The following is a 288,358-nucleotide window of genomic DNA, read 5'->3' as shown; positions in this document are numbered from 1 at the left end:
TGAGGTGGTGTAGAGGGCAGTCCTGGGACCCAGGTTAGCTCAGGCACTGGAAACGCCTGAGCAATAATCTGTCCCTTGGGCAGGAGGAGGGGAGGGTGGACACAGTACAGCCCCATTGAGAATTGCCCTGGGTCTGATGTCAAGAGACCCGGGACAATGTTTTCCTCTGATGGTGTGAATTTTGTGTCTCCGACAACTACATACCCACAGTTGATCCGTCCCCAGTTACCTGGGCGCTCCGGGTACACAGTCACAAGATGAAAATCGGAGTCCTTCAGATGGAGTGGCTCTGTCAGCTGCAGCCTGAAAGGTTCAATTTTGGAAAAGGTGGTTAGAATAGACATAGGTTGGAGGCATGATAAGCGTGACAAGTCCGGTAAAAAAAAGTCACATTTGGTTGAGGTGGCAGGCGGTTTTCCCTTTTCCCCCCCCCTGCATAATGATGTTGAACGCGCCTTATTTATTTCTGCACGCAAGGGGGAACTGCGCTCAGCTCCTAGTTTTTTGGCAGGGGGTTCCCCCAAAGTCCCTGCCCCCTTCTATACTCATAAAACTGCTTCTGCAGGGGGCAGTCAGGCATCCAATGCCCTAACTGTCCACACAGATGGCAGGGAGAAGTACCCCTGTGGACCGGCCCAGGGGTACTGGATGGCGGTGGATGGCTCATCTGGGAAGCAGGAGCAGGGTCAACTGGAGTGGCATCCCAGGTATCAGCAGCAGCGACGTGTCTGGGCGGTGGTCGGGCCCTTGGGTCAAGGTCCCTGGAAGCCAAGGAGACTTTGCGGGCGCAGATCTCCAGCATCCGCTGCAGGGTTGGAGGAGGGTCCAGTGGCAGGCTCAAGATAGCATCCCTGCAGGCTGGATTGGCATTGGTGGAGGCCACTTCCTTTAGGAGTTCTTTCCTGGTCTCCTCCCCCTGCACCTGCGATTCAATGGCTTTCCGGAGACGCTCAACAAAAAGAATGAATGGCTCGTCAGCTTGCTGCATGATCTTTGAATAGGGAATTTGGGGCACCCCCGATGGCAACCTTAAAAAAGTCCTCTCTGCTGCCCTCTGGCTCTCCCTTAATACTTCAGGCGGGATGATTCTGGCCTGGAACAGCCCGTCAGCAAAAACTCCCTCCCCACACAGGTGTTCGACCAAGATGCCTTCACCATTACGATCGAGCCCCGTGTGGGGGTTCACCCACAAAGAGGGAAGGATCCCCACCACCTCCCTTCTCCATGCCGCCTCCCACTTCTCATATTCAGTGGGGTTGAGGAGGCATGAGAAAAGGTTTCGGAGGTCATAGGGAGTGACTTCCGTTCCTGCTAAAGTGGCCCTTAGAATCTCCCGGGAGAAATCCTTTTGGGCCTTGCAGAGTTCTTTAATTTGGTGGTGGGGAGAGGGAGTCCACTGGGCTTGGGTTCCCCCCGCCCCCTCAGGGTGGTATGAGACCAGAGCCACTGATGGGATGGAAACCGGCTCCGGATCCCGGGTCCCTTTCCCCCCCCCACCCCGGATGCCGAAGCATGGGAACCGGAAGGGGGAGCGTGGGAACCGAAAGGGGGAGGGGAGGGGGAGTGGCTGGAGGACTTGTCGGAGGACTGGGCGGGGGCATCAGATGATGAAGGTGTCACCCCAAGGGAGGAGTCAGTGGGCGTGGTTTGCTGGTAGAGAAGGGGAGGAGAAAGGGGCGGTGCTGATGGAGGGCGGGGGAAGGGAAGTTGGGAGGAGTCTGGAGAGAGGAAAGGGGTTTTTTTTGACCGAAAAGGATTGTGGGGAGAAGATGGGAAAAGGGCAGGAAAAGCCATGTGGCCCCCTCCATCTTGTGCTCCACAGGAGCCATCTTGGGAGGGGAGCTGAAAATGAACTTGAGAGGATTTAACTGGGGATTTGAGAACCGGGAGAAAGGGAGAAGGAAAAGATCCCCTAAGAGTCTGGCCAGGACTCCTAGGGCAGGGGGATTGGGATTTCTGAGAAGAGCCAGGGGAAAGATGACCACCCTGCGCCCTGCTGGAGCGAGCTGCTCTTCTCAGAATCCCGGTATTAGGACAGGCAGGGGAGGGAAAAGGGCTAGGATCAGGGTTAGAGGGAGAACTGGGTTGCAAACTCAAAGAAGAGGACTGTTTTCTCAATTTAGAACCTGATTTTAACAATGTTTTAACTTGGGAGGACCAAAAGCTGATTTTTGCCAGTTTTGTCTCTCCATTTTTTAAACAGAGTTGTGTAATTTCTTAGTTATAAGATCCCAAAAACTATAATTATCTAATTGGTCAGTGGAAACTTCAGGAAATTGAGAAAACAGTCACTTTATTAATATTTTCAACTCCTTTTTTGGAATATGAAAACCCCCCTAGCAAGGATATCCCCAACTTGGATAAAGGCTCTCTCTTGAGCTGCTGACTGATTTGCACCCATTGCAGAGATGTTAAGAGCAGCTCAAACCACCCATCACTTCAGGAAAAGGAAAAAGAAATCAAGAAAAGCTCCACGCTGGCCCCTGTCTGAAAAGGGAGTGGCTGCGCAGCCGAGGAAACAGGAAAATTGCCTCTGCCCGCCCAGGGCAACAAGGAATAAAAGGGTTAAAAGGACAGGGGGGAGAAAAAGACTCACAGAATTCCAGCGAGGGCGAAAAAAACCGTCTGAAGTGGTGTCCTGTCCTGGGACGACTCCTGAGGTGCTTCGGAGCTGCCGTCCCGTCCCCGGGGAGTACAGTGTGCTAAAACGCCGCCGAATTCACCCCTGGGGGGGATTTCGCGACCAATTGAGACTGTTTCTCTCGGTACGCGGATCCCGCGTTTCTCTTTGGCGAGGCGCTTACCAGCGCCACGAGTGCCGAGAGAACACAAACGTGCCCCAAGTTGGGCGCCAAAATCTGTGGTAGCCGTGGCTTTAAAAGTCCCGCCTGAGCCGCCATCCTCGCCTGCCAGCAGACGGAACGGGAGGAGTGCGCAGTTTCTCGGCTCGGCGCGCGGGAACCGCTCCGTCGACAGTGTCGCGCCGGCTCGGCGATCAGCTCTGCCAGAGGCAGACAAAAAGGCACGGGACCACAGACCGGGAATGGGAGAGCGGCCCCCGACCGGGGCAAGTCCAGGTTTTATTCCAGAACGCGGAGTAACACCCAAGCAAAGCCGCCAGATCGAAAGGCGGCAGGGGGAGGGAATACACGTGTTATATAGGAGAAACGGGAGGGGGAGAGCTCAGACAGGCAGCGAATGGGCGCCCACGGTGAGCGCGGGCTTTATCAGAGTGACAGAACGGGTAACCAACCGAGAGAGCTCAAAGGTGGGACCCTGGTCCCTGGCCCAATAATTCCATGTATAGCACCGAAGTTTCTGGATAAAAGGGGGGTATTTGGGGGTGACAGAAAGGGCGCGAGTTTCCAGGGTAACTGGTGATGGACAGATAACTGGGAAAGAGGGGGAATTCCAGACAGAACCATTATACAGAAAAAAGGGGTAACAGAACATTCCAGCTTAAACCGGGGGAGCATAATAACACAACACAACAGGGTGTGACTTTGTATATTCAGCACCAGTTGTATTCCACCAGGTAATAAAATCAAATTACACAACATATAACGAGTTACCACCCACACCCATTGGAATGAATTCAACCCTAGTAAAACAATTAATGGAACATCAGGATCTAATCAAAATTGTAAGAGATTCAAAAGAATGGGCAGAGAACTCTGGTAACTGTCTATCAAGACATAACTGAAATAAACCGAGTCCTCCAAAGAGTAAAACAAGACACAAATCATAACTGGTGGGATGCACTATTTGAATGGTCCCCAACCGCAACTGGGATCATGAACACTTTATGTCACCCCATTATAGTTCTATTAATTTTAGTTACTAGAAGTTTAATGATGTCTATTTTAACATTCATGTGGTATTGGAGGATGTTGAGACGCATGGCCATTTTGACTTCGCTCTCCAGAACTCATGGAATATTACTGAAGGAGAACTGTCATGATAGTAGGTCAGAATTTAGATCAGGGCCCCTGTAGTAAAAGAACTTACTATATTTTAAGAAAAGGGGGGACTGAAATGGAAGTTTTGGGGGTTTCACTAAAGTTAGCAATATGAATTAAGCATTTAAATTTTAGCTTGTAGAATTATGTGTTGAATTTTAACCTTTCACTTAAGAAACCTCTGCCATGGTACAAAGGGCATAGGAAAATGCAAATTTCTGAAGCTTCTTGAGATAAAGAACAATACCAGACGACCAAGGAATGCAAGAAACATAGATAAAGGGGCTCCTGTCTCCAAGGTGATCAAAATCAACAGATGTACTCAGATAAGCACCAAGGGACCAAAGCACACGCTCAAAGAAGAAAAGTTCAAAAGTTCAACCATGAGGAAGACCACGGTCTTAGCCTCAGAGACCACTGAAAGACCCCCATGAGACCACCACCGTGAACAATGCATGCTTAGAAGGACGTGAATCTAATTACCATGTGAGGCAAGGACAGGTGGGGCCAGGGGCTGATTTGCATGAAAAGGTTGTGCAATGTAATGTATGTGGAACATCTTTGTGAATAAAGGTGTGGCTCAGACCAGGGCTCGGGGCACAAGTTTTCACATGAGCTATCTCGCTTGTGTCCCGGATGAGAGAGAGACGCCCCACTGAATTAAGCCACTTGCCTGGGGCTTCTCCTGTTGTTACTGGTGACTGCAGGTTTAACCCTTGGTAAGATAAAAGGGACAAAAAGAAAAAGGGAAGTAAAAATGCCTTAAGAAACCGCAGCAACTCCTAAATTCTGCAAGAAGACCTAGACGGGTGAGTAATTCACCGAAAAGTGTCATGAAAACCTGGGAGTGTGTGTGTGTATGAGACACAGGCTGGAGAGTCCAGCTTCTGCAAAGTGAATTGTGGAGTCCTTCTAGCTGTGGTTACGCATTCTCTGCAAGGAGATCAGCCAGTGAAGGGACAAAGCGGATGGTAGAGACTGAGTGAAATCCCAGAATTGTGGAGATTTTGCTGTTTTGGGGTTAAAAAGGGGAATTAAGAGAACAAATGTTATAAATTATCAAATTGAGAGCCAAATTTATAAGAAAATTTAGCAATGATTTATTAAATTGTCAGCAAAACAGAATTTTGATCAGAAAAAAAAAACACCACAGCCAAGGGCAGCGTCGACCCCGCGATCGGCGCTGGGTGAACACACGGATCTGACCCCCGAATGTCAGAGTCTCCCCCTGTTCACACTGGCTGCTTTTCGCAGCAAGTTCTTATACAGTTTATTCCGCCTGAGGCAGAGATGACCAAATGTTCCTTTGTGTCCCTTCACATGCAGAACTGGGGCCATACATGTGCAGGGTTAGACAAAAGTCCAGTCCAGGTGTCCGAGATGTTGTCAGAGCAGTCTGGAGAAGTCAGCATTCACATGTAACAGGGTGGTGCCCCCCGGTGATCACTGTAGTAGATGCAATCTTCGAGGTGCGAAATCACTCTTGAGTGGCCTGGTATTCCAGGGAAGTCAGTGATCATCGCTCAGGAAGGTTCTATTCCTATGTTAAAAGACTCCGATATTATCTTAACATGTCCAGGAACTAGTTGAATAAGAATAAGACTCTGCTCCCAGCTGGGGTGGTCAAAAGACAGCTTGGATCTTACAATATTTTATACATAAATAGCATATATTATCTCTACCATATACTACAATCCCTCCCCATTTATTTCACCAATTTAATTCATGCTTACAAATTGCTAAATTTCTCATTTCCTACATCTACCCACCACCATTAAGGGTCTCTCACAAACAGAGTACTCCTTTACACTATTCGGTGCTCCCCTTGTGGGACACCCTGATACCCTATATTATTCATTTTCACATTTGCCTGTTTCTCGAATTTTGCCAATACCTCTGCAGCATTGCTGGCATACTTCCTTTCTCCCAATCTCATGATCTTAGATGTGTTGCCTCCGGAAGCTTCTTCTGAATCCACGGGAATTATTGCAATCTGCATTCCCTGGACCCCGGATTGGATCAGTCTAATAAAGCATGGAATTAGCAAGGGAGGAATAGGATTCCGGCTACTGAACAGAGCACAAAAAACATCACTTTGTTCTACCATGCCCCATCAAATAGTTTGTCCCACCATGAAGAATGTAAAATCGAATTCCACTTTTGAACAGGGACATGGGCCACCTTTTTGATTTCGGCTCCCAAACCTCCTATGGTTTCCCCATAGTCATCGATCTCAATACAGCATTCTGATTCATTGAACATTCCACACACTCCCTCGGCCAGCAAATTGTCTAAAGCTATTCGATTCTGGTACACAAATGCCCGTACCTGGGTGTGCTGCCGACTAAGTAAATCCAGGGCTTCGGAGGTGTGATTTGACACAATTTCCACCACTGCCTGCAGCCTAATCAGTCTGTTCAGCAGATAAATTGGAGTCCCATACCCATAGCTTCCATCCTGGGCCCATGTGGCCGGTCCATAATAATCAATTATTCTTGCCGCTGGCCACTCTTCCTCCCCCCAGGTTTGTTTACTGCTTATCACCAGTATTATCTTTTTCAAGCTTCTTCTCTCCCTTCTCAGGGTCTTGTATAACGGAGCCCCTAGCAGATTACTTTTTGTCCTTGGGACAGTAAAGAAAACTGGCCGGATCATGCCTAAAGTGCATGATCCCTTCCACCTTGGGGGTAACTCACTGTATGCCTTCTTCCCACAGATCCAGTAAATTCCATCTGGGGCTTTCCACTTAATATTTATTCTCCCTGGGTCTCCCCAGTATTCCCTCATGCCTTCCAAGGATTGGAAAGGGTTGGCTCCTGGATTTTTGACCCAGCACAATCCCATTCTTTTGTCCCACTCACAATTTGTCTCGTTCCTCCGGCTCCAGTACCCCAAAGGAGGTGCTGGTTGCCAGACCTTGCTTTTTGTGTCTGAGTTCACCATCAGGGTAGATACACAAGGAGTGTATCCCACCATCTCAGTGTACTCCCTTCCCGACTGATGCAGATTGTACCAATTACCCTTTGATCCAAAATCCACCCCTCAGGTCTCTGTGCCAATTTCGAGACCCTCGGATTGTCCCATTTCAAGAGCTGTTCTGGAGCCAAACCTTCCCTTTTCCAAGGCCATTTTTCTGCAGACTTCAGCCCCCCACAAATCCAACAATTCGACAATCCTAATTCAGTTGCAATCTCTTGCATCAAATCAATGAACAGGTTCCTGTCTGGGGAAGGTAATTCCCCATCAGCATATTGTTTTTCCAGTATTTCATACTGTTCGCCCAATGTTTTCAATTGCTCCTGTTCAACTCTTTTCTTCCTCAAGTCTGAGTCCCTTCATCTCACTTCCTGAGTTATCTCTCTCATTCTCCCCTCAGGATCTTCCTCATTTTTATTTTTCGTGAAACAAACAACTGAGTCATATTGCAGGCACACCCTGTCGTCATTTGCAGGTGCCAGGTCCAATATGAGTGGGTCCTTGTTCAAGGTAAATTTGTTATCAAATTTAGTATTTCTCGCCATCCAGTACATTTTCCCATTCATCATGCATATCCCCAGCCTCGCATTGTTGTAGCACAACGGATTCACCTGGTGATACGCGATAAAGATAGATTCTGTCTTCCCCCCAACCCACATGGTTCGGTTACATTGGTTACAAATGGGGATTGACATCGCTTCCATGCTTTGTTTTCTCATTTGATGCTTGTGGTCACTTGACTGCCCGTTCCTTAGCCCTGCCTTGGGACTGATACACCAAATCCAGGTTTCCAATTCACACAATTTGACCCGAGTGCCGATCTTCCAACAGTACCTGCCAGGTTCCCAGAGACATTCTTCCGGGGCTTGGTATGCTGAGTGTCCCCTGTCCCCTGCGACCAGGACCACCTGAGTGCACTTTCCACACTTGTCTGCGGAGCTTTCTCTTCCGCCTTTCCTTGGGACCTCAGTGTGCAGACTCTGTGTCCCGCACACGACTAGGCTCAGGCCAATCAGCACTCCCACCAGGCGTACTCCTCTGCCTTTGCCTCCGCCCCATGGGGTGCCACCAGCGGCGAGGAAGACCATCTTTGCGGCAGCAGGAGTATTCTTTGGGGAACATGCCCTTGGACCTAGCCGCATACCTCCTCTTAAAGGCTTCCCACCGTGACACTCTGATTGCATCGTAACTGCACAGTACCCTGATGGATTTCCGGCACTCCACATCCAAAATTTCTGCTTGAGATCTAAGCTTCCCACGCACCCCATTTTGAAAAATGTGAAACCACTCCTGTGAGTCCAATTCAATGAATCCCAAATTGGTGGCTAAGGTCAGGATACAGTCAGTCAATTCAAGCTCTTCCTCCAAATACTGAGTATACAGCCCCTTTGGCCTCTGTCCCCTTCTACAATGAATAACAAAAACCCCTTGACAATATTCACACTTAAAGTGTACAAACGGATAGCATACACAATCTGTCAGTATACAACTTATCCGCTCGCTGTCAGTCATTTACAAGGACATTGGAGTCTGATCTTCAAGTCGCCTGGGGAAGAAGTGACCCTCCACTCGGGTGCTTCCTCCTGTTGTTTGACTTTCTTCACCCTGGACGCGTGCGTCCAGCCTTTCTCCACTGTCCGAATGGCCGTGTCTGTTGTCAGGAGCTCAAGAAAAGGACCTTCCCAGTGAGGAGAGAGCGGCATTTCTTTCCACACTTTCACAAGCACTCTGTCACCCAGTTGGATTTTGTGAATAGCGAATCCCAGAGGATCCCTCTGGGCCACTATTCCCTGTTTTCTGAGTTCCTGTAAATTCCTGCTGATTGCAACCAGATATGGTTGAATCTGACCATCCTCAAACCTAGGGTGTCCCACCGGCATTCCATGTCTATATGGCATTCCATATAACATTTCAAACTGTGAGAGCCCCGTCTCTGAGTGAGGCATGGTTCAGATATTAAGCTGTGCCAAAGGCAGGCATTTCAACCAGGACATCCGTGTTTCTAAAATTAATTTAGATAACTGTGCCTTCAAGGTTTGATTCATTCTCTCCACTTGTCCTGAGCTCTGGGGGTGCCACAGAGTGTGGTACTCCCATCGGATGCCTAGTGCATCAGCCATCTGCTTAAAAACCTTTGATGTGAAATGTGTTCCTTGATCTGAATCAATGCAATTCACTACCCCATAACGGGGTACAATTTCCTCCAGTAATTTTCTGGTCACTGTCTGAGCCATTGCCCATGAGCTGGGAAAGGCCTCCACCCAATGAGTCAATTTGTCCACAATTACCAGTACAAATTTGAACCTCCCCACTTTGGGCAACTCCGTGAAATCAACTTGGATTCTTTCAAATGGTCGGTACGCGATGGGGCAGTCTGTTTGGCTCTTGATTTGTTTACCCTTTGACAAATCAGGCACCCTCGTACCTCTTGTTTTGCCAATTCATAAATTCCCTTGCACCCGAAAAATTTCAAAAATTGTTCCGCCAGGGCTTGTGCCCCCCAATGTGTTCGCTGGTGCAATTTCCTCAAAATCCTTCTGGTAAAACCTCTGGAAACCAATTCTCTCCCATCAGGTAATCTCCACTTACCTTCCTTCAATTTTCCTCCGATCTTCTCATAACATTCGATCTCCTTTTGGGAGGGCTGAGGAGGATCGTCAGGGGTCTCTTCCCTTTCAATCTCTGGGGTACTTACTATCATCAACGCTGCGGTTTTGGCCTCCTGGTCTGTCAAGTTGTTCCCCCTGGTCCAGAACTGAATTCCTGCCTGGTATCCCTTCACATGGACCACCGCAATTTCCTCCAGCCCCCTTAGAGCTTCTAAGATTTGCCAGATTAATTCCCCATGCATCAGTCCCTTTCCCCTCATGTTGATCAGCCCCCTTTCCTCCCAAATTTTCCCAAACATGTGGACCACCCCAAAGGCATACCATGAGTCTGTAAAAATCATTCCCTTTTTCCCTTTCAGTCCCTTCAATGCTCTCAGAACTGCGTACAGTTCACATGCTTGTGCTGACCAACTTGCGTTCAGGGGACCTGCTTCAATCACCTTTCCCGTTCGTCCATCCACGACTGCGTACCCCAATTTCCTTTTCCCCTCAATCACTCTGCTTGACCTGTCCACAAACCACTTCTCTCCCTCATCCAATTCCTCCTCTTCCAAATCCTCTTTGATCTTGGTCTGTAACTCAACCACCTCCACGCAGTCATGAACCAACTCCTCTGAAGCTTCCCCAAACAGAAACTGTGCAGGGTTCTGCGCAGTCGTAGTTCTCAATTCCAAGTCCTGCGAGTGAATCAAAATGGCTTCATACTTCAGCAATCTTGCATCAGTGAGCCATTTGTCTGCTTTCTGCTGTAGTATGCCCTGCACATTGTGCGGTGCGAATACTACCAGAGGTGCCCCGAAAGTTACCTTCTTGGCCTCCTCCACCAGCAAAGCCACGGCCACAATCGCCTGCAAGCACGTGGGCCAGCCCCTGCTGACCAGGTCCAAAAGCCGAGACAAGTAACCCACAGGTTTCCTGACCCCCGCCCATCCTGCATCAACACCCCGTGTGCCGTGTGATTGCTAGCGTCCACAAACAACTGAAAGGGTTTTCTCACATCAGGGAGACTCAGCACTGGTGCCGCTGTGAGTGCCTCCTTGACTCCCTTAAATTCTTCTTCATCTGTCTTTGTCCATTTGATCTGGTCCATGGTGAGTTTCTCATATAGAAACTTCACCTTCTCACTGTAACCTTCAATCCACTGCCGGCAATATCCCAACAACCCCAAAATCTGTCTGACCTCCCTTTTTGTCTGCAGGGGTGGCAAGTCAATAATGCCTGCCACCCTTTCTGGGTCCAGTTTCTTTTTGCCCTTGGTTAACCAACGTCCCAAGTACCTGACCTCGTGCTCTGTGAATTGCAACTTTGACTTTGAAACCTTCAACCCCCTTTCCCCCAAAAAGTTCAAAAGCTCGATTGTGCTCATCCTTACAGCCTCCTCCCTTTGACCTGTGACAAAAAAATCATCTACATACAGTAGAAGTTTTGTCCCTTCTGTTGGTACAAAATGACTTAAAACCTGTTCAAGTGCCTGTCCAAATAAATTTGGAGAGTCCACGAAGCCCTGGGGCAGCGAAGTCCACCTGAGCTGCTGCTTTCTGTTCGTCTCTGGGTCTTCCCACTGAAACGCAAAATAATTGCGGCTGTCCTCAGCTAGAGGACAGGTCCAGAAAGCGTCCTTTAAGTCAATCACACTGTACCAAGTGTCCTCAGGAGAGATATTGTTCAAAAAAGTGTAAGGATTTGAAACCATGGGGAACAAAGTCTTAGTTCTCTGATTCACAGCCTGCAAGTCCTGCACCAGCCTAAAGCTGCCATCTGTTTTTCTCACCACCAGAATTGGGGTGTTGTGTCTGGACATGCACAGCTCCAGTGTTCCTTTCTTTATTAATTCATCAATCACTGGTTTCAAACCGCTCCTCCCTTCCATGGAGAGGGGATATTGTTTGACCCATATCGGGTCTTCTGGTCTCTCAATTTCAACCCGAATTGGTTCTATGTCCAGCCTCCCGGCTTCCCCCTGAACATACCACACCCTTGGGTCTATCTTTTCCTTGTCTTGAACAGTGAGGCTGTAAAGTCTCACCTTGAGCCGGGATTTTCCACCGCTAACCCAATTTCCAGAGCAACCATCATATCCCGCCCCAGCAAATTGAAGTCCGTGTCCCTGGCCAACAATATATTTCCTTTGTGCTTTTTATTTCCCGTGTCTATTTCTACATTTTTTATGATTGGAACCTCGAAAGGTTCCCCTTTTGCCCCAGTTACCATCATGGAGTCACTGCTCAGAGAGCACCCCTTCGGTATCTGTAGCACCGTTGTCCGTTCCGCCCCTGAGTCTACCATAAACCACATTTCTTCTTTGTGGGGTCCCACCTTAATTTTATCAAGGGCTCCCTCGGTGTTCCGGACCCCAAACTGAAAATCCCCTGACACCCCTAATCTTCCATAAACATCGCCTGGTCCTTGGCTTTGTTGGGACAATTCCGTCAGATGTGCCCCTTCTGTTTGCAGTAAAAGTACTCAAAATCCCTCCTTTGCTCACCAGAGCCCTTCCCCTGTGAAGAACCCTGTTTCTTTGCCGGCGCCTTTTTCACCACGTCCTTGCCTTGCTCTTGCTTTTGTGCTTCCCTTACCGCAGACACCAATACCTTAGCTTGGATCTTTTGTTTCTCTTCATCCTGTCTCATGTAGACTTTCTGGGCTTCCCGCAGCAGTTCCTGCAACCCCTGCTCTTGCCACCCGTCTATTTTCTCTAGCTTTTTCCCAATATCTTCCCAAGACTTCGCCACAAACTGCGTTTTCAACAACGCCATTCCCACCGGGGAGTCAGGGTCTGTTCCTGAATACATTCTCAGACCTTTCCGGAGTCTTTCCAGCCATTCTGTGGGGGTCTCATCTTTCCCTTGGCACTCTCGGAGTACCTTGCTCATGTTCTGTCCCTTTGGTACTGCCTCCCGGATACCTTGAATGACCATATTTCTCAAATTTATCATTTTCTGTCTTCCCTCGTCCGTCTGGGCTTCCCAAGATGGCTTCTGGTTTGGCCACCGTTCTTCCCCGCCCCCCCGTTCGGGTTTCGTTTTTCCCAATCTTTGATCGTGGCTTGCCGGATCATGTCTCTCTCCTTGTTGTTAAACAGCGATCTTAAGATCGCTTGGAGATCCTCATAGGTGTATATGCTGGTTCCCAAAATCTCATCCAACCTCTCCACCACCCCCAAAGGATCATCCATTAATTTTCCCATTTTCTTTTTGAACGCACTCACATCACTTGTGTCGATCAGGGTGTGTACGTATCCAATCACCCCCGGAGCTGTTGGTACTTCCCATAAAGGGTAGATGCCCGGTTTTTCCTCCTCGTCCCCACTTTGCCCCATGGTCACCCTCCTTGTCCACCGCCTCGTTTGACGTGCCGGGGGAGAGATGTCTCTAGAGACATTTACCTTTCTCTCCTCAATTTTTGGAGAAGCCTGCGGCAGCAGCTGCGCCGCCGCCACATGGCCATGTGGGAAAGCGGATGCCGCCACCTGCTCTGGCGGTGGTGGCGGTGCTGTCGCCTGGGCTTGCTGAGCCCCCACCTTGGGAGGCATCCCTGGCGCTGCTTGTACCTGCGCAGGTTCGGGCTAGTTCCTGGTATTGCTGGTCTCAGTCCATACCTGGTTGCCTATAGAAACTTTGGCTATATTGGCTGCAGGGTCTGCACAAGTTTGGATGCTGAGAACCCGAAACTCCAATATACCCTAGGGGCATAGATGGTTGGATTGATCTGGGGTGTTAAGTGGCTGAGCAAAAAAACACTGCCTGACAGATCTGAGAAACTGATTAGGCCTGCTTGAAAACAGGGTAAAAAGTGAGATAGACAACAGATGTGTAGCTGTCGGCTACAAGGGCGGTGTCCTGGTTTTGCATGGGAGGAATTTAGGGAAGTGATGCAAAAGTTATTAATCTAACTGACAGTCTGCAGAACAACTGGGAAGCTGAACATGCCTCTGTGAAAAACACGTTAAAGACAAAAATCCCAGGAAAGCTCTCTTTTCCTTCTGGCTGGAAAACAGGTAATATAGCCCCATTTGGCCGGGCCAGGCTGGGCAGGCCCCACCACAGGGCAGGGCCCCTTCACCCCTGTAATAAGTAGCAATATGTTTGTTCATTAGTTAAATCAATAGCTAAATAATTATACAATATAAAAGCAATAACTAAATAGCTAAAACCGCTTGATTCTTAAATGTGCAGCCACATATGGTTGCTTGGCTTGCAGGAATCGTATAGTGCTTTGGGAATTCCATGGTAAAGATATACCTTATAAGGAAAAGTTCACCCAGAGGTCACAGAGGAAGGCTGTAACAACAATCCCTAAACTCGCAAGAATTGCTTAGGCTTGCAGGAATCGTATAGTGTTCTGAAAATTCCACTGTATAGGTATGCCTTATAAGGAAAAGTTCACTCAGCGGTTAAAAGAGGAAGACTTGGAGCCTTCATCCCACGACCACCAGAAGGCAGAAAAAGACCCCCTAGCAACTGAACGAGCAAGCGCAAAAGACAGACCACGTCATTCCTGGACCCGGGAGAAGAAGGCAATAAAAGGTGAATTTTGGGGATAGGAACAGCGCGAGCCTAGAGGAGCGGAGACTCCCAGCCGCCCAGCGCTGAACTTTGCTTATTCTTGCTTGCATAATAATAATAATAATAATAATAATAATAATAATAATAATAATAATAATATAATTGTATGATCCTTAAATCTAGTGAATTCGTTTATCACAATTTGGTGCCGTGACTTGGATCCAGAAAACGGGGTTGGTTCGAGAATCCTGGGGGGGCGCCCCACCACCTGGTGGCCCTGGCCTTCTCACCCGACCCCTCATCTGGACTGACGAACCTAAATTCAGGAATAAGCAAGGAAAACACCGGTAACCCTGTAAACTTTGTGCACAAAGATCAGAGCGACGACACAGGACGCGTGAGTATATGAGGTGAACTGCTTGGTTGGGGTTGGGATCCCAGGGCACGGTGAATGAGACATCCACCTGCGGACAACGTGAGAGGGACCCTCTAGTAGTGCGGTTCTCGTAGCCCGTGAGGGAGCGAGCCACGACCGAGGGGTTTTGTGTGTGTGTGTGTGTGTGTGTGTGTGGAGGTGCCTCGGAAGATGGGGCAGAAGAAAAGCAAGCCTTCTGATCCCATGGGGGAGGGTCCCCAGTTACCCCCAATACCTAAGGACAGTCCGTTAGGATTAATGATCAAGTATTGGGATGACTTTCCCTCCAGAAAGGGGAAGGATAAGGCAAAAATGATAAATTATTGCATGGTAGTGTGGGGAGATAAGAATCTGGATTCAGGAAGTATATACTGGCCCGTTTTCGGATCCTTCGAGGATTGGGTCTGTCAAGCCCTGAACATTTATGTGAATTCTAAAGAGCCGGTGAACTCGGAGGAGAGTGCATATGCTAAATTATGGTTGGTAGAAAGTAATGAGGAAACAGCTAGGCTGTTCCCCCTTAAGGGAAGTCAAGGGGAGGAGGAAAAAAAGAAAAAGTCTCGACCGGACGAATATGTTCCTATTTATCCTCCCCCATATACACCACCAGCTCCCCCTGAACTCCCCCCAAACGCACCCCCGGCATCGGCCCCTAATAGACAGCAGGTCACGGACTCCCCGGATTGCAGGAGGCATACTCGGAGTCAGATGAGGACAGTAATTGAGGAAGGAGAGAGCAGTGGGTTGTTCCCTCTCAGGGAAATAGCATTAGGAGTACCTCAAGCTGGGATGGGGTTTGTCACTGTTCCCTTGAACTCGGGAGATGTCCGCGAGTTTAAGAAAGAGATGGGAAAATTATTAGAAGTCCCTATAGGAGTAGCAGAAAGAGTGGATCAGTTCCTAGGGCCAAACATATATACTTGGGTAGAGATGCAATCCATTCTAGGCATCCTATTTACAACAGAGGAGAGAGGGATGATTAGAAGGGCAGGAATGAGGATTTGGGACACCCAACATGTTCAAGGTCCCGCGGCTGATGTGAAATGGCCCTTGCAAAATCCCAGCTGGAACAATCAGGACCCCAACCATCGTGGTCATATGCAGGACTTAAGAACAATCATAATCCAGTCCAGGGCATACGAGAGGCTATGCCCCGGGGACAAAATATAAGCAAGGCATTCAAAGAGTGCCAAGGTAAAAATGAGACCCCCACTGAATGGTTGGAAAGATTAAGGAAGAGTTTTCAGTTATACTCAGGGGTGGACCCAGAGACGCCAATGGGGCAAGCACTCCTTAAAACACAGTTTGTAGCCAAATCATGGGAGGATGTTCAAAAGAAATTAGAAAAGTTAGAGGATTGGCAGGACAGAGGACTTGATGAATTGCTCGGGGAGGCTCAGAAGGTATATGTTAGACGGGAGGATGAGGCACACAAAAGACAAGTTTGGATGATGGTGGCGGCAGTCAGGGAAGGACAGCGAAACAACCCTCCACCACGAGAAAGAAATGGCATGAGGAGAGGTCCCCGGGATTTAGGAGGACCTCCAACTGGAGGGAGAGAAGGAACAGTGTGCTGCTATTGTGGAGAAAAAGGACACATGAAGAGGGAATGCCGAAAGAGGCTTAGGGATGAGAAAATGTTCAAAGAGGATTAGGGGGGTCAAGGGCTCTATCTATTGGGGACCCAAATGTCATCGGAGCCCTTGGTAAAACTTAAGGTGGGTCCCCAGCAAACCCCCATAACCTTCCTTGTAGATACAGGGGCTGAGAGATCAACAGTTCAATCTTTGCCCCTGGGATGTAAGATTTCACCTTCCACAGTACAGGTTACTGGGGCAAAAGGAGAACCCTTCAAGGTTCCTGTAATTAAAGATGTTTTAATAGAATCAGAGAAGAAAATAGGGGTAGGATCACTGCTACTGGTCCCTGAAGCTGATTACAATTTATTAGGAAGAGATTTAATGGTGGAATTAGGGATAAATATAAATATTGAAGAAAAACAGCTGAAAGTCAGGTTGTGCCCCTTACGGGTCACTGACGAAGAGAAAATCAACCCAGAAGTCTGGTATACCCCTGATACAGCAGGAAGATTGAATATAGAGCCCTTCACAGTAAACATTCAAAGCCCAGAAATCCCAGTAAGGATAAAACAATATCCGATGTCAGATGAGGGGCGAAGGGGACTAAAACCAGAGGTAGAATGGTTAATACAACAAGGGCTCTTGGAACCTTACATGTCTCCCTTCAACACCCCCATCTTACCTGTAAAGAAACCAGACGGAAAATACCGATTAGTACATGATCTAAGGGAAATAAATAAGAGAACCATTGCCCGGTTCCCTGTAGTAGCAAACCCCCATACATTGCTCAGTCAATTGAAACCAGATGATCACTGGTATAGTGTTATAGATTTGAAAGACGCCTTTTGGGCGTGCCCCTTGAAAGAAGAATGTAGAGATTATTTTGCATTTGAATGGGAAGATCCCAATACCCACCGAAAGCAACAACTAAGGTGGACAGTGCTCCCACAGGGATTCACAGAATCCCTGAATTTGTTTGGGCAGGCACTAGAGCAAATAATGAAATCCTATACCCCAAACCAAGGAATAACCATTGTTCAATATGTAGATGACCTTTTAATTGCTGGGAAAAGCGAGGAATCAGTTAGAGAAGAAAGCATTAAGCTTCTGAACTTTTTAAGCATCCAGGGGCTGAAGGTGTCCAAAAGTAAATTGCAATTCGTAGAAGAAGTGAAGTACCTAGGACACCGACTTAGTAAAGGAACTAAAACACTAGACCCAGGGAGGGTTAAGGGAATCCTCTCCCTTCCTCCCCCAAGAAATAAAAGACAAATCAGGCAGCTATTGGGTCTTGTAGGATACTGCAGACAATGGATTGAAAACTTTAGTGGTAAAGTAAAATTTTTGTATGAAAAACTAACTGCTGAAGGTTTGATGAAATGGACTGAGAAGGATGATGAATCATTAAAACAATTAAAAGAGGAATTGGCTAATGCCCCGGTGCTAAGCCTCCCGGATGTTAGGAGACCCTTTTATTTGTTTGTTAACACTGAGGCAGGAGTAGCATTTGGGGTACTGGCTCAGGACTGGGCCGGCAGTCGAAAACCAGTAGCATTTATTTCTAAAATACTAGATCCCATAAGTAGAGGATGGCCAACATGTTTGCAGATTATAGTGGCAACAGCCCTCTTAGTGGAAGAAGCTCTCAAAATTACCTATGGAGGAGAACTGAAAGTCTTTACCCCCCATAACATACGGGCAGTATTGCAACAAAAGGCAGAAAAATGGATAACAGACTCAAGACTTTTGAAATACGAGGGCATTTTACTGTCATCCCCTCAGTTGATACTTGAAACCACCTCTCTGCAAAACCCCGCTGAATTCTTCTTTGGAGATCCACAGGAGAATTAAACTCATGACTGCCTACATAGCATAGAAAAACAAACAAAATTAGGCCAGACCTCGAAGAGGAAGAACTGGAAGAGGGAGAAAGGTTATTTGTGGATGGGTCCTCTAGAGTTGTTGAGGGAAAGCGAATTTCTGGATATGCGATTGTAGAAGGTGAAAATTTGGAAATAATAAAATCTGGACCTTTGAGTCCTAGTTGGTAAGCCCAGGCCTGTGACCTGTATGCAGTATTGCGGGCTCTAAAATTCTTGGAAGCTAAGGTTGGGACCATCTACACGGACTCAAAATACGCCTTTGGAGTGGTACATACTTTTGGGAAAATTTGGGAAGAAAGAGGGTTAATAAACTCCCGAGGAAGAGAATTAATACATCAGGAACTAATTACTCAGGTACTACAAGCTTTAAGAGGCCCAAAGAAAATAGCAATAGTACATGTTAAAGGACATCAAAAGGGTCTCTCCCATTTGATCAGAGGAAACAACACAGCAGACAGAGAGGCAAAGGAAGCTGCTCTCAGAAAATTCCAGGATCAGGGGATAAGGAGAATGCGAGATGATGAGAAAGTTCGAGTCCTGAGCTTCACAGCCCAGGAAAAGGAGAAATTAGACAAAATGGGAATAAAAAAGAATGGGGGTATTCGAAAATTGCCAGACGATAGGGAGGTACTGCCAAAATCTATGGCCCGAAGAATAGTGCAGCAAGTGCATGACCAGACTCATTGGGGAACCCAAGCCTTAGTAGATCAGTTTACTATTAAGTACATGTGTATAGGAATTTACGATATAGCAAAACAAGTAGTTAGGGGATGTATAACATGCCAAAGAGTTAACAGACATCAGGCTCAAGAAAGGATTCTAGGAGGAAGGGAATTAGCACACCGACCTTTTTCACATGTACAAATAGATTTCACCGAGCTACTGAAAGTAGGGAGATATAAGTACTTATTGGTACTGGTAGATCATCTAACCCACTTTGTAGAAGCATATCCTACATCGCAGGCTACTGCAAATGTGGTGATTAAAACCCTGCTGGAAGAAATAATCCCTAGGTATGGACTAGTAGAAATATTAGACTCTGATAGAGGTCCCCATTTTGCAAACAAAGTACTGAGAGAGGTAACCAGGGCCTTAGGCACTAAATGGCAATATCACACCCCTTGTCACCCTCAAAGCTCAGGGAGGGTGGAAAGGGCAAATGGAGAAATCAAGAAGCAACTCACCAAGCTCATGGTAGAAACTAAAATGTCTTGGGTCAGATGTTTACCCATGGCATTGCTAAACATTAGAACCCAACCTAGGATGGATGTGGGAATCTCTCCCTTTGAAATGCTTTATGGAATGCCTTACGACTTAGAACTTCCGGGGAACCATCCTTGCATCCAAGATAGTCAAATTCAGGGTTACATACAACAATTAATGAAACAGAGGGAGGAATCAAAACGAAAAGGGCTATTGGTACAAAGACCCCCTTTGGATATAATAATGCATAAGCTTAAACCCAGAGATAGGGTCCTAATTAAGACTTGGAAAGAGACATCCCTAACACCCCAATGGGAAGGTCCCTATGTTGTCCTGTTTACCACAGAAACAGCTATCCGAACTGCTGAAAAAGGCTGGACACATGCCAGTCGAGTGAAAGGACCCATCACTGCAGAAACCCCTTGGGAGGTGACCAGTCGCCCTGGAGATCTACAGCTAACCCTTCGGAAGGCACAGGAACCTGCGCCAGCTGGTAACATGAATGACTGAATTAGGGGACAGAGAACTATACCTATTGAGACTCTTGGTAAGAAAACCCCTACAGGAACTGGAACAGGAGTTAAAGTGCCCTCTGCCGTGGAAAACCTGGAATGAACTGACGCTTGCTCTTTCAGTAGTGGCTGAAGTGAGGCGAGAATTATTTAATTACACCGAGTGTCTTAAATGTCGGGAATCTTCTTGTCAGGCGTGGGTAAAAATCTTTTGCGGGGGCTGTAAAGACAGATGGTGGATTTTCCAGTCACATTTGGTGGGGAGTGCATGGTGTCTTACTTGTGATTGGGATTGGAGAAGAGCAAATCCATTAAGAGCCTTAAGAGAATTTATAAGGATCCCTGGAGAGCGGGAGATCCCTGACAGAGAAGCAGCATCACTAGTTGAAAATCTAGAACAGAGAAGAGATTGGGCCCTGGCATGGGAATTCCAACACCAATTGCATAGGATCACACGCCAAAACCAGACAGTCATATTAACTACCTTGTGTAAGAAGGGAATCCACATTCCTCTGGGATGGCAAGTGAGGCCTGACAAGTGGAATAGCACGATTCATTGCTATTCCCGAGTCTATAAACAACAAAAACCTAGAGAACATAGGGAAGAATGACGTAACTCTAGGAAGACAGGAGAAAGGGAATAAAAGGCAGAGGGTGGACCCTAAGTAGGTGTGGGACTCAGGGCCTGTAAAGCTCGCTAGGGACGGCAGAGAGTCTGTCGTAAAAACAAAGAAATCCTTTGCAAGAGACCCTTTGCCTGGAGGCCTGACAGCCTGCCCTTAGGAGTGGGGGCAGGAGTTAAGGAGATAGCCCAAATAATGCACCTCCTGAAGACTACCCCTGCTGCCGAGAAGATAATGATCCCTGCAGACCGACGCATCCGGGCTGGCAGGCGAGGCAGAGAGGTAAGGAGTAGTGGGGGAGAGCAACGGACCACAGGAACAGGAACGGAGCACAGGAAAGCCCCAGGTAAAAGAGGTATGATTACGAAAGGAGAAAGAAATTTGTTGCTAGGACCCTGCCCTGCTTGGCGAGCTACCTTAATTATTATAACCCCGAGCCTCCCGGCTGCCTGGGGAAACCCTCATCAGCCTTACAAAGAGAACATGATCCCCCTAAATAAATGGACCCTGACCCCTGACTGGTCTCAGGCCTTTTTGCAATCTACCGGATCTATGGGGAATACCACAGGTTTAAGTTTACTAACATTAGTACTGCATGACAGTCTGCCGTACGCTAGACACGAATGGAAGAAGCAGAAAACCTGGCAGCTTCAAGGAGTAGTGGGAGAACAAATTAATATTGGATGTTGAATGGTTAATGGGTCTGACTATACTAACGCAATTGCAATCAATGTTTCCATGGGTCAGGAGGATAAACAAATAGCAGATTGTGCATACCCAATAACACGAGACTGCTGGCAAAACTTCACATTAACTCACACTGCAGAGGTAGTCTGTCTCTGGTCGAAAGATACACAGGGCCTTTCTTTTAAATTTATAATGGATACTAAAATGCACTCTACCACTGCTGAACCTCACAATATCACCACTCCATCTGCACCACCAGTTATACTCACCCCAAAAATTTTCAAAATTGGACCTTATATAATCAGGAAAACTGGTCAACAACAAATATTATTCAATCCAGCATGGTCTCTCAAACAGGTCGAACTGCTGATGCAGACCAATGTTTCAGACATCCAGCCAGCTTGTTCTCCATTTTTGCAAACATCCTTTGAAGGCTGGACCATTTGGCTGCGGAAACGCAGCTCTTTTAAAACAAGGAAACTTAGAGATGTGACTGGTGTTCTAGGTACAGGATTGGGAATTCTGAATAGCATTGATTCGGAAGTACTAATGAACAAATTGGCTGCTACAACTAGAGATCTGTCCAAATTACAGCAACCACTGAAGTCATCTCTGTTAGCCTTGGGGACACACCAGTGGATGCTGTCAAACATTTTGCCAAATTGGGAAAGAGTAAATGTGAACGATCACAAATTGGTGATTGATGCACTCAGTGCTGCACAAAATAATGTTTCCTTAGCCCTCAGCTGTATCCAAGCACAATTGTGGATGCAGTCAGTTTCTGCCTCGATTATAAGAGAAGGCGAGGAAGGCACTTTCCCCACAGAAATTCGGAAAATAATCTGGGACAATGCCAACAATTTTGAAAGAGAATTCCAATCCTGGTGGAAACTGGTAAATTTTACCTATACTGCTATTTCAAATACAGCTACTGCTTTTGTCTTGACCATACGCAACGCCTCTGTACATCTAGTTTTTCCTGTTATTGCATTAGGAATAAACCATGACGGAGCTGTTCTCTATCCTATAGAACATAGGGGATGGGCCCGTCAGTTTGATGACAAATGGCAAACTGTTGATTTGGAATCTTGTATTATCCGAGAACAACTGGGGTTCATCTGTGAAGGCAATGTAATTATAGCTCAAGATATCTGTTTAGACACGGAGCAAAACATTTGTCATTTTGAGATTTGTCCTAACGAGACTTCTAAAACAGTTCTTATATACATAGGCAATGGATGTGCGTTTTAGAACTATTTGTGATTCTGTGCTTGTAGATGATATTGTGGTGGATACAAAGAATCACTCAAACTTCTGTGCTTGTAACTTCACTAAGATTCCAGGGTGTGATATCACTTATGAAGCTAAAGTCACCTCTCACCACCTATTACAATCCAACTACACACTGCTTCACAAGCTAATGCCCACCCCGATTGGGATGAACTTCACTCTAGTGAGACAACTGATGCTCCATCAAGACCTGATCCAAATCCTCGAGAAAATCAAGGAAAGCGGACAGAAAATCCTAGTGACTGTTCATCATGACGTAGGAAAAATACACAGGGTTATAGAGAGGGTAAAGAAAGATGGCGAGCATAGGTGGTGGGATACCCTGTTCGGGTGGTCTCCTACTACCACAGGTGTCCTAAACAGTATATGTCATCCCATTGTTGTTCTTTTGATTCTGATTGTGCTTGGTTTTATTTTGTCAGCAGTTCTATTCGTTATGAATTGGAATATGATGAAAAAGCTAAGGAAATTAGCATCTATAATTAGTGCACATAACTTAACTGATGAGGAAACTCAGTTAACGCTTGCTAGGAAGGAACTAAAAAGATTTAATGAACAAAATTGGTAAAAAAAAAATAGAGGATTGTAATAAGTAGCAATATGTTTTTTCATTAGTTAAATCAATAGCTAAATAATTATGTCGCTGTCGAGGCGGTCACGACATAAAGCAGAGACCACAAGCAGTCTCAGTTGGCAACACTTTATTATTGAATATGGCTGATTTTTATACACTTTCCAGTTGTTTATCCTTCTTCTATCTTTACTATTGGCCACAATAGATCAACATAATACTCTTGGTGAAAAGTTATGGTGACTTAATTAACTTTCTAAAAATGTTTCATCCAGCTGCAAAGTTCTTCTATCCCTCCTCTCTCGGTCTCCTTGGTTACAGCCTTGGAGAGAGCTCCTTATCAGTTTCTTCTTACTTCTCAGCTTCTTCTCGCTCCTTTAGCTAACAGGCCCGCTGTTAGCCCCTCCCACAATTCCCCCTTTTTGTTTTTGGACTGTAAATACAGCTGCTATGGATTTTTGCAGGGCCCTTTGCAAAAATCCCAGCAGAGAGGGGACACACAAAACCCACAATCAAAACCATCAACAAAATTCCCACTCTTAATACAATCATTCCTGTCCTTCATCTATCTTTGAGTACTGATATATGGTCTTAGCCGGTGTCATCCCCACATTCTGCTTCAACTGCGGAACCATCCATCCTGTCCTTTCCTGCACGTTCTAGGTAAGGTTTAACACAGCGAGCAGGAACCCATCGAGGACCATTATCTGTCAAAACACAAGCATAATCCCTCCCCCAGGTTATTAGTTCCACTGGGCCAGACCATATACCAGTAATCAAATCCTTAACCCATACCTTAACATTTCTACGGAAATCTGGTTGCTTAGAATTCAAAGAAGAAAAATGGTAAAATATTGGAGATAACTGTGAATCAGGTAGGGGACGCAAAAAGTTTAACACATAAACAGCTTTATCTAATCTCACTTGAGGTGACTCCTGTTGCATTCCCCTTTTTGTTTTTGAACCTGACGTTTAAGAAGTCCGTGAGCTCTTTCAATAATTGCTTGGCCCGTGGGGACATGTGGAATGCCTGTAGAATGCTCAATGCCCCAAGCATGAAAGAATGCTTGCATTTTCTGCGAAGCATATGCTGGGCCATTATCTGTTTTTATGTGACACGGAACACCTAGAATAGAAAAGGCATGATAAAAATGACGAATAGCATCACGAGTTTTTTCTCCTGTGAATGCTGAAGTAACCATTGCATGAGAAAAAGTATCAACTGTAACATGAACATACTTAAAGCAACCAAATTCTGGTATTTTAGTAACATCAGTTTGCCATTCTTCTAACGCAGAAAGGCCCCTAGGGTTGGTGCCATAATACTGAGTGACATGAGTCATGTGACAGTCAGGACAAGAAGAAAGGATTGATTTTGCTTCACCAGAAGACAATTTGAATTGCTGCTGTAAAGCTTGAGCACTCTGATGAAAAAATTGATGAGATAAAATTGCCTGCTGCAACACATTGGGTACAGTTTTGATTGCAGCAGCAGCTACTAGAGAATCAACATAGGCATTGCCTTCAACAAAAAATCCTGGTAATGATGTATGGCTGCGAATGTGCATGATGAAGTAAGGATGTTTTCGAGCGCCAATAACTGTCCATAGCTTTACTAACATATTAAACAATGGCTTCTCTTGAACATTATACAACACTGCTTGATCTAAATGCTTAACCAAATTGGCAACATAAATGTAATCGGTAACTATATTTACAAGACCAGGAAACAAAGTAAAAGCCAAAAGAACAGCAGAAAGTTCAACCAGTTGAGGAGATCCCTGCTGAATCATTGTCTCATATTCCCAGTGATCATCCTTTCTCCAAGCCACAGCTGCTTTTCCGGTTTTCCCGGATCCATCTGTAAAAACCGTTATACCTTCCACTGGAACAGGAGAACAAATTTGTTTCCCCTCAAAAGGAATCTCTTTAGTCAGTGTTAGAACAGGATGAGAAGGCAAATGGTATGTGATCTGGCCTGTAAAACAAGATAAGGCAGACTGCAATTCATGATTATTTTGAAAGCACCATTCAAAATACCACTGTTGTACAGGTATCACAATGGTCACAGGGTCATGTCCCAAAATCTCATGACAACGCCTGCGGCCCTTGATGATAATGTCTGCAAAAAGCTCATAAAGTCCTGGAGCTGTTTTCTGAGATCTGAAAGATAAAAATATCCATTCCAGAATATGCAGTTGATCTTCCCAATTATCATTCCATTGACACAGTATCCCACATGGTATTTCATGGTCTTTCATAATAAACAATTGAACACCAACAGAGATATCTATCCTGTTAACAAATTTGTGTGCTAGGGCTAATTCTATTTCTTCTAGGGTCTTTTTTGCTGCTGAGGTCAATTGCCTCCTATCAGTAGAGGAGGTGATGCCTGACAGCAAATCAAACAATGGCTGCATCTGATGATTAGTTATACCTAAATATGATCGAATCCAACCTATCAAACCAACCAATTTCTGTACATCGGTAGCAGTTTTAACATCAATGTCTAACTTTACAGGTTGAGGCATAACTTGAGTGTTGGTCACCAACATACCTAGATATTTCCAAGGCATGTGTTCCTGCACCTTCTCTGGAGCAATGATCAGGCCAAAAGCCTTCAAATTTGTCACAGCACATTGTTTAAGAGCTGATAACTGTTGTTTGTTGTCAGATGCCAACAAGATATCATCCATGTAGTGATAACAGTAGCAATTTTTAAATTGCTCCCGCACTTTTGACAAGGCCTGTGCCACAAACCATTGACAAATAGTTGGCGAATTTTTCATGCCTTGGGGAAGTACCTTCCATTGATATCTTTTATCAGGTTCCGCATGATTTATAGAAGGCACAGTGAAAGCGAATTTTTCTTTGTCCTGCTCAGCCAATGGAATAGTGAAGAAACAATCTTTCAGATCAATGATAACTATTTGCCATTCCTGTGGAATCATTGTGGGTGTAGGAAGGCCTGGTTGTAAAGCTCCCATTGTTGCCATTACAGCATTTATCTGCCATAAATCATGTAAAAGTCTCCATTTTCCTGATTTCTTTTTTATTACAAAAACAGGGGTATTCCAGGGACTGAATGATTCCTCGATATGTCCTGCTTGCAATTGTTCTGTGACTAATTCTTGCAGGGCAGTAAGCTTTTCAGTAGTAAGGGGCCACTGGCGAACCCAGACAGGCTTATCTGTCAACCATGTCAGGGCTGCAACTGGACGTTCATTGCCCTGCATCACAGTGGCCCCCATTAAAAATCCGTAGTAATTTTGACACCCCATTGAGATAAGCAATCTCGTCCCCACAAACTCTGAGGAGCATCGGCAACATAGGGTCTGATGTTAGCTTGTTGGCCATCAGGATGTTTCACATTAATTACAATGGCTGACAGGCCACCTATTGTAGCACCACCCAACCCCAGGAGTCCAAAACTTGCACGAGTGAGAGGCCATGATTGAGGCCAGCAAAGTCGCGAGAGTATTGTGACATCTGCTCCAGTGTCAATCAAACCTGTTACTGATATAGTTCCTGGATGACATCCACTGGCAGTGAGAGTGCATGTCTTTTCTGGACGGCTCTCCGTTACTTTCTCAGTCCAGAACACTTGAGGTACTCCTGTTGATCCAAAACTTCCTGCGCCGTGACTTCGATCCACTGTATTTGGAACAAAACTTACAAAAGGTACAATTTGAGCAATGCAGGTTCCTTTCTGAATAGTGACAGGAGGGTCATCGATGGATACCATGGCATGAATCTGTCCTAAATAATCGGCATCAATAAGCCCTAGATGCACATGAATACCTCTAAGTGTAGTACTTGACCTCCCTATTAAAAACGCACTCAATCCCCGTCCTATTGGACCATAGGCATTGAGGGGCACTTTACATATTTCTTTTGTCAGAATGGTTACTGTGTCAGCGGTGGGTATATCAATCCCTGCGGACCCGCTTGTTGCCCCTGAGTATTGCTCGCAAATGGGTAGCTTTGCAGTGCTGAGAAGGCCCGCATTTGCTGTTGTGGTAGTTGTTGTTGGGGTATTTGTTTCCCCACGCGCCCCTTCGCGCTCCTCTTTGGGTTTCCCGGCAATAGCTGACCATTTGCGTGATATTTACTCCTGCACTGTTTAGCATAGTGCCCAAGTTTAGCACAGCGATTGCACACAACATCGCTGCTTGCACTTGGCTTAAATGTTGTTTTCCGGACAGCATTTGACACTGTGGTACACTGTGATCTTACATGCCCTTGTTGTCCACAATTATAACATTTTGCTGAAGGTCTTAGCACTGCAGCAAGAGCTGCCATTTTATACTCGACTGAACCAACTTTTGAGCAAGCAGTAACCATTTCAGACAAGGTGGGTTCCCCACGTAAAGTATCAATAATCTTTCTGCAATCTGGGTTTGCATTTTCTTTAGCCAATTGTACACACAATTTGTCTCGCAAAGTTTCATCTTCTACCTGTTTCTCAATAGCTGCAGCAAGTTTTTCTGCAAATTGCAAAAATGGTTCTCTCGTCCCTTGCTGTATAGTGACATATTTCTGTTTTGGAGCTGCCATTTCCATTGTTTTAGTTAAGGCACTCATGCCAATTTGTTGAGCTTGTGCCAAAATTGAAGGATCCCACCTTGCCTGTAAATCTGGATTGGCAAAAGGCCCAGTGCCCAGTAGGGCATCAACACCCACAGCATGACGAGGGTCGTGTTGAGGCAACTGCATATTTGTTAAAGCGGTGCGTTCAGCCGCTCGCCTCCAAGTTTCTTGAAATACACCGTATTGTACTGGCTGGAATAGAATTGTAGCAAGATGCGCAATGTCGTAAGGTGAAAGCAAATCTGCATTAATCACACGTATTAATTGCATTACCTCTGAGGAATTAATACCGTACTGAGCCACTTTCGATTGGAGGTCTTGCACAACCCTCCAGGCAAAGACGTGATGACTGTCATCCTGCCCTGCTCCAGGAGCTGCTTTAAAGACTGGAAAAGCCATAGGGTTATCACAAGCAACATTTGCATTGGCACTGTTCTCCTGAGGTACTCTTGGAGCACCTAACCTTTCTATGGTGTCCCAATTCTTTTCTTCAACTGCTTTCCTCCTAACAAATTCCCAAAACTCCTGAGGGTGTCGAGGAAGCACAGTTACTTGACATGGAGGCAAAGTCCATGGGGTAGCAAGGCTAGAGCTCTTTGGAGGTAAAGAGACCAGAGCTCCTTGCCCCAACTCAGATGTTACTGCAGGCGACTCATCACTTGCTTCGCTGCTGCTGTCACTGTCAGGTAACGGAGGATACGGCCTGGCAGGTTGTTCAAGCCGCTCAGACGGGAGCGGGGGGGCGGACGGCTGGACTAGAGCGGAGGGAAGCGGGGGGGCAGATGGCTGGGTTTGTCTCTCTGCTAAAGACATTTCAGCTAACTGGCGTAGCGGTGTAGTATATACAGGCACCATTGCGAGCTGCTGTGCAGGTGTGAGATAAGGAGATTTAGGGGTCTGATAAGAGGATGCTATGGCAGGTTGCCCAGAAGTTTTGGCAGCTTTCCCAGAAGCCTTGGCAGCTTTCCCAGAAGCTCTGGCACCTTTCCCGGAAGCCTTGGAAACTTGCCCAGAAGCTCTGGCAGCTTTCCCGGAAGCTTTGGCAGCTTGCCAGGTAACTTGCATGGCACCCGGACTTTCTTCAAGTTCCCCATCAGAGGCCCCCTCTGCCTCATCCCCCCCATCAGGTTCTGTTATCAGCCCCAACTCTTCGTCCGCATCCCGCTCTGCTTGTTCTCGCTCTGTTTTCCATTCCTTTAATGCCTCAAAGAGCGATTCCCAAGTAACTGCTAGATCGACAACCGTTTTATCTCCCTTTCGGATGACTTCCCACAGTCTGTTCCCGACTTTTTTCCATGCCTTAACACTAAAAGCTGTGTGGGGATCAGTGCCAAAATTCTGTGATTTAGCCCACAGCAGTATATTTCGAAGGGCATAGTCTGACATATTAATTCCCTTATTTCTTAACAAAACTTTCCATGCAGCCAGAACATTTTCTTCCTCTTTAGTTAAATTATGTCCCATTATTACTAGTTGGTGGCTCACCTTCTTCCAGGTGTCTTGATTGGAGAAAATCAGGTCCAGACCTCCCTGTGGCTTCCACCTGCCACTCTCAGCTGCACCAACGCCGCCTCCCCCACTACGTCCCAGTGGGTCACGGTTGCCAATTGCTAGGACCTCGTATGGGCCCCCACCGACTTCTTATCACGTCGGGGTCACCAAATGTCGCTGTCGAGGCGGTCACGACATAAAGCAGAGACCACAAGCAGTCTCAGTTGGCAACACTTTATTATTGAATATGGCTGATTTTTATACACTTTCCAGTTGTTTATCCTTCTTCTATCTTTACTATTGGCCACAATAGATCAACATAATACTCTTGGTGAAAAGTTATGGTGACTTAATTAACTTTCTAAAAATGTTTCATCCAGCTGCAAAGTTCTTCTATCCCTCCTCTCTCGGTCTCCTTGGTTACAGCCTTGGAGAGAGCTCCTTATCAGTTTCTTCTTACTTCTCAGCTTCTTCTCGCTCCTTTAGCTAACAGGCCCGCTGTTAGCCCCTTCCACATAATTATACAATATAAAAGCAATAACTAAATAGCTAAAACCGCTTGATACTTAAATGTGCAGCCACATATGGTTGCTTGGCTTGCAGGAATCATATAGTACTTTGGGAATTCCATGGTAAAGATATACTTTATAAGGAAAAGTTCACCCAGAGGTCACAGAGGAAGGCTGTAACAACAATCCCTAAACTCGCAAGAATTGCTTAGGCTTGCAGGAATCGTATAGTGTTCTGAAAATTCCACTGTATAGGTATGCCTTATAAGGAAAAGTTCACTCAGCGGTTAAAAGAGGAAGACTTGGAGCCTTCATCCCACGACCACCAGAAGGCAGAAAAAGACCCCCTAGCAACTGAACGAGCAAGCGCAAAAGACAGACCACGTCATTCCTGGACCCGGGAGAAGAAGGCAATAAAAAGTGAATTTTGGGGATAGGAACAGCGCGAGCCTAGAGGAGCGGAGACTCCCAGCCGCCCAGCGCTGAACTTTGCTTATTCTTGCTTGCATAATAATAATAATAAAATAATTGTATGATCCTTAAATCTAGTGAATTCGTTTATCACAACCCCTAGGCCGCCCGCCGCCCCCCCCCCCTCCCCCCCATCGGCTTGCAGGCAGGGGAGGAAGTGCCGTGGGCCAGGCCAGGCGGGCTCTGCCACGGGGCCGGGCCCCTCTCCGGGTGTCCAGAGGGTTCACTGAGCCCCATCCCGGCCAGGCCGGGCCCCAGCAGCTGCCAGACAGGAAGGCAGGGGAGGCTGCAGAGCCCTGGCTGAAGCAAGGCCGGGCCATGGCTGTTAACATCTTGCTGCCACGTCCCCTCCCCCCAGCACAGCCACCGCATGAGATCATGTGGCTGAGACCAGAGGCAGCCCTGCAGCCCGTGCAGAGTAGCCCTGCAGCTGAAATGGGATGCAGAAAAAACCAAAGACCAGCCATGCAGCCGATCCTGACACAGCCCCAGCTCCCTCCACAAGCTACCGGCGGGTCAGGTGATCATTTGCAGGCCCCGGGCAAGATGCTAACTCTCAGAAAGGAGCAATATGTAAGCACATAAAGGAGCAACATGAAGACATCATAGTCAGTGAAGAAGAAGTCAAGTCCCAGATGGGAGGGATGAAGAGAGAGCTTGATTTTGGAGCTGAAATTCTCTTGTAAGCTATGGAGAAAAGACTCTTTTTCCCTATATCACATGAAACTATGGGGAGATGAAGGGTTCAAATTGATATTGAGCAAAAGCCTCCATGATAAAGTAAGCAGATGTTAAAGCAGTTGTGAACCCATGAGAAGTTTTAACAGAGAAAGAGGGAAGTGTGATGAGACCCTGTTCCCCCAGGGAGAGAAGAAGACCTGTTCCCAGGGATGAAGATGATTTTAGAGATAGATAATTAGAACTTTTGCCTTTGAACAGCTCATCTTTAAAACAGTACCCCATAAGTTGGCATGGCCCATAAACATAGCTGTGGGAAAAGCTGGTGGAAAATGGGAGGGACTTCATGATTGCAGGTTTCCCCGGGGCGGCTGCTATTTGTAACAAATTGAGAGTCACGAGAGAACTGGTTTTTTCCTCGTGGAGAAGCCTCCATAACATTAACAAGAGGGACTTCTCTCCCTAAGTGAATTGAAGAAAGGCTATTCCAGAGGTGGTAAACTGACTGAAATTTTAGGTTTTGTTTCTTTACATTGTCAGTTGGAAAGAAATGGTTGTGGGCGGAGGAGAAGTGTTCTGAAGGTTTTGTTCTGAATCTTATTACTCTTTCTTTTAGTTACTGTTAATAAATTTTTCTTTATACCCTTTTAAAGTTTTGAGCCTGCTTTGCCTTTCTCCTAGTCCTATCTCACAGCAGGAAGTGAGTGCATTGATGATTGGCCAGCACTGAACCCACCACAGGCAGGAATCAGAGATAAGCAATAACCCTTCAGTAAAGCTTTGAAGTTCATTTTAAGTGCTGTTATATGGCCGGGGTTTTTGGGTGGAGAGAGAAAGATTTTAGGCTTGGAAAATATTAGAATGGTTTAAGATTGCTTTATTGGGAGGTAGGTTTATGTGTAATGGATAAACATCTGTAAAGGAATATTAGTACCTGATTCAACAAGAGTACCTTATTATTGTGTAAATGTGTGTATGTGTGTGTATGTCCCTCGTCTCATGTGATTGACAAGTGTAACTGCTGAATAAATGAGACATACTATTAGTATGAACCAAGTGAGAAGCTTGGGTCCGCAGTTCCTTTTTTTGGGCTACCGAAACGGCCAGAGAAAAGCAAAGCATTTGAGCATTTGTTGTTTATAATAAAGATTTTGTGTTACCTGTATGAGTGCAATTTTGTGCTTAAGTTGTGGACACGGATGCGAACCTTGGTTATTGTGTGAGTGTAAAATCTGTCATAAGAGGTGGTATTGGACTTCCACATGCAAAAGTGCCTGGGGCAGGGAGTGTGAAAGAGCAGAATTAAGAACCAGAAATTGGGCATTAAATTTCTTAATTTCTGTAGGTCACGAGGAAGTAGGCAGTCCAAGGATAGGAAATGCTTGGCGGGAGGCAGTGATTGAGTCACAGCAGGCAGAAATATTTAAATAGTATATGAGAAACAGTATTTAGTTCCCAGAATATGGACTGTATCTGAGGAAGACTGAGAAAATACATGTGAAAAGTGTAATATCAGATTTGCTTAGAAGCTATGAAAGAAAAAAGAAAAAAAAGGGTGTGCAGGTGGTGTTGGGATAAACTGAAAAAATAAAGGACACTAAGCAAGCAAGAGGAAAACCCCTGGGGGAAGGAGAAGCAAGAAAACATCAATAGAGATACCTCCCCATAGTCCCCTGGGGATAAAATTGGCACAGTAGGAACATAAACCTAACACAAAGAATAAAAATAAAATTTAAATAATACATTATAGTATGATAGAATGGACTAAAAAGAGATGAAATCTGACCATTCATACTGGCTTATACATAGTTCCTTTAAGAGGGGAATGTGCCAAGCTTTGAATATTTATGTGAATGCTGAAGAAGCAGTCGGTCGGGAAGAGAGGGACTATGCAGCTTGCTGGGAAAGCAAGGCCTCTCTGGGGGAGGGGAATACGTTTAAATTGAAAGAAACTAAAAATTGGGACCCCTTAGATTATTTGCTCCCTCCATATCTACCAGCACCTAATGCACCCCCTCCACACCCTTACAGACCTAGTCAGAATACCAGGGGAAGAGCGGTCCAATGAGGGGAATTGAAAAATAAAGACTAAGCAGTATGTCTCTACGCCCTCTGCGAAGTACCATTGGGAGGGGCACAAGGGGGAATCGGGTTTGTAACTGCCCCACTTAACTCCTCCGAAGTGAGGGCATTTAAAAAAGAATTAAAAAGTCTATTAGAAGATCCTATTGGATTAGCAGAACAAGTAGACCAATTTTTACGACTTAATGTTTATACATGGGACGAAATGCAATCTATAATAACCCTTTTGTTTACACCCAAAGAAAGACAAATGATTTGAGCAGCGGGTATGCGGATATAGGAAAGGGAACATGCACGCAGACACCCTGGAGATCAGAAAATGCCTGTACAACATCCTAACTGGGACCACAATAACCCTGAGGGAAGGAAAAATATGTAAGACTATAGAACATTAATTGTCAGGGGGATTAGGAAAGCTGCTCCATGAACTCAGAATGCCCATAAGGCATTTGCTGGACAACAAAAGAAAGACAAGACTCCAACTAAGTGGTTGGAGAGGTTAAGAAAAAATATGAGACAATACTCAGGTATAGGCCCTGATACAGTAACTGGACCAGTTTTATTGAAAGCAACCTTTGTCACTCATGCTTGGCCAGATATAGGAAAAAATTTAGAAAGACTGGAAGGATGGCAGGATAAGGGATTGAATGACCTATTAAAAGAAGCCCGAAAGGTATATGTACGGAGACACGAGGAGGAAGCAAAGGCAAAACCTAAAATAATGGCAGCTGCTATTGCCAAGGGGAACCAGCTTTCAGGGACCTACTCCCATAACAAAGTGAGACCACAGTCAGGCCAAGGCAATGGAACCAGGGGGAGGATAAAGGGAACAAAGCTCCCTGGGAAAGAGGCCCTAAAAAAGGAAAAAGGGAACTGTTGGGATGTTGGGGGACACAAGACAGATGATGGACTTTGGACCTTATTAGCATAAAAGATTTGATAAACAAAATGCCTCAGCAAAAGCAAACGGAACTTTGAAAATTAGACCTAGATTGCAAGAAGATTCAGACAGGTTTACTGGAAAAAGAAAATCTCATTAAACTCTGGAAGCAAAAGATGTTGTAATATGCATAAGTCTGTGTATGTGATTTTAACCTAATCATTGTAGTACACATTACTAGTCTCCCTAAAATGCTATATAAGTGTTTGTATCCCACAATAAAATCTGATTCCAATCATCAAATCAGTCTTCCCCATCTGTCTTCAGATTTCAAGGAAATTGGACATTTGAGGCAAAACTGCCCACAAAAGGAAAGGGACTTGAAGGTTTTTAAGGACGCTCAAGAAATGGAAGAATAGGAATGTCAGAGGGTCTATCTCTTGGGGTCAAAGTATCAACAGGAGCCCTTGATAACTTTAAAAGTAGGCCCCCAGGAGGACGAATTTGAATTTTTAGTAGATACAGAGGCTGAGAGGACATGTGTTTGTAGAATTCCAAAAGGATGCGAAAAAAACCAAAATGCAATTCAAGTAGTAGGGGCAAAAGGAGAAGGATTTAAAGTACCAGTTATAAAAATTGTAATATTTGAGGGAAAAAACAAAATAGGAATGGAGGATGTTTTATTAGTACCAGGGGCAGGATGTTATTTGCTTGGGAGGGTTTTGCAAATGCAGTTAGGTATCAAGGTGCTTCCAGAGGGAGATAAAATGGTAGTCAAACTACTCCAATTAAAAGAAAATGAAAAACAAATTGAGGAAGAAATTTGGGCCAAGCCTAGAAATAGGGGCGAGTTAAACATAAGCCCTATAGTAATTAAAATAAGACTGCCCAATTCGAGTATGGCAATACCCACTCTCTTTAGAAGGGAGAAAAGAGTTGCAAACAGTGATTCAAGAATTAATTAAGGATGGAACTTTAGAACCATGCATGTCTCCCCACAATACCCTCATATTACCAGTAAAAAAATCAAATAGGACATACAGGCTTGTCCAGGATGTGAAAGAAGTAAATAAAAGAACTATAGTTCGATATCCAGTGGTACCCAATCCCTACACACTATTGAGTAAAATCCCTCCGTTGCATCAGTGGTTCAGTGTGATAGACCTCAAAGATGCCTTTTGGGCTTGTTCCCTAGCAGGAGAAAGTAGAGATATATTTGCTTTCAAATGGGAAGATCCAGATACAGGGACAAAGCAACAACTTGGACAAAATTACCCCAAGGATTTACTAAATCCCCTAACTTATTTGGACAAGCCTTGGAAGAGGTACTGTGTCCTGGGTTGACTATATGATGCTTTTATCCCCAATCGTCTTGTTCTGTTTATGCTGAATAATAAGTTTTGCACCTTTAAGACTTGTTCCAGAGAGTGAAGGGGGGAGAGAAGAAGTGCGCAGTTTGTTTTCAGACACTGCACTCACTCCTCCACATTCCTTCTCCTGGACTGTGTTGTCTGCAAATGAACAGACAGTGGGACAGAGCTCTCCTTTGCTTTTAGTTAGTTTAGCTAGCTGAGGCAAAGAAGTTCCCTGGACTGTGGTTTTTTTTTTCCTTTTCTTTGGACCTATTTAAACCCGCTCTGGACTGAACACCCTGAAGAGCACTGGCAGCTCACTCCTGTGGCCCACCAGGCCGGGCCTGGGCTGCGGCATTTCCAGCACCAGAGGGACTGATAAGAGACTGAGTGAGCTGAGCTGCAACCTGGGGAGGCGACTTTCTGAATTTGTCATCTCTTTTGGAGTAGCAACGGGTTTTATTGTTTAATATTGTTTAGGATTTATTGTTTAATAAACGGGTTTTTTCCACTTTTCTCCAAGGAGGTATTTTTCTCCTGGACCGGTTAGGAGGAGGGGCCAATTGAATCTGCTTTCCTAGAGGAGCCCCTTTGGGGGTTCTCTCCAAAATTTGCCCTGAACCAGGACATACTGTAACATTTCCCTATTGTACCAGAAGTAAAAATTTTCCAATATGTTGCTGACTTACTTCTCTCAGGGGAGGATGAGGAAAAAGTCCAAAAATTTACCATATCATTACTAAATTTCTTGGGAAACCAAGGGCTTTGAGTATCAAAAAACCCCTTCCATTTTTGGAGAATAAAGTAAAATATTTAGGGCATATAATAAGCCAGGGGAGCCGGTGATTGAATCCTGAGGGGATTACAAGAATAAGCTCACTCCCCCAGCCAAAAACTAAAAGGAAAATCAGAAAGTTTTTGGACTTGTTAGGAAATTGTAGGATATGGATAGAAGGGTATATGCAAGCTGTTAAATTCTTTTATGAAAAATTATTAAAAAATTAAATTATGGGAGAAAAAAAATGAGCAGAGATTTGAAAGTTTAAAACAAAAATTGATTAGTGCACCTGCTCCAAGTCTTCCTGCTTTAGATAAACTTTTTTACCTATTTGTAGATGTGGAAAATGGGGTAGCCCATGGAGTCTTAGCCCAAGAATGGGGAGGATCAAAGAAACCAGTGGCTTTTCTGTCAAAGTTGTTAGACCCTGTTAGTAGAGGGTGGCCAACCTGTATCCAAGAAGTAGCCGCCACTGCCTTACTAGTAGAAGAGAGCAGAAAATTAACTTTTGGAGAGAAATTAAAAGTGTACACCCCACATGCACTTAGAAATATTTTGAATCAGAAATCCGAGAAATGGCTCACTGATTATCGAGTGCTAAAATATGAAGCAATTCTAATAGACAAAGATGATCTAGAACTAATTACAGATAAACACCTCAATCCTGCCCAGTTTTTTATAGAAAATCAGTAGAAGAACTAGTGCATGATAGCTTAGAAATCATAAACTATCAGACCAAAGCGAGAGAAGATCTGACAGACCAACCCCTTCGAGGGGGAAATGATTATACATCCATGGATCCTCGAGGGTAATTCAGGGGCAACAAATGTTGGGATATACTATAATAGATGAGAAATTAGTAACCATAGAAAAGAGAAAGCTACTGGTTTAGATAGATAATGTGATGATTTGCTCTTGCACTTAAGGGATGAATATTGTGTGAATATTAAGAGAAGCTTTATTGATGTATAGTTATGTTATTGTAGTTTGTTGTTTAGATGTCCTCTGTTCTCCCCACAATCCCCTTCCCCCCTGACCCCCCCGCCCCCCCTGTATTGTTGCCATCAGACAGCCTGGATTATCTATGACAGGTGGAAAGAAGGCGTGTACATGTGCCCCTTGAATGGGGCAGTTGAGAATGGAAAAGCTTGTTGCTGGGGGGGGTGCAGCACGACAACACCTGACCCTCCAATCAAGTTGCAAGAAAGCAGTCTCCACCAATAAACAACAAAGAAGACTTTACTGACAGACTTTAGGAGAGGCCAGGGTTGGTTGATGCAACCCCCCTGGGATATAAAAGGCAGAGCATCCATTTTGAAGATGAGCCACGTAGTAGGCAGCCATGAGGGGGGCTCCCAAGCTTTCCTTATTTAGTCCTTTTGTTCTATTTTTGTTAAGGTTTAATAAACCCTTTAAAATTTTTAAAGTGAGCAGTCATTTCTCACATTACCCTCCAGCTGGTCAGCCCAAGCATGTGAGTTGTATGCTTTGAAACAAGCCCTTGAAATATTAGCACAAGAAAGGGGAACCATGTATACTGACTCTTAAGTACACCTTTGGAGTGGTGCATACTTTTTGGAAAATTGGGGAAGAAAGATAAATTCAAAAAGGAAAAGATTAGTTCATGAAAAGCTTATCTCAGAAGTATTGGAAGCCTTACAATTGCCAGAAGAAATTGATGTTGTGCATGTTCGAAGACATCGGAAAGGGACCACCTTAGAAATACGAGGGAACAACTTAGCAGACTTAGAAGCTAAAAATGCAGCCGAGTCAGGGGAAGAGAAAATTGTTAGTCCTAACCCCCAAAGAAAAAATTCAGGATATACCAGTATTCAGTGAAACAGAGGAAAAGAAATTCCTCAAAATAAGAGCAAAAAAGACCATGAAGGGAAGTGGGTGTTACTGGATGAGAGACAGTTGTTAAATAAACCACTGGCCAAGAAAATATTAGAAAGTATGCATAATAAGACTCATTGGGGTACCCAAGCACTAAGTGACCAGTTCCTAAGAAATTGGAGTTGCATGAGAATTTTTGGAATAGCTAAGCAAACAACTGAACAGTGTGTGATATGACAAAATGTAAACAAAAATGTCATAAGGAGAGCACACCAAGGAGGGCAAGAATTAGCCTTACAACCCTTTCAAAGTATCCAAATAGATTTCACTGAACTCCCCCAAGTGCAACGGTGGAAATTTTTGCTAGTAATAGTAAATCATTTAACTCATTAGGTAGAGGCAGTACCAACAATTAAAGCTACTGCCAATTTTTATGCAAAACTCTTCTAGAACTAATCATTCCCCAGTATAGAATAGTGAACAACATCGACTCAGACTGAAGAATCCATTTCATGTCAAAAATACTATGGCAGGTGGTCCAAGCTCTGGGTATAGAATGGGAATTACACACTCCATGGCATCCACAAAGTTCAGGGCAGGGTGAAAAGATGAACCAAACTCTCAAGAGAACTCTAACTAAACTAATGATTAAAACCCAAATGTCATGGGTAAAATTCCTACCCCTACCCTTGTTAAAAATCAAAACACAATCTAGATCAGATTTGGCAATTTCGCCTTATGAAATGATGTTTAAGTTACCTTTTTGTATAACGTTACAAAAATTCTAGGGTCAAATCATAGATACCCACAGGAAGACAAATTAGTTTGTTTCTCCATAGGCCAGACCCGAGAATAGAAAAAGGAACAAAATTTAATACGAGATTTAATGCAAGAACAAATAATAAGGAAGCAAAGAAAGCAGATACAGCAATCCAAACCAGAGCCAACTGACATGGAGGTTTATATACAAAACTCAAACAACAAATAGAAAATGAAATTAAAATCCCAAGGTTAAGAAAATCTTGTTAGTAGATCTGAGACAAAGAATCAGTAATGAACTAAATGTTACCAATTGCTAGGTATGTAGAGGAGCTTTAATGTCCAAAGAGTAGCCACAGCAAAGTAGTAGCCTAGGCCCAGTTGAACTTCTCAAAGAGAACAGAACCTACATGAAAAGAAGAAACTGGCCAGAGGGGTGGATATTAAGTTCAAAAATAATAAGAGAGGAGTGCCTCTAGTGTATAAGAAGAAAATTCATGGATGATGTAAGACAAACCTCCTGTAAAAGATATAAAGTCTATAACAAAATTTCCACATGGTAGATCCCTAAAAACCTGACACAGCATTAGACTCAAAAGAGGAAAAAACTCTGTAAAAATAAGAAGGAAATTAAACTTTTCCTGTGTAATATCCCTGAGAAAAACACCTATTATGACATCCCCAAAATTTCTAAATTTTGAGAAAGCATGAATAACCAAAAACAAGAGTACTAGAAAGCACCAGACAGCTTATTCTGGATAAGGAGAAAAAAAAAAGCTTATCCAAAACTCCCTCTCCTATGGAAAAAAAAGTTGTACTCTAAGAATTATACAACCAGGATTTTTTCTGTTACCAAACCAATTCAGAGATAATTTAAGAATACCAGTCTAGGGTGCTTTGAAAAGAAACAAAAGGGAATTAATCAGAGAAATTGGGGGATATCAAAAGTAAGGTAATGAGGAGTGGCCTCCTGAATGAGTAATACAAACATATGGTCCAGCCACCTGGGCACAGAATGGGAGTTGGGGATATCGTACCCCAATTTATATGTTAAACTGTATCATAAGACTTGAAAGCAGTTGTAGAAATTATAACTAATGAAACAGCTTAGGCCATAGAATAGTCAGCCAGCAAAAGCAAACCAGAGCTGCAGTGTATCAAAATCAGTTGGCACCAGACTATTTATTAGCAGAAGAAGGAGGGGTTTGCGGAAAGTTTAACACATCTGACTGTTGTCTACAAATTGATGATAACAGAGATGCAGTTTTGGATAAAGCCAAAAACATTAATAAAATAGCCATGTACCAGTCCAAAAGTGAGATTCTATAATTAATAAAAGATGATAGGAGAAGTTTTTTAGAATATCCTAGTAGAAAAAGGTGAGATTTAAAATGCTATGTAGAATAACGAGTTTAATATTTTTCCATGTTTAATTCCATGTCTCATCCAATTAATTACTTATGTGGTTCAAAATATGCAATTAATAACAACGCCCACTAATCCCAAGACAAGAACCTCAAGAGAAACGCAGAAAATTATGGTATTGAAGAAAACAAAAGATAATAAAAACCTAAAAAAGGCACTTATGATCTAAAAAAGTTATCAGTGTGCCAAAAGCACAGAGGTCCAAAACTAACTCAGAGAACAGTGTAAGATAATTAGGTGGTTCCTCACATTTGTGAACTATCTTATCTGAATGATAACAGTGACAAAAAATGGAACACCAAGAAAAAAATTTATTGACTTCGTTATCTGAGAGTGTAAAAGCAAGAAGATAGAATCAGGAAAAGAAATACAATATCTTGATTTAATCTACAAGATGGCATGAAGACAAGTCAAAGGTTAAAACCAAGCAAAAGAATTCCGGGAACATCTAAACTCACAGAAATGTTTGAATAATGTATGAACTCTCATAAATATGCATATAACTCCTGTAATGTAACAGTATATAAGAACATTGTTTTAAGCTAATGGTGTGGTTTTAGCATATTGCCAAACACCGCAGCGCTAGATATTGTGCCTGGTATCCCTTATTAAACTTTTAAAATTTCAGAGTGAGCTCTGGTTTTTACAATCACTATATATAAAATTGCTAAATCTCACAAGCTCCCCAGGAACAAAGAGAAACCCAAAATGGTGGAGTACCCCCCATTTCCCAAGATGGCATCTGCCGCAGGTGACCGTGCAGTCTGGGAGACAATAGGGAGATGGCAGACAAATTTAAATCTTCCCAGCAAGGTAGGCGCTTACAAAACAGTTCTAGCGGCAGATGGGAATTACCAGTGAGTGCGAGGTCAGTGCTGCCACTTGCTGCTTCCTCCTGCCACCTGCTGGATTCCTCAAGTGTTGATGCTGCTGCATTTGGTCACTGTTCCAATGTGGGGGGACGACGATGACGACCCAGACTCTTGAGCAGCTTCTCGAGTTGCTACACTTGCAAGCCCAGAAAACTTCCCCCTAAATAACTCCCTTCGGAGGGGAGCCTCCTGTTGCTCTGCCTCAACTGTCCCAGTGAAAGCAACAGAGAAAGGCAAAGAGTGAAAGGCAAAAGAGAAACAACAGCAAAAAAAAGTGGACCCTTTGCCATGAGTGTGAAAAGTGCAAAAGTGCATGGTTGGCTCTTTGCAGATATTATATTGTATTAGTTAGTATTACTGTATTAACCTTTTTTAAGTAATGTGGTAAATATACTTTTACGTTATAACATAATGTTAAAATAGAAACTATACAATGTGAGATATTTTTTTAACTAGTTATGAGATAATCAAGAAATTCTTTGCACAGAGATAACAGCAAAAAGCCCCAAGAAAATAAATATTGACTCCTTATCAGAAAAGACAAACTTTCTTCCACCTCCTTTTTGTCTTTGAGGTGCCAACAGGATTAAGGAGGACAAGTTGACAATAACCAGAAAACACCCCTTGTTTGAAAAGAATTTATGCATCATGTATGAGATATATGAATATGCAAGAGGCTATTGCTTTTAAGGGTTAATCCTTTGTTAACACGTGTGCTTTCGGAGCTTAATTGCCCTAGGACAGCATCTGGTTCGTAATTCTATGGGTTTTTTTGTCCTTTATTGTCCTAACTCTGATTGTCCAAATTCTTATTGCTCTAATTTGTATTGCTATTTTTATAACCATTTTATTACTATTAAACTTTAAAAATTTTAAAACAAATGATTGGCATTTTTCACAGTGAGCAAATGCCATGAGGCAAAAGACCTGTCTGCTTGGATGACTCCAACTTTTTAAAGGGAGCCTGGCAACAACCCAGACCCTGCAGCTCTGTTTCTGGCTGCAGTGACAGGCCCTAAAGAGACCGTAACAATTTTTGCAGCAGCTTGGAAAAAAACAAAGAGGCCACTGCTTCTTCCAGCAGGATCCATCTTTATTACACACACTCCAGTATTTATATGTTTCTACTATGGGAAAGTTTAAAGAAAGTCTTGGGAACATGCAAAAGGGAAGACAAAACAGCCTACACATCCAAACATTCGTTAGAGCAGACATTTCTGCAATTACCAGCCATTCACGCAAACATGCTGCTTCCCAGCATTCTGAAAGACAAAGGAAAAATATTCACGCCTGGTGTTTATGGCTGTAGTCATTCCTTTGGTATGCACCTTTCCCAAGAGAACAGTCTTTATCAAAGTGTCTTGGTTTGAAAAGTCAGGTGTCCTCAAAGGAAGGCAGAAGCCTCCCTTGAAATGGAAAATGCAAACCCCCTCCCTCCAAATTATTATAATTTTGAAATTATGGGGCTCTTAGGCAAAGATATGGGAGTAGGAATAGCACTTCTTTATTAGGAAAAAAAAATGCAGTAATACAAAACAACACTGATAGAGTCAGAATACGACCTGACACCCTGTTGGTCAGGGTGGTGGTAGCAGTCCAATTAAATGGTGACTGCAGTCCTCCTGGAGTGACAGATGTGGTTCTGTTAAAACAGTGATCCTGTGGAAGTGTTTAGTTATCCTCTGAAGGTCTAGTGGGGGTGTAGATGTGTTGCAGTGTGATGCCATTTCCTGTTTCACCTATCCCAACCCCCAGGTGTGCCAACCTCTCCTTTCCCCTCCCCCTGTCCCTGGACTTAAAAGGAGATGGGACCATGCGGTCTGTATTCTGTTGGGAGCTGTTACAAGATTCAGAGGTCTGTCATCCTGGAATAAACTCTGGATTAAAACTCTACGGCAGAATCCTTTCCTTTTTCTCTTCACCGTCGCCTGAACCTTTTCCACCAGAGGTAAACTGAGTTTCTACTATGCCTGGATTTGTTCCGAGTGCCTAGCTGCAGCATCCAGCTGGCCAAAGGTATCTCTGAGGTGAAACACCACAGCTGCCGCCTTTGGCCCAGCAGCAAGGGTCAGACGAGGCCAGGCACTTCCCACCCGGAAATATTGGGATTAATATTCCATACAGATGGGCCTGGTCTTCTTCTGAGAATCCAGTGGAAAAGAAAGCTGCTCCTCTGGGAATCCAGTGGGAAAAGGTGTTCTAAATATCAGATTACATCCAGGTAGGAATGTTTGGATCCTCCTCCTGGGTGGAGCATCTCACAATGGGATGATGTAATTTTATCAGTCATGCAGTGAGACTAAATGGCCCATTAACAGAAGATATTTTCCAGAGGGTGGATTGGTTGTGGAAGAGATAAAGAAAACTGCCCAATTAACAGAAGATAACTGCCCCACCTCTAACAGTCTGAGAAGGCATACTTTTGCAAACATTTAAAGTAACATGTGTACTTAGAAGCTTTTGTATATGCTCAATTCGCTAAACATTCTCAGATGAGGAGGTTACTCTGGAGGCAAATGATATAAAGATGTTAGGCTTAACATTAACAGCCATTGAAATTAAGAAGGACATTAGTAAAGAGATATTAGAATAAGTAAATAAGTATTTTCGGGGGTATGGGCCTCTGCTGTACCAGGGAGGGTGAAAAATGCCCCCCCATAGTAATCAAGCTTAAGGAAGGAACACAACCAGTGAGAATTAAGCAGTACCCCCTCAAAAAGAAGATAGGGAAGAAATCAGCCCAACAACTGATAGTACTGGATTGAGGGCTGTCAATAAGATAACAAAGAATTTATACCCTGTGGTAGCAAATCCATATACTTTACTAACTTGTTTAACACCTGAGCTAACCTGGTTTACTGTTTTAGACCTGAGAGATGCCTTCTTTTGCCTCCCTATCCATGAAGCCAGCCAGAAAATTTTTGCATTTGAATGAGAAAGCCCTAGAAGCAGTGCAAAACACAGCTCACATGGTCCATGTGCCTGAAGGCTTCAAAAATTCCCCCACTCCGATTGGAGAACAACTTGCAAAGATCCAGAGTCCTGGGAAGCTCCACAGGAAGAAGGGAGGCTGTTGCAGTACGTGGATGATCTTCTAGTGGCCACTCAGATGAAAGAAGCATGTGTAGCCTGGACGGTAAGCCTTTCAAATTTCCTAAGACTCCAAGGATACAGAGTATCAAAGAAAAAGGCACAGGTAGTGAAACAGAAAGTAATCTACCTGGGATACGAAGTGAGTGCTGGGCAACAGACTTTAGGGCAGGCTCGCAAGGAAGCCATATGCCAAACCCCAAAACCCCAGACAATAAAGGAACTCTGAACCTTCTTAGGCATGGCAGAGTGGTACCAGCTGTAAGTTTATAATTATAGACTGCTCATCAGACCCCTCTATGCTCTTATTGCCAATGGAAACAGAGATCTCCAGTGGACAAAGGAAGCCACACGGGCCTTTCACCAGCTAAAGAGTTCCCTCATGTCAGCTCCAGTTTTGGGACTTCCAGATGTAAGTAAACCATTCTTTCTATTTTCCCATGAAAGACAGGGAATTTCCCTGGGAATACTGGCTCAGGACTTGGGTCCATACCAGAGGGCAGTTGCTTACTTCTCTAAGCAACTAGATGCAACAGCCAAAGGATGGCCGGGTTGCCTCAGAGCTGTAGCAGCAGTCATGCTGAATATTCAAGAGTCACGCAAGTTTACCCTGGGAAAAAAATTACTGTGCTTGTGTCCCACACAGTGTCCACAGTACTGGCAGTAAAGGGCAGCCACTGGCTCTCACCACAGAGATTCCTGAAATACCAGGCCATCGTGGTAAAGCAAGATGATGTAGAGATAGTAGTGACTAATATTGTCAACCCAGCTTCTTTTCTCAGTGGAAATCAAGGAGAAGCAGTACACCACGATTGCCTGGAGACCATTGAAACTACTTACTCCAGCTGCCCAGACTTGAAAGACACTCCTCTGGATGATGCAGAGACCGGGTTCACTGACGGAAGCAGCTACATTGCCAGTGGAAAGAAACATGGTAAGTACACAGTGACTACCTGCAGAGAGGTAATAGAGTCTGGACCCTTACCAACAAGTACCTCTGCACAGAAGGCTGAGATAAATGCACTGACCCATGCCTTAGAAATAGCAAAAGGAAAAGAAAATAAACATCTATACAGACTCAAGGTATGCATTCAGAGTCGTGCATGCACATGGAGCCATCTGGAAGGAGAGGGGACTGCTAACCTCACAAGGAAAGAAGAGACAATCTGGCTGCTGGAAGCAGTTCAGCTGCCTGAAAAGGCATATTAAGGCACACCAGAGAGTGAGCTCAGAATTGGAGGAAGGAAATGAGCTGGTGGATGGAGAGGCAAAGAAGGCAAAAGGTGAGGTAATTATGGACAGATTTTCCTCAAAGGTAAGCCAGAATATAATAATACTAATCAAAAGAGACATGCAACCACAAGGGGTGGGCTACCATTGAAAGAGAGCTGGTAATCCCTTCCCATTTTCGTGGTCACTAGTGAAGGAGGAGCACTAGAAAACACACTGGAGCCTAACTACTTAAAAGCTTTTATAAAGTGTGCCTCCTTTCCCAGAATGACCAAGGCTGCCAGTGATAGAGAGTGCATCGAAATGAAGTGTTGACTTTTAAGTAGTAGTTTCCACAGGCTTTCTAGAACACATATCTGATTAAAAGAATCGTTGCCAGGAATTTATATGCCACTGTTACTCAGGTAAACCGACAGTGTAATCCTTGCCTCCAGACTAACCCCAAAAATACCCCCAGGCTGAAACTTGGTCAGATTGGGAGAGGCCATGGGCCTGGACAGCAGTGGCAAATTGACTTTTCAGAACTCCCAAGGAAAGGGAGGCATCAGTATTTATTGGTATTGACAGATACATTTTCAGGGTGGCCAGAAGCATTCCCCACCAGAACTGTCAAAGCTCGAGAGGTGACCAGGGTATTATTACAAGAAATAATACCATGCTTCCAAGTTCCAGCCACAATATCCTCGGATAGAGGATCACATTTCATTTCCAAAATAGTGCAACAGATTAGTAGCCACCTGGGCATAGATTGGGAACTTCATACTGCCCCCAATCAAGCATCCAGATGGAGAAAATGAATCATTTGATTAAGCAGCAGATTGTAAGACTCGGGCAAGAAGTTCATCTAGACTAGCCCCAAGCTCTTCCACTGGGACTATTGCGAATTCAAACTAAACCTCGGGCTAAAGGAAAGCTGAGTCCTTCTGAAATACTATATGGAAGACCATATAGAATACAAAAGGGAATGTCCACCCACATTAGAGAGGTAACACTGGCCACCTACATGGTGGCTTTAAGCAAACAGCTCAGAGAAATTGAGAAGCACGTGGCTGAAACTCGGAGAAGGGAGTTAGATGGGCCAGTACATAACATACAGCCTGGGGATTATGTATATGTTAAGTCTCTTCCAGAGAAGACTTTGGAACCACAGTGGGAGAGACCGTTCCAGGTGCTTCTCACCACCTTCACTGCAATCAAGATCAAAGAGCAAAATGCCTAGATCCATCACTCTCGACTGAAGAAGGCCCCAGAAGCCCCTTGGAGAGTGACACCAGGAGACAATGAACTGAGATTAAAACTTACTCGGGCAAAATGAGTATATTGCGGTTGGGGGTAGTTCATCCTTTCACTTACAGAATTGTTTTGTATGTAATTATAACTGAAGTTTTAGAACTAGAGAGTATTTCTATTCAAAGCGATGCTGAATGGCCTTGGTCCCAGGCTTTTAATCAGTATACTGGATCCATGGGAGAACTTTCTGAGATACAAAATCTAAACCTATCCACTGTAGTAATTCATGAAGATCAGGTATATGAGGAGCAGGAGTGGTAGGAATGAGAACTGTGGACACTTCAAGAGATCAGGAGAGAAGAAATCAAAATAAGGTGCTAGGTGGTCAGTGAGATGGCTTATGAGAGACCAGATCCAATTAGTGTCTCAGCCTCTCCCATATACAGGTACCGGGAAGTTTGTGATAGCCTAAGTGAATCAGACTGTTGGTGTAATTTCACCTTGATACAGACTGTAGAAGTGACCTGCCTTTAGGCTCAGGATGCTATCAGGCTCTCATTTAAATTTAAAATAGGCACTGCACTTTTTACAACAGCGAGACCTTATACAACCCACACTAGGACTCAAATAGTTCAGACCCAACCCAAACTTGAACCTGAATTGTATGAAATAGGGCCCTACGTAGTGAGGAATGTGGGTGAACAACAACTGTTGTTCAATCCAGAATGGTCTCTCAAACATGTTGAATTGCTAATGCAAATTAACATCTCAGAGATCCAACCAGCCTACTCCTCTTTCCTAAGAACATCCTTTGAGAGCTAGACAATGTGGTTACAAAGATAAGTATACCTCAAGAGCAGAATAAGAACAGATCTAACTGAGATGTTAAAGACAAGATTGAGAGTTTTGAATGTAATTGATTCAGAAATACTGATGAATAAGCTAGCCACTGAAGCAGGTAGCCTAGCAAAATTGAAGCAGCCTTTACAGTCATATCTATTGGCATTAGGAACTAGCCAGTAGCAGATTTCAAAAGTACTGCCAAAGTGAGAAAAGGCCAGGGACCAAGACCACAAGTTAATAGAAGAAGTGCTTAGTACAGTTCAAGATAATGTGTCCTTAGCTTTCAGTTGTATACAAGCACAGTGATAGATGCAAGCAACAGCAGCTCTGATCATATAAGAAAAGAGTGAAGGTAATTTTCCAGCTGAAATTCGGAAAGTTGTCTGGGATAATGCAACTGATTTTGAAAAGAAGTTTCAATCCTGGTAGACTATAGTAAATTTCACCTATGATCCTGCTTCTAATGTGGCCACTGCCTTTGTGCTTACCATACATAATGCCACTATTTATGTTATCCATCCCATCATTGAACTAAGATTAAATAATGAAAAAAAAAAGTGCTCTACCCTTCAGAACATAGAGTGTGGGCACAAAAAGTGAATGAAAAGTGGCAAACAGTAAACTTAGAATCCTGAATTACTAGACAACAGCTGGGATTCATTTGTGAATGCAATACTATTAATGCCCAAGATGTGTGTCTAGACACTGAACAGAGTATTTGCCACTTCGAAATTCATCCATCACTGATCAGAAAACTGTGCTCGTATATACTGATAAAGGTTGTGTGTGCGTGAGAACTGCTTGTGCTGCTGTAAAAATTGATAACAATTATGTTATTTTGTCTAGCAGAAATAATTCTAATTTTTGTATTTGTAATTTTGTTAAGATTATCGAGTGTGATTTTTCGTACTTGGCCCCAGTGACATCCCACCAGTTGATTAAAACCAATTACACAATGGATCACAGACTATCACCTACTAGAAAACCCTAATTACTGTCCAACATGATGCAAAAGAAATAACCAGAATTCTGCAAAGAATAAAACAAAATGCAGATCATAACTGGTGGGATGTGATCTTTGAGTAGTCACCAACTGCAAATGGAATCTTTAATAAGTTGTGTCATCCCATTGTGGTTTTGTTAATATTAGTTGGAATAAGTTTAAGATTATCCATTATATTGCTAATTTGGAATTAGAGAATACTACAGTGAGTAGCTGTGTTAACCTCCTTATCAAACGTTCATGGTAAAGCATTAAGAGACACTTATTGTCATAGGAATTTGCATGAAGTAAAAGAATTTACTTCTTCCTTTTAGGAAAGGGGGGAATGAGGCAGAGTGGAAATTTTCCAGGGTAGAAATCCATTTTGATTTAGGTGAAATGTACATTTTTGAGTTAAGTGTGTGGTTAGAAAACATAGCTATTTAGCCTGACTGCAAAGCCTAGGCTCAGAGAAACTGCTTCAATGAAGGACAGAGATAAGGGGGGAGGAGACAGAGGGTGCTAGAGAGAGACAGACAGACTGCTGTGAGAGCAGGTCAACCTGACCTAGGAATTCTTTCTGATAAAGAAGAACTAGCGGCAAATGTCACGTGAAATTTGTAAAAATGAATATGTATGAACCTATTGTGAAATTGTATGCATATGTATTTGAGAGGGGGATAAAAAGGGACCTGAAGTTCCCAGAAGTACACGTGTCATTTTAAGGGAACGATTCCCACATGCGTGCAGCGCTGTAATAAACATACCGGCTTTACAACTTTCACAAAAGTTGTGGAGTTTTGATTATCTCTGCAAAACAGCAGGAGCAAAGCAGAAGCAAGAGCAAGAGCAAAGCGAAAGCAAAGCAAAAAGCAAAAGCTGCACTATGTACTGCCCCATCTCTGTGTGCTGCCAGCTGTGGGGGAGCAGTCTGATAACAAAACAAAACTTCGCTCTTCAGAGCCAGTCTTGAAGGTACAGAACAAAATATCCAGCATAAACAGAACGACTGGGGACATCATAATGTCACCCTAGGATATTGATTTACAAGATGAAGGGGGGAATCTAAAATTAAGCAGAAACATCCTCGTTTGAAAGGAATGTTTGAATCATGTATGAGATATATGAATAGGCTATTTCTTTTAAGGGGTTATCCTTTGTTAGCAAGGTGTGGTGGAGTGCCAAGCACCCAGACATCCGTAATTCTTTGCTTTTTATTGTCTTTTATTGTCCTAATTTTTATTACTATTTTCATTACTATTAAACTTCTAAAATTTTAACAAAAGTGAATGGTGTTTTTCACAGTTCACTCATAACTGTATCAGCTACCACTAATACTGACATGCGGAGAGACTCTAAAACTCAAAGACAAAATGAGTTTTAAAGTAGATATGTTTTTATTCGGCCGGATACATGCGGGATGCCTCCACAAAGACATGCGTAACCCCGGGTACACTCACGTTTTCTTTTATCCCATAGAATGTTAAATATGCATCAAGTTTCCCAATAGATCATTTCCTGGCTCCCCTCCCTCTCCCTTCGTATGCTAATCATCTTATCAGTTCTTTGCATCCGGAAAATGTTGTCTCTGGTGGTCATCTAGGGGGTCTCGGGGGTCATAGGGGATGAAGTAAAGTTGTCTTCCTCAGGGCTGACTTTCTGACCCTGCTGCCTTGCGCATGCTTACTGACCTTTTGGCAACTGTCCAAGCCAGGAGTGCAGATTCATCTGGTTTCAGGGGCCCAATGAACCTCGTTATCTCAGCATCCTTGCATACTGTATCCCATTCTTGATAAACATCCTTCCCCTTATCAGGCATCCTTGCATTCTTTCTTGCTGTTTTGCATGTATTCCTTCCCTTTCTCATGCAACCAAGGATGCAGCAAATATTAAGCAATATCCATCATTAATGTGTCTATTCTTAATCAATACCTTCTAATTACTGTGATTAATATATATCCTCTAGTTTCTGACCCCATGTTTCACTAATATGTCTAAGTTTTTGTCAATAGCAGAAATAAAAGCAAAATTATTTTAACATTTTACATATAGCATTCATCCTAATATTTGTGAAAAGCCAACAATATAATATGTATTTATAACAGGAAAATAATGGAGAATTAGTTAATAAGGGAAGAGAATCTGTTTTAAAGTTTTGCTGAATAAGAAGGATCTTCAAGTTTTTAATTATGTCCTTCCTAGTGTGTTGTTGGGGGAAAATCATAGGACTTTGAAACTGGTGCCAGTACTGCCCTTATTGTCAGAGTGTGGAAGACAGAACAAGAAATGGGAGTTGATGGGGAGCAGCAGAAAAATGGGATTCAGCTTGAGAATGTGTTTTTCCCTGAGGAGTCTGCTGGAGTTGCTTTTGCAGGGATTTCTCCTGTTGCCTTCTTGTGAAGGCCGCGGTGACCTGGTTTCAGAGTCCAGCACGGCGATCTCCTCCTTGGGATCCTTCAGGGCCAATAACGGACGCTAACACCAATGTGGTGGACGGTTAAAGGCCTTTATTGAGGGGTCTCAAGGGTATTTATGGACTAAGGGGTTTCTCTACGTCAGACAGGGGTTTGGCTATACTTTCTAGGGTTAGTATGGAGTGGAAAGTTACTGGCATCCATAGTTTAGGGGGGCTACCTGTTTGGCTACATTCCAAGGGTGATCCTTATCTATGGGGAGGGGGGCAGAAGGATTCCTGTAATTTTCCGTTACAGCCCAAAATCTTCCGAACGCCTGTCCCTTACTACTACATTCTCCAGGTTCTGTTATCATGGGAGACAGGCTGGTGGTGCTCCTCAGTGTGTCTCTGAAGGACTGTGTTAAGCCTGTGTGCCTTTCTTTGGCACAGCAATTAATCAAACTGAATGCTAAGTGAAAATATGTTACTTTTGCTGAAATGCATTCACAGAAGAGACAAATTGAAGAAGAAGCCAAGCTGTTTGTCCCCCCACTCACCCCCGAGTCGTCTGTCCCTCCACTCCCTCCTGAACTGATGATTGGATTCAGTAAGTGCATTTTTCGTTGCCTGAAAAGCCGGTGATAAGATCTCATGGAGGAGCCTCTGCCCTTCCCCCTCCCCACCCTGCGCCGAGTGGCTGCCAGCACCCAGGATGGGGTGCTGCTGGTGTAGGGGAGGGACGCGATTGTTTGAAGCCCCCCTCGAACGCCTCGGGACCCCCCCGCCCTTGCTGCCCTTTTGGAGGCTGTACGGGGCGGGGGAAGGAGCTGGGCCCAGACAGTGGGAGCTGTGTCTGCTGCAGTTGGAGGAACACGTTGGGAGCAGGGTTGGAGCCATCCTGTGCTGTTTCCCTACCCCTCTTCGGCTGATGGCTGCCTTAGACCCCTCTCAGGACATTCAAAAGTGTTGGGAGCTGCTCAGCGCAATGTGTTGCCACTCCACCTAAAGGAACTTGGGCCCTTCCCTCACCGAGGCCCTTATGTGGCCCTATGGCACCCTGGGGGAACTGGTTTGATGGGACATAAATATTTTGACAACAATAAAAAGTCTTACCAGTTATGTGTAATTAAGGACCTAGTGTTATGCAGTGCTGAATATTTATGTTTTAAAGCTGATAAGGAGTTAATGTTAATAATAATTTTTTTAATGTTGTTGATTGCTATGTCTATAGTTGACATAGTAATTATTTTGACGAGATATATATGTAAAGTGCTTCTTGATGCCTATGGTCCCATAGGACAGGGTTAGAATGCTTTGTTATTATGCATGTTCAATCAATGTAAGTGTGAAAAATGCATATTTTATGATTGGCTTTTTGCAAATATTAAAATGAATATTATATGTGTTATGTTAGAAAGTTATGCTGTATTAATTTTCTTAAGTAGTGTGTTAAATATAGTTTTAGGGTATAACATAATGTTAAAATAGAAACTGTGCTATGTAAGATACTTTTTTTAGAGAGGAAAGAGGTACTCGCACCAAGATAGCAGCCACAAGATCTTTCAGAGAAAAAGAATTTTTTACTCCCTTATCAGAAGAAACTAACTTCTTGCTGGCTCGCTCATCCCTGAGATGCCTTCAGGATTAAGAGGAAGAAGTTGACACTGACCAGACAGAATCCTTGGTTTGAATGGAATTTATGCATCATATATGAGATGTATGAATATGCAACAGGCTATTGCTTTTAAGGGTTAATCCTCTGTTAACATGTGTCCTTTTTCGGGCTTATCTTGCCCAGAAAAATGTATCCGGACTGTCCATAACTCTTTGATTTTATTGTCTCGTATTGTCCTAAGCCTAATTGTCCAAAATTTTATTACTCTAACTTTATTACTATTTTTATAACCATTTTATTACTATAAACTTTTAAAATTTTAAAAACAGGTGATTGGCATTTTTCACAATTATGGTAGCAGAGGATGGTTCCTTGTCGTGAACGGCGGAGGAATTGCAGCACACAATATGTGTGAACAGCAAATCCCCAAGTTTATTGAAAGCTCACACATATTTATATTGGTGTTAATGAAGCTTATACATATTGCAAAAGCTGAGCTCATTATTGGTTAAAGCACACTTGGATCAACCACACCTACTTCTATCTTCTAATGATTATTTTGCTTCTATGTTTGCATTCTTCTAGCTTCTCTACCTAAGATATCTACATTTTCTGGCAAGCGATTTTCTCCCGTCTTCCCGTTTCAGAGAAGGTCACTATGACCTTTGTCAGTGATTGGACACTGGTTGCTCAATTCCCAGCTTGTTTCCCCTATCCTTATCCATCGGTATCACATCAAAATGTCCTTTCTCAGCTAACCAATTATCCAAAAAGCTCTCTACATTTCCCCCGTTTTTCTGTTAAACAAGCATGGTTTGTTTAAATGCGGTAGTTATCATCTTTCGCACCATATTCTGCAAGCATATACAAAACAAGGCAAGACTAATATTAACAACAAAGCTACAATAGCTACTACAATACTAACCTTAACAATAGAACGTAACCATAATCTTAAGCTTAAAGATTTGAGCCATCATATCTGTCACAAACCCTTAAGAATATCTCTTCTTTCTCAGCTTCAGCTTCTTTAGGCTCTTCAGACAATCCTCCCACACTTGGTTGGGATCCTGACCTCCCAAAATAGGACCTATCACATTCGACTGTGACAGAGGAATATTTCTACCACACTTAGTCTGCAAAATACAGGACCGAGATACCCCCAAAACACGTTTGACTAAATGTTGTATTTCCCACCTAAACCATGCAAGGATTTTCTGTTCTGGGGACTCATACAATTGTAACCCTTGGCGGCTAGGTAGTCCTGTGAACAATTTAAGATCTCTCTGCCAAGAGTCAAACCGCCAATAGAAACCACACCTTTCACACCACAACTCAGGTAATCGAGTTTGGTGTACCCACTTAGTTTCCTGACAACCTCCACAGAAAAGTAATACCCATGCAGTACAACGTCTATCTTGACACTTAATACAAGCTAAACCCCTAGGCCCCTCAGATTCAAAATCAGAAAGCATCGAATACAAGCTTAATATGTTATCAAGAGATTTGCACCGATCAACTGCTCGATCGATGGCAGCATCACACTGTCCTTTCAGTTTGAGAAGTATCGGTCGAAGGATGATCACCAGCTTCGTCTCCACCCGCTCAGCCGATCGAGGTGTTCCATCAAACACAGCTGCTCGGGTCCATTTAGCAGGTACCCACAGAGATCTTGTAGGGGTAGAAACACAAAGATATCCGTGGCCCCAATATAACACCTTAGCAGGACCTTGCCATTGTCCTGTTTTAGGATCTCTGTATCTCACCCATACATCTTTCTTTACATCATCTGTTTCTTGTACATAGTGACGAATCACAGCAGGAACCTTATTTTCCCCAAAAACACACAAGTGGTTCAAAACAAACAAACACTTTAACAATATTTCTTGTAGCTCTCTGGTATCTATCTATTTACTCAAATATCCTTTCAAGGTACCATTTGCTCTCTGCAGCTGCATATACAGCTCATGTAACCTCCGGTTTTGAACCGTTTTTATAGAGGCATCCTCTATTCGCTCACACACGCCTGCAACATACAAAGAATCTGTTACAATGTTAAGAGGTCCAGAGAAATGCATCATGGCCCATACAACATCCAATAGCTCCATCGTTTGCAAAGTGTCCATCTCGGTAGCTTGGAGTATATGATGATGCCATTGTCCCTCTTCTTGCCAGGTCACTGCAGCAGTTTTGGATTTTCTTCCTGCATCTGTGTAAGCAGTTATAGCATCCGATAAGGGCTTTAGTGATCTTTTTGGGCATTGAATCCAACCCCACTGTCCTACCCAATTCAATGGTACATTGGGAATATCATCAGTGGCAGTCACACTACCGGCTCCCAACAGGGCCTCTTGTAACTCCATACTGTTTGCCAGATACCAGGTCAATGTATCCTTTTTCATTGGTATCTGTATCTGATCAGGTCCCTGTCCCATAATCTGTATTGTCCGTTCACGACACTTTTTGAGCAAATCAGCTAAAATTTCAATTTTCTGAAGAAGGGTTTTATGTTGTTGAAGTGGAGGAGATATCCATTCCAAGGCCCATATCTCCCCCGTTTTTCTGTTATGCTGAGTAAGTGCACCCAGTAAAAATTTTGGTCCACACCAAACTGTCAGCTGTATAGGAAGATCAAGATCACGTCTCCGAACACTGCCTTGTGTAACACAGTCCAATATCTGCTGCAGTGTCTCAAGGATGCAGAGCAATAGTAAAGAAGCAGTCCTTCAGATCAATAATCAAAAGTGGCCAGTCCCTTGGCAGTATAGCCGGATTAGGTAAAACAAATAATCTCATCATTGTAGCCGGGGAAGGTCTTAAAAGCAAAGCTCCCATAGGTAATCCATCAATAATGAGTGGTCTCTTTACTCCAGTTGGAACTTTTTCTGGGTGAGCAGACATCAGGGTCACTGTCCGCTGCTGCTGCCAGGTCCACTCCGAGGCTCCTGGCGGTGGCGGGCTGGAGGCAGGTTGAGCTGAAGTGGTGACAGCTGCTACTGGTGTCCGGGCGCAGGGAGCTGGCGGCTGGGAAGCAGAACCGCGCTGGGCAGCCATGGGGCAGGCGGACCCCCTGGAGCCTGCTGCCCCACGGGGGGTGGGGGGCCCGTCCTGCTGCCCCCCCGGCTCGGGGGTCGGGGCGGCTGTGGAGCGGAGCGGGAGGTGGCGGACTGCAGCTGTTAAGTCGCCCAGGGCCAGGGCCGGGGCCGGCACGAGCCCCTCCGGCGGGGCGGCTGCGGAGCGGCACGGCTGGAGTACGCGCGGGGGGGCGCTGCTGCCTGAAGCAGGAGCTGATAGCTGCAGGGAGCTGCCATTTAGAGCAGGAGCTAGTGTCGGCGGGGAGCCAAACCAGTCTCCGTAACTCCTGTTTCTTTCACGGGCTGCACTAGTCTGCTGGGCAGCTCTTTCCTCTGCCTGGTATTTCAAGAATTCAGCATGCACGACTCGCCATAAATTTCCCAACTTTCTCGCGGTTTTATCATCATCTATGACTGCCTGCCACAACTAATCCCCAAATATACGGCAGTCTGATAACCTATGCACTGCGCGAGGAGTCCGAAAAAGTCCTTGAGCATACTCATGAGCTAACAACCCATGAAGCTCTTTCTGCAAATCTATACCCTTAACCTTACGCTTTTATAAAAAGCTAGGAAATAAATCATATGTTGCTTGCCTTTCTTTATCCGTGTTGAAGATAACAGTGCGCTTCTTGCAGCTCTTTCAGGCTTCCGGCAGCATGTATCGGCCGGGCTCTCCTTTGAGGTCACCCGGGGCCTTGCACTTTCCCTCTTTCAGCGGTGCTTTTTCCGTCCTCAGCTGCGATAGGACCCGAACTTCTTACGCCGCTCGACCGTGGCTACCATTGAATCACGTCCGGAGTTCACCATTTGTTGTGAACGGCGGAGGAATTGCAGCACACAATATGTGTGAACAGCAAATCCCCAAGTTTATTGAAAGCTCACACATATTTATATTGGTGTTAATGAAGCTTATACATATTGCAAAAGCTGAGCTCATTATTGGTTAAAGCACACTTGGATCAACCACACCTACTTCTATCTTCTAATGATTATTTTGCTTCTATGTTTGCATTCTTCTAGCTTCTCTACCTAAGATATCTACATTTTCTGGCAAGCGATTTTCTCCCCCGTCTTCCCGTTTCAGAGAAGGTCACTATGACCTTTGTCAGTGATTGGACACTGGTTGCTCAATTCCCAGCTTGTTTCCCCTATCCTTATCCATCGGTATCACATCGAAATGTCCTTTCTCAGCTAACCAATTATCCAAAAAGCTCTCTACAGTTCCTAACATCTCTCTGCCAGTGCCTTAGGAGAGTCAGGGTGAGGAAGGCACACCCTGCCTGATTAGGCAGCCTTGCCCTGTTTCCTCTAGTGAGACCAACAGATGCAGGTTGTTCCAGATTGGAAGGCAAGATGTATTCTTTTACCATCTGTATGGCACTTGTTTTTTGTCAAGTGGGAAGTTTTCCTTATCTCTGAGTGATCACAATCACTCCTCCCTTGGGAGGGAACATCTGCTGATAACAGGCTATTGAATGTCACTGCATGACTGATAAGAACTATAGCATCCCATTGTGAGATGCTCCGCCCAGAGGGAGGAGCCAAGCATTGCTACCCAGATATAATCCGGAGATTCTGGAATACCAGCATGGCTTCTCCACTGGCTTTCCCAGAGGAACAGCAGCTGCCTCTTCTTCCACTGGATCTTTGGAGGAAGACTACACCCTTTTCTACAGGATCCCTGCTCCAGCAGAACCACACCTAACACTTCAGGAGGACTGCAGCCACATTTCCAATTGGACTGCTACCAACACCCTCACCAACATGGTGTCAGGTTGAGTTCTGACTCTGTCAGTGTTGTTCTAGTGTACTGCATTGTTTATTTTATCCTTTTATTTTCTTCCCTATTAAAGAACTGTTATTTCCTGCTCCCATATTTTTTTGCCTTAGACCCCCTTAATTTAAAATATATAGCAATTCAGAGGGGTGGGGAGGGTTGACATTCTCCATTTTAAGGGAGGGTCCTACCTTCTTTAGCAGACTCCCATCTTTCCAAACCAAGACACAAGTTACGATCGATGGACAAAGGGAGGCAATTAAACAAAGAAAAGGGAAAGGATTCCCTAAAACCATGGTAAATACCCCTAAGACTAAAGTGTACACAAAGAACAAAGATCCAAGGATAAAGTATAGGTAAGTTTGGACAGAGTGCATAAGGGGGGGGGGGATGAATGTGTATGAAAGAGAGGCGGGCTGGTTATCCCAGACCTGACAAGTGAGTGATGAGTCTCCCATGCTGTGTTCTGTGTTTTCGTCTTCTTGTGAGAAAAGCAGTCAGTAAAGAGACTAAGCGAGTGATAAAAAAGAGTGAGAAAATCCCCCCCAGGGAAACTGGGACTGGGTCTCAGGGAAGGGGTGGGACCCCTTGGAGAGAGGAAGCCAAGGGAAAATAAAAGTGTGGAAGGGGTCCTTAAAAATTCTGCTGGATTGAGGGATAAGAGTGCCCGAGAGCATCCAGAAATAAAACCTGCTGGGTTGAGAGATTAATATGCCCAAGAGCATCCAGGGTTGAGCAAAATTCTGCCGGATTGAGAATATGTCCAAGAGCACCTGGAGTTGGACAACACAGCTGGATTGAGGGATAAAAATGCCCAAGAGCATCTGGGGTTGGACAACACAGCTGAACTGAGGCATATCCAAGAGCACCGGGACTGGCCAGCAACACCTAAAATTGTAATAGGTGATTTGAAAGTAAAAGGTACCTTATTGTTGTCATGTGTGAGAGTGAGTCACACACAAAATCAGCCTCAACTTCCCGGGCGGGTGGGAAGGAGGGGGCTGTGGAAAAAGGTGTATGTGACACGCAAACAGGCCATTGTTCTCCCGGCTGTGTGGAGAGGGCTGTGGCTAAAGAGAGTCAATGACACACATACAGCCTCACAAATGAACTAGCACCAGAGGCAACCAGATTCAGGGCCCTTCCCAAAAGCCCAGCTCAGGCAAGGTGTGGAGGTCTGAACCCTTGACTCTATCTCTAGGGAGAAGGGATAGCCAAACCTCAGGGGAGGTGGAAGGAGTCAGGGTAGGGGACTCACAAAGACCAGTCATTCTTTGGCAACAGGAGTACACTTCGTGTGAGTCTAAGAGGTTTGCTAATGTTTCCTTCCTCTGTCCAATAAAAGAAAAGGAAAATTACCAGGAGTTCTGAACCTAGGTCAGTGAGGAAACTTAGGGGTATCAGTACTTAAGGTTCTGGGGTGTTGGAAAAATAAAAATACCTTACATGGTCCATGTGGGTGAGACACCAAGGACCAAAAACTTGGCTAAGCAGAAGTCGAGAGGTATGAATGAACAGGCCTGAGGATGTGAAAAAATGTGTGGAAGTGAATGAGAAATGAAAGTGAGTGAATGTAGACAAATGAAAGTATATGTAATGTAGATTGTTTATGTTAAGCTTCACTATATCTCCTTGGAGGGAGGTGTATTGTATTGAAAAGCAGTGTGAGAAAAAGGTTTTTTTTTATTTTTTAGTGTGTGTGTAGTCGAAAGAAAGTGGTATTCATGTTGCTAGTGAAAGTGAGAAACAGAGGCAGGGGATGACTAGATAAGATCTTGAAAAATGGGACAGAAAACCAGTAAGTTGGATACGGGAAAGAAAGAAAAAAAAAGAAAAAAAAAGGGGAATAAAAGCGTACTAGCAGAGATACCCCAAAATAGCCCTTTGGGAGTTATGTTAGCTAACAGAGATACGACTCCTTGCAAAAGGAGAAAATACAGGGTATGCAGTAGTTGATGGGAAAAACATGCAAACTATGGAAAAAGGGAAATTAAACCTTAAACTGGTAAGCTCAAACTTGTGAATTATATACCCTAAAAAGAGCACTAGAATATTTAGCACAAAAGAAAGGAACTATATATACTGATTCAAGGTATGCCTTGAATTGTACATACCTTTAGAAAAAAATTAGAAAGGAAAAAGATTACTTAATTCAAGAGGAAAGGGATTAGTACATGAGAGACTTATTTTAGAGGTTTTAGAGGCATTAAAATTACCTGAAAGAGATAGCTATAGTACATATTAAGGGACACAAAAAGGGAAAGACCCCAGAAATAAGAGGAAATAATTTGGCAGATCAAGAAGTTAAAAATGCAGCAGAAAATGGGGCTGACAGAGTTATGTTACTATTAACTCCAAATGAGGAAAAATTGGAATTAAGCAAGATAGGAAGAGAGCAAGATGAATTTAGCAAATTGAAACTTCCTGATGGAAGGCAATTACTTAATAAAATGCTTACTAGGAAAATATTAGAAAGCATGCATCAGAAAACCCACTGAGGTACCCAGGCTTTGTGTGATCATTTTTTAAGGAACTATGAGTATTGGGATTTTTAGATTAGCAAAACAAATTACTGAAACATGTATAAGTTGCCAAAAGATAAATTTAAAACTAGGTGATGAAAAAAAACATTAGGAGGTCATGAATTAGCTCTTTGACCATTTCAAAGTATCCAAGTAGAAGTTTGGATTTGTCAGGCTCTGGATTTATTTGTAAAAAAAACATTTAATCCAGAAGAAAACAAAATATGCTGCATGCTGGTTGGGAGATCGTAAGAAAATAAAATCTTTAAAATATCAAAAACCCCCGAGACAAAGCAATTAAAGAAAAAAGGGTGAAAGAAAAGGGCTGGGAACAAGAGATTACCTCCTCCGTTCCTGCTTATTCCCCCACATGTTCGTGGCTGCACCACTCCTCCCCAGCCCCCGTCCCCGGCTCCCGCCCCACCGGTGAGTTCGTCTGCCCCGGTCCCAGCCGCCTGGCCCGTGGCCGCTCCGCCGGTCATGCCGGGGGCGTCCGTACTGCCGCGTGGTCCGTGGTCACCGCGCCAGCCGCACCGAGGGAGGTCCCATCTGTCCCGGCCGTCCCATTCCCAGCTGCCCTGCCCATGCCGGCTGCGCTAGGCGCTGCTGCTGCTGCCGGGGCCTCCCGCCTGCTTTGTCTCTGCCAGGAGCTGCCAGATCAGCCGCCATGAGCCATGTGCGGGCTATCCACGCTCCGGCTCGGTCTCCACCGGAATATCCCCCTCTGGCAGTTCCGGCAGCGGACCCTGCCTGTGCATTGGAGGACTAAGCCTCGGCGCGGATCCCTCCCCTCAACCCCCTTCTTCCAACACTAAGGGAATAAATTAGGCAGCATCTCGAAGGTGAAATGAAAAAAAAAAAAAAAAAAAAAAAAAGTCTTTTAAGGGACAGCTTTTAAGAGATAAAGAAGAAACTCCAACTGAATAGTTAGACAGACTTAGGACATATAAGAGAAATTGCACTAATCAGGTAAAAGATCTAAAAATCTTCTGAGAGATAGGCACAGAAGATGAATAGAGAAGTCATAGGATCTGTATTTTAGAAGACGGATACCATCTAGAGTCTGTGATAACTTAAAAAGTAAGTCCCCAAGAAGAAGAAAAATTAGAATTTGTGGTAGACACAGGGGCAGAAAGAACCTGCCTGTTAAATATTCCAAAAGGTTATAATGTAAGCAAAGACACTGTAAAAGTAACAGGGGCAAAAGGAGAGAGTTTCACAGTTCCTGTCATTAAAGATGTAGTAATTAAGGGAGAAACTGGAATTTAGATAGGGGATGTATTATTAGTCCCTGGGGCAGGTAGCAATTTATTAGGGAGAGACTTACAAGTAAAACTAAGAATAGGCGTTATACCAGAAGAAGGAAAAATGACAGCTGGAGTTTTAAAATTTGGCCAAGAGGATGAGGAATAAAAAAAATTAACGAGGAAGTTTAGGCAAAGAAAGGAAATAGGGGAGGATTAAATATTGACCCCATAAGGGTCACAACTGAGAGAGGATCGTCCCATACATGTACATCAGTGCCCCATACCTTTAGAAGGATGGGAAAGTTTGAAGCCAGTAATAAAAGGACTTATAAAAGATGAGTAAAGAAGGCCAATAGAAACTATTTTTTTATAAGCCAGAGAAACTGAAGTTGAGGTTAAAAAGGCTACTATATAACTTTTAAATTTTCTCGGGGAAAAAAGGATTAAGGGTATCAAAGAGGGATATCAGAAAACTACTCAGATTATTAGGATATTGCAGATTATGGGATTGACGGGTACACACAAGCAATATAATTTTTATATGGAAAATTAACAAAGGAAAATGATGTTAAATTAGAGGAGCTGAAGTTAAAACTGGCCTAAGTACCAGCTTTAAGCTTACCCTCATTAGTAAAACCCTTTTCATTTGTACATAAATGTAGAAAAAGGAGTAGCTCATAAAATTTTAGTTCAGGAGTGGGGAGGAGTAAAGAGACCAGTTGCTTATTTATCAAAGATGTTGGACTCAGTAAGCCACAGCTGGCCGGTATGTATTCAAGCTACAACAGCTACTGCAATCCTAGTAAAATAAAGTTGTAAGCTTACTTTTGGAAGTAAACTAGTTGTGTGTATGTACACCTTGTACAGTCTGAGGTGTGTTGAATCAAAGAAAAGAGAAAAAGATAGGGAAAAGAAAAGCAAATAAGAAAAGAAGAAAGACAGAAGTTGAAGAAGGGGGAGGGGTGGTTAGCAGACTCTGGGATGTTGGAATGTAGAATTATGATGTCTTGGTGCTGGAGGAAGACAAGAGTTTGAATGCAGTATCTGTATGAAGGGCAGGCAAGTGTCTTAACACATGGTTGTTAGGAGGTTGTTCAATGCTGAACTGGGCTCCGGAGAAGGTTTAACAGAACGGACCCTCCTTGAAGAGAAAAAGAAGATATGTTAACTAGGGGTTATTAAGGCTAGAAAGTGTTTAGCCGCTCTCGTACGAGCGGCGGGGTCTCAGGAGTTGGCTGGCTCAGTAGTGGAGCTGCAGGAGGTGGGTCCCAGCCTGCCGGAGTCCCGAGTCCAGGATGGCAGCCTCAGCCCCGGCAAGTGGGGAGAGAGAGAGAAAAAGAGAGAAAGAAAAGAGAAAGAGAGAGGGGGCGAAAGGGACCCAAGCCATGCACTCAGGGTCCCTTTCGCCCCTGGCTTTCTGCGAGTTTCCCCTCCCCCACTCCCGCTAGGGCAGGATCTGCCCTGGCTGGTGCCGCTGCAATAAAGATAAGATCAAGGCAGAGACTGCTAACTCTCCAAACCTCACAAAATGTTTATTTTTTTAAAGTAAGGGTTTGGGGTTTTTTTCTGTTTGTTTGGGGGTTTTTTTTGGTTTTTTTTTGGGGTTTTTTTTGATGTTAAGAGGAGGCTTTTGTTCTGAGGAATTGGTCTGTAAGGCTAAAGCAGTTAAATGTTGCCAGAAAAGTAAAAAGCAATATTCATCTCACGTGAAAATCGGGCTGGCCTTTCTTGTTTAACTAATTGTAGCTCACAGAAAGAGGAATTTGCCTCTGCAGCTATTAGGACAGCTGGATACAAGAAGAAGAGGTTGCTGTGGAGAAAACTTTTAGCTAAATCCAGAAAGTTTTGAAGAAAGCTAATGCTAAAAGTTAGTTGAGTGGTTCCGAGAAAAGGGAAAGAAAAACAGTCCAGGGAAAATTTGGACTGCCTAGCTAAACTAACTAACAAGCAAAAGCAAGAGCAAAGCAGGAGCAAGAGCAAAGCGAAAGCAAGAGCAAAAAGCAAAAGCAGCACTATGCTACTGCCCCATCTGTGTCCCGCTGACTGTGGGGGAGTGAGCAGGCTGATAACAAAACAAAACTTTGCTTTTCAGAGCCAGTCTTGAAGGCACAGAACATAACATAAACAGAACAGACGACTGGGGATACAAGCATCATAATGTCACCCTAGGACATTAGCATTAGGACAATACGAGACAATAAAAACAAAGAGTTATGGACAGTCCGGATACATTTTTCTGGGCAAAATAAGCCCGAAAAAGGACGCATGTTAACAGAGGATTAACCCTTAAAAGCAATAGCCTGTTGCATATTCATACATCTCCTACATGATGCATAAATTCCATTCAAACAAAGGATTCTGTCTGGTCAGTTTCAACTTCTTCCTCTTAATCCTGATGGTGTCTCAGGGATGAGTGAGCCAGCAAGAAGTTAGTTTCTTCTGATAAGGGAGCAATAAATTCTTTTTCTCTGAAAGATCTTGTGGCTGCTATCTTGGTGTGAGTCCTTTCTTTAAAAAAAGTATCTTGCATAGCACAGTTTCTATTTTAACATTATGTTATACCCTAAAACTATATTTAACACACTACTTAAGAAAATTAATACAGCATAACTTTCTAACATAACACATATAATATTCATTTTAATATTTGCAAAAAGCCAATCATAAAATACACATTTTTCACATTCCCCCCTCTTATTCTTTGTAAATCATTTGGTTTGAGTAATATTTCTTGTCTACTTGCATCTTCTGGACTATGCTGGCAAAATAAATCAGGGGATTACACAAGGAAGAAATATCAAAACAGTTGTAACACATAAAAGGAAAAATCTTAATTTCTTCTATCATCCTATCTCTAATACATTACCCCATCTGCTAGGTTTTAACATTGTTATCTAATTTTGGACTAGTACCTGGGTTGTTTGTTTTTTTGCATATCTTTTGCTTTTCCTAGAATGACATCCCCGTGGTCATCTATTTTCAACAATCTGATATATAAAACTATCCACAAACACCCCCTTCTTTAGCCAATAAATAGTCCAAAGCCAACCTATTCTGATACACTACGAGTTTTTTTTGGCTTTGCTGACTTGATAATAATTCCAATGCCTGAGCAGCTTTATTTATCATCTTTAGGACTGCTTGGAGTCTTGTAATACAATTCGGCATATAATTTGGGTTCAATACAGAGTTAGATTGCTGTGCTGGTTTTACTTTTTTGTTTACTAGTTGTTTTTTTACCGAATCTTGAACTCTATCTTTAAGATTGAATGTAAAACAAATCTATCTCTCTCCTTTTGGACATTCAATTCCTAGTCTATTACCACTTTGTCCTAAGTTTCTTGCAATCCAATATTTTTTCCCTGTTTTGCCTGCAGGTACTTAATTTGGATGGGTTATAACAGTGACTGTTGACATGGGTGTGTGTAATAAAAGAGGAACTTTGGTTTCTTTCTGTGTAATGCTTTTGGTAGCATTTGTGACACAATCTTGCCAGTATCTCGAAAGGGAAAAGACAACAAATGAGTGACAGAAACAGGAATAACAGAGGTCTGATATGGCTTATACCCCCACCTCCCCTGCCTATGGGGTTGCTGCCCATAGCAGGTGTATATGATCTTCTCAGTGGTGAGTACAATGGTCAATCCAGACTTGCCCTCTTTTCCCCTTGTCACTTCCTTTTTATTAATTTCCAGGCCAATCGTTTTTGACACTCTTTAACTGTGGTTTCCCACTGTTCCTCAGGTATCTCTCATTCAACAGGCACTATTAATTTCCATCCACAAAACAAAGTTATTACTTCAAAGCTTCTTGCAACAAGAGCATAAATTTTGTGAACTACATTACTAATTATTCCCACAATTCAAACATTTACTTATAACCCAGCTAGCATGTTCAGTCTTGGGATGAATCAAATAAAGTTTACAGTATGATACTGATGGAAATGGTAATTCCCCCTTTCCCCTGTACAATTCACAGGCTAAGGTCAGAATATAAAACTCTGACTAAAACAGTCCTGATCCTTCTGTCAGAAGTATTCCTCCCCAAGGAGATGTCAGAGGTGTCTCAGGGTTTATTCAGGCAGTGCTTGAAACCAGTGATGTAAGCTTTGCCTTATTTCTTAATTAGGTGTTATTTTTTGTACATTTCTTGGATCATTTGGGTTTTCCCAAACCATTACCACCTGTCCTAGGGTGACATTATGATGCTTGTATCCCCAGTCGTCTGTTCTGTTTATGCTGGATATTATGTTCTGTGCCTTCAAGACTGGCTCTGAAAAGCAAAGTTTTGTTTTGTTATCAGCCTGCTCACTCCCCCACAGTCAGCGGGACACAGATGGGGCAGTAGCATAGTGCTGCTTTTGCTTTTTGCTCTTGCTTTCGCTTTGCTCTTGCTCCTGCTTTGCTCTTGCTTTTGCTTGTTAGTTAGTTTAGCTAGGCAGTCCAAATTTTCCCTGGACTGTTTTTCTTTCCCTTTTCTCGGAACCATTCAAACCTGCTCCAGACCAGGACCTGGGAAACACCGAGAGTTTGCACCTTGTGACCTGCAGCAGCCATTTCCAGCGCCGGAGGGACCGATAACAGAGTGACCACTCCCAGAGGAGACTTTCTGAATTTGTCATCTCTTCAGAGCAGTGAATGAGTTTTGTCATCTGGTATTGTTCATTTTGTGTGCTGGGGGGTGCTTTGCCTGTCAAATAAACAGGTTCTTTCCACTTCTCTTTGAGGGATCCTTCTTGAGCCGGTTGAGGGGAGGGGTTGTTTGGGTTTGCTTTCTGGAGGGGCTCCCTTTGGATGTTTTCTCCCAAATTTACCCTAAACCAGGACACAGGGATAGATGTAGCAATTGTGAAGGAGTAGAGACCATAGAAATACCTTGCCTTAAGAGTAATCAAACTGTTAGGAGAGGCTTGGACCATGACCAGCAGATCAAAAAGTTCTGCCAACTGCCCATGGGTGAAGAGTTCACCATGAGGAAGACGGCTTTCTTCCTCCCATACACCAACTCCCTTATTTCAAAATCCCACCGACCCAATTAAGGGAGTACAATTGCGCAGTTGTGATGGATATTCAGCTGATTATAATACCAAGTGGGCAGGTAATGATTATGTATTCTTAGAAACAGCTTGGATATGTAAAACCTTCTCTGTATAAATAGAGAGCAGGAGTCTGCAACTCCTTGCATATGTATTTGGAAATGATTCCACATGTGTCCAGTGTGCTGCAATAAATACTCTTTTCAACTTTAATTAGTTGAAGATTCATCTGTCCGTGCATCGCATCTCTGCAGACTTTTGCAAGCACAGCAAGTTTCAGACTAAACAAAAACTGCACACTTCATCTAAATCCAAAAATTAATTTCTACTCTAAGTTAATTTTCTGACCCCCCCATGTCTCACACACTCATGATCCTCCAGCTCAGGGGACCAGGCAGCCCAAGGTCCATGAGTATTATTAATGACTGAGGTGAAAAGAACTGCATTGAATGTCTCCACTTTATCCCTATTAATCTGATGACCATCTTTTCTTTAAAACTCTTGCTATTGACATACTTAGAAAAGCCCTTCACAACACTGACCAGTTTTAGCTCTAAGTGAGCTTTGACCTTCCATGTCTTCTCCCTGCATTTATCAGCTATGCCTTTGTAATTTTCCTGCAAAGCCTGACCTCGATCCCAGAGATTGTGTAATTTATTTTTCCTCTTGAGCTCCACAAGGAGTTCCCTGTTCAGCCAAGCTGGTCTTCTGCCCCACTTTCTTGACTTTCAACACTAAGGTTGCTGGTCCTATGCCTTTAAAAGGTGGTTCTTCAAAATGGACCAGAACTTGTAGACTCCTAAGCCCTCAAAAGCAGATTCCTATGGTACTCTGCTATGTAGCTCTCTGAATATCTTAGTTTGCTCTCTTGAAATCCAGAGCAGCAACTCTGCTGATATTTCCCCCTTGTTTTTGTAGTTATACAGACAGTTCCAGAAATGCTCAAATCTCCTTACTGGAAAGTACATATTTTTAAAACACAAGTATAACTTACGGGACCAACCATATGACTGTATTCTTTCTATTTTATTTTGAGGATTACTTTTTGCCAGCTTAAATAACTGCATTCTTCAAGGGCAGGGCTAGTGTAAGGACTCTGCCTTTGCTGCATTACATTACCTGAGGCCTGATGCAGCTAAGCTTAAGAGGGTTTTTTTTTTGTGGAAGTCATGCTTTCTATAATTTCAAGTTGTTCCTTCAGTCTTGCATACTTGTAAGCTTTCTACAACTTTAGTGATTACTATATAAAAATTAGGAATCACTGCATAGCAAATAAAGGTAGGATGTTATTGATGCATTAGGCACTAGCTATTTCTGCTATTAAGAAAGCTTGCTCTACAGATGTTCATCTTGGTTCTTAAAAATTCCTCATACTTTAGTAAAGTTTATTCTCTAGCACTCCTCAGTTCTGGATTTACATACTTACCATGGAAATTTTCATAATGTTAATAATTCTGTACAGAGTCAAAAGCTTAAATACAACTTTGGAAGTGCTCTATATTAAGACAGTACTGTACAGGAACATATTTTAACATGCCTCCGATATACTAGCACAAAATGAGCTTTTTAATATGTAAACTAATGTGGCATTCAAGCTTTCATCTCCCTCATCTGAACTGATACACAGGGATGGGGAGCAGAATAGACCCCTTGCAATTCAGGAGGAAGTAGCTAATGACCTGCTGTGCCACTTACACACTCACAAGTCTATGGGACCAGATTCACCCAAGGATGCTGAAGGAGCAGGCAGAAGAGCTTGTCAAACCACTCTCCCTCATTTATCTTCAGTACTGGTGTAGTGGGTTGACCCTGGCTGCATGCCGGGCACCCACCAAAGCCTCTCTATCACTCTCTGCAGCTGGACAGGGGAGAGAAAATATAATGAAGGGTTCATGAGTTAAGATAAGGACTCACCAAATACTGTCACGGGCAAAAAAGACTAGAGATATTAATTGAACTTATTGCTAACAAAATCAGAGGAGGATAATGAGAAGTAAAATAAGACCTTAAAAACACCTTCCCCCTACTCCTCCCTCCTTCCAAGTTCTACCTCCTTCCCCAGCAGCACAAGGAGACAGGGAATGGGGGTTATGGTCATGCCTACATTGGGTGCCAGAAGGACTGAAAAGGATTCACCATGGCTGGGTGCTAGGTGCCCACCAAGTCACTCTATCACTCCCCAGATGGACAGGGGAGAGAAAATAAGATGGAAAACAACTGTCAGGTTGAGGTTAGGCAGGTGACTAAAGCAAAAAACCCTGAAAGTTTGCACATGCATAAGCAAAGAAAAGAAAACAGTTATTCTGTACTTTCCATCAGCAAGTGATGTTCAGCCACTTCCTGGGAAGCAGGGCTTCAGCACATGTAGTGGTTGCTCTGGAAGGAAAACATTGTAAAAAATGAATGCCTCCTCCCTTCCTTAGCTTTTATATCTGAGCTGATGTCATATAGTATGAAATATCCCTTTGGTTAATTTGGGTCTGCTGGCCTAGTTGTATCCCCTCCCAGAATCTAGCCCACTTCCAGCTCCTTGATGGGGGTGGAATGTTGAGAGACAGCACTAATGCTGTGCCAGCGCTGCTCAGCAATAGCCAAAACACTGGTGTGTTATCAACACCTTTCTAGCTACCAATGCAAAGCATAGCACTGTGAGGGCTGCTATGGGAAATGAACTCCAGCTCAGCCAGACCCAATACACCTGGTTAACCAGGGAGGACACTGACGACTGGAGGTTGGCCAATGTAATGTTCATCCACAAGAAAGGTTGGAAGGAAGATCCAGGGAACTACAGGCCTGTCAGGCTGACCTCAGTGCCAGGAAAGGTTATGGAACAGATCATCTTGAGTGCAATCACATGGAACATACAGGACAACCAAGGGATCAGACTCAGCCCAGATGGGTTTAGGAAAGGCAGGTCCTACTTGACCAAACTGATCTCCCTTTATGACCAGGTGACCCACCTAGTGGATGAGGGAAAGGCTGTGGATGCTGTCTACTTGGACTTCAGTAAAGCCTTTGATGCAGTGTCCCACAACATTTGCTTGGAAAATCTGGCCGCTCATGCTGCACTCTTGACTGGGTTAAAATCTGGCTGGATGGCCAGGCCCAGAGACTGGTGGTGAATGGAGTTACATTCAGTTGGCGGCTGGTCACTAGTGGGGTTCCCCAAGGTTCAATATTGGATGAGTCCTGCTTAATACCTTGATTGATGATCTGGACATGGAAATTGAGCATACTTTTGGTAAGTTCACAGACAACACTGAGTTGTGAAGGAATGTTGATCTGCTGAAGGGTGGGAAAGCTCTACAGACCTATCTGGACAGACTGTATCAGTGGGTCGAGGCCAACTATATGAGGTTCAATAAGGTGAAGTGCCAGGTCCTGCACTTTGGTCACAACAACCCCAGGGGATGCGACAAGCTGGAGGCAGAGTGGCACAGCGGAAAAGGACCCGAGGATGCTGATCAACAGCCAGCTGAACATGAGCCAGCAGTTTGCCCAGGTGGCCAAGAAGACCAATGGCCTCCTGGCTTGTATAAGAACTAGTGTGTCCAGCAGGACTAGGGCAGTGATCATTCTTCTGGATTCAGCACTAGAGAGGCTGCAACGTGAATCCTGTGTTCAGTTTTGGGCCCCTCACTAAAAGACATTGAGGTGCTGGATCGTGTCTAAAGAACAACAAAGCTGGTGAAGGGTCTAGACAACAAGTCTTATGAGGAGAGGCTGAGGGAACTGAGGTTGTTTAGGCTGGAAAAAATGAAGCTGAGGGTAGACCTCATTGTTCTCTACAACTATCTGAAAGGAGATTGTAGCAAGGTGGGTGTTGGGCTATTTTCCAAAGTAGCAAGTGGTAGGACAAGAGAAAACAGCCTCAAGTTGCACCATGGCAGGTTTAGGCTAGATATTAGGAAAAATTTCTTCACCAAAATGGTTGGCAGGTTTTGGAACCGGCTGCCCAGATTGATACCTAAAGATTTTTAGCTTTTTATGTATTCTTCATGTTTTTTTAGCTTTATAGATTTTTAAGGCATGGTTGCAACTTCTAGTACTTTTCCAGCTCTCTTTCCCACAATGAACAAACTGTTATTGATGCATTCTTGGAATTCCGTTTAGTCTTGTTTGTTTGTTTAGCAAGGACATTTTATTTTGCATCATGTAATTGTAGACATAATAAGGGTAGAGCTAGGACATGGGGGAGAGCACCAATGGGGCAGAACCCAGGAGGGAGAATACCTAACCAACTGCTCTTCTAATTGGACAATATTTGCTACATATACTAATTACCCAATCTTATAAAATTGTACTAATTTAATTTGTGGCACAGTTTTTACCATATTATGCACCTGAAAGCTTTCAAGTAAAGGTTTGCTTTTATATTATCATTTTAACATTGTTTGGGAAGGTTTTGTTCTATTTCCAGGCATCAAGGGAACTGGTGGAGTCACCATCCCTGGAAGTGTTCAAGAAACAACTGGACATGGCACTTTCTGCTATGATGATGTTCGGTCAAAGGTTGGACTTGATGATCTTGGAGGTCTTTTCCAACTTTACTGGTTCTATGATTCTATGACTACCTCCGTAATATATGCAAACTGTTTTCCTGTCACATGGTTTCCTTACAGTATAGTATTGTATATAACTTTATACACAATCCAAAAGTTGGTTACAAGGTTAAATGTTTTAAATAAGTTTCTCCAAAACACTGGAAGTTAAAAATAACTACAAATCAGGATTTTTCTTCATATTTTTTAATACTTTTCACTTTAAAATACTGGTTCAAAGTTTGTGATTTTACCATGGAAGGACCAACTTCTTTTTAATTTTTAAATATTTATCATTAGGAACATAAAGCTATTATAGAACAAAACAGTTATGCTCTATACACTCAAGGTATTGAAAAATATGATTAATGATGTCAATCTGTAGATGAATGGTGGCAATTCAAATACAGCATAATCTGTACAACTTGACAAAAAATACAGATGGACAATCTGATTAGTTAAAAGAGATTCTGCACAACTTCACATCAGCCAGCTCAGCCCAATTAAGTAAAAGGTAATTTTTTTTCCAAGATGTATCAAATTTTTCACAGATAAATTTGTCAAAATAAGATTTTCAGGTTTTCAGACAGGATAACAATGACCATCTCTCATCCTCGTTCCCAATACAAGTTCTACAAAATAATTTCCTTCACATCTAGATCAGCAACATTCAAATTCACCAAACGGACACAGATATTCAGAGAACAATATGTGATGGATCAGAAAACTGTCTTCTCAGCCCTTCAAATTTGTTCAGCTTATGAAAACAGACATTCTAGAATCATGGGCTGCTTCTGCAAAGATCACAGCTGTATAAATACTACAGATCCTTTAACAGGAAGAAGAGAACTCAGAATGCACAGATATGTGGCAGTGACTGGAAAGAGGGTTAGACTCAAAAGACAAGGGGAACTTAAAACATGAAAGATCCCTTCTAGAAGAAAAGACCTAATGGCTACTTGCTCATGGACAATCTGAGATGCTGATAGCTGCCTTTTAAAACTTGTTTTTAAAGCAGTCAATTTATTAATACCTATTTCTCAATTTTGCAACTCCTTCCATATTCTTTAAGAAGACTTACAACTCTGATTGGGCAGGGCCAGCTGTAGTGAAGTACCAGTGCTTTTATTTAAAAGCAAAATATTATTTACAATTAGTATCTGTAGTTCAATTTTATTTACAGAATTGCAAAAGTACATCATATTTTGTGCAAATGCAACTAATACTAATGATATAAGAATTATATACTGGTTTGTAAACTTCCCATACCTTTGCAAAATTAAGTTATCCAATTAAATTAATGAACAGTTAGTTGCCTGTGTTCAACAACTACAAGAAAAGGCAAAAATGGAGTTAAGCTCTTTATATTTTGGACTTTTTCCCTTTACATTCTCATCAGTAGCTATGGTGGAATTAACCACTGCTTGGTTGATTTTAAAATGAAGAACTATATTTGAGATATATTTTTTAACATTACTACATAAAATGTTCACTAGTGATGTAGTAAACATACAGCTTTTTATCTTATTTGCCTTACTAGCATTAACATATAGGCACTTTTCTAGATATTCAAATTAATAAAATAACTCTGTAATAAGGCATATTCCATGTACACCATTTGAAAAAGGCAAATAAAAAGGAAAAAGTTATGGAACACGAAAGCTGCATGCATGTGTAATTGTGTGTTATGTATTATTTCATCTCTATAAAGAAAATGAACAAAGTATTTTTTCAACACTGTGCAGATCACATTTAATAATTCACCAAATCTTTATTAAATTGCTATTTTTTATTTATTTTCAGTTACCTACCATACTATAGCAAACAAGACTTTCAGTTTTCTTTTGAGAGAAAAAAATAAATCTGGAACTTTTTTCTTGAAATACACAGGTCAGTGAAACATCCAGCAGTCTCTGAAGAGTTTCCAGCTACAGGACATGGATAAAAGACCTCAAAATCAGTACTAGTCTTCCAGACACTTCTCTTAATGAGCATATCCAGAATCATAGGCAGGCAAATATCTGACAAATTATCATAGCAAATAGACAGAACTTTCCAATATGAACTATACATCCTAATAACTGATGAGTTTTTGATTGAGGCAAGTATCAGTGCAACTTATTTTCTATATGAACCTCATACCATGGCTTTATCAAGATGAGAAAAACACATGCAGGATCTGAAAATAATGTACTCATCCTCATTCTAGGTTGGGAATGGTGTCTTATGTAGTCTAAATTACTTCAATAAATATTATAGTGTACCTTCTCACAGCTTTGGGAAAGCCCCAGATATGCAAGAAAGCAGTCCACATTTATAATGATCAGATGATTTTAGGCTTTCAGGCACTGTCTTGCCCTCTCATACAGAATCTTCCTAGAAATTTCTGGATCATGTTTAATAGCAACATTTCTTTAGCACATATTGCATAACTAAAAAATCCAATAGAAACATACCTGGGAAAAAATAAAGCTTTTCACACTCTTATTCCTTCAGAGCCAAAGATCTTCATAAGAGTAAGACAATAGAAAAGGCAAAGTCATAAGGATATTGACAGACTTCAATTATTACCTGACATTTTATGTAACAAGATGATTCATTATAGAAACAAATGGCAATGAACTATGATTATAACAAAACAAAACCTGTTAATAAGTCACTTAGGCTTTACTGAACTCCCTCCCCACCAAAATACTACAGATTTTTGTGCACATAAAGCACATAGAGTATGCTATACGTGCATTTGTCTTTTGTGCTTTTTAGACATGCACAAAAACTGCACTAGTATCTTCGGAATGTTGACAGCGAAATTCTGCAAGTTGTTCAAAATTAAAGCAGTAACCCCTGTTGGTGATTCAAAGCTGTACACATTCTTCCTCTTCTAAAGCAATCAAAATAGCCATATGCATGTTATCAAAACATCTATTGATCATTACACACTGACTCGGCAAAACATTTAGGGGACAGTTAGTATTAAATATTCAGCCTCATGGTAATGCAGTGCTTCTTTACTTCAGTATACAAACCCTAGAAATGATAAAAAGACTATAGATCCTTTGTTCCAACATTGAGTGCTCTATGCATTTATCAGTCACTTCAAGGTGGAATGCTCACCCAGTCTTGTTCTGATCACTGCAAAGACAAAACACAGTAGTGAAAATTCTGAACATTAATAGGAAAACCAGAACTTGTTAAACCCCTTAAATACTATCAGCACTATAATCACATTTGAACGGCTGGCTAGAGACAGCTGTGTTTTAAATGATCCACCTAAACTAGTTCGTTAACAATATACAATTAAAAAAGAGAATCATTACTGGGCTACCTCTTACAGAAGGATGAAACTACTATGACTTTGGGAGTCTGACAATAAACAGAATCTAAAAAGAGAGGTAGCCTATGGCATACATAGAAAAATTATAAAACCCCATTTTCAGAGAATCATAGAATATAGGAGTTGGAAGGCACCCACAAGGAACATCGAGTCCATCTCCTGACTCTGCACAAGACAGCCCCAAGAAGCACACCATGTGCCTGAGAGTATCGTCCAAATGCTTCTTGAACTCAGACAGGCTTGGTGCTGTGACCACTTCCCTGAGGAGCCTGTTCCAGTGTCCAACCACCCTCTGAGCAAAGAACCTTTTCCTTATATCCAAGCTACATATCCCCTGACTCAGCTTCATGTCATTCCCTCGGGTCCTATGACTGGCCACCACAGAAAAGAGATCAGTTGCCAGACTGCCTGCCTGCTTCTGCTCATGAGGAAGTTGTAGACTGCAATAAGGTCTCCCCTCAATCGCCTCTTCTCCAGGCTGAACAAACCAAATGACCTCAGCTACTCCTCATATGGCTTCTGCTCAAGGCCCTTCACCATCTTCATTGCCCTCCTTTGGATTCTCTCCAGTGGCTTTATTTGCTTATTATATTGAGGTGTCCAAAACTGCACACAGGACTTGAGGTGAGGCTGCACCAGTGTAGAGCAGAGTGGGACAATCACCTCCTTTGACCGGTTCATGATGCTGAACTTAGTCACCCCAGCACCTGGTTGAGTCTTATGACTGCCAGGGCACACTCCTGACTCATATTCAACTTGCCGTGAACCCAAATGCACAGATCTCTTCCCAGGGGCTGCCCTCCAGCCTCTTGTTCCCTAGTCTGTATGTACATCCAGGGTTGTCCCATTCCAGATGCAGAATCAGTCACTTGCCTTTGTTAAACTTCAAATGATCGGCTTCTCCCAATTTAGTGTCATCAGCAAACTTACTTAGTATCTTTTCGAGTCCTGTGTCCAAGTCATTTATGAAGATGTTGAAGAGAACTGGCCCTAAAATGAAGCCCTGAGCTTTAAAATGGAGCTTTACTGAAATCCCAGAAGATTACATTAACTAGCTTCCCTTGATCAACTAGGTGGGCTACCTTGTCATAAAAGGAAATGAAGTTTGTCAAACTGGACTTTCCCCTCATGAAGCCATGCTGGCTGTGATCAGTGATTGCGTTGTCCTTCAGGTGTTGTTCAATAACTCCCAGAATAGTCTTCATAATTTTACCAGGCATTGAAGTCAGACCGAAAGGTCTGTACTTACCAGGACCATCCCTCTTGTGCTTCTTGAAAACTGGGATAATGTTACCGAGCATCCAGTCAACTGGGACCTCTCCAGATTCCCAAGACCATTGAGAAATCATTGAGAGTGGCCTCACGATGACATTAGCCAACTCTTTGAGCATTTTTGGATGAATCTCATCAGGTCCCATAGACTTATAGGAATCCAGCTGGAGCAGCACATCCTGCACAATTTCACTATTGACTGGGAGTTTGTCATTCTCGCAGCTGTGATCCTCTAGCTCAGGGCTCTGGGGGTCCCAGAGGCCATCATTGGTATTGATGAGAGAGGTGAAGAAAGCAGTAAATGTCTCTGCTTCATCTGTGTGCCTGTTTGTGAGGTGACTGAATTCATCAAGCCACAGAACAATGTTATCTCTGATTCTCCTTTTGCTGTTAACATATTAAAAAGCCCTTTTTGCTGTCCTTTACAGTGTTGGCCATCTTGAACCCTAATGGTGCTTTGTCCACACAAATTTTCTCCCTACAGTGGCGAACAATATCTCAGTAGTCCTCCCATGTCACCTGACCTTGCTTCCAATGTCCATACACCTTCTTTTTTTGCTTATCTCCAAAAGAAGATCACTGTTCAGCCAAGCCAGCCTTCTGCCTCATCTGCTTGACTTCCGACATTTGGCAGTTGCCTGCTCCTGTGCCCTTAGGAGATGGTGTTTAAAAACTGACGAGCACTGATGGACCGCAGCACCTTCAAAAGCATTTTCCCAGGGAACCTTACTCACTAGTTCCCTGAACAACCTGAAGTCTGCTCTCCTCATTTCCAGGCTTGAAGCTTTGCTGACACTTTTTCTCCTGTCAACAGAGATTTTAAACTCGATTGCTTCGTTGTCACTGTGGTCAAGACAGCCACCAATCTCCCCTCACAAGACCCTCTCTGTTAACAAGCAACAAATCAAGGAGGGCATCTTTCCTAGTCAGCTCCCTTAGCACCTGTACCACGAAGTTGTCATCCAGGTGTTTTAGGGATCTCCTGGACTTGCTTCTACCAGCTGTGTGGTTAACATCTGGCAAGTTGAAGTCTCCCATAAGGACAAGGGTGGTTGACTTAGAAGTGTCCCTTAGTTCCTTAAAGAATAATTCATCAGTGTCATCATCCTTGCTGGGTAGCCTCCATGCTTTATTTGTTTTTCCCTTGATCCTTACCCCGAGAGTCTCAGCTGTGCCACTGCCAACTGTGAGCTCCATACCTTCCAGCCCCTCTGTTACATACAATGCCACCCCCACCAAATCGCCTGCCCTGCCTATCCATCCTGAAGTGCCTGTAGCCATCTACATGTATTAAATCCAACCACTGAATTTATGCTAGAAAGACATTTCTGGATCACATACTTCTGTTTGGCCTTAAATATTTAAAATAGTGAATCAAGAATAAAAAAAATGAATGCATACCTGCTAATGCTAGAATAAAATAGGCTTTCCTGCCGTTTTCTCTTGCACATATGATGTAAAACGCTTTAAGAATTTTGGATATTCTCGTTTTGCCACTGCCCGTAACACTGATGCTGGTGCCCATCCTCCTGGGTTCACTAGAAGTAGACAGTAAGCCAATCATTGAAATACAACAAATCTGCTAAAAGCTAGAAAAGAAAATTTAAGTTTGTATTCCTGTAATTCTTTCTGAAGTAGCAGGAAAGGATAATGTGCAGAATTTAGACCCTTTCAGCTTGTATAGCAGTGCTTTCTACTCTTATTACTCTAATTTAGTCCGGTTCTACAATGCTACTATTTAGAAAATATTAAACATGGTGTGTTGGCTTTGAGGAATGCCCAAATGAAAGATGATATTCTTTAAGTACTTCCAAAAAACAATGGAAAGACAGACTCAAGCTACTTCTCATTTCAAATAACATAGAAGTCAAGCCTTAACTTTTCAATAACTGCTGCATTTGCCTCCAGAGTTGCTACATAGCCAATGTCTTACAAATTATTTTTAAAGCACTTCAAGCAAAATTTGCTCTGATTATAAATTATGCTTAAATTCACTGGTCAAATACTTTGCTGAAAAAGATGCCACTTCCCATATAATCACAGTTCAGAATTTGTCAATGAAGATATATATTTTAAATAATTGTGAAACTTCTAAACAAGAAACAAAGGAGCTTACCCCAGAATTTAACATAATACAGTATTATTCGTACAGGATTTAATATAAGTTGTATCACTCCTATATGGCAAAGATTTACTGAATGCAATTTTCAGATTGTGATTATTTAACAAGCTATGTAATCGGTGGTCAAAAATAATAAGCAGGTGAGATACTTGAAGTATTTTGCAGCTACAGGAGAGGAGATAATAGGTATGAGGTTCCAATACTATAATATACTGCTGAATACTGGGGACAGTAAAAATACAGTTTGGTTTTGCTAACTTTGCATTCAAAAACAAAGATTTTGTCAGTTAAAAAAAAAAGTAGACTACATTATACTGTAGTTTGCAAGCATCCTTTCACAAACATGAATTGTGTAAAAAAACCTGATAGTAATGCATGAATAAAACCCCCAGATTATTACTAAAACTTAAAGCTCATGCCAAGTCATGCCAATTGCAGACATTTCTTCTGCCCACTCCCCCCTTCACCCCAAGGTTCTGTACTTAGTACTGAGCTACACATGACTTTCATTTATTGCTCTCAAAATGCAACACAATGAAAGATCCCATTCACTGATTGATGTAGCACATGAATTTGAGTAATTTTGACCATGAAGACCAGAAGTGTGATCCTATACATAAATTTAACAGAAAACTGCATCAACATTTTTGTTCCCCAGTATTCAGCTCCAAGGAATTAACATATATAATTAATGTCATACTGAATAATTTTAGACTTACCATTAGCTACATATGTAATCTTGCATAGGATATTGTCCCTGCTTATTTCCTTGTTCCCCTCTGGTGGGCTTACTAAAGTCTGACAAATCATAGCAATATTTATTTTGGCACGGACACAACGATTGTTCATCTATCAAAAAAAAAAGAAACATTTGTAAACTTCAAACTAGGTTTATTTCAGCATATTTGAATGCTAACATTTTAATTTAATATAAAGTCTAACGTAGTCTAAAAGTTATGTTTCTGGGAGTTTGCCTTCTAGCACTACATGGATGTGACATGAATGTGAATGAAATTAAAGGTACATGGTGAGTAGGGAAAGGGTTAAACTGAAATTCCTGAATCTCAAGTTTCTGCTTGCTTAATACAGTGAATTATTTCAATAATTGTGACAAGTAAGGAAACATCTAATGAATAATGCATCAGTGTTTACAAATATCAGTTAATAACTTTTCCCTTGTAAGCAGGCAATGGCATAGTATTCAGCACAGAAACACTACAGAGAAAACAATCATTGCTACTGTCTGACAGAACCAAGGCAGAACTGTGTAAGCTGTAGGTTTAACAGATTCCATATCTAGTTATACAAGCCTATCCCCATGTCGGGCAATACTGAAGAGTTATTTATTCAATTCCATATGAAGGAACCTCTTTAAAAAGTTTTCACCAGAAATTTTGCTTCCATTTTTCTGCAACACCTTAGATCTGCCAACTGTTGAGATAAGGTAAGAAAGTTTTTGGCTCAGAATGCTTCCATCGGGTCATTGTATCATCTGGTATAAACAAAATGTATTTTTTAATATGCCCCCTATCTCCCTCCCCTCCCCCCAGTATTGCAAGAGCATCACAACACATAATAGAAAAATGGCATCTCTGAAGCAGAACTTGATAGAATGAAAATAATACTTACAGGAGCACTGTCATGTTCCACAGAGAAATTGCAAACAATCCATGTTTCAGGATCATTTTCACTGAATGCTGGTATTTTTCTGATGGCAGACAAATACAGCACATCCCTTTGAGAAGCCGGCCACACTCTCTGCAGAGAAACACCTGAATATAAGCTTTTCCAGTTTTGCAAATTAAGTATTTACTATCCTTAGATAAAGGAAAAAAACAAACAAGGCAAAACAGGTCAGTCATGTTATTTAAGTAAAAAAGTTCATTCAAGTTAGTAATTTCATGCAGTTTTGAAAACTCAAGCAGAACACAGGTGTTGTACAGATGTATAACAGGTTATATGGCTATACTTAATTTTAAAAATTTAAGGCGAAAGTTTAAGGCCTTTGAAAGGCAGGGAGCAAAGTTGCAATGACTTTCAGTAGACAACCAGGAAGAGGCACTTCCTCTCCTGTTCTCTCAATCTCAGGTTTACATTGTAATTAATACTTGTAAGCTACAAACTGAACTAGTGGTTAAATAAAAATAGAAGCATCTACAGTTATTTATGTCTCCATAAATATGGTGAGAGAGCACAAGAAATACTTCTAACAAATATTATTTAAACAAGTTACTACTTTAATGAAATAGATATGGTAAATTGGTATTATCTAAGAGAACGTTTCAGAAGCAAAGTGTCATAAAATAAAGCAAAACTGTACTGAAGCCATTTTCCCGACACTCAATATGGGCAAAAAGTCTAGCTTTTACCACAACACTATTTAGTTCATACAACTGTGTTGTTCAAAAATCAGTCTGCTGTTCCATCAGTTTTAAGATAACCACATTACCAGTTTTTAAAAAAATTGTTTCAATATATGAATATACTAATACTTAGAATCATGCAAGATTAAAGAAAAGAGTGTGCACTTCATTCCAAATTTTTAGAACCTGTTAGATTATAGCTATTGGGTTATAAGTCAAATGAACATTTTAGTAAAGCTAAATCAGAGCTAGTTGGGGTGAAAACCATAATGAAGTTAAAAGAATAAATGTACCAGGAATTATAAGACCTCATAATGCAAATGCAGAATGTCAACTAATTCTGGTCAACAATGATTTGCATTATTGCAACAAAATGTATGATACAGGGGTAGGGGTTTCTTCTTTGTATTCAGTGCCAATTTATTGCTTCAGTTTTCATGAGATGAACCTTGCCTTGCTGCCAGTGATATTCTTAAGAGATTAAAAACAGTGCTCATTTGTTATTACAAACTATATCAGATAGATACACAAACAAGTATGCTATCAAGCCAAGTTTGAAAAATTTACAAAATTGCAGTTCAATAGAGAAATTGTTCTAAACTGTTGTTCTGGATAATATTTTAAATTGTTAAGATGGTAAAGTATTTCAGAATAGATTAGAACACATATAGTCCAGATTGTCTCACTAAGGTTTGTATACAGGCAAAGTGTTATTACCTTATGCATCTGGTAAATGATGATGGCATTATCAGCTAGATTTTCCACAACATGGAAATTTTCAATAGTTGCTAAGGGGAGGGGAAATAAAAATCCATCAGTAAACAAGCACAGATATTAAACTACATGCTTGCTGATAAACATGCAAAGATTAAGAAGGGATTCCTTACTTTCCCAGTCATTACGAACATCAACATTCCAGAAGTAGTGGCAAACTTCATGCCCTGTTACCCCTTTGACGGCATGTGTTGCTTTCAAAGGATCTAATACTATTCCATTTTCTTCCACCTCTCTTCTGTACACCTGTGGTCAAACACAAAGACAGAAATGAAGAGAAATCGTCAACACTGCCCATGTTTTTATACTAATTTCATCAGCTTTGATAAAAACTTACACAGAACACTAACAAAAGAATAATTTGCCATGTCAGTGTTCTATGGTAACTACCAATGCAGATATTCTTGAAAAGCAAATCACATGAAAACACCACTATTTTGAAAAATCTCAAATCCAAAAATGGTTAATAGTACAGAATATGCTCAGTTGGAAGGCACCCACAAGGAACATCGAGTCCATCTCCTGACTCTGCACAAGACAGCCCCAAGAAGCACACCATGTGCCTGAGAGTATCGTCCAAATGCTTCTTGAACTCAGACAGGCTTGGTGCTGTGACCACTTCCCTGAGGAGCCTGTTCCAGTGTCCAACCACCCTCTGAGCAAAGAACCTTTTCCTTATATCCAAGCTACATATCCCCTGACTCAGCTTCATGTCATTCCCTCGGGTCCTATGACTGGCCACCACAGAAAAGAGATCAGTTGCCAGACTGCCTGCCTGCTTCTGCTCATGAGGAAGTTGTAGACTGCAATAAGGTCTCCCCTCAATCGCCTCTTCTCCAGGCTGAACAAACCAAATGACCTCAGCTACTCCTCATATGGCTTCTGCTCAAGGCCCTTCACCATCTTCATTGCCCTCCTTTGGATTCTCTCCAGTGGCTTTATTTGCTTATTATATTGAGGTGTCCAAAACTGCACACAGGACTTGAGGTGAGGCTGCACCAGTGTAGAGCAGAGTGGGACAATCACCTCCTTTGACCGGTTCATGATGCTGAACTTAGTCACCCCAGCACCTGGTTGAGTCTTATGACTGCCAGGGCACACTCCTGACTCATATTCAACTTGCCGTGAACCCAAATGCACAGATCTCTTCCCAGGGGCTGCCCTCCAGCCTCTTGTTCCCTAGTCTGTATGTACATCCAGGGTTGTCCCATTCCAGATGCAGAATCAGTCACTTGCCTTTGTTAAACTTCAAATGATCGGCTTCTCCCAATTTAGTGTCATCAGCAAACTTACTTAGTATCTTTTCGAGTCCTGTGTCCAAGTCATTTATGAAGATGTTGAAGAGAACTGGCCCTAAAATGAAGCCCTGAGCTTTAAAATGGAGCTTTACTGAAATCCCAGAAGATTACATTAACTAGCTTCCCTTGATCAACTAGGTGGGCTACCTTGTCATAAAAGGAAATGAAGTTTGTCAAACTGGACTTTCCCCTCATGAAGCCATGCTGGCTGTGATCAGTGATTGCGTTGTCCTTCAGGTGTTGTTCAATAACTCCCAGAATAGTCTTCATAATTTTACCAGGCATTGAAGTCAGACCGAAAGGTCTGTACTTACCAGGACCATCCCTCTTGTGCTTCTTGAAAACTGGGATAATGTTACCGAGCATCCAGTCAACTGGGACCTCTCCAGATTCCCAAGACCATTGAGAAATCATTGAGAGTGGCCTCACGATGACATTAGCCAACTCTTTGAGCATTTTTGGATGAATCTCATCAGGTCCCATAGACTTATAGGAATCCAGCTGGAGCAGCACATCCTGCACAATTTCACTATTGACTGGGAGTTTGTCATTCTCGCAGCTGTGATCCTCTAGCTCAGGGCTCTGGGGGTCCCAGAGGCCATCATTGGTATTGATGAGAGAGGTGAAGAAAGCAGTAAATGTCTCTGCTTCATCTGTGTGCCTGTTTGTGAGGTGACTGAATTCATCAAGCCACAGAACAATGTTATCTCTGATTCTCCTTTTGCTGTTAACATATTAAAAAGCCCTTTTTGCTGTCCTTTACAGTGTTGGCCATCTTGAACCCTAATGGTGCTTTGTCCACACAAATTTTCTCCCTACAGTGGCGAACAATATCTCAGTAGTCCTCCCATGTCACCTGACCTTGCTTCCAATGTCCATACACCTTCTTTTTTTGCTTATCTCCAAAAGAAGATCACTGTTCAGCCAAGCCAGCCTTCTGCCTCATCTGCTTGACTTCCGACATTTGGCAGTTGCCTGCTCCTGTGCCCTTAGGAGATGGTGTTTAAAAACTGACGAGCACTGATGGACCGCAGCACCTTCAAAAGCATTTTCCCAGGGAACCTTACTCACTAGTTCCCTGAACAACCTGAAGTCTGCTCTCCTCATTTCCAGGCTTGAAGCTTTGCTGACACTTTTTCTCCTGTCAACAGAGATTTTAAACTCGATTGCTTCGTTGTCACTGTGGTCAAGACAGCCACCAATCTCCCCTCACAAGACCCTCTCTGTTAACAAGCAACAAATCAAGGAGGGCATCTTTCCTAGTCAGCTCCCTTAGCACCTGTACCACGAAGTTGTCATCCAGGTGTTTTAGGGATCTCCTGGACTTGCTTCTACCAGCTGTGTGGTTAACATCTGGCAAGTTGAAGTCTCCCATAAGGACAAGGGTGGTTGACTTAGAAGTGTCCCTTAGTTCCTTAAAGAATAATTCATCAGTGTCATCATCCTTGCTGGGTAGCCTCCATGCTTTATTTGTTTTTCCCTTGATCCTTACCCCGAGAGTCTCAGCTGTGCCACTGCCAACTGTGAGCTCCATACCTTCCAGCCCCTCTGTTACATACAATGCCACCCCCACCAAATCGCCTGCCCTGCCTATCCATCCTGAATTAATCTACTTTATTTATCACTATACACAAGAATGTGTACAAGCACAGCAGAGTAGCCTACAGTAACTTGCTACCAAATAAGATTTTCATACATTGAATTTGCATGTTGTCTTTTGACACTGGCAAAATGCCAGGCACCCAGGAAAGCTGTTCACTCACTCTCTTTTGCTTTGAACTGGGCAGTGGAGAGGGAAAAATAATTAATAAAGGGCTCATGAGTTGAGATGATGATTGGGAGAAAACATTCCCAGGGCAAAACACTTTCAAATTTAAAGGTCTGAGGTACATTTATTATTAAGAGAGTCAGAGGAGGATAATGAGAAGTAAAATACGCATTTGAAACACCTTTTTTCCCTCACAGCCATCCCTCTTTCCCACCAACAGCACAGGGAGACAGGGCGTGGGGGTTTTCTTCAGTTCGTCACCCAAGATCTTTTTCTGTTCGCTCAGGTAGGGGAGTCTTTCCCCTGCTATGCCGTGGGGTCCCTTCCACAGGAGACAGTTCTCCGTGAACTTCTCCAGCATGGCTCCAATCTCACAAGCAGCAGTCCTCCAAAAATTGCTGCAATGTGAGTCCTTCCCACGGAGAAACAGTCTTTCTGAAACTGCTGCGGCGTGGGTTACTCGTCCATGGGGTGCAGTCTTCTAAGGATAGGCTGCTCTAGTTTGGAAGCAAGGGCCCTCTGTTTCTCTATCTCTGGGAGCAGGGGCCCTCTCTCTGTATTCGGGTCTCTCACTGGAACACAGCTTTCTCTAGCATCCACCCGCTCTGGTGTGAGTACTTCTCTCACAGACTGCAGTGGATCTCTGCACCCCCCATGGACTTCGTGGGCTGCAGGGGAACAGCTTAACCATAGTCCTCACCACGACCTGCAGAGGAATCTTGGCTCTGACGCTTGGAGTACCTCCTCCCCCTCTTTTTCCACTGACCTTAGTGCCATCATGATGTACTCCCTCACGTCTTCACTTCCTCCTCTTCTCTGACTAGAAAAAAACTGCTGCATGTAGGTATTATTGCCAACAAGTTCCACCAATTCAAAGATTAGTGCAGGATCCTCCAGGTCCTACATCGGGGAGTTGTTCGCCATGTTTCCACTGCCACCAGGTGGCCCCACTGCCACCTAGTGGGCAGTGGCAGCTGCCGCGGCGCTGGCGCTATTTAACTCGTCTCTTCATGCAGGGTGTCAGAAAGGAGAAGCCACCACTGCTGCCCCCGCCCTTCTGCCCGCGGTACGGCTGGCTAAGGGGAGCCAGGCAGGCAAGGCTCGCCGCGGGCCACACTGAGATGGTGGCGGCAGCAACGCATCGCCGTGTGATGCACCAGGATGGCCCTGGCAGCAGTGCCTTGCCACCCCTGGAAAAAACTATGCACTGTTTTGATTTTCTTCTTAAATATGTCATCACAGAGGTGTTACCAACCTCTCTAATTGGGCCAGCAGTATGTGTACCTTCAGAGCCATCAGAGATTGGCTCTGTCAGACATGATGGAAGCTTCTAGAAGCTTCTCACAGAAGCCACTTCTGTAGCCCTCCCCTGCCAGCAAAACCCAGGCTGTGCCAAATCAATACAGCACACCATGTTGACAGGAAGTTTTAAGTAGAAGAAAATGAGAAAGGAATTGTCAGTCATGGTTTGACACTGGCACAATGCCAGTGCCCCCATGAGAATACCCTCTCCCTGGTTTCTGCTGTGAGATGTGACCAGCAATAAGCAAAGCAGGCTCCCACTTAGAAATTAAAAAAAAAATAAAAATTATTAACTAAACTACAAGGAAAAGGGAAAAAAAGAAACACACAAGGAAAAATGAAAACTTCACGAATACATCTCCTCCTCCCCACCAAATTTCCAATACATCCATCCCTCAGATCACTAACTCTCAGTCCATCGCCACCCTTTAGATAATTCTCAGTTAATCAAGGAGTGAGGAGTCCCTCTTGTGCCATAGGCTTCCCCAGGAAACACAGTTGAGACCTCTTGTGTTTCCTGTCACATGTGGCACCGCCCGGAGATCATTTGCCATTGTGACATCTTCCTTCCATGCCCAATGCTCTCACCACTGCGCATGGACCAGAGCTGCTTCTAGGGTTTTCCTTTTAAGGGTGCTTTGTCCAGTTAAAAAAAAAAAGCACAGTCTCTCACTTTCAGGACACCTCTCCCCCCCAAATTCACACCCTGGGGCCAAGGGGTCTCAAGAACAGAGATCTTCTCCTCCACTGAAGATCGAGGGCACTAACCACCCTCCTCACCCATTGTCTCTGTTCATGCACTCCCATAACATCACTGCACTCCCTTGGCTCCAAGTCATTGCCTCTCCCTAAATGCAGTCTCTGTGTCACAGGAAAAAAATGGTTCTGTCCATGGTTATACAAGAAAAGTCCAGCCAAAGGCCACTCCATCACCTCCTCCCACCTAAGATTCTTCTCTCGTAACCCATTTCCTCTTATCTCATCTCTATCTCTCTTCTCATTCAGCTCCAGGAGGATCAGCATTTGTAAGGTTTCCATCATCCAAGCAAAGGGTTAAAAATCTCAGTCTCTGCCTGTCCAGAACTCCCATGGCTGCCCTGCTCGCCGCACCCCCCCCCCCCTTCTTCTTCTCAGCCACTTGCTATCAAATTTCAAGGTGGCACAGGCACCGGCTCTCTCTCTCTCTCCTGGGGGGGATGACTGCCGTATATCTCTTGGTGCTCCTCCACCCTTCCATCCTCAGGGCCCAGGCCTACCTCACCCGGCCGCATGGCTTCCCCTCCCCCGCCCAGCAGCTGGGCAGGGGAGAGGTCTGACCTGTTTCCCCGCCAGAACCCAAGAGAGCCTCCCAGGGGGAGAGCCCTACTTTTAACCCTGCGTTCTCAGAGGCGTATCCAATGTCCCAATGGCCACATTAGGTGCCAATATTAAAATCTGAGCACCCATTGGCCTGACCACAGCATCCCAGAAAACATATTTCCTGTCAAACCACCACAGGAATCTGTAAAGAAAAAGCTATTGCAATAGCTGCATAAGATTTTGCTGAATATATTAGAAGCTGCAGCTCGTATAGTCTCCAGTCCTAACTTAAACAATGCTGTTCTCAGAGAGGAGTTTTAACAGCATAACTTGCTCAGTAATAGTATTCAAAGAGAATAAAAATATCTATCTTCACAGCATATAATCTAATATCAATTAAGCAAAACAACAAATGCTTACCTTCATTTCTCCTTCTTCTACCACTAGCTGCCAATTGGCATCTCCTCCTACATCTTGCAAGGAATATGTCATATGGTTTTGTACCATCTCTTCCACCTTTAGAGGAAAAATTACACATTTTTAAGTAATTCCTTTCATCTTCTTGTGCAGGCGACTGTATAGTATTGGAAGCCATAAGTCAATACTGTGCAGGAGCTGAACTTGGACAATAGAGCCTCCTATTACAGGTTAAGATCAAGCAGGTACTTGTGGCCTTCAGAAACAAAAGCCAAAATTTTGATTCCACTTCCAATTTCATTCTTTATGGGTTCTTTCCTATCCTACCTTTGTGCCTTTAAACTGTCAAAACTTACTATTCCTACCTGAGACAGTTTTAATTCAGCATGTAGGAAAATACTTCCGGTACCTCCAAATATAATTACAGTGCATTGTAGGACTTGAAAGACAATATTCATTGAAGAGCATTTAAAAAGATGAAGGGGAGGGAGGGGGAAGGGGAGACAGACAAACAAGCTCTAAAAAGTAAATACATATCAAAAGTTATATTGAAACAGCAGTGAGGGAAACAGTCATGAGAAAATCATGCCTATTCTGTTTCTTTGGCATCTTTGCACATTTGCCAACTAGAAAAACAGAACAGAAATGCTTACATTCAAAAAAATTGTGATGATGCAGAGGTCCACTATTTTAAAATACTCATTTAAGAATACTTAGCTAGACAGTTGCATGTTTTTCTTAAAGTTCAAATATTTTATACATTTTTATCAAGCTATGTGAATACATTTTTTTTGTTCCAAATAATGAGCATGAAAATAGGGGGTGGGACAGGAAATGAATATTTATGTTAAATCTATGGTCTTGTTATGTTTCTTTCGTATCTGTCCCTCCATTTCCAAATCCTATTCTCCCCCAAATAAAAACAGATACAAAAAGCGAAATTATCCATTGCTGTGTAATGTATACAAGTGCTGAAAAGATTTTAGTAATTTTTTTTGCCTAAGAGGTAGGTGACTATTAAAAGTCATCACCTCAAATAAGTCCATGTAATTGAGACTATTTTCCTGAATCAGTAGAAATTTCTTTTTTAGAGAGCAAAGGTTAGTCAATTGACGAACATACAGATTAGTCTAAGAACTGTATAATCACAAGATTAACAGCCTGAACCTATGGGTGGTTTTTGTACAACTTGAAGGAAAAAAGTAATTGAATAATTTCAAAATCCTTAAAAATACAACATAAAAATAAAATCCTTTCAACAGAAATGCTCCTTTATCTTATTTTAACTATCGAATTCTCTACAGAAACCAAATTATCAGTCCAGTTTTGGGGGTTTTCTTTGTTTTCTTTAAGTTTTTTTTAGTTAAAATGAAGTATAAACATCCACAAGATTCGTGTTTCTGCTTTTGGACAGGCTATCTTTTCCTGCCACTTACTAACAAGTTTCCTACCAAATATTCTTCTAATTTTTTTTTTCCAGGGAAACAATGACAGTACAAGCCAAGCCAGGTAAGAATGTGAGCTATTTAAGTATTCAATTTTCTAGCTCTAGGTCACACTTCTTTCAGAAAGGAATCCTCCCTATGCTCCTGCAACTTTACCTACAACATATTCAGGGTCCCTATCTCCTCCCCTGGCTCCTAATCTATTAGGGACAAAGCCAGCTTGTATGTGATTGTTTTGTATTTTGCTGCTTTTTGCTTTATGCCAAATGCAGTGGGAGGAGGAGAATAGCAAAGAAAGAAGAGAGTGAAGCATTTACAGGAGTATCAGAGAATCAGAGAATACCTGAGTTGGAAGGGACCCACAAGGATCCACAGAGTCCAACCCCTGGCTTTGCACAGGACAACCCCAAGAATCATACAATGTGCCTAAGTACAATCTAAATACTTTAAGGCTTTTGGAATTGCTCAGTATTTAGCCTCCTGACTTCCTCTGAAAACTTCAAAGGCATCTTTAGTTTGTTTCTCTCCCTCTCTTCTCCCAGTAAAGTTTCATTCCTGCTAATACATCTTTCAGACAGCTTCCCCTTAGGTTTGGGAAAGGAGAGGCATTATCATTGCAGCTTTCAGAGGAAAGAGAATGTTGTTTTTCACGAACAAGCAATTACTTCTATTTGACCAAGTAATTGCAGTGCCTTCAACTGCCTTGTGCATACTATCTGTCAAAACTGTGATCTACCTGCAGGTTGCTGTCAGCCTGAACCTATTTCAGGTACCACATTAGGCACCAAGTCAATATTCACAGCTTCTTTCCCAGTGGGGAGGCCACACTATTACCTCTGGGTTCCTGGCAGACTACAGGAATGATCTGCAAAAATACTTCTATCCCATGCAGCCTTGGTCTTAACATTAAATGGGCAGATCTTCATTTAAAAGGCCCTCAGAAGAGCTCAATCTATTTTAAAATATGATAGTCCTTTAAAAGGAGAAAATTATTTGCAGCACATTTGCAGCATTTAAAGCCCACAACCTCTCACTCAACTGGCAGAGGCAAATCAATGCCTTTCTGAAGGCACATTGAAGAACCAGCTCCTGTCAGAATATGTTTATACATCTTCATCTTAAAAGCGAAGCTGCAAGTTTCTACTTGACCTGTTACTAAGATTCCCTTCATATAAATGAAGTCTAGAAACAGACCCCATTTATTCAGAATCAAGATTTATCTTGCCTTTCCAAAAGCCAAATCCTCAGCCTGGGGACAGAGGAAAATTTTCTAATAATAAGGTCTACAGCAGGCTGTCACCAAAAGGTGTGCTGCTTTTCTCTTCATGCTCTCAGTTGTCTTTCATCTGCTTGTTCACTAGCAATGAAGCACCAGAGCAGGTGAAGCAACTTAATGAACTGGCAAGTTTGTTCTAGGGAAGATATGGGGGAAGAATGGGGCAGAGGGGAGTAGGTTTCTTTCAAGTTAGCAGGATCATTATTTCTGAAGTCAGTTAACTTGAAACCACATCCTAAGACACTGGGTAGTAGCTTCTACACAGTATAATCCCTGCAGCTGCTAGAAAGAGCAACACCTTCACCCCATAATCCAGTCCATTTGACCTTGATCTTTAATGTTGATTTGCATTATTGTGATAAGGACCTGGTCAATCTCAGATTTAAGTGGTTAGGTTTTCAGCCACACGAGTGGTCTGATACTCAGGTTCACCATATAGACCCACAAATATTATCACAGACCTAAGAGGTGAAAATGAGAAGGTTCACATATTTTAATGACTCTTTCCCTTACATTGAACTGGCAATGCAGCCTGATAGAAAATTAATTCTATCTTTAGAATCAAACTTGCTTTCTATTACTTGATTTCCTCCCTCCTCCCCTACAAAACCAAACTTGAATTATTAATGTGACTGGAGTACCAGTAGATCAGCCTATCGGTGTTGTGCAATATGACCTGTGTACTTTTTCCCTTGTAAAAAATTCAAATTCCAGAAATTAACTGACTGCAATAAATCATGGCAAGTGTTGGGATTTCAGTCCAATAAGCCAATCCTTAAATATTAGGGTTCTGCTCACGAAGCTGGTGGCAAGGTATGCAGGTAGTATGATTCCAGGCTCTGTTACTCAGAAAAAAAAATCCATTCCATCTATTTGAAAAAGCAGGCTGTTTGCAGTGTGTCAGAGACTGGAAAGATGGATGTCTTGAGACATTTTGGGATGCATGTGTGTGTGTGTGTGTGTGTGTGGGAGGGGCAGGTTGGGCCTTGCCCTGGGGAGAGAGTGAACTACCCCCCACTCCCCACCCTCAGAGCCAGTATCCCAGCCCTGCAGGGGTGCCAATCATGGAACACTGGAGGCAGAGCTCCACTCTTGCCTAACCCAGCTTCTGAGTGACTGGAAGTCCCACCTGGGGGGAGGGGCTATGAAGGTCAAGGGGTATTTAAGGCTGAGCATGAAGCTAGTACATGTCTTGACCCTATCTTCCTCTTGGAGTTTCCCTCTGAACACTGCTGGAACCCAGAAGTTGGTAGCTATATGCATGCTTTTCTATATCTTTTCTTTCTGTCTTTCTTCTTCATCTGATTCTTCTTCATCTGATTCCTCCTTGGAACATTTTGAGCAATTTAACATCGCATGGATTTAAAGTTTGCTAAGTTGAATGGACCAAATTAATGCTGTGAGAAGTGTTTTATGTTGACTGGATGTTGTAGTAAACCTTTTACCAAAGCTCTCTGATTTTTCTAGAGTTTGTTAGTAAACTTTTGTCTTGTTTTGACCGCTTGAGAATATCTGGTCAGTATTTCTCCTGTGTGTCTAACCCAGAGTATATGAACCACTGTAAAGTCCTTTTATTGCAGCCTTACACAGCATTAGTTAAAAATTTTAAAACAAGCAAACAAACCCAAACCCATCAGACCCCAGAAGGAAGCCCCATATTCACAATCATATGGACCACAGCAGAAGGAAAGTAATGGCATGAATACTGTTTGAATGCTTTTTTTTGAAAGACCAAACACATGAATTCATTTATCTAATTCAACTTTAAACTATGCTCTTCAGAGCAAGCACCTAGAGTAATTTTGTACATTACTGGAATATGACACCAAAACTAAATTCACTTACTTATTCAGGATGTCAGACATTTTCTGAAGCGTAATTGAGTATATTGGAACTCTTCAGTAAAAGTTCTCATATCTGCAATCTCATTTTTTTAACAACATACTTTATGACCTTTTGGTTATAAAACTACTTGTAGAGGTAAAAAATTATAATAGAGAACCTTAAAATTTGATGTCTTAATGTTATTATAAGTGACAAATTTTAAAGACAAAATTAAACCTTTGATTTAAAAACAAGAAAAACTATTCAATTTGAAGCAAAGACCATCTCCAGCCCACACAAACCAGGTGTTATTTTATTGCTTTTATTATAATCAGAAATGCAAAATTTTCAAGTTGTAGGTATTTTTATTAAAGCTAATGAAATTAGTCCAACAGTTCACAAGATTTGGGCCTCTGCACAAGTGATATGCATGCAAGCAGAATGTAAAAAACCAATCATTTAGTATAGAAATTGATACATTTTTTTGTCTCAACATACTAGTTTAGAGTAAACAGTGATTTACGTAACAACAAACCCAGGTTCTAGAGAAGAGGATGAAATGCAGCAAAGATACACAACCCCCACTCTACATATTAATACAGTACCTGGGTGCTGAATCTGTGAACATCAAAGGCACTGACTAGATCAATGGAAGACATGGAGGAAGAGCGACTATAGAGCTACCAGAGACAGACAAAGAAAAAACCAAGTAATCAGAACAAAGGCACAACAGAGCATTCAGTACCAACTTGCAAGCACAAGATAATGAAGAAAATGAAAACAAAAGCACCAGAGGAAGCAAGCACAGTGGCAAATACTGATTTCAAACACCTATGATGTATTATGCTCCCAGTATAGCCCTAAAAAAGGCATAGTGTTTCAAGTAACTCTAAAAAAAGTCAATTGATCCTAATGCAAGAGACTGTATTTTTTTTTCTACCAATTAAATTAATTTTGGTGAAAGTATCTTAATCGCACCAAGGTTAGCAAGTTGTTGTTTTTTTCTTTATAATCTCTAACTGACAAGCTTGATACAAATCAAGAGTATTCTGAATAGATACTGAAATCAGGATTTTGTTAGCCAAGACAGAAAACAGTCCTTTTCCAATTCCAGCTACTTCAATTAAAAATGAGTAAACCACTGAAAGTTATTCTAGAAACATCTAAAAAAATCTTACCTATCCATATAAAATAGTATCTACAAATACAAGTCAGCCAATTATACAGAGGTGATCACAAGAAATATCTTACCTTTTGGACAAATCTATGAGTCCCCACAGCAGAATATGCATCTCCGGGAGGTAAGGATATTGGCCAGTATAATCTGACCTTTTCACTTTGGGACTGCAACAAAATAACTTTCATTATTGGTAGTCAGCTGTTAATGGATGGACTATGAAAGGGTGAGGTACCTTCAAACCTTATAGTGGCTACAACTAATGCTGTCCATGACAGACATGAAGTTGTGATCCTGCAGGAGTTCTCAGGAAGCAAATGGGCCTGGATATTGAATCACCCATTTATCTATACTTCAAGGTATATTTCCAGGTTAAGCAAAATCAATTGGCATCATCACAGATGTTGCATCCATGTAGTAGTACTACAGAAACTCAAAACTTTTACCTTCTCCTAAGAGACCCCAACATAGATAAACTCTGTTGGGTACTATATATCCACTAGGCAGTCTTATAATTCTTAACCAAGTCATTGTATTCACTATATTCATAAGCCAAAAACATTTTAAGACAAAGGAGGCATCACTTTATTATTCCCTCTCATTTTATAAACTACTATATTTTCTCATATTCCATATATTTCCTCACACACATCCCTTTTTGATCCTTGCCACTGAAGAGTATTCAAGAAATGTGTTAGAGAAATAGCCAGAGCTTACACAATTTTTAAACAAGACCAAACACCAATAGAACTATGTCTTTCCTATTTCACATACTGCTACAGTCAAAAGAAACTTCAGAGCAATAATTAGGTTTTGAAAAATAGCTGCATCATTAGATATTCTTATTTACCCAGGGCATCAGTTATATATAAAGATAAGTTTTATACCAGACTAATACATTTATTTAGGAGTTAGAAACCAGAGACAATCAATTAGCTTAACACTTATACTATCCCTTTCTATGCAAGCTGTCAAATCACTTTCTCAAAATTAGTGTTAAACAATGATATTTAATTGTAAATATTGTAAAGTGAATCCCACTTATAAGTGTCAATCTAAAATATCTAGAGTTTCAGGAGATGCGCCCCAGGACTGATTAAGTCACAGAAGTCTTCCATGAAGTGCCCATCATTAACACATTTTTCCACTATCAATACCTGTTCTTCCATTTTATCCTGTCTATCAAGAGCAGCTTCAACAGCATCAAAGAATTCTTCTTCATTAATCAGACTATTAGGACCCTCCTAGAGCATAAGAAAAAAACCTAGTTCAAGATTTTGGAGACATGAGAGCTCCACTTAAGTTCAATATTAGAAATAGCTATTAATGTATTATGCGTATAAATATTTTCACCAATATTCATATATTGGAATTCATCTGAAAACTCTACTTGTTAAAGGAAGTTATTTCCTTTAAGTACCATTTAGGGATACTTAAATAAACAAGCAAAAACCCCAGGAAACCAAAGACTGAGTAACAGTGTCAATATGCTTTGATATGAGATTTAGGCTTTAATTAACAAATATCTTCTCTTCAAAATATTTACTGTACGTAAGTAAATATATTAACATAATTGTGTATTTAGACTGCTTCCAAGTATTCCACTGCCTTAGGGTGGATTTCAGATATGTGCTCAAAGTACAACAAGACAAAATCCTGTGGATCACTATTGAGAATTCTTGGAAAGAACAGTTTAACAATAAACAGCAGGTAGAGTTGATTCAATTATTAAAAACTTGTGTCTACTAAGTAAAATGGTAATTTAGGAAAACTAGGTTTACTGCTTTTATTGTACTGTAAAACAAACTAGTCCAGCAAATTTCAAAAATCTACTTTACATCAGGGATATCTGGGAGAAGCAGTTGAGTTCATAACCAGGTAGACAAAGTCCAGCTTCCTATCCATTCTTTTCTTTTACAGTGCCTCAGCCACAACAGAGAACAGAAGCTCAAATACCTTTTAAATATCTCAACATATTAATGCTATTTCTCAGGCTATGATTTGTAAGTAGAAACCTGCTTAATTAACGTAAATAAAAGAATTAAGTTCTTAAAAATTATGCAAACTGCTTTATGGGTGCATTACTTTACATTATTGTTCAGAAGGCAGTTTAAGAGACTCAGACTTTAATTAAATAACCAAACTGAGGAGGAAGTTGATAACATATGCCATTTAACAGATGAAGCAGAGCCTAAAATAATTTAATTTATCAACACATTTCAAGTGGCAGTGACAAGTTAAAAATAAATTCAAACTAAACTTCTCATTCTAGGACTGCCTCTGCAGTCAGGACTTTCATATTTGCATTACATAGCTAGACATATGGCTAATTAAAATGTAAGAGTACACAACTTTCAAATGAACAGTATAAAATGTGCAAGAAAAATGATTAAAAAATCAGCAAAAATAGATGTAAACAAAATGCTTTAGACAAAAGTAGAATAGGAAACCTGAGGTGAAGACAGACTTCTATTCTCAAAACACTGAAGGATTTTGATTCTTCATTTAGTTTCAGTTTCCAAGGCAGAAAAAGTGGCATGAACGCATTGCACAAAGACCTTGATTTACATACACACTCAGTTGAGAAACAAACTAATCTTCAAAAACCTTAGCATTTTTTAAGATTTCAAAAGCAGAATTTGTACCTCATAGTCTGGCCCTCCGAAGTGGGACTTTTTCTTCAGTTCTGTCACAGCATTTTTGTATGCTTCTTCAATTCTTCTCCTTTTCTCTATTTCCTGTAAAATTACATGATCATTTAAAGCAGCAAGAATATATTAACTGATAATAGTCAGTATGATAATAAATGGAATGATCAGTCTAAGTTTTATTCCCAAGGAACAATTGCAGAGGTGCTGATTTTCTGATTTTATTTGAATGCATGCATTATATGTGCCCTTATAGATGCATTTTTAATACAAAGCTCAGGGAGCTAGCTACCTTGAGCATAACTTCTCTAAATCACATGGAATAAACTAGATCAGCAAGAAAAATCTGGTATCTAGTTTAATCATAGCTATTCGTGGTTTGTTGAGGGTCAGTCCCACTTCAGTGCCTGAAATGTTATGAAGAATATTCTGGGAGTGTCCTAGGGTGATGTTATGATGCTTGTATCCCCAATCGTGTGTTCTATTTATGCTGGATATTATATTCTGTGCTTTCAAGACTGGCTGAGAGCGAAGGCGGGGAGAAGAAGAAGAAGCCCAGAGTTTTGTTATCAAGCGCTAGACTCACTGAGGAGTCTACTGGAACACTGTTGTTGTCTGGGCATGGACAGGGCAGAACACCGCGTGCTGTATTGCACTAAATAGTTTATTTAGTTGTTGTTTTTGCACGGGGTGTTTGATAATCTGCACTGATCACACGGTCTTTCCCCCCCCCCTCCCCGAGCCCCGGTGGTAGTGGTTTGTCCCAGGTTTATTCCTCCCCTCGCCCCCACCTCACTTGTATCCCATTGGCTGTGGTCCTCTTCCTCTGCCCCCCATTCCCCCAGGTTTAAAAGTCTCCTGCCATGAGGCATTCCCTCTCTTTTTCTCCTGGGACACCACCTCCTTCCCATCTAGGATCCCCTGGAGTAATTCTACAATAAAGGTGTGGGATTGTTAGTCCCAAGAGGAGAAGAGCGCCTCCAGTCTTTTACTCTGTCTTTGTAAAGGCTGCAATGGGCCAAGGATCCATAGCTAGCCAGATCAGACCTGGCCCCAGAGAAACCAGCAAATTTACAACCGTGCTCTTTTTGCTTTTTAGTTAGTTAGTTAGTTAGTTTAGCTAGCTGAGGCAATCTGAGCTTTCCCTGGACTGTTTTTCTTTCCCTTTTCTTGGAACCATTCAAACCTGCTCCAGACCAGTACCCACGGAAACACTAAGAGCTCACACTTTGTAGCCTGCCAGGACCTACTCTGCAGCCTTTCCTAGCACCGGAGGGACTGATAACAGAGTGACCACCCACCAGAGAGACTTTCTGAATTTGTCATCTTTTCAGAGCAGTGAATGAGTTTTGTCATCCGGTATTGTTCATTTTGTGTGCTGGGGAGTGCTTGGCCTGTTAAATAAACAGTTTTTTCCCACTTCTCTACAAGGAAATTTATTCCTGAACAAGGTGGAGGGAGGGGATACCTGAGTTTGCTTTCTGGAGGGTCCCCTTTTGGAGGTTTTCTCCCAAATTTGCCCTAAACCGGGACAGGGAGTTATTGAAAACACCTAGTTGATCAGAGGAAACCAGTTGATGCAATTTTTTGGAATTTCAATAAAGCTTTTCATACTCTTTCTCACAGTATCCTTCTGGATAAAATGTCCAGCACACAGCTGGATAAACACATCACACACTAGCTTGTACTAAATGGGGTTACACGAGGCTGCTGACCAGTCACAAGTGGCATTCCACAGGGCTCCATTTTAGGGCCAGTTCTCTTTAACATATTCATAAACAACTTGAATGCAGGACTAAATGATATACTGAACAAGTTTTCAGGCAACACTAAATTGGGAGGAGCTGTCAATTCCCTCGAAGGCAGAGAAGGCTAAACTGTCCCTCTGCAAGATGGAGGCTATATAGTTTTGTGAAGTAGCAGGACTCTCGCTATTCATATTTGTGTTTTGCTACCAAGTAAAACATGGTTCTGAAGCTAGTGAAATGCCAAGGCTGGAGAAGGAAGGAGAGAAAGCTGGATTACAATGGTACTTAGACAACTTGTAAAACACTCATTGCTTTTAGCCACTGACAGAGATCCTGTTTTTACTGACACACCTGCACAGCACAGAGCCTGCGTAGTGAATCTGCTGATATAAAAGGACAAATCTGATGCTGCACCTTTCAGTTCTTCTAGCTGGTCTTTTACAGATGCTGAACAGACTTACAAGAGCTTTAAAAACCTCCCAGATATAACACACACGAATGGCTGCCCAATTTAATATAATTTTCCCCTTTAACCTCTCAGAGAAAACATTCTGAATTTTATAATCTTCTAATATTTATTTCTTTTTCAGAGCAACATAAGCATCTATCCAAGAAACCCAAGAGTACACATATCAACATCATTTTCCTCCTACATCTATTTATCAGACGACAGAGTAATTATTTTTTGCTCAGGCTCATTGTTATAGAAGAGACTTTTACAGAGCCGTGTTTAGTCAGTAAAACAAGGCAAAAAAACCCAAAACAAAACAAGGCCTACAACTGAAGTGGAATAAATAGTGTTAGCAAAAATCTGAATATATTCAACTGCCATTTTTTAAATCTTGTGCAGGGTGCAGGTGTCAAGGTGTTGGTTGTGAGGGGCTGCAGGAGTGGCATATGAGGAAGGTGGCCAAGGGCTGTCCTGTGTCAAACAGACTCCAAAACAGACCCACCACAGGACATAGCTGAGCCCATCTACCACATGCATGGAATCTCTGTGAAAATGTATTTAAGAGCAAAAAACAGCCCAGGGAGAGAGGAGAGGGAACAAAAAGGGAGAAACAGAGAGAATGCCAAGGCCAGAAGAGAATGATGAGGAGGAGTTCCAGGGCAGAGAATATATACACACTGTAGTCCATGAAGGACCCCACGCTGGAGCAGAGGGACATTTCCTAAAGGAACCATGTTCCATGGAGGACTCCCAGTGAAAAGGAGTTTTCCCAGAGGACTACAGCCCTGAAAAGGACCTGTGCTGGAGCAGGGGAAAAGTGTGAGAAGAATTGGCACAGACTAAGTGTTTTGGATTGACATCCAACCATCCATTCCCCACCCCCCACCACACTGCATTCCTTGGGGCTAGAAAGCAAGGGTGTAGAGGAGCCTGCAGTTAAAGAGTGAAGTTGAGCCTGGGAAATGGGGGAAGAAAGCTGTTTTAGTGTTTGTCTTTTTGTTTCCTACTAACTGTACCTATTTTAATCAGCAACAGATTTTCTGCCAGGATAAAAACTCATAAGCAATCTTCCTGTCTTTCTCTTGACTTGTGAGCTTTCTCATCCTGTTTCTTCCACACACACACACTCCAATCTTTCTGGATGGGGTGTGGATATGGCAGTCTGGTCAGAGAGAGAGAGAAAGCAAAATATGGCCTTGGTTCTACACAAGTTATGCAAGTTATCAGCATGCTAAACACAGACCTACTTGCTCCATTTGATATTAGACATATAGCTCAAGTATTGTTCCAACCTGTGCAATTTAAAGTTTTTCAGGACAACTGGAGGCAGGTCGCTCAAAGGGTTGCAACAGAGAACATGCAAGTGCCTCAGAGGGAGCCTAAGTATTACATGGGGGTGGATGTTCTCATGGGGGAACATGCCTTTTCTAATCCTGATCTTCAGGCTACCTGGGACCCTGCCGTTCTTGAGCAGAGTCAAAGGGTAGGGTTTTTAGCATTGTTAAAAACTATAGAAGTGGCCGCTTCCAAGCCACAATATGTGACAATAACTCAAGGAACAAAAGAACCATTTCTACCATTTGTTGAGAAACTTGCAGCAGCCCTGGAGAAACAAGTTGAAGATGGTAACTTGAGGCAGCTTTTATGCAAACAGTTAGCAAGGGACAACACAAACAACGATTGTCAGGAGATCACAGATGCTCTTCCAGGTGACCCAACACTAACAGACATGGTCCAAGCATGTTCCAAAGTAGGTACTGTAGACTACAAAATGTCTGCTCTGGTGGCTGCCTTATGGCCAGGCCAGTCATCCTCAGGGAACAGACAACAGAAAAAAGGAAAAAATAAGGGCAAGAGAAAACAGGAAACACACAAGCAGACAGAAATGAATACCAATTTCTTGTGTTTTAAGTGCTTAAAGGCAGTTCATTTTGCAAACCAATGTAAGTCTAAATATCATGCCAATGGCCAGCTTTTCGTAGGCCTGGGAAACGGGAAGATGAGCACACAGAGGAAATGTGCTCTGACACAAGTGATTCCCCAGGGCATAGTACCGGCACAGGCTTCCTCAGCCAGCTCAGGGGCAGCACCCATGGCTCAGCTGGGATGTATGTACATACCGTAACCGCAGTCATCTTAGAATCCTGTCCTGTACATAAGGTTCCTTTGGATGCCTTTGGACCTTTAGGGCAAGGACTGAGCGCACTGCTTGTGGGAAGATCTAGTGCCACCCTCCAAGGAATCTTTGTGCATCCAAGTGTCATTGACTCTGACTTTACAGATCAAATTTGTGCCATGGTTTCCACACCCACGTCCCCCTGTCACTATTGCAGCAGGGACTCGGATTGCTCAACTTGTGCCTTTTCAGTCATGTGTCCCCAGGGCTGACCAGTGGACTCATGGGGATGGTGGCTTAAAATCCACAGGACTGCCACAAGTCTTCTTGTCTGCAGATATTTCTGCTCAGTGACCACAGATGACATGCACCTTGATTCTACTGGGTGCCAGCTTGCCGTAGATCTGGCTTCGAGGTTTGATCGACACAGGGGCTGATTTGACAGCCATCTCCTTCTCTGCGTGACCTCCTACGTGGCCTTTGTTTTCCATAGGGTCAGCCATCCAAGGGTTGGGGGGTGCAATGCAGAACTTTGTAAGCCAAATGGTCTGTGCTGATCAAAAACATGGATGGGCAGAAAGCTGCAGTTTGGCCCTATGTCACTACAGCTCCAATCAATCTCTGGGGGCGGGATGTATTGGCAGCCTGAGGGGTACGAATTGAGACAGATTTTTAATTGGGGCCACTGTGCTGAAGGACGGAAAATATCCTATGCTGCCTTTACAGTAGCTGGTGGAAAGACCCATCTGGGAAAACCAGTGGCCCCTGACAAAAGAAAAATTGGTCCAGGACCAACTTCAACAGGGACATATTGAGCCTTCCACTAGTCCCTGGAATACTCCTGTCTTTGTGAAAAAGAATAAATCTGGGAAATAGAGGCTGTTACAGGACCTCTGGAAAATTAATGCGGTGATGAAAAGCATGGGGACATTGCAGCCTGGTATGCCCTCACCCACCATGCTCCCTACGGGATGGGAAATCTTGATCATTGATCTGAAGGATGGTTTTTTCACAATTCCTTTGCATCCTGATGACAAACCAAAGTTTGCCTTTACTGTGTCTGCAATTAACAATGCTGAACCTGTGCAGAGATATCAATGGAAAGTTTTGCTGCAGGGCTGTAGAAACAGCCTGACTATTTGTCAATGGTATGTGGCTCAGGCCTTGTCCGGAGTCTGCAAGCAGTTCCCTGAAGCATATTGCTATCACTACATGGACAACATCCTGGTGGCAGCATCCACCCAGGATGAGTTGCTGAGGATACAGTCTCAGCTGTTTGCTGCTCTGCATTCTTATGGGCTGCAAGTGGCTCTGGAGAAGGTTCAACAGCATCCCCCTTGGAAATATCTGGGAGTCAAAATTCTGGACCAAACCATTCAGCATCAAGAGGTGCAATTTCGGATTCTATTAAGACTCTGAATGATGCCCAGAAATTGCTCAGTGTCATCAGTTGGTTGCGTCCTTATTTGGGACTAACCACAAAACAATTGTCCCTGCTACATGATATTCTAAGGGGGAACCCTGACCTGAGATCACCTTGAAAATTGACTCCTGAGGTGCGACAAGAGCTGGAGGAAGTCCAACAAGCTGTTTCTGCTTGTCAGGTTCATCGAGTAGATCCTTCCACTGATATCACTCTCTTCATTATCAATCCAGATTTTCATCCTACAGGTATCATTGGCCAATGGAGTGACAAATGATCTGATCCCTTGCACATCTTGGAATGGGTCTTCTTGCCCCATCAACCGAAAAAACCAGCACCCACGTTGTTTGAATTGATTGCTCATTTGATTTGCAATTAATGGCAGCAGATCCCACAAAAATTATTCTTCCAGTACAATGGGAAGACTTTGAATGGAACTTCATTAACAGTGCTCCTTTTCAAAGTGTGCTGCAAAACTTTTCAGGGCAGATTGCCTATCATCTGCCCAATCATAAGTTATTGCAGTTGGCAAAATCAACCAATCTGTCTTTGCAGCCAAAAAGTAGTCAAGTGCTGGTGCAAGGACCCACCGTCTTTACTGATGGTTCCAGAAAAACGGGGAAAGCCATTGTTACTTGGAAGGATGAATCTGGATGGCAAGTTCTGGAAGGCCATGAGTCAGGCTTGGCCCAACTGGTTGAGTTAAAGGCTGTTGCCATGGCATTCCAGAAATGTTAAGTGCCTCTGAACTTGGTCACTGATTCTGCCTATGTCACAGATATAACCAAACATTTGGATTATTCACTTCTGAAGGAAGTCAATAATGCAGTTTTGTTTCAGTTATTGAAAGCCTTGTGGTGTGCAATTCAGACCCGAGTTCATTCGTATTACATCTTGCACTTTCGGAGTCACACCAATTTACCAGGTTTCATAGCAGAAAGTAATGCCAGGGCTGACAGGTTAGCTAACTCTGTGTGGGTAGTGCCTCAGCCTAACAAAATTGTGCAAGCCAAAGTGCCACATGATTTTTCCATCAAAGTGCACATACTCTGCAGAAACAGTTTCAGTTAACGCCAACTGAGGTTCCTGACACTGTCAGTTCCTATGCTGACTGTCACGGACTTGCTGCACCTTTACCAGCAGGGGTGAACCCCAGAGGCCTAAGAGCCTTGCAGCTTTGACAAACAGATGTTACTCACATCGCTGAATTTGGCCGTGTCAAGTATGTGCACGTGTCTATTGACACCTTCTCCCCTGCTATGTGGGCATCTGCTCACAGTGGAGAAAAGGGTCGCGACATGATTGCCCATTGGAGAATGGCTTTTGCAATTTTGGGAATACCTTCTTCTGTGAAAACTGATAATGGCCCCGCCTACATCTCACAGAAGATGCAGCAGTTTTTGTGGTTATGGGGAGTCTCACACAAACTTGGTATCCTGCACACTCCAATGGGCCAGGCCATTGTTGAACACGCTCATGGTACTGTAAAACATGTTCTGGATAAACAAAAAAGGGGAATGCCTGGAGAAACCCCACACAGTCACTTGGAAAAAACTCTATATACAATCAATCATCTTACAGTGCCACAAAATTCAAACAATCCTGTCATTTTATATCATTTTCTCTTGTTTCACTCTTCAGGTGAGACGCACCTGCCTTTAGCAAAAGTCTGGATATGGGACCTAACCACTAATAAGTGGGAGGGCCCGTGCAACCTTATCACTTGGGGCCGCGGGTATGCATGTGTTTCCATAGATACTGGGGTATGGTGGATACCTGCGAGGTGTGTTCGCCCTGACTTGCGACACCAAAACAGAATGCGGCCAACAGGCAACCTTTGAACGATGATCAAGATGCCAACCATCAATCAGATGGCCCCTCCACGAGTGGGGAATGAACATTCTATCTTTTCTTTGTTTCTGGAAAAGGGTTGTTGACAAGTTAAACTGCCAGTTCTTTGAGCAGACTAACAATGTTTGATTACTGTATTAGAATTAGTATGGTTACTGTATTAGAACAGATAATTGATTTTAAGATTAATAGTGTATTTCTTGTAAGAGGGAACCACAAGACTTGATGTTGGTAAATATGTTGGAAATCTCTCTGACCATTCTAAGTCAGTGTCCAATTGAGGTTCTGATTGGTAACTGGCAACTACTAGAGGAACCTCTCGAGCTGTGTTTGTTCTTTCTGCAAGGGGCCCCACAGAGGATTACAAACACTGCCTCCTCCTTTAAACAAAAAGGGGGACCTATGACAACGACAGTCTGGTCAGAGAGAAAGCTAGATAAGTTTTCCCATGAATCGGTCTGTGAAGCTTTAGGGAGCTGGAGAGATAAATTATAATCAAATATTAAACAATCCACAGGTGGTGTTTTTTAACAAGTGTTTTTTCTCATAAAGTTGTTTACAGATGGGTATCTCCTTAATTAGCCAATCATGTGAAATGTGTTGATTAAATGACCAATCAGGTCCACCTGTAGTGAACCAAGGTATAAAAAGGAGAGGATTGACTAAATGGACTGCTTTTTAGCTTTTGCCTTCTGATCTGACTCTGTGTCATTTCTGACTCAATGGTGACAATGGGATGCTAAGTGAGCAGTTAGGTGGGCATTTGGCTATTTGCTAAGGCAGATCCACCACAATTTTATACTATTTATTTCAATCAAAATCTCTTCATCTAATAAGCTATGAATTAGAGGAATCCAAACAAAAAGGTTATTTTATATTAGAATTATAGTACTTCACCATGAGTGTGCTGTAATCCCCAGAAAGTTTCACTGACAAGTGTGACAAAGTTGCATGTCTACCAAGGCAGAGAAATTTAAAATCTCCAAGTGACCCCCTTTAAAACACATTTACTTATGCTGTAGGAGTGCCTATGAGTAAGAATCAGGGGGAAGGCTCACAAGGCAGATATCCTGGTGGGAGTCTGGTATAGAACACCCAACCAGGATGAAGAGGCAGATGAACTAGTCTATAAGTGGCTCTGATGTTTCACGATCACCAACCCTTGCTCTTCTGGGAGACATTAACTTGCCAGATGTGTGCTGGAAACTCACCACAGCAGAGAGGAGGCAGTCTAGGAGGTTCTTGGAGCATGTGGAAGAGAACTTCCTGACAGCCCTGGTGAGTCTGATATCAAAAGGATTAATTCAATTTTTACTGTGCCTGTGAACTTTTAGTAGCAAAACAAGGCATGCAAAAACTGCTTTCCCAGCAAGGACGGTTGGAAGATAAGAAGACGACATCTGGCTCAAGACTTTAGTGACAGACGAAACAAGGACTGAACCTGGGAACTTGGGGTGGGTTTTATGGTAATGGGTGAATTGTAGTGACTGTATATAAGCAACACTTGTAAAATCATGTCTGCATAGGGTTAGGAGCATCCCCTGTGGGACCTCAGGCCTGAATAAATGATGCCCTCTTTAACACCACATTCATGTTAAGGAGTCTTATTCCGATATTTCAGAAAATTTGGTGACAAGTCTACCAGGGGTGGGGGCCCACTAGACCTGCTATTTACTGTTGCAGTGTGATGTATATTCCAATAATTTACAAACAGAGATGGGCTGCCTGGAAATATGGTGGTCAGAGGCTGTCTTGAGCACAGTGACCATGATATGATAGAGTTTTCAATACTTGGTGAAGTAAGGAGGGGCGACAACAAAACCTCTACCCTGGACTTCTGGAGGGCGGACTTTGGCCTGTTCAGGACACTGTTTCAAAAAAGTCCCCTGGTGAACAGTCCTTAATAACAAAGGGGTCCAGGAAGGCTGGACATACTTTAAGAAAGAAATCTTAAAGGCTCAGCAGCAGTCTCTCCCTATGTGCCGAAAGATGAGCTGTCAGAGAAGACCAGCCTTGCTGAACGGGGATCTTTTACAGGAACTCAGGGAAGAAAGAAGGTTTATGACATTTGGAAGAAGGGCAGGCAACTCAGGAAGACTACAAGGATGTCATTAGGTTACATAGAGAGAAAATAAAAAAGGCAAAAACTCAACCAGAACTCAATCTGGCTACTTCTGTGAAAGATAATAAAAAAGGTTTTCATAAATACATTAGCAACAAAAAGAGCACCAAGGAAATTCTCCATCTTTTTATTGTTCATGGGGGGGAAATATAGTCACCAAGGATGACGAAAAGGCTGAGGTACTTAACACCTTCTTTGCCTCAGTCTTCAACAGTAAAACCAGTTATCTTTAGGGCAACTGGCACCCTGAGCTGGTAGACAGGGATGGGGAGCAGAATAGCCCCCTTGTAATCCAGGAGGAAGCAGTTAGCAACCTGCTGAGCCACTTAAGACACTCAGAAGTCTATGGGACCAGATGGAATTCATCTGAGAGTGCTGAAGGAACTGTCAGAAGAGCTCGCCAAACCAATGTCCATCATTTATCATCAGTCCTGTCTCACTGGGGAGGTCCCAGATGACTGGAGGTTGGCCAATGTGATGCCCATCCACAAGAAGGGTCAGAAGGATTTGGGGGACTACAGGCCTGTCACCCTGACCTCAATGTCTGGCAAGGTTATGGAACAAATCATCTTGAATGCGATCACATGGTGTATAGAGGACAACCAAGGGATCAGACCTAGCCAGGATGGTTTAGGAAAGGCGGGTCCTGCCTGATCAACTTGTTTTCCTTTTATGACCAGGTTACCCACCTAGTGGATGAGAAGAAGGCTGTGGATGTTGTCTACCTGGACTTTAGCAAAGTCTTTGATACTGTCTCCCATAGAATTCTCCTGGAAAAGCTGGCAGCCCATGGCATGGACAGGTACACTCTTCATTGGGTTAAAAACTGGCTGAGTGTCCAGGCCCTGAGTGAGTGTGATAGTAAATAGTGTCACATGTGGTTGACAGCTAGTCACTAGTGGGGTTCCCCAAGGCTCAGTATTGGGACCAGTCCTGTTTAATATCTTCATTGATGATCTGGAAGAGCAGATCAAGTGGACCCTCAGTAAGTTCAGACTTCACCCAAGTTGGGCTGGGAGTGTTGATCTGCTGAAGGGTAGGAAGGCTCTACAGAGGGATCTGGACAGGCTGGATTGATGGGCCAAGGCCAGTGGTATGAGATTCGACAAGACCAAGTGTTGGGTCCTGCATTTAGGCCACAACAATCTCATGCAGTGCTACAGTCTTGAGAAAGAGTGTCTGAAAAGCTTTCCAGCACAAAAAAGGACCTGGGAATGCTGATCAACAACAGCTGAACATGAGCCAGCATGTGCCCAGGTGGCCAAGAAAGCCAATGCCATCCTGGCCTGTATTAACAATAGTGTGGCCAGCAGGACAAGGGAAGTGGTTGTCCTCCTGTACTTGGCCCTGGTGAGGCCACACCTCAACTGCTGTGTCCAGTTCTGGACCCCTCATGACAAGGACATTGAGATGCTGGAGCAAGTCCAGAGAAGGGCAACAGAGCTGGTGAAGGGTCTGGAGCACAAGTCTGATGATAAGAGGCTGAAGGAGCTTAACCTGGAGAAAAGGAGGCTCAGGGATGACCTTCTCAATCTCTACAACTACCTGAAAGGAGGTTGTAGCCAGGTGGGGGTTGGCCTCTTCTCCCAGGCAACTAGTGACAGGACAAGAGGACATAGTCTCAAGCTGCACCAGGAAAGGTTCAGGTTGGACCTCAGGAAGAATTTCTTCATGGAAAAGGTTGTTAAGTGATGGAATGGAATGCCCAGGGATGTGGTGGAATTACCATCCCTGGAGGTGTTCAAGAAACAACTGGATGTGGCACTTCATGCCATGGTCTAGTTGACAAGGTGGTGATTGCTCGAAGGTTGGACTCAATGATCTTAAAGGTCTTTTCCAACCTAAATGATTCTGTGATTCTGTATGAGTAAAAGTGAATTTTAGGTTTGAATTTTTAACTGCTTACAGCTGAAAACAAGTGCTTTAAAGTTAGCCCACAGAAGAAGAAAAATATGACAACTAATCTAAACCAAATTCTATACTAACATATTATTCTGTAATAACATATACTAACCTACTGACAAGGAAAAAAATCACTTCATCCATGCTGTAAGCAAACTCTGATCAGCAAGAGTGAACTGTGTTTTCTCAGTCTGGAATAGAGAAGGCTTCTGTGGGGGGACTTAATAGTAGCCTTCCAATACCTCCAAGGAGGTCATCAAAAACTGAGCCAGACTCTTCACAGTGGTCTATAGTAGGAAGAGGAAAAACAGTAGGCAGATACTAGAATAAGAGCTGCTCCAAGGGGATATATAACAGCAGCTGAGCATCAGAACAGGATGCTCAAAATTGCTCTGCAGTCTTCAGCCTTGGAGACTAGAAATCAGACTTGATAAATCCATGATCAACCCGATCTGATTCAAACTGTCCTTCCTTTAAGCAGGAGGTTGTACTAGAGATGGTCTCTTCTAACCTAAATTACCCTACAATCCTATGAACAAGCTTCAAGTCTTAGGTCTGCTATAATTCCTTGAACTACCGAGATGATGCAATAAGGTAAATGTTGACAGAAGTCACAATACAGTTAGATAGGACCAGGTCTGACATATAGACGAAGAGCCAGGAGACATGGGAAAGGATTCAAACATGGTTGTATTTTGTCTGAATAACTTGATTCTTTGAATTGTGTACCACTAACACATATTGAGTTAGATTTGAAATGTGATATACACCATACGGAAATATGTTAAATTAAAGCCAAGACAACAGTGGCTAAAAGACTGTACAGGACACCAGCCAGTGATGGCAGAATTCTAGAAATCAAAGCCTGAAGTACAACCTAGCCATGTTTCTAGCACATCTCATCTGAAGAGAGAAGACACTGCTCCTTTCAAGTTGCTATAGTGGTTGAGTAGGCTTACCATGAACTATCACTGCCATAAGAATAACATATTATAATATCAGCCCAGCCCCACCCCAAAAATTAACCAATTGGTATAAAACATGACTTAAATTAATCTCTTTAGTCTCCTAAAGGTAAATTAAAAACCTGTATCTTAGACCTTTAAAGTTAGAAGTGATTGTTCTCCTCAGTTCTGTCACCTGTCCTGGGGTGACTTTATGATGCTTGTATCCCCATTCATCTGTTTAGCCCAGAAATAAGTTTTGCACCTTTAAGACTGGTTCCAAGAGCAAAGGGGGGGGGGGGGGGGGGGGGGGGAGAAGAAGCGCAGAGTTTGTTATCAGAAATTGCACTTGCTCCCCCACATCCTTCTCCTGGATTCTGTTGTCTGCAGCACGGACAGTGAGAAAGAGTTCTCCTTTGCTTTTTAGTTAGTTTTTAGCTAGCTGAGGCAGAGAAGTTCCCTGGACTGTGGTTTTTCTTTTTCTTGAAACTGTTTAAACCTGCTCTGGACTGAAAACCCAGAAGAGCACTAGCAGCTCGCACCTGTGGCCCACCGGGCCAGGCCTGGGCCACAACATTTCCAGCACTGGAGGGACTGATAACAGACTGAGTGAGCCAAGCTGCAACCCATGAAAAGGACTTTCTGCGTTTGTCATCTCTTTGGAGTGGTGAGAGGTTTTATTGTTTAATATTGTTCTTCTTCTTTTTTTTTTTTTTTTTTTTTTTTTTGTGCTGGGGAATGCTTTGCCTGTTAAATAAACATTTTTTTCCACTTTTCTCCAAGGAAATCTTTTCCTGAGCCAGTTGGGAGAGGGGCCACTTGAATTTGCTTTCTAGACGAACCCCTTTGGAGGTTTTCTCCCAAATTTGCCCTAAATGAGGACATTATCATTTCATATCACAAAACATTTCAGAGATTTTCACATCATTTTGCAAGCATATATAATTAGGTCTCTCTTAGAGGGCTGCAAGCAATACACTTATTACTGTAGAATGCTATCAGGATCTTTATAGTATTAAAAAAAATAGGAATACTATCTGACCAAGGGCTGGGAAAAGAAAAGATATGATGAGTAATGTTACTGTATCACCAACAATCAGAATTTGTTTTAACATGTTAAACGAGTAATAAATAATGAAAGCATCTAAAATTAATAAGTACTGTACATAAAAAAAGTAAAACATGGAATAATAAAGTTTAAACCAACTAATTTAAAATTTCAATATTTAACTGAAGAAACATTTTTTTTCAACAAAAATTAAAGGAAAATCATCTTACCTTATCTAGTCTTTTTTGCCAGCTTTCTTCATGTTTTACCATGAGTTCAATACAATGAGAGAGTGTAGCAAGGATTCCAGCGGTAGTTGCCTTGAAAGTTATAGCTTCTCCCTTAAAGTCTATGCCATTAATTCCTTTGGGTGTCACATATGGAAACACTAAAACCAAACATGAATTGCTCATTGATAACTGCCTTCAACTCAAACAAGCATTTTACATTCATGCTTTATATTATCCCTGTTTGAAGAAAATAGACTGGCAAGAAATTTTATTTTTAAAGAAAAAAACAAGTGCTAATAATTTTCCACTATTCACTGGATAAGGGAAGAGATTTAAAAAGAAAAACACAGCCCTTCACCTTCATCTTGCTATACTGTATTTCAAGTCTGCTTGTTATGCTTTATTACTCTGCAAATCATGTGGGTGGAGGCAGTGGGAATACTTTGTAACAATAGCAGTTTGACAGCTTGAAGTGGGGCCTAATTAATACAGAACAGCCTTAAAACATATCCAATACAGCACTAAGAAAGAAATTATTTCAAAATGCAATGAAACACCAATGGTAACTGTCCTGGGGAGACTCGAGGCTGACCACTAGGATTTTGGAGTTGAAGCTACAGAGGGTCTGAAGCCAACTATACTCCAACAGAGAAGGAAATTTTAGCAGCCTATGAAGGAGTCCAAGCTACCTCAGAGGTAATCAGCACTGAAGCACAACTCCTCCTGGCACCCCGACTACAAGTACTGGGGTAGATGTTCAAAGCAAAGGTTCCCTCTACCCACCGTGCCACCAGTGCTACGTGGAGCAAATGGATGGCTCTCATCACGCAGTTCACCCATATTGGAAAACTGAATCACCATGGGATTCTGGAAATAATTACAAACTGGCCAGAAGGTGAAAACTTTGGTCTCACTGATGAAGAGGAACAAGAAGTGACATGTGCTGAAGAAGCGCCACCATATAACCAACTGCCAGCAGAAGAAACACGATACGCTTTTTACTGATGGTTCTTGCCGCACTGTGGGAATGAAACGAAAGTGGAAAGCAGCCATATGGAGCCCCACATGACAGGTCACAGAGGCCACTGAAGGAGAAGGTGGATCAAGCCAACTTGCTGAACTCAAAGCTGTTCAACTGGCCCTGGACATTGCTGAAAGAGAGAAGTCGCCAAAGCTTTACCTCTACACTGATTCATGGATGGTAGCCAATGCTCTGTGGGGATGGCTGGAGAGATGGAAAGGCTAATTGGCAGCGTAGAGGAAAACCAATTTTGGCTGCTGATGAGTGGAAAGACATCGCTACCAGGGTAGAGAGGCTACCAGTGAAAGTCCGCCATGTAGATGCTCATGTCCCTAAGAGTAGAGCCAATGAGGAGCACCAAAACAATGAGCAGGTAGACCAGACTGCAAAGATAGATGTGTCAAAGATAGATTGGCAACACAAGGGAGAGTTATTCCTAGCTCGATGGGCCCATGATGCCTCAGGTCATCAGGGTAGAGATGCCACCTATAAGTGGGCACAAGACCAAGGGGTGGATTTAACCATGGACAGTATTTTTTAGGTTATCCATGACTGTGAGACATGTGCTGCCATCAAGCAGGCCAAGTGAGTGAAGCCCCTATGGTATGGTAGGCGGTGGTCCAAGTACAAGTATGGGGAGGCCTGGCAGATTGACTACATCACACTGCATCAGACATGCCAATGCAAGCGCTATGTGCTGACCATGGTAGAAGCCACCACAGGATGGTTGGAAACCTACCCTGTGCCTCATGCTACGGCCCGTAACACCATCCTGGGCCTTGAAAAGCAAGTCCTGTGGAGACATGGTACCCCTGAGAGGATTGAGTCAGACAATGGGACTCATTTCAAGAACAGCCTTATCAACACCTGGGCTAGGGAACATGACATTGAATGGGTGTACCATATCCCCTACCATGCACCAGCTGCAGGCAAAGTGGAGAGGTACAATGGACTGTTAAAAACCACCTTGAAAGCATTAGGTGGGGGATCTTTCAAAAACTGGGAGCAGCATCTGGCAAAAACCACCTGATTAGTTAACACCCAAGGCTCTACTAACCGAGTGGGCCCTGCCCAATCTGAGCCTTTGCATAGAGTAGATGGAGACAAAGTCCCAGTGGTATATATCAGAGGTTTGTTAGGGAAGACAGTTTGGATCAATTCTGCCTCAAGTACAGACAAACCCATTCATGGGTGTGTTTTTGCTCAGGGACCAGGTTGCACATGGTGGATAATGCAAGAAGATGTAGGAACACAATGTGTACCTCAGGGAGATCTGGTTGTTGGGTGAGAACTATGTGTAAATATCACTGTTTGCTGAATGTTACTGCAGTTGTCTGTGTATAGCTGTATATTGGATGTATAATGTATGTGTTTGTAGAGTTAGAATATATATTAGTTTTAGTAGTAAGCTGACGATATGGGGATAAGGGGTGGAATGTCCTGGGTTGACTATATGATGCTTTTATCCCCAATCGTCTTGTTCTGTTTATGCTGAATAATAAGTTTTGCACCTTTAAGACTTGTTCCAGAGAGTGAAGGGGGGAGAGAAGAAGTGCGCAGTTTGTTTTCAGACACTGCACTCACTCCTCCACATTCCTTCTCCTGGACTGTGTTGTCTGCAAATGAACAGACAGTGGGACAGAGCTCTCCTTTGCTTTTAGTTAGTTTAGCTAGCTGAGGCAAAGAAGTTCCCTGGACTGTGGTTTTTTTCCTTTTCTTTGGACCTGTTTAAACCCGCTCTGGACTGAACACCCAGAAGAGCACCGGCAGCTCGCACCTGTGGCCCACCGGGCCAGGCCGGGTCTGTGCCGTGGCATTTCCAGCACCAGAGGGACTGATAAGAGACTGAGTGAGCTGAGCTGCAACCTGGGGAGGGGACTTTTCTTAGTTTGTCATCTCTTTTGGAGCAGAAAGGGGTTTTATTGTTTAATATTGTTTAGGTTTTATTGTTTAATAAACAGGTTTTTTCCACTTTTCTCCAAGGAGGTATTTTTCTCCTGGACCAGTTGGGAGGAGGGGCCAATTGAATCTGCTTTCCTAGAGGAGCCCCTTTGGGGGTTCTCTCCAAAATTTGCCCTGAACCAGGACAGTAACATTTCAAGGCTGCTTTTAGCAGGTAACTATAGATTTAAAAAACACAACATAAAAAGATATGATATAAAAGTATCAAATATGTTGAATTATCCAAGTACTGTGGTGTTTGGTAGTTCCAACAACTACTTCTTGCTGTTGACTAGGCAATTTGTTAATAAGGCTATTTAAACAAGTCACTTAAAATGTATGACAAAAAAGTACCTAGTCTATGTCAAACTCGTATGTAGGTTGACAGAATGTGATATCAAACACTACGCAATAATGTCAGAAAATATTAGAAAGCAGAAAGTAACACTCATGTTGAAGCTGAGCCAAGCAAGTTAAAGTAACTCATGCTATGCCATGGGGCAACGTGATGACTTATCACCCACTTGGACATCACTTTCTTTTCCTGGTCTGTCAGTTTGTCAATGTGCCACTGTTGTGGTTTAAAGAGTAAAAATAATTATTTGTGTAAATTTTTGCAATATCAATCTGCAAGGGTAAAAAGCAGAGCTTTCAAGCATCTCAGTTCTTGTAGAGAAAAGAAATGCAATTGCTGTTCTCTAATAGTAGACCACAATATTTACACTTAAGGAACAGAAAGCAAGCATCACATGATCTGAAGTAATGGTTCAAGTCTTCAGAGGTTTTATATGCTCTTCTTTCAGAAGGAATCAAACTTTTTCAAACAGATATTTACATACCACACACTACTTCAAATACCTCAGAAAGCATACATACTATGGTAGAACACAGCTTATCTTTTTATTTCATGTTAATCAAAAATACTCCCTAAAAGAGTAAAGACAATGGGAATGAAAGAAAGGAAAATCAATCTGTTTCAGAAGAAATAATGAGCTCTCCCTCTCCCTAACAGCTGCAATGGGGAAAATGCAGTTTATACAGCTAATATGTCATGCTGGTGTAGACCATGTTCATGTGCAGGCTTGCTAGCACAGCTATGCTGCTTATACATGTGACTTTTCTCTTAAGTGTGCAACATGCTAGACACACTGAAGAAATTACCACTGACTGCAACAGTATAAAATAATTTCATAAGTCTAGGGTAAACTGCAAGGGAGATGCAGCAAAGTAGTCTCATTTCCAGGAAAAAAGCCAGCTTTTGTTCCTGATGTCTTTAGGTCTTATCTACAACTCATTAATACTTCAACACAGTTTCAGTCATCATATATTTTAAGTAATTCTTTAATGACTAGTCTCAAAGTAGCAGTGATACATACAGAATTTGCAGTTTCAAAGTCAGTGTCATCAAATTTCAAAATGAAATCTTGCATCAGGAGTTCTGTAGGTTTAAGTTAAAGGCTAATAGAAAAGGGTTATCATTGCAGCTGCTCTTCTTGCCTAGAGATCAAACTGTATGTAGCCAATTGAATAATGCAGCAGTACTATTTTTTTTCTACTTCAATTTCAGCATCTTTCAAGTGGTTTCTTTTTAATTATCCTATCTCTTAATAATTTTTCTTTATTCATTAATTGTTATCTCTTGCCTTTCTTATAATGGATTTTTCATAGCATGTTTTAGCCTCCTTCAAAAGCTCATCAGCCATTCTCTCCTACACATCTCTGTTTGTTAGGATAGATCAGTTGTGCCTTCTTATTCAAAAGATGCTGCTTGTAATACTTTTCCAGATGTTCTAAAAATCACCTGTTCAATCAAGTATTTTCCACCGAAATGAAAGACTAGTTTTAAAAGACAGTAAATAGAAAAACAAAGTTCCTTTCTCTTTTCCATTTTATGCCACCTTAGCATCTTTTGTCACTAAACTAATTCTAAATCAAAGAGAAATGCTTTGGAACACAACCAATTTATTTATACCTACTGTTGTTGGTATTCTGTGGACAGCAATAGTATCAATATAATTAGTTTTCCTCTAAAAACAACCTCATTATTCCAGCAGAATATTGGTGAATATTCTTCCTCCATTCAAAGCATTAAAATCCAATACAAATCCCACTGTGTTTTATATAAAAATCTTCTTTTAGTCTCTGTGCCATTTCCATCTTTGTAGTTTCAGTACAAAATCACCTTCCATCTTCAAAGAGGTTCCCTTAAGTACCACCTTCTGCTCTTATTATTGCATAATTTAAACCCAAATACACTCATTTTCCTGAGCAGATGAATGGCAACACTTCCTGATCAAGATTCTACATTCTTAGATTCTAAAATCCCACTGGGTAAATATGCATCAGCCAGGCTCTCCCTTGGTGCTTTATACAAATGATCATTGTTTCAGTTACCAGATTTTCTAATTGGAAAGTGAGCAATAAATTTGAATACCTTCATAGTGCTCTTTTTAAATTTCTGTCTTAGGTTGGAAATGGGCGGCGTATTCTATTCCTATCTGATGGGGCAGTTATCTTCTGTTAATTGGGCAGTTTTCTTTATCTCTTCCACAACCAATCCTCCATTCAGGGAGATAACTTCTGTTAATGGGCCATTGAGTGTCACTGCATGACTGATAAAATTACATCATCCCATTGTGAGAAGCTCCACCCAGAGGGAGGAGCCAAGCATTCCTAACTGGATATAATCAGAGATCTGGAAGACCACAGCCAGCCTTTTCCACTGGATTCTCAGAGGAGCAGCTGTCTTCTCCACTGGATCTTCAGAGGAAGACTATACCCTTCTACAGGCTCACTGTTTCAACAGAACAACATCTGCCACTCCAGGAGGACTGCAGCCACCATTTCAATTGGATTGCTACCAACACCCTGACCAACAGGTTGTCAGGTCGTATTCTGACTCTGTCAGTGTTGTTTTGTATTACTGCATTGTTTATTTTATTTTTATTTTTTTCCCTGATAAAGAACTGTTATTCCTGCTCCCATACCTTTGCCCAAGAGCCTCCTTAATTTCAAAATTATAACAATTTGGAGGGAGGGGGTTTACATTTTCCATTCCAGGGGAGGCTCCTGCCTTCCTTAGAAGACACCTAGACACTTTCACTCAAAGATCCTAGAGAACTGTTCTAGTTTAAAACCAAGCTAGAAAATTAAATCCACTGAAGATGCTCCCTTTTCCCTCCACCCCTTCTGGTAATGGAGGAACACTAGGACAGATTAAAAGTTGGAATCACAACTTACTGAAAATTTGCAATACCCACACAATATTAATAAAAGAATGTACGAAAGAGAAAAAGAGTTTTACCCACAAAAGCGCACTCACCACTGAACAAACAAAAATGTGTCCCAAAGATGCCACCCAGCATGGTTTCCCAGACAAAGGCAGAATGGTGACTGGCCCTGGACTGGGGCAACATGGTATTTGGAAAAACAAAATGATATATCAGGAGGCTCTCACAGCCTAACTGTTTCCCCCCAGCCTGAAAACATTATAAAGCAGGGACAAAAAGAAACTTGGAAAGCTAGTTCATCCAAATGAGTTGTGCTGCTGAAATGCTGACTTTGTGCCACCTGGCACAGCTCGGGCCCCACTGCAGAGGCTCTCTCTCCAGGGTGGTGACAGCAGTGGTGTGAATACAGGGGCTCACTGTCTGGTGCAGTGGAGGCATGGCAGCAGCGACAGCAGTCCCGGTCCCTCATCCTTTCCAGAGTAAGCCCAGAAAAATAAAAAGGAAAACTTCCTGTTTCCAGGCTTGAGTTTTTCCCTTCCAAAACCACTCCCCCCAGTGGTGACATGGGTGGTATTGAAAAGACAGTGTAAAAAACTCCACCCCCTTGTTTCCGTACCCAAGATATTATCCATCCCTTATTTTATAACATTAATATCATGCCCAGATTTTATACCTTTTAACTATATACATATATATACATATGGCTATGCACAAGCACAGGTATTATTTCAGTAGTCACTGGAAATACCCCCAAGATGTTTGTTGAATTCTTTTAGTCCATGACTGGTGTAACTGGATCAGTTCATACTTATTGTCTATTGTATTTACAACATACAGTGTCAGTGTCATTCAACAACCCATATTACATATGCAATTCAACGTTACAAACTGTTCTCACCCAAATATCAAATCACCTTGAGGTACACATCATGTTTCCCTGTCCCTCTTCATTTCCCACCAAGTGCACCCAGGTCCTTGAGCAAAAAGAGTCCCATGCCCATGGGTTTGCCTTTGCTTAAAACAGAACTAATCCAAGCTGTCTTCCCTAAGACATTCCTCATATGCACCATGGGGACTTCATCCCCTTCTACAGTATGTAGAGGTTCTGATTGGGCAGAGCCAGCTTGATGGGTGGAGCCTCTAGTGTTAACTAACCAGGTGGCCTTCACTAAATGTAGATCCCAATGTTTGAAGGTCCCACTGCCCATTGCTTTCAATGTGGTTTTTAACAGTCCATTACATTGTTCGATCTTTCCAGAGGCTGGTGTGTGATAGGGAATATGATATATCCACTCAATACCGTGCTTTCTAGCCCAGGTGTCTATGAGGCTATTTTTGAAATGAGTCCCATTGTCTGACTCAAATCTTTCTGGGGTGCCATGTGGCCACAGGACTTGCTTCTGAAGGCCCAAGATGATGTTCCAGGCAGTGACGTGAGGCACGGGATGTGTCTCCAGCCATCCAGTGATTGTTTCCACCACTGTAAGCACATAGTGCTTGCCTTGGCAGGTTTGTGGGAGTGTGATGTAGGCCTCCCTATTGATATTTTCAGCCATCATCCCCCATATCACAGAGGCTTTACCAACTTGGCCTGTTTGATTGCAGTGCATGTTTCACACTTAAGGATAACCTGGGAGATGGTGTTCATGGTTTAGTTCACCCCTCAGTCACGAGCCCATCCATATGTTGCATCTCTTCCTTAATGACCTGAGGCGTTATGGGCCCATCAAGCCAGAAATAATTCACCCTTATATTTCCAGTCCATATCTGCCTGAGACACTTTAATCTTGTCATCTTGATCTACCAGTCCATTGTTGCAATGCTCCTCAGTAGCCCAACGCTTGGGTATGTCTGCATCTACATGATAGACTTTTAGAACCAACTTCTCTTCCTGGGTAGTTATGTCTTGTCACACTTTGGCATCCCAGATGGGTTTACTTCTTTGCTGCCAATTGGTCTTTTTCCATTGCTCCAGCCACCCCCACAGAATATTTGCTACTACTCACAAGTCAGTCTAGAGGTAGAGCATTGCACATTTCTCTCACTCAGCGATATCTAAAGCCAGCTGGATGGCTTTCAGGTCTGCAACCTGACTTGATTCACCTTGTCCCTCAGTAGCTTCTGCAACTCACCTCATAGGACTCAATACAGCAGCTTTCCATTTTCAATTAATCCCTACAATATGGCAGGAACTGTCAGTAAAGAAAGCATGTCACTTTTCATTTTCTGGTACCTGATTATATGGTAGAGCCTCCTCAGCACACGTCACCTGCTCCTCTTCTTCTTCTGATGACAGTCGGAAATTTTCTCCTTTGGGCAAATTCATTATGATCTTCAAGATCCCTGGGTGATTGGAGTTTCCTATTCAAGCTAGCTGTGTGAACAGCATGACCCATTTACTCTACATAGCATCAGCGGCATGATGTGTGGAAGGAACTTGTTTAGAACATCCAGCCCAACACTGGTAATCATGGTGCAAGAAAGATCTGTGCTTCAGTGCCAGTCACTTCTGAAGCAGCTCGAACCCCTTCAAAAGCTGCCAGGATTTCTTTCTTAGTTGGGGTGTAGCAGGCCTTGGATCATTTGTTTCCCGAACTCCAGAACCCCAGGGGTCATCCTCGAGTGTCCCCAGATATCTTCTGCCAGAGGCTCCTGGAAGGACCATTCTCCCTGGCTGCAGTGTAGGGTATGTTTTTTACATCCTATCCTGTCCTGACTGGCCCAAGGGCTATTGCATGAACAATCTGCTGTTTAATTTGTTCAAAAGCTTGTTCTTGTTCAGGGTCTCATTTGAAATCCTCCTTCTTCCAGGTCACATGATAGAGAGGGCTCACAATCTGACTGTACTCTGGAATATTCATTCTCCAAAAACCCACAGCACCTCGGAAAGCCCATGTTTCCTTCTTGCTGGTCACGGGAGACATAGCTGCTATTTTGTTGACCACATCCACTGGAATCTGATTATGTCCATCTTTCCATTTTACTCCTCAAAACTGAATTTCCTGGTCAGGTCTCTTGACCTTACTTTGTTTTATGGCAAAAACATCTTTCAGGAGAATTTGGATTATCTTCTCCCTTTTCTCAAAAGCTTCCTCTGCTGTGTTGCCCCACATGATGATGTCATCAATGTACTGCAGGTGTTCAGGAGCCTCACCCTTTTCCAGTGCAGCCTGGATCACTTCACAGCAAATAGTGGGGCTGTTTTTTCACCCCTGGGGCAGTCAGTTCCCGGTGTACTGGACACCCCTCCAGGTGAAAGCAAACTGTGGCCTGCACTGTGCTGCTAAAGGAATGGAGAAAAACCCATTAGCAATGTCAGTGGTGGCATTTACTTTGCTGCCTTGGAGTCCAGTTCCTACTGAAGTTCCAGCATGTCTGGCACAACAGCACTCAGGGGTTGTGTGACTTCGTTCAGGCCATGATAGTCCACTGTCAGCCTCCACTCTCCACTGGACTTAAGCACTGGCCATATAGGACTATTAAAGGGTGAGCAAATCTTGCTGACCACTTCCTGGCTCTCCGGTTCACGAATCATCTCATCAATGGGGATCACGGAGTCCCAGTTGGTGCAGTATTGTCAACAGTGCACTGTTGTAGTAGAGATTGGTACCTGTTCTTCTTTGACCCTCAGCAGTCCCACAGCAGAAGGGTCCTCTGAGAGACCAGGCAGGGTATTCAACTGTCTAATTTCATCTGTCTCTACAGCAGCTATCCCAAATATCCAATGATACCCTTTTGGGTCTTTGAAATGCCCTCTCCTGATCACTACAATTAATCCTTAGCAAAGCAAACTTTTTATATGATTGAAAAAAAAAATCTACTCATATTTTTAGTTCTCTGGAAGTATACTGTAACTCCTTCCAATTCCTTTCCTCCTAACAGTTTTTGCAATAATCTAGAAAGAAAACTTAAATACAGCAAGGAAACGTGCAACACATGGGGATCTAGAGCCAAATAAAAAGCAGAAGACAGAAAAGGCTTATTTTGCACATATATTTTTCAGATTCTTGAAGAAAGTGTCTACAATTTTAAAAATGCTTTTGCTAAGTACTTCTTTTGGCGATTCCATCAGATTTGCAACTGTACTACTTCAAAGTTTTGAGAACCAAAGTCTAACAAATACTGAATTGTCAACCATTATAGAATGTCAATGCGGAAATAATTTCAGCCAGGAAACAAGAGAAAGTATAAGAAGAATGCAAATAGATTTTTTTAAATGCATACACAACTTCTGGCAGGCCAGATGTATCAGATTTCTAAAAAGCAAGACTTGCATGTGGAATTCACATTTAGTGAATGGATGCAGTGAGTACAATGACTATAACCAAATCATTTAAGAAAAGAATAAAAATCAGAATTCTGTTCAGCATAACACTGAAAAATACAGTTTTTAAAAGTGCTAAAATTAGGATGAGTGAGATTCAGTAACAATGTTGACTTAATCCTTACATTGACATAGAAGTTAGAAAAACCATAATGGGGCACACCTAACTGGAAAAGCATTGTGCTTCACTGCACTCCTAAAGCAGATAATGCAAGAAAAATTGCAACTGCCTGTTACAAATCTCAGTTCCCAGTATACAAATGATGCAGCTGTTTCAACAGATTTTTGTAGTGGAAATGGCTTTGGACACAAATAAGAAATTCCAGCTTGAGAGTCTTGCATTAATATTTGTATGAATTAAGAATAACTTAGATTATAATTCCTTAACTGCTTTTCATTATTATCTTAACATGAATAAGAATGTCCTGTTGCATACATTCAAATAACTACTCTTGTAATTTTCTGCTTAGAAAACAACATAAATACCCATCTTGTATCAGGCTTATCATACCATTCATACAAACATTCAGTGAAAAAGTTGACACACTTACATTTTTCCTTACTGCTGTTACTGTTATGTAAAAAATCCCCATCAGAACGCATCGCAGGGAAATCATCTTCATCATCTTCTACCACTAAATGTGAGAAAGTGTGTGTTATGGGAGTGAGAAAGCTTTCCCAACTCTTTAGTGTGCAAAAAAGAATTAAGAGCATCTTCATGGCTAAGCAACATTTAAGATTTTTTCCTATAACAGTCATGACACATACCCTCCCGTCTTTTTTTTTTTGACCACTATCAACATTACCTTCAGAAACCATCAGGAGACTAACATTTTCTCAGTGTCGAAATTTAGCACTTGATTTGATGGCAAGAAGAACATTATCTTGGTGTTACAACTGGATAAGCAAGGAGTCACAATTGAGCAACTATCTACTCTTTTACACTAGAAAGTTCTCAAAGAAGTGGAATGGTACTTATCTATTGCTTTCTCACTATCAAAAGTTTCAGGCTACCAGAACAAACATGGGAATGAATATTAATGCCTCAGAAGAGTGCATGAATATGACAAGCTGTGTTCTGGGAAGAACAATTCAGAGAGATGTAGATATCCACACCTGAGTCTACTAGGACTTCCAGTGTGCACTCAGTGCTCTAGCTACAGCCAATACATCTTGGGAGCATTCATTATGGCAGAACCTTTGCCTTTTTAAAAGAATATATTGTTCCTATGAAAACTAATAACCTATTGCTTTTCAATATAAAGAGAAAAGTGGTTTTGGCTGGGATAGAGTTCATTTTCTTCTCAGTAGCTGGTACAGAGCTGTGTTTTGGATTCAGAATGAGAATAATGTTGATAACACACTGATGTTTTGGTTGTCACTAGGTAGTGCTTACCCAAAGCAAGGACTTTTCAGTGTCTCATGCTCTGCCAATGAGGAGCTGCACAAAGGGCTGGGAGGAAGCATGGACAGGACAGGTCACTCAAACTGGCCAAAGGGATATTCCACACCATAGAATGACATGCCCAGTATATAAACTGGGGGGAGTAACCTGGAAGAGGGGGCTGATCACAGCTTGTGAACAGGCTGGGCATCGGTCAGCAGGTAGTGAGCAACTGTATTGTGCATCACTTGTCTTTCTTGGGTTAAATCTCCCTCTCTCCCTCTCCTTACTATTATTATTATTATTATCTTTTACTTTATTTCAAATAAACTGTTCTTATCTCAACCCACGAGTTCTATTTTCTTTCCTGAGTCTCCTCCCCATCCCATTGGGAGAGAAGGGGAAGTGAGCAAGCAGATGCATGGTACTTGGCTGCCAGCTGGGGTTAAACCATGACAGAGACAAGGCAATAAACAAACTTGAATTCATGTTATGGGGTAAACAATTATTGTTATATAACATCAAATGCTTAAAAGATCATTTATACAATTGACAGCTAGAGGTCAATATTTAAGTTAAGCATATTTTTATGGGAATCCAACTTCTGAAGTGAAAATAGTTAACAGTGTATGCAGAAATATCTACAATTGATCTCATTACTAAAGACTGAATTTAATATACATACTTCATTTATATGGTACCAAATGCTATAGTAACTATTTCACAGGCTATTACTGTGTAAAAAGTTAAATTCTGTGGAGATAACAGTTCTTAATTACAGTTTTACCTTTATCCCTCTGGAGTTCATCTTTGGAAACTGCATCTGCACAGGCATCAAAGTATTTCTGTAAAGTATCAACTTGTCTACACAAGATGTCTCTAAAGGTTTCCATTTCTGCAAGCTTCTCACGTAAGCTATGGCCCTTCTGAAAATACAAGCAAAAAAAGGCTCAAATACTTCTACAGGGTCAGCAATAGTTCAATGCAAAAAAAAAAAAAGGATTTCTGCAATTATGAAGAATGAATTCTTTAAGCACATCAAAGAAATTTCAGATATCAGCAGCTATGAAATACTGGTAATGTTAGAAGAACATAAGAAACTGTATAAAAGTGTTTCTTACTCATTTTGTCCACTGGTCTCAACTTTTCATCTTGATTTCATCTGTTACTTTAGAGCATTCAATAAAAGTTTATTAAAAACACAATCTTATATACCATGAGATTTACACCTATTTATCAGGAAACAGTCAGTTCTCTAGTTTAAGATCTTTATTCTAGCCTTTACTCCCCCTTTTCTTGTGCTGCTCCTCTTCTGCCCCAACCAATTTAAAATGTTAAATATTATACACATGAAACCAAGAAAGCTGTCATTTGTGAAGTCATAGAATCAGCATTTCCTTTCATCTAGAAGCCCTGATATTCTCAGAAGTTCACTAAGAAAGACTAATGAATCCTCCCACAGGTTTGATTTCCTTGCCATTTGAAAATGACACCATAATTTAAGAGGGATAACTGCATAGAGGCATGAAAAAGTTTCCTGTATGATCTGTTCATCATCGCATGCTGAATTATTAACACTTATAGTAAACTAAAGATTTGTTTGCTTTTTTTTTCCTATAATGGTGTGAACAAGTCTTTGCATAGTTTATTTACTTTCCAGTTTTGTGTATTATTTAAACACCAATACTAAGAAAATGTTATTCACTAACCTTGAATGAAGAGGTGGATGTTGCAGAGTATCCACTCGCTCCAGAAACAAGAGACACCATGGAGCCATGGCGTCGTAAACTTGACTCTGATGCATAGCCAGATTCAGTCTAAAAACCAAACCACACACAAAAGTAGAGCATTGAGGCTTTTAATAAAAAAATAGTGAAAGCAAGTTTAATATCTCCTCTAAACTAGCCCATTTGTTTCTTGTCAGGTAGCAGCAAGGGCTTAATAACTTGGATTGTGTCTGCAAGTTTAAGATGTTCATGTAGTAACTGTAAAGTTACTACGAATAATTTTTTTTGTTGTTATCATGTTGATCTGGAAAAAAGTAGTTATCTGCAATTTATTGTGTACCCCTAAAACAGTAACTAATTAAATAATGAAAAAAATTTGAAAAACATCTATTGATTACAATAGCATGAAAAAGATAAGAAAATATTAAGTTTGACAAATGTCCTCACAAGTAAAATAGAAGAAGATAGTGAGGAACTGTAAGAAGAGTATTTTCCTAAAGGTTAACATAAAATGGCCCACACATGACAAAGAAGAAGAAAAACCCTGAAAGAGAATGTAAGACAGTGTTGGAAAATCTCATTCCCTAACTACTGTGCCAGTCTTTATAGTATTCATTTCTGTGAACTTTCTTCATCCCAGGAGGACCCTGAGAACTACTGACCTGTCAGCCTCACCTCTGTGCCTGGGAAGATCATGGAAGAGATCCTCCTGGAAGCTATTCTAAGGCACATGGAGGATAGGGAAGTGATTTGGGACAGCCAGCATGGCTTCACCAAGGGCAAGTCCTGCCTGACCAATCTAGTAGCCTTCTATGATGGAGTCACTGCATCAATGGACAAGGAAAGAGCTACAGATGGCATCTATCTGGACTTCAGTAAAGCCTATGACATGGTTCCCAACAATATCCTTCTCTCCAAATTGGAGAGACAAGGATTTGATGGGTGCACTGTTTGGTGGATAAGGAATTGGTTAGATGATCACATCCAGAGGGTAGTGGTCAATGGCTCACAGTCCCAATGGGCATCAGTGTCAGGTGGTGCCCCTGAGGGGTCTGAATTGGGACCAGTATTATTTAATATCTTCATTAATGACATAGATGAAGGGATTGAGTGTACCCTTGGCAACTTTGCAGAGGACACCAAGCTGAGTGGTGTGGTTGACACACCTGAAGGATGAGACGCCATCCAGAGGGACCTGGACAAGCTCAAAAAGTGGACCCATGGGAATCTCATGAGACTTAAGGCCAAGTGCAAGGTGCTGCACCTGGGCTGTTTGGTTGCACTGGGCAACCTCTGCTATCAATACAGGCTGGAGGATGAACGGATCGAGAACAGTCCTGCCAAGGACTTGAGGGATACCAGGGAATGAGAGGCTGGACATGCCCCAGTCATGTGCACTTGTGGCCTAGAAAGTCAATTGTATCCTGCGCTGCTTCAAAATCAGAAGGTCAAGGGTGATGTTTCTGCCCCTCTACTCCACTCTGGTGAGACCCCACCTGGAATACTGCATCCCGCTCTGGGGTCCCCAGCACATTGACCTGTTGGAGCAAGTCCAGTGGAGGGCCATGAAGATGATTAGAGGGATGGAACACCCCTCCTATTAGGAAAGGCTAAGAGAGTTGGGGTTATTCAGCCTGGAGAAGGCTCCAGGATGAGTTTATTGTGGCCTTTCAGTACCTGAATAGGATCTAAAAAATGGCTGGAGAGGGACTTTTTACAAGGGTATGTAGTGATAGAACATGGGGGAATGGCTTTAAACTGAAAGAGGGAAGGTTTAGATTAGATATTAGGAAGAAATTCTTAACTGTGAGGATGGTGAGGCACTGGAACAGATTGTCCAGAGAAGCTGTGGCTGCCCCATCCTGGAAGTGTTTGAGGCCAGGTTGGATGGGGCTCTGAGAAACTTGGTCTAGTGAAAGGTATCCCTGCCCATTGCAGGTGGGGTGGAATTAGATGATCCTTAAAGTCCCTTCCAACCCAAACTATTCTATAATTTTTAAGATATATAGTTAACATTGTATACTGCATAGTCATGGTTAAGTCAGAATGACTAAAGGACTGCAGCTCATCGCAAGGAGAAGGACAGACCCCACGCTGAAGAATAAAGGATACCCCTGTACTATCACAATAATGCCATCATCCTAGCCTCTCTAACATGTCTGTGAAACCTTCCCATTATCTGGCATCATAGAGAAGTAACTGTAGAAAGACCCACTCCAGGCACATCTCAATCATGAAAAAATCAGATGGAAAATGATGCCATAGAATTATAGTTGCTTAGCAAAACAATAATATATGTGTGTTAATTAATGATTGGCCAAATTATGTTGTATCTGAACACTTAAAAGGTAAAAGAACCATGTTTGAAATCACATTCGATGTACCCCATTTGAATGGGATACCTCATGACCATGAATAAAGAATTACTTGTAATTCTATACTATACATCCTCACCTCTCTGTCAACATGTGTCAGTTGCAAAATTTCTGTGACAAAAGAAACAGATGGTTCAGAGCAATATCTGAAATACTGCTAATAAATTTGATCAAGTAGACAGAGAATACTGTAAAGGATCTTTGACAGAATAAAAAATACTGCAGCAGCAGAATAATTCAGACAGGGCAGGGAAAAGGGGAGATGTGTTCATATGATATGGAACAAGAAAGAAGCAACAATGGAATTCTAGGTGTTGGACTTTTGTAGAAAATTTGAAAACGGCATAGGCTTTGGGAAGTTGAGAAAGTGCTGATAAATTAAGATGCAAATGAACTTACAGAGTATTAAAAGAAAGGAGAAAGGACACAAAGCTGTAGTTAGTTATAACAGGAGAATTTATACAATACTGCAAATGTGCAGGACAAAACATGTATATTTGGGTTACAAAGGAGCAGTGGCAGAGAAACACAGTTTTGGAAAAATTAAAGTATGACTTAAAAGAAAAATGTGACTTCCAGAATTAGCCTAATTCCTGAATGAATGTGACTGAATGAGATTATCTAGCCAAAACAAGTTAAACAGAGCCAAGAGTCAGTTTCTATCTGGCCCATTTAAAGAATGAGGTATAAGACAACAAAGAATTGAGGAAACAGAAGAAAGAGAAATAAGTATCAGAAGTAGAAGCAAAGTGGAAAAATGCAAGTATAGTTAGAAAATGGTATTCCAAATCTTGGTGGAAAATGGCTAAGTAATCATCAACTTAGGAGAAAAAAAAGAGAGAGAAAGAGAGTGAGAGAGCAGAAATGAGTGAAAAAGAAAAAAAGAAAAAGGAAAAAGGACACTCATAAGTTCAAAAGATAAGGCACATCTTAAATGCTTAATTTAGCAAAAAAAAAATTAACTTATCTGAGATTGCAGAGTTTTTTAATGACAGCTTATAGTGAAACAATATAAGGCAAGATGCATTTAGAAATTTCTGCTATAAATAATGAATGTAAAGCTATTTTATACTGAGCAAGAGTGCTAGAAATATAGTCACACAAGTGTAGTGACAGAAGTGCTAAAAGGTCAAAATTTTAACAATTAGTACTACTATTTGTTTTAAACAATAGTTTTACAATATCTATTGGAATAAGCTTTTTATTAGAACATTTGCATTGGATACACAGGGCTCTTCTAGAATATTAGTTCAAGTGTTCAGCAGTATACCTAACTTCGGCAACATATTTGGTATACTGGACCACGTTTTGAATTGCATTGCACTTGTGTTACAGTACAGAGATTATACGTTAATTCACCAGATTGGAATTTCAAATATAACAAAACAAATAATGAAGCCTTGATTAGGTTTTTTGCAAATACTCAAGGTAAGGGCTTTTGGGTCTTTAGATGGATTTTAAGACTTTCAAATGCTTGACAAGTGAAAACAGAGGAAGTAAGGGAATAAAAGGATTTTTAAAAGAAAAATTAAGAGTTTTAGGCATACAATACTATAATTTAATTTCAGAAGTGTTTAATTAGCATAAACCTCAAGAGAGCATTTTGTAAGAGTTTCAAACCTCAAAGCATCATGAAACACTTCTGTTTAGATTTCTTCTAAATGCAAATCTAAACCAAACTTCACTGTTTTCCTCGTAACTTCAATGTTTACTTAATCATACACTACAAATATTAAAATTACTTGGAATGTGCTTTTACTACAGTCAGTTGGACAGTAGGGACTCATTCTGTTTTCTGTTTAATTGGATATGATTTAATGAACAGATCGGTTTTAAAATGTAGCCAAAATATCCATTGCATTGAGGTCAAAGCATTTTAACTAAGGACAGCAAATGTTTTCTGGTTTTCTCCTTTAAGTGGGAAAGACATATTTATGTAAAACTTGAATTTAAGCTTAAGAAGTGAAATTTCTGAATGTCCCTATTTGAAGATTTAATCAGTCACATCTTAATAGTACTACTCTAGTACTATTGTACGGTTTGTTGTCAGCTCACACATACTTTCCCGTTGTCTCTCTGCAGCATGGAGACAGAGTACTTTTTTTTTTCTTTTAGATGGCTTCTTTTTGTTAGCTGAGGCAAGAAGTTTTTCCCAGACTGCATACAGCTTCTCTGGTGATTTCTGTGGCTTCTTCTGGAACTGTCCGAACAACAGAACATCACAGTGAGTCCCACGGTGTGAGTCCCAGCAAGGAGGCTGCAGGGACTCCTCATCCCAGCTCCGGACCTCAGGTAAAAGCCAAGCCACAGCTAAGGAAAGAACTCTGAATCCACCAGCTTTCTCTGCAGTGAGGAAGTTTAAAATCTAACATTATTCATTTTCTTTTCCCCGTGCCCTGCGGGCACTTTGTGTGTTAAATAAACCAGTTTTTTCACTTTCCTTCAAGAAATTCCTTTCGCATCGGTGGGGGAGGGAATGCCGAAACCCGCCTTCTTTAGAGGAGATGTTCATTTTAGGACATTTCCTCCAGAACTTGTCTCAAACAGACACTTCATTTCAGGTAGTTGTAGAGAGTGATAAGGTCTACCCTGAGCTTTGTTTTCTCCAGGCTAAACAACCCCAGCTCCCTCAGCTGCTCCTCATAGGACTTAACCTCTAGACCCTTCACCAACTTTGTTGCCCTTCTCTGAAATTGATCCAGCACTTCAATGTCTTGTAGTGAGGGGCCCAAAACTGGACACAGGATTTGAGTATGGCCTCGCCAGTGCCTAGTACAGGGCAACAAGCTCTTCCCTGGTCCTACTGGCCACACTATTGCTAATACAGGCCAGGATGGCATTGGCTTTCTTGGCCACCTGGGCACATGTTGGCTCATATACAGCCAGCTCTTGACCAGCTACCCCAGATCCTTTTCTGCAAGCAGCTGTCCAGCCACTCTTCCCCCAGTCTGCAATGCTGCATGGAGTTATTGTGGCCTAAGTGCAGGACCAAGCACTTTGCCTTGTTGAACCTCATACAGCTAGCATCAGCTCATCAGTCCAGCCTGGCTAGATCCCTCTGCAGAGCCTTCCTACCCTCTAACAGATCAACACTCCTACCCAGGGCCCAAGGAGGCAGCAGACTTCCTTGTGAGACAGGTCTGATCAGCATACAGGGTGCTCCATCTCCCTCAGAAGGGAATCACCTGCTACAATTACCCTTCTTTCTTTTTTAACACTCAGAGTTGCAATTCATCTGGTTGACTGACTTGTTCTGGGTAACCCTTCAGATAGACCTTTGTTTCCATTATCATTTGCCTGACATTTTAATTTGTACAGGTTTTTTTTCACTTTCTCCAGGCCCACATTGGGCGCCAATATATTTGTCCCAGTTTGAGACAAATTTAGGAGGAAACATCCCAAAGGGGTGTCTCCTCTTGAAAAAAGCAGATTCCGGCAGCTCCTCCCCTGTTATGTGGGGTCGTTGGTCGGAGACAGGGACGACATAAACTCTCAGAGATCTAGGTGACAACAGTGTGTTTTATTGTTTGGACCCTCCTTATACAGGGGGTTTGAATTTCCAGGGCTTAGACAGCTGATTGGTTGGGATCTCTCTCCGCCCAGATCTCTGCCCAGTGGTGTGCTTACATCTAAGATTGAACAGGGTTGGCTGAGGGTCCCCTGTATAGGTTTGAATCCAACTTATCCAGGCACTTGTTACTGTGACATTCCCCCACCAGCTCAGAAAAGGTCCCCGTGGAGAAAGTGAAAACAACAAACTGTTTATTTAATAAGCAGAGTGCTCACAAGCATGAAAAAAATTAGTAATGTTAAATAATAAAACCTCTCGCTGTAAGAAAAGCTGGTAAATTCAGAGTCTTTTCTGTGGGTGTGGCTCGGCTTTCTCTCTCTGGAGCTGGGATGCAGCATCCTGGGCACCTCTGGGCCACGGTGTGGGCTCCTGATGTTGGTCTGAGTTTTCGGACCAGAGCAGAGATGAACAGTTCCAGAAGAAGAAGCCACAGTCCTGGGAAAACTTTTGCCTCAGCTCACAGATGAGAAACTAGCTGAAAAAGCACAGCTGTCCTCCCTCTGCACTGCAGACAACACAGGAAACTGCAGCTGCAGCAGACCTGGAGGAGGATATGCAAAGAAAAAAAAATCTGTGCCAAAAGAATTCCACTGCTCCCCCCCTTCGATCTTAAAGGCACAGAACTTATACCTGGACAAAAAAGCAGATGATAGGGGATACCCAACCATACAGTCACCCCAGGACACCTACACAAAAAGCATTTAGGCAGTTTTAACTATGTGCAACCAAGGCGCAAATACAGCAGACTAAACAGCACACAACACAAATCCAAAGTGTGTGCACTTATAGATCATATTCACAAAACTGTCTCAGATAATTATGGTTTAGCAGCCAAAGGGAAAAAAAAAATAAAAACTCCATCAAGAATACTTATTTGTCAGAAGAACCAGAACAAAAGTATTGCTTTATAACTGATGCCAAAGACAAGTCATCCCGCTCAACAGACACATGCAAGCAGATTGTTACAGACATGAAAACATACATCATGCAAAACCCCACTGCTCTACTACCATAAAGAGCAGGTCATTGCTGCATTTGTCTCATAAAGCAGATTGTAATTTATTTTTTTCAGTGCAGAAATACTCAATTACATTGACAAGAGGAATGCGGACACAAGCTTCTGTTTACATAATTTTTCATTTCCCATATAAAAATTGGAAAAGCAGGTAGAGTGCACATGATAGAAGCCAGCAGTCTCTTCTTGAAAACAAAATAATTTGCAAAAGTTGTATCAATTCATAGCATCAAGCACTAACGTTATTTTACCATTTTGAGTATATAGATGCAGTTCTTTAAATTCCATGCATACATCATAGCTTCAAAGCTACGGACAAAGCTGGTATTTGTTAGTACATTGAAACACCTTCAGCTTTCTAAGGTGGTGCATGAAATCCATTAGTCCTTTCAAAATTATTTTCATTATGATAGACAAGAGGAAAGGGCCACATGATCCAAAGTTTCCTGTGATTCTTTACTTGAGCAGGTGCTGATATCAGCAACAAGGCAGTACATCAGAAAAACTGCTTTCAATAAAATAGCTAAGTATTCACAGAATCATATTGCAGACCTCCATTATGGCTCACACTGATCCACTGGGTAAGGATTTCCTAAAGTCTGTAAATAATACTCTGGAGTAAAGCAAAGACTCACTGAAAAGCTCCCTCACTTAAAAAAAAAAAAAAAAAAGCTCATATTTTTCTACCATATTTTTAAGGCATTATTTTGATTATGTCTCAATAAAGTGCCCGTCAAGCACTTCCATGTATGCTTGTCCACCAAAACAGATATTTTCAGTTAGCATTATAAATTATTTATTATTTTACATAACACAAGCAGCAGGCAGCACCTTCAAGACATACAGCTCACCCTAGGAAGGGATAAAACAGACTTTAGGATACAGTGACTCTAATAATTTTTTCTGCAGTATTTGTGAAAAATCTTACTAAAACATCTATGAGATCAAACCACAATGTGTTATAAAAACAATAATGTAAAAAAAAAGTAGCAACACAAAATGAAAGAGATGGACGGTACTATGAAAGACTTGGTGGATACTAAGCAAAAAAGCTCTATCAAACACCAGTGTTCCAAGAGCAATTTTTAGACTTGCTGCAGAAGTTTCAAGAATGAAGATGAGCCACAGAAGGGCTACCTAGGGATTGCTGTAGACAGAAAAACAGACACTACAGGTAGGGCAGTCCAGGACGCATTTCTGTGGATTGAAGTTAATTTTATCTTTAACATGCATCTGTAGGTTTTATCTTTAACATGCGTCTGTAGGTTTTATTTTTTCAATTGTTCTAAAGGGTCTGACAATAGATGGTTTCAAAAGCAAGGCAATTATCAGGAAGGTAGAGATAGAAATTTCACAATCCAGTTTACAGCAGATGGATGATGATTTCCCTGCCTACAGCCCTCTCAAACACAGTGCAGGAGACCACTTACAGAGAGCAAGAAAGCTTCTAACCTGACCTTTCTTTGCAACTGCAAGAACAGGTAAAGAATTGTAAACATATTTTTCCTGCAGCAGTGATAAATGCTGCAGCTCCACAGTAAATAAACATACTACATGCACAGGAGGAAAAAAATAGGAATTCTACAATGAAAAGCAACACAACTGAAAAATAAAAGTTATAATGATACAGCACTAAAATTATCGTAACTGCTCTACTCACTCATTCAATCTAAGTAACATCTTTTGGGTGTTTAGTTCTCAAACAGCATACATTTTTCTTAAGTTACAGTGTGTTGCCTGCAGACAATAAGCACCTTTAATAGCTATTGGAATTAAATACCAATATAGCCAGATGGAACATGCCTGGGCTCGTCTGGCCCTTGCTGCTTGACCAAGGGCAGCAGCTGTGGTGGTTTCACCTCAGAGACACCTTTGGCAGGCTGGATGCTGCAGCTGGGTGCTTGGGACAAGTCCAGGCATGCAGGAGCTCAGGTTTACCTCTGGTGGAAAGGCTTTAGGTGAGGTGAAGGAAAAGGAGTCAGGTTCTGCTGGAGGGTTTTGATCCAGAGCTTTATTCCTGGCACACAGGCCTCTGAATGCAGTAACAGCTCTAACAGAACTAATGAACTGTGTGATTGTTGTGTCTTTTAACTCCAGGGAGAGGGGGAGGGAAGGGGTAGGGATCCCACCAACCAGGTAAGGGGGGGAAGTCTCAGGGGACAAATGACACCTGGATGGCCCAATGTCCCCCAGGGTTGAAAGGCATCTTTTGAACTTCACCAATCACACGACAACCTTTCTGGAATGCCAAGATTGACGGACAGCACTCAGCAATGGGCAAGGGAGGGGAAGGGAGAGGTTGTTGGCACACCTGGGGAAAGAACCGGGATGACTTGGACAGGCTATTACATCACACCACAACAAATAGCTGCATGAGCTAGAGTGGTACACAGGTTAATAAGCCCTGGAACCATATACTGCTTTCTAAAGAAAGGGAAAGGGCCAAGAAGTAGTACAAACAAGACAAAATATTGCAGGGAGGGGAGAAGAGAGGGAGAGGGAGAGGAGAGGAAGAGAAGGCAGATTGACAAAGAGGCAACCAAAGGCAAATGACTGGCCTTTGAGAATCTTTATCCACGCAGTTCACGCTTAGGTTTAATTATGTGGATATATACTGTTTTTTTTCCATTAATTCCCTTTAACTGTTAATGTGCACAGGAAAACTATTCACCAAATATTATTTGGTGTCTTTAAATCTTAAGATTCCATACAAGCTGAATAGAAAGGGTCAAGTACTCCCTTGAGAGAAAGGAGAATGAAGAAGAGCTAGGACACTGAGCAAAAGGACACTCAAGCCAACAGAGAAAGTTCTGCTTCTCAGGCTCAGGAACTGCTGTGGGAAAGTGTGATTTACAGAATAAAACTCTTTCCTGAGCAAAGGTGCCAAAACCCAATGTGACAATAACCACTTTGCTCTATATACTGACTTAATAATAAATCTAAAAGAAGCTTGTACAACTGGGCAGCCAAGCTATAGCAAGACTGGAAGAGGGCTATTTCTCCCTCTTGTGAATCTAGGCTGTCAGGAGGGGGACAAGCAAGATCTACACAAGAACCAGAAATTTCCATTCTGTTGTTAGACACTATCAGGAAAAGCACTGATGTTCTGGCCTCAGCTACCAATGCACTAAAGTTCACCTACTGCACTTAAACATTATCTTGTCACTGCCACATACAGAAACAGGGAGGGTATAGTAAAAGCAGGGCAAGCCCGACAAAGGGAGAAATTATGCATCTGACTCCATGATATCAGAAGGCTAATTAATTACTTTATTATACTATATTACACTATATTACACTACATATAAACTGAATCTGCACAAGCACTCAACTCAACCACCCAGAATCTCATGACTGTCAGCTGACAGTCCCAACACACACACATGTGGATTCAATTGGTCAATAAATCAAAATAATCACACCAGAATCCAATTACCAATTCCCTTCAGGTAAACAATCTTCCACAATGCATTCCACTTGTGAACAACAATAGGAGCAGTAAATGAGATAAGAATTGTTTTTTCTTTCTCTGAGGTTCCTCCCTGCGATTCTCAGAAATATCCTTGGGAAGTTGTGCCATGCTTTTCTCTGTGAAGAGAAATGAGGCCACAGGGTGGGGTTTTTTTTTCCTCTCTACTCAATCCTCAGATATTCATCTAGCCATGAGAATAGAAATCCATTAAATGCTCAGCATATCCCAGAGTATGCAATAGGTAGCAAACACTGATGCATAAAGTCAGAATTGTCAAAGATCAAAAAGTCCATCCATATCTGACAGGATTTAAGAAAAACTGATCTTACATCCTAAGAAAAATTATTAGAACACATCATTCAGTTTAAACTGCATTTTCACAAGAATAATTTAGGGGGAAAAAGGGGGAGAACAGAAAAGAGTTTTGCTTTTATCAGTGCTTGTTTGCATCTCACATCTCATCAAATCTAATGAATTTTTCTTGGCTTTCAAAATGTATTCCCAATTCTTCCTACTTCCTTCCTTCCTTCCTTGTTTTTATCAGGTCTCAACACCCACTTCCCTTAAAACTCCCCAAATACCAAAGAAGACTCACTGCACCAATTAGAGTTGAACAAAAAATGTTATATGAAATAAAGGAATTGCCAGGACATAGAATCCTTAGGGTTGGAAAAGACCTCTAAGACCATGAAGTCCAACTGTTAACCTAACACTACCATCCATCTTCATCGCTAAACCATGTCCCCAAGTGCCACATCCACACATTTTTTGAACACTTCCAGTGATGGTCATTCCACCACTTCCCTGAGCAGTCTGTTCAAATGCCTGACCATCCTTTCAGCGAAGAAAATTTTCCAAATATCCAATCTAAACATCCCCTGGTGCAACTTGAAACCCTTTCCTCTTGTGCTGTCACTTGTTACCTGGGAGAAGAGACTGACCCTACCCCTTGCAAAAATGTCCTTTTATGTAGTTGCAGAGACTAATGTCTCGCCTCAGCCTCCTTATCTCCAGACTGAACAACTCCAGTTCCTTCAGATGGTTATCATAAGACTTGTTCTCTCTTAAGACTTGTTCTCTTGTCCTTTCACCAGCTTCGTTGCCCTCCTCTGGACTCACTCCAACACCTCAATGTTCTTATTGTCGTAAGGGACCCAGAACTGAACACAGTATTTGAGGTGTGGCCTCACCAGTGCCAAGTACAGGGAGACAATCACTTCCTCGGTCCTGCTCACCACACTATTGCTGATACAGGCCAAGGTGTCATTGGCCTTCTTGGCCAACTGGGCACATGCTGGCTCATGTTAACCTGACTGTCAACCAAAACCCCAAGGTCCTTTCCCACCAATCAGCCTTCCAGACATTTTTCCCCAAGTCTGTGGCATTACAGGGGGTTGTTGTGACCTGAGTGCAGGACCCAGCAATTCACCTTGTTGAATCCCAGAAAATTTGCCATGGCCCATCAATATAGCCTGTCCAGATCCCTCTGTAGACCCTTCCTACCCCTCAGCAGATCAACATTCCCACTACACTTGGTGTTACTGCAAACTTACAGAGGGTTCACTTGATCCCCTCATATAGATAGTCGTTCAATATATTAAACAGAACTGGCACTAGTACTGAACCTTAGGGGAACATGCATCTTTTTTGTCATGTTCCTGATATAACCTCAAATTCCTAAAGTTGGCCAGGGTTGAGGTTTCATAAAAACAGTCCTTTCTATTTGCATCAAAATTATGTTTGTTTAGAAATGAAGCTCAGTCTGGTCAAATATATAAAACACAATGGATGTACCAACATTTAGAAAAGTTAAATGAAAGCATGAATCGGTTTACAAAGACTAGACCTACCTGATTCCATAATTCTCATATTAGTCTGTAGGTCAAGAACAAGTCTAACATGATAAAAACAAAATGCTAAATAGAAAAACTATCTTAACACTTAAGTATTTAGACATAACACCTAGTCTCAGATACAGAAAGGAAAAAGATATACATATAGTGGAGCTCTCCCCTCAAAAGGCTCAAAGCACCTTCGACAGCATTAAGGTTTGCTGCAACATATACTTATATAGTCAATAGAAACTGCCAATTCACTGGCTTTGCCCTGAAGTCTTCTTTCAGGAAATATACAATGTCCAGTAATAAGTGCACTTGGAAAAATTAGTAACATTAAATGATGAGCAATATCATATGTTTTAAGAGTTCCTAAAATAAAAAGACATATCAGTGAAAGTATTACATATCAGCTGAGCAGCCCTATCTATACTTGCTTACTCAAACCAGCAATTTTAGGGTAATAGAAGTTATTTCAGATTACCAGGGGGAAGAAAGATGAACAACTCTCTCCCTATTCCCCTCCTCCCAAACACCAATATGTTCTAATGCTCATGTTCATAACAATAAATATCTCTGACGAATATTAAACCTTTCTTCCTGCTCTCCCATTTAAAACATATGTTCAAGACACCAGATTTTGATTACTCTGCAGTAAGTCCATTCACCTAGATGACACTAAAGAGACAGCAGATGCATACTTTCATTCTTTGTTTTCAGAGACAAAAAAATAATTTTATTCTTTTACAATAGAAATTATATTAGGATGATTACCTTCAAAGCTTCCCATAAAGGCAAGTGGACATTGAATTAAATATGCAAGAGATGTCCCAAGTCTCATCGTTCTGTTTTTAAAAGAATTCCCCTTTTCAAAGTCTCCCATAGCTCTTTAGAGTCATGTTAGCTTCTGCAGTTATTCTCTTTTTTGGGAGGGACATGGGGAGGGGTGTGACAAAAAAGGCAAGAAGGACTTTGAACGACATTACCTGTGTTGAATGTTACTGCCTATATATCATGGCTGGGCAGCACATACTCCCTTTGGCTAGGGTGTAACTCTGTTCTGTTAAAATGAACTCACTGAGTTCCACTCTAATGAAAGCTCACTGAAGCAAACCCACCCATTGCCAAGTTTTTTAGAAAAGGGAAAAAAAAGACTTCATTTGGTAGATGAGGCAGAGTATCTGAGATTTTTCTACTACAATGTTAATGCACAGTACTGTTTGAGCTGATGAGTAATACTTCTTAGTAAGCAGAATGCAGATCTATTTGGTAACTGTCAACTTTTACCATTTAACCACTCACTAACTCCACATTGCAGCTCTGTACTTTCTGTTCTTGATACAAAGAGCACCACTTACCCTGATTTTAAGAGGCATTTACCACTAAAGTCAAGCTTAGCACAGATGTCTCAACAAAAAATACTGTTTTCAGGAAGACTGTGCAAAAATGTGCTGCCACTGCCACAGAGAGCTTGATTCCTAGAGCTAACATGAAAGAGAAATATATCGTATTAAGCCAAGAAATTCAGTGATTTTGAATTTTGTAAGGAGCAGTATTGAGATTAGTTAAGAAATATATGTTTTTGCAACTTTGTTATTTTAGTTTCTATAATTCTGCTATTTTAGCTGCTTTTAGTTTTAATCAGTGGTTAACTTTGATTTAATAAAATAAGACATGTATGGGAAAGAACAGGGAGTAACCCAGGCTTAGACTGATTAATGTACTACACCTGTACTAAGGGAGATTGCTACACTCCAGAAGCTTCAATCAAAAGGTATTAACTAGAGGAGCCTCAGAGTTATTTTATAACTAGAGACAAATTAGATGTTGAAGTAAACAATTAGAACAATAAGATAATAAATGGGACACCATAAGAAGGAAAGGTGCATGCGTGAGGCTTGAAAGGTCATCTGGAAGGCGGCATGACAAAGGTGATGAAGAAAAAGGAGACACGTCCTCACACCTCTCCTCAAAAATTACCAGAAAAGGACGCTAGATGGCAGTATTGCTTCACAGAAGAACAGCAAGCAGACGTGATAGATCTGTATCTGATGAAATAGTAGAAGGAGGGGGTAAAAGTTGTAGTGTACATAAACCCTTGGAAGTCTTTGCTTCGTTGGACATTCTTGGCAAATAAATGACCATTTGTCTCTGATTTCTGGCCAGAATCGTTATAAAGGATGTTAATTCAACAACTCCTAAGTTGTTGAATTTTAAGCTTTTTGGCTTAGCCCTTTGTTTCATCATGTGTCATTCTGTCAGTTACAAGCACCAACATTCCCTTTATTTCTATGAAATAAAAGTATCAAAATGATCTACCACAGTTGTTGTCACAAAGTGAATTAATAACACCTTTAAGTTTACTACTAGAATCCCACTTGTTTATAGAAATGAGACCCATTATCTACTGCATGGCCAAATGTGTGTTGAGCCTGGTATCTTAGTTCCAGTCCCCTCAAGACTCAGCATTGGATTTGGTACCAAGTTTACTTCAACCATATACATTGCCTTTCATTAAATAGCATTACAAATATGTTGATTTACATACTCTTAACAGCTTAGCGGTAGTGTCACAAGCTTTTCATGCTATATGATACTGAGTTAGTTCTTTTCAAAGTGGTTTTTGTTGTTGGGGGGATGTTGTGGTTTTTTTCAGTTGTATGTGGTTTTGTTTGTGTTGTTTTTGTGTATGTCCCCATGGTACTGCACCCACAAGGCAATGCTCTGCTTATTTGCATTTTGGCATGTAATTTTCAGGCATTCTTTAGACATTTCAGAACAGCCTGGGTTACCAATCTGGCTATATGGTGATCAAAAAGTTACTTTAAATATATTTGAAGCTTCAGTCAATTAATATATTTAGCTAATTCAAGGGAAAGATAGCTATAAAGTATCTTAAGATCACTACCATTTGGGGAGAGGGGTTTAAAATGGTAGTTTAAGACCTCTAATGAGATTATAAAGACTATCTGTTAATGCTCTGACTAGATAAAGGAGACTCCAGCTTTCATGGACACAAAAATTTAAAATTATCCTAAGTCCACATATGTATACCACTTCAGACTCAGATAAGCAGCTCCTAACAGAATAACAAGAAAGCTCAGCTAATAACCAAGTTAGCACTAAATGATCTAGCCTTTCCTCAGCTAGCTGGTCTCCATTCTGACCATTCTTTAGAAAGAAATAGATCAATGAGCACAATCACTAAATAAACTGAACCAAACCCAGGCAGCACAAAGAATTATATATGGAAAGAAACCAAAATTCAAGACAGCAGAGCTAGAAAGATGAAAGTTAATGGAAGACCACCAAAAATTTAACATGTACATCAGGGAAATATTATGTTTAAGGTTGATTTGGTTATAGGAAATATTGTATTGCATAAGTACAGGACAGATAACAATCTGCAGATAGTTCTAGACATGAATCAGATTTAGTGGCTTTCAAGCTGAATATAAAAAAACTATAATGCTGTTGCAATACAGGATAGTTTACAAGACCTAGAAAATAATGCCACGTTCTATTCAAAATCTGGAAGATCCTCTGTATGACTACAGAATCCAATTTTGGTGCTACTCAGGAACCCAGTTAGTAAGGTTCCCTGGGAAAATGTTTTTGAAGGTTCTGGGGTCCATCAGTGCTCATCACTTTTTAAGAACCATCTTCTTAAGAGCACAGGAGCAGGAAATTCAAGTGTCATAAGTCAAGCAAGCAAGGCAAAAGGCCAGCTTGGCTGAGCAGGGATCCCATCCTAGAACTTAGGTGGAAAAGGAAAGTGTATGGGCAGTGGAAGCAAGGACAGGCAACATGGGAGGACTATAGAGATGCTATTCATCACTGTAGGGAGAAAATTCGTGTGAACAAAGCACCATTAGGGTTCAAGATGGCCAACACTGTGAAGGACAGCAAAAAGGGCTTTTCAATATGTTAACAGCAAAAGGAGAATCAGAGATAACATTGGTCTGTGGCTTGATGAATTCAGTCACCTCACAAACAGGCACACGGACAAAGCAGAAACATTTACTGCTTTCTTCACCTCCCTCATCAATACCAGTGATGGCCTCTGGGACCTCCAGAGCCCTGAGCTGGAGGACCACGACTGCAAGAATGACAAACTCCCAGTCAATAGTGAAACTGTGCAGGATCTGCTGCTCCAGCTAGATCCCTGTAAGTCTATGGGCCTTGATGGGGTTCATACAAGAATGCTCAAAGATCTGGCTCATATAATTGCAAAACCTCTCTCAGTGATTTTCAAATGGTCTTGGTAATCTGGAGAGGTCCCAGTTGACTGGACGCTAGATAACATTGTCCCAATTTTCAAGGACAAGAGAGATGACCCTGGTAAGTATAGGCCTGTCAGTCTCACTTCAGTGCCTAGCAAAATTACGGAGAAAGCTATTCTGGCAGTTATTGAAAAACACTTGAGAGAAAATGCAGTCATTGGTTACAGCCATCATGAGTTCATGAGGGGAAAGTCCTGCTTAATTAACATAATTTCCTTTTGTCTTGAGTTGATTCATATTGACATTGTAGTCCATATCAATCTGCGCCCTTAAAAATTGTTACTGTATCTTTAAGACCTGGCAACTGGGGACCTGGGGGGGGGGGGGGGGGGTGTTCCTATATGTGGGTATTTTTAAAATTTTCCTGCACAGGTTTTCTGCAGCTTTTTTCACAGTGTGGTATTTGCGCCACTAGTTGCTTGGTCTTTGTTCAGGCAAAGGCTTTTCTTTTCTTTCCTTTTTGTGTTTTTTTTTAACTGGGCTTGGAAAAGCTGCAGTAGCGGTCTTTGAGTGGCCTTAAGGGAGAATTCCACATCTGCCTGTCCAAAGCCAGGGGCGTTGTGTTGACAAAAGTGGAGCAGAGTGGCCCTGCTCCAGCCCAAGTCGCTGTCCAACCAAGCGGAGCCAGGGAGAGGAAATGCTGAGTGGCTCCAGCCCAGCTGCTTCACCTGCCATGCCTGCTCTGCTGTGCCTTGGAGTGGGGAAGCTTCTTCAGCTGCTGCTGGAACTGCTTCATGAGACTTATGCCTTCCCAAGGGGAATGTGATGCATTCTTGTCCCTTTTGTCCTGCAAAGCCTGAGGTTGTCCCTGCCAGGCCCTGTATCGGGAATGGGTATTTCTAGAATTTTGGGTCTTCCTTTGTTCCAGTGGGGTTGTGGGATTTAGCAGTTTGATATCTAGTGGTTATTTACTTTTTTCCCCCTGCTTGTTGGCATTCCGTTTGTTAATAAACTGTTATTTGTCCACTTTTATGTATCTTAGTATTCATGCCTGTCTTGGTTTGAGACAAATTGGGAGGAAACATCCTGCAATGAACGTGTCCTCTAATAGAAGTCAAGTTTCAGCAACCCCTCCTCCACCCAGGTTTGGAAAGAATTTTCCTTGGAGGAAAGTGAAAAAAACTGTTTATTTCATAAGCAGGGTGCTCACAGGCATGAGAAAGAATGAATAATGTTAAATAATAAAACCTCTCTCTGCGGAGAAGAGCTTGTAGATTCAGAGTCCTTTTTGTAGGTGTGGCCCAGCTCTCTCTGGGATCCAGAGTTGGCCTCCAGGCCAGTGTGGGGAGGCCCTCTAGCGACGTTCTGGTGTTTCAGACCAGAGATAAGCTGCACAATTTCAGAAGAAGAAGCCACAGTCCCAGGAAAAACTTCTTGCCTCAGCTAACTAAAAAACTAGCTAAAAAGCAAAGAAAACCTCCATCTCTCTCTCTGGAGAAAAAAAGCCGAGAGAGCTGGAAAAGACGAGTGAGTTATCTGTGTTTTGAATACAGCCACTGAAAGAATTCCACCGCCTTTCCCCCTGTGCTGGTTTTATTATTGGAGCCACCACAGAAGTGAGTTTCTTTTGAAAGGAGCTGCTGACAGCTTCCTCTGTGCCTGATAAAACCAATCAGTGAGTCGTTTTGAATATTGACACTTTGTTAAACCACTAGAAAACTGTACACACCTCTGTGAACACATATGTTAAAAACGGTTAAAAACGAAAAATCCCGGGAATTCTCTCTTTCTCTTCTGGCCTGAGAGCAGGTAACAAGGCCTGCCCGGCCACCCTGTCTTGGCTGGGCCGGGCTGGCTGGCTCTGCCGTGGGGCCGGGCCCCATCAGCTGCCAGGCAGGGGGAGGGGAGGCCATGGGGTCAAGGCCGAGCCAGGCCACAGCTGCAGCTTCTAACATCTTGCCACTACTAAGCCCTGACCCACCGGCAGCCCAGGCCGAGCCGGGGTCCGCAGGGCCCTGGGAGCAGCTCTGGGTTGGGCCAGCTTGGCCAAGATTCTGCTGCTGTTGAGGTTCATCTGCAACTGCCGGGCATGGGGAGGGGAAGCCATCAGCCTCCGGCATTCTGCTGCTGTGTTCTAGCCTGGCTACTGAGATCCTAGCCACCCCCCCCCCCCCCCCCCCCCGCGCAGCCGCCGAAGAAATCCTCTACCATAAACAGCTCCACCACCGCCTGGCAGAAATCACATGACCATCTGCAGGCCTAGATCAGATATTAACTCTTTCAGTGCACCGATAAGATTTTCAGACCGTCAATCTTCCCTCGGGTGAGAGAAAAGGACGGAGTGAGAACACGTAGAGGAACAACATGAATAAATGAAGGTCAGTCAAGAGTCAAGTCCCAGATGGGAAGGATGAGGAGATGCTTTGACCTTAGGGCTGAAATCCTCTTGTAAAGCTGTGGAGAAGAATGTAATTGATACATGAGATTTTTTTTCCTGTAACTCATGAAAGTATGGGGAGGGGAGATTAAGTGTTTAAATTGTAGATATGAGCAAAGCTAAAGCAAGCTGAAGTTAGGTAGCTGTGATCCTATGAGAAGTTTAACAGAGTGAGAGAAGAGTGGTTAAGACTCTTTGCCCCAGGGAGAGAAGAAGACGATCTCTGTTCTCAAAGACAAAGATGATCTCAGAGATAGATAAAGAGAACCTTTGCTGTTGAACAGCTCATCTTTAAAATAGTACCCCATAAGTTGACATGGTCCATAATTGAAACTGTGGGAAAAGTTGTGAAAAATAGACGGGACTTCATGATTGCAGATTTTCCGGGCGGCTGCTATTTGTGGAAATTAAAAGCCGCAAGAGAACTGTTTTCTTGTGGAGAAGTCTCCATAAATTGACAAGAGGGACTCTTCTCCTTAAGTGAACTGAAGAAAGACTATTCTAGAAGTGATAAACTGACTGAATTGTTTCTCTATATTGTTAGTGGGAAAGAAAAGGGTGTAGGGGAGAAGTGTTCTAAAGGTTTTATTCTGATTCTTATTATTCTTTCTTTTAGTTACTGTTAGTGAGCTTTGCTTTATACCCTTTTCAACTTTTCAGCCTACTTTGCCTTCCTCCTAATCCTATCTCACAGCAGGAAATAAGTATATTCTAGTGGGTGCACTGTCGTTTGGCCAGTGCTAGACCCACCACATTAATTGGTGCATTGGACTGGAAAATCTCAAATTGGTGAATCAAAAACCACTATCTCGGGTTTTGTGTTGCTGAAATGGCTTCCAAGGTATTAAAGAGTCTTTTTTCCCACCCCCGCGACCGAAGAAGAAGTCGAGATTCCTTGGTTCTGGTTTTCAAGGTTGTTTATTTTCTCTTATCTAATACATTCTTTCTCTGACCCTGCTGAGGTCTGTCTGGCAGGTCGGTTCATGGCACACTGACTGCCCTTGGGGTAGTGTTAGTTTTTTATACTAAAAACTATGTATACTTTATTTACAATAATTTTCCAATACCTATCACCTATGTTAGACATTCTGTCTCTACTCTAAACCAATCCAGATGTGTCACCATCACAGCAGAAGATGGAGGACAAGAAGAAGAAAGACAGGACACACACAGATTCCTCCATCTTGCCTCTTGAACCCCTATTCTAAATCCCCAAAATTCTACTTTTTCACCCCTTGACAAATTAACTATCATTCTATTCAAACTCTTGTGGCTTGTAAATCTTCACACAAAGTTGGTAATTGTTTCCATGGGTTAAAATCAAAGGCACAGGTGTCTTTGTGCCAAGGTCTCTGAGCCCCTTGCAAGGGTCTCGAGCCATCCAGGGCAGTCAGAGGAATGTCCTGGGTTCTGACACCACTACACCCCCCCTTTGAACTTAAAGCTACAGGACTCATTTCTGGGCATAGAGCAGATGATAGGGGATACAGCATCATTTAGTCACTCCAGGACAGTCCCTTACTGGTGGAAAGGGATTGTTGGAACCCTTAAAGAGAGACAACTCATTCCAGAGTGTTCTCCTCTAAATTGTCTCAAACCAAGACACCTTTTATGACAAGGTCACCTATCTAGTTGACCTAGGGAAGCCAGTAGATGTGGGGTGTTTTGGATTTTAGCAAAGCTTTTGATACCATTTTTCACTGTTTGCTTCTGGAAAAAATGTCCAGTGTAAACCTAGACAAGTCCATAATAGGTTGTGTGAGCAAATAGCTGATGGGTCAGTGTCATGGTTTGACACTGGCACAATGCCAGTGCCCCCATGAAGATACCCTCTCCCTGGTAGCTGCTGTGAGATGTGACCAGGAATAAGCAAAGCAGGCTCCTACTTAGGGAAGAAAGAAAACAAAACTTTATTAACTACACTACAACTACAAATAAAAAGGAACACACACACAGGGAAAATGAAAACCTTACAAATACATTTCCTCCTCCCCCCACCAAATTTCCAACACAATACATCTATTCCTCAAATCACCAACTCTTAGTCCAGCACAACTCTTCAAACAATCAATCCTCAGTTCATCAAGAGGAGAGGAGTCCTTCTTGTACCATGGGCTTCCCCTGGAAACACAGCTGAAGCCTCGTGTGCTTCCATGTCACTCGTGGCACTGCCCGGAGTACATCTGCCGTCGTGACCTCTTCCTTTCATGTCCAGTGCTCTCACCACTGAACACGGACCAGAGCTGCTTCTAGGGTTGTCTTTTTTAAGGATGCTCTGTCCCGATCCAAAAAAGGCACAGTCTCTCCTTTGGGACACCTGTCTCCCCCATATTTTTTTTCATCCCCTGGGGCCGAGGGGCACCAACACTGAACCCTCTTGGTTCTGTGGCCATTGCCTCCCCCGAGAATGCAGTCTCTGTGTCTCAAGGAACATGGTTCTGTCCATGGCTATACAAAAAGAGTCCAGCAAAAGCCACTCCATCATCTCTTCCCACTAGGATTCTTCTCTACTCTTCTACTATCTCTCGCTCGCCCAGACCTCTATCACACTTGCACATTTCCTTCCTCATCTTCCACTCTGTCTTCTAGGAGAGGTCAATGATCTGTAAAGTTCTCATTCTCCAAAAAGGGGTTAAAAGCTCCTACGAGCGGCCGGCTGAACCCCCCCCTTCTTCTCCGTCCCAGCCGTGCTGCCGGCACAGGCCCATGTTTATCAAGTTTCAAGGTTACAGTCCCAGGCAGCGGCTCTCTTTCTCTCTCTCTGTGTCTCTCAGGGGGGGGCTGCCCGATGGCTCCCGGTGTCTCTCTCTCTCTTCCACCCTTCCACCCCCGGGCTCAGGCCTACCTCTCCCGGCCATATGGCTTTTCCCCTCCCCCTGCCCAGCCAGCAGCTGGGCCGGGGGGAGAGACCTGAACTCTTTCCCGCCGGAAACCCAAAAGGACCCTCCCAGGGGAGAGCTCTGCTTTTAACCCCGTGTTCTCAGAGGCAGATCCATGTCCCAATGGCCAGATTAAATGCCAATGTTAAAGCCTGAATATCCATTGGCCCAAAACACAGCATCCCAAAAAACACATTTCCTGTCAAACCACCACAGTCAGGCTCAAAGAGTTATAGTAAATGGGGTTATATCAGGCTGAAAGCCAGATACCAGCAGGGTTCCTCCGGGCTTAATTTTAGGGCCAGTGCTCTTAATTGTTTTTATAAATGATCTTGATTCAAGAACCTACTGAACATTAGGTAAGTTTGCTAATGATACTAAATTAGGAGTTGTGGACTCTTTCAAGGGTAGAGGCATTACAGAGAGATCTAGACAGACTAGAGAGCTGTGCAATCATCAACCATATGAAATTTAACAAGAGCAAGAGCCAGATTCTCCATCTGGGATGTGGTAATCCTGGTTATACATACAAATTGGGAAACAAGAGGCAGCAGAGCAACCCCATAGAAAGAGATCTGTGGATTTGGGTTAATGGCAAGTTGAACATGAGTCAACAGTGTGCCCTGGCAGCCAAAAGGGCCAACCAGGTCCTGGGGTGCATCAGGCACAGCATCCCCAGATGGTGAAGAGAGGTGACTGTTCTGCTCTAGTGTGCATTGGCATGGCCTCACCTCGAGTACTGTGTGCAGTTTTAGGTGCCTCAATATAAGTAGGATATAAAGCTATTAGAGAGCATACAAAGGACAGGTATGAAGATGGTGAATGGTCGAGTGTGGTGGTTTTTCATGGCTTGATTTTTGGTGAGGAGGGAGGAAGCCAGCCATGGAAGGGATTTTCTGTGAGGAGCTGCTAAAAGGTTTCTCAGTGCCTGGCAAAACCAATTGCTGGCTGGCTCTGAGAAGAGGCCCACTGCAAAGCCAATTAGAAAAGCTGGTAAAGCCTCTATGATAACATATTTAAAAGAGGAAAAAAATGCAGGAAGCTTTTTTTCTCTTGCCTCGGAAGGGTGGTAAGGGGGCCACCAAGCCCTTTCCTGGCAGGCCTGCTGGGCCCCTTCCTGGTGGGGCAGCGGGGGCCATGCGGCCACAGGGGGGGACCATCCCAGCGCTGAGAGCAGCCACGCAGTCGAGACCATGTGGCCAAGGCCAGGAGCATCCAACGCCATCCCGGTCCAGGAGCTGCCATGCAAGCCGGGACTGCACGGCCAAGGCAGCATGGTGAGACGGCGCCATGTTCAAATAGATTTAAGCAGAAACTGTAACAGAGTATAAAGTTAAATAATAACTTGGTCATAGCTGATAGGATGGAAATATAATGTAGAGTTACCCTAGATGATTATAATGCTAAAAAACACACCCCCAGGGAAATTCATATATGTAAATGATAGTATTATGAACTGGACCAGACCACCACATGCATATTAAGAATTTTGTTATATAAGCATGAGTGACCGGTTTCTGTATCATTTCTTTGTTACCTTTTTGTAAAAAAGACTCTGCCTGTTTCCTAAAAGGTATGCCAGCTCTGTTAGATGCCTGGCACCCTTTTCTGCACAACTGTAATAAAATCAAATATCTCGACTCAGTGTGTTGATTGGCTCCTTCACACTAGGTAAATGAACCCTGCTTTAGGGACAACAGTCAAATACAGAGATAAAAACCTAAAATAGTTTCATAGGTGCTTTCTTGGTTTCTAATTGTGAATTCTGCAAGGCCAAAGACTGTAACCCTGTACATTTCTAGATGAAAATGCTTATATTATAACCCTTTAGTCATAGACTGTTGACCAAATCTGAGACTAACTGGACTGAGCCACACCTAGACTTTTCTGATTTTAGAAAGCAGGGGGATTTCACTTAAGCATGTGACTCAACAGGAGGGACCACAACCTGATGATACTATAATCCATTGCAATAAACAATAAAGTTGTTATTTAAATACTGTATCAGTAATGTTTAGATACTGTATTAGCAATAAATCTGATCATAATAATCCACATAATCACTGTGTCTTACTTCTTGAGCCTTCTCTCATCTACTTTGTGATAGGTTATGAGTAACAGTTGAGGTCACTTAGTTTTTCAGCTTTCTGACATTGACTTGGTGGGGGGGGGGGGGGGGAAGGAAGGGAAGTGGGTTGGAGATAAAGAGACCACACACCCTGATGTTCATGTGGCAAACAGAGCATTTATTCCCAAGCCTTTCCTTAAAAAGGGCATTTGAAAAGCCTGGTCTGGATATTTTCATTGGTCTGATCTCTATGCCCCTTCAGGTTCTGGCCAGTGAAATACCTGCAGCCTTGGGAGAGATGTAATTGGGCAAGGCCCCTGTCAGTCAACCCAGGGGCTGGTTAGTTTGCCTAGCACAAACCAGCTAGTAACTGGCAGCATCTCACCCTTCTTGTCTTTATAAAATTTGTGTTCTGTTCTCTGTCACTCATCTGCAAGGGCCCTTTGCAAACAGGGTGACAGAAGACAGCATGGGTCTAATTTGCCCTGGAGCTGAAGCATTCATGTCCAGGATCTGTTAGGGGAGAACTCAGGAAAACATGTCACAGGCATAATGCTTATAGGTTACAAATTACAACTTATCTCTAAAAACAAGAAACCACTTAACCCTTAACCCACTTAACCCTTACAGAAAAACCCAACTATTAGAGAAAACAATCTGTAAACAGAAAAACAGTTTGTAAACAGGAAAAATAATTTGTAAACAAATCAAGTCCTTATATGAACTGTCACTTCAAGAGTCCTAGATTTCCATGAGGTAGGTCCTTCTGATGTTTGTTGAGGCAACATCAAGATAAGCAGACGTACCCAGCATGTTCCAGTGTCCATTGAAATGCATTTATCATAAGATTATTGTACTGTTATATGATCGATTAAAAGACATTATATTACCTAAGACTTAGAGAGGGGGTGTACTTTCCCCTTTTTTTCTTTGTATTAATAACTAAAAATAGGAACAAAACATGAACTTTGAATACTATGACTTAGGGGGTTACTGAGGGGGTCTCTTTTTCACTATGAGGACTTGAAAAAACTTCTTCCAGACAAGGCTTTCTCATTTATCTCAAAGGAAAAAGGGTTTAACTTATATTTTTCTTTATCATCCAGGTTCATGGCTTGATCAGGGCCAATGAACTTGGTCAGGAGAGGCATTTTATATTTTTTAAAACAAGCTTGTGTTAATATCTAGTGCAAAAAAGAAACTTTAACATGAACAACTTATGAATAATAAAAGAAATATAGGTGTCCTAGGGTGACGTTATGATGCTTGTATCCCCAGTCATCTGTTCTGTTTATGCTGGATATTATGTTCTGTGCCTTCAAGACTGGTGCTGAAAAACAAAGTTTTGTTTTGTCATCAGCCTGCTCACTCCCCCACAGTTGGCGGGACACAGATGGCGCAGTATATAGTGCTGCTCTTGCTTTTGCTTGTTAGTTAGTTTAGCTAGGCAGTCTGAATTTTCCCTGGACTGTTTTTCTTTCCCTTTTCTTGGAACCATTTGAACCTGCTCCGGACTGGGACCTGGGAAACACCAAGAGTTTGCACTTTGCAGCCTGCAGCAGCCATTCCCAGCACCGGAGGGACTGATAACAGAGCGACCATTCCCAGGAGAGACTTTCTGAATTTGTCATCTCTTCAGAGCAGTGAATGAGTTTTGTCATCCAGTATTGTTCATTTTGTGTGCTGGGGAGTGCTTTGCCTATTAAATAAACAGGTTCTTTCCACTTCTCTCTGAGGGATTCTTCCTGAACCTGTTGGGGGGAGGGACCGTGTGGGTTTGCTTTCTGGAGGGGCCCCCTTTGGAGGTTTTCTTCCAAATTTACCTTAAACCAGGACAATAGGTATTTAAATTTTCTAGTTAATACGGTAACAGTGCAAGTAATCTTTTTGCTAGAAGTTAGAAATTTGTTATTGATTTTAGCAGGTGACTTTTAGGGTTTTTAAACTGATGACAGGTGGAAAATTCTAAGCTAAAAAGAATTTTGCAATTGAAATTTGCCTATGATATTTCTAAATTAACGTTCTAATTATGCTTTAGTGGATCTAGAATGTTCGGACAAGGACATTCTTTGAATCTTCCAGGTCTGTCTAGAAATAATGCAATCAGAAATACTAGGAACACCAAGAGAATACTTGTTAATATACATCCTAGGACTTCTTTAAGACACAGTAGCTCATGCCTGAGACAGAAATGTAATACTTTCTTAATAACTTTAGCAGTATCAGCTATCAGAGGCTTATCAGTTTTGGTTTAAGCAAATGCAAGCAACAATGATATTATACTATGAATTCTAGGACATATTTCGTAGACTGTTGTGTAAATTTGTAACCCTTGTGTGACATTCCTTCAATATTTTTACCCTTAGCACATGTTATTAGTTTATTAGAGTCTGTGGAATGTGAGAATCTTTCTATATCCCAAGGTAAGGGTGGTCATGAAGCTTTGTTTAGGTTTGAGCAGAAGAAAATTGGTCTTTGCTTGCTTTCTCACTGTCCATATGCGGGGAGGTGCTGTTTTCCTGCTGGACTTGGTGAGAGAGTGGCCCTCTCTTAGCTGCTGTGAAACGGCTGTGGTATGTGGCCAGCAACATCTTTTTGGGACGGCTTGATTGCTATTACTCACATGGTACCACACCCCCGCAGGTTTCTTTCCACTGCCTTTTGCTGGGTGGGCTCCCTACAGGGGCTTTTCCTACGCTCTGCTTCTGGGTTTGGTGTCTGCAGCTCTTCTCAGATCTGTCCTCGGAGGCAGGGTCAGCAGTGGGGCCACACCCCCTGACGTAGGCTGGATGGAGAATGCGGGCAGCCCCGGCGAAGACAGTGGGAGGGGGGCGGTTCCAGAGACCACATAGTGTGTTCTCATGGCTGCGGGACCCTGTCCATCCCGGCCATGCCGGGAGGGATCGGGGCAGCCGCCACATGGTCTGATCCCCCAGAGCAGGGTGACATGGTGACTCCCCCTGTATGGGCGATATGGTAGCCCGAGGCAGCTGAATAACGACTCAGCTCAGCACTGCAGTCTAGAGTAGCACATCTTGGAGCAGCTGGAGCTGCACAGCCTGCTGGGGCCATGGCGGCTGCCATAGCTCCACTTGGCTGGATTGCGCAATGCGCTTCGCATCCTCCTTGGGCATTGTCGGCAGCTGTGGTATGGGCAGCCCAGGGATTGTCTCTGCTGGTATTTCCCCACTCCCTGGGGCTGTGCCGTGTAGCAGCCACAGGGCCTGCAAGGCCTCCCTGGTGGTCAGTTGCCTAAGATAAGAAATGCCTAGTCATGATGACTGGACCAAAGAAGCCTCTCTCCTGCCTTCGGACCCTCATTATCTCTCTGTAAGACGATAGGTCATATTCTCCTTGACCCTTACTATTGGACTGTTTCCCAAACCCCTATACCCTATATAAACCCCTACTTCTGCGCTGTTCAGCAGAAGAGCTGTCACTGTCACCCTTCGCAGAACCTGCCAATAAAGACACCTCTGTGGAACCTCATACAGCCTTCTCCTCTCTCTCCCCGTGTCTGCTGAGGCACTTAGCAAGCAAAGAGCTGAAATCACTAAAGAGCTGAATTCACCAAAGAGCTGATCTCACTTAAGAGCTGAGCTGCTTGCTAAGATTGCCTGCGGCTGGGAGCCTGCCTGAGGGACATGACATGGACAGGTTGTGCTTAGCGGGACTTCGCTATCCGGACACCTATCGCAGCTGGGGTTGGACAGACCCCAAAAACCCCCAGCCGTAATAGTGCCATTCCCCACGGTTGCTCTGCAGCATTCAGACGCAGTCCCACTGCAGCAGGATGCGCTTTCACAGCAGCCAGGGCCGGCCGGCTTTGGCAAGAGGGGGCTGTCCCAGCCGAGGGCGGCTTTACGGCTCCGCATGGAGGTTTCACAGTAGTCTGTGGCTGCTCCGCCCACCCTCCTTTGCCGTTTACAATTCAACTGTTTTAACAAATCCATAAGGATTGTCCATGGCTTTATAACACGGATGGCTGTGTCATCACCAATTGAGGCTGTTGCAAGTATATGTCGTCCAACCCGCTCCCAAGTTAATAAATCTAAGGAGGTCCTTTTGGACACATCCAGTTAATGGTTTTTGCACCATGTGAGCAGGGCTTGCAGAGCCCATTCCTTGTATTTAATCCCTCCTTTTTTCAAGAAAGAAAGTCCATACCTTCAGAACGGGGTTTTCTGGTGCTGAAATGCAGGCCCCCATGGTCCGCTGTCTACCGAAGGGATTTTTCGCCACAGCTTTCTACTACCCGTAGTAGTTTCACTGCAATACCACTGTCTACCCAGCGAAGTCCCAGTTTTTACACCAAAATTACAGTTCTCACACTGTTTTTCGGCTTTTACACCGTATTTATCCCGGTTCAAACACCAAAGCTCAGTTCTGACACTGTAATAATCCCGTCTTTAACACCGTACCAGCTCTTATGCCATCTGTCTCCTTTGCTCTGTGTGCACAATGTGGCTGAGTCCCATCACATCACGAGGTCACCATGTGTAACGTTGACTCGAGGGGGAAGTGGGTTGGAGATAAAGAGACCACACACCCTGATGTTCATGTGGCAAACAGAGCATTTATTCCCAAGCCCTTCTTTATAAAGGGCATTTGAAAAGCCTGGTCTGGTTATTTTCATTGGTCTGATCTCTATGCCCCTTCAGGTTCTGGCCAGTGAAATGCCTGCAGCCTTGGGAGAGATGTAATTGGGCGAGGCCCCTGTTAGTCAACCCAGGGGCTGGTTAGTTTGCCTAGCACAAACCAGCTAGTATGTGGCAACACAGCTTGGAGAAGAGAAGGCTGAGGAGTGACCTCATCACAATCTACAACTTCCTCAAGAAGGGCAGTGGAGGGGGAGGTGCTGATCTCCTCTCTCTGGTGACCAGTGATAGGACACAAGGAAATGGTATGAAACTGCATCAGCGGAAGTTCATATTGGACAGTAACAAAAGGTTCTTTGCTGAGAGGGTGAGTGATCACTGGAACAGGCTCCCCAGGGAAGTGGTCACGGCACTCACCCTGTCAAGAGTTCAAGGACCATCTGGATGAGTCTTAGTCATATGGTTTAGTGTTAGATAGCCCTGCAAGGAGCAGGGAGTTGGACTCAATCCTTATGGGCTCCTTCCAACTTGAGATATTTGGTTATTCTACCAATATAGCTGTGGCAGGACTTCCCCCCTACCACAGAAGAGCTTATCTATTCTGTCCATCAGCTGGGGCAATAGCTACAGGCATTCTCCCCCCTCACATTAATTGATCGGATAACCCAGGCCAGCTTGTCTGACTAGTGAGTTGTCTCTGGTTAGTGAATTAATTCTCTCTGGAGCCAGAGGTGGAATTTCCAGTTGTCAATAAACAACTTGCCTTGAAAACAAGATGTGGGGAGATAAGCTGGAATTTCTGACAGACAGACACTTCACTTTACAAACTATAAAAGCCACACACACTTTCACGGAAGCAGAAGTCTCCTACATACACCCTGGAAATGCATGGGACTTCTGCCTGAAGTTTGGATGTAAATTTCACAGATACTTTCCTGGGAATTGAGGGAAAGGATTATATGAGTATTCTGTCATCAATTCGGTGGTAATTTACATTGACTCCTAATCTATACTATTTCTTCTCTAGCTGTAATATAGGTACCTTTTATCGTGCACTGTTTTTTTTAATCTACTAGTAGATCTGTTTATCCTGTGTAGTAAGTAAGCCTGTTAAAGTCTTATGTCTGTTTTTTCTTTTTGTCTATTCAATAAATAATTCATGTTGTAATAGATACGATTGGTCATTATTAAGAACTTGTGAGCGAGAGTGGTTTTGGGGTGCTGACCACCTCAATAAAGCTGCTGCCTACTGCCAGAAACTTGGACAAAAGCAGGGGCCATCCAAACTCTCCCTTCTCATTCATAACAATAACCCAGATGCAAATGTTTCATTGCGCTATGTATTGTACTCACACTCAACACCTTGGAGTGGTGCCTATCTTTCATCTGAAAACATAACAGATGTTTTGTGTGTTACATTTTTTAAAAATATCTGACCTTCAAGCCCTTTTAGGCAAAATGAAAGTAACAGAGTTCATCGGAAGAGATAAGGCATAGATCAGGAAAATTGAATGAAAATAGGGCCTTAAAAGACAAGGAGACAAAAGCCAGTAATGAGATACCGTTAAAGCAGCCAAGTTAACAAAGAGATGAGCCTAAAAACCAAATAAAAACCTAGGAGAATGGACTCTACGACTAAGAAGTTTAGCATTTGTGGCTTTTAGATAACAACCAATTCAATAATCAGTGAGAGAGGATAGCCAAAACAAAATGTCACTCAAACATAATGCCAAGCCTTTTCAAGCTAGAGCTCAAGAAAGGTTCAGTTGTTAGCTCACAGTTCTCTAAACTCTTGTATATGAAGGATAAGCAAATAAATTCCTTTGGAATATAATTAACATCATGGCTTCAATCTTACAACTTTTATCTGTCAGAAATACCTTGAGTACTTTAATGACGGTACATTGAAGCTTACAAGTCTGCAAGTACCACTAGATCTAATGAGGGACTGAAAAAGGAAATCAGAAAAACCACATACCTTGTGTTGTTCTATTGCATCTACCCACTGTTGTCTGTGGTCTGGGTCCTGAGCTCGGAGGTACCAAACACTGTCGTTTACACTAATATCGAACCTGCATTCATCAAAGTCATGAGGCTGGGAAAGAACGTAAAAATAGCTAAAATTATCATAATGATCAACAATATCTCACACTCTAGAAATAGTGCAATTAGAAAAACTGATCAATATTGCCTTGAATTCATCCTAGATTTCAAATTTGGTTGTATGCAGCCATCTCAAATAATGAACATAATACACTTGCATAATAAAAAATGCCAATCTTCTGAAATAGAAAAGCCAGTTTAGTACAGTTTTAACAAAATCGTCACAAAAAAGTTCCACACAAACAGTGATCAAGCATTCCAAAGGAATCCTTTAGCAAAATAACTACTGGGGACAGCCAGGAAAATATGTTTTTTTTAATTTCAAAGCAGGAAAGAGAAATTAAGGTCATTGCTATCAATATTAGTTTTCGATGGGAGAAGCACACACATCATAGCAAAAAGCACCAGGATAGAGCCATAAAAGCAGAATATATCAAAATGACAAGGAAGGCAGGGAACTAAAGGAAGCTGTGGCAACCTCTGCCTCAATTACCTTAACAAAGGGGATTGTCAGATAATTGGGAGCAACATGCAATCCCTTCCCATATGACCACTCGAATGCATGTAACTTTCAGTTCCTATGTCTCAAATAGTAAAATGTCTTTAATAGCATTACAGTGAAACTAGTAATGAAAGTACAGATGAACAAAACAAGGATCTATTTTGCCCTGTGACACTGTCAGTTCAAAGTTACTCTCTAGCAAACATCCAACACAGAAAACCTTTTTTTTTTTTTCATTGAAAACTACTCTTAACAAAACATAACACAGGTCCAGCTGAACACCTTTTTGAATTTGAATACAAAGAAATGTTACACATAGAAGCATACAGGGACATAACAGATTCTAAGATTAAGGCAAACAATGCAATCTGAAAAGCAATAAATATTGATTCCAGATGCCAAAGACAAGTCTATACCTGTTAATATCCTTTACTGCTCTGTGAATACATTAATCTTGCAGACAAGTAAAGCACTGTGGATCACTTGTGCAACATTCCACAAAAGAAAACCTATAAGCAAATCTCGTTTGTTGTTTTCTGTGCAACAATTCAGTGTCCATAAGAATTATTTTCTAAGGATCTGAAAATCAGAAGCTACTTATGTATAATAGACAATGTTTCTTGTTTAAATATACTAGAGGAAGAAAACTACAACAGAAGTCAACATGCAAAAAAAAAAAAAAAAAAAAGAGCTAGGAAGAGTTCAACAGAAGTACTTGAAGCGTCACCTTTTTTTTAATAGCTTCACTTATTTGGTCAGGCATCTTAACCTAAGTTGAATCTTGTGGAGAGCTTTGTGGATAATTGGCTAGCTGAGAAAGGCCACTTCGATGTGATACCGTTGGATAAGGATAGGGGAAACAAGCTGGGGATTAAGCAACCAGTGTCCAATCACTGACAAAGGTCATGGTGACCTTCGCTGAAACAGGAAGATGGGGGAGAAAATCGCTTGCCAGAAAATGAAGATAGCCTAGGTAGAGTAGCTATAAGAATGTAAACATAGAAGCAAAATAATCATTAGAGCATAGAAGTAGGTGTGGTTGATCTAAGTGTGCTTTAACCAATAATGAGCTCAGCTTTTGCAATATGTATAAGCTTCATTAACACCAATATAAATATGTGTGAGCTATCAATAAACTTTGGGATTTGCTGTTCACGCATATTGTGTGCTGCAACTCTTCTGCCGTTCACGACAGAATCTCAATAAATTTAAATTTCCCAAAAAGAAATCCAGCAACCGACAAAGCTAGCAATAAAGCAAATCAACTGCAGCTACCAATTCCCTTAATACCTGACCATCTCAACTTAATTCAACTTCATCCTACTCACAAAACAGCAAGGTCATCAATGCCAAGACAAAGCAGAGACATTATTTGTATTAACATGTTTCCAAACTCAGCAGAATAAAGAGATAAGTGGTGCAGCCGACAAACTCAATATCCCACACAGGAGCTTGCCATTTAATAGCTACCATAGCTATAGCACACAATATAAAACTGCTGTTGTCTCAAGCCCCACATTGGGCACCAAAAAGGACTGTGGTAGATTGACCCTGGCTGGAAACTAGGTGCTCATCAAAGCCACTCTGTGAATCCCACTCCAGAACAGGGTAAAGACAATATAACGAGACGCTTGTGAGTTGAGATAAGAGAAGGGAGACATCATTCACCAATTACTGTAGCAGGCAAATTTGACTCAAGTTACGAAAATTAACTGAATTTATTACCAATCAAATCAGAGTAAGGCCAGGAGAAGTAAATCCAAATCTTAAAAACACCTTCCCCCACATCTCTCTCCTTCCCAGGCTTAACTTTATTCCTGATTCTCTACTGCCTGCCCCAGTGGTGCAGGGATAGGGGTTTCAGTCAGTTCATCAGCTGTTGTCTCTGCTGCTCCTTCCTCCTCAGGGGGAGGACTCCTCACACACTTCCCCAGCTCTAGCGTGGGATCGCACCCACAGGAGACAATCCTTCATGAACTTTTCCAGTGTGAGTCTTTCCCACGATCTGCAGATCTTCACAAACTGCTCCAGTGTGGGTCCCTTCCACAGGGTGTGATAAATAACATAGAGAATAGAAATTTTCAATTCCCCTGATGTTGCTGGATAGAGCTTAAAGACTAACTAGCAAAAAACATAAAAGAATGTAAAAGTATGCACACAGGATGATAAACATAGCTGAAACCAGTGAAGAAACAGATCGTGAGGAATATAGTGGCTTTTTGGCAAGTTATGTAACAAGAAACAGCACATGCCCAAAGAAAAAGTTCAAGGAAAGGGCACCTCTAATATTGAAGCATTCAGTGAATATGACCACCAGAGACCGCTTTACATGACCCTCTAGGACTATAAAAGGACTTTCAGTAGGAGGTGCATGCATGCAAATTAGTTCTAGGAAAAGTGATGTTTATGTATTAGCTAGGTAGTATGTTCTAATGAATATGTATGATCATGCTGGAATAAATACCCTGTTGTAAAATTTAACCACACATATCTCATTCAAGGAGAGATCCTTCAGTGTGTCCAACACTGATAAAGAATGCCTGCTTTCTAATGCTTCAAATTGTGTTATAAAGTTTTTCAGATGACTTTGGTATCAGGTGCAGTCCTTCAGGAACAAACTGCTCCACTGTAGGTCTCCAAAGGTGTCACAAGTCCTGCCAGCAAACCTGGTCTAGCATGAGCTCTTCTCTCCATGGGCCTACAGCTCCTATCAGGAACCTGCTTCAGCACGGGCTTCCTGTGGGGTAAGAGCCTCCTTTAGGAATCCACCTGCACAGTTGTGTGGTCCTCCATGGGCTACAGGTAAAGATCTGTTTCGCCATTAACCTGCACAGGCTGCAGGGGGACAGCCTGTCTCACCATGGTCTTCACCATGAGCTGCAGGGGAATCTCTACTCCAGTACCTGAAACACCTCCTCCCTCTCCTCCACTGACCTTGGTGTCTGCAGTTGTTCTCTAACATAATCTCACTCTGCTCTTTGCTAGGTGTAAAAGCTTCTGTGCAATAACTTTTCCCTTTCTTAAATACATTATCACAGAGGTGTTACTACCATTGCTGATTGGCTCAGCCATGGCCACTAGCAGGTCCATCTTGGAGCTGGCTGGCACTGACTCCAGCAAACATAATGTAAGCTTCCAGCAGCTTTTCACAGAAACCATCCCTGTAGCCACTCCCCTGCTACCAAAACGGCACTGCAAACCCAATGCATGGAAATAAGGAAGACCCAGGGAACTAAAGGCCAGTCTGTTTCACCTTTGTGCCCAGCAAGATCATGGAGCAGATTCTCCTGAAAACTATGCTAAGGCACATGGAAAAAAGGAGTTGTCTGATGACAGTCAGCATGGCCAAGCTTTGGTAGCAGGGGAGGGGGGGCTACAGGGGTGGCTTCTGTGAGGAGCTGTCAGAAACTTCCTCCATGTCTGACAGAGCCAATCCCTGCTAGCTCCAAAGATGGACTTGCTGCTGGTCAAGGCTGGAACAATTAGAAGTGGTGGTAACGCTTCTGTGATAACATATTTAAGAAGAAAGAAAAAAAAAAAGCTATTGAGCAGTTGCAATTGCAGCCAGGGAAGAGCAGGATGAGAATATGTGAGAGGAACAACTCTGCAGACACCAAGGTCAGTGGAGAAGGAGGGAGAGGAGGTGCTCCAGGAGCCAGAGCTGGGATTCCTCTGCAGCCTGAGGTGAAGACCATGGTGAAGCAGGCTGTCCCCCTGCAGCTCATGGAGGACCACAGGGATGCAGAGATCTACCTGCAGCCTGTGGAGGAGACTGTGACCCCATGGGAGGCCCGTGGAGAGAGGAGCCCACATTGAAGCAGCCTGTCCTTGAAGGACTGCACCCTATGGAAGAGAGACCTACGCTGCAGCAGTTTGGGGGGGACTTGCCCATGGGATGGACTCACATTGCAGCAGTTCATGGAGATCTGTTGCTCACGAGATGGACTCGTTGGAGAACTTCATGGAGAACTGTTTCCCATAGGATGGACCCCACGCTGGAGCAGGGGAAGGACTCCTCTCCCTGAGCAGCATGAGAAAAAATGGGTGGTGAACTGACCATTCCATGTCTCACTGTGCTGCTGAGATTTTGTTAGAAATTAATTAAATTAATATCTCTAATTCCAGCCTGTTTTGCCCTTGACAGTATTTGGTGAGTGATTTCTTCTGGTCCTTATCTCAACTCATGGAACCTCTGTAATTTTTTCTCCCCTGTCTAGCTGTGGAGGGGAGTGAGTGGCTTTGGTGGGTGTTGTGGCTTGACACTGGCCAAAGGCCAGGCACCCACCAAAGCTGCTCCCTCACCCTCCCCTGCCACAGCTGTGTAGAAGAGAGAGACAATTAACAAAAGGGTTCATGAGGTAAGGACTGAGAGAAAAACACTCCAAGGGCAAAACAGGCTTGGCTTAGAGGTACAAAGTGAATTTATTGCTAACAAAATCAGAGGAGGATAATGAGAAGTCAAATAAGCCCTTAAAACACCATTTTCCCCCCAACCCCTCCCTCCTTCCCACTGACAGTGCAGGGAGACAGGGCAGTTCGTCACCTGAGATTTTCCTTTGCTGCTCAGGGAGAGGGGTCTTTCCCCTGTGAGACTGTGGAGTCCCTCCCATAGGAGACAGTTCTCTCTGAACTTCTCCAGCGTGGTTCCAAATCTCATGGGTAGCAGTCCTACTGCACCTGCTGCAACATGAGTCCCTCCCATGGGCACACAGTCCTCCCAAAACTGCTGTGGCATGGGTCACTCTTCCACGGGGTGCAGTCTTCCAAGGACAGGCTGCTCCAGCCTGGAAGCAGGGGGACCTCTCTTTCCACCAGGTCTTCCACTGGACCACAGCCTCCTCGAGGCATCCACCTGCTCCATCACGCTCCATCATGAGCACCTCCCCCACAGGCTGCAGGTGCATTTCTGCATCCCCTGTGGACCTCCATGGGCTGCAGGGGGACAACCTGCTTCATCATGGTCTTCACCACAGCCTGCAGAGGAATCTCGGCTCCAATGTCTGGAGTACCTCCTCCCCCTCCTTCTTCACTGACCTTGGTGTCTCCATGTTGTTTCCCTCACATGGTCTCACCTCCTCCTCTTCTCTAGCTAGAAAAAAACTCTGCCTACTTTGTTTTGATTTTCTTCTTAAATATATTATCACAGGGTGTTACCAACATCTCTAATTGGCCCAGCCTTGGCCAGCAGCATGTCCATCTTCAGAGCCATCAGGGATTGGCTCTGCCAGACATGGTGGAAGCTTCTAGCAGCTTCTCACAGGAGCCACCTCTGTGGCCCCCCTGCTACCAAAAACCAGGTCGTGCAACACCAATATAGTGGATACCTGGCGGCTAGCCACTGTCAACCCACTGCAGCTTCCCTAAGGGCAAATCAGGGAGAAGATTATTCTGGGAAGTATTGAAAAATACCTGAAGGACAACGCAGTCATCAGTCACAGCCAGCATGGCTTCAATGAGGGGAAAGTCCTGCTTGTCGAACCTGATTTCCTTTAATGACAGGGTAACCCACCTAGTTGATCTAGGAAAGCCAGTAGATGTAATCTTTTGGGATACTGTGTCTCAGAGTATCCTTATAGACAAAATGTCCAGCACACAACTGGATAACAGTGTTACACGATGGCTGGGCAGATGGCTCACAGGTCAGGCACAAAGAATTATAGCAAAAGCAGTGACATCAGGCTAGCACCCAGCCACTACTGGGGTTCCCGCAGGGCTCTAGCCTCAGCCCAGTTCTCTTGAACATCTTCATCAACGACTTGGATACAGGACTCAAAAGAATACTAAGTTTCCCAATGACACTAAATTGGGAGGAGCTGTTGGCTCCCTCAAAGGCAGGGAGGCCCTGTAGACAGACCTCAACAATTTAGACAGGGGGGCAATCACCAACCAAATTAAGTTTAACAAGGGCAGATGCCAGATTGTGCACCTGGGACAGGGCAAACCTGGTTGTGTGTATAGACTAAAGAATGAGAAGCTTAAGAGCAGCACTGTGGAAAGGGACATGGGGATCCTGGTTGATGGCAAGTTGAATATGAGTCAGCAGTGTGCCCTGGCAGCCAGGGGGGCCAACCATGTCCTGGGGTGCATCAGACAAAGCATTGCCAGCTGGTCAAGGGAGGTGATGGTCCCACTCTACTCTGCACTGGTGTGGCCTCACCTTGAGTCGTGTGCAGTTTTGGGTGCCACAAGTGGCTGAGGTCACTTGGTTTGTTCAACCTAGAGAAGTGGGGACTGAGGGGAGACCTCATTATGGTCTCACACATCCTCATGAGGGGAAGCAGAGGGGAAGGTAGCGATCTCTTTTCTCTCCTGACCACTGACAGAACTCAAAGGAATGGCATGAAGTTGTGTCAGGGGAGGTTTAGGTTGGATATCAGGAAAAGATTCTTCACCCAGAGGGTGGTTGAGCACTGGAACAGACTCCCCAGGGAAATGGTCACACTACCAAGCCTGACAGAGTTCAATAAACATTTGGACAATGCACTCAGGTACATGGTGTGATTCTTGGGGTGTCCTGCAGAGGGCCAGAAATTGGACTTGATGATCCTGATGGGTGCCTTCCAACTCAGCATATTCTATAATTATATGGTGCTATGAAATAATTTCTGACATATTCAGTGGCCTTCGATGACAATGTTTCAGGGCAGCAGGATGAGGGAATAGTGACTAACGTCACATATGTGGACTTGTGCAAAGCATTTGACACTGTCCCACACTACATCATTTGACACTGTCCCACACTACATCATTTGACACTGTCCCACACTACATCTTTATCTCTAAATTTGAAATACATGGATTTAATGGGTGGACCACTTAGTGGATATGGAACTGGCTAGATGATTGCATTCGGAGCTGTAGTCAATAGCTCAATGACAAATTGTCTTGGGGATGGTTTTGATGCCTTAAGTTTTAGCTTTCATATTTTCAGATTCTGTACTGCATTAGTATATAACTTTGAACTTCATATAAAGTGTTAGCAAGTTTTCTTCACAGTTTAGTTAGAGAAAACAACCCTTTTCCAGCCTGAGAATCAAGGACACTGTTGCAGCTTCACGCCCAAAAAGTATAAATAACAGCAAATTGAGGACAACAATCTGGGAGGATGTGACTTCATAACCTGAAGCTGTAATTGGACAATTAACCCCAATATGCAAATGGACCAAATGTCCCAGTTTAGGGACATCAGCTCTAGTACTGCCCAAGGTGTATCCTTTGAAGGCATTTTTAATAAATACTTACTTTATTCCTTGAACACTGTTGAGCCTCTGTTCTAGCTAGCCTCTCTAGGCATCAGTTTTTTATCCCATATAATTTTTGGGGTTTTTGTTTTGTGTGAAAAATGCATGTATTTTATGATTGGCTTTTCACAAATATTAAAATGAATATTATATGTGTTGTGTTGTGTTAGAAAGTAATGCTGTATTAATTCTCTTAAGTAGTGTGTTAAATATAGTTTTAGATTATAAAAAAATGTTAAAATAGAAACTATGCTATGTAAGATACTTTTTTAAAGAAAGGACTTCCAGCGAGATAGCAGCCTCAAGACACCTAAATCTTTCAGAGAACAAGAATTTATTGCCTTCTTATCAGAAGAAACTAACTTCTTCCCACCTTGAATGCACTGTTAGGATTCAGAGGAAGAAGTTGATGATGACCAGACAGAATCCTGTATTTGAATGGAATTTATGCATCATGTATGAGGTGTATGAATATGCAACAAGCTATTGTTTTTAAGGGTTAATCCTTTGTTAACGGGTGTCCTTTTTTGGGCTTCTTTTGCCCAGAAAAAGGTACCCAGACTGTCCGTAATTCTTTGTTTTTATTGTCTCGTATTGTCCTAATCCTAATTGTCCAAATTATTATTACTCTAATCGTATTACTATTTTTATAACCATTTTATTACTATTAAACTTTTAGCATTTTAAAAACAAGTGATTGGCGTTTTTCACAATTTTGGTAGCAGGGGATGGTTACTAACACCTCGATGCCGGTGCTTTAGAAGAGTCAGAGTGAGGAGGCGCGCCCTGCCCTCTTTGGCAGCCTCACTCTGGTTCCCCTGGGGTGACCAACAGACACAGGTTACGATCTGTGGACAAAAGGAGACAATAAAACAAAGAGAAGGGAAAAAGGCTCCCTACAACCGCAGTAATTGGCCCCCTAAGACTAGTAGTGCGCAGGAAGAACCCGGGAAGGAAAAAGGATTGGTATTTCTCGGGGGGGCAGGTACGGGGGGGATGAATGCGTGGGAATGAGAGGCGGGCTGGTTGTCCCAGACCTGCCAAGTGAGTGCTGGAGTCTCCCATGCGGCGTTTCTGTCTTTTTGCGAGAAAAGTGGCCAGTAAAGAGACGAAGTGAGAAGAGGAGTGAAAGAATCCCCCAGGGTAACTGGGACTGGGTCTCAGAGAGGGGTTGCACCCCTTGGATGTAGGGAGCAATGTTTCCTAGCCCAATCCACTAGGAAACAGGACAGGAGGGGCCCCTAAAAACCTGCTGGGTTGTGGGATTTACATTCCAAGAGCATCCAAGAGCAGGGTTGAACAGAATTCTGCTGGAGTGAGAATATGCCCGAGAACACCCAGGGTTGGACAACACAGCTAGATTGAGGGATGAAAATTTTGCCTAAGAGCATCTGGGGTTGGACAACACAGCTGGATTGAGGGAAAAATGCCCAAGAGCATCTGGGGTTGGACAACACAGCTGAATTGAGGCATATCCAAGAGCACCAGGACTGGCCAGTAACACCTAAACTTGTAATAGGTGATGTGAAAGTAAAAAGTACCTTATAATTGTCTTGTTGTGTGTGTGTGTGAATGAGTCACACACAAAATCAGCCTCAACTTCCCGAGCAGGTGGGAAGGGGGGGGGAAGTGGAAAAGGAGTGTGTGACCTGCAAACCAGGCTATTGTTCCCTGGGAAGGTGGGGGCTATGGCTGAAGAGTGAGTAACCTGCAAACCAGGCTAGTGTTCCTGGGGCGTGTGAGGGGGCCGTAGCTGAAGAGTGTGAGTGACACGCAGACAACCTCACAGGTGAACGGGCACCGGAGGTGTCGTGGTTTGAGAGGAAGTGAGTTTTTTGGGATGCTGTGGTCAAACCAATAGGTGCTCAGATTTGAATATTGGCACCTGGTGTGGCCACTGAGGACATGGATACGCCTCTGAGAACACGGAGGGGTTACAAGCAGAGAACTCCCAGGAAAGGTTTCTCTTGGTTCCAGTCAGTGGGTCAGTGAAAGGTTCAGACCTCGTCTGCCCAGCTGCTGCGGCTGGGCAGGGGAGGGGAAGCCATGTGGCCAGGTTGAGGTAGGCCAGGCAGAGGGGAGGTGAAGAGGCCCTTGCAGGATGGAAGGGTAGAGGAACATTGGAGAGGCATCGGGCAGCCAGCCCCCCCCCCCCCCCCCCCCCCCCCGGAGAGAGAGAGGGAGAGCTGGTGTCTGTGCCTGTGCCACCTTGAAATTTGATAGCAGGCCGGCTGAGAAGGAGAGGGGGGGCGGGGGGGTGCGGTGTGGGAGTTCTGGACAGGCAGACCCTAAGATTTTTAACCCTTTTCTTGGATGATGGAAACCTTACAAATGCTGATCCTCCTCCTGAATGAGAAGAGAGATAGGGATGAATAGCAGGAAATGGGCAAGTGTGATGCAAGTTTGTGCAAGTGAAAGATGTCCAAGAGAAGTTGAGAAGAATTCTAGGTGGCAGGAGATGATGGAGTGGCCTTTGGCTGGACTTTTCTTGTATAGCCATGGACAGAACTGTTTTTTCCTGTGACACAGAGACTGCATCCAGGGGGAGGCAATGGCTCGGAGCCAAGAGAGTTCAGTGTTGGTACCCCTCGGCCCCAGGGGGTGAAATTTGAGGGGGACAGTTGTCTCGAAAGTGAGAGACTGTGCTCTTTTTGGAACTGGACAAAGCACCCTTAAAAGGAAAACCCTAGAAGCAGCTCTGGCCCATGTACAGTGGTGAGAGCACTGGGCATGGAAGGAAGATATCACGATGGCAAATGATCTCGGGGTGGTGCCATGTGTGACATGGAAACACAGGCGGTTCCAATTGTGTTTCCTGGGGAAGCCTATGGCACAAGAGGGACTCCTCTCCTCTTGATGAACTGAGAATTGCTTATCTGAAGGGTGGTGATGGACTGAGAGTTGGTGATCTGAGGGATGGCAACTGAATTGGGAGTCCAAAGTTTTGTCTTACTGTGATGTATTGGGAAATTGGTTGGGGGGAGGAGGAATGTTTGGAAGGTTTTCATCCTGAGTTCTGTGTGTTTCTTTTATATATTGTAAGTTAATAAAGTTTTTTTCCTTCTATTCCTAAGCTGGAGCCTGCTTTGCTCTATTCCGGGTCACATCTCACAGTAGACACCAGGGAGAAGGTATTTTCATGGAGGCACTGGCATTGTGCCAGCGTCAAACCGTGACAGGAGGCGACCAGTCAGGGCCCCTACAGGAGGCCTGGCGATACTGAGACCCAGAGGCCAACCCCAATGCAAAAGGGGGCCACAGGGACCCGTGATTTTCTGGCGACTGGGATACACTTGTATCTTGAGGGTGTGAAGGAATGTGTGAAAGTGAATGAGAAATAAAAGTGAGTGAATGTAGACGAATGAAAGTATATGTAATGTAGATTGTGCATTTTAAGTCTTACCATATCTCCTTGGAGGGAGGTGTATTGTATTGAAAAGTAGTGTGAGAAAAAGGCTTTAGGTTTAAGTAGTTGAAAGAAAAGTGGTATTAAGCTGTTAGTGAAAGTGAGAAACAGAGGCAGAGGATGAATAGATAAGATCTTGAAAATGGAACAGAAAACCAGTAAGTTAGATACAGGGGAAAAAAAGGAAATTAAACTAGATGGCACAAACTTGTGAATTATATACTTTAAAAAGAGCACTAGTATATTTAACACAAAAGAAAGGAGTTATATTGATTCAAGGTATGCCTTTAGAGTAGCACATATCTTAAGAAAAATTTAAAAAGGGAGATTACTTAATTCAAGAGGAAAAGGATTAGTACATGAGAAACTTATTTTAGAGGTTTTAGAGGCATTAAAATTACTAAGAAAGATAGCTATAGTACATATTAAGGGACACCAAAAAGTAAAGACCCAAGAAATAAGAGGAAATAATTTGGCAGATCAAGAAGCTAAAGATGCAGCAGAAAATAGAGCTGAGTTAATATTAAATCCAAATGAGCAAAAATTGGAAATTCCAAAGCTTAGTGAAGCAGAGAAAAAAGGAATTAAAAAAAGATAGGTGGTGAACAAGATACATCAGCGAAATGGAAAAATCTTGATGGAAGACAATTAGTTAATAAAATGCTTACTAGGGAATATTAGAAGATAGGCATCAGAAAACCCAGTGAGATACTCAAGCTTTGTGTGATCATTTCTTTAAGGAACTATGGGTGCATTGGGATTTTTGGAGTAGAAAAACAAGTAACTGAAAGATGCATAATTTGCCAAAGGACAAATAAAAGGGTGATGAGAAAAACACCATGAGAAGGTCGTGAGTTAGCTCGTTGACCATTTCAAAGTATCCAAGCGGAAGTTTGGATTTGTTAAGCTCTAGATTTATTTGTAAAAAAACCCCGGTTAATCTTGAAGAAAAAGAATATACCACATGCTGGGGTGGGGGGGAGATCGTAAGAAAATAACATCTTAAAATACCAAAAACCCCTACGAAAAAGCAATTAAAAAAAACCGTGAAAGAAAAAAAGGCTGGAAACAAAAGATTACCTCCTCCGTTCCGTTTGTTCCCCCATCCATTCGCGGCTGTACCCCCCAGCCCCTGTGCCGGCTCCGGCACAGTCCGTCTGCCCCAGTCCCGGCCGCCTGGCCCGCGGCCGCTCCGCCGGCCGTGCCGAGGGGGGGTGAGAATCTGTCCTGCCGCGTAGACCATGATTACCGCGCCGACCACACCGAGGGAAGGTCCCGTCTGCCTTGTCTGTCCCATCCCCGGCTGCCCTGACTCTGGTCGGCTACCGCCGCTGCCGGGGTCAGTAGCCTGCTTTGTCGCTGCCGGGGTCAGTAGCCTTCTTTGTCTCTGCCGGATCAGCTGCCATTAGCCATGTAGGGCTTTCCATGCTCGAAGATCCCCCTCGGGAGATTCCGGCTGCAGATCCCGCCTTTGGAGGACCGAGACTTTGAGTCATGCCGAGTCCCACCCGTCCTGCCCCAAGCTCCGTTCCCTTGGTAACCACAGCTCCGGCTGGTCAGAGGAACTCTCTCTCTCTCTCTAGAAGGAATCACCTTATCGAAACACTAAAAGTTCAGTTAAAAGAAATCCCTCTCCTGATTCTTCCTAAAAATACGGGAGAAAGGCTATAGAAGATAAAAATCCAAAAAGAATGGGATAAAGGGATTGGTCTATTTCCATTAAGAGAGGTTCCCATAGGAGGGGGCGGACCGGGGTTTGTAAATGCTCCTTTGACTTCGTCTGAGCTCTGAAATTTTAAGAAATAAATAAAAGACATATTTAGAGGATCCCATAGGCATAGCTGAACAATTAGACCAATTTTTAGGTCCGAACATTTATACTTGAGAAGAAATGCGATCTATAATGAAAATAATATTTTTCTCAGGAAGAAAGATAATTAAGCAGAGTAGCTGGAATAGAAGCTTGGGGAAAAAAGATAAACCTCAGGAACCCCCAGAGAAGTCAAAATGCCAACTGTACCTCCTGAACGGGGTAAAAATAATGAGGGGAGGAAACACATGAATAATTACTGTAATTACATAATCAAAAGAATAAATGAGACAGCATATCAAAGGCGAAATGCAAAAAAATATTTTTAAGGGACAGCTTTTTAAAGAGAAAAGAAACTCCAACTAAATAGATAAACAAACTTAAGAGAAATAGGAAAATGGTCCACAGCAAGCAGAAGATGTGAAAATCTTTAAAGAGATGGGCACAGAGGAAGAATAGGGAGGTCATAGTGTGGTAGGCCAGGGACAGGCGCTCGGAAGATTTCGGGCTGTAACGGAAAGTTACAGGAATCCTTCTATCCCCCTCCCCATAGATAAGGATCACCCTTGGAATGTAGCCAGACGTGTAGCCCCCCTAACCTATGCATGCCAGTAACTTTCCACTCCATACTAGCCTTAGAAAGTATAGCCAAACCCCTGTCTGACGTAGAGAGACCCCTCAGTCCATAAATACCCTAAAGACCCCTCAATAAACGCCTTTAACCGTCCACCACATTGGTGTCAGCGTCCGTTATTGGCCACAAGGGATCCCACAAAGGAGATCGAAGTGCTGGGCCCCTGAAACCAGGTCATCGCGGCCTTCACAAGAAGGCAACATAGTGGTGCCGAAACCCGGGATCAGGACGGAGGGACGAGTCCGGGCGACGGGAGTACTCCTGGCCAGGGGACAGCACTCAACGCCGGAACGGCCATAACGAAGAAGGGGGACGCCCCAGAGACCCGCGATTCGTATGGAAGCGATAGCGAAGGTCGTAAGTTTGATACATATGCAATGGGGAATCAAATGTGAACTCAGGAATTTTAATCTCGCTTTGACGAGACTCCTAGAAGTTGGGGTCATTTCTCGACCCATAGATATATTACACCCTGGGGTGTGGCAGAAATGTACTGTCGCGCTAGCAGAGGACACAAAAGCCACAGGCAGCAGCAAAAGCCTGAAAGCGTGGGGGAAGGCAGAAGCCGCCCTACGCAAAGCATTAGAAGAACAGGAGACGTGGAACGTTGCGCGCTCCTGTTTGTTAATCGCGCCACAGCAGGGGGAGGGGGCGGGAACGCGAAACCCCCCTGGCGGCGACTCGATTGAGAGCGGGGAGACGGGGGGGCCGGGCGCGTCCCATCCCTCCTCCAGCCCAAAGCCCCCGGAGCTCTCAGAGCCCCCGGGGGACCCTCTGACCCCTTCGGGGGACCCGCCGGGGCCCAGACCACCTCCGGAGCCCCCCGGGGTGCCCACGGACCCCTCGCCCAACCCTTCCCCGCCGCTAGCCGACTTAGCGCAAGAAGCGGAGGGACTCGCGCGGTCCTTTTGGGAGGGGTTGGCGGCAGAAGCCCGAAATATCGAGAGGGCTGGCGCGCGGGCGAGCGGCGGAGGGGAACCGCCGCCCTACCCGTTTGAATATGGCGCGGGTGGCCGGGGAGAGGGGTGGAGCCCGCCGGCTCGCGGCGGGACGAACCCAGAACCGCGGCCAGCCGCGAACACGCATGCGCGGGAAACCAGCGCTGAGCCCATGCCCGGCCGAGAGCCGTGGATCCCAGCAGACGCGCATGCGTGGGGGTGCAACAGAGGGCAGGCACTCGCTCGGGAGCCGCGCCCACTGATGCCACCATATATGGGAGAGATCCCTCCCTGCGGGAGGCAGGGCGAGCCCAGGGGGCGGCACCGCCAGCAACATCAGCACCGCCCCCGAGGGGAGGAGCGGGGCCGTAGCCGGACAAAACGGCAGCAGAGACCGGAAGTATATTGGCAGTCGACTTCCGACTCCGAAGGGAGCCACAGCTCCCCAGATCGCTCTGCGGAGCCCACCGAGTCCAGCAGCGACTCGGAAGCAGAGAAAACAGAATCAATGCGGTTTCGGACGAAACCAATTAAAACTCTTAACACAACCGGGAACCAGCCCCAATACGAACTCACCGACTGGGGTAAAATCAAAATCGAATGCGCGGAATGGGCATCCGCAGCATCAGTGCATGCATTCCCGGTGAGAATTACGGGACCCCAGGGAAACCAGCAAAGAACGTATACTCCCGTTAATTCCAAAGATGTTCAAACAATAGTAAAAGCCATTTCAGAAAAAGGAATTAACTCAGGGGTGGTTTCCACTCTCGTGGATGGTCTTTTCAGCAATGATGATTTACTCCCTTTCGATATAGTGCAAATAAGCCGTATGCTTTTTGATGGGGCGGGTTTGATAATATTTAAGCAGGAATGGACGGACCAATGTGCAACCATGCTCGCTCAGACGGCGGGGGAAGGGCAGCCACTCCACGGGTCGAGTTTATCTAGGTTGTTGGGGAAGCACGACGAAGTGGCCACACCCCAGCAACAAGCTGCGCAGCTCCGGATCGAGGAAGTCAGGGCGACTTCCCGGGCGGCCCGAGAAGCTATACGCGCCGCATCCAGGGTGGTGGCCAGACCGACACCATGGTCGACCATCAAACAGGGGGAGAGTGAAAGCTTTACACAATTTGTTGACCGCCTTCAGGCTGCCGTGGACTCTTCTAATCTACCCGCTGTCGCAAAAGGCCCGGTGGTAACTGACTGCCTTCGGCAACAATGTAACACCGTAACCAAAGATATATTGCGTTCCCTACCAGCCGGGGCCAGCCTGGCTGACATGATTAAGCATGTTGTGAGGGAAGAGCAGCTGACCCCACTTCAGGCAACCGTGCACACCCTAACCAGTGTGATGGCCTGCCTCAAATGTGGTCAGTCAGGTCATGTCGTGGCAAACTGCCCCCAGCCGGCACAGCGTCCCCAGGCAACACCCTCGCCCCAACAGCGCCCCAGAGGGATCTGCTGGAGCTGTGGGAAGAGAGGTCACCTCGCTAGGGACTGTAGATCCCGGCCCCGGGGAAACGGGAGAGGGGGGGGGCGTGCGGGCCATATTCAGCCCCCTCCCACTATGGAGGCGAGACGGCCCATCTATGTCAACCCACAATGGGGCAGGGGATCCTCATACCCTATGCTCCCACAGGAGACGGTCAGTATCGCACCCCCGCCAGCGATACAATGGCAGAGCTATGCAACTGCACCCTCGCACCCCCCATCATCACAAGCCACGCAAGCGCAACAGGGCCAGCAGGGGACGCCCCAAACCGGGACCCCTGGGTGGCCCTGGCCATGAGAATAGGGAAGGAACCCCCGAGGGTGTGGGGGACATGCCGCCTCTATGGCAGCCAGGACCCCCACATCGTAGGACTTCAGTTTTGGGTAGACACGGGATCAGACTGCACGATTCTCCCTCAGCGACATTGGCCCAGACATTGGCAGTTTAAGGAAGTCCCCCCAGTGAACGGGGTGGGGGGACAAACCCGGGCGTGGAAAAGCACCCAGCTGGTGGCTATCACACTTCACACAAACAAGGGACCAGAACAGACAGTAGCAATTTACCCCTACATTTTGCAAAACTCTCCGCCACTAATAGGAAGGGACGTCCTTGCTATGCTAGGAGTCAAGATTACAAATTTATCATAGGGGCCACTGCTGTACACCCTCAGCTGCCGATCAAATTGACTTGGAAATCATCAGATCCTGTTTGGAGGGAGCAGTGGCCTTTGTCAGAGCCTCGAGTGGCAGCTTTGCTGGAACTGGTCAACCGTGAACTGCAAAAGGGTCACATAGAACCCTCCACCAGTCCATGGAACACCCCTGTGTTTGTAATCCCCAAAAGGTCCGGAGAGGGTTATCGTCTCGTCCACGACCTGAGAGAAGTGAACAAGACGATTCGACCCATGGGTCCGGTCCAGACACTGCTACCCATGAATTCAGCCATCCCTGAAGGACAGCCATGCGCAGTACTGGACATCAAAGACTGTTTCTTCTCGATACCCCTGCATCCAGACGACAGAGAACGCTTTGCCTTTTCCGTCGCGTTTCCAAACGGTAATCGGCCTAACCTCCGTTTCCAATGGAGGGTACTTCCCCAGGGCCTAGTGGACAGTCCGGTTATCTGCCAGATCACCGTGGACAGAGCACTGATGCCAGTCCGACATTCCTACCCTGCCGCAACCATCATCCAATACATGGACGACATCCTAGTCGCTGCACCATCGACGAGCCAGGTGGACCACCTGGTGTCTGCGATCACAGAAACTCTCCGGGCCAACGGCTTCGAGATCGCAAGCGCAAAGGTCAAGAGAGGACCCTGCGTGACCTTCCTGGGAGTGGGGATCACAAGCTCCTACGTGACTCCTCCCAAGGTAAGGATCAACCGGGACATCAGGACACTTCACGATGTGCAATGCCTGGTGGGATCGCTGCAGTGGGTCCGCAACGTCGTCCTGATCCCCCCCGAGGTCATGGACCCTTTATATGACCTCCTGAAGGGACAATACCCCTGGGAACCCAAGGAGCTGTCACCACAAGCGGCGAGCTCCCTCGATTTCATCGATCAGCAGATGTCCACTGGCACGCTAGCCCGGTGGAACCCGGCCATGCCCCTGGACTTATACGTACACTTCACGCCAAAGGGCGGAGTGGGGGCACTGGCACAAGGGCCTTCTGAAAAGGCCCGGCCGATTCAATGGGTGGTCCTCGGGAGACCTGCCCGTGCATTCTCCCCAGGAGTCGAATGCGTCGCCAACCTCATCAGGAAAGGCAGGAAACTCGCCCTGAGACACTTAGGAACTGAGCCGACAAGAATACATCTTCCCTTTCGCAAGCAACCGTCTGCAGAGTCACCCGCAATTTCAGAGCACCTAGCCCTTGCTCTCACCGGCTTCGGAGGAGAAATCTCCTACTCAGCAAAACCGCCCTGGACTCGGCTGCTGACCATCGTCGACATAGACATACCGCCAAAGGTCAAGGATCGACCGCAGCCAGGACCGACAGTCTTCACAGACGCTTCCTCCACGACTTCTACGGCAACGGCAGTGTGGCAGGCAGGAGAGCAATGGCATTGCATCAAAGCGTGTGACCCCACACTGTCAGTGCAGCAACTGGAAGCAGCAGCAGTGGTCTTGGCGTGCGGACTTTTCAAAGATGAGCACCTCAATATAGTAACGGACTCTATATTCGTGGCAAGGCTTTGCCTAGCCATGGCAGGACCAGGTGTGTCAACATCTACAGCAGCCCTAATGCTGGAAGAAGCGCTCTCCTCACGACAGGGCACCGTATCCATCATTCACGCCAACAGCCACGACCCAATCAAAGGTTACTTCCAGACAGGCAACGACAAGGCGGACGCCGCAGCAAAAGGTGTATGGACGTTGCAGGAAGCTCGCCAGCTGCATGAATCACTCCACATCGGGGCCAAGGCCCTGGCGAAGAGGTGCGGGATTTCAACAGCAGACGCGAGGCATGTGGTGGCTACCTGTCCTCACTGCCAGAAGTCACCCCTGTGGACCAGTGGGATCAACCCGAGAGGTCTCAAGCCTTCACAAATTTGGCAGTCGGACTTCACCTTGTGTCAACTGCTGAAGCCCCGAGCGTGGCTTGCCGTGACGGTGGACACTTTTAGCGGAATGATCGTGGCCACACAGCACCCCAAAACTAACTCTAAAGCCACAATTCAGCACTGGCTGACAGTCATGGCGTGGCTTGGCATCCCCAAGCAGATAAAAACTGACAACGGTTCCAATTTCACCTCCAAACCAGTGCAAGAGTTCGCCTCGAAATGGGGCATCACATTAGTACAGGGTATCCCGTATAACAGTACTGGGCAGGCCATAGTAGAGCGGGCGAATCAGACCCTGAAAACCAGGCTAGAGGTGTTGGCAAAAGCAGAGGGTTTTGCCAATTCTATTCCCCCGGGAGAACAGGCACGCATGCTAGCAACTGCTTTGCTAGCACTGAATCAGTTTCCCAGGGGGGATGAAACAAACAGCCCTGTCCAGAAACACTGGGCCACCAGAGCTCTAGAGGAAGGCCCACAGGTTGCAATTAGAAATGAGCTAGGTGAATGGGAACAGGGCTGGAGGTTGATGCTCACGGGACGAGGGTACGCAGCTGTCAAAAAGGACGGCGAAATTAGGTGGTGTCCACTTAGGTCAATCAAGCCTGACCTTCACAGTGGGCGGGACAAGACTGATGAGAACTGTGAGTTTCTATTTACAGGACATGCTTATCGGCCGTCCCCGGGATGCGTACGTTCCCCTCCCAGAGGAAAGTGACAGTCCACCGAGCCACCGGACAGCACCTGAGAGACCCACACGGGCGAGACCCAAGCAAGCGCGGTGTTTCTGCGTGATCATGCTATTGGGGCTTGTCACCGGAGGACAAGCCAGCCCAGACTACTACCCTCATCAGCCCTTCAGGTGGGTCATGCAACACGTCGCTGGTGACAAGGTGCTCAGAGTCATCACCACGCCGAACGCCCCGTCCTTCATGCTTCACATCACCGACCTGTTTCCGGGACAACCAAAGGTAGACCCCCATTCTTCACACGCCACACACATGTACCTATCTTACTGGTGCCCAGCCTCAAACCCAGGAAAAAGTTATTGCAATCGCCCAGGGTGGGGATACTGTGGACACTGGGGCTGCGAAACAATAGTCACAGACGCCAGGCCGTCAGGACCTGGGTGGGACCCACAAGAGCCCGACAAATTCCTACAGTTCACCTGGGCGCCCGCAGGTTGCAAAACACCCGTCTTCCTCCAGGGAAGTTTCTATCGAAACCAACATAAAGTCCCCAAATTTCGGAAATGCACTCACTATAACATGACAGTTCTACAGCCGAATCACCCTAGCTGGGCCGTGGGCAAAGCATGGACAGTAGTCCTTCAAGGGTCAGAAAAGTGGGTGAATGTGCGAATTACCAGACTCCCACCGTCAGCACCCAGAGCAGTTGGGCCCAACAAAGTGATCAAAAGCACACAGGAAGGGAAAAATATGACCTACCCCAAACCCTTACCCACAAGGGTCACCGACGTCCTGACTGGCGATGAGGAAGCCTTCCAGATAGGCCAATCAGCCAGCTCAGGCTCGAACCCAATCCTTCGCATGTTAGAAGCTACCTTTTTATCCCTAAATGAATCTAACCCGAACCTAACTGAGTCCTGCTGGCTTTGTTACGATGTTAAACCCCCCTTTTACGAAGGAGTCGCTTTAGATACCCCCTTCAGCTATTCCACAGCCGATGCCCCTCGCCAGTGCAGATGGGACACACCCCGCAAAAGAATTACCCTGAGTCAAGTCACAGGTCAGGGCAGATGCTTCGGCAATGCAACCCTAGCTAAGCGGAAAGGCGACATCTGCACCGAAGTAGTCGAGCCTGACAGAAAAAATAATAAGTGGGTAGTCCCATCCACATCTGGGATGTGGGTTTGCCAGAGATCTGGAGTAAGTCCCTGCGTGTCTCTTGCCAAATTCGATAACTCTAACGACTTTTGCGTTCAAGTTCTGATCATCCCTAGGATCCTGTACCACTCAGACGAAGAGGTGTACCACCTTTCCGAAAATAACAACCGGCTCCACAAGAGAGAAATATTAACAGGTATAACTATCGCAATGCTGCTCGGCCTAGGAGCGGCTGGAACGGCAACAGGTGTCTCAGCCCTAGCAACTCAACACCAAGGACTGTCCCAGCTGCAGATGACCATCGATGAGGACCTGCAGAGGATCGAGAAATCCATTTCCTTCCTAGAAAAGTCAGTCTCTTCACTCTCAGAAGTAGTCCTGCAGAACAGGCGAGGACTGGATCTCCTGTTCATGCAGCAAGGGGGCCTGTGTGCTGCCTTGAAAGAAGAATGCTGTTTCTACGCTGACCATACAGGAGTCGTTAGAGACTCCATGGCAGAACTCCGAAACAGACTGGCTCAGAGACAGAAAGACAGGGAAGCCCAACAGAACTGGTTCGAATCCTGGTTCAACCAATCACCATGGTTAACCACCCTCATCTCTACCCTAATAGGTCCATTGGCAATACTGCTTTTAGCTGTTACCTTCGGGCCACGTCTGCTGAACAAGCTGGTCTCATTCGTTCAGGCCCGCATAGAACGGGCTAACATCCTGTTCCTGGGGCAGCCACAATTCCTGTGAATTCAACAGGAGACGCTGCCAGTCACGAGAGACTTGCCTGGCAAAAACTTACTCAGGTTTCCCAAGACCCTTTTCCCTAATCAGATCTCAACTTCCTACCTCATTTTAGTGCCTATGTATAAGACTACCTCGTTCATTTGTGAAAGAGGGGGGGGAAGTGTGGTAGGCCAGGGACAGGCGCTCGGAAGATTTCGGGCTGTAACGGAAAGTTACAGGAATCCTTCTATCCCCCTCCCCATAGATAAGGATCACCCTTGGAATGTAGCCAGACGTGTAGCCCCCCTAACCTATGCATGCCAGTAACTTTCCACTCCATACTAACCTTAGAAAGTATAGCCAAACCCCTGTCTGACGTAGAGAGACCCCTCAGTCCATAAATACCCTAAAGACCCCTCAATAAACGCCTTTAACCGTCCACCACATTGGTGTCAGCGTCCGTTATTGGCCACAAGGGATCCCACAAAGGAGATCGAAGTGCTGGGCCCCTGAAACCAGGTCATCGCGGCCTTCACAAGAAGGCAACATCATAGGCTCTATTTTTTTAGGGGACAAATACCATCGGGAATCTTTGATAACTTTAAAAGTGGGTCCCCAAGAAGAAGAATTAGAATTTGTAGTAGACACAGGGGCAGACAGAACCTGCCTGTTAAATATTCCAAAAGGCTATAGTGTGAGCAAACATACAGTGAAAGTAACAGGGGCAAAAGTAGAAAGTTTTACAGTTGTGGTCATTAAAGATGTAGTAATTGAGGGAAGAAACTAAAATTTAGATGAGAGATGTCTTATTGGTCCCAGGGGCAGGTAGCAACTTATTGAGGAGACACTTACAAGTGCAATTAGGAATAAGATTTTACCAGAAAATGGGAAAATGACAGCTAGAGTTTTAAAATTAGGCCAAGAGAATGAAGAAAAAAATGAACAAGGAAGTTTGGGCTGGGCAAGGAAATAGGGGAGGATTAAATATCGACCCCATAAGGGTTACAATTGAGAGAGAAGATTGTCCCATACATGTACGTCAGTATCCTATATCTTTAGAAGGAAGGGAAGGTTTGAAGCCAGTAATAAAAGGACTAAAAAAGGATGGGACATTAGAACTTTCTATGTCTCCTCATAATATCCCTATTCTCCCAGTAGAGAAGTTCGATGGGAGTTATAGACTAGTACAAGATTTAAGGGAGGTTAATAAAAGAACTCAGACTCGCTACCCAGTGGTGCCAAATCCTTATACTCTTCCAAGAAAAGTCCCACCCCAGCATTAGTGGTTTAGTGTGGTAGATCTTAAAGATGCTTTTTAATCTTGCCCACTAGCCAAGGAGAGCCGAGATATTTTTGCCTTCAAATGAAAAGATCCAAAAACTGAGAGAAAGCAGCAATTAAGATGGACAAAATTACCAGAGGGGTTTACAGAATCCCCAAACTTATTTGGGCAAGCTTTAGAAACAATACCACAAGATTTCCCTACTCCTCCTAGAATACAAATTATCCAATATGTAGATGATCTTTTACTATCTGGAGAAGCTGAAGTGAGAGAGGCTACTATACAACTTTTAAATTTTCTCGGGGAAAAGAGGACTAAGGGTATCAAAAAGGAAACTGTAATTTGTAGAACCAGAGGTAAAATATCTTAGACACTTAATAAATAAAAGTAGCTGGAAACCCAACCATGAGAAAATTGCAAGAATTTTATTCCTTCTCCCTCCCTCTTCAAAGAGGGAGATCAGAAAATTACTTAGATTATTGAAATATTATAGATTATAGATTGAGGGATACACACAAGCAGTAAAATTTGTGTATGAAAAATTGACAGAGGGAGATGATATAAAACAGACCAAGGAAGATATTGTTAAATTAAAAGAGTTAAGTTAAAACTAGCCTAAGTACCAGCTTTAAGCTTACCCTTGTTAGAAGAATCCTTTATCATTTATACATAAATACAGAAAATGGAGTAGCTCATAAAATTTTAATTCAGGAGTAAGGAAGAGTAAAAAAATATCTAGTAGCTTATATATCAAAGATGTTAGACCCAGTAAGCCACAGCTAGCCATTATGTATTTAAGCTATAACAGCTACTGCAATCCTAGTAAAAGAAACTTGTAAACTTACTTTTAGAGGTAAACTAGTTGTGTACACCTCGTACCGTCTGAGGTGTGTTGAATCAAAAGAAAAAAGTAAGAAGAGAAGAAAGAGAGAAGTTGAAGTAGGGGGGTGGCTAGAAAACTCTGAGATGTTGGAATGTGGAGTGATGACATCTTGGTGCTAGAAGAAAGCAGAAGTGTGAATGCAGGTTTTTTGCATGAAAGGCAGGGAAGTGTATTAACACATGGTTGTTAAGAGCTGAACTGGGGTCCGGAAAAGGCTTAGCAGAATGAGCCCTCCTTGAAGAGAGCAGAGGATAAGTTGACTATAGAAAGAAATAGAATGTCAGGAGCACCTGAAGATGCCAAGTTTTGAGGTTATCAGGGTTGGGAAGTGTTTGACCACTCCCATACGAGCGGCAGGGTCTCGGGGACTGTGGCAGGAACCAATTCATGGACGTAACCCGGCAGTGGTGCTGGAAGCAGATTATACACAGGTTTGCCGGGCAGGAGCGGGCTGGCTCAGTGGAGGAACTGCCGGGGTGGCTCCCAAACTGTCGGGATCCCGAGTCCAGGATGGCATCATCGTCCCCGGTAAGTGGGTTGAGAGAGAGAGAGAGAGAGAGAGAGAGAGAGAGAGAAGGAAAGAGAGAGAAGAAGAGAGAGAGGGGGCAAAAGGAACCCAAGGCATGCCCCCCAGGGTCCCCATGCCCATGGCTGTTCTCCCCTGCTCCAGCCCTGCATCGAAATAGCAGCAGCAAGGGAAGGGCGAAGAACAGCATTGACGGCAAGGCTGTGAAAAGAGGGGGAGAGGGCTAGCAATAAAAGATAAAATCAAAGCAGTGATTGCTGACTCTCCAAACCTCACAAAGCGGTTTATTTTTCTTAAGTAAAAAGTTTTTCGTTTTGTTTGCTATTAAAAATAAGAAGTTTTTTTTTTCGTTTTTTTCCTGAAGAATAGGTTTGTAAGACTAAAACAATTAAATGCTGCCCAAAAATTAAAAAAGCAATAGATGTGAATAATCATGTGTTAAAATCAGCCTGGCCTTTCTTATTTAACTAACTGTAACTCACAGAAAGAAGAATTTGCCTCTGCAGCTATTAGCACAGCTGGATAGAAGAAGAAGAGGCTGCTGTGGAGAAAGCTTTTAGCTAAACCCAGAAAGTTTGGAAGAAAAGCGAATGGTAAAAGTTAATGCAGTATTATCTTTCTTTTATTACTATGCTATTAAGAAGTCCTTTCCAGGTACTACTGAAGCAACAATCAGAATCACGTAAAGAGGGTGAATTCACGCCTGCAAAATCAAAAGACTTGTGAAGAAACCTGAGGAATGGACTATCACATTTAAACCAGGTGATACTGAACTGACTTTCCAATGGGGACTGAGTGGTAATAGTTTAGAAAAACCCAAATGATCCAAGAAATGTACAAAGAATAACACTGAATTAAGAAGTAAAACAACACATATATCACTTGTTTCAAGCACTGCCTGAACAAAACATCTCCTTTGGGGAGGAATACTTCAGATACAAAGATCAAGACTGTTTTTGTATTCTGACCTTAGCCTGAGAATTGTACAGGGGAGAAGGGGAATTACCATTTCCATCAGTAAACTTTATTTGATTCATTCCAATATTGGACATGCTAGCTGGGTTATAAGTAAATGCTTGAATTGTGGGAATAATTAGTATTGTAGTTCACAAAATTTATGCTCTTATTGCAAAAAGTGTTAAAGTAATAACTTAGTTTTGTGGATGGGAATTATTAGTGCCTGTTGAATGAGAGATACCTGAGGATTGGTGGGAAACCACACTTAAAGGGTGTCAAAACCAATTTGCCTGGAAATTAGTTAAGAGAAAGTGACAAGGAAATAGAGGGCAAGACCAGATTGGCCTCTGTATTTTGCCACCAAGAAGATCAAATACACCTGCTGTGGGTTGCAACCTCACAGGCATGGGAGGTGGGAGTATAAGCCATACTGGACCTCTGTTATTCCTGTTTCTGTCACTCATTTGTTGTCTTTTCCCTTTTGGGATATGTAGTATATGGTAGCGATAATTCATGCTATTAATGTATGGTATAAAATATTGTAAAATCCAAACAAATGTCTTTTTGTCTACCTCGGCCCGGGGAGCAGCTGTCTTATTCAGATACAACTAGTTCCCGGACACATGTTAAGATAAACATCGACGCTTTAACGTAAGAATAGAAGCTTCCAGGGCGATAATTGCTGGTTTCACGAGTTGTAAAGCGAATATCGAATATCGCCCTGCCGATTGCATCTGTCCAGATAACCAATGGCGCCACCCTGATACATCTGAATACATGGCTTCCCTGGAGGAGTCGATTGACAACAAAGACACAGCTGGACGAGGCTTTTGTCCACCTCTGCACATGGAAAGCAACAGTGATGCATGTGAAGAGACACAAAGAAAATTCGGTCATCTTTTCCTCGGGCAGAATAAACTGTATAAAACCTTGCTGCACGGAGCTCCGCGAGCGTGAACTGGGGAGACTCTGACACTCGGGAGGTCAGATCCATGTTCACCCGGCGCCGATTCATACCCAAACTGGATGGCTCTCATCAACTATTTTTATTACTATAGGTTTCATGTTCAATTTACCTCGATTTTTGGTTTTGATCACACCATCTCATGAATTTTGCCCTCATCCTCTTCCCTTAATTGGAGAAGCTTAACCACCATTTTTCCTTCCTCTGGGAATACTCCAATACCTAACTGCACCTGTAAATCCCGTCCTAATAAATTGCACCCTGCTTCTGGAACTAATAGAACATCCCTGATTACTACTTTATTTGCCTCTTCAAACTTTACTTCCTTTATAACTGAGACCTTGAACCCCTCCCCTTTTGCACCTACTACTTGCATGGTATCTAGACTCTTTTTGCACCCCTTTGGGATTCTACAAACATAAGTTCTTTCAGCCCCTGTGTCTATTAGGAATTCAAATTCTTCCTCCTGGGGCCCTATTTTTAAAGTTATCAAGGGCTCCTGATGGTATTCTGTCCCCAGGAGGTAGAGCCCCTGATACCCCTAATCTCCTGCTTTTCCTTTTTGCTCAGTCTCACAGACCCTCAGGTCTTTTTCCTTCTGGGGGCAATTCTTTCTAATATGTCCATTCTCTTTACAGTAAAAGCAAACTGGTCCTAAATTCCCCCGTTTCCCAAATTCTCCTTTATTTGCCCAGTCCAAAGAGCTGCATTCCCCTTCCATCTATCTTCTCGCACTCGGAATCCCCCTGCCTTACCTGTGTTGTTCTTTACGTGCTGGTTTCCTTCCCTAATGGCAGTTGCCATTACCTTGGCTTTTGCCTTGGCCTTCTCTTCATCCCTTTTTACATACACATTCTGTGCTTCCCTTAGAAGATCCTCTAACCTCCTTTCTTGACAACCATCTAACTTTTCTAACTTTCTCCGTATATCTGGCTAGGCATCAGTGACAAAATTTATCTTTAGTAAGATCTGTCTGGCCACTATGTCAGGGTCAACTCCTGAATACTGCCTCATATTTTCCACAACCTTTCTAACCACTCGGTTGGGGGTTTCTTCCCTCTTTTGCTGCTCATCGAAAGCCTTACAAGCATTTTGATTATGTGGAGCTGCTTCTTTGATACCTCTTATAATTAATGTTCTATATTCCTCCATGTCTTGCCTTCCCCCAGTGTTGTTGTGGTCCCAGGCGGGGCACACTATGGGAATTTTCAGATGCCCAGGAGGTCCTTGTACATGCTCCCTTTCCCATATTCGTATCCCAGCAGCCCTGATCAGCTGTCTTTCCTCTGGTGTGAACAACATAGTCATTATTGATTGCATTTCCTCCCATGTATAAATATTGGGCCCCAGAAACTGGTCTAGCTGCTCCGCAAACCCAAGGGGGTCCTCTAATAGTCCTTTTAATTCCTTTTTAAACATTCTCACATCAGAGAAACTGAGAGGTATGGTTACAAACCAAATTCCTCCCTGTACCCCTCCCCCAGGGGTACTTCCCTCAGGGGATAGAGTCACAATGCTTGGCTCCCATCCTCTGATCTGCTTTCCTCTCTTTGTGCTACTCTGCTCCTGGCGTTCTGGCTAGGCCCATCAGCGGGTAGGGGAGGTGGAGTTGGAGCTACTGGAGGTGGGGAGGGTAAGTGGTCTAATGGGTCCCACTCCGTATGTTCTGCTACCTTAAACATGCTCACCTTCGAGGGTGCGGTTTCCCCTTCCCAGCAAGCAGCATAGTCACTCTCTTCCTGATTGAATGGTTTCTTAGCTCTTACATACATGTTTAATACTCAGCATACCCATCCCTTGTCTGACCCATATCTCGGCCAGTATACGTGATCGCTCCTAATGTCCCTTCTGGTCCATTCCAATATGCAGTATTGAACCATTTTGCTTTCGTCCTTATCTCTGGTGTTGGGGTCATATTTCCATCGGGCTCGCTTCCTTCCCAGTGGACTATCTGGGGGTATGCCCATTGGTTCCTCTTCAATCTCTGCTTCTTCCTTTGGGGATTCTCTACTCACCCATGATCTCATCCTGACTAGCAGATCACAGGTCTTTCCCCAACAGAGCCCGCCCTTCTAGCCACTGGCCCTCCTGACAGAGCCCACCTCCCTAAAAAGGGTGAGGGAAAGGGAAAAAAAAAAAGAAACCAGGAAAGGAGGAAGGAGAAGAAAAAGGAAGACAGAGAGTGGAAAAAGGGAGAAACAAAGGGGAAGAGGGAGAAAAAAACTAGAAAAAAAGCTTTACCTCTCTTCTGAAAAGAAATCCTACGGTTCAGGGGGCTTCCATCCCCGCCCCGCTCCGGCTCGGCTCACTCAGCCCCTACTCGCCACGGCACAGCTTGGCTAAGGTCCGCCCCTGGCCTGCCCCGGCTTGGTTCGGCAGCTCCGCCCCAACTCGCTGCGGCACGTTAAGTGTTACACCTACTACGGGGTAACCCCACCACAGCAAACCTCTCAGTGGTTGTCCCGTTTCTAGCCCTATCTCAGCTGACTCCGGGAACCACGGAGCTGGTTGCACCCAAGAGCCATCCCCGCCCGAGTTCGGTTACTGCCGGCGCCACCAGCAAAGGATTTTCCCCACCATGTGCTTGCCCACACAATAGAGGTTTCGCCTTTTAATCCTTTAACCCCTCCCAAGGTTCTGTCCTTCTTCGCTGTCCACTGGTGGAGATCACTTCCTCAAATCCTGATTGGAGGTCAGATGTCGCCATAGTGACAAGCCGACCCTCCCAGATGTCCCAACCCCGGCTGTCTCTTGATAACAATGTGAAGGGGTAAAACATAACTATAAATCTATAAAACTTTTCTTAACCTATATACATGATATTTGTCTGTTAATTGTGAGAGTCAATCATTGCATTACTCATCTAAAACACTTATCATCAGTGTTTCTAATGAAGGATTCTTGTCAATTATGCTTATTTGCTAAACTTATAAAACTGTACTTGCCCTGTGTCATGTGTGCATCTTTGGCGCATTTTCGGCGTGTATTTCAGCATGTTGTGCACCTGGGAGGACCCTTCATAAAGGTAAACACATTTTATCACCCAACTGTGTCTGGCTCATGATTTTAGGGGCCAAAAAGGCAACACAAGTGTGGAAGGGGCTCACAGCTGGTCTGTGAGTCAGAAAGGGTTAGTGAAAGAGAGGAGCTGATAAGAGTCGCCTTTGCCCCTGAAAGGAGCTTTACCAAGGCTGTCGGCATGGAAACGAAGGAGGGAGAGAGAGAGAGATAAACAAGGGACAGGCTGCCTTGCTCCAGTGAATACTATGCTGATTTACTCTGACCAATGAATAAGTATAAACTTTGTGAAAGAGTATAAAAAGACAGCATGCTGTAAAATAATTATAGAGAAGCCTTCTTAAATACAGTGTGTTCTTCTGTTTGTTATGACCATCTTAACAACGACACACAAGAGGCCAGGAAATTAACTTTGGTACAAAAGATAATAGCATATACTCTGCACCCTGTAATCACCATCTTAGGCCAAAAAGGGGGGCATTGGCTTTCCCCAAGCCATATGTTGAAATATCAGACTGTTTTAATGGAGCGAGAAGACATAGAGTTGAAAGTAACCACAGCGGTAAATCCAGCCCAATTCCTGAAGAGCCCAATGGAAGAGGATGAACAGCTAATCCATGATTGCTTACAGACTATCGAGCAAATTTATGCAAGCTGACCAGACTTGAAAGACACACCTATGGAAGATCCAGAGACAGAGCTCTTTACAGACAGAAGTAGCTTGGCGCAAGATGGAAAACTAAAAGCTTGCTATGCCATAGACACGTGAGAGGGACCAATCTGATTTTTATTTATGCCTCAACATATGTTATACATGAGGTGAAGGATTCCTGTAGGGACTGTACATGTGCTGGAAGCCCTGTCCCCAGGGAGGTTTCCCCTGACAGCCAATCAGGTGAGAGAAAGCTTCCTTGATTGGGCTACAAGCAATCCCCTACTTGCTAGTGGGGCAGATGCCTGGGAAAAAAATGCCTGGAAAATCTGGCTATGGGAGGAGCCTTAGCACATAAAAACAGTTAACTGCGACATAACCAGGGGCCATTTTTCTTCGGGTTTCTTGGAGGAATTGGGGGCTTGCCTGGAGGGTCAGCTTGGCCCCCCTCCCCCCTCGCCTTTTTCTCCCTGCGGTCCTGCTTCCCTGTCTGGTCCTGCTTCACTGCTTCCTGAGGGAGCTCCTCGCCACAACAACCTTGTGCTCTGCTGTTTCTGCCTCCACCCACAGCCACCACGCCTCATCTTTAACAGCCCACACCTTCTCCACAAGTGCGCCTGTAGCTACGGCAGCCTGTTCTTCGCCGATGGGAGAGACAGGCAGCCTGTTGCTGTTTGAAAATAATGCCTAGCTGCTATGGGAGCCACGCAAACTCATTGCAGCTTGCAGCACACGCTCCATCTGCTGAGCTGACGCCAACAGAGTGCCCCTGGGTTCTTGAGATAACACTGTCTTCTATTTCTCTCTCGGTCTCTTTTTCCCTCTCTACTCTCTTTGCTATCCTCCTTTGGTAGGAACACTTATCTTTCTTTATCAATAAACAGTTTTAAGATATAATAGTGCCATGTTAATGTTTTATTTTCAACAGAGAAATCTATCAAAAAGAATCCTCACTGACTCCTTTCACAGCAGGACGGGACAACATGTCAACTGAGGTAATAGAAGCTGCACCACTGGCTGCAGACACCTCAGCACAAAAGGTAGAGGTCATAGTACTATGAAAAGCCCTGGAATTGGCAGCACAAGAAAGAGTAAACATATGGACTGACTCAAAATATACTTTTAGCATTGTTCATGTCCATGGAGCCATATTGAAAGAGGTCTATTAATAGCACAGGGGTCTCCGATTAAGTACAAACAAGAGATATTATCCCTCCGTGATGCCATCTAACTACCCATTGAAGTGGCTGTACTACACTGCAAAGCACACCAACGTGGGAATACCCAAATTCATGCACAAAATAGACTTGCAGGTAAAACTGCACAAGAGGTTGCACAGCAAGGCATCTTAGCATTATTACCTGAGAAAACTATTTCACTTCCAGAAATTAGCCCTGGATATATTAAAGCACATTTAAAATTAACTACTTCTCTAAAAGCCCAGAATAAAGAAGGCAGATGGCTAGTAACTCCCAATAACTGGGTCATAGTCCCACCACAACTGATGTTACAAATTGTAAAGGAGAAACATCAGCAAACTCACTGGGGAATCGATGCTATGGTAACCAGCCTACTGACTCAGATACTCAGTGTCCAAATGACAAAGATTTTCAAGTCCATTACAGAAAAATGTTCAACGTGTCTTAAGAATAACCCTCTGAACTTAAAAAGGTATCACTAAAAGAGGAAACACTCCTGGAGCTTACTGGCAAATTGATTTTTCTGAGCTATCATGCCAACAAGGATACAGGTATCTCCCTAGTGTTTGGAGATACCTTTTCCATGTGGCCAGAAGCTTTTCCCTGCCAGACCAACAAAGCTACCGAAGTCATCAAGGTACTATTTAAAGAGATCATACCCAGGTTTGGAGTGCCTATAAGGGATGTCATCTGATAGAGGACCTAATTTTATATCTGAAGTGTTACAGCAACTTAGTGAGCAATTAGATATCAGTTGTGATTTGCATACTCCGTGGAAACTGCAATCTAGCAAAGAGATTGAGCAAATGAATAAAACGAATGAAACAAAGAGGAAAATTAGCAAAATGTGTCAGGAAACCACTTTGAAATGCCCACAGGTGTTGCCACTTTGTTTTGAATTAAAGTACAACCTTGAGCTAACCTGAAGGTGAGCCTGTATGAGTAGATGTTTGGGAGACCATATTCTGCAAAAACTTTCCCTGGGTCTGAAGAACAAACTTGGAATCAGAAAATAAAATGATACTTAACTTCATTAGGGAAATCCTTTAAAAAACTAAAAAGGATTATCATTTTCTCACAACCTCTTATCCTAGACAACCCAGTTCATTCATTTCAGCCCACTGAAAAAAGTGTACATCAAGGCCTGGAAATCAGAACCATCTCAGGATGTGGCAGGACATCCCCCCCTGCTCTAGGAGGGCATATCTGTTGCCTATCAGTTGGTGCAATAACTCAGGGCATCTTCCCCCTCACATGAATTTGCTAATTGGTGAAATAACTCAATCAGGACAGCTTGTCTTGTAGTGAATTATTCAGTGCCATGGAGGTGACATTCCCAGCTTACAATAAACATCTTGCCTTGAAAGCAAGATCATACAAAGATAAGCTGGAAATTTTGACGGACTGACACTTCACTTTACAAATTATAAAAGCTACACCATTGTCTTGGTTTAAAAGACAGGTGTCTGCCAAGGAAGACAGAAACCTTCCTGAAATGGAAAATATGACCCCCTTCCCTCCAAATGATTATAGTTTTGAAATTATGAGGCTTTCAGGCAAAGACATGGGAAAAGGAACAGTTCTTTACTAGTATGTATCTGTATATTGAGACAAACAACAACAATGGCAGCAACAACAAAGAAAACAGAAACCAAATAATAGCCTTCTCTCAGCCTGGCAAGAACTTTCCCCTTTGGTGTAGTTATGACCACAGCTGGCAGGGGCAATGTTGGCTCCTGGCCAAGCAGGGCTGGTGCACTGATTTCCCCACGGCTGCAGGGGGCGCTGTGGCATGAGCTCAGCTACTTCTCCACATGGCAATGGCGACACAGGTGATAGGGGAGAGACGGGGTGGCTCTCTTTGCAAACTCACAGAAAGCAGCCAGTCTCAGTGCCACTCCAGGTGGCAAAATGGACTGTAGCAAGAACCTCGGAGCAGTGGGCTGAAACAGCAGAGGCAAGCACACCAGGAGTGGCAAACAAAGTGTAGCAAAAAAAAACAAATAACAAAGTGGTGGCAGGAGCAGTGGGGTGTCTGGGCGGACACAGGGTGTTAAGGTAAAGTGTAACAACAAACCCGAAGCAGTGGCAGCCAGGCTCCTGCAAGCAGCTTCTGCAAGCAGCTGGGAGATGCTCCCTCCAAAGAAGGTTTGGGGGTTGGGGTCCCAGGTTTGCTACTGAGGCACCTGAGCAAATGGTGAGGGCCCCTCCCAGTGAGATCAGGTGTTGAAAAGGTCCCAGTTCAATGGAAGCTCTTATAAGCGAAGGCTCACCCACGGTAAGGTGAAGCAGTGAAGGATGAAACTCTGTAGTGGCAGCGAATCCTCTGGGCAGCAACAGTCCAGTACCAAAAGCACAAACCATCCCTTCTCCGATCCCAAGAGAGATAATGTGAGAGAGGGCTGAACTCAGCCCTTGACGCCCAGCCAAGTCTTGAGGTATGTCTGCACTTCCCTGTAGAAAGCCCCACGATAAGAGACTGCAGCCAACTGCATTCCATCCCCCCTCCTCTCCAGCTTTCCAGCTTGGCCACATCTTTTGTCTCTTTTAAGTACCCATCATTCCCATCTCTTAGGCAACAAATGGGAGAAAAATTCCCTGGGAGAAAAGGAAAAAAAAAAGGAAAAATCCTAATCTCCAACAATCATATTTTCACAAAGCAGAAGTCTTCTGACATTCCCTGGAAATGAGTGGATTATTTTCCCCAAAGTCAGGACACTGCTTTGTGGGTACTTTCTCGAGGGTTGAGTGAAAGGACTCTGTGTACCTCATAATCAATTCGGTCGTAAGTTACATTGACTCCTAATCGATACTATTTCTTTGCTAGCTGTAATATAGGTACCTTAATGATGTACACTGTTTTATTATCTACTAGTAGTTCTTTTGTTTTATCCTGTGTAGTAAGTAAGTGTTAAAGGCCTCTTGTCTATTACCTCATGTCTATTCAATAAATAACTCATTTTATAATAGACCTGATTGGCCATCCTTGAGAACTTGCAAGCCAGAGTGATTTAGGTGCAGGTCACCTGAGTAGAGCTGCTGCCAAAAATCTGAGCCTAAGGCAGGGCTTGACTAAAGCTCTCACTCGATCCATAAGACAGGAGCAGTGGAAAGGACCTTATCTGGTTCTGTTGACTACGAGAACAGCAATGAAAGTAAAAGGACTTAACTCCTGGATTCATTGCACACAAATTAAGAAAGCTCTAGACTCGGAGTGAACAGTGGAAAACACCAGACTCCTATGACAAAAAATTTCAAAGACATCTATGAACAAGCAGGGAAATGTATACATTAATGTTTATGGGAACCTTTTTTCCTTTAGGTGGGACTGTGGGAGAAAATTTGATATTAATGTTAATTCAAGGGTTTGGTAAAATGTGCATTCTGTCCAGCTTTACAAGCCTGCCTCCCTATCCCCGGTTCAACAGGGGAACCCATTCCCTGGGGAATTATCCCTATAGATCTGTCAATTGTAATTCACTATGATAATCTAACTAAGGGAATAGCAAAAGCAAACATAACCCACTATTTGGATGAGGAAGAGAAATGTTGGCGACAGGGAGATGGCCTCCTCAACGATCCAAGAGATAACAGAATTATTTTTGGAAAGGAAAAAGGTAAAGAGTACCCAACAGGATCCTAGTCTCAATCAGCGTTGTTTAGGATTTTGCCTTAGCCACTTCAGGAGGCCAAGCAGCCAAATTGATAGAATTATCTATTACTAAAAATCCCATCCAAAATTTTTCAAGCTTGCCAGAGAGTCAAACTCTCTGAAGCAAGCCTTGTAGCTGAAGAAAGCCCTTGGAAGGACAATGGAAATACTTGGCGAAGGTGGGATGGTGTCTAGATTGGGGAATCACACCCATGTGTAATCTAAGAGTCAATGGGGGTGTAGAGAAAAACAAAACCATACAAGTCAGTCCAGCACCATAAGCAGGATGGACAAATCAGTTCTAAATTGTAGTAACATGTGGTAGCAGCTTTCTGGTCACAGAAACAGATAGTTTCCCAGGCATCGTTCTGGGAAAAGCTGTGAGAAGCTCAGAGAAAAGAATTATAAACAGTCCTTAATCTCTGCAGCTGTAACCATGTTAAGTGTCTTAGGTGATGTTTACAGTAAGGTTGTTTACCAAATGGGTGTCTTGTTAATTAGCCAATCATGTGAAATATATTACTTAAACGACCAATCAGGTCCACCTATAGCAAAGAAGATATAAAAGAAGACAGCTGAATAAAGGAGAAGCTTTTTGCCTTTATGCCTTCTGAATGATGGAGTTCATGTTGCCTTCTTTACTGTCCCCTATACCTTCGGTGACAGTAACAAACCTTTAGATTGTGTTAAATCCATGGAAGTTCCTTCCCCAGGTTATACTGTTTGGACTACTTTAAATGGATATTGTACTACTCACCTTACATTTGAATCAACCACCAGGAAAGTTACCTTAAGGTTATTAACCCTATGTCCAACTTGGAAAAGAAGCCCCATAAAGGCCCAATACTGGAATAAGGCAAAACAAGATACTGGGAATGAATGGACAGGGCCTTCAGCTTCCACACAGTTTGAATAGGCCTCAAGAGTTTTCTTTTACTCAGTCATGGCTCTAGAAAATAGGATTTTGTTAGATAATCTGACTTGGCAGATAAGGAAACTATCTGAAACCACGGAAAGGGGATTTCAAATTATGAATAAACAAATACAGGCAAACACTAGATTTACATTACAAATCAGACTGGCCTTAGATTTATTGCTGGCCAAAGAACAAAGGGGTTGCTGGGTATTTAAAATTGGATAAAGAACACTGTTGTGTACACATCCCAAGTGTAACAGACCTCCAGAGATGACAGAATGCAGCAAGTTGCTGAAGACAGCGGGGCTATTCAAAGGGCCTCTGAAACTAATTGGCTTAATAAAATTCTCCAAGGAATAGGGGGATGTTCCCTGAGAGGATGGCTGGCTGGAATGCTGGAAACCATCATAATTGTAGTACTTACTGTAGTAATTATTGTATTCAGCAGTTGCTCTTAGCTGTGTTCGTAGAATAATCAGTTATGATCTAGAGAGAATTTATATGACCAGATAGAAATCAAATTGAAACCTATTGAATGACCATGAAGAAATTGAGACCAAAAGGGTTAATTCAATTTTTACTGTGCCTGTGAAACTTTTAGCAGAGGAACAAGGACTGCAAAAGCTGCTTTCAGCAAGGACAGTTGGAAGATAAGAAGAAGACATCTGGCCCAAGAATGCAGTTGTTATAGATGGGTAATGTGATGATTGGCTCTCACAATTAAGGGATTAATATTGTATGTATGTTAAGAGAAGTTTTATTGATGTATGGTTATGTTATTGTAGTTTGTTGTTTGGATATCCTCTGTTCTCCCTATAGTCCCCTTTCCCCCCCCTCTGTATTGTTGCCACTGGACAGCCTTGATTGTCAGGGTTGTCAGGGACATGTGGAGGGAGGGCATGTATATGTGCCCTTTACATGGGGCAGTTGGAAATGGAGAAAGCTTGTTGCTGGGGAGGCTTGCCATGACAACACCTCACCTCCAATCAAGTTGCAAGAAGGTCTCCACCAATGGACGGCAAAGAAGAGTTGAATAACAGACTTTGGGAGGGACCATGATTGGCTGACAGAATACCAGGGGTATAAAAAGTGGAGTAGCCATTTTGTGGATGAGCTTGTGGCAGTTGATCACACTCCCAGTGCTGCTCTTTTTCCTTATTCAGTCCTTTGTTGTGTTTGTTGAGGTTTAATAAACGTTTAAAATTTTAAAGTGAGCGGTTGTTTCTCACACAGACAGACAAAACAAAGGACTGAATCTCTAGGAATTTGAGGTTGGATTTATGGTAATGGGTAAATGGTACTATGCATGTAGCCACTGTATATAAGTGGCTGGTAGAATCATGTGTCTGCGTTAGGTTAGAATCTCCTGCGTGCACCTCAGGCCTGAATAAATTATGCCCTCCTTAACAGAATTTTAGTGTTTGAGAGTTTGATTCCGATATTTCAGACATTTGATAACAAGATAAGGAAAAGAAACAGTAACAGCAACAATACTGAGAACAACAGTTTATAAATAGGGTGATTACATGCAAAAAATGCTTACGGAAGTCTGAACAACCCAATATTACGGCAGCCAGCGCTACATGGTTTTCCAAGACAAAAGAGAAAATGGCAGATGCCACTACATCTGGTGTCCTTCCCCCGAGACCCAAGACAATGAAAAAGAATGGCCGACAAATCATCCGCAACTGCGCTCCTCCCCCAAGCCTAAAACAATGAATAACAACGGATGAACCCTCTATGTTGCGCCATGCCATGCCCACTGCTCTGCACCTTGCTTTGCTCCCTGTCTTGGGGTGATTTTATGATGATACTCTATTCCCTAATTTATTACTCTTTGCCCAGAAATGGTAATGGTTGCTGTAGCTTTAAGGGGAGTCTGGAGCCTTGAGGCTCTCGCACAGACTTTTTTCAAAAGCCTGTCTCCTGGGCGTGCTTGGTGCAATGCGGACTGGCGGTTACTTTGTCGCTTAGCTTGCTTGGGTTTTTGTTAGCATAGGCAAGAATTTTTGGGGTTTTTTCCTTTCCCTGGCCTTGGAGACTGCAACCCTTTGGCAACTTTTGGTTTTTTCTTGAGCTGTTTGGCTTGGTTTTGGTCCAATATCAGACAAGGGGAGACGATCGGCCACAGGACCGGTGGGGGAGCTGTGGGGCTGCACCATCTCGGCCAGACCTTGGAAAAAGCCAACTGAACGAAAGAAAGGACCCTAAATCCACCAGCTTCACCTGCTTTGAAGAGGAGACCAACATCAGAGATTCACCAGGTTCCTATCTTTTTCTGAGCTGCTGTGTCAACCTTTGTTTCTTTCTTCCCTAGGACAGAAGCCAGGCACCATTTTGTTCCTCCCTGTCATGTGGCCAGCCACTTTTTTCTTTCCCTGCCATTTTGGGGGGGGGGGGGGGTTTGTTTCGGGAAGGGGGGGGGGTGTAAGGTTCCAACAATTCCATATCTAGCATTTGTTCTTTTTTTTCCCGTTCCGTGTGGGCACTTCGTCAATAAACAATTGTGGTTTTTCACTTTGATCCACTAGTATTTATTTTCTCATTGGCAGAAAGGGATTGTTGGAACTCCCTTTTTTCTTAGAGGAAACACTCATTCCAGTGTGTTCTTCTCCTAAACTTGTCTCAAAACTGAGACACTCACACAGAAAAAAGGAACAAAATGGCAGCAGTTCCATGTAACATTCCCTTTTTCTTCCACCTGAAGCCACAACTCCCAGCAATGATGTTATATAGAATAAACAACCCAGACACTCATGGCTACAGGCTCCACCCCCCTTAAGGCAACTACGAGAAAATTTACTCTATCCTAGCCATAACTAGGACAATGGTGGACTTGGCAGTGCTGGGTTAAATGGTTGTACTCAATGATCTTTTCCAGCCTTAATGATTCTGTGGTCACCAAATATCCTTTCTGTATGCATTCCAAATCTTTCTTGCAAGACACCTGCTGAAATAAAGGCAATTGCAAGTATTCAAGTGTCACAAAAGTTTCTGTATAAAACCAGCTAATAGTGGTTTTATAAATTCTCATAAATTCTAAACAAACAGTTTACACAAATAAACATGTACTTGGCTACAGTTACTTAGGAAGTCCAAAGCCAGCTCAGGTCTCATGAGTCATAGCTGACTGCATTGACACAAAATTCTTCCTGCTATATAGCTCTTGAGCCTGATGTATTCATGAAGCAAGCTTCATAGTGATATCTGCTTAAAAAATACTAGTTCAAGTGCTTAAGGCAAATCACATATGGAGGTTTATGTGTTTTTATATGCTTCAAAACCCTTAAGAGTATTCTGAGGGAGGGGAAACTTTAAGAAATTTTTGCTTGGTAAACCAGTCTCTGTCACTACTCTAAACAGTATTTCTTTTATTCTCTACAGAGTTAAGTCAGGGCAGTACATAGCAGATCAACTCATGTTTGTACAATGCAACGATTAAGTTATGCTTGTGCTGCTATGCCCATTGCAGAACTAAAACTTGTCTACAGTAAAGCTATTTTTAAATTTTTATTTTCTTTTTTTGTATTAAGGAAATATTGAACAGGGCACTAGGATACAGGACAAAGAATACAGGCCTAGAGAAAACAAGAACCACATTTTTTTATTTCTGTCTCAGGCAGAAACATCACTAGCATAAATATGACAGATGTGTTATCTATACTAAGTCCACAGTTATTAACAAAACAATACCATATACTGCTATGAAGTATACACTGTAAAAACATATACAAACCAAGTGGTAAGAAACACTACTTCACCTAATTCAGCAGTACAAAACTATTTATCAATACCAGTTTTTATTTAGGTTTTGTGATATTGTCTGGGTTTCAGCTGGGCTAAATTTTTTTTTTCTCAGTAGCTGGTATAGTGCTGTGTTTTGGATTCTGTATGAGAATAATGTTGATAACACACTGATGTTTTGGTTCTTGCTAAGTAGTGCTTACCCAAGTCAAGGCCTTTGCAATGTCTCATGCTCTGCCAGAGAGGAGCTGCACAAAAAGCTGGGAGGGAGCGAAGGCAGGACAGATGACCCAAACTGGACAAAGGGATATTCCACACCATGGAACATCATGATCAGTATATAAACTGGGGGAGTTATCTGGAATAGGGGGAAATCAGGAGGCAATCGCAGTCTGGGGGTGGGGTTTAGTTTGGCATCGGTCAGTGGGTAGTGAGCAACTATATTGTGCACCACTTCTTTATCTTGAGTTTTCTCCCTTTTTTAATTTACTATTATTGTTTTTATTATATTTTCGTTTCTTTCAATTAATTAACTGTTCTTATCTCAACCTACAAGTTTTACTTCAGATTCTCCTCCTATTCCACCAGGGTGAGAGGAGTAAGCAAGCAGCTGAACATTGCTTGGTTGCCAGCTGGGCCTAAATCACAACAGTCTTTTTTGGTGCCCAACATGAAGAACAAAGGGTTGAGATAACAACAAATCTGACCACAGTGTGTTCAAATAAACTTGTCATAAGCATTCATTGTATTGGCTTAATAGTCACTGCTTACAGTGTTGATTTATTTACTTCCACAGTTATTATGCTTATTCGCAGGGTGGTGTTCTATAATACTGGTAATACATTACTCACAGTATGTGTTCTTCGTGGTGATGTTTATTGTCCTTGGGGCCTGGGCTAGGACTATCATTGTGGGGTAACTTGTAGTATTGATATGATAGTGTCACTGGTCAAGACACCAATCTGGTGTATATATTCAACATTGCAGACACCTCTGGACTTTGGGAGTCATCTACTGGGAACAATTAATAATCACCCCTTTGGCCTTTTCTTCTTGGAGAGCCAACCTACAGGGAAGATTGTTGCAGTGTGATGTAATAGCCTGTCTCAGTCATCCCGGTTCTTTCCCCAGGTGTGCCAATAACCTCTCCCTTCCCCTCCCCTTGCCCCCTGCTGAGTGCTGTCTGGTCAATCTTGGCATTCCAGAAAGGGCGTTGAGTGATTGTCGAAGTTTAAAAGATGCCTCTCAGCCCTGGGGACATTGGGCCATCCAGGTGTCATTTGTCCCCTGAGACTTCCCCCCCTTACCTGGTTGGTAGGATCCGGACCCCCTCCCTCCCCCTCTCCCCGGGGTTAAAAGACACAGCAACCATGCGGTTCAGGAGTTCTGTTGGAGCTGTAGCTGGATTCAGAGGCCTGTGTGCCAGGAATAAATATCTCTGGATCTAAACCCTCCATCAGAACCGACTCCTTTCCTTCACCTCGCCTTGAAGCCTCTCCGCTAGAGGTAAACCTGAGCTCCTGCATGCCTGGACTTGTCCCGAGCGCCCAGCTGCAATATCCAGCTAGCCAAAGGTGTCTCTGAGGTGAAACCACCACAGCTGCCACCCTTGGTCAAGCAGCAAGGGCCAGACGAGCCCAGGCCAGGCACATCCCATCTGGCTATATGGGTATTTAATTCCAATAGAAGATACCTTCCTATACCTTCCTTCTTTCCTTCCTTCGCTTCCAGGCCAATTACAGTAGCATTTGAGAATTTTAAAGATTTTGAATATCCTTTAAATACCCTTGAAACCAAGCTGGTCTTTCTGCTAGGAGCCAGCATGTTGCTGAATATGGTTCATGTCTTCTTTAGGGTCAGAAAAAAAATTAAGAACATCACCCAGAGATCTGCCCCAAGGCTGGATAGTTCAGAGTGGTGGGGTGTGTGGGATTGTATAGGCAAGTACCTAGGGCAGTGGGCACCTCCAGTGTGTTTGAACAAGTGCAGAACCCAGAAAAACTAGTAAAACATTTGGAAAAGGTGCACCATCACCATGGCAATTCCAGAGAAACACAAATCACTGCAAAGTGCTGGGGCCTGACCCAAGTCTATCTGGCAGAGCCATGTTCAACACTGTTCAGTGCCCTCAGGGGGAAAAGAAGGTCTTTGGATCTGAAAATAAGATGACAACCTGCAGCTGCTCCAACCTCCATCACAGACCCTGCAGTTACTCCAACCCTGGCAACAGACACTGCCACTGAACCAGAGAACCAACATGGGCTGGTGTCAGTTGTCCCTGCACAGAGACAGAAGAAATGTACATGAAAGTCACATGGTAAAAGAGCTTTAGTGAAGTAGAAGAAGAAGGTCGAGAAGGAAGAGGAGGGTGAAGAGAGCTGAGGGCAAAGAGAGCAAAGCAGCAGGGCCATCATAAGGGCCATTTTCAATGCCATTTCCAAGGCCATCACAAAAACAGGAGGAAGACACAGAAGAGGTAACTCCCACTTGATCCCTATCCTCAAGTGAGCTGTGGGAGATAGAAAAAGATTTTAGCCATCATCCAGGTGAGCATATTACCATCTGGCTGCTCCAATGCTGGGCTAGCAGTTTAGAATTGGAGGATAAGGAAGCCAGGCAGCTGGGATCACTTGCTAAGGAACCAGGCATTGACAAAGCATTGGGAAAAAAGACACAAGCCTCTAAAGGTGACTGGTATCAAATGTGAGGGAAAGGTATCCCTACAAGGAAGATATTTGATGTCACCCAGGAAAATGAACTGTAATAGAGAAAGATAACCAATACCTGAGGGAGTTGGCTGTGCAAGAGATGATTTATTATGACCTGAAGAATGGGCAGTTATCCACAGACACAGATGAAGTCCTATATCTATGACCCATGTAGCAGAAATTTGTACAGACTGCACCAACATCACTTATCAATCCATTGGCAAAATTTATTTGGAAAGATGATGAGCCACGAACAGAGGATGAAGCAGTTTGTCAACTCCAGGAATATGAAGATAGCTTTTTTTTCTCCCTCCTCTCTGCTGTAGAGAAACTGTCCCAGGAGTTCCAGCAATTCAGACAAACTATGTCCTACTCCCCATCTGTACGGGCCTGTATCTCAGTAGTTGATAGCAGGTGTCCTTTTGCTCAAGAGAGAGGATATAGAAGGTACATACCATGGGATACCCTGTGGTCATATCAGGGGGATTGCATTTGGTCTAGCTGAGCTGGAGTTCATTTCCCCAGAGCAGCCCTCATAGTGCTGTGATTCGTATTGGTAGCTAGAAATGTGCTGATAACACACCAGTGTTTTGGCTACTGCTGAGCAGCACTGGCACAGCATCAGCACTGTCTTGCAACATTTCCCCCCTCATCAAGGGGCTGGGAGTGGGCAAGATTCTGGGAGGGGACATAAACAGGCCAGCTGACCCAAATTAACCAAAGGGATATTCCATACCATATGATGTCAGCTCAAATATAAAAGCTAAGGGTAGGAAGAGGAATGGAGGGCATTAATCATTTACGTTTGCCTTCCTGAGCAACTGATATATGTGCTAAAGCCCCACTTCCCAGCAAATGGCTGAACATCACTTGCTGATGGAAAGTAGAGAATAAACTTTTTTTTTCTCTTTGCTTATGCACATGCAAGCTTTCACTCTTGCTTTAATAAACTGCCTTATCTCAACCTACTAGTTGTTTACCATCTTATTTTCTCTCCCCTGTCCAGCTGGGGAGTGATAGAATGGCTTAGTGGGCACCTGGCATTCAACCAAGGTCAACCCACCACAGGGACCATGGAAAGGACATGATGAAGTGGGATGGAAAGCCTAACACAATCTTAGAGGTACAGGTACAGGAATTGCAGGGAAAAAAATCACTAATGGGGGTTCATCCAAAAAATTTGCTGCTCCAGTCTCCAGCATGTGGTATTCACATTCTCTGAACAGAGAGAGAGACATAATTCTCTCTCACAGGACTTTTCCTGGAAAACAATTCTTATCTCTACTTGCTGCTCCTGTTGTTTGGCACATGTGAAATGTGTTATGGAGATTGTTTACCGAGAGTGATTTGTTAATTGGACACTAGTGATGGTTGTTTGGATTGATTGGACAATTGGGTCAAAGCTGTATCGTGACTTGGAGACAGTCACGGGTTTTTCTTTAGTATCTCTTTAGTATAGCATCTCTTTAGCGTAGTATCTCTTTAATATAGTATAGTATTAGTGTAATATAGTATAACTTAATAAAGCATTTATTCAGCCTTCTGAATCATTGGAGTCAGAGCACATTATTCCCTACGTTGGGGTTGCCCTGCATGGATAAGTGGTGAACCCCGACGTTGGCTGAAGAAACAGGACCCTAATGGATCCAGCCAAATTCGCAGCCAAGACTCAACACGTAAAGGTTTGCTGAACACTGCCTTGATTTTCTGCTGACTCCTCTGAAGTATGTCTGAACATCGGCCTGACACTGCTGACCCCTCCGAAGGCACAGACAGACTGGGGTGACTATTATTGACCCTGGCCATGTGTCTGGCACGAACTGGAGACCATCTGGATCTCTCCATCAGAGGAACTCAGGCTGACCTCCAGCCTTCCCTGCAAGACGGATTGGACACCTTCTGCCCTCCCAGAGAGGTAACTGTGATCTATCTCCGTGTTTTCCTGAAGATTTATCCCTTGAGACTGTGTTTTGGCCCCATAGACTAAAGACTTGGGCTCCCGACAATAGCACTGCCCCCTATCTGGGGTGGGTTTGCAGTTGGAACGAGATGCCTGCAGAATTAGGCATCTGGTTTTCTCTGTGGGAGCAAATCACCGTAGAAGTGTGGAAATTTCTAGCTTTTCTAGCTCGGGAACACGGAATTCCTGTGACGAAAGAGACTCTACAGGTTTTTCAGTTGGACAAAGGCTCTTGGTTTCCCCATGGATGTGAAATGCTCCCTGGATTCGCGGGCCTGGGACTATCTAGGTGTTTATCTTTTGGGCAAATTCAGGCGGGGTTTGAGACTGCTTCGGGGACCGGCGCTCTGGGCAGCGCTTTCTGACATTGCAAGGGGGAAAACCCCGTTGGAAAGCGAGTCCGTCTCGGCAGGCACGTCCGGCTTGGACATGGAGGGGCGCCTCACCCCAGGCGGGTGGCCATTAGCTCCTCCACCACAGCTGGACGGGGACTGAACCGTTCAAAGACAGGTTCCCTTCCCCCCCTCACTGCCAGGGAGGGGGTGGGGGGGAGGGGGGGCCGGGCCGCTTGGCCCACAGCGTAGCCAGAGCGCCAGAGCATGCACAGGAGGGGCCACCTCCACCCCCTCCTCCTTCCCCTCGTGCAGCGTGTGGGTCAGCTCTGCTGCTGGATTCTCTCTCTCCTGTGCCCCAGGAGGGTGCGGAGCCGCCCCCACCACCTGTCGCGGCGAGGGAAACTTGGACGCTCAATATGAGTGTTTAGCAAGCTTCGTTTATTGAAGAGAGCATCAGACTTTTATGCACAACAAGTAATAAGCTCATACATATTCTGCAAGCTAAGCAATCTATTGGCTATACTACAATATCAGCTCTTCCTCATACCTTAGGGATTACATCTTTCTTTTCTCATGTCTCTCTCACTACTTGTTATTGTATCACAGCTATGCTCAAGGACACAGTGTTTTGCAGGTGCAGGGACCCAGATTAGCTGCATCCTCCCGATTCTTGGTCCAGAACGTGGTCCCTGTCACGTAGCCATTCCTCCACAGCCACCAACAAGTGCGGTAGCTGGCTCCGCGACAGCGGCCGGCATCCCCGCGCTGGAGAGCACATCCAGCCCTCCTGCACCGCAGCCGGCAATGGATTTATCGATATCGGTGCCTGCAGCGCTGGCCGGGGACTTCCCCTTACCGGTTCTGCCGCCTCCGCCACTCCCGGCTGTCCTGCTGCTCCCGGCGGCCGCGCCCCCGCCTGCTGTTTCAGTCGGGTTGCCAGGCAACGCAAACGACAGCAGCTGCGAGTAACGACAGCATGTCCCCGAGAAGGGGCGTGCCTCTGCCGCTGAGTGCTGGACCGACAGTGCCGAGAAGTATGAAGAAGAAGATTCCTCTGACAACACCTTCCCTGCCATGCCCTGGGGCACCCCTTGCGTTCCGCTCTCACTTGCGGGGCGGGAGGAGTGGGGTCTTGAGAGGCTGTGGCTTGGGACATGGTGGGGGGGGGGGGGGCGGGGGAAGAGTGAAATGCCGGCGTAGTTGCTGAGACACTGGCAGCATGGTGGGGGCGGGCGGTGAGAAAAAAGACCCCGCCGCACCGGCCGTGTTTGGGTGCCTTGGCCCGCCCACTGGATCTAGGGCCACCACCCTGCCCACTGCCGCTGGGTCCTAAGACCTGCTGCCACTGCTGGTTTCTGGGGAGGGGAAAAAAAAAAAAAAAAAAGGTGAAAAAAGCTACTGCTTTCATTGCCATTGCCAGCTCAAGGTACTGGAAAGCCACGAGCCAGCCTCGGCCCAAGTGGTTGAGTTAAAGGCTGTGGCCATGGTATTCCAGAGATTTTCTAATAGGGCCTGATAATTGTATAATGTCATCTGATGGATTTCTAATAGTTGTTAGTAACTTTCTTTAGCAGTTCTCTGTTTCAGGGTCAAAAAGGACATTCAGGGATGTCAAAGATCAATATCTCCAGTCAATGAACCTTCTCCTGAAACTCAGCTGTTTGGACTTGAAACAATGAGCATTCTTTGCATTGTTGTTTTGTTTCTTATATAGTAAACCTTGTTTTAGTTATGATAGAAGCGGATATTCTACAGGTAAAGAATCTTCCTGATCATTCTATGTCAGCCTCTGACTGAGGTTCTGCTTGACAACCAGCAAATTGTTAAGGGAACCTCTCGGGCTGTGTTTGTTCTCTCTTCTGCAAGGGCCCAGCAGAAGAATTGCAAATGCAGTTCCTTTTATTTTTTATTATAGTAAAAAGAGTGAGATGTGATATTCACATTCTCTGAACAGAGAGAGAGACATAATTCTCTCTCACAGGATTTTTCCTGGGAAACAATTCTTATCTCTACTTGCTGCACCTGTTGTTTGGCATATGTGGAATGTGTTATGGAGATTGTTTACTGAGAGTGATTTCTTAATTGGGCGCTGGTGATGGTTGTTTGGATTGATTGGCCAATTGGGTCAAAGCTGTGTCATGACTGTTGGAGACAGTCACGGGTTTTTCTTTAGTATACTATCTCTTTAATATAGTATAGTATTAGTGTAATATAGTATAACTTAATAAAGCATTTATTCAGCCTTCTGAAATCATGGAGTCAGAGCACATTATTCACTGCATCGGGGGCTCCCTGCATCAATACCAGCAGAAAGTTTTCCAAGCAGAATGGAAGGTCTGATCATAGTACTGACTCTATGGAGAAAAGTTCTAGTCCATTTTTGCAAGATGTTAGCAGGGAACCTTGTGATCAGTATTAGAGGGGCCCTGTCTCCAGCCAGGTGGAGGAGAGGGATAACTGGGTTTACTTGACTGTGTGGATTCAATGGCCTGGCACAGCAGCCCCACAGGAGTACAAGTCTTTGGTAGACACTGGTGCACAGTGTACCCTAATGCCATCAAGCTATGTAGGGACAGAATCCATTTGTATTTCTGGAGTGACAGGGGGATCCCAACAGCTGACTCTATTGCAGGCTAAAATCAGCCTGAGTGGGAATGAGTGGCACAAACACCCCCTTGTGAATGAACTAGAGGCTCCGTGCATCCTTAGCATAGACTATCTCAGGAGAGGTTATTTCAAGGATCCAAAAGGTATCAGTGGGCTTTCAGTATAGCTGCCATGGAGATGGAGGAAATTATGCAGATGTTTACCCTTCCTGGTCTCTCAGAGGACTCTGGCATTGTGGAGTTGCTGAAGGTCGAAGAACAGCAGGTACTGATTGCTATGCTACCACAATAGTGTACTGGCAACAATATCACACCAACCACAACTCCCTGATTCCCATCTGTAAGTTGATTTGTCAGCTGGAGAGCCAAGGAGTGATCAGCAGGACCCGTTAACACTTTAACAAGCCCCATATTGACAGCATGAAAGTCTAACTAAGAATGGAGACTAACAGTATATTATCATGGCCTGAATGAAGTCACATTGCTGCCAAGTGCTGCCATACCCAACCTGCTAAAACTTCAATATGAACTGGAGTCAAAGGCAGCCAAGTGGTGCCAGAATTGATATTACTAATGCCAATGCAGAGTGCAGGCCACAGTTTGCTTTCATGTGAAGGGCTGTCCAATACACCTGTGTGAGAGACTGGAAAAAATTATTACTGGCTCAAAACAACTGAAGTGTGTGGGTGTGTGTGTGGGGGGGTGGGCAGGGCAAGTTCTGTGAAAAGTGGGACAGTGCACTGTTCCACCGGCCTCCCTCCTGGAGCCTCTAGTCCAGCCCCAGAATGGCTATCAGCCACTGGCACACCAGAAGCCCTACATGGAGGGGAGGGCCCCAGGAGATCAAAGCAGATATAAGCTGTTGCACAGACACATGGTCATGGCCCACCATTTTGGATTTTATAGTTCTCTTAGGATGACTTTGTGATGCTTGTATCCCCATTCGTCTGTTCTGTTTATGCTGGATATTAAGTTCTGCACCTTTAAGATTGGTTCTGAGAGCGAAGGGGGAGAGAAGAAGCACGGAGTTTGTTATCAGAAACTGCTCTTGCTCCCCCGCATTTTTGTCTTCTCACAGACTGCGTTGTCTGCAGCACAGACCGCGAGAGAGAGCTCTCCTTTGCTTTTTGTTAGTTTTTTGAGCTAACTGAGGCAGAGAAGGTCCCTGGACTGTGGTTTTTCTTTTTCTTGGAACTGATCAACCCTGCTCTGGACTGAAGAACCCAGAAAAACAGTGGAAGCTCACATCTGTGGCACATCGGGCCTGGGATGCGGCATTTTCCAGCACAGGAGGGATTGATAAGAGACTGAGCAAGCTGAACTGCAACCCACAAAAAGGACTTCCTGAATTTGCCATCTCTTCAGAACAGCAAGAGGTTTTATTGTTTAATATTATTCATTTTTTTATGCTTGTGAATACTTTGTTAAATAAACAGTTTTTCCACTTTTCTCCAAAGAAATTTTATTCTGAACCAGTTGGGGGAGGGGCCACTTGAATTTGCTTTCTGAAGGGACCCCATTTGGAGGTTTCTTCCCAAATTTGCCCTAGACCAGGACAACAGTAGCTGAGATTGTGTTGGAATTCAAGCAGTGAATATTAATATCTGTCTATCTCTCTCTTCTCTTAATTTCCTCTTCTCAAAATCTGGGTAACTTAAAGTTGGGTGGGTTAGAGTTTCCAAGTCAATGCTTTGTGAAATACTTTATTTCTATTGAATTGCTTTAAGTTTTCCAAGTACACTTGTTTTCTAAAGTTTGCCAGTTAAAGTTTGTTGTTTAACCTCCTGAGAATGTTGTTGCATTTCTCCCATGTGCCTACCTCAGGGTATTAAAAAGCCCCTAAGCTCCTTTAAGAAACTCATTGAGCAAAAGCAGGGCTTTAGACTCTGGAATTGACAGCCCCAAGGGTGGAAACACAGCCCTACCATCTGCCATGGACTGATCCAGACTGCACTGGAACAGGGTCGAGCTCGAGAATATCGGCAATACATTGATGATACCATTGTATGGGGGAACACAGCAGAAGGAGCTTCTGAGAAAGGGAAGAAAATAGTCCAAATCCTTCTGAAAGCAGGTTTTGCCATAAAGCAAAGGGACCTGCACAGGACATCCAGTTTTTAGGAATAAAATGGCAAGGTGGACATCCATCAGATTCCAATGGATGTGATTAAAAAGATAACAGCAATGTCTCTACCAACTAACAAAAAACAAACAAAAGTTTTTTCAGGTGTTGAGGGATTTTGGAGAATGCATATTCCAAATTACAATCTGATTGTCAGCTGTCTCTGTCCTGTAACCTGGAAGAAGAAGGATTTCAAATGGGGCCCCGAGCAACAACAAGCCTTTAAACAAATCAAGCAGGAGATAGTTCATGCAGTAGCTCTTGGGCCAGTCTGAACAGGGCAAGATGCAAAAGTACTCTACAATGCAACCCAGGAAAATGGCCTTACCTGGAGCCTCTGGCAAAAAGCACCAGGGAAGACTTGAGGTCGACCTCTAGGTTTTTTGAGGTGGGGATACAGAGGATCTGAAGCCTGCTACACCCCAACTGGAAAAAGAGATACTGACAGCTTACAAAGGGGTTTGAGCTACTTCAGAAGGGATTGGTACTGAAGCACAGCTCCTCCTGGCACCCCAGTTACCCCTGTTAGGTTGAGTGTTCAAAGGGAGGGTTCTCCTCTGCACATCATGCAACAGATGCTACATGGAGTAAATGGGTCACACTGATCACACAATGAGCTCAAATAAGAAATCCCAGGTGTCCAGAAATCTTAGAAGTGATCATGGACTGGCCAGAAGGCAAAGATTTTGGAATGTCACCAGAGGAGGTGACATGCTGAAGAGGCCTCACTATATAATAAATTACCAGAAAGTGAGAAGCAATATGCCTTGTTTACCAGTGGAACCTGCAGTCTTGTGGGAAAGCATAGAAGATACAAAGCATGAAGCTCTGAGGTGTGTGTGTCGTCCCTGTCTCTGACCACCAACCCCATGAAACACATGGCCCACCACATAATAGATGGTGGCAAATGCCCTGTGCGGGTGGTTGCAGCAATGGAAGCAGAATACCTGGCAGCATAGGGGTAAAGTCATCTGGGCTGCTAGATTGTAGCAAGATATTTCTGCCCAGGTGAAGAACCTGGTTGTAAAGGTGCATCACATAGATGCTCATGTACCCAGGAGTTGGGCCACTGAAGGACACCACAACAACCAGCAGGTGGATCAGGCTGCTAAGATTGGAGTGGCTCAGGTGGATTTGGATTAGCAACACAAAAGTGAATTTTTTCTAGCTCAGTGGGCCCATGACATCTCAGGATATCAAAGAAGAGTTAGAACATATATACATGGGCTCATGATCGAGGGGTGGATGTAAGCATGGACACTATCATATAATATCCTGAGTTGAAAGAGACCCACAAGGATCATCAAAGTCCATCTCCTGACTCTGCACAGGACAGCCCTAAGAATCACACCATGTGCCTGACAACATTGTCCAAACATTCCTTGAACACTGTCAGGCTTGGGACTGTGACCACTTCCCTGGGGACCCTGTTCCAGTTCCCAACCACCATCTCAGTGAAAAGCCTTTGCCTAATATTCAACCTGAACCTCATCTGACACAGCTTCATGTCATTCCCTCAGGTCCTGTCATTGGTCACCAGAGTGAAGAGATCAGTGTCTGCCCCTCCTCCTCCCCTCATAAGGAAGTTGTAGACTGCAATGAGGTCTCCCCTCAGTCTCCTCTTCTCCAGGCTTAAGAAATCAAGTGATCTCAGCTGCTCCTCATATGGTTTCTCCTCTAGGCCCTTCATCTTCATAGCCCTTCTTTGGATGCTCTCTAATAGCTTTATATCTTTCTTATATTGTGGTGCCCAAAACTGCACTCAGTACTCAAGGTGAGGCCGCACCAGTGCAGAGTAGAGCAGGACAATCACCTTTGACCAGCTGGCGATGCTGTGCCTGGGCACACACTGCTGACTCATATTCAACTTGCCATTGACCAAGACCCCCATACCTCTTTCTGTGGGGCTGCTGTCCAGTATCTTTTTTTCCCAGTCTATACATGCAGGGTTACCCCATCCCAGGTGCAGAATCTGGCGCTTCTCCTTGTTAAAGTTCATACAGTTGGTGAGTGCCCAGCCCTCTATCACACAGGTTACCCACAAATGTGAAATGTGCTGCAATTAAGCAGGCCAAGCAATTAAAGCCTCTCTGGTATGGAGGACAATGGCTGAAATATAAATATGGGGTGGCCTAGCAGATTGACTATATCACACTCCCCCAAACCCACAACAGCTAGCACCATGTGTTTAGTAATGGACCCAAATTATCCTTTGTTTTCCTTTTTTTAAATGTATTTGAAAAAGCCTTTTTTGTTATCCTTGACATCCTTGGCCAGATTTAATTCTACATGGGCCTTGGTCTTTCTAGTCTCGTTTCTACTTACTCTGGCTACCTCTCTACATTCACTCCAAGTAGTCTGACCCTGCTTCCATCTCCTGTATATTTCTTGCTTGTACTTAAGTAATGACAGGAGTTCTTTATTCATCCACAGAGGTTTCTTGCACCCTTGGCCCAATTTCTTCCTCATTGGGATGCATCATTCCTGAGCCTGGAGAAAGCAAGCCCTGAATACTGACAAACTCTTGAACCCCTCTTCCCTGCAGGGCCTGCTCCCATGGGATTCTTCTAAGAAGATCCTTAAAGAGGCTAAAGTTAGCTCACCTGAAGTCCATGGTTGTAATCTTCCTTGCTGTCCTGCTACCTCTTCATTCAATACTGATCTCTACAATCTCATGGCCCCTACAGCCAAGGCTGCCCCCAACCCTCACATCATCAAGGCCTTACTTGTTGATTAGTATAAGGTCAAGCAACACACCATTCATTGTGGGAACCTCCACTAATGGTGACAAGAAGTTATCATCAATGTTTTCCAGGAACCTCCTGGACTGTTTGTGCTTTGCTGTGTAGCTTCTCCAGCAGATGTCCAGGTGGTTAAATTCCCCACAAGAACCACAGTCTGTGACTCTGAGACTGCTTCTAGCTGCCTGTAGAAGGCCTCATCCACTTCCTCATTCTGATCAGGCAGCCTGTAGCAAACACACAATGTGACCCTTGCTAGTCTGCCCTTTTATCCTAACCCATAAGCTCTCAACTCGCTTGTCATCCTCACCAAGACAGAGCTCGATACATTCCAAGTGTTGCCTCATAGAGGGCAACTCCACCACTGTACCTTCCTGGTCTGTCTCTCCTAAACAGTGTGTAGCCCTTTATGACAACATTCCAGTCATGCAAGTTATCCCACCACATCTCTGTAATCACAATGACATCACAGTCCTGCTCACACAGATCTCTAGTTCCTCCTGTTTGTTCCCCATACTGCATGTGTTGGTGTACAGGCATTTAATAGAAGTATTTAATGGTGACAATATGCCAGTGGGGGTGCAAAGGGATAGTCAATAGTCCTGTCTTGTGGTTGCGTTTTCAGTTCCTTGTACTTGAACAAGGTATCCCCTCTTAAGCATTCTTTTCTTACTATGGTGTTTCTCCAATGTTTCCCCGTTGGCTTCTATTACCTCAGCAATCCTTGATTTGTTTCTGTAAGACTGCAGGTGTGCTCCAGTGTGGCTGGTACATCTCAGTTACCTCCAGAGGGCCCTCACAAGTACCCTGTCCCACTTTTGCATACTACCCCACAGTTTGCCAGGGACAAACCTGATATTGTTCCCCTCCCACTTCCTTTAGAGATCTCTTCCTTCCCCAAAGTTGGAGTACATGCAGCAAAATCCTGCCTCTGCTTAAGAACAATCCTTGTCCCTTTTTATTCTTTCATACAATTACATTAATTACAAGTTATATCTATGATGATTATGGTGGGTGTACCCTAGCTGGCTGCCAGATCCCCAACCATCTGCTCTCTCACACCCCCTCCTCAACTGTATGGGGAATAAAGTTGAAAAGATGTGGGTCAAGATAAAGACAGGGAGATCATTTACTCATTGCCATCATTGCCATCATGGGCAAACCAGACTCAAGTTGGTGAATATTCTTTTATTTACTGACAATTAAAAATAGAGTTAGATTGTGGGAAACAATGAAAAAACTAAAAACACAAGTGCAGGGTGATGGGGGAGTTGAAGTCATATCTTTGGGTTGGTGTAGAGAGCTTTTTGGATAATTGGTTAGCTGAGAAAAGACATTCCGATGTGATACCGATAGATAAGGGTAAGAGAAACAAGCTGAGAACTGAGCAACCAGTGCCTAATTACTGACGAAGGTCACAGTGACCTTCTCTAAAACGGGAAGACGGGGGAGAAAATTGCTTGCCAGAAAATGTAGCTATCCCAAAGTAGAGAAATTAGAAGAATGTACACATAGAAGCAAAATAATTGTTAAGAGATAGAAGTAAGTGTGTTTGATCTAAGTGTGCTTTAACCAATAATGAGCTCGGCTTTTGCAATATGTATAAGCTTCATTAACACTAATATAAATATGTGTAGAGTTTCAATAAACTTCGAGATTTGCTATTCATCGCATATGGTGTGTCGCATCTCTCCCGCCGCTACGACAGGTTGGAAGGGACCTTAAAGATAATCTAGTTCCAACTTCCCTACCATGGGCAGGGATGCCACCTACTAGACCAGGTTGTTCAGAGCCCTGTCCAACTTGGCCTTGAACGCTTACAGGGATGGGACAGTTCATAAAACTTCAACTCTGCTACTCATTTCTCGCTTTTTTCCCTGTTCCAGCATGGTTCCTCTCCATGGCTGCAGTCTTTCAGAATAAACCGGCTCCAGCATTGCCTCTCCACAGACTGCAGCCTCCTTCACTGCATATCCAGCTGCTGCAGTGTGTAGTCCTCTACAGGCTACAGTGTGGATATCTGTTCTGGTGTGGTCCTCTCCACAGGCTGCAGGAAAATACCTGCTGCTCAGTGGTCTCCTCCAAGGTTCGTGGATCTCTGCTCAGCACATGAAGCACCTCTTCCTGCTCAAACCACTAAGCTGTTTCTTACACTTTTTTACTCACTCCCCTCTCTCCCACTGTTGCACAGTGATTTTGCCCTTTCTTAACTCTTTACCTTGAGGCACCATCACAGTGGCTAAGGGGCTCAGCTGTGCCCTGCAGTGGGTCCACTAGAGCCATCTGGAACTCTGTGTCCAATACACGGCACAGAGGCTGGCCTGCAGCTACATACACCTAATACAATCATAGAAGTACATAAAGATTATTTTTTCTTTACAAATTATTGCTTGAACTTCGAAACCAAAAAATAAAGATACTAAATAAAGTAATTGCTTAATTTTTGCAAGGCTGTTTTGGGTTTTTTTTTTAAATATCATTAACTCTCCTATATTGTACTGCTAGGATGTAGCAACTTAGAGAAAGCATATTTCATTATTTATCATACATTTTATTCAAAATATGCCAAAAACTCAAGAGATGTGGCAATTTCTAATTCACCTAATTTGCAAAACTTTATTTTGTTTACCTCCTGAAACAAAATCCAAGTTGATCCACAAACCCAGGGAATATGGTTTAGACAAAAATTCACAACTTCCCCTTTTGAATTCCAAAATCCAGACAAAACATAGTAGAAATATTAGACAGGTGTCTTGTCTTTCTTTGCTGTTATTCTTACACAAAAAGAATCCACTTTTTAGTTACATCAGCTAGCTGTATTTTTTACAGAATATAGGAAAGCATTGTAAACAAGTAAGGGAGACCACTATGTCTACTAAAACAATGATCCCTTTAGGTGGCAAAACATGGGACATCTAATCATTCTATTATTTTTTTCATTAATACGTAAAAAGAAAAACTTTCTCATAATGGCAGATTTACATGTATAGAAGAATCTTATCAACAAAATAGACTTAAAAATATAAAAGAATGTTAAGTGTGCTTACATTCTTTGCTGCAACCCAAATATTTCACTTCATATTTGTGACCATGGTCACAAGGGTTTTCAGGATGAAGAAGAGATGAGAATGTTGACTCCATGATCAGAAGGCTTGATTTATTATTTTATGATATATGTTACATTAAGACTATACTAAAAAGAAATAGAAAGGAAAAGGTTTCTTCAGAAGCTAGCTAAGCTAAGAATAGACAAGAATGAATAACAAAGATCTGTGTCTCAGACAGAGAGCAAGAGCCAGCTCTGCCATGAGTGGTCAGTAAATCCAAACATCCCCAGGAGACCAATCACAGGTCTACCTGTTGCATTCCACAGCAGCAGATAACCATTGTTTACTTTTGGTTGCTGGAACTGCAGCTTCTCACAAGGAAAAATCCTAAGAAAGGATTTTTCATGAAAGATGTCTGCGACACATATTTTGTTAGGATATTTGCGGTTCAAAATGTAAAGAACGCTGATTTTTCTTTTAAACAATAATTACCTTGTCTTTTCAAACCTTAACTGAAGTGTGACCCACTGCACCCATGAAAGCAGAAACACACTAAGCAGAACTTAATATTAGCTTGCTAGAACACTAGGCAAACTTTAACTTGGTCTAATCCATTGCAAAGAAATCCTTTCATCTGAAAATGACCTTCGATCTGGATGATACATATATTGTATGTTACTTTTGCAGTTTAAGCACATTTTAAACTTGAAACCTGCAGTTCTAAGAATGAACCTGGTTAATCTGCACACATCGCAGAGATGTTCAGAGGCAGGAGTGATCATATAAAAACAATAAATAATTTGTAATTTTGGTGTGGAATCAACTATCCTATAGTTTACCCATGCCCAATTTGTTAATGAACACTTTATCTAGTTATTTTCCTGTTAATAATGTAAAATTACTATATAGTATCAAGTCACATTGTATCGATTTATATGCAAACACACCTGTGATGCACGCTATTCCCAACTACCCACTGAAAAATCAATGATTTGCAATAGCAAAATCTAGAATATAACAAATGTGCACTTGAAATATCAGCTAAACTTTGATCAATGACATGGAATGGCACTGTGTTATTAGACGAAATGAGGTCAGGATTGAAGGTATTATAAAACAGCATTTGCACACACACAGACAGTGCTTTAAGTGACCTACCATTGACTGTCAATACACTATGTAAAAGCTCCATGGCTTAGTGAAGGCCTGTTGCCAGATTTAAATACATGTGGGAAGACATGGGATGGAGTTGAGTTGTGGGCTGTGGGACCCACCTGCAGAAGCACATGGCAGCACAAAGAAGCACATGGCAGCACAGAGAGGCTTATCTCCACCTGACCTTGGGGGGACAAGGTGACACGCGGCAGAATCCTGCAGGAGAAGAGCCTGCCAGAAACTGACAGATGGCTGAACAGCACGTGATCACCTCATAGAAGGACATTTAGAAAGCGCGTTGCTAACGTGGCAACATGGCATAGGTCACGTAGTGAGAATTACCATGTAAGGAAATACTGTGCCTTGAAAAAGAGTATAAAACCATCTTGTTTCTTTGAATAAACAATTCAGATTCCCTGCTAGTCTGAGTCTGTGTCATGGTCACTCACAAATGGTGCCCAAACAGGGACTGAAAGGCAACTAGCAGTTGCTCTGGTGAGGATGACTCGGCTGAACTTTACAGAGGGGCTGAAAGGAAGCCTGGGAACTGAAACAAAGCCTGTGAGCTGAAACAAAGCTTGGGAGCTGAAACGAAGCTCATGGCACCAATCAACCTTTCTGCAGGGCGGAGGCTAGAAGCCAAGAACCATATATAGTGGTGTTTCCCAGGAGTAAAAGAACCTTGCAGAGACGTTGGAACAGATTTTGCAGAAACACAGCAGGAAAGTTGAGACTACAGATTTAAACAGACTTATTCTGGGCAAAAGACTGTGATCCAACTTTAGATACTGCTAATATTTTTGACCCTCAGACATGGGACGCTTTAGGAGATGCTTTGTGGGACTGCGTTGGGTGAGGTGGCAGAGCGCGGGCAGAGCTTTTGTGTTCACGGTGGACTGTGTGCATCTCACCCATGGCACATGCGACACCCAGAGACGGGAAAAAGAAGGACACTCATGGAACAGCGACAGCCGCATCGTCTCTTCAGGCGCCCGCTCCTTCAGTGCCCGCTCCTTCGGCGCCTGCTCCTGCCCCACCTGCTCCTTCTGTGCCACCGCTGCAGGAGACACAAGACTTTGACCGTCTCTTGGGACTGTGGGAGGAGAACCGGAGGGTGACCCCTGGTCCCCTGATCCGTTTGCACAGGAAAGGGAGCCCAATATTTTCCCCCCCGATTGGTAAGCAGTGGTGAGAAAACAGGCTGTCGTGGAAGGAGATGGGGATTTATTACACGCTTTTCCAGTTATCTACCAGCCCCACCAACTACCTAGATAGGAAAGCTTGCCTTACGGTGTCGTAAAAGAGCTGCGTCTCTCAGCCATGGACAATGGCATCAGTGCCCCATTCACTACTAGCCATTTGGAAACTGTGGTGAACTCATATAATTCGGCACACTTTAAGCAAATAGCACAGTTTATGCTGACAAGTATGCAATTCACTGTCTGGACGTCAGAGTGGAGAGAGTTCAGCAATGTTCAAACTATGGACAATTTATGGCAACTCCTGGGGCACATTTTGTGACCTATCAGTGCCAAAGCTCTTATGGGGGAGGGCCAATATGCGCCAACCACGGTACAGGCTCAACTGCCTGCGGAAGCCCTTCGGCAGTCAAAGGAGCTCGCTCTGTGGGCTTTTCATAAAGTGCCGGACAGTGGTCTTGCTACAACTTCATTTGTTAACATAGGACAGGGAGCTGATTAACCTTTTATTAAGTTTCTAGATAAGTTAAAAGCCACCCTAGATAAGCAAATAGACAATGCCACTGTGCAAGAAATATTACTGAAGCAGTGAGCAGTGGAAAACACAAATCCTGTCAAAAGGTTTTACGGCCCCTGCAAGCCCTCACTGTCGTAGAAATGCTTAAGGTTTGTCAGGGAATTGGCACAGACAGTCATAACATGACCTTGCTTTTGGAAGCTCTCACTACGATGAGCGATGAGCGTTTGTTCTGGATCGAGTATTTGTTTTTCGTGCAAGAAGCTGGGTCACACGAGATGTGAATACCCCCAGAACAAAAGAGGTTCCAAGGACTCGGGCATACGCGCATGTTGCCACAAGGGACAGCGCCATGTAAAACAATGACAGTCTAGATTTAATAAAAAAGGGGAGCTGGTCCCAGCTACATCTGTGGGAACTCCAGGAAACCTCCAGCAGAGTGTGGGGGGAGCCACACATGGATAGCAAATCAAACCCCGCTGCACTCATCCCTGGAAATGCCTTGCAAGCCCAGACAGCAGGTGGCACCAACATGGACCTGGCCTCCACCATCACAGTAACTCTTCAGGACAGCAATGTGCAATTTGCCTTCAGATGTCCGGTGACTGCTGGGCTGAGGGAGCAGTGCACTTGTGATTGGTTGAGCATCGACCACAAAGCAGGGTTGTTTTGTTCTGTCTAGACTTATAGACAGGGATTTTACTAAGGAGATTCAGAAAATGGTTTGGACTCCTGTATCTCCATGTCAGATTTCTGAAGGAGCACAAATTGCTCAACTTGCTTATTTCCATGTTAACCCCCCTGGTAGTTTTCTACAAGCCAGAGGTAACAGTGGCTTTGATTTCACTAGGCAGTCACAGATCTTTTGGGCACAATCACTTTCCATTCATAGACCCACTCTCAAATGTTCTCTTTGGCATCAAAAAGAGAAGCTACAAATTGCTGGTATACTTGATAGTGGTGCTGACTGTACTGTTATAGCTTTCTCAGCATGGCCCAGTCATTGGCCCCTGACTCAAGCTGCTAAAGGTTTAGCTGGGGTTGGAGGTCTCTCTATTCCAAAGCAGAGTGTCAAATTTGTCACAGTAGAGGGCCCTGAAGGTTGCACTACCACTGTGAAACCTTATGTTCTATCACTCCCTGTTACTTTGTGGGGACGAGACTGCCTTAGCCAATGGGGTCTTCTGTTGGGAACAAATTTATCATAAGGATCACTGCTGAGTACCATGTCCCGGCCCTCACCTGGATGACATATCGTTCTGTGTGGTTGGACCAGTGGCCCTTATCTCAGGAAGAGCTGCAACATCTGCACCAGCTTGTACAAGAACAGCTGCAAGCTGGCCATATCATTCCCACAACTAACCTGTGGAACTCTCCTGGTTTTATTATTCAGAAAAAGAGTGGAACATGGTGTCTGCTGCATGACCTTAGAAAAATCAGTAATGTTATTGTACATATGGGAACCCTACAGCCAGAGTTACCGTCTCCTGCAATATTGCCACAATCCTGGACCCTCATAGTGATCAATTTAAAAGATTGGCTTTTTACTGTACCACTTTGTGAACACTATGCCCCCTGATTTGCATTTTCTGTGCCTTCCATTACTGTTGCTGGGCCCTACCAAACTGTTTGGCCATTGCAGCTACAACTGATATCTCAATTGTCCACCCTCAATGATTTGCAAAAGCTCTTAGGAACTATTAACTGGGTACACGTGGAAGAGGTTTTACAGCAACTTCTGTGAGCCAGAGAGAAGTTTGATAAGAGGATCCATGTTTACCCCTGAAAGAATTTTCTACCAAGGTCATTGACATAGAAACCAAGAAATAAAGAAGGATAAATAAGAGAAACCTGCGACTGTCTATTCCAATAAGCACTTCGTCTTTCATGACCAATGAGTAAAGTGTCACCTTGACCAATGAATAAAGTGTAAACATAGGAGTTTTGAAAGGATGTATAAAAAGCACACATGCTATAATTAAAACAGTTTGAAGCTTTCTGTAAATGGAGTGTGTTGCTTTGTATTATGACCGTTTCAACTACAACAAATAGTGACCACCAATTGTGAATGCAATTGGGCTGTGGGGCGAGGCACAGCTGGAGATGGGGCCCAGTGCAGCTTTTGAGAGCAGCAGGGAGATTCTGCCAGTCCAGACAAGATTGATTTTGACACCTAGAATAAAGGTGAATCACTGGGGAAGACTGGGAGCTCCAGTGAAGCGTAAAGCAGTGTGGGGAGATGCTGTAGGTCAGGACCAAACTTTGACACCTGGAATAAAGGTGAGCCACAGTGGATGCGACAGTTTACTCACAGAGAGAAACAGATAGCTTTCCCAAGCATCGTCCTGGGGAAAGCCATGAGAACACTCAGAGAAGGAATTAAAACAATTCTTATCTTAGTCTCTGCACCTGGTGTTTGTGAACATGTGCAATGTTTGTACGTGATGTTTATGGAAAGATATTACCAGAAGATGTTCTTCCTAATTAACCAATGGTGTAAGGGGTGTTGTTAAGAACCAATCAGGTTCTGGGTGAATGATTTTGTCTATAAAATATGTGAAGTTCCTAATAAAGCTTGCTTTATGCTTTCTGAGCATGGAGCCAATGTTGTGTTCCTTCAGCCATTCCTAACTCAATGGTGACATCTGGTGACCCCGACGTGAAACTACAGGACGAACGGGACGTTTTGGATTGACCCTACCAGAAGATGTTGCAGTGGCCTGCCGGTCCTCGCAGGACAGACTGCACGCCCTCTGTCCTCCATCGAAGAGAGGTAACAGTGATTTTCCCCGTGCCCTCCTTGAGATGGCTGGTCTTTTCATGACCACGGGTAGCAGCCCAATGCCAAAGAACTAGGGTGGAATGGCTTTCCCCAGCATAACTTAACTGTCTCCATCCCAGGGTAGACTACTGCTTCGTGTGGGCTGCTGAGAAGGGTTTCCTTTAACATTGGGAACCAACTTTCTACAGAAGATAAATTAGTTCTTTCTGCTTGGAAGGACGCTTTGCTACGTATGGGGCTTCCTGTATCAGATCATTCCCTGCGTGCTTTACTTGCCTGGGTGAGGTCCCATGACTTTTCAGTAGACATGGACACCACATTTAATCCAGCAACTTTGCAGTCGCTAGGCAACTGCCTGTGGGAAGAGGTCATCAACGGAGATAAGACCACACCCCAGTTAGCACTCACCTGGGGAGTCTTTTTGAGAGCTTTTCAAGGTTGAACTCCAAGGGGAAGTGAAACGGAGATGGGGAACTCAGAAAGCAAAGATGCTCTCTCCGTGGACACAGACACCCTGGGGGGTGAAGGGGCCAGGAGGGAGACAACCAGCTCTTTCTTGGCTCTGCCCGGACCCCCAAGAGACAGGGGGACTCTCCACAGAATCTACCCCTTGCCCAGGGACTATGTTCCACCAAAATTTCCTTCCCCCTGTGATTACGTAAAGCCGAAATATCCTTCCCCTGCGACGCTGCCCCCGATGACTTTGGTAGCCGCGTCTCGATTGGACCTGGCAGAGTGACCCCTCCATTCGCATGGCCTACGGCTCCTCCAGCCCAGCAGGCAGTGACCAGGACGTCGCTGAAACAGCCGGTGATTCCAGCTCCCCCTGCACAGCGAGAGGACACAGGGGGTCCCTGCTGCAGTTGGCTCCACCCCCCCCCCCCCCCCCCCGGTGGCGCCAGTTTTCCTTGTTCCACCAGCGGCAGCCGGAGTGCCCTTGCCACAGCCGGCATTTCCAGCCCTCCCTGCACTGCAGCTGGCCAGCCGGCTTCCCTGACCCTGCCGCCGGTTTCTTCTTCCCCTGCATTGCAGGCGTCGGCGCTTCCTGCCTTTCCATTGCCAGCAGCAGCCGGGGTGCCTCCACGACAGCCAGTGCACTTCCCCTCCCCGCCCCTCCTTCCTTTCCCCCGCCACTGGGAGCGGTTCCACTCCAGGCAGATGGCGCGGCAGGAGCCGTGGTCCCCTTGGCCCTCCCATTCCCATTTCAACCAGCAGAGTCAGCGCAAGGGTTTGCACCACCTCTTCCCCCTGCCGCAGGTGGAGCTGTGGGTACCACGCCTCCTGTTTCAGCTGTACCGGCGCCGCCGCCCGCGGCACCTGCCATGGACCCCCTCCCGCCTTCGCGGCGCAAGCGCAAGCAGCAGCAGCGGCGGCACCGCCTTCACTGTCGACAAATGACATGACCTGAACTGTGGTCTCTTCCACCCCTTCGCTTTTATCTGCAGAAAAGGCGCAACTGCCTGTGCCTCCTCCTCCTCCCTCTGCTGTGTGCAGATCAGCAGGCATCATGTCTCTTGCAGCTTCATCGCCACAGCCTGCGCTGCCCGCCACAGCCAGGTCCCTTACACCACCTGCCATGGCTAGGTCCCCCTCTCCACCGGCTGCTGCCAACTTTCCCGCCTTGGGGCTGGCAGCTGGCACCACCACTTCAGTGCTTCCAGCCGGCCCTCCATTCTCCTCCTCCCACAGGCTGTCCTGCCCAGCCCCGCCCCGCTCCGCCCCAGGACGTGGACAGCAACAGCAACAAAGATCAGCAACCGGTCCCCCACTGGGGGCGTGGCCTGGCAGCGGAACGACGGCACTGACGAGCAGCGACATCATCCCAGAGTCATCTCTGGACACTGCCCCCTTGTCGGGTGACCGTGCGACTGATGAACCCTTGCCGGTTTTCGGAATTGGTCAAATTGAGGGCTCTGGAGAATGGGGATTGGGACCTGTCAGAGAAAGTGGGGATGCCCAGCGGTGGGCTCATTAACGTGATAAATGCGGAGGAATGGGCCACAGGAGCCAGTCAAATATTTAATCCATCATCTGAGGAAGTAACACAGGTGGATCAGAGAGGCAATGTTCCATCACAAGGGGGAGTCCAAGTCTTTCCCGTGTATAAAGCTGTCCCAAATACAGGACAAGCTGAGGGGGACAGTGTCATAGCATGGCGAGTTGTGCAAGATTTGCAATATATGGACTTGGTTCTTCACACGTTATACAAATTATCAGAGGGTTAAACACTGACCTGCTCGCTCCATTTGATATTAGACATATAGCTCAAATATTGTTCCAAGCTGTGCAATTAAAGTTTTTAAGGATAACTGGAGGCAGATGGCTAATAAGGCTGCAGCAGAGAACCTGAGATTGCAGCAGAGAACCTGAGATTGCCTCCGACTGATCCCAGGTATGCCGTGGGAGTGGATGCTCTCATGGGGAAGAATGCCTTCTCTAATCCTGATCTTCAGGCTACCTGGGACCCTGCCATTCTTGAGCAGAGTCAAAGGGTAGGGTTTTTAGCATTGTTAAAAACTATAGAGACGGCTGCTCCCAAGCCACGATATGTGACAATAACTCAAGGAATAAGAGAACTATTTCTACCATTTGTTGAGAAAATTGCAGCAGCCCTGAAAAAGCAGGTTGAGGATGATAATGTGAGGCAGATGTTATGTAAGCAATTAGCGAGAGACAACGCAAACGACAATTGTAGGAAGATCATAGATGCTCTTCCAGGTGACCCAATGCTAACAGACATGGTCCAAGCATGTTCTAAAGTAGGTTCTGTAGATTACAAAATGTCTGTTTTGGTGGCTGCCTTACAGCCAGGCCAGACATCCTCAGGGGATGGACAACAAAAACAGGGGAAAAATAAGGGCAAGCAAAAATACGGAACACATAAACAGAAAGGAAACAAGACTAATTTCTTGTGTGCTAAGTGTGCAAAGCCAGGTCATTATGCAAAACAATGTAAGTCTAGATACCATGCCAATGGTCAGCTAGGTTTGGGAAACAGGAAGACGAGCACAAAGGGGAACTGCGCACTGACACAACTGATTCCCCAGGGCATAGTACCGGCACAGGCTTAGCCAGCTTAGGGGTAGCACCCACGGAGCAGCCGGGGTGAATGTACACACCGCAGCAACAAACATCTTAGAATCTGGTCTTATATATAAGGTTCCTTTGGATGCCTTTGGACCTTTGGGTCAAGGATTGAGTGCACTGCTTGTGGGAAGATCTAGTGCCACCCTCCAAGGAATCTTTGTGCATCCAAGTGTCATTGACTCTGACTTTACAGATCAAATTTGTGCCATGGTTTCCACGTCCAACCCCCCTGTCACTATCCCGGCAGGGACTCGGATTGCTCAACTTGTGCCTTTCCAGTCATGTGTCCCCAGGTATGACCAGCGAACTCATGGAGTTTGCAGCTTCAGATCCACAGGACCTCCCCAAGTCTTCTGATCTGCAGATATTTCTGCTCAGTGACCACAGATGACATGCACCCTGATTCTACCGGGTGCCAGCCTGCCTCAATCCAGCTCTGAGGTTTGATCAACACAGGGGCTGATGTGACAATCATCTCCTTCTCTGCGTGGCCTCCTCTGTGGCCTTTGGTTTCCATAGATTCGGCGATCGAAGGGGTGGGGGATGCAAAAAAAAAAAACTTTTGTAAGTCAATGGTCTGTGCTGATCAAGAACATGGATGGGCAGACAGCTGTAGTTTGGCCCTATGTCACTACAGCTCCAATCAATCTTTGGGGGCGGGATGTATTGGCAGCCTGGGGGGTACGAATTGAGACAGATTTTTAATTGGGGCCACTGTGCTGAAGGGCAGAAAATATCCTATGCTGCCTTTACGGTGGCTGATGGAAAGACTCATCTGGGAAAACCAGTGGCCCCTGATAAAAGAAAAATTGATCGCCCTTCATTAATTGGTTCAGGAATAATTGCAACAAGGACACATTGAGCCTTCTACTAGTACCTGGAATACTCCTGTCATTGTGGTAAGGAAAAAATCTGGGAAATGGAGGCTGTTACAGGACCTCTGAAAATTTAATGTAGTAATGGAAAGTATGGGGGGGCATTGCAGCCTGGCATGCCCTCACCCACCATGCTCCCTACGGGATGGGAAATCTTGATCATTGATTTAAAGGATTCTTTCTTCACAATTCCTTTGCATCCTGATGACAAACCAAAGTTTGCCTTTACTGTGCCTGCAATTAACAATGCTGAACCTGTACAGAGATATCAATGGAAAGTTTTGCTGCAGGGCTGCAAGAACACTCCGACTACTTTTCAATGGTACGTGGCTCGGGCCTTGTCCAGAGTTCATGAGCAGTTTCCTGACACATATTGCTATCGCTACATGGATGACATCCTGGTGGCAGCATCCACCCAGGATGAGTTGCTGACGATACAGCCTCAGCTGTTTGATGCTCTGCACTCCTATGGGCTGCAAGTGGCTCTGGAGAAGGTTCAACAGCATCCTCCTTGGAAATATTTAGGAGTCAAAATTCTGATCAAACCATTCAGCATCAAGAGGTGCAATTTCGGATTCTATTAAGACTCTGAATGATGCCCAGAAATTGCTCAGTGTCATCAGTTGGTTGCGTCCTTATTTGGGACTAACCACAAAACAATTGTCCCCACTGTATGATATTCTAAGGGGGAACCCTGACCTGAGATCACCTTGAAAATTGACTCCTGAGGTGCGATGAGCACTGGAGGAAGTCCAACAAGCTGTTTCTGCTTGTCAGGTTCATCGAGTAGATCCTTCCATTGATATCACTGTCTTCAATACCAATCCAGATTTTCATCCTACAGGTATCATTGGCCAATGGAGTGACAAATGGTCTGATCCCTTGCACATCTTGGAATGGGTCTTCTTTCCCCATCAGCTGAAAAAGACAGCACCCACGTTGTTTGAATTGATTGCTCATTTGATAATCAAATGCTGTCAACGGTGTTTGTAATTAATGGCAGCAGATCCCGCAAAAATTATTCTTCCAATGGAGCTTCATTAACAGTGCTCCTTTGCAAAGTGCGCTGCAAAACTTTTCAGGGCAGATTGCCTATCATCTGCCCAGTCATAAGTTATTGCAGTTGGCAAAATCAACCAATCTGTCTTTGCGGACAAAAAGTAGTCAGGTGCCAGTGCAAGGACCCACTGTCTTCACTGACGGCTCAGGAAAAACAGGGAAAGCCATTGTTACTTGGAAGGATGAATCTGGGTGGCAAGTGCTGGAAGGCCATGAGTCAGGCTCGGCCAACTGGTTGAATTAAAGGCTGTTGCCATGGCATTCCAGAAATTTTCTCAGGTGCCTCTGAACTTGGTCACTGATTCTGCTAATGTTGCAGATATAACCAAACAATTTGATTGTTGACTTCTGAAAGAAATCAATAACGCAGTTTTGTTTCAGTTATTGAAAACTTTGTGGTGTGCAATTCAGACTTGAGTTTATTCGTATTACATCTTGCACATTCGGAGTCACACCAATTTACCAGTTTTCATAACAGAAGGTAATGCCAGGGCTGACAGGTTAGCTAACCCTGCATGGATAGCACCTCATCCTGACAAGATTGCGCAAGCCAAACCATCGCATGATTTTTTTGCATCAAAGTGCACATACTCTGCAGAAACAATTTCAGTTAACGCCAACTGAGGCTCGTGACATTATTATTTCTTGTGCTGACTGTCATGGACTTGCTGCATCTTTACTAGCAGGGGTGAACCCCAGAGGCTTAAAAGCCTAGCAGCTTTGGCAAATGGATGTCACTCATACTGCCGAATTTGGCTGACTTAAGTATGTGCACGTGTCAATTGACACTTTCTCCTCTGCTATGTGGGCATCTGCTCACACTGGAGGAAAGGGTCGTGATGTGACTGCCCATTGGAGAATGGCTTTTGCATTTCTGGGTATACCTTCTTCTGTGAAAACTGATAATGGTCCCAGCCTATGTCTTGCAGAAGATGTGGCAGTTTTTGCGCCTATGAGGAGTCTCACATAAACTTGGTATTCTACATTCACCAGCTGGTCAAGCTATTGTTGAACGCACTCATGGTACTTTAAAGCGTGTTCTGGATAAACAAAAAAGGGGAATGCCTGAAGAAACCCCACACAGTCGATTGGAAAAAGTTCTATATACAATCAATCATCTTACAGTGCCACAAAATTCAAACAATCCTGTCATTTTAAATTACTTCTTCTCATTGCAGTCTTCAGGTGAGATGCACCTGCCTTGAGTGAAAGTCTGGATACGGGACCTAACCACTAATAAGTGGGAGGGCCCGTGCGAGCTTATGGCTTGGGGTCGCGGGTATGCATGTTTCCACAGACACTGGAGTACGGTGGTGTCATGGTGTGGAATGGGAGGAAATCTAGGGAAGTGATGCGAAATTTCCAGCCAGTGGAAAATGCACACGCCTCTGTGAAACACACATGTAAAAGACAAAAGAAACTCAGGAACTTTCTCTTCTGGCCAAGAGCGAGGTAACACGGCTGGGCGGCCCCTGCCATGGGGCGGGCCAGCCAGCCCTGCTGAGGGGTTGGGCCCCCTTTCTCAGGCCACCTGCTGGCCCCCAACATTGACTGCTGGGCAGGGAGAGGGGGGTACCACGGGGCTGGATGGAGCCAGTCTTGCTAACAACTGGCTGCTTGCTAAACCCCCCGAAGCCCAGGGCCCAGCCAAGCCCACCAGGCCCTGGGAGCAGCCCCAGGTCAGTGCTGGGATTTTACCCTGCCATGGAAGCTGCCCACAACCATTGGGCAGGGGCAAGGAGGAAGCCACCCCCCCACTCCCCCACCCCGGTCATGCTGCTGCTGCTGCTGAGTTCTGGCCTGGCTGATTTGATCCAAGCAGCTCCCCCAGCTGCAGCTCCCGCTGTCTGTAGCACCCAGCCCAACCAGGGTCAGGTTGACCATCTGCAGGCTCCAGGCGGGATGTTAACCCTTTCAGTGCTTCAATCCTCCCTTGAGTGAGCGAGAGGAACAAGATGCAAGTATGTAAAGGACAAACATGAAGACATCATAGTCAGTGAGGAAGAAGTTAAGTCCCAGATGGGAGGGATGAGGAGATGTCTTGATTTTGGAGCAGAAATCCTCTTGTAAGCTATGGATAAAAGACTCTTTTTTCCCTATAACGCATTAAACTATGGGGAGATTAAGGATTCAAATTGAAATCAAGCAAAGGCCTCCATGTTAAAGCAAGCAGATGTTAAAGTAGTTGTGATCCCATGAGAAGTTTGAACAGAGAAAGAGAGAAGAGTAGTCCAGTGCCCCCAGGAGAAGATCTCTGGTCCCAGGGATAAAGATGATTTAAAAAATAGATAATGAGAATCTTTTGCCTTTGAACAGCTCGTCTTTTAAACAATACCCCATAAGTCGACATGGCCCATCGACAAGCTGTGGGAAGGCTTGTGGAAATGGGAAGGGCTCCACAAGAGCAGATTTCCCTGGGGGGCTGCTATTCCAAGAGAGAGAGCCACGAGAGAACTGGTTTTTCCCTCTTGTGAAGAAGTCTCCAAAACATTAACAAGAGAGACTTCTCTCCCTAAGTGAACTGAAGAAAGACTTTTTAGATGTGGTAAACTGACTGGAAACTTTAGGTTTGGTTTCTTTACATTTTCAGTGGAAAAGAAAAGGTTGAGGGGGGAGGAGAAGTGTTCTGAAGGGTTTAATTCTTACTACTTTTTTCTTCTAGTTACTGTTAATAAAATTTTCTTTATACCCTTTTACAGCTTTTAGCCTGCTTTGCCTTTCTCCTAATCCTATCTCACAGCAGGAAGTGAGTGCATTGGTGATTGGCCAGCACTGAAGCCCACCACACTCACCAGCGTATTGGTTGGGAAATCTCAAAATTGTGGAAATCTGAAATTGGCAAACCAAAACCACTACAGGTAGATACCTGCAAGGTGTCTTTATCCTGACTTGCGACACCAAAAGCAGAATGTGGCCAACAGGCAACCTTCGAACAATGGTCAAGATGCCGATCATCAATCAGATGGTCCCTCTACGAGTAGGGAATGAGTATTCTACTTTTTCTTTGTTTCTGGAAAAGGGTTGTTGACAAGTTAGACTGCCAGTTCTTTGAGCAGGCTAACGATGTTTTGTTACTGTCTTAGAAATAGTAAGGATTTCTTATAAGAAGGAACAACAAGATTTGATGTTGTTAAAAGGATGTGATTGTAAAGAATTCGATGGTATGTGTTGGAGAATCTCCCTGACCATTCTAAGTCAGCATCTGACTGAGGTTCTGATTGATAACCAGCAAGTTGCTAAAGGGATCTCTTGAGCTGTGTTTGTTCTCCTTCCTGCAAGGGGCCCCGCAAAGGATTACAAACGCCATCTTCCGCTTTAAAGAAAAAGGGGGCCACTGTGGATGCAACAGTTTACTCAGAGAGAGAAACAGATAGCTTTCCCAGGCATCGTCCTGGGGAAAGCTGTGAGAATGCTCAGAGAAGGAATTAAAACAATTCTTATCTTAGTCTCTGCACCTGGTGTTTGTGAACATGTGGAATGCTTGTACATGATGTTTATGGAAAGATATTGCCGGAACGTGTTCTTCCTAATTTACCAATGATGTGAGGGGTGTTGTTATGAACCAATCAGGTTCTGGGTGAACGATCTTGTCTATAAAATATGTGAAGCTCCTAATAAAGCTCACTTTATGCTTCCTGAGCATGGAGCCAATGTCGCTTTCCTTCAGCCGTTATTAATTCAATGGCAACAAGCCACTTGGGAATATGGGGAGCTCCAGTGAAGTGTAAAGCAGCGTGGGGAGCTGCTGTAGGTTCAGACCAAACTTTGACACCTGGAATAAAGGTGAGCCACTGGGGAACATAATGGAGAATTAGTTCATAAGGGAAGAGAAACTGTTTTAAAGTTTTGCTGAAGAAGAAGGATTTTCAAGTCTTTAATTATGCCCTTCATGGTGTGTTGTGGAAAAATCATAGGACTTTGAAACTGATGCCAGTACTGCCTTTAAGTGTCAGAATATGTGTTGTAGTGCGTTCTTATATTTTGTAATACTTTGAAGTAGTTTGTTTTGTATTCCCATATTTTTCCCAAATGGTTTATCCCAGACTGTACCCCCCCCCTTTTCCTTTACTTGTGTTATCCCTTTCCTGGGATGAGATCTCCAAAACCCCCACCCTGGCTCTCTGTCAGTCACTCGGCATCCTAGCCCCCTATCCAGAAGTTTCGGTCCAAGTTATCGAGTGATTAGCCAGAGGCTAGGGGTCAGCCCCCCAAACCCTGCCCCATACGCTGTTTTGTACGTCTATTCCCCCAGCACCCATCCCCCAGAGATACCTATTGGTCAGTATGATGTTATCTACTTTTTGGTTTCCTCCCCCCTTTAAATGTGAACTCCGGACATCCCCCCCGGGGCTCTCGGCAGGAGGCCCCCTGAGGTGCAGGAGCTTCGGGACTCCTTAATAAAAACCTTGGAATATCCCCTGCTGGGAGTCGGCCCCTTTCTCTTCCACCGATGTCTCTGCCGTCTCTGCTGCAGCGAAGGCAACCAGCCTGAGTGCTCTCAGCACCCTCGGGGCACAGAGAGTGTCTCCCCGCAGTCGGCCGTGTTGGGGCTGCCCCCCCATTCTCTGCCGACCCGGGTAAGGCCCAGGGGCTTGAGAGGCTTGCAGAGAGACTGAGACAAATATGGAAGACAGAACAAGAAATAGGAGTTGATGGGGAACAGCAGAAAGATGGGATTCAGCTTGAGAATGTGTTTTTCCCTGAGGAGTCTGCTGGAGTTGCTTTTGCAGGGATTTCTCCAGGTTCTGTTATCATGGGAGACAGGCTGGTGGTGCTCCTCAGTGTGTCTCTGAAGGACTGTGTTAAGCCTGTGTGCCTTTCTTTGGCACAGCAATTAATCAAACTGAATGCTAAGTGAAAATATGTTACTTTTGCTGAAATGCATTCACAGAAGAGACAAATTGAAGAACAAGCCGAGCTGTTTGTCCTCCCACTCCCCCCCAAGTCGTCTGTCCCTCCACTCCCTCCTGAACTGAACAGACGAATGGATTCATTAACTCTGTATTCTTTGTTACCCTTTGTTGCCTGAAACACCAGTGATAAGATCTCCTGGAGGAGCCTCCCCTTCCGCTGGAACCTAGGACGAGGTGCTGTGGGTGTAAGGGAGGGACATGACTGTTTGGGCCCCTCCTCAAGCCCCACGAGACCCCCCCTGCCCTTGCTGCCCTTTCAGAGGCTGTGCAAGGGAGGGGGGGGGGGGGGGGGAAGGAGCTGCACCCAGACTGTGGGGGCTGTGTCTGCTGCAGTTGGAGGAACTCGGTGGGGGCAGGGCTGGAGCCGTCCTGTGCCGTTTCCCTATCCCCCTTTGGCTGATGGCTGCCTTAGGCCTCTCTCAGGACTTTCGAAAGTGTTGGGACCTGCTTAGAGCTCTGTGTTGCAGCTCCACCTAGAGGAACGTGGACCCCTCCCTCATCGAGGCCCTGATGTGGCCCTATGGCACCCTGGGGCCACTGGTTTGATGGGACATAAATATTTTGACAACAATTACAAACCTTTCCAGCACTGCGAAGCTATTCATTTGTGAACAATTCTCAGGGCCCACAAGGCTCCACAGGGATGAGTAATTTTAACACTAAGGTGTGACAACAATAATGTGTAATTAAGGACCTAGTGCTATGCAGTGCTGAATATCTATGATTTAAAGCTGATAAGGATTTAATGTAAATAATAATTCTTATAAATGTTGTTGATTGCTATATCTATAGTTGACATAGTAATTATTTTGACAAGATATATATGTAAAGTGCTTCTTGATGCCTATGGTCCCATAGGACAGGGTTAGAATGCTTTTTTATTGCGAGCGGTCAATCAATGTAAGCTATAGTAGTAAGGAAGAGAATAAAGAGAAAAAATGCAGACAGAAGATGTGAGACAAACAAGCAATGAAGACCTTTTAAATAACATAGCAAAGGTTAAAATAAGAGCAATTGCTGCAAGCTGTAAGTTTGCCTCAACAGTAATAACTAACTTAATGAAGTAAAGAGACAGCCTGAAATTACAGAGAGGACTTTCCTACAGCTAGAGATATTTGCTTAAAATTAGTACTTAGTCTACTGTCAGCAAGTTTCGATATGTTGAAAAGTTTAGAAATTTAATAAGAAACAATCTTTTCTAGAGTCTGATAAAAAACAGTAGAAAAAATCTAAAGGGAACATTACTGAATATTGTAACGATGAAATGCTTAGTTTAAAAACGTATATCATCAGTGTGTGTGATGTATTGTATTTGATATTTGTATATTATTTATGGTATTAATGTACATTTAGGCATTATTTATTCTGATTATGTGGGACAAATTTATGCTATGGAATCTGTTAGTGAACCCCCTGTTACTATTTTAAAAGGAATTTGTATTGTTCAACTTGTTCTTTTTGTGAGTTATGTTCCAATTGCAGTGAGTTGGAGTCGTGGTACAGGAGATCTTGGATCTACAGGACCACCTCAAGTATTTTGGACTCAAAAAGTGACAGATCAACGCCTGGAAAAGGAATGCATCTTTACATCCAAGGGACATCATCCAGAGACCATAATAATAACAGGTTTGATTAGCATGGGAGCAGATGTAACTATAACTTTACAACTTTTCTTTGGTCTCAATCATGGCCTCTCACTCAAGCAGGTTTTGGAATCATGGGGCTGGGTGGCTCGACTACAGGTGGTCTGTCTGCCATTGTGATTAATGTAAAAAATGTTGATGGCCAACAAGTTAACATCAGGATTTATGTTGCCAATGCCCCATGTAATTTATGGGGACGAGATTGTTTATCCCAATGGGGTGTTAAAGTTACTATGGAATTTTAGTAGAGACCACTGTGATGCAAGGCTTTAAATGTCCAGTTATAACCTTGACATGGTTGACAGATAAACCTGTCTGGATTGACCAGTGGCCCCTTCCTATTGAAAAGCTTACTGCCCTGCAAGCATTAGTAGCAGAACAGCTGTAAGCTGGACATATCGAAGAGTCATTTCGCTCATGGAATACCCGTTTTTGTGATAAAAAAGAAATCAGGAAAATTGAGACTTTTGCATGATCTTCAGCAGATAAATGCTGTAATGGCTACAATGGAACCTTTACAACCAGGTCTTTCAACACCCACAAGGATTCCACAGGGATGGGAGATAATTATCATTGATTTAAAAGATTACTTTTTTACCATTCCATTGGCTGAACAAGATAAGGAAAAATTTGCTTTTACTGTGCCCTCTTTAAATCATGCTGAACCTAATAAAAGATATCAATGGAAAGTTCTAATAGTTTGTGGCATAGGCCTTATCAAAGGTGCAAGAGCAATTTAGTACTTGCTATTGCTATCATTACATGAATGACATCTTGTTGGCTTCTCTTAAAAAACAACAGTTGTCAGATCTTGAACAATGTGCTGTAATAAATTTGAAAATTTTTGGGTTTAGTTATTGCCCCAGAGAAAGTACAAAAATAGATGCCTTGGAAATATTTGGGGTTGATAATAACCAATACTCAGATTGTGCCTCAACCTGTCAAATTAGACATTGAAGGTAAAACCGTTACTGATGTATAAAAATTGGGTGATGCAATAGGTTGGATTAGGTCATAGTTAGGGATAACTAATCATCAAATGCAACCTTTGTTTGAATTATTGTCAGGGATTACTTCTTCTACTGATGAGAGATATTTGATTGATGCAGTAAAAAAAAGGTCATGGAAGAAGTTGAATTAGCTTTGACATGCAAACTTGTTAACAGGATGAATACTTTTGCTGGTGTGCAATTATTTATTTTTAAAGAACAAAATACCATGTGGAATATTGTGTCAATGGCATGATGATTCGGAAGATAAATGGTATATTTTGGAATGGATATATTTATCTTTCAGATTCTGAAAACCAGCTTCAGGACTTTGAGTTTTTTGCAGATATGATTATCAAGGGTCACAGATGTTGTCATAAAATCCTAGGCCATGATCCTGTAACTACTGTGATATCTGTATAACAATAGTATTTTGAATGGTGTTTTCAAAATAATCATGAATTGCAATCTGCTTTATCTTATTTTACAGGCTAAATAGTGTATCATTTACCTTTTCATCCTATTTTGACTTTAACTAGGCACATTCCTTTTTAGGGGAAACAAATTTGTTCTCCTGTTCCAGTGGAAGGTATAACAGTTTTTACAGATGGATCAGGGAAAACTGGAAAAGCAGCTGTAGCCTGGAAAAAGGATGATAATTGGGAATATGAATTTATGATTCAACAATGGTCTCCTTAATTGGTCGATGTGGATTCCCTTGTGGCTGCTTTGGCAGTAAAAACGGTACCTAATATGTTATCTTATCGATTTTTTCACCAAGGTGCTTAGGCACTACAGTAATAATTTAAGTTGTCGCAAAGTGAAGCAAAATCAATTATTTCTTCTTATCCTGATTGGCATATGATTCATATTTCATAATATTATGGTACCAATCCTAGAGACCTACTCCCTTTTTAAGAATGGCAAACAGATGTTATAAAAATGCCTGAGTTTGGCCATTTAAAGCCTGTTTATGCTACAATTGACATATCTTTTCTCATGCCATGGTTGCATTAGCATTGGCAGGTAAAGCAGCTTGGGATGTTATTCATCATTTTTGCCATGCCTTTTCTATTTTAGGTGTTTCATCATATGTAAAGACGGATAACAGTCTGGCATATGTCTTAAAAAAAACCCAACAAAACATCTGCAGGTGTTTTTTCGTCCCTGGGGTGTTGATCAGTCCCCATATTTCAATAGATCAAGGAATTTTTGAACGTGGTCATGGTGTTTTGAAGCACCAGGTTTAAAAATAAAAAGGAGGAATGTATAAGGAGTTACCTTAAGTGAGATTAGATAAAGCTGTTTATGTGCTAAACTTTTTATGTCCTTTACCCAATTTACAATTGTCTCCTATATTGTATAAATTTTCTTCTTTGAATTCTAAATGGTCAAATGTTCGTAAAAATATTAAGGTATGGGTTAAAGATTTGATTACTGGACTGGCTCAGTGGAATTAACGTGAAGGGATATGCGTGTTCTGACAGAGAATGGCCCTCATTGGGTTTTTGCTCGTTGTGCTTATTCGGAGTATATAGGAAGGAATAGGATGGGTAGTTCCACAGCTGGATTGAAGCATGGACCCTCAAAGAACATGCTGTGAAGATGAAAATTGAAGGCAGAGTAAATGGGGATATTGACTCACACTGAAAACTCAAATTTAAATTGGTGGATGTTACCTTTACTTTTGTTCTTTGTATTTTTCTACAGAGGTTGGTAGTGCTGAGTAACGTGTCTTGTACCATCTCCCTTTGCAGGGCACCAACGTTCCCAAAATAGGGGAATTTAATGTACCTAGGGGAGAAGTGTTGCCTTTGCATAGAGGTGTTGAATTAGTTGTTAAGGTTCCATACTTTGAACAACTAGGTTAGTTGCCCATTATGATAGCAGCAACTGGTTGTAAAGTTAAGTGGATGCTACTTAGTTCTAAAGTGGTGACTAGGCAGATGACTTGGTCTCTAATTCTGTGTGGAGAAAAATCTATTCAACTAAAAGTGAAAGTGTCATCCTGCCATAAATGTGTCATTAAGGGACTGCGGGGTCTGTAACAGCATTTGAAAATTCATTTTCTATGTGCCTTGTTGGTACATCTTTATTGTTTGTGCATGGTTATGAACATCAGGATTTTGAGGATATGTGTTGTATGGGCTTGTTAGATCATAGTGGATCAGTTCGCGGGAGTTTTGGATTTGAAGGAAGAAGCTAGTAATTTGCAGGTGAATGAAGGATGGAAATGGTTGAGTGGTTTCCTTGCAAGTTGGGGTATTGTTGAACAGTTTGGGGTATTGTTGGAAGTTGGGTTGTTAATTTTGCTGGTGGTTGTCATCATTGTTTTGTGTCTTCCCTGTCTGCCTGGATTTTTGCAAGGGCCCTGCAAAAGTCCTTAGCAGTTGTGTTTGTGGTTCAAATATAAAAAAAGGGGGAATTGTGGAAGAGGTTTTACAGCAACTTCTGTGAGCCAGAGAGAAGTTTGATAAGAGGATCCATGTTTACCCCTGAAAGAATTTTCTATCAAGGTCATTGACATAGAAACCAAGAAATAAAGAAGGATAAATAAGAGAAACCTGCGACTGTCTATTCCAATAAGCACTTTGTCTTTCATGACCAATGAATAAAGTGTAAACTTATGAGTTTTGTAAGAATGTATAAAAAGCATGCATGCTATAATTAAAACAGTTTGAAGCCTTCTGAAAATGGACTGTGTGGCTTTGTATTATGACCGTCTCAACTACGACAGGTACACACCCTTTATTGGGTTTTACAACTGAACAACTCTACCCCCTTTCCCAATTATTCAAAGGGAATCCTGAACTTACTTCCCCTCGCATCCTGACACCCAGAGCCTTAGAACAGATCACACAAGTGTTAAGTGCTCAACAGGCTCATAGAAAAGTTGATGGCATCCCTGTCAATTTTTATCTTAATTTTATTCAAAACGCTTACTGTTCCTCAATTTCAATTGCCAATGCCTGCACAGTGTTTACTGATGGCTCTTGAAAGACTGGGCGGTCTGTAATAGTGTGGCGAAGTAACAGGCAGTGGCTACAAGATATAAAAGTAGTTCATGGTTCTTCTGCACTGGTAGAATTAGCAGCTGTGGTTAGGGCTTTTGAAAAATTTCAAGATGAGCTTAGCATTGTTACTGACTCTGCTTATGTTGCAGGTATTGTGACAAGAATAGAAGAAGCTCATATCAAAGAAGTAACTAACCCATTACTCTTTTCTCAATTACTACATTTGCATTTTGCAGTGCAGTTGCATACAAAAAGGTATTATATCCTACACATATATTCCCATGCTGGTCTTCCTGGCCCCATCTCTGAAGGTAATGCCCGTGCAGACCAGTTAGCCAGGGCCGTTATTGTGCCAGATGTTTTTTCTCGGGCACGTCTGTCACATGGGTTTTTTCACCAGAGTGCAGCAGCTCTTCGAAAACAATTTCAGCTTACACACAAGCAAGCATGGCAAATTATGCAAGCCTGTGCCAACTGTCAACAGGTGGCACCCTTGGCCTGCCCTCGGAGTTGATCCCCAGGGACTTCAAGCTCTAGAAATCTGGCAGACCGATGTTACACAGATCCCTGAGTTCGGTAAATTGAAATACATTCATGTTATGATTGATACCTTTTCAACTAATAAAGTTTTTTGGCGATTTTGTAGGTATTTTAGGGAAACCCTCTCAGTCAAGGCTTGAGGCTCTGGCCAAGCCCTAGCCCTAGGTGACTGGGGATTATACCATCAGACCCAGGTGTTTCTGCACTAAAAGTATAATCAAATCGCTTTGACTTGCTGATCTGATCTTATAAAAGCTGGACCCTCTTTCGAGGTAAACTTGGAAGTTTTTCCTGGGAAAGGCTCTCTGAGTCTTCACTGTGAAATGGGACTCCTCAGCAATTGCAGACTCTAGGTGATGGTAAAGGTTTTAGACAATTTTAAGTTGTTTCTCAAGGTTCTATCTGTTTAATCATTGTCTCCATTCATAGGAAGGAGATGTGTGCGGTTACCAGTTATTGGGTGTTTTTATGTATCCCCCTGTTCATAGGAAAGATACTGCTTTTGTGAGGAATGGAGCTTGTTTGGTTTGGGAGGTGGGCCAAACATTCTAATATTACTGTTTTGTTTCATGAGTCTTGTTTGTATAAAACAAAAAAGAGGGAGTTTTGTGAAGAGATGGGATGAAGTTGAGCTGTGGGCTGTGGGACCCACCTGCAGAAGCACATGGCAGCACAAAGAAGAACATGGCAGCACAGAGAGGCTCGTCTCCACCTGACCTTGGGGGGACAAGATGATACGCGGCAGACCCCTGCAGGAGAAGAGCCTGCCAGAAGCTGACAGATGGGTGAACAGCACATGATCACCCCATAGAAGGACATTTAGAAAGCACGTTGCTGACATGACAACATGGCATAGGTCACATAGTGAGAATTACCCTGTAAGGAAATACTGTGCCTTGAAAAAGGGTATAAAACCATCTCATTTCTTTGAATAAACAATTCAGATTCCCTGCCAGTCTGAGTTTGTGTCATGGTCACTCACAAATACACACTACAAGAAATGAGGATATAACCAATGGGCCTGTACTGTTTGAACACAGTCTGAAGAACCCTCGGCTTTATTAAAGGCATAACTTTTGTTTAGTGATAACTATCTGTTAACAACTACAGGAATGACTTAATGTCCTAAGGTGATGTTATGATGCTTGTATCTCCAATCGTGTGTTCTGTTTATGCTGGATATTATATTCTATGCCTTCAAGACTGGCTCTGAGAGCAAGGCAGGGGAAAAGAAGAAGCACGGAGTTTTGTTATCAGCCTCACTCACTCCTCCACAGTCTGCGGGAACACTGTGGTGTCTGGGAACAGACAGGGCAGAACACAGCGCTCTTTTTGCTAGTTAGTTAGTTTAGCTAGCTGAGGCAGTCCAAGTTTTCCCTGTTTTGTTTTCCCTTTTCTTGGAACCATTCGAACCTGCTCCGGACTGGGATCCGGGGAAACACCGAGAGCTCACACGCTGTGACCTGTCGGGGCCTACTCTGGGCAGCAGCCTTTCCCAGCTCCAGAGGGACTGATAACAGAGCAACCACTCCCAGGAGAGACTTTCTGAATTTGTCATCTCTTCACAGCAGCGAATGAGTTTTGTCATCTGGTGTTAATTTTTTGTGCTGGGGAGTGCTTTGCCTGTTAAAGAAACGGGTTTTTTTCCACTTCTCTCCGAGGAAATTCTTCCCAAACTGGTTGGGGGGGAGGGGCCATGTGGGTTTGCTTTCTGGGGGGGCCCCTTTTGGAGGTTTTCTCCCAAATTTGCCCTAAACCAGGATACTTGAGCAACCTGGTCTAGTGGAAGGTGTCGCTGCCCTTTGCAGGGGGGTTGGAATTTGATGATCTTTAAGGTCCCTTCCTACTTAAACCATTTCATGATATGAAATACTGAAAATGGAAGTGTGCATGTTGTCACCTTGGTGTGAATTAAACCAGAGAACTGCAGAAAAATGCAAATGATGCTTCTCAGGTATCCATTAGGAGAAAAATAGTTATAATATCTGCCAGCAGCATATATTAGCCATAGAGGGGAAAAAAATTCTGAATTATACCACCTGGAGAAACAACAGCTAAGAATTGATGTGAAATTGCCAAGTTAAACTCATTAGGAATCCCATCATATAAAGGAAGAAGTTAGAGTTGTTAATCGAGCAGGAAGCAAGACAGCTTCATATCAACTTTAGAGAATGCAGAAACTCCATGTATCACTTATTTTAGTTTTAATAGGACAAATACAAGAACAGAAATCCCATAGACTGCTGCACCCCCAAAATCACCATCTGTGTATCAATTAGCTGTCTTTGTTGTATCTCATACTGTGTACTGCAGTATACCATGAAAGATCCAAAAGCTGTACATACACCAACAATCCAATATGGATTTCACAAGAAAACCACAAGGCAACACTCGGGAGGATACTCTACCATAAGAGCAAAGTCATGCTTTGAAGTTCTATGCTGAGCTGTCAGAAAGAGTACAGCACTCAGGACTCAGACTCACAGTACTGGGAATGGAAAGTTCCCATTCTATGAAAGCAGGGGAGCTGCAGCTAGGACAGAGACTGGTTGCACACAGCAGCATACTAAACAGACAAAGACTAGCTTGCTTTGAATCCAAACATAAGCAACTTGATACAGTACAACTGTATAAGCATTTCTATAAATGTAGTGCTACCACTACTGTCCCCATCCTGTTTGTGTCACATCCTCCCATCAGGTCACCTCGACCTCAACAACTAGGACCATCAAGACCATTATCAAGCCAGCTATATGGCATTTGCTCCATGGTACTGCATGTTGCTGCTAATTTAGGATAAAAGTGTTAAAGACTGACTGCTTTGAATATGTAATGATAATGGTTAGTGTATAAGAATTGATGTATAATGATAATTAACAACCTGTAAGAGCTAATTATAAGCACAAGGTATACTGCTAACAAATGTCAGCCTAAAAGCTTTCATTGTTTAAAACTGACCTGGTGTCAGTCTATATATGTATACATATTTAATTGTGAAACAACTTTTCTCCTGCAATTTAAACTTTTAAGACTTTATTAGACTCTAATCACAATGCAATCTATGTTCTTAGCATCTGGAGACATGGAGTAGCAAGTTCTGTTTAACTGGTCCTCTTAACTCGAGAATGGTAGACTTCAACTGAGTGGAAAGACATGGCAAACAGACTAAGTAGCTGAAGCATGCTAGAAGATTTGATCTAAACAACACTGATTACAATTCAGGAGGAACATGGCAAAAGAAGCAACTGAAGTTCATGTCTAAAGAAGGAGCTGAGGTCACTTGGTCTGTTCAGCCAGGAGACTGAGGGGAGACCTCATTGCAGTCTACAACTTCTTTGTGAGGGGAGAAGGAGGGGCAGACACTGATCTCCTCTCTGGTGACCAGCAACAGGACCCGAGGGAATGGCATGAAGTTGTGTCAGGGGAGGTTGAGGTTGGATATTAGAAAAAGATTCTTCACCCAAAGGATGGTTGGGCACTGGAACAGGGTCCCCAGGCAAGTGGTCACAGCACCAAGCCTAAATGAGTTCAAGAAGCTTTTGGAAAACACACTCAGGCACATGGTGTGACTCTTGGGATGTCCTGTGAAGGGCCAGAAATTGGACTTGATGATCCCGATGGGTCCCTTCCAACTCAAGATATTCTATGATTATATGCAATGATTTTATTCAAGTACTAAAGCTGAATATTTTAGCAATATTATATAAAGCAAAAATATTTTGTTATTTAATACTTTCATAAATTACCGATTTTTTCACCCATACTGGTCATATTATGACAAAGAATTCCATAATGATTAACAGTCTCATTTAAACTGATCTGAATGTGTACTTTTCCACTTCTGACCTAATTTCTTCAATACATACTAAGAAATCTTCCAGTTTTTCACCCAGCCAAATATTTGCATTTTGCTTGCCAAGGATATTAGTACTTCATACAGTATTTTGATCAATACAGGACAACATTCTGACATTTTCACTCTGAACATCAACCCAGCCGCTGCTGGTTCAGATAACTCAGACTGTAATATTCATATACAAATTTGTACTGAGTATGTGAATGCTACAAATTATTGTCCAGGAGAATCCCATGTTGCAAACAATTTCTGCCTGTCTCACCAACAGCAGCCCCATCTCATCTCCTAGGCATCAAATCTTTCTCTCCCCTCACTCTTCTATTGCTCTTTGGCATTTTCCACTCCAGAATACAATCACCTCAGGCCTTTCACATATGAATAAGCATTCTTGACCACATGTGCCTCTGCAATGTTTTTTTGGATGCACTGTCTACCATCACCATTCAGATTTCTCTCCCATTTAACCAAGATTTTCTACCAATCTGGATGTAACTATTAAATTATTTAAAGCTCACACCAAAGCCTAAAAGTATAATTGCCTTGTGTTCTAAATACGCCCCTATTGTATTCTATATCTTCATTTACTCAAGTCATCTTTTTAGCAGCAATTAAAGCTGAGAAAGTACTTCATCAAGTTAGAGGAAATCAATTATTTAATGAAGTGCTCTCATACTAAAACATAGTTTTCCAACCTCAGACAATTGGGAGCAATACTTCCACATGCAACTAGCAAGTATTACAAATTTATTGCTATGGTACTTCTGCTCAGGGCATGGATTTACAGCTTAGCTTTTTTAATAAAACCTTTCACCCAACTGCAGCACTAATTTAGTGTGTCCAAGCTAGACTAACAGAACAAAACTTGAATCTGTGCATATATCAACCTTTTAATAATACCCATAATTCCTTCTCATCCCTTGATCACAGCAGAACTTTCAACTTGAATTCAAGCCTCCTCTCTGTTATAAACTAATTAAACACCTTTGAGGCTTTTAGCCAGATAATGTAAAACACAACATAGCATAATATATGGACTTTCAGTGCCTTCTTTCAGAAGTTAATTCACATGGCTAGTTCTTGAGAGTTCATTATTTAATGTAATCCAGTAAGAATAGAATATTCATCCTTGTCAGAGACTGGAAAAAATTGATGTCTCAAGACATTTTGGGATGTATGCGTGTGTGATGGAAGGGACAGGTCAGACCTTGCTTTGGCAAGGCAGTGAAATGCTCCACTCCCCAGGCATAGAACCAGCATCCCAGTCCCACAGTGTCTGTCAATCAGGGTACACCGGGGCAGTGCTACACTGCCCTAACCCAACTCCTGAATGGCTGAATGACCAGAAGTCCCACCTGAGAGGAGGGTCCATGGAGGCCCTGGGATTTAAAAGGCTGACCATGACATGACCATGTGCCTGACCCTGCCTCCACTTGGAATCCACACTGGAACCCAAGAGTTGGTAGCTAGATGTGTGTTTTTCTATATCTTTTTTGTCTTTCTCTCTTTCTTCTCCTTCTAATTCTCTTTTCATGGTAACGTAACAATAAACAGTTTAAAGGTTGCTAAGTTAATGCTATGATAAGTGTTTTATGTTGAATTGGATGTTGTATTAAATCCTTTGCCAAACTTCCTTGATTTTTATATTTTACCTGTAAACTTTTGTGTAATTTTGACCTCTTGAGACTATCTGGTTGGTATTTCTTCTGTGCACTGACCCAAAGTAAAGGAACCTCAGTTTACCCCCTTACATTTAGATGTTCTGGTGTGTTACAATCCTTTAGTCCTCTATTACAGAGAAATCAGCTTCTCGGTCACAGTGGTTAATATAGTCCAACCAGACCCCACATTTTCCATTCAATTAAAGACTATTGTCACAGGAATCTGTGGATTTCCAAATGCAGCATTCACGTCTCCTAATTTTATGATTTATCATAAGGCTTATCTTCATTGCTGAAAGTACAGTAAGATTACACAATGAGAGCAGTTTTCCAAATTTATCCTTATACATCAATGAAACATGGACATTCTATACTACTAGTAGCAATAATTACACACAGAAAATCCTTACATCTCCCATCAGACAAATGGGCATACCTAATCTGAGCACCTTAAAGAAGGCTTCATGAGAATCCAGTCCCCTCCCTCTCCTACAAGGAAACATTATGGTCATCAACACCATTTCATACCACTCATAGCCTACTTTGTACTTAAGGAAAATTTCCTGCAATACAGAAGGTTAGGAGACTGGTAGTTACTATGCCTGACTGGATTAGTGAGATTAAGGAAAACTATACTTACAGTATAGTGAGACTATTGACAAATATTCAAGATGAGGATCCCAATTACATCAGATCAGTGCTACTGAACATTAAGTCAGTAAGAAACCCAACTTCTCTACCAAAGTCATCACAAAACGTACAGTAACAAATAAGTTCCACTGATAACAAAAATAGCTCTTCATTATTATCTACACATTTTAGCAACTACTGGTATTCTATGCATTTAGATACATGTTAGTAAGCTTATATTAAGACATTACAAGGACATGAAAATAAAGATTACCTATCTACTACAGGAAGACTAAACAATTATCATAATTAATTTTCTATTATAGAAAACAGGTTTTAAAAAAATTTAATTTGCTACCAAACTATCAAACCAGAAGCATTCATTCTGAAAAAGTAAATTTCTGTATCCTAGAGACACATGACCTAATAGCATTCCTGAACCTTTAATACTTACATAGCAATTACTAACTGCAACTAGAAATAATTACCAGCAGTTTACCAGGTTTTAAATGTGCCATTTCATACTACAAGCAATTAAACTATCAAATACCAGTCACCAAACATGATTCTGAATGAAAATAAAACAACTAAAATATCAGAATAATTTTGAGAAATACTTTTTATTTTTTCTCAATATACTCAAGAAGCTCCAGAACTGGGGGGAAAGGGGGTGAGTCAACAATTCAACACCAAGTTACCAGATGCAACAAGTGCCAGATAAAAGAGAGGAAAAACACTATCTGCAAGAAGTTTGTGTTACACACTTCCTAGTCATAAGAAAAGGAGCTCACCAACTTTCCTTCCCAAAGCACAATATACCAAAACATTCCCAAAACAATATCAGCATTACTATATTCTCCACCACCAGAACTGGAATTCAAGCTGCTGAGATGTACTCTACAGCACATTGCCAGACATCTCTTGGCCTACCTCCCTGGCACCACCTTCCTGTCTCTGCCTGGTTGACATGTTATACCTCTTACTAGTGAATAAAACACCTTTTTGAAAGTCCCAATCAGAGACTAGTACCTCTACAGACTACCAGAAGTACACTTAAATGAGCACTTCTAGATGCTGCTGCTGTGCACCATAAATTTCTGAAAAAAATAAAATTTTGAGCAAGTTTAAAAGTTTAAGCAGCTTTAAAAAGAGCTTTGAATGAAATCAGGCAATCTATTTTAATTTTCAGATGACTACAATACCTGTCAGACATCTAAATGTAAAAATCTGTATTTTCTTCACAATCTTTTTCCCAAAATACATAAAGTTGATGCCATCAGTCCAGTCTTTTTTTTCCAAATCCAACTGTGTTTAAAAAAAAACAACCTATTTTTAAGCTGAATATTAGTAAAGGGAACTTCTTATTTGTCATCCTCAATTCAGTTTGAAAGCAAAGCATTTGGTGGAATAAGAACATAAATACTAAGATTTAACACTACTGCTCTAGGAAGTTATGTGCTACACAAGTCCAGCTTTCTCCCCCTCCCCCAGTCAAATACCTGGCTATTTAACAGTAACACAGAAAAGCATGCTTTTTGGCAAGCATTAATCATAATTAGTATATATAACTCTGAAAGCTACAAAAATATTTTTCTTCTTTATCTTCTAAGGCAAGTTCATCTTTATAAGATTTCACTTATATGTAGGCTCTTTATTCTTACTAGCATAATGCCGGATCTTTTAACATTAGGCAGAAACAGCACCCCACTTTAGAGAAGAAAATACATAGCACAACATTTTCTTTCACAATTTTTGTACAGAGTTATGTTCAGAAAGTACAGTCAAAGAAATACTACCCTCTCTTTCTAATGCAAAGTATAAAGACTGTGATGGATGCTGCCACCTTTGCAAAGTTGGTCCGGGGTCTTAGGCTGACCCTTGGGAAAACTCCACCTCCTCCAGAAGCAAACTCTATCCCTACCCACAGAAACCTCCAAGATAACAGATATGAAAAGCTTCATATTGCAATCTCAGATAAAACCAGCTTATTTTCTTATTAGTAACCTCTTTCCCTGGCTCCACAGTGTTGCACTAATATAACTAACCTTAATATTAAACAACCTACAAGAATTTATTTGCCATACCCATGTTTACTATCACCAGACATTAGCCTACAAATATGTAACACCCAAAAACATGTCAGTACTGAAATAGCACTTACTGTAATCACAGCCTTGCTCAAACAGATAGAGCCTCTACAGCCATACTCCGTTTCATCTTCAGACTTGTAGTAACTGAGTGTGTTGCTTTTCAGAACTACCCATCGATCCTGCCACCCATGAATGTAATTGGTCCACTGTAAAAAAAAAATTCAAAGATCAGCTAATAAAAAAACAACAATTAAAAATACTTTGGCTAGTATTTCTCAGGCTTCAGGAAAGACACTTCCGCATTGAAGTTCCTTCTTTATATTCACCATAAAATTGTACGCTGGATATACAATAGGAAAAAAACCCAACACACTGGAGTTCTGAAACTTTTAGAGACCAGTAGGATACACTTCTGTGAGGCCCCAGAAAACTTGATCAAACAGAATGTTAAAAGGGCTTACAGTTTTTCATGTACTCTGAGTTAGATGCAAGGGAGAAATACCGACAAGATATTCTCAAGAGGTCAAAATAACAAGAGGAACTTTACTGGCAACTTCAGAAAATCAGAGAACTTTGGCAAAAGTTTAAAACATTCCGCAAAGCATAAACTTAGCCCATTCAACTTAGCAAACTCCAAACCAGTCTGATTTTAAGTTACTCAAAACTCAGAGAAGAAGGAATTAAAATAAAACAGAAGAGATATAGAAAAGAACAAATATAACTACCAATCCTAGTTTCAGCAGTGTTCAGCTGATAGAAATTCCAAGAGGAGGTAGGGTCAAGATGTGCTCACCTCATGTTCTGTGTTAAATACCCTTTGGCTTTCCTGGGTCCTTCTGGTCATCTGGCCCTCTGGGGCTAGACTGGGGCTCCAGGGGTGGAGTGTGGGGCATTGCTTCCAGCATGCCAGTGATTGGCAGCTACTGCAGGGCTGGAATACAGGCCCCGGGGGAGTGAGGTGTACAGGGCAGTGCATTGCCTCACAAAAGGCAAGGCCCAACCTGCCCCTTTCCCCACACATGCACCCAAAATGTTTAGAGCCAGCAATCCTTCCAGTTTCACAACTTGTAATAAGATTCTCTTACCAAATTTTTCCATTTCGTCCAAAGCTTTGCTCTTTATCAAAGGGCAGAACTGAAACAGTAGTGCATACACAGAGAACTGTAGCCTACTTTTATTGATTTAAAAAGTAATTATACGCATTAAATTATTAAAAGTAATTATTTCTTTAGTAGAAAGCTTGGTATGCTACCATTTGATTTTATTTGGCTTGTCTCAAGTATCGCTGAGGTGTCAACTAGTAAAAGGTAAATGTCCCTCAAGCATATTCACTGCAACAGGTTTCACCATACTCAGCTATTCATATTCCATTCCATGTTCTCACAGAAAAGGCAGCATCAGCTACACTCAGCACAATCATCCAGAAACATTTGCATGTATGTAAGCTACAGAATGTCAGGAGAAGCCATGGCTTCACCTGCTACACCAGTAAAATACAGCACTAGAACTTATTAGATTATAAGATTTTACAGATGAGAGCCAAGGGCCTTCTTTCCTCCGAGCTGTTCCTCCCATCTCTAGGCTTAGAAATATTTTCAAGACTGAAGGAGTTCACAGAGTCCCTCACAAAAGAGTACTAGCCCCATCACAGCTCCTCTCAGCTTCCAGGGCCTACTTATAATTTCAGTACTCTATGATATGTACCTTCTACACAGGTCTGTGTCTGGCCTTATTGCATAGGAAAGAAATTCAAAACATAGTGCTTTAATTCTAAAGATATTTCAACTTTATTCTGAAAGTATTTTCGGTTTTTTAAAAAAAATCTGCTTTCAAACTTAGTAATTCAATATTCAGTTTTAAAACACTCCTTCAAGTTTCCCAGTATCATCCAACATATATTTGCAAGTCATTTAACTTTCAGTGATATAAGAGCAAAAAGTGATGCTTATTTTTAAAAGGGGGAAATAAACTTCAATGTAATTTTTCTTCCACTCCTCCCCACCTCCTGTACCTCCCGCTGAAGGAGTATTTTATGGCCCTGTTTTGATAGTTGGACCAAAGATTGTGCCATTCGTGCTGGGGCCTGCTTCTGGGAAGTGACCACGAGCAGCGCCTGCCTTTAGGAAGCTCCCGGGCAGGGATGTGTGATGTCGCGGCTCCAGACCACACCCAGGACTGATGTCAGCTTCGGCCAGAAGCCTAAGGAGTGGGGGAGACACCTCCCCGCGCGTACCTGGCTGCCCCCTCGCGGGCCTCTTCCCGGAAGCTTACGCCAGCTAGCCAGCAGGCTCGATATGGGGGCAGCAGAGACAGCCAGCCACCAACCCTTCCCCCAGCCGCGCGCGGCTGAAGCCTCACCCGCGACTCTTCCTCAAGAAACTGCTCCCTCATGCCGCCTCTCGAAGGTTGCGAGGGGTGGGGGAAGGACGGACAGGTACTAAGCAGATTCGAGTATAAGGACGTGAGCCTCCTCCTCCCCTGGTCCAGGGGGGATGTGGTGGTGCCTCCGGCTGAGGGAGGGAGCGCGGGGGGTTTGTGCCGGACGCCGGAGCGTCTGCCTAGCAGGCTCCACGCCATCAGGTGGCGGCTGCATCGGCCATGACGGCGCCTCCCACGCCCCAACCAGGCCCCTCCACCGGCGCCGGGGGACGCAGGAGCCTTAGCCTGATCCTCTGGAATAGCGGGGTGGGGAGGAAACAGGCAGCCGGGGCTGACAGCCCTCAGCCAGCTTCAGAATTAGGGTTAGGGCCAAGCTGTAGGAAGGGGACTGTAGTGCGACGCGGAAAAGGGAAGCGAGAGGCCGTCAGGCACAGGCTGCGGGGAGGAGGAAACGCAGCTTACCTTGCTGAGTACCCCACAGAGCTCAACAGGCAGCCCGAGCTCTGTCTCGGGGTCGTCTTCGGAACCAGAGGAATTCCAACTCTGATTGTCCGACATAGCCGAACAGGGAAGAACCAATCGATCCCCGCCCACAGCAACCTCAGCTTCCTCCTGCTGAAGGGACTGGAGCAGCGGCCTCTTCTTGAGTAGTACCACCAGCAACCGGCCGGCACCGAGGCACGCAAGCCTGGATTTCCCTCTCACTATTGCTCCACAGCCCCTACCCGCGGCTAAAACCACAACACAGAGGCGGCGAGGAGACAAGTACGTGCCTGCCTGCCACGCACTCCACTTAGAGCGTAGCAGCCACCACCATCTTACACAAGACGAGTGCTCCGTGCCACTATTTATTACCTCCGCCCCTCGCCTTCCCTCCCAGGTCCCCTAGCCGGGCCGCGCGGCGGCTGCCGGGAGTTGTAGTCTTCTTTCTTTCAGCAGTAAGGCTGGCTACAATTGGCTCTTGGAGACGCAGTCCGCTACAGCGGTTCTCTCCCGTCGCCGGGTGACCGCCATCTTGACTTCGTCGTTTCTGTGAAGTTAGCGGTGGGTTTCGCCTTCGTAACTCGATGAGGTGGGGAGCTCTGTTTTCTCTGCCGCCGGACGAGAGCAGTGGTACTGCTTAGGGCGATGTTTGCTTGCCTTTTTTTTTTTTTTTTTGGAAGGGGGGGTGAGGGAGAAGGACCCTTTCTTTACTAAGGTAAAGCATTTCTCTGGCTCTGCTCACTTTCTAGATTGAGAGAAATAGTATTGCCGTCCACTATGTCAAGCTATCAGGATTTGGGAGGTGTGTGGCAAACCTTTCTGGCCGGAGGAATTATAACTTAAGACACGACCATAGTTACTAGCTGAGCAGAGCTGCAGATGTCACACCTCCTTGTGGTCCTGCTGGAATGCCTTCATGGTAATTGAGTTAACTTCTGCCCAGAGACAGTGTTATACGTTGCTTCCTCCCTATCATCTGGCTGCACCAACAATATCCTGGATGTGGTGGAATCCCTGAGATGCAGTATCCCTCTTGACAAGGTGCACATGGTGTCCAGGTTGAGATGGGAATTACCTGAAACATTCAAGGGCCTTGGTGTTTTTTGATCAGTTGGCCAAATGGACAACTTGGCATTCTAAGCCGTGGTCACAGTGAAAGAAATCTTAGTTTGAGGGATCTTATTAAAATAGATACAGTGCCAGTTAATGGAACTGTTCCATCTTTGGTTGATCTCTGGTATCATCCCAGACATGGCAGAAGGGTATGGACAATCATATTGCTCTGATTGCAAGCATGTATGGTAACATCAAGACATATATCGACCTGAGGGATGAGCAGTCGGATCCCATCAGGATTTGGATTGGGAATCAGTGATTCAATGTCTCAGATTCTATTTAATCTAGCTGTGGACCCTCTGCTGTGGAAGCTTGAAGAGGAGGGATATGGTTACCAATATTGTGAGAAAAATTTAACATTTATGACCTTTCCAGATGACCTTGTTTCGTTAAGTGGACCATGGGAGGGAATGAAGAGAAATATTGAAATCTTAAATGCTTTTTGTGATCTTACAGGCCTCAGGATGCAAGGGGAGAAGTGCTATGACTTCTATATCAAGCCTATCAAGGACTCATATACTATCAGTGACTGTCCACCAGGGACAATTAATGGCCTGCCCCGCAATATGACTGATCCTGCTAACTGAGAAATACCTGTGATTTTGCATTGATCCATGGGTAGGAATATCAAAACCAGACTTACTGGGAAAACTGGAAGATTGGCTACATCAGATTGAAAAGGCTCTTTTAAAACCATTTCAGAAGGTAGACATCTTGAAAGGATATACTATCCCCAGATTGATCTATTTGGCAGACCAGGCTGGTGTGAAAGCCATGGACCTTGAGTCTTGATTTGGCAATTAGATCTGCCATCACGAACTGGTTGCATTTACCTTCAAGTATATCTGATACCATCCTTTATTTCAGCACAAGAGATGGTGGCCTAGGTATTACCAGACTGTCAGGGCTAATCCCCAGTATATAAGCTTGAAGACTGTACAGGATCACACAGTCTTCAGATGAAACAATGAGAGTAATTATAAGGGAAGAGGAAAATTAGAGAGAATTTGAAAAACTATGGATAACAGCAGGTGGTGACAAAGTTCCATCACTTTGGGACCCAAAAACAGTTATGGTAAGGATAGGGAAGATGTGTGCTAATGTCTTTACAAAAAATTTGATGGGTGAGGGTATGGGTGTTAACGTCTTTGAAACAGGTCTTAATGTCTCTAATAACTTCAAGCAGCAGGTTTATTACAGAGCCCAGACAGCTTGGCTCCTGAAACAGCCAAGTGGGTCTGCACAAGCCTGAACTTCTGAAGTTTGGGGTAAAATGACAGGTTCAAGGGGGAATATGTGGTAGGCGGTTTGGGTAGGCTTCCTAGTACCTCAGCCAATGGGGAAAGGAAGAGGGCAACATGCTGCCAGGAGTTTAGGATAATGGAGGCTGTGTCCTCCAAAACCTCAAGAGAGAAAACCCTGCAGACATGTGCCCCAGTGGACTCTCTCTCTTTATTTGAATAAAGTTTCACGGCTCTTCTGTCTCCTTTATGGATACTGCTTTTTCATAGTGTGATTTTCCACACAAGATGGGAGCTCACCTGGGATCCTTCCAACATCTAGGGCCAGCACATGGCAAGAGGAGCTGGAGGTACGCCTCACCCAGTTTCGGTGACCAGCTCCCTTCGACACTGGCCAGCACTGGGCGATTGATTGGGTACTTGAGACAGTCCAGCAGACAAACAAGAGGCAGACCAGGGGACTTCATGAAGAGTCCACAGGAAAGGACTACTGGAAATCTCACCAGGGAGTAAAACATGGCAGGATGCCTGGAGGGGCAGTAAAGTTGAGAAAGGGTCTCAACTATAGGGATGAGGATCCCAAAATACCTTCAAAGGGTCCTTTGGGAGAATGTTGAGATGGTTTGCACATTCTCCCAGAGGCAGTTAGGGACATGGATGCCCAGAAGGGGCAATAAGGGCAGTCGGGAAGGAATCTTGGAAAAGGATTGGCTGAAGGGGAATGTGGAGGAATATGGTTAAGGCAAATAGCAATGGGAGACTGTATGATAAGGAAAGAGAAACAGAGAACTGGCGTGTTCTCTGCCTTATCTTCAAAGTTTCCAGTCTAATACAGGGCTGGCTTCAAGTCTTATGTACTCCCAGCTTCTAGGATAGGGAAAAGAGGGAGGTATTGCTCCTACACCTCCACCCCTCCCTGGGTCATTATGAAGCCAGGGTGGAGGATTTGGGTTTGTCCACTTACTACTCAGGACTTGAGGGGATTTCTCTATGGTGAGGAATGCTGAGGCCAGGTGTGAGAGAGCAGGACTGGTGGCACGGGCTAGGGACTGGTGGGGAGGTGCAGGACCAAGCCGGGGCTGTGGGGCAGCCGTGGGCTCAACGCCGGGCAGTGCCCAATGCCACCACCACCGCGGGGCAGGGGCTGCAGTGGCCCCCGGCCCCCATGAGGTTCCGGGACATCCCGTCGCTTGCGCCAGCATCTGGTGCTTTACAGAGCTTGTGGTACTGGGAGAGTGCCCGGGGACCTGGACGGGTTGGCGGGGGCGGGGGGGGGGGGGTGCGTCTGGACACTCCGGCAGGACAAGGACCGGCTTTGGTGTACGGTGTAAGATACAGGAGATACAGGGACCGGCTTTGATTTAAGATACAATGTGCCACCAAAGCCTGGCCCTATATAAGAAGGGATTTTGTTTGGATCACCAGGGAGGCGAATGAGTTTGCAGTTTGGCGGTTGTGGAGGGGTGAGAGCTCACACGCAGCGGGAGCAGGGGATGGAGAGGTAGCAGTGAGCCCTTGCAGCAGTTGGTTAGAAAGGCACAGCAGGTATATGAAAGAAAGGATGAGGAAAAGGTAAAGGTACAGACAAGGATAATAGCAGTTTTTACAACCTCCAACAGAAAAAAGTACAGAGAGCCCCAGGACAAAAGGGAAGGGGGCGGCCACCAGGACAGTGATTGGGAAGGAATCAATGTGCCATTTGTAAAAAAAAAAAAAAAAAAAAAAGGAGAACATTAGAGATGGATTGTTAAGGGTGTCAGAATCTCCTAATGTACCGGGGGGCTCACCACACTGGAGCCCTTACAAAAGGGGGTTCTTTTGATAATTCAGGGAGTAAGTGGGAAAGATGAGCCTGTGTGCTTTATTCAACCACTACTGGTGAATGCGTGAGATGAGTTTGAAAGGCATGAGTTTCTGTTCCTGGTTGTGATTGTGATTTGCTAGGAGGGGATTTGATGACTGAGTTGGGAGTGCAAGTTAGTGTTTAAAATGGAGTTCACTCCTTAGAATTTTGAAAAGTTTAATAATAATAGTGAAATAGACATTTTTGGATTTCACTTGAATTAGCAATATGAATTAAGCATTTCAAGTTTAGCCTGTAGAACTATGTGTTGAATTTTAACCTTTTTACTTAAGAAACCTCTGCCATGGTACAAAGAGCATAGGAAAATGCAAATTTCTGAAGCTTCTTGCATAAAGAACAATACCAGAGAAGACCAAGAGATACAAAAAGCCCAGATAAAGGAACTCCTCTGTCTCCAAGCTAATCAAGGCTGACAGACTACTCAGATAAGCACCAAGGGACCAAAAGCGCATGCGCAAAGGAGAAAAGTTCAAAAGTTCAGTCATGAGGAAGACCACAAACTTCAGCCTCAGAGACCACCAGAGACCCCCCCCCCCCCCCCCCCCCGTGCGACCACCACAGCAAACAACGCATGCCCAGAAGGGCGTGGATCTGATTACTATATGAGGCAAGAACAGGCGGGGCCAGGGGTTGAATATGCATGAAAAAGTTGTGCAATGTATTGCCTATGGAATACCTTTGTGTATGAAGATGTGGGACAGCCCGAGGCTCGGGGCACAAGTTTTCATGAGAGCTATCTCGCTTGTGCCGGGCGCTTACATACCCACTTCATAACTATATCTGGTTGTGGAGTCTATTTATTCCGTGTATCGCTTCAATAGGATAAAAGAAGGATGATATTTCCAGCTCTGGGGTGCTCCTGGCCAACAGCCAAAGAACACGGTGGTACATACAAACAGTGTTATCTTTATACCATTACATCGCTGAGGTACATGCATATTCACGTGTTTCATACATTAGTCAAACATTCTTGCGAACTTTCTGATGTTTCGGGAACTCTTTTGTTTGGCTTCTTCAGACTTTGGCTTATCTGCATGACATCCTGTGTGTCAAGTCAATATATTTTATTTCTTGTTGTGTCTCCATCCTGCTGTTTCACATCCTCTGATAATGATTTAGTATGTCCTCCTTAAATTTAACTTTATATTCTCTAACTGTCCTCTGGTTTGTGTCATGGTTTTCTTATCACTTGGAGGATTCAGTCAACAGAAAGGAGAACAACATGATCACTTTACACCATTTGTTTGGTTACATAGAGGTATTTTAACACCTAGTGTTCAGCTAAGGCCTATAATATAGTATATTCACCCCACTACTATTTCTATAAACTATGCAATACATACTTAAACTTATAGATTTTGTTATACTGACAAACAGCTAAATAAAGGTATACATGATATTATATCTGAATACTTATGATCAATGCAAAAACTAATATATATAAATGCAAAAGCCAATATCATGCTGCGGTCCTCTTTTTTTAACACTCCTTTCAAATATGAATGGGCTTCAACTGTAACTGAATTTACCTCCCAGCCATTGCTGCTTGTTTCAATTCTGGCTGCAGTAAAGATGAGCATTGATTTCTCCAACATCTCTATTCCCCTTGAGGTATTTAAACTCTGCAAGCTAGTCACCTCCCAAGCTTCTTTTTAATAAGGCAAACAGACTGAGCTCTTTTAAGTCTCATAGTAATGTGTCCCCTATACATCTCATCCCTGGGATTATATGTATTTTATTAAATAATTTTTTTTAACCCATTCTGGTTCATTTTCAATGCAATAGAGAAGCTGTTCTAGCAGTCAAAAAAAAAAAAGGGACAGAGTAGTACTGAACAATTGGACAAAAGATGATGATTCTAAAGCAAAACTGTGAAAATGGATGGATCTTTTATAACACTAGTATCTAGAGACTGCAGCCAGTGATGGGATAGATTTCATACTCTGTAATGAGACACAGCCTAGAGATTGGCAGACTTAGTCTACAGAGGCCAAAGAAAAGAGAGGTGAACTAGAAAAAGACACAAAGAGAGAAAATGTCTTGCTTAACTCAGAGAAAATGTCTAAAAAAGGGCTGAGAACAAAAAAGTATCTCTTCTGACTCCTTGTAGATTTCCCCTCCTGCTTCCTTTTAGCTGTAAATAATTTAATAATGTGTTCTCTAAATGAGATATCTTTTGTCCAGTCACTGTGCCAGTGTACAGTTGTTTGGATTTTTCTAGTAGTGTGAAAAATGCCAATCACTTGTTTTTAAAATTTTAAAAGTTTAATAGTAATAAAATGGTTATAAAAATAGTAATATAATGAGAGTAATAAAAATTTGGACAATTAGGATTTAGGACAATAAAACAAGCCAGAAAAAGGACAACCGTTAACAGAGGATTAACCCTTAAAAACAATAGCCTGTTGCATATTCATACACCTCATACATGATGCATAAATTCCATTCAAACAAAGGAGTCTGTCTGGTCAGTCTTAACTTCTTCCTTTTAATCCTAACGATGTCTTCAGGGCTGAGCGAGGCAGGAAGAAGTTAGTTTCTTCTGATAAGAGAGCAATAAATTCTTTTTCTCTGAAAGATTTAGGTGTCCTGTGGCTGCTATCTCGGTGTGAGTCCTTTCTTTAAAAAAAGTATCTTACATAGCATAGTTTCTATTTTAACATTATGTTATAACCTAAAACTATATTTAACACACTACTTAAGAAAATTAATACAGCATAACTTTCTAACATAACACATATAATATTCATTTTAATATTTCCAAAAAGCTAATCATAAAATACGCATTTTTCACAAGTGAGTATGTCTGATTTTGCTCTGAGAGCTGCAGTATTAGAGTGGTCTTGGATGTATTCCTTTGACATCCTTGAAACACAAATGAGGGCAGCACAGAAATAGCAGTGGTGATTGATTTTCCTTCCTCACCAAGGCCAGCATCTTCTCTGCAGTAATCGCCATCTGCTATCAGAAGAAGACCCGGAAACCCCACATTAAATAGGCTTCTTGGTGGTGCTGAGCAATAGGACAAGAGGTAAGAGGCAGAAACTGATGCACAGGAAGTTCCACCTAAATATGAGGAAGAACTTCTTTACAGTATGGGTGACTGAGCACTGGAACAGGCTGCCCAGAGAGGGTGTGGAGTCTCTCTCACTGGAGATATTCAAGAACTGTCTGGATGCAGTCGTGTGCCATGTGCTCTAGGATGACCATGATTGAGCAGGGAGTTTGGACCAGATGACCCACTGTTGTCCCTTCCAACCTAACCGATTCTGTGATTAAATTGCACGTTGTTGGGTGAGGGTTTTGTTTCCACTTCCCCGGGGAGCCTGTTTCAGTGCCCAACCACCCTCTGGGTGAGAAACCTTTTCCTCATAGCTAACTTAAACCTCCCCTGTCTCAGCTTCATGCTGTTTCTTTGAGTCCTGTCACTGGTCACAAGAGTGAAGAGATTGGAACCTGCCCCTCAACTTCCCCTCATGAGGCTGTTGAAGACTGCAATGAGGTCTCCCCTCAGTCTCCTGTTCTCTAGGCTGAACAAACCAAATTATCTCAGCTGCTTCTCATAAGGCTTGCAGATTAGTGAGTGGGTGGAGAGGACTTAATGAAAGGTCTTATACTGGAGACTAAAATAGATTTGAATTACAGCATTATCTGGAGGGAGTGATGAAGGAAATTTATCAAGGCTGTTTCCTCAAAAGAATGCACTGACCATTGAAAAACTGCCTTTCTCCCACCTTTATCTGCATCTGAACTTATTTATCTGAATCTGAACCAACTCCACTTAGGGACAGGATGAAACTTCTTTGTTGTGAAAATGGTCAAACACTGGAACAAGTTGCCCAGAGAAGTTGTGGAATCTCTGTCCTTGGAGGTATTCAACACTGGACACAATCCTCAGCAATCTACTCTAGTTGCCTGCTTTGAACAGGGATGTTGGACTCGACAATCTCCAGAGGTCCCTCCAAGCCTCAAGTAGCCTTTGTCTGGGATTCCATTGTGAGAAACGACTGCTCCCTTTTAAAATTTCAAAGGTTTATTAAACCTTAACAAAAAATACAACAAAGGACTGAATAAGGAAAAAGTTTTCAGCACTGGGAGTCTCCATGACTACCAGCCACATACTCATCTGCAAAATGGATGCTCAGCCTTTTGTATCTTTAGCCTCTCCCAAAGTTTTGTCAGTCAACTCCTTCTCTGCCGTCCATTGGTGGAGATTACTTTCTTATATCTTGATTGGAGGTCAGGTGTTGTTATGCTGCACCTCCTGGTAAACTGGCCTTCTCCAAATGTCCTGACTACTAAGGCTATTACAAGGGGGAGGAAAAAGAGGTCTATGGGGAGGGCATATTACAATCACATTACTATATATCTATCTCTTAATTGTGAGAGCCAACTATTACATTACTCATCTATAACACTATGAATCTATGAATAAAATTAATTATTTTTTAATTAGTCACTGTTATGGGTTAGGTTTCTCATGGAATTTCTTGCCATTGTTGCCAGGGAGACACTGGAAAGGGGGGAGGAGGCAGCTTTCTAGGTTAATAGACAGCGATAAAGAAATAAAAGGAGTAGCCAATCGCTCTGGCATACCACTGTAATGGTTTGGCAGTTCTTAGCTGGGGATGAGCAGTCTTCTCCCTGCTGGGAGCAGAAACGGTCAGTTGTGCAGTTTTGGCCCTGGACTTCTGCGTAGCGGCTGGGCACTGCTGTGGAGCTCTCCCTGCTGCCTGCTTGTAAGCCCGTTGCTTGAGAGAGAGAGAGGGTCCTGGCTGGCCCGTTGACTGCGACTTCAGTGTCTGCCAGCGCTGGGAGACCAGCACAGTTCGCGTGAGTGCTCTGGGAATTGCTCCTTGCCCCCCACCTCTTCACTCTTGTTCAAGTTGCCATCATCCCTGGGGAGGTCCCGAGCTCGCATTGGAGCGCCCCCTGCCGGCCGCGAGGAAACTACCGCACCCTCTCTGCCTCACCAGCGCCGCCAGCTGGCTGCAAGTAAGTCATTGCAGCCTTCTGCCTCGCTAGAGCCGACAGTGCCCCCTGCTGGCCGTGGTCATAACTACATCAAAGGGGAAACAGTGCTTGAGGATGGGAAACTTCTGTTATTGTTTTGTTGTTTGTTCTGTTATATATATTTTATAGTAAAAAACTGTTATTCCTTTGCCTACATTTTTGCTTGGAAGCCCTGCAATTCTCAAAATTAAAATAATTTGGCAGGAGGGGACATCTGTCCATTCCAGGAAGGTTCCCACCTTCCTGGGCAGACCTTTGTCTTTTAAAACAAGACAGTCACATGTTCAGAAATGAACATATTTTATAGTAGCTCATTTTACTGCTCTATTTGGAATAGTAAATTCCACATACTAAAGTAATAAATCATTGCAAGGATAATTTGCCAAAGGACAAACTTGTGCATAGTATTGTTTTATTATAGCTGAGAACAACTTCCTTCAGTTGTATCTGGTCACAGAGAATTCAAATGATTTTTCCACTGTGTCAACAAGATTCAAGCCTCCTGGACTACAGTGGTTGCCATGTTCTGAGTTTTATTTATGTGGGAATATTTTGCACCATGTAAATCTGCTTTGAATCCAAAGACAGAGGATAAGTAGATACAGAACCAGAGACTAGTACATATTTGGATGAAGATGTCTTTTCAAGTCTCAAGGTAGACTTGAAAACAAAATCCCAGAGAGCATCCCATTAAAGTGTTTCATTGGAAATTTACAGTCTGGTGTTATTCATAATCTCTGAAGAATATAAAATTAGGAATGGGCCACTTGCAAAGAGAAAATTAATCTACCATGACAGAGATCGATTTTTGGGGTTCAAAAGGTGAGAAGAAATCTCATTAATCTCATTACTTTACTACAGTAGCAAGTGTAATGCATTTTGGTTCATTTCTACAGAGATTACAAGACTACAGGAATGTATGGCTTTGACATATCCATCTGAATTTGCCAGTATAAAAGAAAACAGTGGTTCAGATATAAACAGTGAGTTAAACATGGCAATCACATGCGGAGGATCAGAAATGGAACATCACGCCATGATCAATATTATAAAGTGAAGCCGATTTATTGCAAAAAGCAAGCTATATTTATACTGTGTTCTACTGTTCATGCCTCAGGCTAATACATGATTGGTTAAATCCTTCTGTGCATGCATTTTAATCTTTCAGTTAATGTAAGTTAGTCTTTCTTCATGCATCTCACTGAGGTTTTCTTGTCTGCCTTTACATCCTGAACCGTCTGCTTCTGAGCGTGTTCTTCTTCTTTCATGTCCTTCAAGGGCATTGTGACCTTACTCAGTTTCTATGAAGGCTGGATTGTGCATATGTTGCATATGTCCATTGTCTTGAAAAAAACTCTCAACAATTCCCGTCTTGTTTTTGCACAAGCCAGACTGAATTAATAGCGCATACAGTTATTCTTTGCACACACTGTAATAAGCAGGGTACAATAAGCAAAATCACTACAATAATGCAAAAAACCATAATGCCAAAGCGAACTAAGTCTTTAAGCCAACCAGTAATGCCCCAAGATTTTAACCACTCATCAAAAGGGTTATTAACAACTGTAAGTTTCTTCATGTTTTCTTTAAGTTGTGAAAGTTTCTTGTGAATTGATTCAGAGTGATCAGAGAGGTTCATGCAACACATCCCTTCAAAATCTTCACACCCGTGCCCTTGTGCTAGCAATAAAAAATCTATGGCAGCCCTATTTTGTAACACAGCATGGCGTATGCTATCAACATCAGTGGTGAGTTCATCTAGCACTGTGGACGTGATATTAATTTGTTTCCCTGTCCAACATGCCAGTCGCCTCAATTACGTGAGGGCCTGTGCCGTGGCTACTCCTGGTGGGAAAAATGATGCCAATATAACTGATGGTGGGTCCCATAATTGTACCTCATCTCTACATTCAGGGCCGAACTGATGTACACTACATCTTGAGCATCAGTAAGGGGGATACCAAATTGTTTAACCAACATCTTTGTGGATTGATGCAAAAAGGCATGAGAATCTTTTGCTTTTTGAAATTTATCAGTGGTTGGCATTGGCCAGACAGCGGCTACCAACCAATCAGCTTGAGCGTTACCTTCAGACAGACCAGGGAGATTTTGATGACTGCGAACATGAGTAATAAAATACTCCTGTTGGCATTGGTTCAAATTTCTAAGTAGTCGGCTTAAAAGTGAATACAAATGTTTGTTATTAACTTCCTTAACTACCACCCTTTCAAGGCGTTGTACACAACCGACCACGTAAAGTGAACTGGAAACAATGTTAATGGCTTCATTGTTCCAATTTTCAAAGGCCCAAATAACTGCCTTCAACTCCAAAGTTTGCACTCTATCTCCTACTTCCCCAGGAATTATATGCTGATTCCATGAACCCTTTTGCTGCCAGGTACAAGCAGCCCTTTTAAACCCTTTGCCTGCATCAGTAAATATCATTAGTCTGGATACGGGACATTGAGATCTCCAGGGCCTGTCTTCCAGACACTGCTGCTCTAACAAGGACAACACGATGTTACGGATAGGTATTATGAACCCTTCCACCATAATCAGTAAGGGCTATTTGTAAGGGTACAGAATGCCTAATTCCCCATTCTAGATACCAATTGGCTAACGGTACTGCAATTATGTACGGTTCCTGTCCCCAAATTTCTAGTATCCTCCCTCTGCCTTTCATGATTAATTGAGCAAATAGTTCTAGGTGAGTGGTAATGGTTCTAGGCTGCTGCACAGGTAAAAATACCCACTCCAGAATGGTTAAAGGGTTAACCCAAGTCTCTATCCATTGACAAATTAATGTGAAAGGATGCCTAGCGTATTGGTCACCCTCCTTGCTATAGTTGATGATCATCAATTGAACTGGGACACCTTCGATCATGTGATGCCCATGCACTGTGGCAACCTTTGAGGCTATGTGTTCCAAGGCCTGTTGTTGCATCCTATCCAGTGATCGGCGCTCGTCTGCCCGGGATGAGGTACCTAGTAGCTGTATTAATGGTTCAAGTTCTTCATTAGTTATTCCACAAATAGTTCTAATCCATTGTAAATCTCTTACTAATTTTTGAACATCATGTACAGTTTTTATATCGATAGTAATGGTAATCTTCTGAGGTTTCACTACAGCTTGATCAATGTGCCACCCAAGATACTTCCATGGAACTGAATGCTGTACCTTTTTAGGGGCAATTTTCAACCCTCTCTGTTCTAGAATAGTTGTCATGCTTACTAATATGTTTTCAGAGTCCAATTGCTGTCTTGCTACCAAGATATCATCCATGCAATGATATATGATACAGTTAGGAAATTGCTGCTGGACTGGCTCTAATGCCCAGGCTATGTAAACCAGGCACATAGTGCGCGAGTTTCGCATCCCTTGTGTCAAAAATACCTATTCAAATCTCTTGTAGGGTTTTGCTTTGTTGATGGAGGGGACTGAGAAAGCAAAATGACTGGTATCCTCAGGGTGTAAAGGAATAGTGAAAAAACAGTCTTTGAGGTCAATATTCAATAAACCTCTAGGACTCAGGTAATATAACAGGGGATGGGAATCTGAGTTGTAATGCTCCCATACTCTACATTACTGCATTGACTGCCCTAAGATCATGCAACAACCTCCATTCCCCACTCTTTTTTGGAATTGTAAAAATAGGTGTGTTCCATAGGCTGGTTGATGGTATTATATGACCAGCCTCAAGTTGTTCTTGAACCAGCTCTTGAACCTTGAGCAGCTTTTCCTTTGGCAGTGGCCACTGATCAATCCATATAGGGGTATCGGTAGTCCAGCTAATTTTGAGGATTCGCTGCCCCCCAGTAGCTGCTATTGAAAAGACTGTGTAACAATTGTGGCCTTCAGTTGACTTAACAAATCCCTGCCAATTAAACCTAACAAATTACTGGGAGTCTGCATGACATAGGGTCTTGTCGTTATGCTCACTCTATCTGGGAAAGTAAAGGTAATTACCCCCCTACTTAATCAAAGTTGCTTGGGTTCCACCAATCCCTGCAATTCCCAAAACAGGCTTGACTACTGGCCAATTTTTGGGCCATATAGTGCTTGAAATTATTGTTACATCTGTTCCGGTATCGATTGTGAGCCTCTTAGGAATATAATTACTATTGGGAAGTGTCAAGTTACCTGCTTATCTGGTTTACCTCTCATAATGTCCATTGCCCAATACACTTCTGGGTTACCTGTGGAACCAAAACCGCCTGTTCCCCGCTCCTTTAATCCTGTACAGGGAACACAAGACTTAAAAGGAACAAGTTGAGCAATTCGCAATCCTTTAGGGATAGATACAGGAGGGGAAAATGTCCTAACCCTAATTTTGATAACCCCTTGATAGTCTTCATCAATAACTCCAGGAATTACATCTGATCCTCTTTTGCTAGCAGATGACCTTCCTAACAGGAAAGCACTGAGCCCACCCCCCAAGGGTCCCTTTACGTTAGTCTCCGCCAGATGTACTGCAGAGTCAGTGATGGTAAGGTCTACTGATGTTTCCACGTCCATTCCGGCGCTTCCAGGAGTTGTGGATTGGAGTGAGTAAAGTCCTCCAGAGGGGGTTGAGCCACCCATGTAGCTCCCCGTGCTTGTGTCTTCGTGCGTGGGGTCGCACTCCGTGGTCTGTTTCCCTGGAACCTGCACTCTCTCATGCTGTGATTATCTTTCTTGCAGATGAAGCAAAACTTCTTCATTGGGGCGGATCGACATTGACTCTGTACGTGTCCAACCTTTCCGCATCCAAAACATTTGATATTGTTCCCTTCTGCCTTTTTCTCTAATTTTGAAAGTAGTGGCTTTATGGGGCCTTGTACCGCAGCAGCCACATAAGCAGCCTTCTGTCTCTCTGTAGTTCTGGTCATTAATTCTAGCATGTCAACAACCACTGCTCCCTTTTGCAACGTGCCTAAAATCTGATGAGTCTTGTAATTAGCATTGTCAAAGGTAAGCATCTTAAACAGCTTCTGCTTTGTTTCCGGATCCAGATTCGGGTGATCATAAATAGCTCTATGCAAGCGGTCTACAAATTTATCAAAGTCCTCATTTCCCCCTTGATATATCTGTGTAAAAGCCTGAGTATGCAGCCCATCAGGCAATGCAAGGATGGAGTTATATGCAAATTGTTGGCTTAGATGCAAAACTTCAATAATACTTCAAGCTTGGGAGGTTGCTGTGGACCAGGGACCTTCTCTTAATAACTGTTGTGCCGTGATTCCAAACAATGGGTCCCCCTGAGCCCCAGGTCTTGCTTCCTCTTTTTTACATGCCCCTTCCCAATTCTTATAAAACTGAATCTGCTGGTGAGGAGGGACGATTAATCTAACCAAAGTTTGAACATCAGCTGGAATGAAGGTATCTGCTGTAAAGATGAATTGTAATAACGATTGTGCTAATTGCGATTTCAAGCCATATTGTGTAATGATGCTTTTCAATTTTTCTAATATCTTCCAATCAAATGGCTCCCATCCTCGCCCTTGTGGCTTGGGTTACCACAGGGAAGGCTTCTATAGTACTAGGGGAGAATGACCCCTCTATTATTGCTTCAGTGATAACCCCCCTCCACTTTCTTTTTTGTGCTGTTTCTATTTCGGGATCTAGCTCTAACTCCTGATCTTCCATGGTCGAGAGGGGTATCTGCCTCCCCCTCTGCTCGTCGAGAGCCCTTTACAGAGCTCAAAATAGCTGGCAGCTCCCTCCTTTCAAAAGAATAGTCCTTGTGGGGAGCGACTCAATTGCTTTGTTGAATTACTAACTTCTGTAAGTTGTCTACCAAAGCTTTTAAGTCCTCCTCTGCCAAGGTAGATCCCAAATTGGTTTCTTCTTCAGCCTCATCTTCAGATGATGAGTGCGCTATTTCTAACACTTCACCACCAGCTGCTCCCTTTTCCTGAATACTTTTATTCTCAGGTCAGCAGCTGAAACCTCCAAGGGAGGTAGTTTCCTGACTCTGTTTCTCATCTGAGGGTCCTGAGGTTTTGAGTTCCTCTTTGGTTACTGGAACCAGACTACAGGGTCCTGGGTAGCACAAAGGAACATCTAATGTAGTTGAAAATAATTTGCTAGCAGGAAATGCCTGTGGTTCAGGATCGGGGCTTGGGGCAAAAGCAGTGCAAGTTGCTGCAGTGGCATTTTTTTCCGCCTTCATTGCCCGTAATACCTCTACGATGTTTTTCCACAGGGTAGCATATTTAGACTCCTCTTTAACCTCACGTCCTCCTGAGGCAATACAGTCCCACAACATGCCGCCCACGGCTTTGCATGATGATACCTCAAAAGCGACCTGTGCCCCTGGAATGAGGTTTCGTTCCCATGCCCAGTAAATAAGTCTCTTCAGAGTGGAAGCATCATATTTCTGCCCTCTCTTAGAAAGGATTATGTTGGAGGAGTTTATGGACCCCATCTCTTTCATAGTCCAACCCCATCTCCTCCTCCAGGCCGCTCACCTGATCAGGGAGAGATAAATTCGTCTTCACTCAGAGCTCTAACCTCTACTTCCCGCTGGGGCAAGCGAGGATACTTTCAACCAGCTTCTCCACCTCCCGAAGGCTGTCACTGAACCTCTGCACAGCAGTGAAATAGCCGTCTTCAGGTCCCTCTTTGGGCACCAAAATGCAAAGGATCAGAAATGGAACATCACGCCATGATCAATATAATCAAGTGAAGCCGATTTATTGCAAAAAGCAAGCTACATTTATACTGTGTTCTACTGTTCACACCTCAAGCTAATACATGATTGGTTAAAGCCTTCTGCGCATGCATTTTAATCTTTCAGTTAATGTAAGCTAGTCTTTCTTCTTCATGCATCTCGCTGAGGTTTTTTTGTCTGCCTTTACATCCTGAACCGTCTGCTTCTGAGCATGTTCTTCTTTCATGTCCTTCAAGGGCATTGTGACCTTACTCAGTTTCTATGAAGGCTGGATTGTGCATATGTTGCATATGTCCATTGTCTTACAAAAAACTCTCAGCAGTCACACAAATCGACAAATTACAGAAGGTAACAAGAGCTGAAAAGCTATATTCTGTTTTTTTCAGCAACATATGTGCAACATCCCAGAGGAAATCCTAGTGACCTCAATTCAAATAACATGACAAGAATATCTCAAAAATGTCTCTGAAATTAAAAGGTTTCTGTTTCAAAGCTTTTGCATGGCTATGATTACTGATGATGTACAATGTAACAGTTAACAGTGGTGCCCAGTTGCACAATTTGCCTGAGTCTTCTACATTTTTCTGGCCACTGTACACAGAAAGTAAACAAGTGGTCCCTTCCCTTGAGAATTCACACAAAGTGGTACCCCAAATAATGAAACAAATTGAAGAAATGAGATTAAGAAAATGCTGTACTAAGTGTACGCAAGACACAGACATTTTAAGAGGTCCACTGCATACGTTTTCTTTTTATTTTTATTGTCATCATTGAATGGAAAAATACTGAAATTAACACAAAAAGTTTATTCAGTAAGAATATTTTTGTTATTGCTTTTCTCTTAGAAAATCAACTTCCCTGCATGCATTGTTTGAGTAATGCCACTATCTCGCTCACATCAATTCTGAAACCTGTTTTCTTTTATGTGTGACTTTTGAGTTCACACACTAAATCTCATTTCACCCTTTATTTTACATAAATGAGGGATTTGCATTAGCTCAGCACTCTGCAGCACTGTTTGCTAGCAACCCCACTTTTCTTGCCATTTGTTTTCCGTGAAACAAAGCAAAATTGTCAGGATATTACAAGAACTCCTTCAGGTCACATTTTCTAAAATTAACATTGTTTAATTTTTTTTTGTACTTATGAAGTACCTGGTACTATATAAGATAGATATAAAAGAAAAAACACTAAAATTTTAAAAATACTAGAAACCTCCGCCTGTACACAGGGGAGATACACTTTGACACAAAACCTGTGGTGAAAAGAAATATATTGATGCACAGATTTGGATCATATTGTGCAGATATTTTTTGGTTTATATCATATTTGTTTAAAACAGTGGTAAATTAAAATATTTCATGTTCACAGAAACACAACTATATATATTTATTTTTCATCTCTGTTACTCATGAAGAAAGTACTTAGTAGAATGATCAGATGTGTCTTGACAAGAAAAAACAGGAGATTTTAGTTTCACAATGCTATCAGACTCCTCTGATAAGCTTCTAAAGTAATCTAGGAAAGACATGTTCATTAGAATCTCATTACTTGCCTGGATAATTGCTGTTAGTATCAGAAATCACAAGAAAGGATTACTAAAGCAACCTATTAAAAATCTCAGACAGACTGCTCTATAGTATCTGCCACTAAGTCAGGCAAATAGTACCAAGAAAATTAGAAAATTGGAAAGCCTTGATAAGGTTATTTTCTTGTCTTTCTGTTTGTAAGAATAGGGTGGTTTTTCCCTACTGTTACCTGCTTATGAATACCTTGTCCCATGTAGTTTGCAGTAAGTCAAAAGATAGAATATCATTTCTTACAGTAGATAATTTAATATGCTCATAGACTTCAGTGCTAGGGAACTCATTCTTTCTGTTCAATTTTTCTTTTTCTCTGTTTCATCCTCTCACTTAACTCTTAATTCCTATCTTTATTCTGCCTGCTTTAAACTGATCATCCATCGCCACAGCTGAGCCCATATCTAAACATATGTGTTCTTGGCCGAGGGCGCTCGCGAGGGTGCGCCAAACATTGGCCTTGGGCTGAGGGACGATCCATGGGCCCACTGATGGCATCAGGGTCCAGATGAGGACGGCTGTCAAGCGGGCTAAGATGCAGACATGTTCCATCGGGGGAAAACTAAAAACAAACAAGAGACAGACATAAGGAATGACTCTGAATCAGGTCCTGCCCGGGGCAGGGAGAGGGTTAAACTAGGAGTGGCTCCATCCCTGGGAGCTTTCGCCGCCGCCGCCAACATGCCTCCGTGACCTGTTCTACATTTTCTGCTCTCAGAGTCTTCCCAGGGCGGAAGGGCTTGACCCACTTAGCGGGGATCCATCTCGGACCTGAGGGGGTGGACACGCAAGCGTATCCCCTTCCCCAGGTCACAAGATCGAAAGGCCCTTCCGTTTTCCAGGTCTCCGGATCCTTAATCAGGACAGGAGGCCTGACCCTAGCCTGCAGCTGCTCATGTCTCCCGAAATGTCGCACGATAGGCGGATTGAGATTTTCGAACGAACAGTTTAGGAAATTAATGGTAAAAAGTGCCTTCGCGAGACGGATATGGGGGGACTCCACCTTCACGGCCACTCGTTGTTGTTCCAGAACTCTTTTTAGGCTCTGGTGGGTCCTTTCTACCACGGCTTGGCCTGTCGGGGAATAGGGGATGCCGGTCTTATGCTCTATTCCCCATTGTTGCAGGAAGCTTCGCAGCTCCCTGGATTTATACGCCGGGCCATTGTCTGTTTTCAGGACCTTGGGGATGCCCAGGACAGCGAACGCTTGAACTAGATGTTTTTCACAATCTGCTGCCTTTTCCCCTGTGTGGGCAGAGGCATAGACTGCGCCGGAGAAGGTATCCACTGAGACATGTACGAATTGCAGACGGCCAAAGGAAGGAATGTGGGTAACATCCATCTGCCACACTTCGCAACTAGATAGACCTCTGGGGTTAGCTCCCAAGGGTATTGTTGGGAGCTGGTAGGACTGGCATTGAGGACATGTAGCCACGATCGCCTTGGCCTGTTCGCGTGTAAGATGGAATTGTCGAACAAGGCCAGGGGCGTTCTGATGAAATTGCTGGTGGCTGATCTTGGCCTGACTGAACAGATCAGGGAGTGGGGCAGCTTGAACAGGAGCGGCAAGGGCGTCAGCACGCCTATTGCCTTCCGCAATAAACCCAGGCAAATTGGTATGTGACCTGACATGCATCACATAAAAGGGTTGCTCTCGGTGGGAGACTAAGTTCACAAGCTTAGAGAGCAAGTTAAACAAAGGGATGTTTGATACCTCCTGTAAAATTGCATTTTCGGCTCTGGAAACTACACCCGCGACATAGGCTGAATCAGTGACTAAATTGAATGGTTCAGAGAACCTCTCAAAGGCTCTGACGACTGCGTCCAACTCAGCAACTTGAGGCGAGCCTTCCACCTCGGTGACATCTGCCTCCCACCGCTGAGTCTGAGGATCCTTCCAAGTCATCACTGACTTGTGGGATGCTCCAGACGCGTCTGTAAAGACTGTCAAAGCCTTCAGAGGGGTTCTACTCTGAACTGATTTTATAGACAATGTGAATTCGTGATTGAATAATTTGTGGGCCGGCCGATCTACTGCAATTTGGCCGGTGTAGCTGTCCAAAGCCAGTTGAAGCGTCTCATTTGTTTCCAGAAGGTTATCAATCATCTTTCTTTTTAGATGGCCTGAATCGAATTTTAAAGGAATGTGGATGCAGTCAAAGTCACAACCTGCCAACTCTCTGATCCATGATCTAGCCTTTCTGATCAATTCTGCCACCAGCTCGGCTGGCTGCGTCATCCTTTTGGACCTGTGATGGCTGAGGAACACCCACTCTATGATTAAGAGGGGATCCCCCGAGCCCCGGTCCTCGCCCTTGATGGAATCGTCCCACTGGAAAATCACCCCATGGAGGTGTGGCAGCTTACCTAGAACAATGAATTTAAATGGCAGGCCCGGGTGATATCTGTGAGCCTGCCTGGCCGAGATGGAGTTTTGGATCTTCTCCAGCGCTGTCTGGGCCTCTGGGGTAAGGGACCTTGGAGAACTAAGCTCTTCTCCCCCTTTCAATAAATTGAAAAGGGGGGCTAGGTCTTCTGTTGGAATGCCTAGCCAAGGCCTTACCCAATTCAAGGACCCACACAGCTGGTGGACATCCGCCAGGTTTTTGATGTTAGTTTTAATAGCTAATTTTTGCAGAACAATGGTCTGCTTCGTTATTTCCAGGCCCAGGTACTTCCAGGGTGGCATCTGTTGAATCTTATCTTGCTGGAGCTCGAACCCTGCAACAACCAATGCATCGATTGTCAGGTCAAGCGCGTGGGTAAGTAGGTCGTTGGTTGGAGCACACACTAGGATGTCATCCATATAGTGGTAAATAATGGTGTCTTTGGTGGCTGCACGTACTGGGGACAGCAAGGAAGCGACGTACCATTGGCAGATCACTGGGCTGTTCTTAAAGCCTTGTGGAAGGACCCGCCAATGATAGCGCTTGCTTGGGGCTTCACGGTTGATGGCAGGAACCGTGAAGGCGAAACGCGGAGCATCGTCTGGGTGTAAGGGAATTTGGAAAAAGCAATCTTTTATGTCAATAACGACCAAATTCCAATTTTGGGGGAGCATCGTTGGGGACGGAATCCCTGGTTGGAGAGGCCCCATATCTTCAATGATGTTGTTAATTTGGCGGAGGTCGTGAAGGAGCCGCCACTTATCTTTGTTGGGCTTTTTGATAACGAACACTGGGGAGTTCCATTCAGACATGGTCTCCACCAGGTTGCCTTTAAGTAGCCGCTCCTTAACGAGCTCATTGAGCGCCGCTAATTTTTGCTTGTTGAGCGGCCACTGCACTACCTGCACTGGTTTATCTGATTTCCAATTCAGTTTCCAGGTAGGGCGCTCATCAGTGACCGCTGCCCAAAAAACCTGGGGAGATACTGGGAGGTCAATTCGGGCTCCCCACTGGGCCAAGAGGTCTCTCCCCCACAGGGGTTCCGTGTAATCTAATACGAATGGGCGCACTGAAGCCAATTGCCCATCCGGCCCCGTAATTTGTACGACGCTCTTAGATTGGCGTGCCAATTGTAAACCCCCGACACCTCGGACGTGGCCAGGCGCGTTTTGCAATTCCCAATGTGACGGCCATTCCCGGGAAGGAATGATCGTCACATCTGCTCCAGTGTCCAACAAGCCTTTAAGAGGCTTGCCCTCTCCCCCTTTCGAGATATGACAGGTGATATGAGGCCTTTCCCGCCCCAGGACCTGGGCCCAAGCTACTGTTGGATTTTGGAGTTCAGCTGGAGGAAGCCCCAGGGCCCAAGTCATTTTGGGAACAGGGATCGCTTGCGCAATCACCTGTCCCTTGGGCAGGAAAGTGGGGGGTTGGACACAGTGCAGCCCCACGGCGAACAGTCCCGGGTCAGATGGCAGAAGACCTGGGATTATGTTCACCTCTAAAGGTGTGTGTTTAGTGTCTCCGACAACGACGTACTTACACCTTATCCGCCCCCAGTTTCCTGGGCATTCCGGGCTGACTGACACGAGTTGAAAATCGGAGTTCTTAAGATGTAGCGGCTCCGTCAGCTGCAGCCGGAAGGGTCTGAAAGCAGAAAAGGTAGTTAGCACGGGTCTAGGTTGGAGACATGCAACATATGACAAGTCCGGTGAGAATATGTCTTGTTTGGCAGGCGGCGGTCCCTGAGATCTCCCCTCCCTGCGTGGTGTTGGTTGTCCCACCCTATTTTTATCATGGCGCAGGGGGGAACTGCGCTCAGATGTTAGTTTTTTGTCTGGGTTTTCCCCAGGAGTCCCTGCCCCTTTTTGAATTCATAAAATTCCCGCCGCAGCGGGCAGTCGGGCATCCAATGCCCGAGCTTTCCGCACAGATGACAGGGTGATTTGGCGGCGGAAGGACCGGGAGCAGGGGAGCGGCAGGTGGCTTCAGAGAAGGTGTCTTCAGGCGCTTCTTCTGTGGCGCTGACTCGGGGCGGCAGCTGTTTTTTCTTCTCTCCCTCCCTAGATGGCATGATTAGGACCTTCCGGGTGCAGACCTCGAGCATCTCGTGCAGCGAGGGGGGTGGGTGCACCGGGAGGCTGAGGATGGCGTCCCTACACGCAGAGTTTGCATTCGTGGACGCCACTTCCTTCAGGATATGTTCCCGGGCAACCTTGTCCGCCACTTGCTGCTCGACAGCTTTTCGAAGACGGTCGACAAAATCGAGGAAAGATTCCTCGGCGCCCTGAAAGATCCTGGAAAAAGAAAGGAGAGGAGCCGCCCCCGGCAGCGCCAGGAACACCTTCTCGGCCGCCCGCGCTGACTCCCGGAGCGCCTCCTGGGGGATGGCACTCGCCTGCGAGTGCCCATCTGCCCAGTTCCCGGTCCCAAGGAGTTGATCGACAGCCAGGACATTGCCCGTTAGGTCCAGCCCCGTGTGGGGCTGTTCCCACAGGCTCGGGAGGGCCTCTGTCACTCCCCTCTTCCAGGCTGCCTCCCACATAGCCCGCTCGGTGGGATTGAGCAGGCACACGAAGAGGCGCCGGATGTCATAGGGGGTGACATCGGCTTTGGTAAGTGTTGCCTGCAACACTCCCCGAAAGTATTCGCTGTCCCGGCCGTAATCCTTCTGTGCCTTGCACAGCTCCTTGATCTGTGAATGGTGCAGCGGGACCCATTGGCGACGCACCCCACCATCTCCCTCTGGATGGTAAACAACCGGGGCTGCAGATGGTATCGCAGCAGACCCCGGTTCCCGGTTCCCAACTCCCCCCCCCCCCCCGGAACCCAAAGCGCAGGAGCCGGAAGGGAGAGCGTGGGAACCGGGAGAGGAGGAGGTAGGGGCGTGGCTGGGAACTTGGGCAGGGCGGTCTGATATCGAGGGACCCTCCCAGGAGGCGGAGACAAGGGGTGGAACTTTTTGACTGGCAGGGGGTGGAGAGATGGGAGGTGGTATGGGAGGGACCGAGGGAGGAGCTATGGGCGGGGACATGGGAGGAGAAAGGGGAGGGAACCTGGGAGGAAAAATGGGAGGGACTACTGAAGGGGAGGTTTCGGGAAAGGAGGAGGGACCAGGAGGGGGGAAGGACGAGGGGGTAGAACATTGGGAGTGGCCGAATGGCAGGAAGGGGTTGGAGCTTGGGAAGAAGGGATTCTGGGGAGAAGAAGAGGGCTTTCCCGCCATTTCGGCCATGTGGCCGCCTCCATCTTGGGCTCCATAGGAGCCATTTTGGGGAATTGGAGGCGACTGGGAGCAAACTGGGGACTTAGAAATTAGGGTTTTGGATCTTGGGGTTTTAGAAACTGAGGACCTGGGGACGGGAACAGGGGAGGTAGGGGAAGACGAGGAGCCCCTAAGAGTCTGGCCAGGACTCTTAGGGCGGGGGGGCCGAGGATTCTGAAGGGGGCCAGGGGACGAATGGTCACCCTGCGCGGGGCTGGAGCGCGCTGCACCCTTCAGAACCCCGGTTTTACGTTTATGGGGACGGGAAGGAAGGTTAGGGGTAGAGGAAGAGGCGGAAGAACTGGGGCGCGAGCTAAAACTGACCGAAGGTTTTTCTGAGTTTCCTCCTGCTTTCAGGATAGATCGAATTTGTGAAATCCAAAAAGCTAACGGAGAAAGCGAGGTGTCCCCTGATCTAATCAAGTTTGATAACTTGGCATTTGCCCTCTGCCAAAAGGCAGGATCCTTGATTAGATCGGGAGAGACTTTGGGAAACTCAGAAAAAAGCCATCGGATTAATTTTTTAACTTCTTTTTTATCAACGGAACAACCCCCCCCAACTAGGATACCCACAACTTGGTAAAACAGCCCCTTCTGAGCTGCCGAAAGCGAAAGCTTCGCACCCATCGCTCGATGTTCGGTGGCAGCCGCGGTAAAGGCCCCCCGTTCCAGTAAACTCGAAAGAAAGAAAGAAATAAGGGTGTCCACCCCCGGCCCCTGTCTAGAGAAAAAGAAGAGTGGTGACGAAACACCAATAGGGGGGAAGGCGACAGGGAGAGTAGCAGAATACTCACAAAGTCCGGAGGCGACAAACGAAAAACTGGAACGAGGAGGATCCTGCAACAGGACGACTCCCGGGTGCAAGGAGCTGCCGTCCAAGGTCCCCGGGGAGCGCCACCTCGCGAACAAGGTCTGCTCGACCACAGGGTAGTTCCGCGACCGCTGGGATTCTCGAAATCCCGTCCGTGGGGTCCACAAGTCGGCGTCCAGGCTCTACTGACGTTGTCCGGTCAGGAGCAAATCCAAAAGGGGGGGGCCCCACACCGGGTGCCAAAACTGGAGCGGTGGCCGGTGGAAAGTAAAACGCCCAGGCTAGATAAGTGTCCAGCCAACCTCCAGCCAGTAAGGCACTTCCCCAACACGAAGTCAAGGCCCAGTGCCTAGCGATGACAAGCTTACGGACGTGTGGCCGCAGTAGAGAGCTCCGAAGTCGCAGGATGAAATGAAGAGGCGACTCTCAGTTTCTTCAGGGAGGGTGGTTTTATTGGCAGGGAAACGTGGAGGTTCAGGTAGAAGGAGCTGAGAGCCCCGAGGCAGGGAAAGCCTCGGGTTTTACAGAGGGTGGGAGGGGTGAAAGATAGCAAATCAGAGAAGGATACATTAAGGATTGGCATAATCGGAGAACCCATCAAACACAGTTGTGGGAGGGACCCTGGCCCCTAACCCAATCACCCGACACCCTGGCCCGAACTTTCTAGAAAAAGAGGCAGGGGTGTCGAGTGACAGGCAGGCCGCCAGGGGTGGGGAACAAGAAAGATAACCAAGACAACTGGGGAGGGGTTTGGGGATTGACACAAACTGGTAACAGGGCAGGACCTTCTGAGAGAACAATGGGGGGAAAACTGAACAAACATAAAACACACCACAACAACTAGTAGATAAAAAATACAGTGGACAATAAAAGGTACCTATATTGCAGCTAGCGAAGAAATACTATAGATGAGGAGTTAACATGACTTACCACTGAACTGGTGATGGAGTACACAGAGTCCTTTCAATAAATTCCCGGGAAAGTATTAGTGAAATTTGTGTCCAAACTTTGAGAAGTCCTACACGTTTCCAGGGCGTGTGTAGGAGACTTCTGCCTCGGTGAAAGTTTGTGTGGCTTTTATAGTTTGTAAAGTCAAGTGTCTGTCTGTCAGGAATTCCAGCTTATCTCCCCGCATCTTGTTCTTAAGGGAGGCAAGTTGTTTATTGACAACTGGGAGTTCCACCCCTGGCACCAGAGAGAGACATAACTCACTAGCCAGAGATGACTCACTAGTCAGACAAGCTGGCTTGGGTTATCTCATCAATTCATGTGAGGAGAAAGAATGTCCAGAGCAGTCCCACCAGCTGATGGACAGAACAGATATGCTCTTCTGTGGTAGGGTGGAAGTCCCACCACACTGATGCAGCAAGGCAGACAAACACTGCTTAATATTAAGGGGTACTCCTTAATAGTGAGATGTTAAATATAATGATATTTTGTTATATATGTATATTATCTTTATATATAACATATAGAGAGATGTAGTCAATAATAAAAGGAATAAGGGACTTGTCTTTACAAACAAGCTGATAAATAAAATTGGATACTGAGAGATGAAAGAAACAATGAGAATAACTATAAATTCCATAAGGAATTCCACTGAGTGTCACAGGGAAAATACCAACGGGGGGAGGGTATACATTAGAAGAGGGTCTGAGGTATTAGGCAATTTGGGAAGTCTGTACCTCTCAAGTACCTCAGCCAATGGGGAAAGAGAGAGGGACATGCGGCTGAGAAATTAGGATAAAAAGGAGGCTGTGTCCTCCAAAAATTTGAGAGACCCCATGGGGAATGCCCCATGGCCTCTCCCTTTATTTGAATAAAGTAACAGGACTCCTCTGTCTCTTTTTGGACATAAACCTCAGGTGTTTGTGGATTAATTTTCCTGACAATACTAAGGAGATACTTTTGTCTACCCCTCTGAAGTACTAAGGCCCTGAACAACAGGCCCTGAGCCAAAGCTGACCTCTAGATGAACCTTCCAACCAAATGTTAAATGTACCCGCTCATTAACAAAGTATTATTAGCAACATGATATACCTATCTGCTCATTGGAAAAACATGTATTTACCTTTCTGTATTTAGAAACCAGACATGGCCACATCTGGCCCTGTTTGAGGGTATAGGATCAAAGATGATTCCCTTGATTCCTCTTTGAGCCCTGGCCAGGCTTTGGGAGAAACCCAATAGAAGAATGAAGCCAGATGTTCCCACACTAGAAGTTACGGTAGTTTGTTTTTTCATCAGTATAAAAACAGGACCCTATCACAGCAAAGTCGAAGGCCACTTTGCCTGTAGGTGGACACACTGCAGGATTTCCCAGTTACTGGGCATGGTTCTCCCGTCCTTTGCAGTTGTTATAGATAAGTAATGTAAAAGTTGGCTCTCACAATTAAGAAATAGATATTATGTGTATGTTAAGATGTATAGTGATGTTATTGTAATATGTCCCCCATAGTCCTCTTTACCCTCCCCTTGTAATAGCCTTAGTAGTTGGGGCATTTGGGGGGAGGGCAGGCTTGTTACTAAGAGGCACAGCATGGTTACACCTGACCTCCAATCAAGTTGCAAGAAAGCAGTCTCCACCAATAGATGGCGACGAAGAGTTAACTGACAGACTTAGGAAGGGCTAAGGTTGCCTGATGCAACACCAAAAGGTATAAAAAGGGAGGCAACCATTTTGTGAACGAGCCACATGGCTAGTAGCCACAGGGGGGAGCTCCCAGTGCTGTGATTTTTCCTTATTCAGTCCTTCGTTGTAATCTTTTGTTAAGGTTTAATAAAACTTTAAAATTTTAAAAGTGAGCAGTTGTTTCTTACACTGTGACAGCTTCCCCTAGTTGATGTGCAGACCTGAATGATGCTAAAGCATAAGGGTACCTGGTGATGTGTCTTAATCACTATGGGCAATCTTTTGCAGTAGATTAGATGCATTGCTTAGCTTATCATTTTGTAATTCTTTGCAGCTTTGCATAATAGTAAATTACAGTATTCCTTAAGTTGGTCTATATGTCTTTTGTGCTGACCCTGCCCACTGGCAAAACACCCTCAATATTACAGTACTAAAGGAAGTGTCAGTAATCACACAATGCAAATGACCCTCTTATCCAGTATTCCCCAGTACCACCCCAACACTTTAACAGGTGAAGAGGACATCTGGCAATTGTAAAATCAAACTTTTTAAACTCAACAACCCAGAATACCTGTCCAGAAAATACATTCTCTCCTTTTTTTCTTGCATAGGTTTAGTGTACAGTGGCAACATTTAGAGGCGATGTAATGATTTTGCAGTCAAACTTGTATACCAGTGTTGACAGCTCTTAAACATATCATCAGTTACATACCAAGATGGTGTGGAAGGACACATTTAGCAAATATTTGATGAATGTCATCAAGACAGGAGCAGAGTTACATTTCTAAGAACTTCAAAATTACGAAGAGAAAGTTGTAGGATATTTTTCTAAGCACCAATCTCCTATTTTATAAAATGCCTTAAGGGTAGTCTAGGGAATGTTTACAAAGACAATCACACAGAACTAAATTAATGCTGTTAATTTATGAAGAAAAACTGTTTTTTTAATCTCACTGAACACTTTAATGCAATTTGAAATGACTGAGGTAATAAATACTATTCAAAATTTCAGGATAAAAGGTTTACGTACTATTATGCTTATAAACCTACTGGCAGAATTTTACTAATACACTGTTATTGCCTTGATGAAAAAATAGTAAAAGCCAAAAATTTAGAATTTTCTTTGTGATTTAAAAGTACCCTTTTCCCTCTACATCAAAGTATAACTCTGATATTTAAATAATGGATATTTTAATTTGCTAACAATAGTGATAATTTTTAGACAAGAACAATTTTTAAAATAACTACAACAGATTATAGTCCCATCAGTAAAATAAAAACTAAGAGTGGATGCAGTTAATTCAACATTAGGTTAAGGATCTCAACATGTGCTCAATAAAATGAATTAAAATATACAAATTGCTATCGTAATGTTATAGGTCATTTTTATGTATCCCACTAGGTTTACAGTCCCCTTTCCCACAGTTTCTGACCATCAATTCTCTTTGATTTAATGTATATAATTATAAAAATTGACAAAGAACATGCTTATGTGAAAAATTACCACTAATAAAATGTTTATTCTTGTACATTCACTTTTGTATATAATTATATATATCATTGACCTAGGGTGATATTATGATGCTTGTATCCCCAGTTGTGTGTTCTGTTTATGCTGGATATTATGTTCTGTGTCTTCAAGACTGGCTCTGACAGCAAAGTCAGGGAGAAGAAGCACAGTTTTTGTTATCAGCCTCACTCACTCACTCCTCCACATTCGGCTGGACTGTTTTGTCTGGGCACAGACAGGGCAGAACACCGTGCTCCTTTTGCTTTTTAGTTGGCTAGTTAGTTTAGCTAGCTGAGGCAGTCTGAGTTTTCCCTGGACTGTTTTTCTTTCCCTTTTCTTGGAACGATTTGAACCTGCTCCAGACTGGGACCCTGGGAAACACCAAGAGCTCACACTTTGCAGCCTGCCTGGGCCTACTCTGCAGCCTTTCCCAGCACCAGAGGGACTGATAACAGAGCAACCACCCACCGGAGAGACTTTCTGAATTTGTCACCTCTTCAGAGCAGCAAATGAGTTTTGTAATCTGGTATTGTTCATTTTGTATGCTGGGGAGAGCTTGGCCTGTTAAATAAACAAGTTTTTTCCACTTCTCTACGAGGAAATTTTTTCCCCTAACCAGGTGGGGGAGGGGCCGTGTGGGTTGGCTTTCTGGAGGGGCCCCTTTTGGAGGTTTTCTCCCAAATTTGCCCTAAACCAGGACAAATTCTTGGCACACAATGTGTGGCTCAAGAGAGTGGAAAAAACCCCGTTCTGACTGCATTTTGGTTACAATTACTCTGTGTTGGTATAAAGCAGTTAATAGCCATGTTGTTTGAATTCATAATGTCTCTTGGGGTGGAGGTTTGCATGTGTTTCTGGTCCCTAGGTTTTTTTGAGGTCTTACTACCTCTATGGTCCCTAGGTTTATTTTCTTATCCAGAAGTAGCTCCAGTATTGTCCCTAATACGTAGTTTTTGCAGTAGGGGGGCACTGACTAGAATAGCTATTGGGCTGGGCTTGATGGTAATGACTTGTAGGAAGTTTGTAAAGGTGCTGGAGTCTGTTCCATGTATGTATGTGCTGAAGATTGCAGGCATGATGTTTTCTATTACCATCTATATGGCAAATTACCTTTGTCAAGTGGGCAGTTTGCTTTATCTCTCTCTTTGAGTGACCACATTCACACCTCCCTCAGGAGGGGACCTCTGCTGATAACAGACTATTGAATGTCAGTGCATGACTGATAAGAACTATAAGATCCCATTGTGAGATGCTCCGCCCAGAGGGAGGAGCCAAGCATTGCTACCCTGATATAATCTGAGATTCTGGAACACCAGCATGGCTTTCTCCACGGGATTCCCCAGAAGAACAGCAGCTGTGTCTTCCTCCACTGGATCTTCAGAGGAAGAATACATTCTTCTCTACAGATCCCCCTTGCTCCAACAGAACCACACCTGATACTTCAGGAGGACTGCAGCCACGTTTTCAATCAAACTGCCACCAACACCCTGACCCACAGGGTGTCAGGTTGGGTTCTGACTCTGTCAGTGTTGTTCTAGTGGACTGAATTGTTTATTTTATCCTTTTTTTTTCCTTTTTCCTATTAAAGAACTGTTATTTCCTACTCCCATGTTTTTTGCCTGAGAGTCCCTTAATTTAAAATTTATAGCAATTTGGAGGGGTGGGGAGGGTTTACATTCTCCATTTTCAGGGGAGGCTCCTGCCTTCCTTAGCAGACTCCCGTCTTTCCAAACCAAGACAGTATGGTTCATGGTTATGGGTATGCACCCAGTTTGTTAGAGGAGGAGCAGGGGATGAGGCTTTTCAGCCTTTGCTTTCCTCCTTCTCCTCTGGATCTGTTACATCCCTATTGGAGAATGTTCAGTTTCCCCTGAATGTTAAAGAGACCATCTTTCTGGTATTTAATCTGGTAAGCTTCCTCTATACAGTCTGCAGCTTCTCTAGAATGAGGGCTGAGATTTCTAGAGGGGCTGATGAGACCACTGACCCAGGAGTAGACCCAGGCATGGAAAATCCTGAGTGGTGTGGGAAATGGGAGGATATGGGCCAAATGATGACCCTAAGCAAAAAATCATTGCAGTAAGCTGAGCCCTGGCATATGCTTATAGCACACTGCTATATACTGTAGGGAAGTAGACAGAGCAAGCGAGGCAGGGAGATAAATCAGCAGCTATCCCAGGCACTCAGGCTGCAGGCAACACCCCAGGTACAAAGACAGTAGCTAAACCAGACAGTAAGCCTCAACCAATGGCTGTTGCTACTAGCACAAGAAGAGGAAAGTGCACAGACAAGACCGATCGACCAGTGGATGATGATGATGATGCAGGAGAAGGACCCTCAACACTTCCTGACATAAAATCAGGAGTAAAAGCAACAGGCACAAGATCAGAAGCCAATATTGAGTCCTTTTCCCTGAAGGACCTTCATGGCCTAAGGAAGGATTACACTCTACGACCTGATGAATCTATAATTAGTTGGTTAATCCGTCTCTGGGATGCTGCAGGTGAGGCTACAATTCTGGATGACACTAAAGCGAGGCATTTGGGATCCCTGTCACATGATCCTGTCATCAACCAAGGAATTTGGAGGGGGCTAACCCTCACAGCCTCTGGGCACGGGTCCTGGAAAGTGTAGCACAAAGATACCTGTGTGCAGATGATCTTTATATGCAGCAAATCCAGTGGAAGACTAGAGAACAAGGGATCCAATGCCTGAGAGAAATGGCAGTGGCAGAGATTATCTTCTCAGATGTCATAACGACTAGGAATCCAGACTTGGTACTGTCCTGGTTTAGGGCAAATTTGGGAGAAAACCTCCAAAGGGGGCCCCTCCAGAAAGCCAACCCACACGGCCCTTTCCCCCCAACCAATTCGGGAAAGATTCCTCGTAGAGAAGTGGAAAGAACCTGTTTATTTAACAGGCCAAGCTCTCCCCAGCACACAAAATGAACAATACCGGATTACAAAACTCATTTGCTGCTCTGAAGAGGTGACAAATTCAGAAAGTCTCTCCGGTGGGTGGTTGCTCTGTTATCAGTCCCTCTGGTGCTGGGAAAGGCTGCAGAGTAGGCCCAGGCAGGCTGCAAAGTACAATATTTAATCGGTGTTTCCCAGGGTCCCAGTCTGGAGCAGGTTCAAATCGTTCCAAGAAAAGGGAAAGAAAAACAGTCCAGGGAAAACTCAGACTGCCTCAGCTAGCTAAACTAACTAGCCAACTAAAAAGCAAAAGGAGCACGGTGTTCTGCCCTGTCTGTGCCCAGACAAAACAGTCCAGCCGAATGTGGAGGAGTGAGTGAGTGAGGCTGATAACAAAAACTGTGCTTCTTCTCCCTGACTTTGCTGTCAGAGCCAGTCTTGAAGACACAGAACATAATATCCAGCATAAACAGAACACATCATTGGATATACAAGCATCATAAAGTAACCACAGGACATTCCACTGCTTATCCCCATATCGTCAACTTACTACCAAACATCATGCATTTTATTCATGCAAAAACTTCCATCTGTTCCCCCCAAAAAATTACAAGTAATACCCATCATGCCCCCGTCGCATCCCTACACCAGACCACTGAATCCAGGCCCCATACTACAGAGCTGCAGGATTCCCCACTTTGATTTTCCTCACTCAAAACTTCATCTTTCACTTACTCAGTCCTTCAACTGAGTGGGGGGGCGGGCAGGCGGGCACTGAGCCCCTTCCCAGAGAGCCCACTGGGCCCCGTCCTGGCCAGCCGCGGGGACTCTTTCCTGGTGGAACCCACCATTCCTTTTCTCAGCAGTGCTTCTGGGCCATGCAGCCAGGAGCCATCCTGGCCCCATGAACAACCATGCAGCTGCCACCATCCTGGTCCAGGAGCAGCCATGTGGCTGGGACTGCTCAGCCGATATTGGGGCAACTGGGGTGGTGCTGCGCGGCCATGGCTCCTAGACAGCCATGCTCTGGATAAAAGGACAAAAGCAGTGGCAACAGCTTTTCTTTTTTTCAGTGCCTCCCATGAAGAAAAGTTGCAAAGTGGCACTAGCAGCTGGCACAGCTTGAGCTGTGCCACCAGAGACCACATGATCAGCAGCAAGAGGCACAGTGAGTGAATTCCCGATTATGGAACCTGGATAAACTCAACCTTTCAGCGCTGCAGAACTCTATAAAAACTGTTTCAATTGATAGAACTTTAGAACAAATGAACCTACAAACGCCAATTCTCTCCTGAATCAGAGAAGAAGTGTAATAAGTAGCAATACGTTTGTTCATTAGTTAAATCAATAGCTAAATAATTATACAATATAAAAGCAATAACTAAATAGCTAAAACCGCTTGATTCTTAAATGTGCAGCCACATATGGTTGCTTGGCTTGCAGGAATTGTATAGTGCTTTGGGAATTCCATGGTAAAGATATACCTTATAAGGAAAAGTTCACCCAGAGGTCACAGAGGAAGGCTGTAACAACAATCCCTAAACTCGCAAGAATTGCTTAGGCTTGCAGGAATCGTATAGTGTTCTGAAAATTCCACTGTATAGGTATGCCTTATAAGGAAAAGTTCACTCAGCGGTTAAAAGAGGAAGACTTGGAGCCTTCATCCCACGACCACCAGAAGGCAGAAAAAGACCCCCTAGCAACTGAACGAGCAAGCGCAAAAGACAGACCACATCATCCCTGGACCCGGGAGAAGAAGGCAATAAAAGGTGAACTTTGGGGATAGGAACAGCGCGAGCCTAGAGGAGCGGAGACTCCCGGCTGCCCAGCGCTGAACTTTGCTTATTCTTGCTTGCATAATAATAATAATAATAATAAAATAATTGTATGATCCTTAAATCTAGTGAATTCGTTTATCACAAGAAGGAAAGATGAAGACACATGAGGAGAACAACATGTCAACATTAAGGTCGGTGCAAAAGATGGGGGGGAGGAGGAGGTGCTCCAAGCGTTGGAGCTGAGATTTTTCTGCAAGCTGTGGTAAGGACTTCAATACAACAAGCTGTTTCTATGTAATTCATAAAGTGCATGGGGGGATGCAGAATTCACCCGCAGCCCATGAGAAAAAGGCATTCATGCTGGAGCGTGTGGATGCTGAAAAGCTGTGATCTGGTGAAAGGCTTGAACAGAAAGAGAGAGAACCTCTGCTTCAAGAAACAGAAGACCCTTGCTTTTATATTAGAATAGTTCATCCTTAAAAACAAAACCCGATAAACTAAATCACCCACTAAAAAGCAGTTGTGGAAAGACTGCTTTCCCCATGGGAGGGACTTCACGTTGCAGCAGGTTTCGGGCAGACTGCTACTTGTGAAAATTAGAACCACATTAGAAAAATTTACAGAGAACTATCTCCTGTGGGAAAGACCCCATGGCATAACAAAAGAGACTCCTCTCCCTAAGTGAACTGAAGAAGGATCTTACGAAGTAACAAACTGAATAAAAATCCCATATTTTGTCTTCCTGCCCTGTCAGTGGGAAGGAAAGAAGCGCTGCAGGGGGAAGGTGTTCTAAAGCTTTTTTTAGTTCTCATTATCCTCTTTTAATTCTGTTAATAATTTTTTTCTTTGTACGTTTAAAAGTTTTGAGCCTGTTTTGCCAGTAAGTGTTTCTTCGCAATCCTTACCTCAGCTCATAAATCCCATTAAAATGTTTTCTTTCCAATAGGAACTCAGTTTACCTTTGGTAGAAAATGTCGCTATAGGACACAAAGGAACACACGCTCACACCGTTCTCAAGGTGAAAGAGGAAAAAAGGGCAGTTTATTTTCTGACTCCAACATTTATAGTTTTCCAAAAGTGACAGTGGATTGGAGGGTGACAGTGGCACCTCTCCAATGCCACTGGTTAAACCAACAGTCCATCAACTCTCTCCTCCTCCATAAAGGAATGCAAAACAATAAGTTATTTACAGAAAGTGTGTGAGAAAATTCACTACAAGAATGTCAACATCAGAAGGCTTAGAAAATCTTAAAAACTCAGGGTGACATCTCACCCTTTTTCCATTTAAAAAGAAAAAGAAAAGAAAATGAACAATGTAAAAAGGAAAACATGAACAATGCTCAGTGTCCACTTGCGGACGAATCATCAGAGCGATCGCTCCCGTCATCTGCATCTGAGTCATCACTCAATGATCCGCCCGCTTGATCCCTTTCAGGTTGGTCACGGTCTCCGTCTTGCTCATCGGCTGGATTCTGCCTCTGCGGTCGCAGGTCAGGGCGAACACATTTCGAAGGTACCCAGCGTACCCCAGTATCTGTGGATACACAAGCATACCCGCGCCCCGAAGCGATAAGGTCGTAGGGACCTTCCCACTGTTTGGTGACTAAATTCCGCACCCGAACCTTCGCTCGAGGCTGATGTGCCTCGTCCGCAGCCTGCAACGAGAGATGGTGATTCAAAATGACAGGGTTATTTGAGTTCTGTGGCACAGTGAGATGATTGATTGTGTACAAAGCTTTTGCCAACCGACTGTGCGGGGTTTCACCCTGCATTCCCCGTTTTTGTTTTTGAAGAACCCGCTTCAGAGTACCATGAGCGCGTTCTACAATAGCTTGACCAGTCGGGGAATGAGGGATCCCAAACTTGTGCAAAACACCCCACAACCGCAGGAACTGCCGCACCTTTTGCGATGCGTAAGCAGGACCATTGTCGGTTTTCACCGCAGAAGGTATGCCCAAAACGGCAAAGGCCTGCCTCCAGTGGGCAAGGACATCGCGGGCCTTCTCCCCAGTGTGAGCCGAAGCCCACATCGCAGAGGAGAACGTGTCCACAGTGACATGCACATACTTGAGCCGGCCAAACTCGGCAACCAGGGTGACATCGGTCTGCCAAAGCTCCAAGGCCCTAAGGCCTCTGGGGTTCACCCCTGCCGGCAAAGGCAGGGCAAGTGCATGGCAGTCATCACATGACTCAACAATGTCACGAGCCTCAGTTGGCGTCAGCTGAAACTGCTTCTGCAGGGTATGTGCGTTTTGGTGGAAAAACCCATGCGATGCCTTGGCCTGCACGAGTGTATCAGGCTGAGGCGCTACCCATGCTGGGTTAGCCAGCTTGTCAGCCCTCGCGTTACCTTCCACTATAAAGCCCGGCAAAGTGGTGTGACTCCTCACATGCAGAACATAGAATGGATGAACCCGGGCCTGAATGGCACACCACAAGGTCTTCAGTAACTGAAACAAGGCAGGATTACTGACCTCCTTCAAGACCGAATGACCCAACCGCTGTGCGATATCAGCCACATAGGCGGAATCCGTGACCAAGTTGAAAGGCTCCTGGGAGAATCTTTCAAATGCCATGACAGCAGCCCTCAGTTCAACCAACTGGGCTGACCCATCCTCGTGGCCTTCCAGAACCTGCCACTCAGATCCGTCCCTCCAGGTAACAATGGCCTTCCCAGTCGGTACCGCCCCCACCGAGCAGAGGGGGGGTGGGCTGCCCGCCCACCGGAGCGGGACCGGACAGAACGCCGACCGACGCCCCGCCCCCGGGTGCGTCCACCGACTGCACACGCTCAGCGGGCTGCGCTGGCCCAGGGGCAGGTGACATCCCGCCCCCGGGTGCTTCCACGGACTGCGCATGCCCAGCAGGCTGCGCAGGACCAGGGACGGGCGAAGTCACCCCCCCCGCCGATGAGCCCGGCCCGGAGGTGGGCGACCCCGCCCCCGCCGTGTCCAGGGGGAACTTCGTGGAAACCCCGCAATTCGGACACCAGGTCGTCACCGAACCAGACTCAAGCTGAGGCGGAGGCTGGCCCTCAAGAACCGGAAAGGCACAAAGAAAAGGCAACCCGTCCCCCACCCCACCGCCCACGCCGGGCGAAGCAGGACGAGGACGGCCCGCCGAATTCACAGAGCCTGCAGAAAGCCACGGGGCTCCGCCCCCCAGCACACCGTCCGGAGGCGGGGAGGGGGACTCCACATCGGACAAAAATTCAAACTCCCCCTCCTCCACGTCCGAGGCAGAAGAGCTTCCCTGGGAACTCCGAGGGGTACAAGAGCCAGACCCCTCCCAAAGCTCCACACATCTCTTCCACTGCACCAGCAGCGGTCCCGCATCTAGCGTGCAATCGTCAAAAAGGGCCTCCATGAGGCGGGTCCCCACACGAGACCACTCCTCCCTGGAGAACACCCTCTCAGGACCCGAAAGAAACCCTCGCTCCCGGGCCCACAGAAACAACCTCTCAAAGTCATCCCAGGAAACAGAAATCTGTTTCCACTCCAGGACCCCCCTCCAAAGATCCAAAAGGAGGAGATCCTCCTCAAAACCCACAGCGCTCGCCATTACCCCAAGAACCGCAGGCAAAGCACCAAAGAGAGGGGGGGGAAAACCTCACCGCAATCTGCTGCAATACACACGTCAGGGTCACCAAATGTCGCTATAGGACACAAAGGAACACACGCTCACACCGTTCTCAAGGTGAAAGAGGAAAAAAGGGCAGTTTATTTTCTGACTCCAACATTTATAGTTTTCCAAAAGTGACAGTGGATTGGAGGGTGACAGTGGCACCTCTCCAATGCCACTGGTTAAACCAACAGTCCATCAACTCTCTCCTCCTCCATAAAGGAATGCAAAACAATAAGTTATTTACAGAAAGTGTGTGAGAAAATTCACTACAAGAATGTCAACATCAGAAGGCTTAGAAAATCTTAAAAACTCAGGGTGACAAGAAAAGGTTCAGACGGTGAAGAGAAAAGAAGCGGGTTCTGCCGAGGAGCTTAGATCCAGAGTTTTATTGTAGCATGGTAGACTTCTGAATGCGGCAACAGCTCCAGACAGACAGACAGAGACAGAACCACGGCAGAGACCCCGACCGCATGGTCTCGTGTCCTTTTTAAGCCCCGGGGACAGGGGGAGGGGACGGACAGGTGAGGGCCAACCAGGTGTGAGCAGGGGAAGGGTCAGGGGATGTGGACGCTAGGACAAACCAATGAGCCCAGGCCTGGGGGGCATCTGCCAATCACACAACACCTTGCTGGAAGGTGCCAGGCAGGAGGGCACGGGGGAGGGGGAAAGGTTGGCGTACCTGAGGGGGATGGGATAGGTGAGAGGAAATGGGACACACTGCAACACTTTCCCCCTCCTCTGCTTAACTATAGCAGAGGAGAATGAGTGCATGATTTTTGTGGGTGCACTGGTGTTTGACCAATGTCCAACCCACTACACAGACTTAGCAACAAGAACATGTTTCCTTTAACATCCAGAGGGAATTCAAAATTCTCAAAAAGTGTTGTAGCAGGCCTGAAAGATGAAAAAGAGGTGAAAGCCCAGGGAAAACCATCCTTCCCTTTTCCTCCTCCAGACTAGGGATGATTTATTAATGGACATCCAAAGGTAGCACCTGAGATAAAGGTAGGAGAGCAGTACTGAATACATATCCTAAATGACCCTCATTGTCCTTGATGTTATATCATAAACTGATATCACACAGTACAACAACAAAGCAATGCTGATCCCTCTCCCTGCTCTGAAAAGCACCATGTTGGGCACATAGCACATCTATGGAAACATATACCAGGTTAAGTACCCCACCCACATGAACAGACTAAGCAAGACTGTGACCAGTGGCTCTGTACCTAATACAACAAATGTTTAGAGCAAAATTGTTATCTCAATCCTTCGAGCCCTTCACTGGGCACCAAATAAGGCTGTTGTGGTTTAGGAATAGTACTTCCCAATTCAGTGCTTGCATGGAGACTCTTGCAAAACAACTGCTTCTTGCTTGATCCCCTGTTCTCTTCCCTTTCCTGTTCCAGTGGAAGGAGTTAAGAATTGGAGGCAAAAAAGGTGAACATCATGGGCTGAGATAACAACAATTTACTAGACAAAGCTATGAGATAAGAAAATGAACAGTAACAGCAACAATATTAATAACAGAAGTATACCACAGTGAATCCTCTGGGCAGCAACAGTCTGGCACCAAAACCCCACCTGTCTCCAGTGCTATCCTGAGAGAGAGAGAGGAGAGAGAGACAGAGAGAGGGGTTGAGCCCATCCCCTGACCCCCCAGACAGTGTCTAGTGGTATTTTTGCCTTTCCCAAGAGAAACCCCCCCAGCTAAGAGACGGTAGCAAACTGAACCCTTTCCCCCTTCCCTGGCCACATCTTTTGTCTCTTAAGTATGTCATTCCCATCTCTTAGGCAATAAATGGGAGAAAAATTCCATGGGAGTGTCTCGGTTTAGAGACAAGTTTAGGAGGAAAACCACCCTAGAATGAATGTTTTGTCTAAAAAAAAAGGGTTCCAACAATGCCTTTCTGCTAATAAGAGATTAACACTAGTGGATGAAAGTGAAAAAAACCCCAACTGTTTATTAACAGAATGCCCACACAGCATGGAAAAAAAATGAATGAATGCTAGATATTGAATTGTCTGACCTTACACCCCCACACCCACACTGGAACAAAAAAAAAAGCCAAACCAAAATGCCAAGGAAAGGAAAAAAACCCCACAACAGCCACAACGTGGTGAGGAGGTAAACAAAAATGGCTCTGGCTGCTGTCTCAGGGAAGGAAAGAAACCAAAGGGTTCACGCAGCAGCTCAGGCAAAACCAGATGAGAACCTGGTGAATCTCTGGCATGTGTCCCCTCTCCACAGCAGATGAAGCTGGTGAATTTGGTGTCCTTTCTCTTGTTGGCTCAGCTGTTCCACATTCTGGGGCTGGCATGGAGAAGCCCCTCGCCATCCTGCCCGTTCCCCCTCCCCCCCCTCCCGCCAATTTGTGTCCCATTGATTATTCTCTCTGATCTCAGACCAAAACCAAACCAAGAAGTTTGAGAAAACTAAAGGCTGCCAAAGGATTGCTGCTGCAGTCTCCAAGGCCAGGGAAAGGAAAAAGAAAAAACCTTCTTGCCTAAGCTAACAAAAATTGGGCTAGCTAAGCAAAAGAAGAGGGCCTGTGAAAAACACATTCACTCTCCGGTGAAAATTTTAAAAGTTTAATAAAGGACAACAGGAGACAAGGACTGTGATGGTGTTCACAGGGGTCTTAGGATGAGGGAAGAGAGGAGAATGTTGACTCCATGTTTCAGAAGGCTTGATTTATTATTTTTCGATATATATTATATTAAAACTATACTAAAAGAATAGAGGAAAGGATTTCATCAGAAGGCTAGCTAAGAATAGAAAAGGAATGAATAACAAAGGCTTGTGACTGACCGAGACAGTCCGAACAGCTGGACTGTGATTGGCCGTTAATTAGAAACAACCACATGAGACCAATCACAGATCCACCCGTTGCATTCCACAGCAGCAGATAATTATTGTTTACATTTTGTTCCTAAGGCCTCTCAGCTTCTCAGGAGAAAAAATCCTAAGGAAAGGATTTTTCACAAAACATGTCTGTGACAAAGGACCATAGAGCAAAGGTTATTACAGCTGGGTGCATCTTGGCACTCAGCCAAGACCACACTTACCTTCGGGGCTACCCCTTAAATACCTTTTCCCTTACATCAACCTGTTACATATTCATAGACCCTTATGCATATCCATAAACTAGTTTACATTTTCCAGGAACTGATTTACATGGCCCCTCCTCAGGTCCACCTTTTTAGAGCATTTGTGTTTCTTGGCTGTGGTTTTGGCTCCTTCTCCTTATCACTTCCAGTTTGGGCCTTGGTCCATGCTTTCTTCAGACGGTGAGTGCTGATACTTGGCATATCTGTAGCAGGTGTCCTCATCCTGTGTTCATTGGATGTTATCCCATCCAAGCAGGCATTTTAACACAAGCATAGCTATTTTACTACTATGTCTAAGCTTAATTAACAGTAGAAATACAAACAATATCTGTGGCAGTGGGGGTTTGAAGATGTTTAGTCTCTCCCTGCCTGTAGCAGTGGGGATTTGAAGATAATATGTTTAGTCTCTGTCTAAAGTTGTTAAACACCTGTCTCCCCATGGCAGTTACAATAATTCCAGATTTTTCCCTGTCTATCCTAAAAAATCCTGCCCCTGTAGCTTGACTGTCATAATTTGTTACACCCCTTTATCCAGAAAATTCGCTGTCAGTTATGATATTTCCTTTCTGCCCTTGGTGTTAGCGTTCAGAAACACATAATCACATAAGCGATTATATGCAGGTGCTTTTATTAAGAGCTCTGGGTGTCAGGAATATTCAACTCAAATCTGACTCCGACCATACATTCGAGATGATCGTGTTTTTATATTCTATTGTTATATAACTTTCATGTTAATTATTAAACTTATATTTTTCTATTGTATACATAGATTTCAGCTAAACATAGCCCCCTTAAATTTCCAACATAGTTTCTCATGATTCTTCTTATGATTATATAATAATTATATTTAATTACTAAACAATCATCACATCTAACAATTATATAATTTATCATACTGCTTACGCAGGTGCAGTGATCTGAGAAAACACAAAGCCTAACATTTTCAGAGTTCTATCTTTAACATTTTCCAAGGCTCCACTATCATTGGTATGTGACTTTCCCACTGCATGTTATGTTTACATTTGTCGCCCCAGCCCCCTCCTATCTAGCCATTGATTCGTTAGACGATCTCCTCCCAGGATTCCACCCCCCCCCTTCCATAAAAGCCGCTGTTTTTCTCTGTTTCCTGCTCTTTGCCACTGCCACCTCTTCTAGCCGCCGGCATCTGCGCCCTTCCGGCACCTGTGCGGCACAGTGCAGCGGTTTGCAGCCTCGGCAAGAACACCCGCATGGCGCGGCATCAGCTGCCCCCACTCCTGCCGCTGGAAAGATCGCCCTCGTGGCCCCGCCGTCGCCCGTGCTGCTGCTGCAGCTGCTCGCGCTGCCACCGCCCACTTGGCGCTGTCCACGTGGCGCTGTCTGCACGGCACTGCCGTTGCCTGTGCGGCGCTGCCCACGTGGCACTGCCGCGCCCGCGTGCTGTTGTGTCACCTGTCTTGCTTCGGGGCTGCTCCCACCACGGGAAAGAATAACACCCGTGCGGCACTGCCGATCCCACGCGGCGCAGCCCTGGCACCGCTCCTGCGGGGGAAAGAAATAAAGAAGCTCAAAGAAGCAAACAAAGAGTCCTTCCTTTTCCTTTACCCCGATCCTTTGACATGAGTCCGCGTTTATCAAATTGTGAAAAACGCCAATCACTTGTTTTTAAAATGTTAAAAGTTTAATAGTAATAAAATGGCTATAAAAATAGTAATACAATTAGAGTAATAATAATTTGGACAATTTGAATTAGGACAATATGAGACAAGAAATACAAAGAGTTACGGACGTCCGGGTACCTTTTTCTGGGCAGCACGAGCCCGAAAAAGGACCCCCACTAACAAAGGATTAGCCCTTAAAAGCAATAGCCTGTTGCATAGTCATACACTTCATACATGATGCATAAATTCCATTCAAATACAGGATTCTGTCTAGTCAACAACTTCTTCCTCCCATCCTAACAGCGCCTTCGAGGTGGGGAGAAGTTCGTTTCTTCTGATAAGAGGGCAATACATTCTTTTTCTCTGAAAGATTTAGGAGTCCGGTGGCTGCTATCTGGCTGCAAGTCCTTTCTTTAAAAAAAGTATCCTACATAGCATCGTTTCTATTTTAACAATTTTTATAACCTAAAACAATATTTAACACAGTACTTAAGAGAATTAATACTTTCGCATTACTTTCAAACACAACACATATAATATTCATTTTAATATTTGCAAAAAGCTAATCATAAAATACATGCATTTTTCACAATCCCCACTCTTATTCTTTGTAAATCATTTGGCTTGAGCAATATTTCTTATCTACTTGCATCTTCTGGACTATGCTGGCAAAATAAAACAGGGGATTACACAAGGAAGAAATATAAAAACAGTTCTAACACATAAAATGAAAGATCTTAATTTCTTCTAATACATTACCGCACCAGCTAGGTTTTAACATTCTTTTCTAATTTTTTTTTTGATGGGTACCTGGGTTATTATATGCATATATATATTTTTCTTCTTGGATTTCTTTAGCTTTTGCTAGAATGACTTTTCTGTGGTCATCAATTTTCAACAATCTGATATATTAAACTTTCCACAAACACCCCCTTCTTTGGCCAATAAATAGTCTAAAGCCAACCTATTCTGATACACTACAGGTTTTGTTTGGCTTAGCTGAATTGATATTAACTCTAATGCCTGGGCGGCTTTATTTGCTATCATTTCTATAACTGCTTGGAGTCTTGTAATACGACTCAATAGATAATTTGGGGTCAATACAGAGTTAAATTGCTGTGCTGGTTTTACCTTTTTGTTTACTAGTTGTTTTTTTACTAAATCTTGAACCATATCTTCAAGATTAAATGTAAAAAAAAATCCATCTCTCTCCTTTTGGACATTCAATTCCAAATCTATTACCACTTTTTCCTAAGTTTCTTGTAATCCAATAATTTTCTTCCTTTTGCCTACAGGTTCTTAATTTGGATGGGTTATAACAGTGGCTGTTGACATAGGTGTGTGTAATAAAAGAGGAACTTTGGTTTCTTTCCACGTGATGCTTTCTGTAGCATTTGTGACACAATCTTGCTGGTATCCCGAAAGGGAAAAGACAACAAATGAGTGCCAGAAACAGGAATAACAGAGGTCCAGTATGGCTTATACTCCCACCTCCCATGCCTGTGAGGTTGCAACCCACAGCGGGTGTATTTGATCTTCTTGGTGGCAAAATACAGAGGCCAATCTGGTCTTGCCCTCTATTTCCTTGTCACTTTCTCTTAACTAATTTCCAGGCAAATTGGTTTTGACACCCTTTAACTGTGGTCTCTTACTGTTCTTCAGGTATCTCTCATTCAACAGGCACTAATAATTCCCATCCACAAAACTCAGTTATTACTTTAACACTTTTTGCAATAAGAGCCTACATTTTGTGAACTACAATACTAATTATTCTCACAATTCAAGCATTTACTTATAACCCAGCTAGCATGTCCAGTATTGTAATGAATCAAATAAAGTTTACTGATGGAAATGGTAATTCCCCTTCTCCCCTGTACAATTCTCAGGCTAAGGTGAGAATACAAAAACAGTCCTGATCTTTCTATCTGAAGTATTCCTCCCCAAAGGAGATGTTTTATTCAGCCATGCTTGAAACCAGTGATATATGTGTTGTCTTACTTCTTAATTCAGTGTTATTCTTTGTACATTTCTTGGATCATTTGGGTTTTTCTAAACTATTACCCCATTGGAAAGTCAGTTTGGTATCACCCGTTTTAAATGTGATAGTCCATTCCTCAGGTTTCTTCACAAGTCTTTTGATTTTGCAGGCATGAATTCACCCTCTTTCCGTGATTCTGATTGTTGCTTCAGTAGTACCTGGAAAGGACTTCTTAATAGCATAGTAATAAAAGAAAGATAATACTGCATTAACTTCTACCATTCGCTTTTCTTCCAAACTTTCTGGGTTTAGCTAAAAGCTTTCTCCACAGCAGCCTCTTCTTCTTCTATCCAGCTGTGCTAATAGCTGCAGAGGCAAATTCTTCTTTCTGTGAGTTACAGTTAGTTAAATAAGAAAAGCTAGACCAATTTTAACACGAGATGTATCACATCTATTGCTTTTTACTTTTTGGGCAGCATTTAATTGTTTTAGCCTTACAAACCCATTCTTCAGGAAAAAAACCTTCTTTTTAACAGCAAACAAAACACACAAAAGAAAAAAACCAAAAAACTTCTTACTTAAGAAAAACAAACCACTTTGTGAGGTTTGGAGAGTCAGCCATGTCTGCTTTGATTTTATCTTTTAGTGCTAGCCCCCTCCCCCTCTTTTCACAGCCTTGCTGTCAATGCCGTTCTTCGCCCTTCCCTTGGTGCTGCTACTTCGCTGCAGGGCCGGAGCAGGGGAGAACAGCCACGGGCATGGGGACCCTGAGGGCATGCCCTGGGTCTCTTTTGCCCCCTCTCTCTCTCTTCTTCTCTCTCTTTCTCTTTCCTTCTCTTTCTCGGCCCACTTTCCGGGGCCGATGCTGCCATCCTGGACTCAGGACCCCGACAGTCTGGGAGCCACCCCGGCAGTTCTGCCACGGAGCCAGCCCGCTCCTGCCCGGCAAACCTGTGTCATCTGCTCCCAGCACCACCGCCGGGTCACCTCCATGAATTGGTCCCTGCCGCAGCCTCCGAGACCCTGCCACTCGTAGGGAGAGGTCAGACACCTCCCAACCTTGACAACCCCAAACTTGGTGTCCCCAGGTTCTCCTCACATTCTTTTTCTTTCTCTAGTCAACTTATCCTCTTTTCAAGGAGGGCCCGTTCTGCTAAACCCTTTCTGGACCTCAGTTCCGCATTGAATAACCTCCTAACAACCATGTGTTAAGACACTTGCCTGCCTTTCATGCAAAAAACCCGCATTCACACTTCTGCTCTCTTCTAGCACCAAGATGTCATCACTCCACATTCTAACATCTCAGAGTTTGCTAACCACCCCCCTACTTCAACTTCTCTCTTTCTTTTCTTCTTACCTTTTTTTTTTTTTGATTCAACACACCTCAGACGGTATGAGGTGAACCTAACTGATTTACTTCCAAAAGTAAGCTTACAACTTTCTTTTACTAGGATTGCAGTAGCTGTTATAACTTAAATACATACTGGCTAGCTGTGGCTTACTGGGTCTAACATCTTTGATATATAAGCTACTAGATACTTTTTTACTCTTCCTCACTCCTGAATTAAATTTTTATGGTCTACTCCATTTCCTGTATTTATGTATAAATGATAAAGGATTTTTCAAACAAGGGTAAGCTTAAAGCTAGTACTTAGGCTAGTTTTAACTTAACTCTTTTAATTTACCAATATCTTCCTTGGTCCGTTTTATATCATCTCCTTCTGTCAATTTTTCATACACAAATTTTGCTGCCTGTGTGTAACCCTCAATCTATAATCTATAATATTTCAATAATCTACGTAATTTTCTGATCTCCCTCTTTGAAGAGGGAGGGAGAAGGAATAAAATTCTTGCAATTTTCTCATGGTTGGGTTTCCAGCTACTTTTATTTATTAAGTGTCTAAGGTATTTTACTACTGGGTAGTGAGTCTGAGTTCTTTTATTAACCTCCCTTAAATCTTGTACTAGTCTATAACTCTCATTGGACTTCTTTACTGGGAGAATAGGGGTATTATGAGGAGACATACAAGGTTCTAATGTCCCATCCTTTATTAGTCCTTCTATCACTGGCTTCAAACCTTCCCGTCCTTCTAAAGATACAGGATACTGACATACACGTATGGGACAATCTTCTCTCTCAATTGTAACCCTTATGGGGTTGATATTTAATCCTCCCCTATTTCCTTGCCCAGCCCAAACTTCCTTGTTCATTTTTTTCTTCATCTTCTTGGCCTAATTTTAAAACTCTAGCTGTCATTTTCCCATTTTCTGGAATAACTCCTATTCCTAATTGCACTTTTAAGTCTCTCCCCAATAAGTTGCTACCTGCCCCTGGGACCAATAAGACATCTCCCATCCAAATTTTAGTTTCTTCTATCAATTACCACATCTTTAATGACCAGAAATGTAAAACTTTCTCTTTTTGCCCCTGTTACTTTCACTATATGTTTGCTCACACTATAACGTTTTGGAACATATAACTGGCAGGTTCTCTCTGCCCCTGTGTCTATTACAAATTCTAATTCTTCTTCTTGGGGACCCACTTTTAAAGTTATCACAGGTTCCAGATGGTATTTGTCCCCCCAAAAAATTAGAGCATATGACCTCCCTATTCCTCCTCTATGCCCATCTCTTTAAAGATTTTCAGATCTTCCACTTACTTAGGACCATTTTCCTATTTCTCTTAAGTTTGTTTATCTATGTCCTGGTTAAGGGCAAATTTGGTAGAGAATTTCCAAAGGAGGGCCCCTCCAGAAAGCAAACCCACACAGCCCCTCCCCCCAACCGGTTCAGGAAGAATTCCTCGGGGAGAAGTGGAAAGAACCTGTTTATTTAACAGGCACAGCACCCCCCAGCGCACAAAATGAACAATTCCGGATGACACCACTCTGAAAAAGATGACAAATTCAGAAAGTCTCTCTCGGGGGAGGTCGCTCTGTTATCAGTCCCTCCGGCGCTGGGGCAGCTGCTGCAGGCACAGGGTGCAAACTCTCGGTGTTTCCAGGTCCCAGTCCAGAGCAGGTTCGAGATGGTCGAAAAAAAGGAAAGGAGAAACAGTCCAGGAAGAAATTTGGACTGTTTGGCTAAACTAGCTAACGAGCAGAGGCAAGAGCAAGCAGAAGCAAAGCAGAAGCAAGAGTGAGAGATAGGGCAAAGCAAAAAAAAAAAGCAAGAAAGCAAAAGCAGCACTAAGTACTGCCCGTCTGTGTCCCGCCAGGCTGATAAGAAAACCCAAACAAAACTTGCACTCTTCAGATCCAGTCTTAAAGGCACAGAACATAATATCCAGCATAAATAGAACACATGAATGGGGATACAAGCATCATAACGTCACCCTATGACAATCTATTTAGTTAGAGTTTCTTCTTTCTTTTCTAAACGCTGTCCCTTAAAAACCTTTTTTTTTTGCACTTCGCTTTTGATATGCTGTCTCATTTATTCTCTTGGGTATGTAATTACGATAATTATTCATGTGTTTACTCCCCTCCTCGTTATTTTAACCCCAGTCAGGAGGTACAGTTGGCATTTTGTCTTCTCTGGGGGTCCCCCCCGATTATCTTTTTTCCTAAGTTTTTATTTGAGCTGCTCTGATTAATTGCCTTTCTTCCTGAGAAAAATATTATTTTCATTACAGACCGCATCTCTTCTCAAGTATAAATGTTTGGACCTAAAAATTGGTCTAATTGTTCAGCTATGCCTATGGGATCCTCGAAATACCCCTTTTATTTATTTCTTAAAATTTCAGAGCTCAGACGAAGTCAAAGGAGCATTTACAAACCCCGGTCCGCCCCCTCCTATGGGAACCTCTCTTAATGGAAATAGACCAATCTCTTTATCTCTTTTTTTTTTTTTATTTTTATCTTCTATAGTCTTTCTCCCGTATTTTTAGGAAGAATCAGGAGAGGACTTTGTTTTAAGTGAACTTTTAGTGTTTCGATAAGGTGATTCCTTTAGAGAGTTCCCCTGAGCAGCCGGAGCTCAGGTCAGGACGGGGAGACTCGGCACAGCTCAGGGTCTCGGTCCTCCAAAGGCGGGATCTGCGGTCGGGATCGCCCGAGGGGGTGTTCCGGTGCAGACCGAGCTGGAGCGTGGATAGCCCCCACATGGCTGATGGTGGATGATCCGGCAGAGACAAAGCCGGCGACAGACCCCGGCTGCAGCAGGGGTAGCCGACCAGAGTCAGGGCAGCCGGGGATGGGACACACGGGACCCTCACTCGGTGCGGTCAGAGCGGTAACCCCATTTCCACACGGCAGGACAGACCCTCACTCCCCCAGCACGGCCGGCAGAGCGGCTGCGGGCCAGGCTGCCGGGACCGAGGCAGACGGACTATGCCGGAGCCGGCACAGGGGCTGGGGGGTGGTGCAGCTGCGAACGAGTGGGGGAACAGAAGGGAATGGATGAGGTAATATTTTGTTCCCAGCCTTATACTTTCACCGTTTTTCTTTTATTGCCTTTCAAAAATGGTATTTTCTCACAACCTCGCCCCTCCCCAGCATGTGGTATACTCTTTTTCTTCTGGATTAAACGGTTTTTACAAATAAATCCAGAGCTTAACAAATCCAAACTTCTGCTTGGATATTTTGAAATGGTCGATGAGCTAACTCACGACCTTCTCATGTTGTTTTTCTCATCACCCTTTTATTTATCCTTTGGCAAATTATACATCTTTCAGTTACTTGTTTTTCTACTCCAAAAATCCCAATGCACCCATAGTTCCTTAAAAAAATGATCACACAAAGCCTGAGTATCCCACTGGGCTTTTTGATATATGTCCTCTGCTATTCCCTAGTAAGCATTTTATTATCTAATTGTCTTCCATCAAGATGTTTCTATTTCCCCAATTTATCTTGTTCGCCACCTATCTTGTTTTAATTCTCCTTTTTTTTGCTGCCCTAAACTTTGGAATTTCCAATTTTTCCTCATTTGGAGTTAATATTAACTCTTTCAGCTCTATTTTCTGCTGCATCTTTAGCTTCTTGATCCGCCAAATTATTTCCCCTTATTTCTGGGGTCTTTACCTTTTGGTGTCCCTTAATATGTACTATAGCTATCTCTCTTAGGCAATTTTAATGCCTCTAAAATAAGTTTCTCATGTACTAATCCTTTTCCTCTTGAATTAAGTAATCTCCCTTTTTAAATTTTTCTTAAGATATGTGCTACTCTAAAGGCATACCTTGAATCAATATATAACTCCTTTCTTTTGTGTTAAATATTCTTATGCTCTTTTTAAAGTATGTAATTCACAAGTTTGCATGTTTTTTCTCATCAACTTCTGCATATCCTGTATTTTGCAAGGAGGTGTATTTCTGTTTACTAACATAACTCCCAAAGAGCTATCTTGGGGTATTTCTGTTGGTAATTTTTTCCCGTTTCTCTTTCCTGTATCCACCTTACTGGATTTCTGTCTCATTTTTCAATATTCTATCTATT

At 43.7% G+C, this 288,358-nt stretch overlaps 1 protein-coding gene across 1 annotated transcript; it reads right to left on the bottom strand.

The window, feature by feature from the left end:
* Window positions 1–72,686: 72,686 nt before the first annotated feature.
* Window positions 72,687–239,882, bottom strand: LOC143696587 (ceramide transfer protein-like). Its single transcript, XM_077193165.1, has 18 exons — window positions 239,787–239,882; window positions 237,017–237,151; window positions 152,350–152,466; window positions 121,881–121,988; window positions 120,959–121,097; window positions 119,339–119,422; window positions 108,272–108,429; window positions 94,434–94,526; window positions 92,946–93,032; window positions 91,863–91,955; window positions 91,217–91,291; window positions 86,070–86,165; window positions 80,096–80,228; window positions 79,926–79,996; window positions 78,475–78,603; window positions 77,565–77,694; window positions 76,125–76,261; window positions 72,687–73,249 (listed from the first exon to the last, which is right to left on the bottom strand). Exons 1-17 carry the CDS (start codon window positions 239,880–239,882, stop codon window positions 76,134–76,136), a joined length of 1,872 nt encoding a protein of 623 aa, XP_077049280.1. The 3' UTR covers window positions 72,687–73,249; window positions 76,125–76,133.
* Between the last annotated feature and the right edge of the window lie 48,476 nt (window positions 239,883–288,358).

The sequence above is a fragment of the Agelaius phoeniceus genome, chromosome W, assembly GCF_051311805.1.
Source record: "Agelaius phoeniceus isolate bAgePho1 chromosome W, bAgePho1.hap1, whole genome shotgun sequence".
In the NCBI taxonomy this organism is placed as follows: domain Eukaryota; kingdom Metazoa; phylum Chordata; class Aves; order Passeriformes; family Icteridae; genus Agelaius; species Agelaius phoeniceus.
The sequence above is the reverse complement of the archived record's forward strand: the minus strand, read 5'-3'. Positions and strand labels throughout refer to the sequence as shown.

Coding starts and splice junctions, on each gene's coding strand:
- LOC143696587 (XM_077193165.1), bottom strand. CDS start 239,882: ATGTCGGACAATCAGAGTTGGAATTCCTCTGGTTCCGAAGACGACCCC. Junction 78,604..79,925: donor TCATTTACCAGATGCATAAG/GTAATAACACTT, acceptor GTTTCTCTGCAG/AGAGTGTGGCCGGCTTCTCA. Junction 77,695..78,474: donor TGGAACATGACAGTGCTCCT/GTAAGTATTATT, acceptor TTTTTTTGATAG/ATGAACAATCGTTGTGTCCG.